This window comes from Struthio camelus, chromosome 2 (genome assembly GCF_040807025.1).
Source record: "Struthio camelus isolate bStrCam1 chromosome 2, bStrCam1.hap1, whole genome shotgun sequence".
Classification (NCBI taxonomy): Eukaryota; Metazoa; Chordata; class Aves; order Struthioniformes; family Struthionidae; genus Struthio; species Struthio camelus.
The window spans coordinates 32,069,652-32,358,009 of NC_090943.1; the positions used below are offsets into that span (position 1 = coordinate 32,069,652).

Consider the following 288,358-nt stretch of genomic DNA (forward strand, 5'->3'; position numbering starts at 1 on the left):
ATGAAGAAGTAAGTCATTGTCTCCCACCAGAAAGCTATTCTTTTATCTTGTCTTGGAGATTGATAACTTTGGAGCCACAGACACGTCTCATTTTCTTTCCCATGTTTTTCCATTTACACATGCTAATGGCTATTCTGTGTGTAGATGGTGCCAGTTTCCTAAAGCCATTGTTACAGAAAATTAAATTCCTCAGAACTGATTGATTATGCAATTAAAAATTTAACTTAATTAAAAAGTATAATTAGTAGTGTATGAGCTAGCCTTGACAGAAAAAAACACAGAACGAGGAGTAGACTTAACAAGTACTATCACAAAAATAAGCTGACATAGTACACACAATGACATTTATTATGATTCCTTAGATCCTGTACTGGATGAGCAGAACTCTGTAACTCTGTCAGCAATATCAATATTCTCCTTAAGAAACATTTTTGATTCTCCTAAGTCAAAACATACCTGTCTACCTCAAGTTTTATGAGAGTATTTTAAGCCTTCTAGTGCACTAGTCATAGGTGCCTGTGCAGTTCATGGTATTGAACGAGTAGGAAGGAAACAGATGATGCAGAAATGCCTCCTTCACTACTGTGAAATGTTTAGTGTCCTGTCTATTGTCTGTGGGAGGTGCTGCACATTTGGGTCTAGCCTTCTCATGTACACAGCTCCGGGGAGGCAGGAGGGAGAGTGAAGCGGGACCTCGCTCTCGCAAGGAATTCCTTGTAAGTACAGCTGAATTTTCCGCTACCTAAGCTGGTATTCTAAATATTTTAATTAGCAGGGTCCTAAGGAGGTGTTGACATGGAGCTTTATACCAATGGTGGACTTAGCATTTTCCAGCACTTATGAAGACTGCAACTGCATTTTTAGGACTGATTGATAGAGTGCAATTTCATGCAAAGAGTCATACAAAATGGTTTCACTGGCTCCGCTACTCTTCATCCTGTGATGATTTGCTTTCTACAGTTCTTGTATTCAAAACAATAAAGTGGGCTAGTTTTAGAGTTGAGCAGAACAAGGGGGTCAGTAAAAGATTCAGTAAAGTTCATCTGTTTACTTTATCTTGATCATCAGCTCAGCGGCTAGCCACAATCTGATTTTGTTTGTGTACAGAAGCTTAGGCAGTGTTTCAAAACAAGCTACCAAATCAGCTTAAGGCCCAGGGAAGAAGACGGGGTTCCACTTGGACAATTAGGCAGCACTACATATGATGTCTGCATTGTGCCTAGTGGGAAGAAGGGCCACGTTTTATCTTATGGGCATGGCTCCCAGCAATCTAACATCGGATCTACATGTGAACTAATCAGTCTTCAAATGGAGTGTCCCAGACCAGGTTCTTAACCAACCTGTCTTCATATTCCAAAGGAGCATGTCTGCAGTTTTACTAGAGCAATCCGTATCCTCTCTGTAACTGCATACCTAGTAGATGTGACATATCTATTTTGGGTGTTTGAAGACATATGAAAACATTTTTTATGGATTTGAAATGAGGACACTCTTGATATCTCAACCAAATGTAATTGAATTCCACTTGATCATGATCTGCTGACTTACAGTATTTAAAAAGTGCAGGTTTTAGTGCAGGGAAAGTGTTGCTTAAATACTTCATTGGGTTGCCAAACTAGAACTAAAACAAATCCTTACTTAAGCCGAAAACTCAGCAGGGTCCACAGGGATTACAGTCTTGGCCTTTTTCTTCATTGCTGATTTATCCTAGATCTTCAGGAGAAAACTGAATCCAGAAATCTCAGGGTCCCACTTTCCACTTCTTACTAAAACAAGATTTTTAATAACGGTCCTCTGTAGGTATGGCTTCAAGTGCATCTTTCTAATAAAACTGCTATATTTCAATGTTCTGCAGGAAGAAATTGGGAACAAAAAACCCCATATTTCTCAGCATCTGAACTTCAGAGTTTGATATCACAAATATTGTAGAAAAGCTGTTAAATGGGATGTTTAAGGGGCCAAATTCCAACAGCACTTCTTCAGAACCTGATTTTTCCCACCAGCTTTGCTCACGTAACCTGAGACAATTAAAGCTCCAACCCTTAAACTCACGACAAATTTCCTTTTTGTTATAGCTAAGTAGGATCATATCCAAGAGGATGATGCAGTATTTTCTGGTTGCTGTGTTTTTTGCCATCATGGAAAAGCAGCTGCTTTAGTTTAAAGCCTTGATCTCTGCTGTGATTTCTTTCAGAGTGAACCTAACAATGCATGCGAAATTGGCCTTATCTGGTCTGAATCTAATTTGATAGTAAAGGTCAGAGTACAGCGACAGTTAGAACAGGCAGATTGTTATGCTTCAAGCAGGCCAGATTTTAAAGGTGGAAGGAAACTTGGATAGAGCCCATCAAGACACTGATATTTTCAGGTGGTGGGTGTTAATAAGTCAAGCTTGTATCTGGAGCTTAAGGCAGCTTTTTTGCCAGTTGCACCTTTATCTCTGTTATTGACATATGCTGCAGTAACTGGGGCAGTGGAGGACACTAGCTTTTAAATTACTTTTACACAGAGGTATTTTTGTATTGTTTTCTTCAAAGACTTTGAAAAATGAGTTGTTCACTTCCCCCTAATATACTCTGCCATAGGACAATAAGCACATTTCAAGTGAAAATACAGAAGACATGGTTTTACATAAGCATGCTAATACATATATACAAAATGTTATACTCCGTACAGTTTCAGTCCTAGCATATTCATGCCAATTGGGCAACCATCTTGATGTTCAACAAATAACATACCAGATCTAAAAATTCAAAATAACCAATAAGTCAGTTGTCCCAGAGTGGGTCCACGTATTTTGTAGCCGTGCTGAAAACTGCATGAAAACTGTGATACTTTTCATTGTTCAGTAGTCCTTCCCCCTTCTGGTGATGTTGGTACAATTAAAGTTGAGTGGCATCACTAAAAGAAGCTTTATCCTTTTCCTGCATTGTAGTCATATGGTAACTTTTTATAGCTATAACTACTGCTGCTTAATTTCCTATCCCAACAGTACATGGCTGAGATGTAACAATATTGCACAGCAGTGGTGTCTTACTTCACAAAACATTTCGTTGGGGCTGTTGGGCCATCTCCTGCTAATCAGATTACTCACCAAGGTGCACACCCTCCGGGATCAAGTGTGGTCGGTGGACCTGGTAGGTTGCAATGTTCCAAACAGTTTAATGAATATCTACCCATTTAATTTTGCTTAAGAAGAACCAGCAGGGTGGCTGCACAGATTATTGCCTCTGAATCCTGTTGTTCTCAACTAAGTGTTTAATTCCCGCTTCTGCGATATGAGTTGGTAATTGCAATACTAGATAGCACATTTGATCTTGCTGCTTCTGGCAATGGAATCCCATTGAGCTACCTATTCCAAAGCAATATGTGGAGGTTTCTTATAAACCTAAATATTGCCTAACATAAAATAGCATATCTAACAGTAGAGCAACAGCTGGCATGCTGGGGGTATATTCATTTGCACCCTTCTGCGCTGCCACAAGCAGGTATTGCTATACATAAAAGAACTGGGAAAATGGCATTAAAAATATTATTCTTTGAGAGGATGTTTGTTTCCACAGCTGTTTTCTGTCCTCTATCCTTAACTCTAGTGTTTTGCAATAGTCTCATATTTTTACTTCTTTTGTTGTACCTGTAATGAAGTATTGAAGCTCTAACATACAATATTCCTTGCAGAAGCTTGCATTAGAAATTGTCATCTGTTATACCTGTTGCAACAGAGGTCATTTCTTACTTTGTAGGCATATTCTCAGACAGCTCTCTGGTCCAAAGGATTAAAAAATTAAATCAAACCAAAACCAGATGAAGATAGAATAGCAGACTACTTGAATAGGCTCTCAAATATCCATTATTTTGCTGTGGCATTTATGTCTTACACAGTACAAGGCAGCCTACAATTCAATCTCACTGTTGTATATAACTGTAATTTTTTTAACAGTTATGTTCCAACTTTATCATTAGAGGATTCATTCTGCCATCACTTATGGACAAAATTCTCATTCATGTCCCTGAATATGCATTCAGATTACAAAAGGCAAAAATTGGTCTATGGAAATAAGATCGCAAACTATAGCTACAAACAAGTAGGGCTGCTAAAAGTATCATAGAAAAGAAGACACTTAGGATGCAGGTTTTCCTCTAATCCCAGATTCCTTTAATACAAGAAAAAAGATCTAACTGTCTGGAAGAGTGCCAGATATGTTTTCTCTAAGCGAACGTCTAATTCTAAGAGAGAAAATGAAAGCTTGATTAGTTTTTTTTTTTTTTACAGTCTATGTGGTTCAATTACATTTCTTTCCATTCTACCTCCTATTGTGCTGGAATTTGCAGAACTTTGTCGCTAAATGATTACATGACATTTGTTGATGTGTCTGTCCTGAGACAGGGTCTTGGACATTTCAGAATGGCAATGTGGTTTAAACAGAGTGGTCAAAAAATGAAAGATGCTGTTAACAAGACACTAGTTTAGCGAAGTCAGAAATGCAATAGACATTTGCCTCTGGAAATGCCAGCAAACAGCCCTGAAGCCTTGATGCAAGAAACATTAAATAATTTATCAGCCACACAGAGAACAAATCTATCGTCTAAATGAATTATGCAATTAAATAAGATTTAGTAAGTAGTTAATATTTTGTGATTCTAATACCTGAAAATGCATGACCGTCATGTTAAGCAGCGGCATTTAGCACACCCAGACTGAATTACATTTATTATTCTCTGGAAAGATTCCAAGAACTTGCTGGATTCTCCCATCTTTATGCCGGACAGATGTCCCTGCTTTTGTTTTACAGAAAATCTAAGTGTATTATTTATAGAAGGAAAAGTTGATGGGATCTCTGATATGTATTCTCCATCTCTTATGCCCTTTAAGCTCTATTTGTCCTCTGTGAGCAAATCTGCAGTTGAACATGCTGCCTGCAAACTACTGTGCCACTCAAAGAATCGTGCTGTAAGTGTTTGAACTTACCACAGTTTTGTAGCAGTATTCACAGAATCACAGAATTGCTGAGGTTGGAGTGGTCTCTGGACCCCTCTAATTTGGAAATTGCCTAGTTCAACCCCCCCTGCTCAAAGCAGGGTCAGATAGAGCAGGTTACTTAGGGCCATGTCCAGCTGGGTTTTGATTATCTACGGGGACGGAGACTCCACAACCTTTCTCGGCAACTTTTTCCAGTGTTCGACCACCCTCACAGTAAAAAAGTTTTTTTAATGTTTAATTGGAATTTCCTGTATTTTGGTTTGTGCCCTGTTTTCCTTTCAATTGCTGCCACCCAGAAGACTCTGCCTCAGTCTTCTTTATTCCTCCCATCAGGCATTTATACACATTGATAAGATCCCCCTGAGCCTTCTCTTCTCCAGGCTGAACAGCCCTACATCTCACCCCCTCTCAGACTCTCCTCGTCTGTCCATTTCCTTAAAACGTCTTTGTGGACCTTTGCTGGACTCGCTCCAGTGTGTCCATGTCTTTCCTGAATGGGGGATCCCAGCACTGGACACCGAACACTGTAGCATTATATCACTGTTCCCTAGAAGGCAGGTGGGAAGGATGATATAGCAGGTATAGAAACTCCAAAGCAACATTTCAAAATGATCATGTGTGACCACCAGGATTAATGCACCAGAGCTGTGGGTTTAAAGGGCTGCAAAAGCCATAAAAAAAAAGTGACTAGAAGATGTAGAAGATGCTAGAAAACGTAGAATAACTGTATTCTTTAAGAAAAGTCAGTGCAAATCAGATATCAGCTTTGGGCAATAGAAAGGTTTGGAAGTGATATTAGCCTGTTCAGCTGCAAAAAAAAAAAAAAAAAAAAAAGAAAGAAAGAAAAAGAAAAGAAATATTTTAGTCGATCTTTTTACTCAGTATTTTCCCTTTTCCAGAGACACTGAACACTGGCAGGGGGAGGAGACAATGGCTAACATACGGTACTCCAGGAAGCAAAACCTGAGAGAGGAATAGAATGGAGTTACTGAACTAGTTAATGAATGTGCTGAAAGTCTTTTCATTGTGTTCATAATTTTTCAAAAAAATGCTAATGTAGTTTGACATAAAAAAATGAATGAATGGGAAGAATAACTACACTAGTGCACTGGAAAGAAGGAAACTAAAATCTCAAGAGAAATGGGAAATGAGAAATTTTCATGTCGTCTCATAAAGAGAATCACTCTTTATCTAAATTCCTAAATCCCAGGTTGAAAAGCATAAAGCAATGCATTGAATTGCCTGGCACTAGGTAGTTGCTTATAACAGATCATCTTGGGGTATATTTCCTGTTAATGTAAATTCTGAGCTTCAGGAATAAATCAATAATATTTTGTCCTCGCTCCCAGGATCATTTTCAAAGGACACTACTGACAGATGCTGTCAAATCTGAATGTTTCGTTTCTCAGAACTTAAAAATGAAACTCTTTATAATTGCATTATTGGGGGTTAAAAGTAATGAATACCAAAATTTTCCTCCTTCTTTTGCTTAAGAAGCAAGATTGAATCTTTTCTAAGTCCAGAAGCTTTATAGCTAAATGCTGAATGTTCTGTTCAGCATCAAGGCAAATCCTAAGTTAAGCTATCAGAGCCAAAGAACAGCAATACTGTCTCCTTATCTAAAGCTTTTCTTCAGAGGATTCAGAAACATTCAGTAAACATTAGTGAATTTAAGCAATTCTCTGTGAAGCAGATAGTCAGACTTTTCAAAAGCCTGTAAGTGCCAGGAAATCCATTAGCTCTCTATTATCAAAGGGCATCCCATAGAATAAGCCAATGAAAAATAAGGCATGTTAGAAGAAAATCAGTCACAGATTACACAGACTCTTGCTGTCAAAAGAGTATAGTTTGAGAAAGAACTGACGTATGAAGTTAGTTTCCTTTTCTTTCAGGTTCCAATTAAATGCTCTTTAGGGATGATAGGAATTGTCTCATTAATTTTTGTGGGATTTGACTCCCACATTCAGCAAGAGTTCTGAAATTTGGTCTGATCTGTAATAAAAGCATCTGAGATGGTGATGCTTTTTGAACCTAGAACTGGAATCTCAGCCTTGGTCTGCTCAGTGGAATGTAAGGTTGTGAAGTAGAAGCCTTCCAAAATTTTAAGGTTTCTGGATCATGTGCCAAGCTTCTGCTGAACTCTAGCATTTACGTCATGATCAGATACTGGTTAAGAGAGAAACTAAAAGATCAAGCACTTATCAAATCTTACTGTATATGTATAATCAATAAACATATTTTTAGTGGCAATAAGCCTGGAAACTAAATGTAGGTCTCAGGTTTTACAAATTTGGTTATTGCTCCATACTTCCTTGGTGGGTGGCATTTGAAATTCAGCATCTGAAATCCTTTGACATAGCATAAATAACCTCTCTAGTGCGCTGTCATTAGACATATTGGTTTTACTCCCCTTCTATACCTGGTTGGTATAAAATAACACCATCAATCTTGTAAAAAGGACCTCTGGCTTTCCCTCCTCCAGCCCAGTTACTACCGCTGTCTCTCCATAAGTCATGAATTCTCCTAGCACAGCAGGAACACATTAATGATTTATTTTTTCTAAGGAATACCCATATTGCAAATGATTTTGTTACCTTACTGGTTACTCTCACTGCAGGACATTGTTGCTAATAGATTCCCTTGAGCATTTGCACTCTTGTGTTCCTCATTTAACTGGATCCCAAGTGCTATGCATGTTAAATACCTCATCCATAATTTCTTTAAGCGTGAAATTTCTGTCACAAACTCTTTGTTGGCTAGGCAATTTCCTGCATCAACAGTAAAAACAGGGCACAAGGCGTTACTAAAATTCATGGGCAAAGTTGCTGGTTGTAGTTATTCAGAGTCACACGCAGTGATGGTCTCATGTTTTGGGAGAATATCAGTTCCAGCACGCCTTACCTCTGCCACTCTGTATGACCTCTCAGTTTTCTGAAATCCTGGATCACTTTCAGATCCTCACATTATTTTCTTATAGGCCTCTCCAACTGTGGCACAGTAGTTTGGAAGCACTAAAGTCAAAATAAATTTTACCATAGACTGCAGTGAGGGCAGGAGTGTGTGCCAAGACTAAATGCTTTCAAAAATCCCACTCTTCTTATCATCTGCGAGATTTTGTTAATGGAGTCCTACTGATCCACAGAGGAAGTCCTTAATTAGCAGAGGAAATGGTTTCAGAGGCAAAAGGACAGAGAAAAGGGATTTTTTTTCCCGCTTTCTCCCCAAAGAAAAAGCCTGTTTATTTTTTTCCTGTTTAGTAGTGCTGTATGTCTAGGTTGAGTAGCAAGCTTTATGGGGTGCTGGGAAACTTGGCTGGAACCTGGAAGAGAAATACCGAAGCCTGTAGGATGCAGACAGTCAGCCCTGAGTGCCAACACTTAATGCTATTTACAAGCACGATACGTAATTCCCGGGCTGGGGCAAGACCGTAGGGCTGTCCTGGCAGGAGGTGACCGAGTAACCCTGGTGCTGCCTGTGGGAGGGAAGACACTGCAGGTGGTGAGAGCAACATCACAGGGCCTTTGGTCAGGGGACTGCATGCCTCTGTGGCTCTTCAGCCTCTGCCCCCCAGTTTGGCTGCGGGGCCCCAGGGCAGCGCCGAGTCCACAATGCCCGGTGCAGCTCCACAGCAGAGCTGGGGAGCAACAGGTAGCTGGGACTGTTGCTTGCCTGGGGCTGTTCCCAGAGGTCTTGTGGCCTTCAGTCACAGACGGGCTCCCTCAGAGGGTCAAGGAGGTGAATAATCCTTGATATAAGGAGGATGGCAGGGCTTACGGGGTTAGCACGGCCTTACCAACGTGGTGGGTGCTGGACTGGGCAAGACAAAGACTCAGTGATGTGGAGGGGAAAGAGCCAAAAGGTGCGAGGTGTCCTCTGGGCTGGGAGGGAGGATGGGATTGGCTGGGGGGAGTGCTCCCAGCATGGCGGCGGAGAGGGTCAGTGTTGCCCAGTGGACAGGGAAGCCATTATATCTGTTGCTTGTTGTATAGCTGTGTGAAGAGCATATCTAACCAGTACTGACGTGACTGATAGCATGCACGCCCTGGCTATGGATATGCTTGTCCAAGTGTTTTCTAGGAGTGCTAATAGATAAAACATTGCAAATACCACTAACAGGCTACAAATTACAACTCCAGCACTAAACAGTGTACATCAGAAATGATGGTGTTCTATAATACTGGCTATTTGTTTTTTGTTTTTTGTTTTTTTTCCAAAAATCTTGTGTGTATTACAAACCCAAAGCACAGTAATGCTGAGAAAGGTCTGTGCTTCATCATATCACCTTCTTTCTCTTAAATAAATACATATGATGCAGATTTTATTTGGAGATGCTTAGGATTTATTTTATAATTTTCTTCTGAGGTGCTTTTTCTTGTCCATTTCCTTTCTTGCTTTTGCAGTTACTCTGTCCTTTGTAGCTGCTTGTAACTGATATGTGCATGTGATTAGTCAGTGATGAATAGCCAAGTTCTATTATTTTTCTTATGTACGTTATTCCAAAATGAGATATATCTAAATATAAATAAAAGTGTTTGAATATGGCTCTATATTGTTGCATATGTGCAATGCTTTTGCACTTTTTACTCTTCTTTCCAAGGAATCAGAAAATGTAATGCTAAGACTAATTCAAAAGACTTATGGGGGAAGTAGACAAAGAAATACAGGTTAACACTATACTGGCACTATTTCTAAACAGAAACTGAATGATAGGCCTTCTGTTTTTCCAAGTAAATGTTGATTCATCTAAGTGACCTATAGCAGTGCTTAAACTATGGTAACATATCTGTTCGTGTGTGGAGAATAAAATACAGCGTACCATGTTTCATCTACAGTACAAACATGAAATATTATAAAGAAAGCACCTCAGTTTTGCAGTTGCCACTAAGTTGCTACAAAGTTCTCTAAGCATTTTTGACTATTTTTGAATTTAAACACTTAGAAGTTTTGCCTTAGAAAAATATAGGAAGAAATGGAAACCAGGATGGACCATGGAGCTATAGAAAGCTGCCTAGAAGGATCTTATCTCTGTTTATATGCATAATTCATAGCTTTTAAGCACTCCTTTAGAAGCTATTGTAGAGTCTGGCAGATAGGCCTCATAAGTCCTGCTAATGATTTCCTTTCAGTTCCTGCTCTGAGCAGATAAGGAAGTAGGAAGGGACAGCAAGGGAATGTGCTGCAGCCCAGTCAGACCGCATGCAACTGGGCAAGCTGGGACCAGATGGGAGGGCAGCGAGGAGTCAGCCATGGGTCACGTCCGCTGGCTCTGTCTCTGCGCGCTGCAGCACATGGGACTTTGTGGCGAGGCTGCCTCTACGGATGAAGAGACAGCAGGAAGGGAGGGAAGGACACACCTACACATGGTAGATGGTCTGAGTAATTTGCTGAAAAAACGGACAGGGGACAAGGTGGCAAGTAGGTACTGCAGCAAGGATGGGGGTTGGAAACATGGGAAAGAAACCCATCATATTACTACATCAGGTCACTGCTGGTCTGTGGACTATTCTGACGGCAGAGTAGCAGCTGATCAGGGCCTGTTCCTCAGTCGCTGTTCATCTGAGTTCTGAACTCTGCAGCCAGAAAAGTCTCCCAAGCAGTTTGATTTCTGAAGTCACTAACTGTCCAGCTTGCCTTTCCACCAAACAGTATTTTACTATATTATTTATATACTTCCTATTTTTTCCTATTTTTTCCATTTTCCTATATTTCCTATAGCAAAACTAATTTACAGTATATTTACTTGATGTATCCTAATATCCAGTGTCTGAAATGCAGCCTTATCATATGCCATCACAAGCTGTAACCACAGAGAAGCTGTAATGCCATCTATGCATCACTTTTTTACAAACAGAGAGCTGCCTCCTGACTCAAGATGTGGCACCAGCCACGGCAGCTGTGGGAAGCACAGTAACTCAGAAACAGTACTAAGTCATGAGAGACATTTGCTATCTTCCCCTTTCCAGAGGTAGGTAGTAAGTATGGCCTGCTTTCAAGACGGTGCTAGTCAGCCAGAAAGGAGCAGCACTGACTGCCCCTTCCCTGCTACCTGCTGAAGAGGGAAAAATAAACACATTTAGTGCTCTTACAGGGGTCCAAGGTTTTGGCAGATTGAACCTACCAGGTACTGATTTGCTTCTAGTCTCCCTAATCTTTCACCTAACACCTAATCTTTAAGTCTTTGATTAGTTTTGGACTAATCTATAAATTCTAAAGCTTCTCCAATATTTGTTAGCTCTTCCATATTTAAGAAAAGATGCTATACAGGCTGCATATATTGTCTACACATTGAAAAGTTTCAACAGTGCATTAGCTGTATAGTACAGCTTGGCTCCCCAGCTCTGACTCAGTTTCGTTGGAAGACTTTTACTGAAATAAGTCTTATAAAATTACCTCAGAATTTGGTTGATCTTCTGGGTCTTCTTTTCTATGTCTTTTGCATTTACCTGAGTGAATTTTTAAAATATTTATGCTATCCTAATGAAGCCATTAATGGTATAATTACATACTATTATACATAATTACAGCATGTTACTCCTAATTGCCCTTTTCTGTCTCTTTTTTTTTGAGATGAAGGGTGTGTGGAGAGTTTCCTCTGTCAGAACAATGTAGTTTTGCATGGTTTATGAGTATATAATGTGAATAATTTGTGAACTCATGCATCACTATTATCAACTACTAATGATGATCATATTACAAATAAGAATACATTATTTAAGCAATTTACCTCATTTAGTTTTTCCTAAATGTTTGATGGGAAAAAAAAGTCCTTATTTTCTCTTGTCATTCTAAGATGCAGCATAAGCTTATTTTCTAAGCTGCCAAATTCACTGTGCTTATTGAAAACATTTCTGCAATTCTGCATGTACCCAACATAAGTAAGTATTTAAATTTTATTTAGCCAAAGCAGCCATTGACACCAGTGCCAGGAAGGAATTGGATAGAGTAAGAATGTTTGGTTTGGATTAAGCTGTTTTCTCCTATTGTGTGACCTCTCTCCCAAAGAAAAGGCTCATTGAGTGAGTAGTGTTTGCTGGGAAAAAACATTTTCCTTGCTCAAAGACAAAAGAATGAGGGATTAGCAAAGTAGATGGACCCCATGGTTCTCAGATTATAGGTCTATTTTGCCAGAGCACTTTATAAGAAAAATTTACATGCTGTTAGACTGACTTTGTTCTTCTGAGCCAGAATCATCCAATGCAAAATGTAAACATTTGAAATGGAAATGTGATTTTTGAACATTTTGTGAACATTTAATGAAAAGCCAGCCCCTTGAAACTCTGACTATTTCTATCTCTCATCACTTCGATATTGGTTTCATGTTTCATTTAGTGTGATGCCAGCAGGAGAACAATCTTTTGGTTGGGCATGTCTCCACTTTGATCAAAAATATCTCCATTTCTTAATGGAATACAGGTAGAAAGTATTGTAGGCTTGGCTGTGTGGAAATCAATGGACACAGAGGTAACCCCGGAATGCTGCTGAATCCTATCACAGTAGAAATCAGTGCTGGCTGTAGAGCTGTTCCTAAAATGCCTACAAGCAAAAAAGACCTACTTATGACTCTTCTAAAGTGGGAGAGCTGCAGCGAGCTTAAACACTGAGAAACACTGATAAACGGATGGTGTCTGAAAGACCTTGTGATTCTAGGGGTTATGTCCAAACCCGTAGTTTACAGCCTGTGCTTACGTGAACAGTCGTATGAAAGTGTCATGAGACATGAGTCCAGGTCCTTTCACTCAAAACTATTTCTATATTTTATCCAGTGGCATACATCTAAGTCACATAGTCAGTGAATAAAAAGAAAAGTGCTAGAACATATTCATCTCTTCCTTTGGCCTCATGCTAAAGGAAAGTGGAAGCTGTTATTGAATTTGCAGGGAACGATATTTTAGAAGCTTACTAAGCATATGGGGAGAGTATCCAGCAGATAAAGGCAACTGGTATCTTCGGGGTAATGGTTCTGTGCTTCAGGACTCTGATGGTGTGATTTGGTTACCCAACAGTTCATTCCCAAAAGGACTGGAAAAGTACTGAGACATAGTTTTTATTTGAAGTTCCTGAAACACCTGGAAGTATGTAGCAAGTGAGTAGGGGGATCTTGTGACTGATGTTCTGGTCTTAGCTCCAGATGTATCTACAAGAATGGAGTTGTTACGGGATAATAACTGCTTAGAATATTTAAAACAACACTTGATATAAATGATTAATTATTATGAGAGGGCGAAGTTATCATTGGGAGACACAGAAATCTTCACCTGTACACGCATATAAATGAGCTGAAAAAACCCCAAAAAACAAAAGGGGAATAGGAAGACGACGATCTGCTGATGATCCAAATTACTCAGGGTAGTCAAAATGAAATGGATCATGAAGAGGCATAGGGAATGTCTGGGAGGTAAACCGGCAGATGAAATTCTATTTTGATAAGCGCAAATAATGTATATGGGGCAAGGCAATAATCTTAACTGTACATGAAGGGCTCTAATTCATTACAGCTACTCAGAAAAGAGAACTTGACATCATTGTGGACAGCTCCCTGAAAACATCTGTTTAATGCTCAGCCACAGTCACAAAGGCAAGCAGAATGGTTAGCTTTATTGGGGAAGGAGCAGAAAACATGACTATAACACTGCATAAGCGTTGGGTGCCTATGCCTCAGATTCTCTGTGCATTCATATGCAGAGAAGGGTGACAAAAATGCTCACGGTATGGAATGGCATCTATGTAAGGAGAGAGCCCACGTGAAGCTAGGACTCTTCTTTTGGAAAAGAAATGATGCAGGCATCATTTGATATGATAGGGGTTATAAAGCTTGAATGGAAAAAGGAAAATGAATAGGAAATTTTGTTTGTTTCTTGTAACACAAGGTCTAGAGAGCATTTAATAATCAAATCTCAAATTTAAAACAATGTCCTTTTTTGCAAAGGACTTACTTTGCATAATTAAAGTGGGGAATGTTTGTAATACCAAAAGTGTAAATGGTTTTAAAAAAATTAAGTTTCGAGACTTATGGAAAAAAGAGCTATCTGAGCACTACTAAAGATAGAGATTTAAAAGACACTAGCAGCACAAGACACACAAATGTTAAGATTGCCAAAAACTGGGAGGATACACCAAGGAAAGTACCAGCTGAGATTCACCCCATTCTTTTATTCCTTTTCATTTTTACACTATTTATATAACAGTGACTTCTCCTTGTTTTAAAAATATGCATACGTAAATTTTGTAAACTAAGTTGGAAAAACAGCTAGTATAAAAAGCAAAATATTTTGTTATAGTACATAGTTAGGATAGAATTAAAGGTGAATCAGAATATTGTTAAGTGAATTAATAGTTCTTTCGTAGAAAACTAGGTAGGATTATCTGGTATCTTAAACCTTATTTTTTTATCTGGTATCTTAAACCTTATTTTTATTGACCTACTATATGCCTGCAGCTTTGTTAACAAATCAAAAAATGACCTCGAGAAGTTAAAAAAGCAAGTCACTGATACAGCATGACCATCACAACTAAGTTAATTTTCACAGGTGTCCCAGGTCAAAACAGGCAGGGGTGTTGGTTACTGAGAACTAATGTTTGAAGTGCCCTTTGCCATGGAGCTGTACAAAGCTTTCTGATGTTCACAGGGCTTTGTTATGTGGATTTCTGCTATGTACACAGATATGCCAGAACAGGAGCTATTCAGCTGTGAACTGAAGTCAGTTGTGAACCAGTGACCTGTCATAAATCTTTTAACAAAATTAATTAATTTGAAGGCTTCTGACGTAGGGAAGCTTTGACTGTTCCACTGATCATGATACTGATAGAAAACTCTCTAACTTTGAAAGGGAGAAGGATAGTTTCAAGACGCTCGGTTAAAATTACATAATGTAAAGCCTGTAGTGAATTTAAAAACAATCTGAAGACTATGTTTTGATTTCCTGTCTGACTAATATATCTTTCAGGACTTGTGTTTTGCCACAGAACTGAAGAGCACAATCCTACCCAGCTGTATGCATGTATCTTTTCCATGTGAGTATTCACTGAAATGTATACTGTGTGAAATTCTGAATTTATTAAAGTTAGTGGAAAGGAAGCTGCAAGCCCTGTGTGAGAGGAAACAAGTGATGCTTTTTTACAGTAATCCTCTTAACTCCTGACATGGTGAAGCCATAATTTCACAACATGTTGACTTAAGAGGTTCCTGTCTCTTCAGTGGGGTCAAGACAAGGCTGTTTTGCAGCTGGGTTACCAGGCTGATGCTATCTGTTAAAATAATATTTCAAAACAATATTTCAGTAATTCTTTTCTGATAAAATAGGATCAGGTGGGGTTTTTTTTGGTACTGAAATGTCATTTGGTTAGAACAGAAACAGAAGTATTACAAAACTACATCCTGACCTATGAATAATGAGGTGCAGAAAATGCTGCAGATGTCCAGTAATACTTGTAGGAATGTATACTAAAAAGACATGTTGGTCCCATATGTTTGTATTAACTCTGATATCATTCAGGTAGTGAGTGACTTTACTAACACCTTTAGACAATCAGAACATAAAAATGACTATAGTGAGGTCCATTAAGCTGCTCTCTTGTCTTGAGTAGTGGATAAACGGAAGCCCTGGAGAAAGTAAGCATAAGGCAAATGTACAACGATCTCTTGACTAAACCCCACACAGTCTTCTAGACAATCTTCCAGTTGAGCCAGCTCTGACATCTGCATATTTTTAGTTTCTTAGTGGGTTTTTCTACCATGAACTGATATAATTTCCTTGAAATTGTGTCAACTTTTACATTCACAGTATCCTTGGGCAAGGAGTTGCATAGGTTTGCTACCTGTTGTGCCCTGAGCTATTTCACTTTGCTCTCAACCTGTCTCCCGCTAACTTCAGTTACTTGTATTGCAAGAGTTGGAGAGTGGTCAACCTATGTTCACCTCCACCACACCACTAATGGCTTTTTAGACTACTATCATATTTAGCCTGAATCATCCTTTTTTTCAGACTGAAGAATCCTAGTTCACTTGGTGGTTCCTCCTATAGAAGTCACTCCACGTAGCTAGCTAGTGTTGCTATCCACAAAAACTTCCCACATGTTCTTTCTGGAGTTGTCTGGCTCAGTGGCAGGTTAAAGTAAGAACTACTTGAAGTATTCCATAGTATGGAGGCATGCTACAGGCAGCATGTGTTTTTCAGGTGCATGCACCGAAATTTAGATGTTTTCAAACTATGCAATAGTATAAGAAATTCATGCGGAAAGACTTAACTGAGTAAATATGAGCAGTCACTTCACAGAAGGGGTAGTAGAAGCTTGTAGTGAAATAACAAATATGCTAGGCCAGCACTCCCTGCATTGTGATAATGAATCTCCTTAGAGCTCTCTTAATTGTTATGGAAAAAAATCCACTTGCAATAATAGCTTGCAGCAATCATTTGGACACCATAATTTGTTGAAATGTAGCAGACACTCATATTGGTTTGTATACAAGAGCTAGTAAAGAAAAGGACAAAAGGTACCTTTCATCTCGTCTCATTCAAAAAAGATACTCCCTTAGTTCAGTCAGCATCTCCATTGATAGCCTGTGATTTCTGTCATTCTAATGTTTGATTACCTAACCCTCAAAAATGAGGGATTACTAATAGTGTGAAATAGCTGTTACATAGACAAAATATCTTGAATGGGAACAGTGAGGTAAGTGTATGGTAGCTTCACTGTCCAGATCCTACTGCATCCAGGGATCAAACTGCTGCTGTCATGCTGTTCACTCTGTTTCACCCCTTCAACAAAGGAGTGAAAGTATCCCTCAGATATCTGCATCCATGACAAGGCAATTTGTGACGCTGCTAGTGCTGCACCTGTGACAAGTTAGAACAACTGCCTGCTTGTGCCTCCAGTGCTTCAGGAATGTTAATATATTGTTCACATGCCCATAATCAGTGTTGAGCTTTGATGTAGATAGATGGTGACTTGAGATGAACACATGCATGACATGTCACATGACAGCTTGACATGGCCAGATCTAGAGACCTGACCTCAGCTGAGACAATGAAGTATATATCTAGAGAGCATGGATGCAAAAAAGGTTACCACTTGGTAAGGTGGAGATCCAGCGTTGGAAAGGGGAAAGAGTTATTTGGTATATGCTATTTGAGTAGATTCCTCCACTAATTAGCTTTGTAGTTTGATAGATACGTTGGTGCAATGTTTGGATAAAACTTCCACACTGCTTATGTGTTTAAAATACTTCCATATCTGTCACAGATTTCCTTCAGCTCAAATTAAACAAGCTTCCATAAAAAATTCTTTGAAAATATAAGTAAATATATATTTGAACACATTTAGAAAATGTAGAGGCTGAGAGACTTAACCTGGATGTGATACAGATTTCAGCAGATCACGTAGTCTGTCAGGTAGCTTGACTGATATGATGGCGAAAATGAAATGCAAAAACCCATAATTCACTGGTCACATGTTGCTCTGCTATATAATCAGGAAAGTAATTCCTTATAGCAATCATCATCCAGCCAGAAATCAGAAAAATTTGATTTGTCCTTCTTGCACTCTACAAAGAAGTGAGGACAAAGACACAAACCACTATTTGAGGATCTCGACAGAATTTTCCTATAATGCCATACCATAGGGGGCTACTCATAGCTACTCTACCTATACTTCGTGATGTCCCTAGACTTTCCTCTCGTCTGGGACTTGTTGACCTGGATCTATCTCAATTGTTCTTTTCTACCTGTCAGTTCATCAGATAGGTGCGATCGTCCATCATTCTTTTCTCAGACTCCTCACTAAGCCTTGTTTTATTTTTATATTTTCAAAACAGAATAAAAAAACTTGTACAAGTAAATATCAACCAGGGAAATACAATTTCAATGTTTAATGATTCCATGCGGAACCTCTGTCTATATTCAAAGGGATGTAAAAACCCAGCTGTGATTCCATATTTCCTGACTAGTCATTAATTGTGTTGAGTTTTCCACAAAAAATCATAATTAAATCCCAGTTTCTATTCAAATTAATAGGAATTGAGTATCTGAAATCCCAAGAAGGCTCTGCAAATCATAAAACTGTTTTTTTTTCCTTCGAAAGTTTACAGAAGCTCAAGACATAATCCAAAATGGATTGACGTCATTGGAAAGTTTCTGACTTGGATCAAACTGTCAAAGCTATCCTGTTACCAGGATAGTCATAGGATGAAAAGGGGGCTGATACAAGATTAGTCACTGTACATGATTTTATGTCAAGTGAATTTAATCTGCTACAATGCTGTTCAGTTCCTCTGGACTAGCTTTGTAAATGCTTAAACATATAACTTAGGCTCATCAGTAAGTTCTAATTCGCTCTGACTACCATGAATTTAGCTCTGCTGTTACTGATTTCCTTCTCAAGAAGTAGCAGTAAATGTAATTTTTTTAAAGTGAGATATAGTTTGTGTAAGGTCAAAATAGTCCATGCCAGCTAAGAGATGAAAAGTGAACAGGAAAACTGCTTGAAACCCATGTCTGGAAAATGCCAAACCAAATGTTGATGAAATGGTGAAAAGGTGAAGCTGTTTTTTCATTTATCACATTCCAGTTGTGAGGGAAGAGCCTCAACTGAGTTGGACCAAGCTGATTTGGACAATATGCAAATTCTGGAAACTCAATTGCTTGCTTCATATGCTGCCAACATCAGTCAGATGTGGCTGGTGAACATCCATGATGATCCACATTCATTCTCTCTTTGCGTTTGACATGTTGCTAACTCCTGAGTGGGACAGAAAGGACAGTGCGTTTGAGGGGCACTGAGAGCGGTGCCAAACCAGAACCATCATTACTCAGCTTGCAGAGAAAAATACCCTTCTCTTTACCTCAGAGGGGATTGGCAGACTATCTTGTCTGATTCTTGTCAGTCACAGAGTGATTCTGGGAGGACCACATTGGCTTCAGATATAGCACAAACATTTCAGTCCTAAGCCTTGGACTCTCTACAGGAACAAGGAGCTTTTGGTTAATCACAAATCTATAAAGAGATTCAGTTTTTAACTCCATGTCCATTTGACTGCACTACTGGGAACGAACAGAACAGGAAGAGCACAGGGTTAGCTGTACCTTCTAGTTAGGCTAAGGAACAGACACAGGGAAAAGATGCAGCCTTTTTCAGTGCAGCGGCTGGATAGCAAGAGCACCTTGTCCCAGAAGTGAGAAACCAGATTTATGGGCCTTTCTCGGCCTGAAAGGGTTGGATCCCAAAACTGTTACCTTCAGAAAATATGTCCTAGATATTGGATTAAAGACCAGGCTCGGGAGGAGAAAATGGATTTCTTACATCTTTTCCTATTGAAGCTGTTTTTCCTACAGAAGAGAAGGCCAGGGAGAGATTCACAGGGCCAGGGAGATAATATGAAAGAGGCGCCCTGACTTTCTAGTCCAGTGTGAAAGGTGCTTTGCTGTGGGGGTAAGAGGCAGGCTTGGATGTCACTATAGACTGCTGTGTCTAATAGATGTGTCATCCAGAGATTCCACTGATTTGTACTGAAAAACTGTCTCTGCAAGAGGATCACAGCTCCACCTCCCAGAACAGTGACCTTGACTGAGTTATGGAGTCGGTCTCCTACTTTCTCGCTCTCTAGTTCCTGAATCTTCCATTTCTGATCTCTCTGTGGTCCAGCTTCACTAGGAGAAGTGGCAAAGAGCTTTCCTGCCCCTTCCTGTAAAAATTCTTCTCCAAGAATTAGGAGCTCTGACTTCAGTCCTGCCCTTCTTCCCTCCCTTCCAAATGGAGAGGGCGCATAGCAAGTTCTTCAGTGCGTGCTGCATTCGCTTTTGCTTAGATGTCAGCATCACAGCTGCAGTTACGCTTGTATTTTGATCTGAACATAGCACAGAGCTAGGTGTGAATGCGATGAATTAAGTATGCTCAGTGGCCCTGACCTTTCCAGGAACTCAGGCACAGTTTTACAAGCCTCTTTGCTTATCCCAGCACCTCAGTACAATATGCCTCCAAACCTGGGTATTCTGCAGCACATTTAGGGTAGCGAAGTGAGAGAATTCTCTTCCCCAAAAGTGAAGTAATACCTCTCTTGAATCTGCTAATTTTTCAGTTTTGTTAGAGGCCAGAATCATGAGACCTAGGCACCAAAGCTGGATATTGAGCAGAAAGCAGGCATTTTACTATCTCAATAAAGTGAGATGGGAAGTGATTACAAGGCTTTTTTGGTGCCTCTCTTGAAATGGTAGCAGCTGATGATAGACTGGGAAACGATCCGTCTGCAGTTTGCTTTTCAGTATTCAGTTTACAGATGACGAAAAAACTTCTCTGTTTTTCCCTGTAGCAGAAATACAAATAGGAACTCTAGGCAGCAGCTGGAGGCAGACTGACACGACACAGAGCTAAGTCTTTTGCAGACAGACTAAGTTAGATCCTCAAGAATTCCACAGTGAACGAGCACTTTCTGAGGTAGAAATATAATCTATCTGACCATCCCTAAATTAAATACATCTTGGTCATGTCAGCAAATGAATTTATTGTCAGCATTAAAAATTACATGGATTAACTAAAGACCCAGAAAAGCTTTTTCCTATGAATGTATCCTGGCCATTCTAAGGCTAGCTGAATTTTTTCAGAATGGTGTCATGATAGCAGACAGTTTAGGCAGCACATTCCTTATGAATGTGTGTAATATGTCTATGTCCTCCAAAGATATGTTATTAATGTGGACCTTTCTGTGTCCTTCAGCTCTCTGGTATATAACCTACCTCTGTATTGTGTATTGTTAAGATTGCTAATTTCTAGCTCTCTGGTGTTTCTACTATTCTCCAGTATCAGTGCCCTCCGATTATGCATGCTGTTTTTCATGCCAGAAAGTAAACGCCAACGTTTTTAGGAAGGGGAATTGAAAATATAAATGACACTATGAGGTACTAGTATTCGTTCTGGTAACACTTATCTGCATGGTCATATTTACAGCCTTTTTAGCTCTCTCTCACTGTCCAGACATACGGTGCAGATGAACAGTAGTTCATGCAGTGGCAGAAACTTCACCAAACAAGCCCATAAAAGAGCATTTTTATCTTTGCTGTCCTCTATCCTCTCTTTTTTATTTTATGACTGTAATGGTGAGTGTTTCCACTGCATTTCAAGAAGGAGGCACCTAGCTATTTTTTCTTCAAAGCTCTGGCATAGCTTATCCATCTGCACATTCAGTTATCCTGATTCAAACCAATCTGAACTCAAAGAAGCTTTGAGCAGCATTGCTGTGCTATACCAAATACTCTCCACAAAGTTCTCCATGAAGCTTGCTATAAATTTCCAGATGTTTATCAATAACTGCTGGCTTCATGCTTTGATAGTTTTACCATATATTTTTCAAGATACAGCACTGGGGAAATATTCTAGACTATCTGTCAATATATCTGCTAAATTGGGAACAACATTGAAGGTTCCCAGAACAGGAAGTATTTGTCTTTTAAAGTGAGGGATGTTTGTAGCTGATCACTTACTTAAAGAGCAGCAGCTCAAATTATATCTAGTGAGGGATATACACCTAGATAAGTCTTGCCTGCCAGACAACGCATCCCAGTCTCGATTTAGGAATTACTGTGGTCCTATTCCTAAGCTTTCACTAAACTTTTCTATGCTGCCTTTTCTATGATGTCTTTTAACATCTAGCACTCTACATCAGCTCTCATTAAAGGGAGTCTCTAAGTCGGTCAAGTGTATAAGGTGTAAACTTTCTTACTACAAAAGTATCTTAATTTTTGTTTGATCTCTTTTAATATAGGCATATATCACACATTTGATTTTCATTGGAAGATTTTAACTTTTCTTCTTGCAGCAAAAATAGACAAGTGCCTAAGACGATATCCTGTTTTATTTTTTAAATAGTTTTCATAAAATTCTAGAAATAAAGTTGTTTACTGGCTAGCTCTCCTTTTGAATTTTTTCACTGCCTTTGAGCCAAAGCAATTGAGTCAAACCCTGATTGTTGCACTTGCATAAATAGAGTTATACTTAGAGTTGTACAGAGATACTGCAAAGAGAATGCTGTATCCTGTTTGGCACACCGAATAATAGGCATTGTTAGGTTTTAATCCAGTACCATGCAGGTTTATGTTTTAGGGCAAGCAACTTGATTCAGAAGAGTAGTCAACTATGTAATTAAACTTACATTTATTCAGTAGATGACTTAAATATATGCTTAAATTTCACCGAGTCAGTAGAGGTGATATTGTCTTTCTCAAATTAGTGAATAATTGCTGAATCAGCTCTAGGTAAAATAGTGAATAGTGAGTAACAAAGTCTTTTTGAGTGTTTTGCTGCTATAATCAAATTACAGATATGAGATGTCACTTTTAGTGTAGTGATTCTTCTTATTCCCTTACAATAAGTGGCACCTCCTTTCAGTGAGAACTGTGCAGCTACAGCGTAACACTGGAAGGAGCAAAGTCAGGAGAACCGAAATGCAGCATGAATGTGTAGCACATAGTCCTTTGTACACAAAACAGGGAGTGCCAGCTCCGTGTGACAGCAAACCATCTTTGAGATGAGACAAGAAAGGATCAGAACTGAACACTTTTAGACAAAATACACGTGGGAGAATTGAAGATCTTGGACTTTATTTGAAAAAATGTGTTGAAAAGAACAAAGTACAAATGCATTATGAAGAACAGCTTTCTGAAACTCACTCTCCCCTCCTGCACCTGAAACAGTGCCTGTACAGTAGGCCACAAAGGCAAAGGCTCAGAAGCAGTTCACTAACCCATGCCATGCTTCTAATTTCTCGGTGTCCAGCTTAGCCATGAAAAAGGCTCTGCAGAGCCCGGCCTCTGCAGAGCAACTAGTTGATACTATGCCATTGTACCAGCCTTGTGGTGGGAGAAAAAAAAAAAAATTAAGGAGCTAGAAAGCAAGGGACTAAAACTAAGACAGAAGGAGAAAGAAAAGCATAAAGAATGAAAGAAGAAACAGGTCAAAATTGTTATTCAAATAAAGGATGGTGGAGGCTATCTGTATTCACTATTATGCTCCAAGGGAACTCCAATACCAAGCTCTAGGTCGTAGGTATGGGGGTATTTTCACCAGACATGCCTTTCATAAATAAAAGGACTGTGAATATAAGCTAGAGATGTTTAAGAGAACAAAAAGCATACCTGAGTGTTGTTAGGTAAGTATTTTCTTTTTTCATTTGTTTTATTATTAAAAAAATAAAAATCAGATGCACTCATTTACCTACATCGATCCAACCCATTGTCATTATCTTCCATTTAGTATTTTGGGGTAAACATATTGAATAACGAAAGAAAATTCCATCCGCCTTAATATAACTGTAGTGGAAGTCCTACTCATGTTACAGTGTGACACATTATTGTAGTATAGTGGTTGAAATAATGATTTCAATTTATAAATGAATCGGTGATTTAGACCTGTGCATACACACAATTTCTCTGAGTTGATAGTAAGCCTTTGGAAGTAATGTTTATTTATTAGCACCTTTGTCGTAGTGTACATTATACTTGATTTAGCATATGAAACACTAAACAAAGAATCTTGGGAATTCAGAACTTTTAACTCCTTACTATACAGTTTATAATTGAGTGTGTTAGAAAATGATCAGCCTGTTTGCCTGAAAGAGTGCTGGCTGACTGAAATAATGTCTGGACTCTAATGGTACAGTTTTCTATTTAGAATATAAAGCGTTTAGGATTGCAGACATTCATTACAAAGACAACGTTCATTCGGCTGTTTCATAAAACTATGCTTAGCTAAAGGAATGTAATGACTTAAGGTTATTCAGCAGAGCCGAGATAATTATCCTCATCTGTTAGAGGAATATGGGGATTACTGGAAAATTAATTTGAAGGAGGAAAGGCCCTAATATATAATTAAAGAATTGTCTTTATTAACTGATTATTGAATTCCAGTAAGTTTTAAGTGCTGCCTAAGAAATGAGTTTCCTACTAGGAAAAATATCCTGCAAGAAAATTACTCAAAGCTGTATTTAACAAATGAGGGCAAGGTAATGATTTGAAACAGTCTTTCAAAGACAATTAACAGATAATACTTATTAGGTCCCAGCCTCATTCGTAGCGGACAGAACCAGGAGGTTTTTACCTTGTTCATCTTCTGCATGAGGCCTGAGCGCTGTGCCAGCCAGTGCCGGTCTCCGTTCTTATTCTGTACGGTACTTCGGCATTTCTGACTCTGGGGCTGCTCCATTCTCCCCTGCCCTCCCTCACAGCTCACCCTCTCCTCTTCCCACTTCACAGCCTGTTAAAGGTGCTCGTAAAGACACCATCGCTCAGAACACACATGTTCAGTGTTCAGATACCCCTCCACCAAACTTGCATACTTTTGTGGATGTAGAAAAAGAGTATTACATCTGCGGGTTTAGTTTCTCTTCAGTTCTGTGTGGTTTGAAAACACAAAAGAATAAAAGACAATGCTACCAGAATGGAGTAGAGAAGAACAAAATAATCTTTCTTATGACTTTGTGTAATCATTCATTTTCTAAATTTTCTTCAAAAATATTTCATTGCTTGGTAATTCACAGCAAAAACAAGTGAGGCTTTTAGTCTTTTGTCAGATAGTATTTTAAGTTAAACTATAATGGAGATGGCTGAAGGCATAACCAGAAAAAAGATAAATTTAGAAGGACTGAAATTCCTGGGAATAGCTTGGGAGCTAGTTTGCAGATCTTGGTTTTAGGTGTGGGTTCCCCCCTGCCCTACTATTCTACCTTTCCCAGATATTTTTCCTGTCTGTTGCACTTTAAAGAAGTAGCTATTGTTCCTTCCTAGCCTTTGACACTTTTCTTCTCCTTTTCCTTCCATCTCTGTGGAAGGAATGATGATGAGGTATTGTCCTCACAACTCTTTGTGTACTGCAGAGAACCCTAAAATAGTTCTGAGCTGGTGCTTATTTCTTAACTTAATGCCAGCACCAAAATGCAATGGAGTAATGTTTGTATAATGCTGAACGTGAAGGATAAATCACTTAGGTGGATGTTTCACCTTAACCTGGACCTGAGTCTTTGATTCTGGAGTTAGCTGGGATGTGTCAGAGTTGCACTACATGATGAAGATGTGCTTCTAATTTCTGGGCTTGATGGACAACTGCTTAGAATAAGGGAAATGAAGCAGTTAGTTATTTTGGTGTAAATCAGGATTTATTCTACTCAGTCACTAACAAGATTTCAGAAGTAAGAAGTGGATTTATGAAATCTGCAGGCTTGTTCCTTACTTACACCAGTTGTAACAAGGGAACGCTAAGCCACAGTATGTCCTCAAGTACCATTCTATATCCTAGCTGAGGAAAAAGGAAATATTTCCTTGTTATCAAGTACTGATCAGCATTTTGCACAGTAATGCAAAGCTATGTAATTTACTCTTTCTTGCTATTGCTTCAGCAGTAGTACTAAATACTTGTGATTTCACATTGTTTTTACTCTGACTTCAATGGGCATACTCAGATTTTGTGTGACTGTAAGAACTAAATCGGTAATATAACTATTTGGTGAAAAATTCCTGATTTCCTTGAGTTATCGCTGGAGCATTGCTAGAGTAGCCAACATGGGCGCTGAACCCGTTGTCCTCAGCTGCCATAGAAATGCACGAAAAAAGCAGGTCACTGTCCCAAAGGGCTTACAGCCTAAGGGAATAAAAGTTCTATTTCTAACATAGGCTGGAGACTGGTTACAAGAATTGTTTGTCCATTTTCAAAATCAAGACTAAATCTCCTTTGTATCTTTTTGACTCTTGGGAACCAATACACCACAGAACATTTCAAGTTTAAAAAGAGCCATATAAAACACTGAAGAACGCCGCAGGCTCACAAGGTCATCCTAATGGTCCTATCAAATCATGCACTTTTTCAGGTGTTTTCCAGGACAAGTTTTTTTTTCCAAAATCAGTCCAGGTTTGGCTAAACATAATTTTCCATGATATAATGAGTGGACAGAATATCAGTGGTAAAAGAAAATAGTATGAAAAGAAAGTAGTGAATTGGTTGTTCGTTTGTGGGGTTTCTTTTTTCTTTTTTCTTTTTTTTTTTTTGGAAATATCTTTTCTTCCTTCAAGGTAGAAAGCATGGTTACTGTTGGTTATGGCTTTCAAGGTTAAACCCCGGTACACTGTTCCATCTGTGCTTGCTCGTCCCTAAGAAGATTCCACAGCTCAGACTGGCATCCCGACTAGCTTTACTTCTTTTTCTAGCTTGTACTCTTAAGATCTCCTTAATCTTATTTAAGTCTACAAAGGGCTTATATTTAGCTGAAAACACGCAGTGGTTTTGTGCAGGAAAATTTCAAGCCCTCTTGCTACGCAGCTGTAGAGCAAAGCGATTTACTCCTTAGCTTTCCTGGTTTTTTTTTTTTAAAAAAAAAAGTCTTTACCTTGTAAAACAGGTAACATACTGCCATCTAGTGGCAATTCAACCCGATTTTCTTTCTCGAAGTTATTTTAAGGCTTTATGTTTAATAGCATTTTCCCTTCATTAAAATTGTACATATCTCAGCAGTATGAACTTGCAAGGATCAGGCAAATATATCTCATAGTTTACTTTAGGATTGTTGTGAGATATTTCTGCTTTTGAACAATTCTTTCATCAATTTGAGCTATCCCCTCCAAGTTCCTTTTCAGCTGGAAACCAGAAAAGACATTCGTTTACTTAAAAACAAATAAAAATATGCTGTATCGATGTAAACTCTAAAAGGGTTCTGAATGTATTTCCAAAAAAAAAATGCCGATAATAAATGCTGAAGAACCGGATGGAATTGCTGCAATTTTAGAATAATTTAAGGGGGAAAAAAGGTTTGTTCCCCCCGTTTATTTTGGAAATATTTTACTTACAAGAAGAAAACTAAGGAGAAATGAAGGGAGAAACTCTTTGGGTAGCCCTAGCTGGTTTGTCACCATTGAATTTTGCTTCCTCCTTCCTTTCCAGTTTAATCCACAATGTACACAGTCATATCTCTTATCTGAGGAATAGTTCTGCATGGTTTTCATGAAAAAAACAAAGGACTGAGCCATGTTTACTCAGCTGAGAGCTGTAACTCGCTTCAGGCTTTTCCTGCTTTGTTGGAGTCCTGGCCACAATTTCAGCTATATAATTAAGTTCTGCAACCAGCGCAAACAATTTTTTCTAATGAAATAGCTAATTGAACCAGTGTAATTTCCAACAGCAACGATCACTGTATGTTAAGGTGAAAGGTTATTATAACCCGTTCCTAATTTTATACTTCTTTTTTATACTTCATTTGTACATAAGCAAATATACAAAATACTACATGTGATATAGGTGTATGTGGTTAAGTAATCGCCCCCAGGTTATACAATCTATGCATTTTTAAGAGTAATCATTTCAAGGTACGTGTAGCAACTATCACACATTTCTTTTAGCAGAATGCTTGAAAACTGAAATACAAATACAGTTAGGACATTAATCCTGCTACCCTGGCGCTGATGTTGTTGCTCACGCTGCACAAGATGAATATTCAGGAAATACTGGTGTAAATATTGAGGCAAAAAGCAACAATTCTGTTTTTGTATTTATTTGTTCTGGTAAATACGAACCTACAGAAAACGCGGGGTAGCAATGTGTCAGTTCTTACAGGTCATAAAAGCATGTTTAGTAAAACATAGCTCCCTTCCTTAGCGTAATTGGTAATACAACAGCTCTATTTTGTGTTCAGATTGCTGTTCTCTTTTCCTCAATCATATTTTCCTCCTAATGTCTCTGTTTTCTAACATGTGAAAGAATCACATTGAACTTGTGGCCTTGTTGCTAGGTTTCAAGCTGATTTTATGCAGTCTACTGAGGCACTATTTTCATTTCTGAATTCTGAATCAAGTCCCAAGGCAACAGGACCCTGTTCCTTAGCAACCCAGCTGGGTCGATTATATATTCCAGCTCTTTTGTACAACAAAAGAATAAACATCTCCCCGAATAAGGGTGTGCTGCAAGTTCACCTCTTTGCTTAACTTCCCCTAGAGCAGAAGTCCTCTGCTTTCAGTGAGACAGCACGTGAAGCTGGTCAGGAGGGCAGAGAGTGGTGAGTGGTTTCTCTGTCTTTTCTGTGAAATACGTCTCTCTGGTGTCCTTATTCATCCCTGTGCATATGGATTTGTGTGCACTTTGGAGCAGCAAGTTTCGGTTTCTAAGACACAAAAACCTGCCTGGAAAATCAAAGGTAACAAAGCTGACAGAGGAAGTGTGTGTGAAAATACACAGCCTTTCCGCTTTGGTGAAATCAATGGAAAATCGCATTGGTATGGTGGGGAGGGGGACAATTAAGACTTGAGAAATAGATTTTAGTAACTTACTCTGGCTACAGAACTTTACTTTTAGGGGAAAATTGGAAGGGGAGAAAAGAGGTGGAGAACTGAGAGGTAAAAAGGGAGAAAAGGGTATTCACATGACTAGTAAATTAGTGGTTTATGTTACCCAGTATGTGAAAAGAGGAGGTATGCTTATGAAAGAGTCTCTGGAAAGGGTTGCTTGGCTAGCTTTGACACTTTTCGGTAGTACCAGCAAAATGTGAATTTTGCTGCCTCCCAGTTGTGGGACTGGCATTGCCATGGGGAGTGAGGAGAGCTGGCAGAGGGGAAGGGCAGGGCAGGACACACAGCTCTGGAGGGCCGAGCCTTTCTGCTCCTGGCACCTGCGAGGGCCCTTTGCATGATGGCAACAACAACAGCAATGCTAAGACAAGGTATTAGAGTTTTGGCACTGCGTAGATAAGCAGAAAGGCCTTTGCTCTTCATGCGTGCAGCTGCTTGCTGACCTGGGCAACTCCCTATTTTACCTATACCTAAAGCCTGCCCCAGGGAGTCTGCCAGCCCCTCTGGTTAGCTGCAAAACAGGAAAAGGCTGTTTTAAGTATATAACTGATCAACTATCAGTTCTGCTCCCCATTTATTGGATGTACAAATAACCACAGCAGCTGGTCGTGGTGGGACAGCTAGCTTGCTGGCAGACTCTTCCCCTTCCACACGATGGGAAACCAGAGCCGTGCTGGGAGGTAAAAGCAGAGCAGGAACCCAGAAGCTCACCCTAGCCTGCTCCCCTCCTCCCAAGCAGGAGTGGGAGAGGGGACTCATCTACAGTGGGGTACACGAGGCTGAAGAAGGGCAGGAGTGGACACTGGGTGTCCTTGGATCCTCTTCCCATTTGCCTTATTTAAGATGTACAATGAACATTTTATGCTATGTTTACAGATAGAGTGTAAAAAGAAAGTGATCCTGGGGTTAGCTTTAAGACCAGTGAGAGACAGAACCGAGATAAGGCAGTATTTAGCTCCATGCATGGGAATAAATACTTTATCACCTATTAGGGCATTAATGCTGCTCCAATGGTCCCTTACAGCATCAAGCTCATCACCCTGCCCAGATGCGTTCTTAGACAGGAGTGAAGGGCCTGCCTCCAGCCCTGGGGGAAGAGGGCGAAGCTGCAGTGAGGCTAGCTGATGAGATAGCCTGCGGCAGTACGTAACACCTAAGCACATATTAGGATAGGGCTGGGGCAGCTCTAATTAATGTTTGGCCTGGGCGGTTCCAGGAATGCAGAGAAACACGAAAATGCATCAAGCGGGATGCAGACTCAAGTTTCAACTTTCTTCCTGATTGGAGGTTTGTTTGGTCAGTCCTGCTTGGGTGAACTGAGACTAGCGTATGTCCACCTCCACCTAGCGAACATCAAATCCTGGCTGTGCAGGGGGGCCTGCACACACCTGTAGCTGTTTAACAAGATGAGAATAAAAATGTGGGAGAGGTTTTGTTTGTGTTTCTACTTAGTGATAGGTATTTGAGGCAGAAGAGAAGCTGCATCTCCTCTTCCTATAAGGTGGTATGAATGGGTAGATTCCTGAATACCCATGCTTTTGACCTCAGATGGGCTTTATATAGGGTTAGGAGTCTACTGCTTCTGGTTATGTTGCAGAACTCAGAGAAAGAAGCAACAGTTATTCATCTGAGCGTAGGTACTAAATAATATTGAAGTGCAAGTACATATTTATATTCAATGAATGAGCTAGGTTATACAGACAAGGTTAGCCAGGCTGAAAATAATTATCAGTAATAAAAGTCCTACTGTTTCCGTGTCTTTTTCTTTTTGCCAGGGATTGCAATATCTGAGAAGGAAAAAAATCCACAGACAGGCCATTATATTCACAATGCCAATTCACGATTTACATTTGAAAGTCAAAATAAATTTTCTGCAAACAAATTTTCTTTTTTATGATGACAAACCAGTGCAGCAATGTGAAGCCAACAGAGATATGTGGCTAAAGCAGCCTCCTAATTTTAGCTACAGGCTCTATAGATCATCCAACTCTCTCAGAAGCCACAAGGAAAGGAAAAGGGGAAGTGGAGCAAACAACAACCTCTGAATCCATAGTCATACATCAGCTTTCCAGGCTTAAGTCCAGGCTGCTCCTTCCTCCTTCAGGAAAGGAAAAGGAGATGCCTCTGCTTGTCTCTGGGTTTCCATGCAGGAGCTCTTGCAAGGCCAAGACACTGTTTGTGAAGAATAGTGAATATAAGTGTATCAAGACCCCAAACCACGTTATTATAGACAAATAAAATATGCTTTTATGCTCCCATGCTTTTACAAAGCAAACACGTTGAAACAATGAGTAAATGTTTGATGATCCATTAATTAAACCACTAGGTGTCAGTCTCACTAGGAAAAAAAAAAGGAAACCCCAGCAGGCAGTACAGCCGTGAGGATACGACTTTGGTATATTGCTGTGTGGTAAGTATAAATTATTTGCTAAAAAGACTTCAATTTTATGGTAATTTTTCCATTTTGCAGCCCTAAGTGAGACCAGGATGTTATTATGCTGGCACCTGTGCATTCCACGTAGCAGGAAACCATCCCCTTGTCACAGCAGCTGAAAATGAAATTATGTACAGAAAACTTGCAAAGGAAATGAAAAAATCCAAGATACAGCTTGGATCAGTGCATCCAAAATTAAAAAGAAAAATCAGTACCTTTAACATTAAAATTGCTAAGTAAGAACAACTTGAAATCAAAAGGATATTTGTTCTGACTTTTTGCCATTTTTTTCTCTCTCCCCTAAAAAAAACAAATCAGCAAGCTTGCTATTTCTAAAATTGGAAACAAGGCCCAGAAAGTAAACAAAAAACTGTTTTTACCCTTCTGGTCTCCAAAGCAAACCTGGATATATAACTTATTGAGAAAATACATAAAGGGCGTACAGTCAGTGTTACATTGTCATAGAAAACAATAAATATTTTCCCCTCATGCTGTCTTTATGAAAGTATAAGTCATATCTTCATTTATTTACCATACTGCTTTAGCAAGAATTTTACTTCCCTGTTTTGAGTTTACCTAAGTTAATTAAAAACAAACTTTCAGTTAACTATTACTGCCGAAAGAAATTTATCCAATAATATTCCATCTCAAGGAAAATTCTGCTTTATTTCAAGATGCCCATGCTTCTAAAATTCTAATTAAATGCTAATTTCTCTTAAAACCTACTGAACAAAACCTTCCCCTCTTAAGTAGAAGTTTCTTGTCTTTTTCTCAAGTCTTGACCTCTAATGAAAATTTGCAACCAGTGGAAGGGGGGAAAAAAATCTCATGTTTGGCCTTGCATCTCTGATTTTGCACTCTCTAAGGTCAGCACTCAGGAGGTGGGAGGAAATGTTCTCAAGATTTCAGAACTTTCTTAATTCCACATCAGGAGAAAAATAATGCTTTAATAATTTGACTGGCTCCAACAACTGATTCCCAGAAGTCCAATAACTAAATGGCCAGGACATTTAGCAATGAGGGGTGAGATCTGGCTTCAAGCTCCTTGTCTGAACTAGGCACGCTGTCTGAGGAATCCAGCATTGCTGCTCAGCACTTTTATATCTGGACTGAAGTTTTCCTGTGTTTGGTGAAATTCCACCCTGAGTGAAACTGGTCGTAACAAGTCGGCATATCTGAAAAGAAATAAGGAAAAAGCAAAAACATGTGACCGTAAATTCCTGATTAAGTTCCTGATAACAGCAAAACATCCTTAGGCTGTCTTCAGGACTTGGCCTGGAGGTAGAAGGGAGCTCTACTCTGAAATTTAGAGGAAAATAATGCATACTGTCAGATTAGTTAACATCTAATGTCTTGTTAACATTTTAGCCAACTGAAAAATTAGGCTGCTTAGGGTTGCAGACAGTACAGTGATGCAAATTCAGTGGAACTAAGGACTTACCTATGCAGGGGATTTTGCTTTTTTTTTTTTTTCTCCTCACTAAAATTTCCCTCTGGGGAGTACCCTTAATGATGTCTCTTTAGGAGTTTAAGAGGAAATAACCAACCTCAGTGCAAATTCTCTAAATGAAAAACATACCTAAGGACTAGCTGCACTGATGCAATCAAGTATATACTTGATCTTATGCAAAAAGTAAGTCCAAAAATTAAGCGTGATGGTATTTGGTTTATTTTGGTGTGATTTGGCTACTGGACAGTTCACTGAGATAGGGTGTCCTTTTTCCACCATTCAGGGTAATGGAAAATGTTTCATGAAGTGGAAATCAGAACTGAACCACAGAAAATTAGAAAGGGGGGGTGTATTAAGAGAAAGGCAAAAAATACAAAATGTAAATTAATAGTGTACAATGTTTCTTTCATCTGGTGCTGTTCCCTGTAAACTCTTGCTCCATCCCGTACACTTCAGAAGTGTATTACACCAGAAAGTCTGTAGTTAAGCATTCGTTATAATAAAGTTTCTAATATGTAACTTCATGCACTATTTATGCTGCTTCAGTGAGTTCATAGGGCAGGCATCCTGCTGCCAAGCCCACACCATTTTGATTTTCTCTTGTTCAGCCAACCAAAGAAATATATCATTATCTGTTTCCTATCTGGTAACTGATAAGAAACCAACTGTCTTGTCATACCCATTTCAACCTGAGAAGATTAGAAAAATTGTGAGTCAAATCTGGGTACCTAACAAAACAGTCTAATATAAGTGATCTACATCAAGAAGGTGATTGGTTTTCTAGAACGGGCTGATGGAGAAAACTCACCGTATCAAGATACCTGGTCTCAAAACTAAGCCTGATGTCTAGTGTCCTATCTCGTCCCGTACTTACCTGATCCGGTTTGCAAAACATGATTTAGTCAAGAAGTGCACTACCAGTAGCCACACTCACAATTTCTTCTTGCAACTTGCAGAAAATTTTATCAGTAGTTTAAAATTCTATCCGCTTTGAATGTAGAATCATTTTTGCTTCCAAGCAAGGAAAATATAGGTTTAAAAACAATGTATCATTGATGTTACATAACTACTTTGTTTAAGCATTGTTTCTAACCCTCTCAAAAGTTCTCCTGCAACAGAAATCTCTTAAACTTACTGTAATGCAGCAGACCACAGAGTGCGTTAATGATTAATTAAGTTCACCACAAAGGTTTGAAAAAAGTTGCATGCAAAGAACTCCATGAAAGAAAGAACTCAACATATTTATGCCAAGAAACTTCACCTCCTGTGTTTTCAGGACCATTGCCCCTTTCTGTAGAGGAATGCTCTGTTTCTGCTGTTACTCCTCATCTGTACTGTAATGTCAGCCACCGGACTTGTCTGATATTAGGACCATGATGATAGGTGTCGCGCAGATAAAGAAGTTTAGGGTAATGAAAAAATGTAATTCTTGTCAGCTCAACAGCTCAGTGCTTGACTGGTATAGAACAGTTAGTTAAATATATTACGAATTTATCCATAAAGGTTTCATTTCATAAACAAAAATGCTAACTTGATAAACAGGTGTACTCCATACATTACCTAATTCCAAACTGTAAGGCTTGTTCTTCATTTCACAGCAACGTCCTCTGTTCTAGGCGTGATGGTTCATCTGATGCTACAATGTATTTTCCTCTTCCAATGCAGTATGAAACTAACTTACCAAATCTTGTGACAAATTACTCCAGAGATCCTTTCAATTTGAAGTTCAAATCACCACATTTAAACATAGGTAAGTCTTTGCTGACATACATAGTCATTGCACTAAGATAATTAGCAATTAGTTCATAAACAGTAGGAAGCAGGAGTAGGACAGAGAAAGACAGCCATACAGAAGGGTTAAGTGGCTTCACATGGGGCATAACGAGTAACTAGCAATGTTTTTGGTAAGATTCAGTATCAGAGAAAATCTTTTCCCTAGCTCTAACTAATAGACTGGAACTATTTCACACAACTTACTTACTCATGCAAATATATTCAATTTTAGGGATACCTGATAGAAGCAGGATTATTAGCTCAGAAAAACTGCTTCCCAGTGTAGATTTGCTGATATAAGCATTTAATAGTGGTTTGTACTCAGGTAACTGAATTAAGTCCAATGTGTGCTGTGCATATCTACAGTTCTACCAGTGTAGATAGTCTGTAATGGGACGTCTGTCTGCTCTTACTGGAATTGCCATAGCTGCAACTGTTATAACAACAGCTTGGTTGCAAATAATTAACCATGCAAAGTTAATGTACACACACATACCTATTGTGTAGCATAAAACACTAATATTGTTGTACTCTCACGACAAAACCATGGACAGCTGTTGTTGTTGTTATTGTTTTGTTTTTTTGCTTATATTTTTTACCATATATGTTTGGGTGCTCCTTTTTCTGGAACCCTTTCTGGTCAGCAGTAAACAGTTTTCTAAACGTTACGGAATCACGGAATCACAGAATCGTTTAGGTTGGAAGGGACCTCTGGAGATCATCTAGTCCAACCTCCCTGCTCAAGCAGGGTCACCTAGAGCATGTTGCCCAGGATCACATCCAGACGGGTTCTGAATATCTCCAGGGAAGGAGACTCTACCACCTCTCTGGGCAGCCTGTTCCAATGCTCAGTCACCCTCACAGCGAAGAAGTTTTTTCTCAGGTTCAGAAACTTACAGGCTACAGATTACAGTTTACAGGTTACAACTTACAGGCTACAGGTTACAGTCCAAACAGTTTCTCCTATCATTGATGAACATCCTTTGCTTAATATTTTCAGATCCTGGACCTGAACGACAGAAAGCAAGGCAAAAGGACTCCTACAGATTTCTTACATGTAAGCCTTGTCAAAGCCAATGGGATCCCTGGCTGCTACTACCGAGGGATCCCTGGCTGCCAAAATTTGCTTCATTTACAGTTAATTAGACTATTGGACAACTCCCTGCTTTTTTGTGCATCAAAAGCTTTTTAAAAAAATCTATGTTTTTGTTATTGTTATTGCTGGTTTTTTTTTTTTTTACTTCTGAATTAGATTGATTTTAGCTATTTTGCATTATGCAGTAGGTGAACTTCAGGAGAGAACTGGGAAGTTCTCAGGAAAGCACCAGCACGCTACAGAGCTAGGGATATGGACAACCAATTTCTTTTACCTCTTCAAAAATGTAATTCTGTTTTCTTGCTCTTACTGACTTTGATGGAGCCTGTAAAGATAATCACTTGGGGAATATTTTCTCATTTTAGCCTTTAATAGAAAATTATACAGCACTGCACATGGCAATTCATGGTAGGAATTCAGATATCCATGTTAGACTGTCCAAAGATGCAGACTGTTTCAGAATATGCATATATTGGGAGAAAACTTTGATGGTTTATAAACATACAACAAACACTAGAAATACAGGATTTCAAAAAAGAAAATGTCTCCATTGTCTTTACAAAACAGCTCCCATTAGTATTACTGAAGATTAGCAAATGGTGGGTTAAGGAGAAAATAAATTGTTCAAGGAGTTGGTGTAGGGGATGAGAGATGCTGAGCTGTGAATATAACTCTACTAAATAGTGGCAGGTCAATACACTAAGTGATATTTGTAAAATCTGCACATGCACATTTGTAAGATCAGATGGCTAAACACAAACATCTCTAGGCATTTCAATGCCTTGTGCTCTGATTCACATATGAAAGCTCATCTGAAGGTGAGTTCTCTGATGAACCTGTCAAAGATCCTTCTCATGTCAGCCACCTCTCTGTTTTGTAGCTCTAACTTACCTTTTTACTTTTCTACTCTCAGAGGCTCAGAAGGTGACGTGGTGTTCATACTGTGTTCTTAGATTGTACAGGGGAAAATCTAGGATGGCTACAGCAAGGAGAGGTTGGTGGTGGTGTTAGTTCTTGTTCTGGTAGAGCAGGGACACTGAATCCAATCTGATCCAGAGGGCAGACATCTTTTTGGTCTCCTGTGATCTTAGATGAGGAAGGATTGATAGGTGCTGGCAGAAGCCATAATTCCATGCGTCTGGGTAGGCCTGGAGACACTGACACTTGATTAAACTCAATAGACCTCTTTTTTGAGGTCAGAGCAAAAAGTGCAGACAGTTTAGATGGCCTTTCCTCAGGCTGGCTTGCACTAGGGAAAGGTTACTACCAAGTGAGTTCCTAGCTGTATCCAGGATGACCCTTCTGTCCTACAGAGGCTCCATGTGTCGATGCAGGCAATGCAGCATTGCCTCAGAGTCTGTGCTGCAGTGTGGATTATCTGAGTGAGCTGAAGTAATGCAAAAGTGCTGGTCACAACACTGACCTCCACTGGAACAACTGATCCTTCTTGGAAAAATACACGTCTGAACAGAGTTCTCTGCGGTCTTAGCTGGGGTGCTCTAATACCCAGCTTGAGCATCTCTATTTTATGCTCAAGTCTTCAGCACAGATGTTCCCAAGAGCCAGAATTGAAGCTGTAGAAAGCAGTTCTGAGTAACTTGATGATCAAAGCAAAAGAAGTATTATTAAATAGCTTTGTCTTCCAGATACAAATTCTTATTCTGCCAGATTGTATGCACTTGTTTATAGTCAGTACGTGACTCAAAATAGCTGAACTAAGAGCTGGAACCTGTCTTGTTGCTGACAGATTTACATTTCACACTGTTAGTTTCTATCAGACTGAGAAAGATGAGTAATTTGTATATCCTAAAATAATACATTTTTAATTTAGGGCATCTATTTATCTAAGGTTGCTTTATGTTCAAATGAATTAATTTCTGCTGGTTATGCTTGAAATTCTCCTCTATGGTGGGCCAGCAAAGTCAGGGCATTCCTTGATGTGGTCTTGCACGCTCTTCCAAAGAAAAGGAGCAAATTTCTTTTTCATGTCTGGAGTGCTAATGTAGATGCTTGGGGAAGGGGAGAGGGAATTTTTGCAGTCACCCTACAGCTTGGGCAATGTGAATGGTGTGTGAGATAAGAAGTAAAATCCTAAGCTTGACCGGGACACTTGCTGATGGATTGGTAAGGATAGACTGTGCATTCCAGCCACCTCTCCTGGCATATCACAAGGTGCCTTTATCACAATCCTCTGTCAGTAAACATGCCTATGGAAATGTCTGTGGAAACTTTCTCGATCCTGACTTTTGTTGCAGCTTTTGTGAATCAGTAATTATCTTCCTGCCAAACTGGCAGCAAAAGAATTGTGCTTTTCCCCATGTGTAGAATCATAGATAACTTAGGCTGGAAGAGGCTTCTGGGGGTTGTGTGGTCTAACCTCTACTCAAAGCAGGGCCATGGTAGGCTGCTTTCTAAAGTAGGTTGAAAGTAGGACCTCTGTTTAATGTGTTAGGAGACAATTTTCTTTTTTAGCTTCCAACATGCACTCCTTCGATGTTCCTGGGCTGCTAACACATTACCATGCCCTCTAACACAGCCCCTAGGTCTGGCGTTCAGGATCCTGGGATGACAGAAAAATGCCTAGGAAATGTGCCACTTTATGCTTCCATGTGGTCTAAAACAAACTTCTCACAGAGAAATTCTGGATCTTGTTTGTAGAACAAATCAGTTTGTTCTAAACTATGTTTATGTCTGTGATGTCTGATACTAGCCTGATGTCGTTTTACACGGTAATTGATGACTATGTTTCAATGACCATGTCTTTCCTTTCACAGGAACCTTAGCCTCAGCTGCACGGTGATAAGTGGCAAGCAGTGGGATTCAAGTTCTACAGCCTTATCCAAGCTAAACATCAGCCTTCAGGCCTTAGGAAATATATGTGCCTGCAGGTGCTATGACAGATACTAGTGGTGCTGAGTAACGTCGTGTTTGTGTCTTGTGTCCTGTTATTTCAGGTATCAGCTCTCTGAGAACCCTGGACTGGTATGAGAAAGGAGATCTAGGCCCTTCAAGCAGGGCAAACACTGGTATAGATAGTTCACCTTATGAATTATGTTTAAATATTTTAGAAAATATCTGTTTGTTACTGTAAATACCAGTATTGAACAGGAACATAGTAAACATGGGAAACAATGTGGTTATATCAATGAGTATATGATCTCTTTCCCTTACTTCTGAAATAACACAGAGGGCGGTATTATTATCTTTTTCTCCTTAACAAATCCCTCTCTCTATGTGTATCTCCATATTGCTAAAAATTACTTACAGCCTCTTCCAGTCCATTAATTCTTTTCCCAGTCCTGCAGTCGTCTGGATGTAAAAGAAATGGCACAGCCCATCATGCTCTTGAGGACTGATGAGGACAAGTGTCATTATGAGTTTATTTTGGAAACTCCCTGCCATTTCCACTGAAGAACTTGTGATCAGCAAACTGCATTACAATGATTCCCCCCACACTTCCTCTTGCTTTGACAGAAACAGCTGTTTTGCCCTTCACTCTAATTATTATAGGCCCTCAAAGCTCAACACCATCAGGTAATTTCAATTTCCCTTAAAAACAGTGTATGGGGGTGTTGAGTATAAGAGGGGGAAGCACTTTTTAAAGGCCATGTGCACTGCCAAGGGCTTTGGAGCCATATCTAAAAGCTAGATTTGATCTCATAACTGGATTTAAACTGTAAGTAAGCTGAACAGTAAATATATGCCAGCTGGTGATTTAGCATAAGAAAAATTGCGTATTGGATTGTTTTGCCCTTTCCAAGAGATAATGACTTGCACACCACAGTGAGAAGCTTGAGGCGCTAATGAAAATCCCTTAAGCAATGATCTCATAGCTTTGTGCGCACTGTGTGCAGTTCAGCCTTTCTCTGTGATTTCCCAGATGAAACCACAGTGAAAAGAAAAAATGTGTAGTATGTTAACACTGAAAAAGGCATACTTTATGTTAAACACATCTTCCTACCAATCAGGGAGCAATTGCCTTTTTTCTTCAGACACTTGTTTGATTTGAAATTTGCTACTGTCTAAACTTAGATTTGGAAAAAATCAAGTCCTCAGTCTGCCTGGAAATTGTGTGTTTTCTGAAGGCCAGATAAACTTGGCCTAGAAAATGGTGTTTTCTCTGTGCAGTCACACATGGCAGTGAAGGAGTTAGTAAAAATTGAATAGCTAGTGGATTTCAAAGGTTATTAGGATTTGACTTCTTGTTGGTAGATATAATCAAAATATAATAGTGCTGTACCAATGTACAGTAATGTACTAATATGTAAATATTAGCTGAGCTGCCCCACAGCAATAAGGGTGAGATAGAAATGTGGCATACCTTTGGAAGAACACTATTGATGTTGTCTTTTTACAGCTGGGAAAAAAGGAGCACAGAGAAGTTAAATGACTGCACAGAGAAGTTGAATAACTTGCCCAAAAAGCGTGCGAAAAGAGTCGGTTTCAGTCCAAGTCTCACAGGTAAACTTAATCTCTTATAACAGATGTGGAGGCTTTTCCAGAGCTTTCGCTCAAAAGAGGACTGAGCCTGCCCTTCCATTCCTGCATCACACCTCATCTTCAAAAAGTTACATGGCAGAGGTATATCTTCCTCCTGACTTGCAAGATGGGGGTAACTCCTTGCGTTTGGTTGCAGTGGGGAGTGAGATACACCGGCATGATACAGATACACATGTGTGTGCTAGAAAACATTTTAAAAGTATTTAGTAGGTTCAATAAATGCATTTGGTAACGCATTTATTGCATGACACAGACACACATGGCCTGAGCTCTTGCAGACCACTGAGAGCTCCTGTGATTCTCCTGTTTGCCATTCAGGCTGATCTCCACCTCCTGTGACCACTGCGTAAAGTTCTTAAACCTCAGAGAAACTAGAGTATGGGTTTTATATCAAGTACTGGCTAAAGTGTTGTTCTTACGCCTGAGCGGCTGTTAATAGTGGAGATTCAAGCAAAATCTCATAATCCTTTTTTATTTTTTCATTCTCACTGTGGCAGTGTAAATGCACTGTAAATCTTGCTGATGGCTATGTCAGCCATTTGGGCACACAGTCAGCTGCAGATTGAACATCACTTAGCCCCGTGTATGAGAAATGACCAGCATCCATTACCAAAAATGCCTCTGAACTAAAATCCTTTCCAGTCAATAGGTTTCATTGACTTCACGGATCTGAGGAACAGGTTTAAGGAGATGAATTCTTTTGCTTTCTACAGCATTATTGTATTGTTTCTTTTGGAATCATTTTATAAAAACATTTAGGACTTATATAGATGCAGAGAGTGAATCCGGATCCTTTCTGAAAGTCTTAAAGAAAGAAGGAGGCTTACAAGTTAGTTGTAAGTGCTGTAATAATAAGGGTATTACACAAAAGCGTGCTCCAAAATATCACCCAAGCAAACTGACTCTATAAAGAAAAATCATTAGATTCAATAAGTTATTAATTAATACTAATATTTTGCATATGTATAGAACTTTTCCTGCGGAGTATCCTATTTTATTATAAAATAGGAGAGCTGTGCAATAGTCAATAAAGGAGCGAGGCCTAAATGAAGTACGTACTGGGTGTACTGTTTCCATTTATACAGCATTTACGTCTTTATTTTACTTCAGATACCAATCTTTGTATCAGCTCAGTAAGCGCTGGGAATTTTCTGGTTAAATTTTGCATACACAATTGCAAAGGGCAACAACGGCAATAAAACTGGAGAGAAGCAGGGTAAGAAGCTGCATGCAGAGAGACTCAGAGGAGGTAGCAGGAGGCCAGTCCACAGGAATGGTTGCTGTCGCTGCAGATGTCTGTAAATAGTTCTTTTACTGAAGAGCCAGTTTGATTTTAGTAGCATGGGATTTCCTCATGTTACAAACCAACAGGCAACACATGAAACATAGAAGGTCTATTCTGCAACTGTTTAAAATACAAAGATTTATAAACATTGAAGGGTTGCTTTTCCTCCACAGAGGCCTTTTCTTGGATGAAAAAGTAAAACAAGGAAGTGTCTGTCATGTAGGTTGTACTAAAATTATACTCAGCTCAATATACTTATCTGTAACGTGTTCCTCACCTGCTGCTTTTTACCAGTGTCTTTTATTTTGTAAAAACAAACAAATGAAAAAAAACACTTGAAGTTTATTTTCACTAGCATCCTACGTAGCTGAAGGAGGTAGTACATGAGTGGTAATGGTGTTTCTCAAATTTTCCTTGGAAGAGATGGATAGGAGCACAGCAATCCCACAGCAGCCAGTGGAAGTCAAAACACAGTGCAGTAAACAAATGCATTTCAGTGTTTTCCTAGGAGGGTAATTGTTCTTGCTGATGGTTATGAACCTCTCAAAGTAAAAAATAAACAATGTTACTAATGAAAATAACGAGAACCAGATGAATACCATACAAAGCCAAAGAGTACCAAGGGAATCTCTTTCTCCTAACTGAGGAAATTTTCTGGCCTTGTGGAAAAGGCGAGGAAGGAAAGCGAATATAATGGCCCGGTCTATTTTAAAATAGTATATTGATATGCACGCTTCCCTCTGATCAAAGTTGGCCAGTATGCCCTATGTGAAACCTGGCACCAAGTAAATAAACAAGTGTCATCTTGAATCCAGTAAGAGTTGGACAAAGCCTTAAATGACTTCCAGACCTGAACTTTTGAGGGCACAGTGGCTTAACGCTGTCTTGTTGTGTCATAGAATAAGAATATGATCAAAATTTACCAAATGCATTTATTGAATCTACTATATATTTTTAATGGTTTCTAGCACACATGCATTATCACAAGGGGGAATGCTTGGGGTAGAGATAATGTTTAGGCTTGGTTTCTAGGCAGAGCTAGTGAAGAAAGCTCAGGAACAGAGTTTGAAAAGGTGGGGCAGGAGAAAGCAAGAGACTGCAAAGCTTTACCCTTCCTTGCACTAGGGAGCTTACCCTTCCCAGCATGATAGGATGGGAATTGCATTAGCAGAATGAACTGAAGACCCAGGGAAAGAGATACCTAATCTACTGAATTAGAGGGGGAGAAGCTAAGAGGTGCTTTGTAGCTGTTCAACTTCTGTTTAACCCTGGGAGGAACAAATGCTGTACTTCTGTTTGGGAGCACAAGTATACACTGTACTATTGATAAGAAGGAACTGAGGGAATAATAAATAATGGAGACATGTTCTTTTCATAGAATCAGAGTGGTCATATATTCTGGGAACTATGCCTAATGCTAGATAGAATTGAGGATGTGTAAATAATCTGTGCACTTCACTGTCTCAAATCAATTGTGCATTTTTCCCTCATACTTTATTTTATCTGGTATCTGCCAGTTGTTTGTCAGTGAATGATCAAATCAGAAGAGTAGTCAGGAGAACGGGGTCTGCCAATGAAATATATTTCTGTCCCTTAGGACATACCTTCACTAGAAAATTAGGCTCCTTAAAGACATTGAGAAAATGTACAGACTCCAAGATCAACTCTTACTTTGGAGTCTAAGGCAGAGGGAGTTGCAGGATTTACTGATTAGACTTGAGTTGACAAGAAACGTATGTTCTTCAGACTTTCTTTTGAAAAAATTTTCTCCTGATGATTGGCAAAAACCTAACACAATATTTCCTTGTGGCCTTCCTTGTCACTCACATTTTTGAAATCAATTTGAAAAAAATGTTATGTTCCTGGTGTGGTTCTTAACACAGTGGTGCTAAGGCACCTTCAGGCTTTCTATGTACAGTGCTAATCAGAAAACAGAGAGATTGAGTCCTCTTCCACTAGGTATGCCTCAGTATCTTGAAACAGGAATCAGTCCCAAGCTTTGATTTAAATAGTTCTTCCTGTAGACCTCTCGGGCAAGTTCAAGACCTCTTGTCTTGAACATGCTCTATCAAAACATGTCTATTTTAGAAGCTGTTTCCAACAGGTTTGCAGATCTCAGCATCTTTTTAGAGAATTAGTACACTTTTCAATATCTCAGAGAAAAAGAAGTGAATTTCATAAACAGGCAATCGTGACGTATAAACAGAAATTTATGGATGTTTTTTGATCTCCTTCAGACAGCTTTGCCTTTAGCTCCACTAAATTCAGCAAGCAGATCCCCAGTTAATGTCAGTGATCTTAGAAACTACTCACTTAATTTGGGAAGGTTGATCAAGGAAACTTAGATTATTTCCTGTCCCTCTTCAAACAGAAACAATGCTGAGAGTGTATCTTCATTTTAATAGTCTGTTACAGGACTCTTGTTACTGCTCCTAGTGCTTTGGGATGGTATAATTAAACTTGGCTGATACATTGTAGCTGAAACACAGCAGCAAAGCTCACAATTATAAGGAGTGTTATTCCTGAGTAGCTTGAAACCACCCTACTTATTAGGTTATGTGCAACAATCACTTGTGGTTTAAGAAAACAACTGGGAGTCAGCAATGAGCTTGGTAGGAATTGGATATTTTTAACAATACAGAAAATGTTTATTTTTCCAAGTTCATGTACCAAATTCAAGAAACCTTCAAAATAGACTTTTCCAGAGAGTCAGAAAACAGAAAATTGTCCCCTTCTTTTTCACATATCCCTCCTCTTCTTTTCTGTTTCAGATATTTCAGTGATTTAAGTAAGTATTCAGGATCTACAGTTTAAAAACAGAACAAATCGAACACAGATGCTTCAAATTTTATGTCAAGGTCAGTGGATGTATTGAAAAAACTAGTTTCAGTCTATGGTTTCCTACTCCACAATAAGGTCATGTGTGAGATATGATGAAAAAAAAAAGTAATTTTAAATACTTAGCTCAAGGCTTGCAACTATCTATTAATGAGGAGCTACTCTGTATTTGAAAGAGCAGCCATACCACTATGGTGATTGTTCTGTGCTATTCTGAAAATGTAAAGAAGCTTAAAACCTAGTTTTACTGAGTAGTTAAATTAATCTTACAGCTGTTTTGCCTTGACTAGTGAATCTGACTAAAAAAACATTGGTTCTACTGTAGATATCTATCACAGCTACGATGAATAAGTTTATTTCTTCTGTCCAAATTCAGAGTTACTATTTGGTAAATGAGGGTGGGAGATTCACATGCACATGCACTCTCCTAGCATCTCCAAGCAGCCAAGCAAACTCCAGTAAGGAGGAAAGCTAGGTTTCATTCTTTCTTCAACTCATTCCAGTTTTGTTAAGGCCTCTCCTGTTAAAGTTGGGCTACTGAGCAGGATGGTTTGAGGAACTGATGAGAGACTGGAGAGAATTAACAGAAGGTAACATAATTCTATAGCCTAGTTTCAATAACTGCTTTCAAAGCTATATGGTCTAATTCTCCTTTCATTTACACAATTTCAGTGATGATTTTTAACAAGTATATTGGAAATAAGAACTTAGTGCAGATCTGTGAACTAACTTATCTAAAGTTAGTTCTAAAATAAATCTAAAATAACTTGATCAATTTGTAACTCAGCAGTAGCGGAGATGAGAACTGACCTCTGCGTCCGTTTGGACAAGACTGTGCTTTTGACGCGCATATGCTGTGTACAGCAAACTTCATAATGTGAAATTGGAGGAAAAAATAAATATACGTAATCCCATTGTTCAGATAGGGATATAAAGTTCAGGAAGGTATTTGGAATATGTGGTGAAGAAGAAAGAAACTTTGTAGAAGGACACACTCAAAATGTTTGAAAAAAACTCCTTCCTCCTTTCATTCAAATGTTCCTGTAACTGTAATTCAATGCAATGCCTTGTAAAAGAATATAGACTTTAAAAAGTCAAGACTGAAAGTTATTGCTACTGGGAAAGATGCAGGAGTTCAGCTTCTAGGAGCTCGTTTTGGGCCCTAGAATGTGCATGTAACACCTGGAAACAAAACCTCGCTTTGGTGCAATCCTGAAGGATCCTGATAAAAATCAGAACTTGGTACCTAACATACTGGTTTTTCATATGTGTACACACATCCACACCCACACACTGGTTCTATGCAGCATATAATAACAATATTCTAAGGAAAAAAAAGGTCCCTTATTGAATATTAAAAAGGTTTTGGAAGTAAAACATAGCAAAACAAAAGAGCAAAGTTTTTCATGAGGTGAGATTACGACCTTGAATTCCCTGGAGTCACTACCAAAGCTGTAAGCTCGCTACAAATTTGAATGTCTGCTGTTCTGAGGAGTAGAAGAGGAGCCAGAAGACCTTCTGATGCTGCTGTGCAGCTTGTTAGGGCACTGCACATGCGACTAGGAAAAAGCAGGCATTCAAAGATTACCATACTTCAAACTGTGCAGTCAAGCTGGTAGAAATGTTGCATTTTCCCTCCATGTCTGTGCTTCAGGTCTGAAACAGCTGTCAGCTGCGATAGCCACCCTCCCCCCAGGAAAGGGTGTGAGGCAAAACGCTTTCCCTTCCATACTCCAAAGCTAACACAGCACTATGCCTTTGCTATGTTCATGACAAAGCTATAATTTACCACTAAAATATAATCTTTGGGAAATTAGGTTTTTTTGAAATGTCTAAAGTAGTCTGAAACTGCTAGCGTAATTTCTAATGAGTGTGGTAATCATGATTTGACCTGTGCCTTCTGGAACACTAAAGGGATGTTATTTTATAGTCTTCTCCACCCTGGTTACTATATCAAACACTAGGCAAAAGCACATTAAATTTAATTTTAAATATTCTTTCTGAATGCATATCAATAACAAATCCCAGAGTAGTTCTCTTTTTTTTTTTTTGCAAAATTTCACTTTGAAATAACTGCATGTCAGAAAGCTTTCGATTGCTTAAAATGTTATGCAAAATCTCTGGAATGTTAACATTGTCAGTGCTCATTTTTGCTACAGGAAATCTGTGAATTAGATGGAAAGGGATCAAGACAAAAGACAGTACAATTTTCAATTTTCATAAAATGATAGACATACATATTAGGAGCCAGGTTGCAAAATAACTGCCAAGCAGATCAAAAAAGAAAAGGTTAAAAAAAATTGAACAGTACAAAAAAAATACTCTGGCACTTGCAGTACAGACTGGAACCCAAGAGTTCCTCTGTTAGTAGCCAGTAAGTGATTACAAAGTACATAATCCTACTAAGACAAACTTGTGTATAAGAAAACTTTGCCATCTGTGCTTAAATCCTTTAATATGCGAGCAGGTCCACAGACTTCCCTCTGAGTTAAACTGTTCTGGTGTCTTTAACTTTTGTCCATTGGCAGGTGATACTGGGCATGGTAAATGCTGAACAAATAAAAACATTGATGTGTGTTTCATAATAACAACAGGGATACAGCTGAGAGTAGCATTGAAAATTTAAAGCTAGAATAGGGAGGTGTAAATTTGACTTCAAATGTATTCCACCGGACTGTGCAATCTGTCTGTGCATGAACAGTCTTGGCAGTGTAGGTGGAACAGGTGAGAGACACGAGGCTGGATTAGATTAGTCTGGTTCAAGCGCATGTTTGGGCAAAACTCAGCGCATTTCCAAAGCAGGTGCAACTTGCCAACTTCAGAAGAAGTAAATCCATTCACATATAGAGTATATGGTAAATTCTGCTCACAGTGACTGAAATTAAGCTATGCAAAAGAATGGAGAAAAAGCATACAATTACAAAAAGGAAAACTACTTGGTAAAAGTAAGCGACTAAAAGCGAAAAGAACCGGCATATAGATGTGAAGGCAAGTTTAAGGTAGCACTTACTGGTATTTCAAAACATCTGATACTGTACTGAAACTACTGGAATTTTTTGGCTTGCTATTCCTGAAGTTTCTCTACTTCTTCTTCCTATGGTAACTGGTCTGGAGAAAAGCATTTCAGTAGGATGGTACAGTGCTCTGCTAAGCAGGCTCTGCCTCAGCAAGTCCCCAGACCTGGCAGACTGAAGGCTGAAGTGCCTGGCTGTGAGCTGACAGAGGTGAGCGGTAATGCTCTCACCTGGACCTTGGACATGGCAGAGTGCCTGCTGGTTGGCACTCTTAACAGCAGGGATAGAGCATAGGGTGCCTGTCCACCTCTGTCTGGCCAGATAACAGGCCGCTCAGCAGAATGGAGATGCTAGTAGCTACATAGTGCACTACTGCATCTTTTCCCACACTAGCTAAATTGCACACCAGACAGTATAAAAAGAAAGCAGGGAAGATGGTTAAAAAGGATGTCTTAGAAGTGGTGCAACTTTTAATTTGTTGCCAGAGAAGATCTCCTGTAGGTACGTTACCGTATTTAGCAATGCCTCGCCCTTATTGGGGCAGCCCCGATCTGCTGGCAGGTGGGTAGTTACCTCGTTACGCAATAACTTGCTATGAAGAAGACAGCGGGGAAACCATAAGCCTGAAAATTCAGCTGGGTGGGTAAGATGACAGGCCTAAACACAACCCATTCTGAAATGTATCATTTGATTACTGACAGCTTGAACTCTGCTTGTCTGTATCCTACCCGGATCAACCTACCATCTGTCAGTGTCAGATGAAAGCAGTAACTTGTCATAATTTTCATGTTGTAAAGGCCTGGCAAGATGACAGCTAACCATATATAGACATAGACAATGAGGAAATAAGTTTTAACCTTTTGTGTTGTTGCTCCATGGTAAGGAAAAACTCTAGAGTGATGCTTTATGTTTCCTAAGAAATTGATATATAAATTCTGGACTTCTTCATTCAGAATCTTCAAAAAAACATTTTTCTCCCCTAAAACAAGATTCCTGGCAATTCTGAACAAGCGAAATAAAATTATAGGATAGGGGAAGAAAAATCTGTTTCTGTCTTTCCAAGCTGGGAAAAAAATAGACCCTGACAGCAAGTGCAAACTATAAAAACTCTTTGTACTCAGATAAGAGCAGCTTACAAAGACAAGGCAGATCGGATAAATGTACAAGCAAACGGAACAACACGATAACACCCATAGTTAATGGGTTAGGCCAGCTGTGTTGTGCCTTGGTGACTTAATTTTAATTTTTCGTTTACTTTGAGAATAAAGAAACGGTATCCATTTACAGCAATAGAGGTTTTAGCTGGCCGGTTATGCATAACATGCTTTGCAATGTCTTCGGGGCACAGAAGGGTGTGACCGGTCAGATATGCAAGCGTCCTGGAAAAAAAAAAAAAAAAAAAAAAGGAAAACATTGCTCCTCACTCGGATAGCTAGCGCTAGCGAAGTCATGTACTCCAGCCGGCTCCCGCGGAGAGAGCCCGAGCCCGAGCCCGGCCCAGGTGCGCGGCCGCCGGGCGGGCGGGGCCGAGCGGGCGGGCCCGCCCCCGCTCCGGCCGCCGCCGGCGCTATAAGAGCGGGGGGCCGGTGCCGGAGCGGCTGCTGCCGCTGTCGCTGCCGCTCGCTATGGCCCCGGTGCTGTACCACAAGGAGTTCGCCCGGGCCGGGCAGCAGAGCGGGCTGCAGGTGTGGCGGGTCGAGCAGCTGGATCTGGTGCCGGTGCCCTCCAGCTGCCACGGCGACTTCTTCGTGGGGGACGCGTACCTGGTGCTGCTCACCGCCCGCCGCGGCGACGCCACCGCCTACCGCCTCCACTACTGGCTCGGTACGGCCGGGGCCGCGGGGCTGCGCTGCGCTGCGCTGGCGGGGGCGGTGGAGCGGGACTAGCCGCGGCCACTTCCTCCGGCGGCTCAGCTTCCTGCTCTTTGTGAAGCTTCTTGCTGCTTTGCTGCGCTCTGGGACCTCAGGAGCTGATTTTCTTTTTTTTTTCTTCAGTGCTGAAAATGTGATGCTTCTAATTTGAGACACTTAAGTAATAGAAATAAGGCTAAAGCCAGAGACTGGGCTCATTCCAAGCTTAACTGCTTCTGTTGCTGTGCTAAGGGACTCTGGGGGTGAAAAATGGGGTATGGAAGCAGAGTATGTATTTGCTTGCTTTGTGGTTTTGGTCGGAAAAGTGGTGAAGGGTTAAAGCCAAGTGTTAGCAGCCTCCGACTAAGATTCAAGACTGAATTCCTGCCCTTATTCATCTGAAGAATTTTTATTTTTGCATTTGATTCCACTGCAACTAAAATTTCATCTCTGCTTTCTCCCCTGAGATGTTATGCTGGTGGTCAGTGTCTGGAGGTGGACTTTTTCAGAGAAGTGACAGTTAGGCTAACTTTGCTTTCTGATGATACGACTTGAGAAGTTGGAGGCAAAGTCACCAGAACTTCTGTTTAAAAAAAAAAAAAATTCTCTTTAATATTATATGTGATAGCCTAGCAAAACCCCTCCTGGAACAGCATGAAGCACTGGTATCTGACTGATGCAGCTCACTATCACACTTGGCTAGCACAGTGTTTTAGCAAAATAGAAGTTGGGCATAAAACACATCTGGGTTAGTGCATCCTTAGTTTACTTCATCTTCTTGAGACTTTCTCATCTGGTCACCAAGTCATCTGCCTTTGGTGGTTTGCTGTGTAGCAACCTGAGATCTGTTGCTGTGGTCTCTTATCATCCCAAGGTTTTTTGTTTGTATGCAGTCAACTCTGAATGCACACTAACAGCACAATATGTATTAACATTAACGTTTGAAATGTTTGAGTTGCCATGATTCTCGATGCACTTCTGAATGTGTGGAAAAACAATAGCAGAGAAAGCTGGGATTGTTTCTGCACAAATGTTTGAAGCTTGCTTAGTTTCACTCATGATGATGAGAAATGAAAAGATTTGAATGTTGGACGGCATCTCTCTGAGTATAATCATAGATGGCAGCATAAATGAATTTCTGGCAGATGTTCTCATATCAGCAGCACTAGCAGTTATTAGCAGGGTTTGGCAATCTAGACCTTTGTTAATAAGTACCAGTGCAGTACTGACAAGCACTAACATCATCATCTTTTAAACATCTATGGAGTAGATAAAGTATAGTAGACTCTCCTCAGAGAAAGTTGTGGAGAGTCCTTACCTCTGTGGAACTCAAATCAAAATAGTAATCAACACTTGAACTAATTGAAACCTTTTTGGTGTTGGCTGGAGAAACCTAGCTGGACTTACTGATGTGCATCACATGCTGATGTGGTGACATCCAGGTATTACAAACTGCTTCGAGCAGTCTGGGTGCACTTTGTTCTTTATGCAGAAGTCTCTTGACAGCAGTGTGTTTAGTAGCTGGGAAATTGCTTCCCACTCATAAGACCCTGCAGTAGAGGTCAGGGGATGCTGAAACATTCCTGTGATGTTTAATGGCAACAGGAAACCTGAACTCCATGTAAGGTACACAGGAAAGGGCAGTTGGACTTAGGGAAGAGTTTAAATGACTAGTATCGCTGACTTTGATTTTTCACTAATCTTAGGGATGTCAAACCTTTCCTCATAAGCAAGCACTTTTTAATCTGTGGACTACGAAGACCTCAGTATTTCTGAAAACTTTCCATAAGTCTCTGAGAAGTAACTGCAGTCAAATTAACAGTCAGGCTTTAAGATTAAATGAATTCTTGTGAAACTACATTGGTGGAAATCCTGTGGGTTTTTCACCTACCGTTTGCCTGCTCATATGGACACTTTTGCTTACTTACATTCTCAAAAGTGCCTTGCCATTTGGTGATGCCATCACTGCTCCTGCCCTTTGTCTGTGTGGGCTTCACATATGCTGGCTTTGAATCTGGATGGATTCTAACTTTATATACACACCCAAACCCAGAATAAAAACAAAACATTGAGGTTTCCCTATCGTGCAGCAGCAAGCTGCCTCCTAATACTGTGGACACACCCAAGGGAATGGAAGGAGGTCTAGATCATGGGAGGGTGGTCAGTGACCTTGATGCAACCTGGTGTTGTAATTGCTGTTCTAGGCAAAATGACCAAAACTTAGTCTCATGCCTGGGCTCATTCAGTCTGATAGGTGAGAGCTGAGGAAAATGTGTTCCTGAGGCACCCCTTAGCTCAGAGTAGCTTTCTCTTGTTTTGTCATGTGTATTTTTAACAGTCCAGGGCCTGCCCTTTGGCCAAGAAGGCAAGCAGCAGAGCACGGTTTCATGCGTGCAGCCAAACTTTCTCCTTCTGACATCCCAAACAGGGGTGGGCATGCTTCCAAAAATTTCTGCAGAGAATCAAAACAGAGATGCCATTAACATGCAGAATTTGTTGGTTACACCTTATTGCAGTTTTCAGTTTGCACACTAGTTCTTTGTCCTTTTGCTTATCTTTAACTTTCAAGATATAGTTCTTTACTAGCACAATGTCCTAGGATTAGTGTAGATTCTAATTTTTTTCCTAATTCAGTGCAATCAAGGAGTTATGCCTGAGACTGGAGTCCTGAGTCCTCAGATCCGTATTCAGTTTACTCTTTTTTTTTTTTTTTGTCATATAACTCTTTGAAACTTTTTACTCAAACCATTCAAGTACTTCATCTCTTAAGAAACAGACCTCAGATATGGGTGCCCAATGTTGAAATGAAAGGGTTTGTTCTAGGAAAGGAAATTTCAAATGTTATGTAATTTGACTTTTCTAACACTTCCCTTCACTGCTTATTGCCTAGTAAAACTTATACCCGTGTATCCTAAAACTGTGACTATGGGCAACAGCGTTTTTCTAGGTAAGCTAATCCTCATCAGTTAATTTGGGTTACTGGGCTTGTTCCTATCATAAGTGAAGTCCATAGTTGTAAAGCCTTCAAGTTTCTTTGGCGAAACCGTGGCCTGTGCGGGTCTAGCAAGTATATGGCTAATATCACAGCAAAATGTTGTCCAGATAACTTCTGAACAAGATAACTCAGCTGCTGGAATGATGTTAGCATGGCAGAAGGGTCAAAGTGGGTTTGCACTGTGTCATGGTGGTAGCATTCATTCTTAACTTAGCTCAGTGCTCCTGGTTTGGATGTCTGCACAGGCATTGAGGAAAGTCTTTCTAGCTGAACTACTAGTTGACTCTTCCGCTCAATGGAAAGACTATGCTAGCTTTGCAGACAGACTATAGGGATGTTTTGTGACAACCACTTTTGCAGACCAGCTCTGTTAATACAGGAGTTCAGGGATCTTACAGGCCAAAATTTGACTATTGAGTTTATTAAAATGGCAAGTTTTTTGAACAATCCTTACTGTTATTAGTCTGCTGTTACATTTCTTTCCTTGAAGTAAGCTTGAGTGAGGCTATTTGGTGATGACTATATATACAAGCCCTACCTGAAGGGAGCTCTCTAGACTTGAAACTCTCACGAGTAGAAATGGCATGTACTATCCCAGTATGAGGCTACTTGTGGCAATAAGTGTGGTTATGGCCGGTTTAATTTCTTTAATAAAATCATGCCTGGTGTGTTTTTAGCTATCCTTAGTCCTTGTGCCCAGAGATGAAGTATTAAGACCTATCCCTGTAAACTAGAATCGATCCCCATCAAAATTTTCTTCCATTTTTTTCTCCTGTGTGCTGTGGCTTATCTAGGGCTGCTTGTACCTTAGACTAGAAGATAAACCTGATTTCCTTATGGCTTGAACACCCAGCATTAGGGTTGATGCTCACTTGTGTGTTCTTTTTTTAAACAGGTTTTCACTGACTACTTTCTTGCATAACAGCTGTGAGACTGAGCCATGGTAACAGGTTTTGGAGCATCATTAGAGATAAGAACCATTTTCTTGAACCTTGAACCCTGTTGTATAACTACAAGCAATAAATCTGGAGTATTTAGTTCTAATGGAAATGAACAACTATATGAAAACATTAAGAATAACTTTACACAGCCTGAGGTCTGAGAATGCCACACTGCAAGTGCTTCTATGTGTCACAGAGTAATGGGGATTTTCTTTAAAGGGTTCTTGGTTTGCATCCTGATTTCAGTAATTTTCTATCTCTTTTGGGCAGCCCTCACTGCTTTTTCTTCCTTATGCCTCCATTAATCTTTGATGTCCCTTTTGCATCTACTTCATCCTTGCTGCTTGCTTACTGTAGGTTTTCAGTGCCTCTGTGCCCCCACAAAAGCAACAGCTGTGGTGTTACTGCTCCTGGCAGAAGTGGAGTAGTGTCATGACACTTGGGAAGGGGGTTGGTGGGTGGAGGGGAGGATACGTGTGGGATTTGTGCTGCTGAGCCACTGATAACAAGCTCCTCTCACGGAGCATGGAGAGACTCCAACCCTCTCCCTTGGGCACCCTGTCCCCCTCTGCCACGCTTACCTTTCCTTGTATCCTGCTGATGGGCCTCCTGTGGCCCCAGCACCCTGCTGGTGTGTGATCAGCTTCTCCTCCCACTGTCCATGCTTAAATCTTGTTCTTATATGTAGCCTGCTTTGCAGAGTGACTAGGCCATCAACGCAGTAGGTAAGGAAGACCATTTTGCCACGGTCCTGGGAACAGACTGATCTCTAAATAGTACTTACTTCATCAGGCCATACTTTGTAGCTGAGCCCCAAAGCTGCTTTTCTTTCTCCAGCTATATCAGATATCTAATAAAAGATACATCTATGCAAAATATCCTTGCTTGTACTAGCATGTTAGTAGGAACACTCAAAGTTTCCTAAGCTGTACATGAAGTTAAAATAAAAGTGGTGAGTTGCTCTTACTCTAAGTAGGGTTTACTGTCTAACCAATCCTATGATGTCACCTTGCTGGGGGTCTTCCCACTTCAATTTGAGTGCAAAAATGGTTGCCGCGAACATGTAATTGAACTTGCTTTGTTAAGATATACTATTGTTTAAAGAGGTTGAGAGGGGAGAAATTCAGCTTTCGCCTCCTGTTTTTAGCTATGAAGTCTGTTTGCAGGTAGCTAAGAAATGGTCAAGATGATAGTGCTTTTGATGGTAATCAAGGGTATGATGTGCTCTGTCACAGCACATACACAGACTGTACAAGGTGCAGAAGACAGTCTCTGGCTATCACAAAAAAACACTTCTATAACAGAGTTCAAAGGTACATATTGGTGCTTAATAGACATAATATCTCGCCTTCTTTCAGGGAAAGAATGTACTCAAGATGAAAGCACAGCTGCAGCTATCTTTGCTGTTCAGATGGATGACTACTTAGGAGGAAAACCTGTGCAGAGTAGAGAAATTCAAGGATATGAGTCTACTGAATTTGTGGGATATTTCAAAGGAGGAATTAAGTACAAGGTAAAGAGCTAGCTGAGAAAATGTACTCTAAAAACATGTAACTGTCCCCCAAAGTAGAAACAAATATTTACTGGACTAAAAAATTTGTGTTTTATGTTACCGAATGTTTGAGAAACTGTTTCTTAATCCTTAGTGGTATTAGATCTGTGCTAAACTGAGTGCAGTACTTGCACAGAGTGCATCAGTTCGTTTACCAATGCCTTTGCTGTTAACTGTAAACCCGACCCAAATGTTTCCCCACAGTTAAACTACCCTAAGATTTCATACTTGTCATTAAGGGAGCTCACAGTTGGGACTGCCGGTGTTTAGGAGGTAATAAATCTCAAAGAAGCCATTTCTATGCAATGGACTAGATTGTGTTCAAATCCGGAATCCAGTATGCTTAAGTGGTTAGATATGAACAGAGTGGAAGAGGCAGAGACATCCTTGTTTTGCTCAAAAAATTCTATACAGCTTATGCTGTAAAGAATAACTTTTCAAGCCCTACTACTTATCTTGATCCTTGAGATAGCTAACAAAAAACCCAAGAACTTTTCATGAAGACCTTTTGTATTTTAAAAAGTTGACATTCAGCCAGCTCTAATATATTTCCTCACCTGGTCTGGTGTTCTTGCTTGGTTGCCTGCTAAGAAGCAAATACTCATTTCAGGAAATTTCAGAACTGCTATGGAATTACCCTTCCCTTTAGACGTAACCAGACATTAAAACTGTCCAAACGACTGAGATTTAAGGAAGTTGGAAAATCCACACAGGAACTGCATATTCTTTTGCTTTCCACCAGTTCCTATTCAGTAACCCACTTACTTCTGTCCTAACACTGGTTCAACATTACTTAGGATGGTACAGGGGAGAGTGCAGTAAATCCTGCGCTTCCCCTTTTCCACTTGCACAAAACACTTAAAGGCAGGATGATGTCCAATAAAGGCTCACAACACGAGAGGCTTCAGCTGCAGAAGTGTTCATGTCTGTCTGGTCTGTGGTCAGCATTTGTTCTGGTTTATCTCTCACTGCCTAACCTTTTTAGCTAGTTTCTCAGCTGCAGCAAAAAGGTAAGTTTGCAGAAACCAGGCTGAAGTGAAGCTTGCTGCTTTGTTTTCATTCAGGCAGGCGGTGTTGCCTCCGGATTTAAGCATGTTATTACTAATGATCTGAGCGCCCAGAGGCTTCTGCATATCAAGGGCCGGAGAGTAGTACGAGCCACTGAAGTTCCCCTTGCTTGGACCAGCTTCAACAAAGGAGATTGTTTCATTATTGACCTTGGAACCGTAAGTCTTTCACAGAGCAATAAGCACTGAAAAGTAAGCTACAGCATCTTTTCTAAGGCTTGAACTATGCCCTAAAATGTCTTGACAACTGATTTGTCACTCACTCAAACTGACTGAAAGACTGCTTCAGAAATTAGTTTTAATACTGCTACATGTTGCAGGTTCAAAACCGCCCTTATGGTTTATGAAGTACACACATTACGCTTTAGGAAACAATTCTCTTCCACGCTCAAGGCATTGGGATTTTTTTTACCATTGATGTTGACACAAGAAGGCTTTATTCCTCTAGATCTTAAGCTGTTCACATGACGTCCTCTGGACTTTGGTGCTACCCACAAATTAATGGGCAAAAGATTAGTGTTAGGGTTCAGAATTGAACCCAGAAATTGGACTTTCTCAAAAGTTCAATATGAAAGTCAAGAGTTTACATGCAAGGTAGCAACTGTAGCTGGTCTTAACACTTACATTTCAAAAGGAAGTGGTCAGCTATTTAAGCAAGATTTGAGAAGAGTTCCCTGAAATGTTGAAGTTGTTCTAAACTCAAGTCAAATTTGACTTTTTTCTGAAAAACTTTCCCTGGTGTGACACTTGGATTGTGAGGGACTAGACCTTCTAGAACAGTGTCAGTTCCTAATTTGTGTGCATGTGTTTTGGTTTATGCTTCTTCCCTTACCTACTTAAGGGAGGATATTGGTATTTGGCAGCTATATTGATTACGTTTGCCAGACTTTTATCATGCTCAGCAATCTTCAGATTAGAAAACATTAGTTACTGTCCTCCTAATATCATTCAGCTCTTCCTGATCTGTGTGCTCTGAGCATCTGAAACAGCTCAGGGGATCAATATCCAAACCATTATCTCTGAATATGATGTCTATTAAGAATGCGTAGAAGATCCAAATCCTCATCTCTGGGAGATTTGTGAAAGGAAGTAGGGAATACTGGAGCTACATGCTTGTAGAAAACGTTGCTTTTGAACTCAGGCTGTCACAAGGCTTGGTGGGTTTTTTTGTCCCCTTCCCTGTGGACACCCGGAGCCAGGTGTACACCATGACTTCCACTTGCCCTGACCCTTATTGAGCTCTGGTTACTCAGTTTGCATAAATTGATTGCTAAATCATGTTGCAGACATGGCAATGACACTCAAATGCGCTACAGCTATCTGGTGGTATTACATGTGTATCTTGGGATTTCTTCCTTTTGGTGCATGCTATTGGAGAGGAAAGCACTGTCATTAAGCAATTTAAATGTAAAATCGCATTAGTTTCTTGTCTTCTAATACTAAACGTACTTTGTGTGCTTTTCCTTTCTTATCATAACTGACTGGTTTCTGATTTCCTGTTTGACAAGACAGAGGTTAAGCAGCGATGTAAAAGAAAGATTAGATGGTAGAGATGCATGTGTTGCACCCATATGTTATGCTATGGGGAGTGTTGGTCAAATCACATGACTGAAAGTTTTGGGCTTGCTTTACTGCTGTTCTGAGGGATAGATTTTTCTTATATGTGTTAACAGTTTCAGGGCAGGGAACTCTTTCAGCACCCAGAAATTTGTAGTGATTTCTTCTTCATTTATTTTTTAAAAATAGAATTTCCTTTTTTGAGAGTTGAAAAGCAACTGTGTTGACATATTTCAAAATGATGTGCAAGTCTAGCTGAAGTGTCTATGGAGAAATAGGTGTTTAGAACTTGCTCAAGGTTTCCACTATGGCACTGTTTTCTGAGAACTATATTTTAGATTGAAATTTTCCATGACTAGAGCTCCTTTGAAAATGGGTAAGACATTAAAGGAGCTCTTAAACTTATGCTTCTTTAAAAATAAGGATTTTTAGCTCAAGGAGATGTCTTTAATAATTAAATAAAATGAATGTTCAGTAGGGTTGCTCTGAGCCTTGGGATTTATCATAGGGCACTACTGAACCATCAGCTGAGAATTATGGGCAGTAATGGCATGAATTAATGAGCTTATGGATAGTACTTCTAATATCAAATTATTGTAGCATATCAAATAAGATGAATTTCTAAGTACTTTTCCCAGTCCCTTAGCTAACCAGAGATGGTCTCCATGGCACTACGGAACTGCTCGTGCAGCCTATTTCCTGTTAATTTCATCAGACCAGTCATCTAATATAACAAGAAATCATTTGTTTTCCCATTGAGCTCAATTATTACAGTATTCTAAACTTGTGGTCTGAACAGATAACAGATAATTAAAAAAGCTAATAATTAGGAATAAAATGATGATTGGCCACTAAAGCTTCCTTTGGTGATAATTATCTAAGTACAAAAGCTTTTGTGTGCATTTCCAGCTAGCTTCAGATTTTTTGGGGTCTGATGTTTATCTCATAGCTAGATATGTTGTTTACAAAACCAAATTTACAGCACTCTGCCCAAATCCTTTCAAAACACTTGCCTACTTTCTACTTCCTAGACTGGAGTAGAAAATAGTAGCGGAGAGCACACTAGCTCTTGGGCACTGATCTGAGTCATTCTCTATCAGAAACACATAAAGACATCCTATCCAAATAGTCTTCTGTAAGCCCATGACACAAGCACTGTGACCAGCAGTTCCAACATTTCAGTGCAATGAGTGATTCATGAGGATGTCTGCGGTGTCAGACCCTGGGTTTTTTGTTTTTTTCAGCAAGGGATTTACATTCTATCTCTGCATTTGAATTTGGGAGTCCCCTTGTAAGGGAGATTTTTTTTGAGGGACAGGGCAAGCAACCTAAGTACAAAGTGGTTGCTGAGAAGGCTTTGTACAAGATCCGGAGTAAAGAGCCTAACACTGGGTGCTGCTTAGCATATCCTGTCCTGGTATAGATGTACTTGAGCCCTCCCAGAAGCCATGGTATCCTCCTGTGCTGCCCATCCCATCCATTTGGGCAGAGGCAAGTTCACTGGAGGGTGCAGAGCTCTTCCTTCCCTCCCACTGGGGAGGCACCAGGACATGTTTGGCAGCCTTGGCTGCTATAAACCGTTTGGCCCTGTTCTGTGTTGTCCCTCCGTACCTCTGGACACAGTTGCTTCTGTATCATTCATCTTCCAGCCACTTTCCCTTGGCTACATCCCTCTTTCTCCTCTATCACCAAGATGCTTTTTTGGAACACCAAGCAGTGGGAGAGGGCATGGAAAATGACTGGGGAAGGGAAAGAAGTCACTGTGGCATTCAGTGGATAATACTTTTTTCCAAGCTATTATTAGTATTAGCCAAAAGCATATTTTAATATAGCACATATATTTGATATGATATGCTAGACACTTGTCTTCTGTCACTTTTCTTAATTTAAAGAAGGGAGGAAAGTCCTCAGTATTGAGGGTCATCCTAGGTACACTAGTCTATGCTGGTAATGCATAAAATGTAGATATTGAGGGTCCCTAAGGTCATCCTAGGTACACTAGTCTATGCTGGTAATGCATAAAATGTAGATATTGAGGGTCCCTAACATGGGAAGGGCTGAAAGACTCCAGTCAATGATAGACAGGGTAACTTTCAAAACATTGTAGCAGAAGCAAAGGGAGTAGCAGTATGATCACTTTTCAAGCAGTTTTATTAACTGACTTAAACTCTTCAGCTCATTTTGAAGAAAGCCTCTGAGGTAGGAAGGCCATCTAAAGTTATACCCTTGACCTGTAAAAATATTCTCTAGGCAGTTCAGATAGAAGTTAGTAAAGTGTAAGGCTTAATTCTGACTGTTTTACTTTCCTCTTGAGGAGAGGCAGCAACAGTGCTACTAGCCAAGAGACTGCAGAGGGCAGGAAGAAGGCTGCATATCACTTAGCTGCTGTAGGAAAATTGAGACAGTTGCTAAAAATAAGGGCATAGTACATAAGTACCAAGTGGTCCTCTGAGCTTGAGTCTGACCAATGCCAAAGTCTTGTCAGTACAAGCATAGTTCTGCTGAGAAAATCCTGTTTCCAATGGCAGTGGCTGTCAGGAATGCAGGCGGCTAGGTGGTAGCTGTACTGGAAGTTAAGTAGACACTGGAGGCAAACTGCACTCAGTTATCCATTCTTATTTCAAGGGTGGTGCTTCTAAACTGGTCTGTAAGTAGTTAAGAGGCTGCTGGATTGAAGTTTAAGAGCAAGCAAAGTGTGCTTAAGAAAATCAATTTGCTTTGCTGTACAGCAGTTGACATACATGACTTCTCGAGGATTCCATAAATCGCAAGTGAAAATCTTTGTCAGAAGACAAAGGTATGGGACTGAGTAAAGAGCTTTTATTACCATGTATTCATAGTGTGCTCCTACTTGAACGTCTCACATAATCTAGCATAACTTCAAGTGGAAGAAGAGATGGCTCTCATACAAGAACACTAGAAATACATCAAGCAGAAGGACTGGCTTTTATCACTTTTATCAACATTTAGACTAAAATAATTTTCTTATAATCATCATTTCTGTTTCTAACAGTAAAAGATCAAGAGGACAATACCCATAAGTAGTAATCATAAAACAGGTATGAGTCAATGTCATATTGCAGTTTTAAGTACAGTTGTAGTTTTGCTGCTTTCTGTAATCTCCTTTCTTGCTTGCACTATCTTTTCTGGGTGGTCTTCCTGTTACTTTGACAAAACCAGTTCACAATCACCATATTAATCACTTGATTTTAGAGTTACTATCTGGGAACAAACAGCACTGGAAGAATCTTGCATGTGGGGGGTCTATCACTGTAAGATTCTAGTTCTGTTTTTCTGACACTACCAACTAGCCAGCTGTGCTTGTTCTTGTTTCTCATTCATGTTTCTCCTACAACTAACCTCTTCCCCAGTCTCTCTCACCTGAAAGTTAGAGTATTGGTTATGCTGTAGCAGAGTTGCCAAACAAGCAGAGGAGCTTGCAGAACTAAATAGCTTTAGTTCTTTATTAACTTGATTTATTAACAGTTGGAAAATATGGCTATATCTATGCATAGTATATCTTGGGGAACAGACATCTTGTATTACTGTTTTTGTAATCTAAGACTTTCTTGTGAACTAATTATTTTTATAGTTTCAGCAGTGTAAACTTCAGGATTCTGGAAATAATATATTCTTAAAGTAATCAGATAAAGAACAATAAGTCTGTTCTTTCCCCTTCAGTTAAAGCATTCATGATTTGCAGTTTTTCTTCATATTATATGGAAATTTTTTTTTTCTTGTTTGCGTGCAAAAAAGGGGCTAAAACTGAATGACTAAATGAGAACTTGTGATACCTTTTGGTAGGCAGGACATACATGTGTGCATGCGTATTTAGTTGGGTTAGTGTTCTTCCTGGGGTTGAAGGAAATGCAAATGCATTGCTCCTTAAACTGCTGTTACTTAGAATGACTGTCCTTCTGGTACTTGCCCTTTGCTGCACTGTGGTATAGCAACAAATATTCCCAGAATGCGCTAACAAAACAGCGATGTGCAAGAGGAAAAATGAACATAGCGTTTAACTGTGAAACACCTGACTTACCTTGACAATTTTGTTCCAGTTGAATCAAATGGGAAACTCCTAAATGGATTACAAAGGCCCTATTGTAATTATACTAGGGCCACTCATGGTGCCCTCAGGCAGCATTCTGGCTGAATTAATTCAGAGTTTGGTGTGGATTATCAAAACTCTGCAGCTTTCAGAGGCTCACTGTGTTAGTTTCAACAGATGTAAAAAGGAGATTTGATGAATGTGAAATGACCCTTTTTCCCCCTGTACTGAGAAGTCAACGGCTGAGACAGGAATAAACTCTGAATTTTTACTGACGGGGAAAAAAGGCTCCAGAAGCCTACATTAACCTTGTTCAACCCAAACAGTATTCTCAGTGTATATATGTCAGTTTCTGCAAAACTGAAGTAGTTATTGAACTAACAAAAAGTTGCTATGTTTGAGTTGCTTCTATTCAGCTTCATCATTCAGTTGTTTTTCCCCACCATTTGGACTCTTTTCTTGGTTTGGCACATTCTTTTTAGCAGAAAACAAAGCAAGGGTGTGTACAGCTTTAGGGATCTTTGTTCAAAGTTTCCAGAAACTAGTGTTTTAATGAGAACCACTGAGATGCAATGTGCACTTTTTAAAAATTATCTTTAGTGAAAACTGAAATCAATGGAAGCATTTCTATTTGCAGTTCTCATAAAAACTCATTCTTTTCAAGTCTGTTTGCAAGTTCACATTTTGTATTGACATCATTCCTTTTAATCTACGCATTAACTTTAAGTTAAAAGACTAGATTTTAACAATGAAGAACAGGTTTTAACTAGAATGAGCCCTTGCATTATGAAAACAACAGTTTATTAATGACCATGAAGACAATGGAAGGAGTCCCATGTGGATGCAGGCCAACTGTTTCGATGCAACAAGAATATGATGAGACAGGTATAAAAGCTTTGCAAATATTCATGCACGTTTGATCTGCCTGTAGCTTTGCATGTTTCTTCTACTTCTCTCACGTGGAATTTTAAGTTCACTGATCCATCGAAACACTTTTCCTAATAGGAGTAAGTTTTGTAGTATATGGATTTTTTTTTAAAATCTTTTCTGTGACTATCTGCCCAAATCCTTTGGGCATTCCTGCACTCCAGTGCTTCCTGTCCTGACCTTCTGTGCAAGCCTGGTCAACAGAAACCAGTGCGCTGGGAAAACGCTCTAGTTGCTTTCTGATGTGGTTGTTTGCCAAAGCTCTGAACTGTTTCTATTCAATAGAAAAGAAGCAGCTAAGCCTGAGAGGAATTAAGGCAATAATGACTTACAAATCTTTTCTTTTGCTGGCACCTAGCCCTTTGAGTTGTGGAGTACATATGAGCAAGCAGCTTTAGCTGAAACTTCTCACTAAGCCTCTCTGCTTTGTAACTGTGCCTGCATTCATAGCACTGGTGTACACCAACCAAAGACAACTTCCTGACAGACACATATTAAGTCAGCATAAGCTAAGTCATGCTGACTGTTAATTCGAAATGGTAACTAAGTTGAGCTGATTACCTTTTCCCAAAGGCTTCCAGAATGTATAGAGGTTTAGGCTCAGTCAGGCCTTGCCAATGAAGAATGGAAGGGGAATATTGTCTTGTGATATTTGCCTTAATGTCTTTCATTAAGGAAATACTTTTTTTGGTATTTTAAGATGAAGGAAGCTTTAACATTTTTAAAATCTCTGCTGTTATTTTCTAACAACTGAATTCCCCTCCCCCCCCCCCAAGAAAATTTTCTTCAAAGTAGACTTTTGAAACCTACTTAGTTTTAGTTTTTAAATGTCTTCCTCAATTAGGAGTAAACAAATAGTGCTGTATGGGCCTGGAAGTTACTAGGATCTTGAACAAAGGTATAGGATTAAAACACTTGTATGTTCAGGGCATGTTTGTAAATAGTATTAAATTGGATCCTTCATGGTATTAAGCTACTTGGCTTTTGCTTTCTTAGCCCTGGCTCAGATTCATAGAAAGGACATAGGGACACAGTATAATTTTTTTATTTGTCTCCAGTTGGAGCAGGCTGCCAATGAATACAAAGGGAAACTGTGTGTCAGAAGGGAAAACTTGTTTTTGTCACTTCTGAAATGAGCAAATTCTGTTTTTGTTTTGCCTTCTCTTGCTCTATATCCAAGTCAGAGCTAGAATAGGAAGGCAGGAGGTATATTGGTGATGTATTGTGAAAGTACAGGGAAGGGTGCCAAGATATTTTTATAATCTGTTATACATAAGCCACACATAATTATCTTGCAGCACACTTCTGTGTAGAAGGTAAGTGTTGCACCACTTTTTAAACGTGCTGTAGTAAATTCCTGTAACTGGCTCAAGGTCACTCTGCAGGCCTGTAACTACTAGGAGTAAGTTCCTTGTAGCTTATGCGTGCAGGTGTTCAGCCCCTTTTCCCCTAAACCTCCAGATATCAGAAATGGATGAGGTATGACCTCTTTTCAGATAAAGATCAGTCTGGTTCAGAAATTGCAAAGAAAGACGGAAGAGCTGGCCTACTTTCTCTTTAGTCAGAAACAAACAAACTGGAAAGCAAAGAATCCAGTAACCAGAAAGAAACCTGGACTTCTGCATATTAAGATCAGTCATGAATTTCAGATTGCTTGAGCTCAACTTATAATTTGGATGTGTAGTCCTAAAATTCTGTTCTCCTTGTAACTCTGGCAATTATATCATTTTCTCTTCTATACATGGCAAGATTTCTTTTTGATACCTTAATCTGCCTGCTACACATTCACAGGTGATCACTGATTATTGATCTTACAGTGAGCTGCTAACGGTGTCACTGACCCAATCCTGATATTGATATCAAGAGCCATGAATATCAGGTGCCAGAGCAGCTCTCTTCCATAGCTGGTTTATTTCTCTCAAACTCTGTTAAACAGATTTTAAAATTTACTGCCAGTAAGACGTCTGAAAATAAACAGACCTTGGTAAAGGAATTACTGATGAATGAAGCTCTTTTTTTGAGGGGAGTGAACATTTGAAGTCTAGTTTCATTTTAATAGAAACTTTTTGTCAGCCTGCCAATTCAAAATAAGGTTAGCAAAACAAGACTAAATTTAGTGAAGGTGCAGTACAGTTCTAGGATTGTGAAAGAACTGAGTGAACTAGAGCTAAATGCTATATTATGGTCCTACGACAGTGCTTAATTTTAGACACATGTACATGAATAATAAAATACAAGCTGAAAGCTCAGTGGCTTGTTGGACATACATATCCAGAATCAGCTAGCTATCTAACGATGTGTATAAATGCATATATTAGCATTGTCAAGAAGCTGCTCTAACGCTTAATCCTTTTTCTGGATTTAAATGCATAACAATGTGTCTGGAGTTTGAAGTGAAATGAATTGGTTGTATCAGGAAGACAAATTTGAAATATCCATCTGAACTTCCATCATGAGGCTTCGGAATAGAGTTTATTGAAAAATAACTGGCAAGTTTATTTTACTTTAGAACTAAAATAACTAAAACTCCCAGAAGCTTATAGAACTCAGTATTTTGTTTAACGCTCCTATGTTAAATATAATAAAAGTATTACACACTTCCATGGCTTTTGGCTGCTCATCTTCTTCTATTAAGTTACACACTTAGTACTTGAGAGTTGCACTTTTAGGGGTTTGGTAAAGAATGCTGCCTTTATCTTCAAGGGTTTGAAAACATTGATTCTTGTTTCTCCAACTTAAATCAATATTGTTAGAAAAAACAGGGAGGATAGGGTTTTAGGAATGATATTGCTCATCCGTGTGTATTCTAGATCAAGAACACTTTCATATTGACTGTTTGTTCAAGCCAAGTTTCTTCTGCAGCAGGAGAAAACCTGGGTTTGATGTACCACATGAAGTTTCTTGGTTAGAGCTGATAAAATTGCAATTTTACTTAGTTCGAGCCAAAAGTTCTACATTTTAACAAATTGTGTATGAAGTTTAAAAAGACTTCATTTTTTTCCTTTACATCATAAGAGCTGAAACAACCAGACATTCAAAATATAATTGTATATGTGGTTGTTTTTCATGGAAAATTTAGCAAAATCTTTTCAGAATTCACTCTGCAAAACTCTGAATTTCTCTTGCAGTAGTTTCGGACCTGTAGTCTGCAAATCATAGGATCTGAACATAATTGTTATAGGACTAAACTTATTGTATATTTTCCTATAGAGATATGGATTCCATAAAGAAAATGAGGCCTGCATACGAAAAATCTGAAATCCACTGCTGTAGATCTTTAAAGCTCTTTCCCCTTCCTCAAGCTGATTTGAAGAATATAGCTGGTGGGCTTATATGAGAGCTCAGCTTAGAAAAACTGGGAGAAAATCCTGTGAATGGTAGCTAGCCAGGGCAGATTTTCTGTGGGACTGCTAGGAGATGTTAATGGAAAATGTGTATTTATCATCTGAGAACTAAAGGTCTTTGTGCCTTAGTATGACTATTAAGTCTGTTTCCTGTGTAGTCAGTACAGTAAATACCACTCATTTTGTAGATGAGAATGCTGGCATGATTATGTAACTTGTTTGAAGCTGCAGTCAATTACCAAAAGACCAAGAGGACTAACATGTACAACAAACTGAACTCTTCACCTTTCTCAAAACAACCTTCAAGAGTTGCAGCCTGGGATACACTGGAATAATGCAATATCTCCCTAGCCTCCTTGACTAATTCTCTACATGTGTTCTCTTCCTCTTCCTTATTTCCTGTGGGCACTAGAAGCAATAAGAATTCCTTTTTATTGCTGTTGGATCTCTAATGTTTTCTGGTTTTTCACATTGCTTCAAATAAGCTCAACTAGTAGGAGACAGGCCAAGAGTAAGCTTAAGCGCTAAAATCTCCTGAAACAAGAGGAGGATGTGTTTTGGGAAGTCTCCCAAACCTTGGGAGAGGAAAGTTGGAGAAGTGTATATCAATAGTAACTGTGCTGAAAAATCTGGTCAAATTGAGATATGACTTTTTACATGCACCCAAAGCAGTTTTTCTTTAATGCTTCAGAAGATCCTGTTTCCCTGAGCATTCACAAATATTTTCTTTCCTTGTGGAAATGTTAAAAGTATCCAGTCATATTTAAAACAGGGTTCAGATATGAAGCCAAGTATGCATCTCCAGATTCTGATTTAGAGCCAGAATGTGGAAAATAGATCCTTCTTGTCTCAGACCTACAGTCAAGTTTGTAAAGGCAAGCTGAAATCCCCATGGCTTACATTGCATAACCGCTATAAATTGAAAGGGATTCTGCCCTGGGAATCTGTCTAATCTCAAGGTGAATTTAAAATGTCATCCTTGAAGGAAGCTCCCAAAAAAGAAGGGGAGTGGACTTGGCTGTGAGATCAGTGAGTTTATTTTTTGTCTAAGGTGCTGAAAAGTAAACATCAGAAGTTACCAGTGGACTGTTTTGCATGTGGATTGCATTAATATTAGCTAGATTCTAAAAGCCTGCATCTGCAGGTGCTGAGAAGCAGTACTTCATCATTGTTATCTCAAGCCAGCATTTCAAGTACTACTAAATCAGCAGGAATAGCTTAAATATGCATTCAGAAATAAGCTGTGTGTAGTTGTATATATCTGGTAAAACTATTAGACCTCAATAACTTACTTAACTGGAATCCTCACCAAATATTTTCCTTACCGTTATTTGCACCATAGATGGACACAAGCCAGTTCAACCTTTTTTTTTAAAAAAGATAAAAAGACTCTTGTTCTTGCTACACTGTTTGGGCTACTTGTTAGAACTGTGTGGAAAAAATCATGTGACTTTCCTCCAAAAGTTGGAAAGTGTGTGTGGGGGGGTGTGAGGTGGAATGCAACCAGTAAAAGCTGATTCACTTCCTTTGGCTATCTTCTCCCAGTTCAGCCTCCAGTGGTTCTGCATCTTATGCTTTGGCTTTTCTCAGTAACTCTCATCAAGACTGAAATGTAAATTCTTTGTCCAGAAACCTTCTGAATTCAGGATGAATAATAAGCAATCAAAGCACTCTGAGTTTGGATTGCTTTTCTTATGGTCTTTCTGGATTAGATGTCAATCTTAGGCCAGTTCTGGTGGCCTTCCTTCCTGAGAGGCAGTGGGAATGTGCTCTGCTCCAGACAAACTGCTCTTTCTTCCTCATGTGAGGAGCAAACCCATGCAACACCTATTTAGCCATATGATAGGAACTGCTGAAAGGATGTAAGATGGTATCTAGAACTGGGCTGCTGCCACCAGAGCAGGCTCACTCTTCCACCTGAAGAGCTGTTGCTGCTGTGGCTTAGATGTTCCCAGTACAGGGGGCAACCACGATGGGGTAAATTACTCCTGTGATAGCAGCTTATTCCTAGCAGCTGTATTTTCTGAATGTAGGGTATGTATGTTTTTTTTTTTAATCAAGTCATTTATTAAGGTATTTGTGACAACTAAAGTCAGGAAGGCCTCACATTAATCTGAGGTCAATAAATTCTCATGAAATATCAGAGCAGCTGAAACTGAGGGGAAAAAAATCTTCTAGTTGTGCAGACCCCTACACCATCTATTTTTATTTGAGCTGATTTCAAGGTTTGATACAGTATGGTGACTGACAAGTTATCATTCTACAACAAAAAGTCACCAAGATTAAAAGTAGGTATAAAGATCTTATTTTTCTTCTGAGTAGCAGATACAATCAGGATTTTCTTTAAGGTTTTTGAAATGACTCTCTCTTTCTTGCCAGAGGTGAGGATCAGGATTGCTGAAGTAGCTTACACAAGAAACTGCCAGGTACAAAATAACGATGATCTGCAATAGCAAACTTAAGATTTTTCAGGCTCTTCAGAGAGCTGAAGATGTATCCCTGTTTGGGATACAACTCAGTCAAACCAAAACTGGTAATTCTGAGACTGAACAACCTCTTATAGTGTGGATGCTGTAGTGAACTACACTACATAATTATCTTGCAAGTTACTAATATATAGGTGACTAAGAAATACTTTTCAGAAGAAATCTGGTGAAAGCTGGTGTACTTTTGATGATGTTTTGCTGGTTCAGTGAGACTAGATAACTAGTAATAAAACGTTACTTTTTGCTCAGTGGTGACTTATCGCTAATGCGCATGCTTTTAATTATTATAGGAAATCTATCAGTGGTGTGGTTCAGCATGCAATAAATACGAGCGTCTGAAGGCTACTCAGGTTGCTATTGGCATTCGGGACAATGAGCGGAATGGAAGGTCGCAGTTAATTCCTGTGGAAGAAGGAAGCGAACCAGACCAACTTATAGAGGTAATGTATATGCAGTTCATGCAATTGCTGACACAGCTGTGATTAAAATGCTTTTGCAGCTCAGGAGCTAGACAGGATTGGGCTCAGTCCTCGTGTCCTTCAAGGAGATCAGGAACTCGGAGTTAGATTCTGGTAGGTCAGTTAATAAAACTGCTTGGATTAAGAGCGGAAAGAAGTATAACGATGCTGGGCACTAGAATCTCGGATAATTAACTGCCTGAAAACAATATTTTGAGGACTAAGGATGTTTGCTTTTTTGGATTAGCCTATGGATGACTGAATCAACAGCGGAGCTCATACCCGAGCTTTGCTATCCTCTCTATATGCGGAAGGAACAGAATCAAGGTGGGACAAGATATCAAGCAGCTGGAAGTACTGTGTTTCCAATGCCAAAAAGTACAGCAAATTGCTTGGAAATGCGTGGGACCAAGCATACTGCTCTGCATTGCCACCCCTGTTATAAGCTCTGCTAGCTTCTAGTGAGCCCCTTCCTCTTATGTTTAGAAAGTTTAACCCTTTAAAAAAAAAAAAAAGGATTTGAATTTCAGAACTGATCAAAGTAGGGTGCAGAAAATCCCTCCCAACTTATGTAATTTTCAGATCCTGTGAAAACTAACCAGCACTGAGTTGTTGCAATCCACATACTAACTTAGCTATAAAAGCTTTGTCACTTGGCATGTAGGTACTAAATTAAGCTTTTTCTGTTCCTTTTCTAAAAAGAGGAAGGAAGAAACAGGGTCATAAACTGTCCTTCAGTAAAATGGAAAATGTATATTTGAGACAGAACATTATCTTGTACTTCAGATTAACTTCAGGAATCAATGCTAATGGTATGGGCAGGTACGCTATTTTTTAATGATGTTTATATGCTGTTTTATCACATAGACTGTAGTTAATAACTGCCTAAGCAGCAAAGCATGGCAGAGGCAGAGCCTCTAGCTCCTTGGGCATGCTAGCCATGGTGATGCCTTTGTATGATCTATCCATCTGCTTGCAAAGGTGTTTCGCCTGTGGGTGCATGTATAGAGGCAGGGGAGGTGATATTCAGCTCACTTAAGTTCTGTTGGGGAAAAAAAAAAAACCCTAAACCTATATCTGGCTTTTGATCTCTTTTCATAGACTTCTCAGATTGGCTGTGATCTGGCATATACTTTACCTCAATAATTTTTATGAAAAGAACACGTGGTTGGTTGGGACTTTGAGCCCAACTTTCCTGCTTCTCACCTGAAGTTTGTGAGTTGCAGCTTGCTGCAGGATGCGAGCTGTGACTGGGGGTAGGTGCTGGATGGCACGGCAACACTGTGCCAGCATAGTCCCCAGGTGGCAGCCTCTTGCTGTCCAGCCCGCCTTGGATCTTACATTTGAGGCTGTGCATGGGGTTGCTGGTAATCTCATCTGTGAATTGGGAGTGTTGATTAGAATAGCTGCACTTTTCACCTCTTTTCTGACTTATAGTTGCAGATGCAAGTTCAAACTTCCATGCAGCAGCAACGAGGACATGGGTCTACTGCAGAGCTGGCCTTCAGGAGGCTGGCTTTCTCCTCCCCCTTAAAGGATATGAGTGGCAGGGATATGATAACCTACCACATCTATCTATTTGCCAGACTTATTCAGCTATGTGCAACTCTTTTACAGAATCACAGAACGGTTGAGGTTGGAAGGGACCTCTGGAGATCATGTAGTCCAACCCCCTTGCTCAAGCAGGGGCCTCTAGAGCACAATGCACAGGATCGCATCCAGGCGGGTTTTGAATATCTCCAGGGAAGGAGAATCCACTACCTCTCTGGCAACCTGTGCCAGTGCTCTGTCACCCTCACAGTAAAGTTTTTCCTCATGTTCAGATGGAACTTCCTGGGTTTCAGTTTCTGCCCGTTGCCTCTTGTCCTGTTGCTGGGCACCGTGGAGAAGAGACTGGCCTCATTCTCTTGACACCCTCCCTTCAGATGCTTGTACACATTGAGATCCCCTCTCAGTCTTCTCATCTCCAGGCTAAATAGGCCCAGCTCTTTCAGCCTTTCTTCAGAGGAGAGATGTTCCAGCCCCCTAATCATCTCTGTAGGCTTCTGCTGGACTCTCCAGGAGTGCCATGTCTCTCTTGTCCAATTCTAGGCTCCCCTTAGTACACAGTACTCCAGATGGGGCCTCACCAGGGCTGAGCAGAGGGGCAGGATCATCTCCCTTGACCTGCTGGCAACACTCTGCCTAATGCACCCCAGGATACCATTGGCCTTCTTGGCCACAAGGGCCCATTGCCGGCTCACGTTTAACCTGTTGTCCACCAGCACTCCCAGGTCCTTCTCTGCAGAGCTACTTTCCAGCAGGTCAGCCTCCAGCCTGTACTGGTGCATGGGGTTCTTCCTCCCCAGGTGCAGGACCCTGCACTTGCCTTTGTTGAACTGCATGAGGTTCCTCTCCGCCCAGCTCTCCAGCCTGTCCAGGTCCCTCTGAATGGCAGCACAGTCTTCTGGTGTGTTAGCCTCTCCCCCCAGTTTAGTATCATCAGCAAGCTGGCTGAGGGTGCACTCTGTCCCTTCCTCCAGGTCACTGATGAATATGCTGAACAAGACTGGGCCCAGGACTGACCCCTGGGGGACACCACTAGCCACAGGCCTCCAAGTAGACTCTGTGCCATTTATCACAACCCTCTGAGCTCGGCCATCCAGCCAGTTCTCAGTCCACCTCACTGTCCACTCATCTAAGCCACGCTTCCTGAGCTTACCTAGGAGGATGTGACGGGAGACAGTGTCAAAAGCCTTGCTGAAGTCCAGGTAGACAACATCCACTGCTCTGCCCTCATCTACCCAGCCAGTCATCCATCATAGAAGGCTATCAGATTGGTCAAGCTGGATTTCCCTTTGGTGAAGCCATGCTGACTACTCCTGATCACCTTCTTGTCCTCCAGATGCTTAGTGATGACCTTCAGGAGGAGCTGTTCCATCACCTTTCCCGGGATGGAGGTGAGGCTGACAGGCCTGTAGTTCCCTGGCTCCTCCTTCTTCCCCTTTTTGAAGACTGGCATGACATTGGCTTTCTTCCAGTCCTCAGGCACCTCTCCTGATCTCCAGGACCTTTCCAAGATGGTGGAGAGTGGCCTAGCGATAACATCCGCCAGCTCCCTCAGCACTTGTGGGTGCATCCCATCGGGGCCCATGGATTTATGGATGTCAAGTTTGGACAACAGATCTCTAACCTGATCCTCCTCGAGCAAGGAAGAGTATTCCTTTCTCCAGCCTTCCTCTCTTGTCCCCAGGGTCTGGAATTCCTGAGGACTGGCCTTAGCAGTGAAGACTGAAGCAAAGGCAGCATTCAATAACTCTGCCTTCTCTGTATCCTTTGTCACCAGGGCACCTGCCCCATTCAGCAGCGGGCCCACGTTTTCCCTAGTCTTCCTTTTGCTATTGATGTATTTGAAGAAGGCCTTCTTGTTGTCCTTGACATCCCTTGCCAGATTTAATTCCAACTGGGCCTTAGCCTTCCTTGTCGCATCCCTGCACGCTCTGACAATGTCCCTGTATTCCTCCCAAGTGGCCTGTCCCCTTTTCCACATTCTGTACACTTCCTTCTTCTGCTGGAGCTTTGCCAGGAGTTCCTTGCTCATCCATGCAGGTCTCCTGCCCGCTTTGCTCGACTTCTTACTCAGAGGGATGCACCGATCTTGAGCCTGGAGGAGGTGATGCTTGAATATTAACCAGCTTTCTTGGACCCCTCTTCCTTCTAGGGCCCTACCCCAGGAGATTCCCCTAAGTAGGTCCCTCAAGAGGCCAAAGTCAGCTCTCCTGAAGTCCAGTGTTGCAATCCTACTCATTGCCCTGCTCCCTCCTCGCAGGATCCTGAACTCCACCATCTCATGGTCACTGCAGCCAAGGCTGCCCCCAACCCTCACCTCTCCAACTAGACCGTCTTTGTTTGTTAGTACAAGGTCTAGCATTGCACCTCTCCTCGCTGGTGTCTCCACCACCTGAGTCAAGAAGTTATCATCAATCCTCTGCAGGAACCTCCTCGACTATTTATGTCTAGCTGTGCTCTCTTCCCAGCAGAGGTCAGGGCGGTTGAGGTCTCCCATGAGAACCAGAACAGCAACATTAACACATGATTAAGAGTAGAAAAAATGACAAGGTTGCTTTTTGACTCTGTAGTGCGTTGTTACTTTTGGGTTGTAAATACAAAGGGAAGATGAAAGTTCAATGCAAGTAGCTTCACTGCATTTATTGCCAGCCACTGTAATGAGTTTGACTCAAGTGACTTTGTCAGCAGCCAGGGCCTACTTTCTGGCTGGGTGGCTTTGCTCTGGGAAGCCCACACAAGACAGCGTGCAACTCATCGTGGGCTATCCCATTCACTGCGAGCTTTGACAAAACGTGCTGCAAAACAACCAGGAGGATAGCCTAAGAAACATATGAAGCCCGTTCATCCTCATTCCTGCTTAAAGTGTAGCCAGTTCCTTTCCTCCTTCATTTTGATTTCTCCTTGCTCCCACAAAATTGTCTCTAACTTGCCTATAGTGCTTGCCTAGGATGACTACACTGAAAACGTTATGCTTATTTTGTTCCCTCAGGATCACCAAGCATAGGCAAGAGGAGAGAAGGTGCCATTTCTTTCCCTACAGGGTATATGCATAAAACAAGTAGTAGGGAACAGCAGAAGTCACGTGAGCCTACGCCACAGTGAAATATCTGTGGTATGTTTACTCTTAAGAGGCTGATTGGCTATCCTGGCGGCTAAGCCTGCTGTTAAGATAGGGTTTTGTGTTTTGTATTTTTTTTTGTTTTACTTGTTAACTGAACTCAAGAAATTCAAGAACTGTTTTTTTAGCTGTGGGAACTAGTTATCTTGGGCTTAACCGCACTACTTTATTGGATATGCAGGCATCACTTGTCATTTGCAATAATTCTTAATATTTAAGTTTCAGAACTGTCAGAAATTCCTTTTCTCTGATTCTTAAAGTGCTCAAACCTTTCTGGGGATCTGGTGTCCCATATTGCTTTCTCTCCAAAAGCATGACAGTACACTAAGTTTTTCCAAAGCAAACTTCACGAGTCATGCGGAAGGAAAAAAAAACCCGAATAGTCTTTTACCTAGAAGTAAGAATAAAACTGACGTTAGAGCCACAGAAACTCTTAAATCCTGTTTAGGTACCCAGCTCCTACTGAAATTTGATATTTACCTTTTTAATTTCTGTGTTTTTGCTTAATTGACCCTTGTGCATCTTGCTCATGTGACTTAGCTCATGACTGCTACTAAGCATGAATGGCATACCACAAAAATAAGCTTGTGAATCCGTACAACAAAAAATCAGCTCTTTTGGCAATTTCTTCAGAGTGTTTGTGAAGTCAGAAGATTTCAGCTTACTGACATCTGAATGCTGTAGATGAATGATCAAATACATAGACATTACTTATTGCCCCAGTCAATGCTTTGCAGCGTTGACTGACAAAAACGTAAAAAAATTTACTGTCAGTTTAATTCTGCTTCTTTTCTCACTGCTATTGAAATAAACTAGCTTAACTCTAACGGTAACGTGGGCCTTGTAGTCAGTGTTTACAAAAGCAAATGACTTGACCTCATAACATGCCTGAAAGGAAGACAGGTTTCTCTCTGGAGCTGTGGTGGAAGATCTGTGGAGAGCATGGATGGATCTGGGAAGTGACTCTCAAGGAAACTAGCAAACAGATTTCAATTTTGCCATGGTCTTGTTGCAAGAACCAGGATAGTAACTATAGTAATGTAATAGTTTGAGAACCTAAGGAAGATGTGGGCCAAGATAGACATACACTTGAACTTTTGGTTATTCAGACTAGAAATGGATTTTTGCCATTTCGATCTTTTCTGGGAAGAAAGTTAGTTCTCTTTTCTAATAAGAAAACATGTACTTCAACAAAAAAAATTTTATTATTTTTATTTTGGTTATCTGGTGTCTAGCTGAAATCAGAATGAGGCTTTCTTAAGGTTATCTTCTCTGAAAAATGTCTGCAGCGATTCCCCCTCCCACAAGTTAAAAATCCATTTACTTCCGCGCTAGCGGCTTGACGTCTTGTGCAACACTGCCAGAACAGCGTTCACCAGGCAGAGGTTGGCAAGCATACCACAAACACCGGTGTAATGTGCTGATACTGATTTTTATCCATACTTCATTAACGTGGCATAGTGACTCCAGACTAGTGAAGCAGGACTATTGTGTCTACATCCTACTATTGAGACACAACATGGAGACTATCTGCTCTAACAAATCCTGCTTGCTGTGTGTGTTTTTTTTAAGTAGGGGCTTGGTCTGGTGGTGGCAGCCTGTTCGCAATTTGCCCGTGGGAATCGGAGCTGTCTGGAGCATGCTGCAGGCTGGATGAATTGTTCTGGCAGGCCAGCAAGAGGCATCTTGCTAGCCCTAGGAAAAGAGAGTGGCCAGAAGCTGGGTATGCAAGTGGGCTTGACAGCAGCAACCCTTTTCTCATCTGCAGTCATGGCCAGGGGCCACTTGGGAACACACAGTGACTATCCTGTGCTCACGTTCAGGAAATCAGACGTTTCCAGAAAGCTCAGGCCTGCAGTAGGTGTGCTGAGCACCTTCTGAGATACTACAGGAAAAACTAGAACTTTTCCACTATGAAGATGAGGCTGAAGTTTTCCCTACAAATACACTTGAGGTGTTTAATCCGTCTGGTTTCACATCCCTGTTTGCATCTTACATGAGGTGCTGACTAGTAGGTTTAAATAAGCACTGCTATACAGGATTGCCGCCTGGGAAATTTAAAAAATAAACTCACCACCTTGGACAAATTGCAGCTGTTTGTGCTCAGTAACTGTGGTGGCTGTCCACAGTTACAGCTATCTGCAGTAAAACTAACCGGATGCCAACTCTATTTTGATTTTCACGTGTAAACAGCTGAACAGTTACTCATTCTTGCTGCATCTTAGGCCTGAATGTTCCATATGTGTTACGGAGAAGTTTTTAGCCCCATGGGACAAATCCAGAAATAGGTCTTAGCAATGAGTCAGCTTGGTCACTCTAGAGTGACCACATTAGGGCTAGAGTTAACGCCTTTTTTTTTTTCTTTTAACCAAGAGGAACACTAAATATATGGTTTAGAAAGCAACGTAGGATTGAAGTCCTCTCAGGTCTGTTTCTAGTCCTGTTGGCTATTTCCCTGGGCATACTGCTTGGTACTGATTTTTGTCCTTCTGACTGCTTCCAATGGTAAGCAGGTATCTCACAATGTAGCATTTGTACACACTGATATAACCTGAGGTCTGAGAGTGCAAATACAGTGACAGCGCTTAGAACCGACTTAAGGTGATAACGTGAATGGCCTAACATTAAACTTATCAGCCCTTGTCTGGTACAAGGGTGTTGTAATTTCTAATTGTGGCTTGCATATAAGCTCTAATTCTGAAGAGAAGATAAAAGCTAGGAAGATAAACTTAAAAAATAACTTCCCGTGATTTTACTACTCAGGAGCCTTTTGAGAAATGGTGAATGGGAGGAGTGAGTGCCTGTCTGAGGTACCCTGTTTACTTCCTCTGGGGAAGTTATTGTCAACCTTATGGCAAGTGAAAGTGCAAACTATGTCTCTCTATTCTGAGTGCAGCTGGCATCATGAGAATGGCAAATTGGAGGAAAAAAATGAATCAAATATGCCTGTTTTTTGTGAAGTATCTAGTCAGTCAGCAAACAGAATATGCTTGTAATATTACATGCTTGTAATAATGCGTGAAATGCAGAAGTATATTTCTAAGCTACCCAAGGGAAAGATGTGTACCAGACCCTGGTGTGGTATGATACCTCGAGAGATGAAGTGGCAGAGGAAGAGAAAGTCTTGACATGTTTGTCTTACTATATTTGGGCGATTTGAAATATTAGGCATCCTTAAAACTTTTAGATTGTCATTAGTGTTCTGGCTACATAGGCTGATTTGCCCTTCATAGCTTTTAAGTAACTTGGGCATCTGTGACGCTCAGGTTGTGGTAGAGTAGATCTCTCTACGCTGTGCAAGAGCCAATGAAAACGTAGGATGAACTGAGTTTTAACTAAACTAAATATTAAGCCTGCATCTATCACTTCTATTGAATCATGTAGGTAATGTTTGGCTAATGCTTTTCAAGATGACTCTTGGTTTTTATTTGGTCAAAGCTGTCTGCTTCTTTGGACAGCACTCTTTTACTGTTTCTCCACAAATGATTGCCTTAAAACTGCATCTCTTAGTAGCAGGTAACTGTTGAAGTTTTCACTGCTAAGGCTTTTGGTTTCTGTTTTATTTTTGGTCAAGGTTTTTAATGTCATAGTTGAAACAACGAAAGCTGAGAAATGTGACTGCTAGACTCTAAAACCACAAGAAAACGAAGGACCATGTTAGTACACATCTTTGAAATCACTATTTTATCTTTAAACAAAAAAGCAGGACCTATCTTTTGCAGTTGTCGTGTGCCTTACTTTGTCAGAATTCTTGTGGCCTTACAATAATGTTCAAACGTAATGCAAACTCTCTTTTCACATAAGACTTATGTAAATATTTGACTAGTTTATTTTCTCTTTAAATATTGAACAGTAGAAGGAACCTTTTCCTCCTTTCCGATAAGGGAGGGAGGAGAAAAACTTTTATTGAAAGCTCCTAATAAATACTTTATTCTGAAAATTCCTCGAGGCCATTGTGTTCAATAATTGTTTTTGCCTGTGGTGTGAATAAATGCTACACAGGTATGGGAATAGCTTAATCTTATTACAACTGGGCACACCTTTCCACCTGTGTAGCTGGAAAGAGACTGGTACCATTATACTGTGCAAAGTCAGTCGTGGATAAAAATCTCAAGAGCACAGAAACTGCCCATCATAAATGCTTATTACAAAGGCTATTCCTCTAGAGACTCAGGTAATGCAAATACCACTTCAATGCTAGGCTCTAGTAAACTTTAATTTAACTAGATAGGTGGCTGAGCATACAGGCAGTGAAGCAAGAAGAGGAGGATGGACCCCCTACTTCACTGTTTAATTCAAGCCCCTAAAAACTCTGCTTCAAAGCAAGACAAGTATCTGCTAAAGGCAGCACAGAGAACAGTGGGACAGCTGGAGAAACTAAGGCTTGCTGTGACTTGTGTCTTTTGTGACTTGCACCCATGGGTTTGACACTGCGAAGCATGCTTCTCCATCAAATGAAATGAGCTGGTTTCCCCAGGGCTGTTGCACGGATTATTGTAAAGGGCTTCAAGAGCAGCGGGTGCTTTGGCAATTCCTGCTTGCAAATGACAGACTTGTTCCGTACCTGTTCCTCTCCCAGGAGCCAGCAAAACTAATATCTGCTACCATAATTCTGTAAAAGCAAAAATTGCTCTTGCTGCTCGCAAAATATTAGTATTTATTTGTGTTCCCTTGCTTTGCTATTATGAGGTTGGTCATGGCAAAGAGATTTACTTGTTTTGTATACAGAAGAGAAGAGGAAAAGGGTGAGGGGGTAAAGGTGAGGCAGAAGGAGGGGTAATCCTGGTTAGGAATTCTCTTCTTGATAGGGATTAAAAGCTGCTTAACCAAATAACCTGTATATCGTTTTAATCAAAGGCTGTACAGTATGCGTTACCTGAACTGTAGTCTAGCCTGACCTCTTCACTTACAAGAAGATGCTCAACATATAAATACCTTAATGAAGTCATACTATGTTGAATTATGTATGACTTGGGGAATATGTAAGCCAAAATAGTATCTACTGTTTTCTAAATTGAGACTGTTGTAAAAATGGGCAAGCCTCCCAAGAATTTTGTGAAATAAGTTTTAGAAATAAATTTCAGTCCAAGTCAGGACCAGCATGAACAATCATGTATAAAGGAAAATGAATATTTTAAGAGAGTGATGGTGACAGATGGAAATAGTACTAATGCCCTGTGTGAAGACTCAGTTATGCAAAGTCAGATGCACATATAGGAGTGAGAGGTAAATTCAATTTTTCATGAGAATGTACAGAATTAACAAAGTTAGCAGGCAGGAAAAATAACAAAACTAATGCCATTCAACACCACAGACAACGTTCTCAGGCTGCTTTGAAACTATGGGTCAAATTTACCTCTCAGGAAGATAGATATCCTTTTTCCTTCACTGGCACTGTTCTGGATATGTCTAGGTGCCAGCAAGAGCAGAAGTTGGGTCTTCGTATTCTGAACAGTGCCTAACAGTTTATAGGATGTGAACTCAAAGTGTGAACTCCAGGGAAAAATACTACACATGCTTGTGCAGCTTTCACAGCAACATCTACCCGTTCTGAGTAATGAAAGTTTAATCATTACACTGTTAAATTAAAATTAATGATGGCTTATGAATGTGTATATGAAGCACAGACAACCCCCTTGCACTGCAGGGAGCCAGTTTTAAACTGTCAGGAGCACGTGTCCTGTTTTCTTTCTAATTGTTGAGCACATTTTCTTCTTTAAAGGCAGCCCCTTTTTGGTGAAAATGTCCATTTAAAGGACTCAATTCTGCAGCCTATACTCAGACAAAATGTGTGTGGCTTGGTTCCTCTATTGACTTCCATAGAGCTTAGCTGATTTGTAACAGCTGAGCGTTTGGCCCAATGTTTTCCCTAGGGCTAAATGGAAAATCAGTGGGTGTTTTGCCTGAGAATGGAAGAGGCTAGTTAGTAGGACTGTTTCTGTAATGCTATAGGTTACCTCCAATAGTCTTCGAGCTGCAATTTTGAACCTTGGATGCCTCAAGCCAGGTACCTCCATGACAGTGAACTGCATAGGAGCTGCAGGTGGCAAGTACATCTGAAAATCAGGCCAAAGCTTTTAATCAAGTCTCTAAATGTGAATTTGAGTCCCTACGTTAGGAATTTACTGCAGAAAATATTCAAGCATATCATACTCCATGGCATGAACTAAATCATTCATGAACAGTTCTAAATAGATCGTTGATGACCCTGTAATTTCTTATGCTAGAAAAGATGCTTATGTACTAGGTATTTGAGTGGGTTTCTGAAGTCATTATGAATTTCTGGAAATACTTGCATTTAAATTATAACGTGTCTCATTTATATTCTTGTAGGTGAGAAAACCGCTCATCTTTGTTGTGTTCTTCAGCAGCTGTAGCGCTTGCAAGGTTGCCATGTTAGTCAATTATAATCTTATAATTACATGTTAGAATACTAATGCAATTTGCAATGGCTTTTTCCTTTTCCATGCTAAACTATCAAGAAATCTAGTGATGAAAAAATACTATAATTTTCAGTTATTGAATGAGCATAATTAAGAAGACAAGGCCAAAGAAAAAAGTGTTAGAAGTTATTTCCATGTGCTTTCTAGCACCAGGGGATTTCCTGGAGAAGAACTTACAGCTGAATTTCTTTCCGATGTAAAAGGCTTGGAGATATGGCGTTCCTGATTCCAGTGTGTCTCTGATGAATAATCCTTAAAAGGAGATTTTGCACTTTTTTGCACTAGCACTCATGTTTAGGTTTGTCTCATGGTTTCCAGATATCCCAAAACCCACAGAGCAGCTCTCAGGGGCTCTGTGCTCAGCCTTGCCTTTGGATTTTCTTAAATGAAAGTTCTACAATGCAGAAAGGGCTCAGTGAGGAAAGCTAGGTAGTTTTTCTCGTAGAAATCTGTATGTGCACAGATGCTGTTTTCTGTCCAGGCCTGACCTCTCCATTCCTTTGGTACAAGAGCGGCAGTAGTCAGATACCTCCCAAAAAGGAGTAACCTGTATCATATAGCACAGGCCCTTTCACATCTAGGAAATGGTGAAGAAAAGCTCTATAGAAGAAGCTGTTTCACATGTTTTAGGATTATTTCATTATTTCTACCACCACAGACTGCATAACACTACAGAAATTTGCAAATATTATTGTATTTACTACAAAGCAGGTTATTAGGGCCAAGTTCTTTGCTTGCATAACTGCCTTTGAATTTGATACTACCTGGCTTTACCTGTAAAAAATAGGGGTAGGTAGAATCACAAGAGGGATTTGAACATTGCAGTAATCAGTGCTGCAACATCTAACTTTTAAGTGTTGTAAACCATAGCCCCCCTACCAGGTGCCATTACACAAAGTTTGAGTAGAACCAGGGAAAAAAAGACAGAAATCAGCTAATAGAGGGCACCTAAATTTAGCAGGAGGAAATGATTTTTGAAGAGAGTTAAGTAGGACTTGTCTTGCATATAATAAGATGAAAGAAACATTCTTGCTTGCTCTCTCTCTCTGTCCTAATAAATATTTAATTCTGTAAAGCTTCAGCAGGAGTCTGGATAGGGTTAGAGAAACCCTATCAAAATACTTTTCTGGTTTGCTCTCCTGAATATTAGGGTCCAAATCTGTGCTCTACTTTGGATGCAAGAGTCTGGGTGTCGCATTGGAGAGGGTACCCCGGCACACCTTATCTATTGAGCCGTATGGGACTGGCAGTGCCGAGTCTGAGAGTCCAGTTAGCTGTACGTTAGGCATATATTTCAGTGCCTTAAGCAGCCTTTTCCACCTTCCTGGCTCATGGACTGATTGATGAAACACCTTGCAGCGGCCCACATGGCTCGCCCCGCTCTGCAATGTGTCGCTGTCTGCTGCTGCCGGCCAGCTGCTTGGCTTCCCCGGCACACGCTGGTTTTCTGGTGGGAATGCAGGTTGCCGATCGTCTGCTGCTCCCTGCTGCCTGCAGCTTGCTTCCCACTGCCTCAAAGGAGATTTGCCATCTTGTTCTTCTCCTCTCGCTGTTTTTCTGGTCTGGCCTGGACCATAGGCCAGGTGCCAGCCTGCGTGGTGGCGCTGCGAGTGCCCGGCTGCAAAGCAGAACTAAGCTGGGAGTTTTGTGAATTGTAGCAGCTAAATATTCGTGCGCCTGGCCTGTTTCCTTCTCTTCCTGCTTTTGAATCTCAGTTGTTGCTCCTCTGTTGCTGCTCTGTTGAAGGAGGAGCAAGCAAAGGGCTTCAGTGTGTAGTGTGCGGAGGCTCTCTGTTGGCACTAGTTACTGATTTATCGCCCTTAGCTACTTTCCAGAGTGTAAGCGTGCAGTAACTGTCCTGCAGCACATACAGCTTTAATCCACGAGGCTTTCAAACTGGGATCTGCAGAGCTACAAAGACTTAAACAAGGGCCTAAATTTATGTCCTGTTAAGGTAAAAAAAGGCACTCTGCGAATTCAAGAATATATGTCTCTGCAGGATTTAGGCCTATTTTCTACTACTTCTGCTGATATCAGAGGAGGATGTAATAAAGAAGATAAAGAAAAATGGGGTGGAAAGGATTGGCGTAAATGCAAAAAAGGGTGGAGGGGTAATTACTTTTGGAAGAGAACACAGCGGGAACTCGAATAGATCACCTGAAATGAAATGGTTAAAAAGACAGCATATAGCTAGCACAGCACAAATGAGCACTTCAGGCACTTGCCTAATCCAAAATAGCTAAGAAATAAAAGCTCTGCTGCTTATTTCTCAACATCCCTAGTTTATAGGTTATTATTTTTTAAATTATGCTGCAGGTAGGTAGGTAGCTGAGCAGCTCAGTTCTCAATGTTCAGCTGCGGTAATGGTAACAAAAAGCTTGCAGAGTTTGTTTGCATAGTTACTGCCATTCACCCTCTCTGTTTCTTCAGGATCACTGAGGATCGCTGTTCCTCTTGGAGCCATCTTAAAAGTTGGGCATCTGAAGATAACATAGGCTGGGGATTTCCCCATCTCATTTTATGGATACCTGGTCTAGGTTTAAATAGCTAGCTTAAATACTGCTAGCTGTGTCCCAGCAGAGCAGCATGTAGCTTCTTTTGCTTGTGAAGCAAACTACTGGAAAACGTTGAAGTTGTACTCTGAACACTGATCTAAACACTCTTCCTGTGAACATTTTATCCTAGACCTGTTTTACAGAGTGGAAAGTTAATGTTAGAATATCATTATCATACCAGTAAAGGTTTTATATTCAAATTATCCTGGACAGACATGCAAAGCTACAGATATTTTATGAAAAGCTGCCAAAGCCGAATGCCCTATTTTTAGAAAGTTAAGTACAGAGCTTTGAATAAAATTATGATTTGCATTTGAAATTCCGGAGACAACAAAAACTGGATAAAAATGTAGGCTATAATTTATGAGTCAAAAGTGCCATGAGCAACTGATAGGTTTCACTATTTTACAGCATCCCAAATGCATACAGATTGGGTTTAAACCTTAATTTCATAAACTCCTTTTGATAAATTGCGTGGATAAAACCAAACAAACTGACAAAATGCCAGGACTGTTTGTTAACTTTAAAATATTTTTGTCCAATTCTCAACACATTATGGTCTTTTCCGTCTTATTCTTAATCTTTGTTAAGGCCAGTGGGAGGTTTTCTTTTAAAACTGAGTGTAATGGCATGTGTTGTTGCTGGAATTGCTCATGATGGGCAGTTTCAGGTAGGCATCCTGCTATCCACCCTTAGTGAAAGGGTTTTTTCCTGATGGTAGTGTAATTTTCCTTAAGATGATGAATGTTTGCTCACACTGATGAAAAGAGCTTCAAATTACAATAACTAGTGAAATAAAATATTTAGCTATTCATAATCTGATTAACGTCAAAAGTAGTTTTTATCTGGACTAGAATATCCTCTCGGGTGTTTGTGCTTGGACATGAGAAGCAGGAAGCAAAAATGATTAGAAATGAAATTGGGGTCAGTCATTTTTGCAGCAAAGCCCTAGAGCCCCCTTTGCCCAACAATGATCTAAGCAATGTGTGTACACCGGTGCTCAGGATCGACCAGGTGGCTACTAGCCAGTGCCACATGTTTGGCTGTTCCTTTCTTGTTTGGGTTTTTTCCTTTTACTGGCTTGAGATTTGAGAATTGAGATTTGAGGCAATATTTATTTCAGGGAGACATTCTTTGTAATGTTCTTCTCTACTTTGAACGTTAATAAAATTCCAGGTCTTCCTCTGCCAATGAGTTTAGCCAGTGCCTACAGTTCAGACCTAATCATCCTGCACTAAGGATTTATTCTCTGTCACAGCATACGTGTGTATCATGGTTTGGTAGCAGCAGGATATACTTGCTCATTGCAAGAACTACTAATCCTCATTGTTTTCCAAAAGTATTAAGTAACAAAATATTTGAGGCTCACAAGACATGGAATGGGATTTACATCAGAAGTAAATATCTCACTTTTTTTTTTCTCTTGCTGTCAGCATTGTAAAGAGAGGAATTTTTTTGAGATTTGAAACTTTGGATCACAGCCACAACAAATAGTTCCGTTTCAGACCCAGAAACCTAACCCAAGTTATGTATAGTAAGGAGAAACACAAACATAGTGCTAGTATACACAAGTTAAACTATGAAACTGGTTTTCTGCTGGCAGATTGCCTTAATTAACCTTCACCTGACATGTTCTTCAAGTGTTGTTTTCCTAATCTGTCTTTTAGCCTCACCAAACTCCTTAAACTTTTTGCTCCCATAAAATCGATATCAATGTCAACTACTTTATGATGCAAGGCTGGCTTCTCCAGTTATGAAAATGAAATTTGCTGAATTTTTTCTTTTGAGAGGTGTTTATTTATGATTATTTACATTGTCATATCCCTATAGGTTAGTAACTTTTAGTCTGTTTGCAATTTCTTCTATTCTTTTTGAGGGAGAGGGAGTTGAATTTAACTTATCAGGAAAAGCTTTGACTTTGTATTTTGCATTTCTTTGAGAAGGGTGCAGATATGTGCAGAAAAGAGCTTGTGCACGCAGCAAGTTGAAAGTGGATTATGGTTTTGGCAGGTGAGATAAGCCACCTAGCATTTGCCACAAGAGCGAACTCAGGCAGTTATTGTAGAGGAACTGATGTTCTTTCGGTTATATGTATGGCATCCTTGCACTAAACTAAGAGCGTCAACAAAAAGTTTTAACAGAACTTATTAAGACAACTTTTAAAATTAATGCAGATTAACTTCCTTGAGTATCCCCCTAATAGACAAGGTGCAAGGTGTGGAGTTAATGAATACTTTGAATAAAACATGTTAACTCCCCAGTCAGATGCTGCTAGGCTATAGCCGTGTAAGACAAGCAAAGCTCTCCAGTAGTCTTCTCTGGGTATGTTTTATTCTGAAATAACTGTGAAGTAGTTTAACTCTCAAAGGGCTGGGATTAAGCAACCTCACCTGTACTGTAAGGTTAGAGTGTGCACGCAGGCAGTTACAGCAGAACAGCTGCAATAACGTTTATTTGGACCTTAGCTGAGCTTAGAGTTGCTCAAGCTTTTCTTCAAGACTCTCATAAATATGTGCAGAGGAAGCAATGGTCAGGAGAGGACAAGCATAATTCTGTGACTGAGTGATAGAGGATGAAGGCTGGTTTGACATTTAATCAGTGAATAACATAAAAGGTGAATGGACATGAAGAGTCTCTCTGGTTCAGAAGCCAAACTGGGGACTGCAGAGAAAGATGCAAAGCCCAAAGAATGGAGAAGCTGTGGCAAGGATACGCTTTCTGTGTTCCTGATTATTCTTTAGATATGTGTGTTCCTAGTGCAGTAGGTAAAAAAGAAAAAAAAAAAGGCTGCAAAACCTGAGTGTGCACCTGTATGTTTGCAAGAGGTATGGTCTAGAGTCACCTACATGGTTGGAAGTCTGGGAGGAAATGTGTCTAAGCCATTTTGTGTCCTGCAGAGAGACCATAGTCATTCTCAAGTTTGTGTAGGTTGGATCTGTGAGTCTGAATTTTTGGAAGGTGGTGCTCCTCAGTGTCCTGCACCCTCTGGGCAGCCCAGGAGAGCCCAGCCCAGGGCTGCCAGTACGCCTGGCCCAAAGACATGAAGACCCAAGAGAGCAGGCTGGCCAGCTGCCTGAGTCAGGAGAGCTCTGAAGAGCAAGGTCCCACATACCTAGCTGCCATAGGCTTTCTGTGAAGCTGAACGTATGCAGATAACAATCATAATATGCAGTGTCCTTGATTTAAGTCACTTTATTGCATAACCCTGCTGAAAAATCAGGCTTAGGTAACCTTTAACTATAGCTTCAGCTGGCATGACTAATTTTCTTTTTGATACAACGCATGAGAATCAGCTATATAATCTGTAGCGCGACAGTTTAGCCAACCATATGCTTATGTAATTACATAACCCAGTTGCAGCATAGCAGTTAACAGTTCAATATACACTTTGTATTCTTATTGATGAAATTATCAGTTATCATAAAGTCCAGAACATGTGTGGGAGTGTGTGTGGAAATAGCCAGACTATCTGAGCTTGCCTGAAAAGGCAGAAAGAGGACTTCTCTGGAAAGGAATTTCTTTAGGGAAGAACTTTTTTTTTTCCCAGCATAAATTACCTTGTGTAAGCACAAAATTTTTATTTCTATGATCTCTCCTATCTTGCAATCTGTATGTCATATTAACTGGCTGAAATTAATCCGTTTGGGGAATGACATAAATTGTTCCTAGCAATAGGAAAGCATAGTGACTGTATGTATCTCATACCCTGTCACTTCATATCCAGAGTATATACAGTTCACAGTTCACGCTGCACTGCTTCACACCATGGCTGGTGTCTTCACTTGCCTTGGGTTATTTTAATTTTGTCCCACCTTCGGTTTTTTATCCTGGCACACACAGGTATATCTGTTAGTGATCCAGCTCAAGGCTTATTCCAACAGCTGAGCTGGATGCTTGGCTCTCCCCAGAAGTTTTGGATTTCTTTATCTATTAGGAGGAGAAGCACATCTCGGCCCATCTTAACAAAGGTCACCAAAATGCTAGGGTATATATAAGCAATTCTGATTTTGAATGCAGAGGGGATATCCTCAAGGTCCTTGTCCGCTTCTTTTTGTACTCTTCTAAGGAACTGCAGACGAATTATGAAAATGAGCCTTTCAGTAATGCTCCTTTCGTGCTTGCTGATGCTGAAGCGCAGTGCTAGGATTTCGCCAGAGAAGCCCCTGTGCCAGCTGCTAGTTAGTAAACTGTGGGCGGATTCGCCCAAAAGCCGGAATCTCTCTGCCGTGTCCAGGGCAGTTCATTTCACAACTGTAACCGTGCCTGCACAAAGGAGGCTTTGGCACCTCTGTCTGTGCTAGCACAGATGAACTATGACATTTCGGCATGCAGATAAGGCTTAGGAAGTCTGACGCTAATTCTCTTTTTAGTTTAGAAAACCATTTTTAATCACAGTTTTAAGATACCAGTGGGCCAGGCCAGCAACTAAAGTGTGCTGGCGCCAATTTTAAAACCAAAATTGTAAATTACAGAGCCTGCTTGGGTAATTGCCAGCAGAGGGGAGCCCTTAAACCATGCTATGAATAGAGAGGCTGCTTCTGTCAATAGGTTTCCATAAACACCGACAGTCACAATTTAGCCTTGTTTAAAAATGTTCACTGTAGCACTCACATAGTTTTCAAAGACCCCTATACAAGCAGGAAATTTAAAGAGTGGTTTATTTCATATCGCTCTAAGCTACATTTACAAAAAAACTGTAAAATAATTTTGGAGCCACAGGTATTCTATATACATGGCCAGGTAAAACTCTGACTTTATCTGTGTCAGGAATCACAGTTTGTGTGTGTGAATGGGCTACCTGGTTTTGTTGAAAATAGCTAATAAAGCAAAGTAAGAATGTTAGTGATTACAGACTTTTGTAAGTTTTATTAATAAGAGTCTTTTACCTTCTTGATCTTCGCTGAGAGTCCCATGCTATAACAACTATATTCAATATCTGCTCAGTATGTGTTTAGGTAAAGAAACATGCCTGTTACTTGGCAATTTTCTGACCCATGCATCATAAAGGCAACAGATATAATTTCTAGGATGCTCTGCAGCTTACATGTAGGCTGATGTTTAGTGTGAAAAGCTAGTAGGGGAAACTTTTCAGAAAACATATGACAATTTGTACATATTCCCGTTGTCTTTTAGTTAGTCATTCAGCAGTGTTGTGGCACTCAGCTGTGAAAATATAGCCCTGACTGGCCAATACGTTAGTAAATCTGCAGCCATGTATCGTAAATCTGTGAAATGCTGACTGATGGCTATTGAAGAGCTACTGGTAGCACTTTCTTAAAGATTCAGGGCAGTACTTTTTTGGTTTCAATAAATTACAGGTAAAATATTTCAGATTAAACTGGAACAATTACATTCACCAAGGCCATGTATTTTTACTGGCTTGCCAGATCAGGATACTCCTTAGATGACTGATTTATGTTAAATACTTATGCTGTATTTTTTCTTGCAAGTGATTTGCAGCTGTACGCATTGTCTGGCTTCCCTGTTATCAAATGTTTACAAAGTTTTTGCGGGCAGCCCCATGCCATATGCAAGTGCCCTGTGTCAATAGGAAAGCTGTTACTTCCCTTGTATTTGAGGTTAATAGTTAGTTAGTCAGTTAGTCAGTTACTCCTACCTCCCCCCTGGAACACAGTCCCATTGAAATCAATGAAACTGTGTAGGAAACATTTGGACCTGGTCATATATGAATCAGTAAGGAAAGATTTTATCATTAATAGTGAGTAGGCAGGATCTAATAGTCACTACCTGACCATTATGTATTTTTGATGAACTACTGTAAATTTCTTCTAATGCAAGTTGTTATAAGATCATCCATGGTGTAAAACTATGATGTAAAACTAGCACAGTGTTGCAATTGATAGCAGCGAAGCAAGAAAATGTTTTTCCTACGCCATAAATTCCTTTTTTCAAGGACTTAGCTATTTTTTCCTCCTTAGAAAGAGATTTAAAATCTCTAATTTTTATGATTTTTGAGCTAATAATCTAATATTTTTATTGTTAATTGAAATATTTTTAAAGATAATTTCAACCCATTTGTTTCACTTTGCCTGCTTTAATTTTAGTACGTTTAAACATTTTACAAGTAAAGTCATTCCAAATATTGTAAGATGAAGCTTTACTTACCAGCAGGTAAGTGTACAGGTTCCTCAAAAAAAAGGAGAGGACAGGTGTATAGACACACACAGAGAATATGATCATATAAACCTATCTATTCCATTGAAGCTTTTCCCTATATAACACAACTTCAAGATGATGCTTGCAGGAAAAACAGCGTGTAGATATAATGCTGCTGGATATCTGACACAGTTATTTAAATTTACCCATACATTTTTGAACAAGTCATCCAAGAGTTTAGATTTAGATTTGATTATGAGAAGAGATGATCCAGACTAATTGATTACTGGAACAATGCATGAGATTATTTAGGTATTTACACTATAGAACCTAGACTCTCTTTGCATTGAATTTATTATTCTTTTGTTCAGGTTTTAGGAAACAAGCCAGAGCTTCCTGAGTGTGGTGATGATGATGATGAGACAGCTGATATTATGAACAGGAGAAGTGCTAAACTGTATATGGTAAGTAGCTTTTTTTTTTTTTTTTGAGTTAGGTGTACTCAGCAATAATCATTCATATAGGGCCCTTGCATATGGAGTTCTGGCTTCAGTTACAAAACTCCAGTTGTGTTAATTGATTAGCAGCCGGTAGACAAGATTCTCAGAGATGTCAGTCAAGACAGCTCAGTAAAACAAAAAAATCCTTCTGTTTAATACCAACTGGACATTTGGCTGATTATAGTCCTGTTTACTAAGGAAACAAGCTAAATATGCTAGCATGAAACTACATTTCCTGTCCTCTTGGTTTTAAAATGAGGGTTTTAGTAGTCATGTATTAGTTATTCTTAGCAGAATGTGAGAGATGAACAGTTATGCAATATTTTTCTGATGAAAACCCAGAAGAATTGGAATGCATGCTCCTTTCTTTTGCAGTGGCCTTTTCGTCCTTCCTCACCTGCAATGGCTTAACAGTAAGCAGGACAGTGCCAATGTCATATAATTGCCTATGAACAAAATGGATACAATTTTTATTCTGTTTAAATCAGTAGGAGTTGTACGATTACATTCAGTGAAGTGATGATTTGTCCACATATCATGCTAGGGATACTGTTCTTGCTTAAAAGGGGCACATAATTCATTCTTCTAGCTAACAACACATTAATTAGATACACGTCTATACAACTATTTCTCTTTTTTTTAAGTAATAGAGATAGGGAAGTAGTTAAAAATTATTGATATTCTATCAGAAAGGAGGAGAGAATAGCTTTTGCTTTCCAAATATGGTCAAAGTGTCTACATATCTCTTTAAGCTGAAAAAATGACAGCAATAACAATTTAAATAAATTATTGAGTACTATTGATGTGCTATTCATGCAATACATTATTCAACAAATAATCCGTGACTTAGTTTAATAGATCACCATGACTCTAAAGCGTTTTCTTTATTACCAGTGCCAAAGCAGACTGAGGTTTTTGTAGCTGATCTCTTTTTACAAAAAAGCCTGTTTTGAAACTGAAACGTATAGACGTTCCGTTTCATTGGTGTTTTTAACAAGAAGCCACAAAACTGAAACAACAAACTATTTCTGGCCCTGTATTTTCTCTTTCTTTCACAGCCACCCTTTCTTTCATGTTCTCCCACTTGAGAAAAGGAGTAACAACGTATTTAGAAGAGGGGCAATGGGCAATATTTTTAATAAAAAGCTAGAAAAAAGCTAGAAAAGTCTTCCCCTCAGTCCCCCCACCAAAAGATTATTTTCTTCTGAAGATTGCATGAAGAGTATTTTTTTAACAAGCTCTTATCAGCATTAAAATGTGGACTCCCATCTTCAGCATTTTGTGCTTTGACTCATGCAAAGTGGTTGCATTGCATGATAAAAAAGGACTTTTCACTCACTGTCTCTTTCCTGTGATCACATTTGGAGAAAAAGAGTTTAGTCATAGTATGGCAACACCCTGACAGCACTAAGCATTCCTGGTTCCTTCTGTTTGGGACTTTTTGGGTGCCGTCTGTAGTAGCTCGAGGCTGCTGTGAAGTGTGGGAGAGGGTGAATCACCCCCCGTGCTGGTTCTGCATCCTGCAGACCGCAGCAGGGGGCTGCCACCTTCCCCCCTGCCTTGTTCAGGGATCCTGACCCTGCCCATGTTTGCGGCTGTGTTTTACAAGAGACTTATATGAGGCAATTCAGGTTACAAGGCCACTTTTAGCCCCTGCTGTCTATGTGCTGTGTGTAGTTCCCATTAATGATTCCATCCTTGCCAAAAAATCTGGCATATATTTCTTACCTTTTATAGCAGGAGGTTTGGCTTATTTCGAGGAAAGAAAAGTTGTTTTGCACATATGATCAGTGCAGTTGTAATAAGACAATACTTTAGAAATGTATCATAAAGTGCTTGCCGTGAATTTTGGATCATAAGAAACCTCAGAAAATTTTGTGGATGTCTAGTAAATTTCTTTAAGTTCACAGATGCTGCTAACAGATGTCTGTTAAGCAAATTTTATATGTGCTGCATTATAACAGTGAGTGTCAAAGTCAGGAGAGAGGCTTATAGCAAGTCCTCAAAGTAGACGTAACAGTTTATTTTTATTTGCAATATGCAGCGGTAATTTACATCTTGTATTTCCATAATATGAAATATAGGATAAAACGGTACATTTAAAATTAATATGAAAATTTAATTTAGAAAGGAAGTGAAGACTGCTAGAAAAGTGAAAGCCACAATAGTAAAGAACTTATTTTGCTGGCCTTTGAAGCCATACAGGGGTGAATTTGAAGTTTCAAGTGAAGTTTATAAAGGTCTACATGAACTTACAGCTGTGAGAACAAACTGGGAGTTCTGGTGGAGGTTAGAAAGCAGATTCTGCAATAGGTCTCACGTGGCAGTTTCCTGTTACAGACCTATAGATTGTGAAGTCAGCGTAGGACTATTTTATCATAATTTCAAATGGTCTTGTTCAGCATGTAAATGTATCTTTGGCTTCCGTTAAGGTTGCTTTGTAGAAGATGATGCCTAGGGGCTCCACCAGTTCAGTGAAGTAGATAGGGTGGACCTAAGAAAATACGAATTTTTAACTGTGAGGAATTCACTGAATGAGCAGTTGAACTGAGAGTTGAATAAGGACTTATTTTAAACAGTTGTGAGACAAGGATCCAACAAAACCACTAAAATTAACACCACATCTCCCTCTATTGCATGTAAAATGAAAAGAAAAGAAAAGTCATTAGCTGTCATTACTTTCCAGCAGCATATGCATTTGATACAGTCATTTGTATAGGAATAGCTACTGATTTCTGTAGCAACTTGGGGAGGGGAAATTCATTTGCTTATAAAAGGTAGAACATATCTAAATCTGAAATGATTGCTTTTTTAGGTGTCAGATGCAAGTGGATCCATGAAGGTGTCAGTGATAGCAGAGGAAAATCCCTTCTCTATGTCTATGCTTTTATCTGAAGAGTGCTTCATTTTGGACCATGGCGCTGCAAGAAAGATCTTTGTGTGGAAAGGTAAGAGATGACTTCTGTTGCAAACATACAGGGAACACAGACAGATCTAAAGTCCACACAATACCCACTGGACACTAGCAAGAATTTAATACTGTCTGGACAGTACCTTCCTTGCACACAATTTGTTATCTGAGCAATTCTTCCTTGATGTGGTCACAGGGATTGCTTATGTGATAATGGCCTCAAGATTAGGTCCTGTCTAAATATCCTGAGTATTTTTTTGGCATCTGTAATTTTGGGTGCTTAAGTGCATAATTGAGTGGCAATTATGAAGCAACCATAAATAATCCTACAAATTTTATATATCACCATCAAACCTCTATCTTATAGGAAAAAAATCTAGAAGTGGAATCCTTGATAATGGGTAGATATTATATGTCCCGTATGCTGTTCCAGGGAGGTGTGAAAGATGAGTGATTAATACAATCTCAATGTGTCATGCTTTAACTAAAAGTGTAAGCTTATAAATACTTTGGTGCTTCTTTTTTTCTTGCAAACATTTCTCTGTGCTATCTTCAATGCTTGTAGGAATGAATGCAGTTGTTTTGGCTGAACATTTCCCAGGAGAAGACTGCTACTGAGAAATTAGGTCTGGACTCCTTGTAGCTAGTGTTGTATCTCCTCTTCTCTGACTGAGGCTGTTTATTAACTATGCTGTGGCATTTGCATTTCTTTTTACCATGTGCAGTAGCAAATAATTGATCAGTGCGGTTGTCAAGGTTTTGAAGACAATCCAAGAAGCACTGTAAGCATTTTGCCTGAATATTTCATTTGCAGTTAGGGAAGCCTCCTTTAAAAAAGAGCATTCTTTGGGCACTGTGCTCAGATGGCCTAAGTTCTTCCTAAGCCCCTGACTCCTGCTTTCCACTGCCTGCCTGATGGCTTCTAGAAGAATCTAGCCAACAAGACCAGGCATTTATATACAGTTTAGGTCCTCTGAATATGGTCACACATGCTCCTCTGTGCATCCTTACTTTGCTGCTTATGATAACAATAAAGTGTGAAGTTAGCCTGTGAGTCTTGCCAATGGGAGGCTGCAGTTACCATCTCTGCTGGAAGTCTTCAGACTGCTATGCTGAGGAGTGTGAATTACTTTGCTAATAGTCTCATTCAAAATGACTATAATGAATAGTTTATCAGAGAATCTTATTAGACTAAGAGGTCTCTGGGGTATAGTCATTGGCAGCCATCTGGGACCGAGAACCGATGCACAAAATCATCCCACAGAGACTTTCAGAGATGTCTAATATCCTTGGCTGAAGAAGGAGCAATGAATGAAGGAAGGTGGTGATAAATTGTACAGCATAGCTGTAAATAAATAAGAGTTTTGTCTTCTCAGACTGTAGAACAGTGGTGCTGCCTGATGAAGGTAGCTCTGGACAGCAGTTTTATTTAATACGTTGCAGTTCAACAAGGAAGGATTCAGAGAAGGTTGCCAGGGTGTTCTTCCTGAATGCATAGCTTAAACCAAGCAGATATCATAGGAAGTGCTTTTTGATAGAAACATACACATTAAGCAAAAAGAAATTAACACTTTCTTTTCTTTTAACTATGTTCTAAGCCACTAAGATGCTATGTTTTGGCCACAAAGGTTCAACTTTGTGTAAATCTTGTTACTCATGCCGACCAGCATTTGTGTTTGTGCAAGATTGAGGCAAAAGCAATGTGGAAGAGAATGTGGTTCAAGGATGTCCTGTTCATTCCGAGATTTTTCCTGTATACTTTCTTTTTCAGAATCTGTGGTCTTATTCTCCTTTCTCACCATATTGTTATACTTCTGTTTTGACCAGGCAAAGATGCTAACCCACAAGAAAGAAAGGCAGCTATGAAGAATGCTGAAGAATTCGTACAGCAGATGAATTATCCTGCTAACACACAGGTGTGATCTATTTGCAAGGTGTTACCAGGAAAGAATGAGCTCTATTAAAGGCTTTGTTTTTAAATCAGTGAAAATATTTTTAAGGGGTTATAAGAAGGAATATTTCACTAACACATAATTCAGAAAAGTTTGATTTGTTCAGGTAGCTCAGAGACTGAGAAAGTGTAGAAAAGATCAAATGACTGGACAAATCAATAACATACACATTATTTTTCATTCATTTAAATTAAGACTCTTTGTCCCTTGCTCCCAAATCAGTTCAAACACCTTGCTTTTCATATTACAAAATCCATGAATCATCCCATACATAGAATCCCTCAGCTAAGCAGATCATAGCTCTCTTCCAGCATGGTCTCTTGTCCCAGAGATGTATTTGGTATCAATATTCTTCTTTTCAGAGAGCTTGTCTGGAGGAAGGACATTATGTGTTACGTTTCGGAAAAAGACAGACCCAGATTAGACTGTGCCTGGACAAGGGACGGCTACATAGCTGCAAGTCTCTCCCAAGACAGTCTTGCAAAACTAATAGGCACTGTGACCAGATAATTGTACTGTCTCATTGCTCCTTGCAAGAAGAGGAAGTTTTTGTAATAATCCAGGCCCAGCCTGTTACAGGCTTGATATCTAAGTGAGTTTAGAAGTGGAAAAATAGCCAGTAGAAAGAGGAACCAAATGATATCTTTCTCGCTGTTAAGTAGTCAGTGTATTACTTGCTTCATGCAAAGTACAGGCTCTTTGGCTATTTCCAGATAGGCCAGCCGTACTTTAACCTACAGGTGAAGTAAACTGACTGCAAAAATTACATCATTTGACAGGCTCTCTGAATTACGAACAACTTACAGAATAAACCATCAATCATCCAGAATACTCCATTCTTTGACATTTTAGTTCAAGCAACTATCAGTTTTATTTTTCTTCTGTTTCATGGGTCTTATTTCATTTCAGATTCAAATTCTTCCAGAAGGAGGTGAAACACCAATCTTCAAACAGTTTTTCAAAGACTGGAAGGATAAAGATCAAAGTGATGGCTTCGGAAAAGTTTATGTCACAGAGAGAGTGGCTAAAATTGAGCAGATTGAATTTGATGCTACGAAGTTACATGAGTCTCCACAAATGGCTGCCAAGCATAATATGGTAGATGATGGTTCAGGGAAAGTAGAGGTAATTTTTGTATTATATTAAATTGTAATCCACCTACCTAATTTCTTCTATTTTGCAATTTAAACTGTTGTGTAGTGTTAGTCCTACCATCAGAAAAGCTACTTTTAAGTGGAAAGTTAATCTCTCTGTCTGCTGGGTCGTGTCATTTTGTGAAATGTTCTGATGCTCATGGAAGATGGTCAGTAAGTCATCAGTACAAATCAAAGACCAGAAATAATTCCCCTTTGAAGTAATACATTAAAAAAAATACTGTAAGTATGGCCTTATCCTAAAGTAACCCTTCTACCTCGCATCAGCCTGAAATCTGGAATGGTAAAACTTGCCCTTGGAGCCAGAAACTCATTCTGGATCGTTATGTCCCTCATGTATCTATCATATCTGCTTTCTAGCAGAACTCTCTGTCACTAGTGGGTCTCTCAGCTAGCCTGGTTTTGGAGGGAAAAAGATGTGTAGCATCATGTGTAGCCTGCAATTCCAGCCATTACTGTACGTTTCTAAATCTATCAGTATCCCATTGCAGCACTACAGGGGGCCAGGCTGGCATTGCACCAGCACAACCTGCTCAGGACAGGTTGGTCTGCATGTTGGGGTGGCAAAAGAGCAGGGTCCGATACCTACAGTTTCATTGGCACATCTGCTAGGATTCTAACCTGCTGTTTCAGATGATCCCTAGATTTGACCACAGCAGCTGAGATCTGGAGCATTCTTTTTGTATAATTTTAGCAGTCTGTTTTTGGAGAGCAGTTGGTAACTGAATAGGGCTGTACTGCATCAAATAGGAAAAAATCTGCAGAACAGTGTGTTATCTGTCTGTAGTGTACCTTTCTCATATGATATGATAGTTCTATGATGAATCATAATGTTGTGCCGTTCATGTCATGTTATCATCTTAAGAAGTTAAGAAAGGAAGTTGAATGTGGCATTATGAGATGGTCACGTGGAATAAAAGGCATTATGAGATGGTCACGTGGTATAAAATCGAGACAAAGAAAAGTGTTCTACATTGGCTTGCTGATGATCACTATTTATTCAGTTAGTGGGTGTAGGGTGTATCCACCTACTTCATGAAGACACTTTCCTGGTTTTATTCCATAACATTTTGGAACAAAACCAAATGTTGTTCAAGGGACAACACAGTAAATTACTTTTTTCAGAGTTTCAGGATGAAGTTCAGCATCTTCTAATGATTTCTCTGTTTTTTTAGATCTGGCGTGTGGAAGACAGTGGTAGAGTTCCTGTGGAGCCTGAGACATATGGACAGTTCTATGGGGGTGACTGCTACATTATCCTCTATACTTACCCTAAAGGGCAGATCATCTACACATGGTATGTTTGGTCTGCTTTGTATAGATCTCCAGCACGTGGATATTATTTTATGCTGACCTTATATCCCATAGAAAACAACAGAATCATGTGTAAAGGCAAGATTAGATTTACTCTGTGTTATTTTCCCCTTTCCTTTCCCCTTTCCTTTCCCCCTTTTTTTCCATGTTTTTTCCTTTCCTTTTTTTTTTTTTTCTCTAAAAGCTCTGGATCATTCTGAACCTGGTTTTAGGTTCTGACTGCTGTTTCTCTCCTTGTCTTTCTCAGGCAAGGAGCTCAGACTACAAAAGATGAATTGACTGCATCTGCATTTCTGACTGTTCAACTTGATCGGTTATTAAATGATCAGGCTGTGCAGGTTAGTACCTTTTGGATGAAATTCAACAAATAAAGGATATAATATCGATGCAAAAATAATAAGAATTGAAAAGGAGGAGGAAGCATTTAATATTGGGAGTATCAGCTGCTCATGGCAACTCCTTCTACGCATGCATTTGCCATGTAGTAAGAGATTTAACTTTCTTTCATCAGTGGGTAGACTACCTGAAATTACTTACATTTTACCATAGATTAATGGCATGGAAGTTAACATGGAGCCTTGTAAATTTACCTCCTAGCTCATGTTGTGCAGGTGCCCATACTGTTGAATTTTCTTAGAAAATGATCTTTAAGCACTCCACGCCACTTAGCTTAATTGCAGAAAACAGATGTATCTGCTTTGTTAAAAGACAAAGTAAACAAACTTATGTTCACACAATCTTGTCATCCACCCATTTATGAGGTAAAACCAAACTATCTGAGTTCACTTGGAATAAAAATAATTTATTTTCTGCAGCTATTGTCTTTTCTTTATACTGCTAGTACTGTATTCTCCTCATAGTTACCTTGTAATGTCTTTCTTACATTAACAAGTAGTTATCTTCGGAAACCCGAAGTTTCTTTTCAAAACACCATATATGTATCTACAACCTTAACTGGACAGTTCTGTATTTTCCTTAGCTATTATTATTAATAGTCTTCACCGTTATTTTCCTCACATATTAATGCAGACTAACTTCAAGGTACATTTTAAGATTCACTTGCTAGCCTTTTCTCTTTGGAGGACTTGTCCCAGTATTGCTCAAATTAATAGAAACTTGTTCATAGCCCCTTGTGAAAGGGTTTGTCTTCCATGCGCCTTAGTTTTCCCACCTGCCATGGTAGAGGTTGTTTTATGTCAAAAAGAATCCTTTATAATGTCAAGGATTTTCTTCTTTTTCTTTACCCCTGAAACAGAGTCATATGTTGCATGTGTGCAGACTATTTGGGTAACTGGCCAAATGCAGATATCTATAGAAGCCTGTATCAAGCTAAGCACCGCAGGCTCCTTTTGTCTACAGAGATTTCCCACTTGAATCATCCTATTTCAATGTAGATGTCTAAAAGAGCATAGGTATTTCACATTCTAAAACTGCCTTTCTTTTCTTTCTACTCACTGTCTAAAAATTAGGGGCTTAGCCCTTCCTAACTTTACAGATGCTGCGTATAGTTAGTGGAGACCAAAGGATAAGAACCTCCTGGGAGCAATTCACTCTAAATTAGGTGGGGCAGTAGCCCTGTATGAGCTCCTCTGTCTCTGCCCCTTTTGATAGTGTAGGAAGCTGAAATGATTAGCTTAGACAAGCCTGACTGTTAGACAGCCAAAATTGAGAGACATGAAAGCCACATGACATGCTTGAAAGGGAGAACCTGCCAAAACTGTGCCTCAGGGTCTGGTTTGTCCCTTGTGTTTTCCCATCCCATAGCCCCTTCACCTCCAAGAAAGCAGGACACATATCCTTATTTTCAGAAATGTAGTGCACAAGACAAGACATGACATTGGCAACGAAAACGTGTGACTAGATAAGGGGTCCAAGGCTAGTCTAGACTCTGATGCTCTCCCTTGATTACTAACAAGGAGTGATGGGTAGGTGGAGAGGTGGGAGGTCTCTTCATGGAAAAGCTAGAGCAGGAAGATGACTTAGGGACAGAAGGAGATTTTCTAGGCAGTAGGAAAGAATTCTTTGCTTCTGAACCTGAGAAAAAAACTTCTTCACTGTGAGGGTGACAGAGCATTGGAACAGGTTGCCCAGAGAGGTGGTGGAGTCTCCTTCCCTGGAGATATTCAAAACCCGTCTGGATGTGATCCTGGGCAATATGCTCTAGGTGACCCTGCTTGAACAGGGAGGTTGGACTAGATGATCTCCAGAGGTCCCTTCCAACCTAAACGAGTCTGTGATTCTGTGATTCTGTGATTCCCATTCCGTAATTATCAAAATAATGGCTTTCCCCACCCACTAAGATACACTTAATTTAGATGGCAGACCAAACTTTTATCTGTCACTCAATTATCATTGATTATTGCAATTATATTAAGGAAGGATTAGAATACATCCAGGTAATTATTCTGTAAACTATTCACAGAATCACAGAATAGTTGGGGTTGAAAGGGACCTCTGGAGATCATCTAGTCCAACCTCCCTGCTGAAGCAAGGTCAGCTACAGGAGGTTGCCCAGACAGTGTCCAGACGACATTTGAATATCTCCAAGGATGGAGACTTCAAACCTCTCTGGGCAACCTGTTCCTGTGCTCAGCCACCCTCATAGTGAAGAAGTGTTTTCTCATGTTCAGATGGAATTGCTTGTGTTTTGGTTTGTGCTCATTGCCTCTTGTCTTCTCACATGGCACCACTGAGAAGAGTCTGGCTCTGTCTCTTTACCCTCCTCCATCAGATATTTATTCACATTAATAAGATCCCCCAAGCCTTCTATTCTCCACGCAAAACAGTCCCAGCTCTCTCAGCCTCTCCTCATATGAGAGATGCTCCAGTCCCTTCATCATCTTTGTTTCTTCGCTGAATTCACTCCAACATGTCCATGCCTTTCTTGTCCTGGTGAGCCCAGACCTGGACGCAGCACTGCAGATGTCTCCCTCACCAGTGTGCTGCTGATCACCACCCTCTCAGCCTGGTGGTTCAGCCAGTTTTCAGTCCACCTCACTGACAGCTTAACTAGCCTGCACTTCATGAGCTTGTCTGTGAGGATGTTAAAGAAGATAGTGTCAAAAGCCTTACGAAGGCGAGGTAAACAACATCTGTGGCTCTCCCTTTATTCACCAAGCTACTCATCTCATCATAGGCTATCATACTGGTTAAGCATGATTTTCCCCTTGTAAATCCATTCTGACTGCTCCCAATCACCTTCAGTCTTTCACATATCTGTAAATAGTATCCAGGATTAGTTGCTCCATCACCTTCCCAGGGATCAAGGTGAGGCTGACTAACCTGTAGTTCCCTAGGTCTTCCTTCTTGCCCTTCTTGAAGATAGGGGTGACATATTCTGTCTTTCAATCCTCAGGAACCTCTCCTGATCACCTTGACCTTTCAAAGGTAATTGAGCGTGGCCTCGCAATGCCTTCAGCCAACTCCCCCAGCAGTTGTGGGTGCATCCCATCAAGGCCTATGGACTTCTGTATGTCCTTTCCTAACAAATTTTCTATATCTGGACAGAGATGAGCACAGTATGGTCCTAAGGGCAATACTAATACTACAGTATAATAATATTACTACAAACACCTGGAATAATGATACACTTAAAATGTTTTATTAAAGCTGAAGGAGATCCATCTCACTGCAGTAGACATAATACTTAAAAGTATTCTTTTAATATGCAATGAGATTAAACAAATATATATATGCATATATATGCATGTGTGAATTTATATGTATATACATGAATACTTAGAATATATTGCCTATATTTAACATCTATATTACCCTTATTTGAAAGATTATAAAATGCACTCATTTATTTAGTCACTAGATGGCAGTACAATACAAATTACTTTAAAAAACAGTTTCAATATTTGTTTTGCAGAAAGATGTTGCCCTCAGCATTTTCTTCCTTGTTTATTTTATTTTATTTTATTTTATTTTATTTTATTTTATTTTATTTTATTTTATTTTCATTTATAAAATCTTGTTGCTATTTGGCATCTACAAGTGTACATGTTCTAGGGTATTCTTATCAGGTGATTTTATCAGTATGTGCGGCTATGAGATAACTCAAAGCATCTGCTTTTGCATCATGAACATCATATTGCTCAGTCATCCTCAGTTGCACAGCTTTCCGGTGCAACACACGCAGTCTTGCCAGCATCTCAGAGAGCCGATGTGTCAGCCTACCAAGCTGCAGCGACCTTGCCTTGACTCTCATCCTGCCAGAAGGCACTGCTGAGTAGTGTGAGGCTTTTCAGCTGCTGCTGAGTACTGACACAGGACTGGGGTCAGGATCATCCAGCCTACCTTTAGTGGATAAGCACTCATACCCATTTTTTCCATTTCCTTCTGGGAGCAACACTTAGGAGCAGCTAAGAAAAAGCCAGGAGTCTCAGCCTTTAGTCTTGGCTGGTGCAGCGGGGCCAAAGGAGTCCCAGTTGCTGGAGAGCTGGGTGGGAAGCGAGGGCTCGGTGTCACATGCAGCAGATTGCACTCACCAAGAGGCTCTGCAGTTTCTGACTGAATTCAGCAGACCTGTTAGTGGCCAGAAACTGCCAGCTAACCTATGTGTCTTGCACATAAAGGAGAGTGAGTAGGACACCTCAAAGGAATATATGTTTTCTTCCTTCAGGGGTGCTTTCCCTGGCATTCCTGTTAGGCAATTTCCCATTTCCTTCCTTTTCTTTCTTTTTTTTAATCTTAGTTTTTCCCTTCTGTCCTCCTTCATTTTTCCTTCATCTCATGCACAATGTAAGTCACTTCTCTTTGTATAAAGCAAGGGGAAATTGAAAAGAAAAAAACTGTAAACAATGTAGCCTTTAGCTGTCACCTTTTTGTTTCCTTCAGAATGAAAAAAACAGAGGAAACTGTTAGAAGGGAAGAATAAATAGATATATAGTACTTTTATAGAAAATTAATAGCAAAATGAAAGTAGCAAATGTTCATAGTTCAGTGTTCTTTGAAATTGCAGTAATGTCTTTTATATCTGTAATGGAAGTTCATTTTTGTCATCTGTGTTATCCACTACGACAGATTTATGCTCATCTTATTCATCCTCTTGCAGATAAATACACAGAAATAACGAATATGATGAATAACCATTTTCTCCTGTTTAAATACTGGGCTCCTGAACTTCCAAACTAGTTTTTCAGAGGAATTAAGTGACTCTATAAAACTCCGTGAAATGACAGTTCTTTTGAAAAGAAAAATTTTCTTATTACAGTAGATAACAGTCATTTTAATCAGCTAAACATTATGTTACAAGTCTGAATGATGTCTTTGTGTTAGTGTGATTGACGACAAATCTCAGAAATGCTATAACTTTAATGTCTCTGGAACTGTATTCTTAAATCTTCTCATTTTGCTACTTCTAATTCTTGCTAACATACTTACCATTATCAGTTAACATTCCCTATGCTATTCAATAAAGATCAAAAATAATTTCCACTGTCTTTTTTTTCCTCATGCATTTCTTCATGCATATACAGATCCGAGTCAGCCAAGGCAAAGAGCCTGCACATTTATTGAGCTTGTTCAAAAATAAACCACTCATTGTCTACAAGGATGGGACATCAAAGAAGGAAGGACAGAAACCTGCTCCCCCAACACGACTCTTCCAAATCCGCAGGAATCTGACACCCACTACCAGGATTGTGGAGGTAAGGTCACCTGCTAAGTAAAAACAAATATTCGCTTGGATAACGGTATAGCTGCCCCTAAACCTTCTTCCCCTCCAATTAATGCTTTCAGGTAGTCAACGTCTGGTAGGAACATAGAATTCCAGGTCAAATCAACTGCTCTGTATGCCTTACCTATCTAATAAAGTCAAGTGCATATGCTGTAGCTGACTGCAGCCAATCTATGTTTCAGAGAAAACTGTAGGAAAATGCTTAGTGGACAATCAGCTGACAATGAATAGATGAAAAATCAGCAACCCTTATGGGATAGTCATTCCTATTTCCAGATAGTCCCAAGTTCTGTCCTTCCAGTCAGTTCTCTGTTTCAGGTTAAATCTTTACTTTATAACAGTATAAATCTAGGGGAAAACTACAGAAAAAGCACAGCCAATTAGCATCTATCTACATATTTTATATAAGCGTGCAAAATAGAGATCACATTGTTTGAAAATATGAAGAATAAAATAACCTCATTCTTGATTTAGGTTGACGTTGACGCAACGTCCCTGAACTCCAACGACGTCTTTGTTCTGAAACTGCCAAACAACTCTGGCTACACCTGGGTAGGAAAAGGGGCAAACAAAGAAGAGGAACAAGGCGCTCAATACATTGCCAGTGTTCTCAAATGCCAGGCTAAGAAGATTAATGAAGGCCAGGAACCGGGTTAGTATGAGGCCACGTGGTTGCTAATAGGCAGCTGAGAATACACAGTGCTCTGTGGAAATGAGGCCTAAATGCTTTTTGCAATCATGTAGGTTGTAGGCGAATCCATATGTTCACTCTCTCCCTTTGAAAATCTAAGCTGAGATTTTACCGTGAAGATCTGTCCAGAATTGGCTGATGCACAACTAGTGCAATCCCCTGGAAGTCTGTGGGGCTGTAGCAGGAGCTGCTGTGGAATGTGGTTCTTTTTTTTAACCTCGAGTGACTAGAAGGGGAGCAAGTATTGCTCTAGGTCCACATGTGATATCTTTTTTGTTATTGACAAACTGCGGGAAGAACTGTACGAAAATGCACTCATCTTTGAGACAGCAAAGAAGTCATTGTTTGGGGATTCTTGCAACACTGTCTAACAACTAAAGCGTAAAATGTGAAATCTACTGCTGAATGTACTATATATTGCGTATTTCAGAGGAATTCTGGAAAACACTTGGAGGTAAAAAACCATATCAGACCTCATCACAGCTCTTGACAAAGGCCGAAACGCATCCACCTCGTCTATATGGCTGTTCTAATAAGACTGGCAGATTTATTGTAAGTATATAATGGGTACTTTCCTTTCTGTTTAATATACCAGTGAATATACCAGTTTCTGGTATATTTTAGCTTAGGAATTAACAGACATTAAATGATTTTGGGGATCTGGCTTTACTTTGTGTGGTTAGCAGTGCTTGGCAAGAGCTAGAGAGTTAAGGCTTGGTGCTCTGAAACAATCCAAGTGCAAAGAACAGACAGAAGAATAAATACTGGAGATGTTAGAGGGAGAATCTGTTCCAGCATGGGACTATAAGCTTGCAGATGCAAAAAGGCAAGGCCCTTTCCCAGTCAAAAAGAATTGCGTTCTTGCAGAGCATTGCCAGACTGCTATCATTTCTTTGAGAAAGTGCAGGTCAATGCCTTGCTCCCTACATGTTTGATAGTCGTAGTGAGGAAAAGAAATGCCTCCTGAGCCCTTGCCAGAAATCGCTAGCAGTCTGAAATTTTCCATAAAGACTTAAGGCCAGTAATTATGCCTCCAAGGTATTGGCCTGTGATCAAGGGGGTAGGAAGACTTATTTCCTTAGCAGAAATAGCCAGAGCTGTGTGAGTGAATTAAGCTTAATTGCTTATTGCATTCCGGGAAGGCAAGACTGTGACACTGTTTGGCAAGGATGCCCCAGTCCTTAGGTAGGAAACATAGCTGGCTACCATTTCTGCGGTTTCCTTAAGGAATGGCCCATTCATTTGGAGAAGGATAAAACCAACGGGGTCCTTTAATAAGGACTCTAAAATCTTATGAGAGTAGTAGAGAAGTGTATTCCTCAAGCAAGCTTCTAAAACACTCCTGTAAAATACAATAATAGGAAACAACTTCTCTATAATAGTCTGCTGGGAGCTATGAACTGTTTTTTTTTTTTTGGTTGTTGTTTTTGTTTCAAATTCCCTCCAAATTCTGTGAAATCTCCTGTCTCCCCTAGGATCTCCCTAGTAACCGAACCATCATTTTTAGAGCTCACCTGAGCACCTGAAGAATAGGCAGGTCAGATCACTCTGAGCTTCTGGTCATCTTAACAATGCCAGGGGAGTGGGGAAAGGAACACGTCTTTTGCACCATCTGCTTCCAGGCCCTTTAGCACTCCTACATGAGCAAGCATAGCCCAACCCTTTAAAAGTAACAGGCTGACCACTAGCTAAACTATTATCTCTCTTGCTGATACAGAAGAAGATTAAACTGCTTTCCTACTTAACTATAAATGATTGGAAGATGTGTTTTCTTTGGGGACCAATCCTCAATGGCTTAGTAAAGTAGTGTGTCCCATTTTCAAGGCAGTGAAAGGTTTGCTTGGACACATACTTCATCCCTGAGCTCATCCATTGCAAATACAAGTAGTTTCTTTTCCTTATTAATAAATCTAACATGTATGAATATACCTGCTTTAAGATTGATTTAGTTAGTTTGGTATAAGTCACTCTATGGAAATTTCTGTCCCTTTCTTCTGGCAGCCCTTGGTCCCAATTTACAACAATCACAATTATAATATAAACCTATGCTTCTCCTCAGGATATCCTATCAACTCTGACAAATTGAGAGTTGATTTTATAGGACATGCAGTTATGTGATTTGTTTCCTCTCAGTGTAATATCCTTCACACATTCATCAAATCAATTTGGGGCCTGACCCTATAGGAATAAAAAGAATTTCATGGCACCTTCCGGACTTATCCCTTAAAAAAAAAAATCTTTACTCTTTCTAAAATCAGAATATCTTGACAGATCATTAAAAAAAAAAAATTATCCCTTTTAGATTGAGGAAGTTCCAGGAGAATTCACTCAGGATGATTTGGCTGAAGATGATGTCATGTTGCTGGATGCCTGGGAGCAGGTAAGCTGTGTACTTTACCACTGGCTCCTGTGATAATAATACGAATTTATTTTTAACAGTCACCTAGAATGTAAGACGGCAGGAAAAAGTGATGTTTATGAGAATGAAAGAGGTTTTATTTTCTTTAAATTATATCAGAGGGAGCTATATTTTCTCCTGTGCTATATGATGTGCTAGTGTGAACATACGTGGTTGAATTTCCAAGCATAATGTGAAATCACAGCAGGCACTTCCCATTAAAACCAAAGAAGACTGCAACAGTATAAGACCCAGCAGTGTTCTGAGAGGCTCACAATAATGTTCCTGACTTTATCGCTAAAATGCATTAATTTTTGAAAGGAAAGTTATTTCATAAATGCTATTCAGAAGCCACAAAATCAATGTAGCAGCACCCAGGAAAAAACTTACCAGAGAAGGGACCAAACACTGGACCTTTACTCAGATTTATTCAGAAGACCTGGGTGGAGGATGACAGAAGTTGTCTTTGCCATTTTCCCAGGTTCACTGAAAATTAAAAGGGTTGAGAGCTTTTCAGCTGACAGGAAAATTTACTGGGAGTGCAGAGAGCACCTCTGTTTAATTGTATAATCCTTCTCCCCTTCCTCCACTCATTGGAATGAAAGGAGGAGAAGGCCATGGCTCCCCTATTTTTGCTTGTCTTCTTCAGCCCAAGGGAAAAAGGCAGAAATTTTTGGAAAGGAGAAGGAATATCCAAGTCCATATGCAAAAGCAAGAAGGGGGAAGGTAATATTAAGAGATGTGTGGAAAGTGGTTGGGACATCCTGGCTCAGGATGAAAGGAGACCCAGGAATGTAGTTGATTTCTAAAAGGATTCTTGACAGAAAAAAATTGTGGAAATTGCTGATTTAGACTCTGAATGTTGGGCTGTTCAGTGGGGAATGTAGCAGTTACCCTGGGTAGCACCTGTCACAGTGCACAAGTGTTAATGCCTACACCGAATTCAAACCAGGGACAGCTCCTGTTCTGCATTTTTACCTGCACCTAAAGAGTAATTTCCTTGCCAACTCCTAAAACACATTCAAGGAAAAGGTAATTAGAGTTCCTTTCATCAGAATGCTTAAAGCCAGGCCTTCCAGTGTCGAGAGAGTAGTGAGATTTCAGAGCATAGCACTAGAGGAAGGGAAAAGAAATAAAGGTGGTATATGAGAGCTGTGGATCTCTTTTCATAGTGCACGTTCTTTCTTCTAATGGAATTGACTATTTTGGATTTTACCTGCTGTACATAAAAATCCTCATAACAATTTATTTGCAGGTTTTCGTCTGGATTGGGAAAGATGCTAATGAAACTGAGCGACAGGAATCTGTTAAATCTGGTAAGAAAATCAATTTGACATAATTCTGAGTGAAGTAGCATCAATAGCACTTAAATGAATGAAAAAGATGATTCAGAAAAAAAATAGTTATGTTTACAGTGCTGTTTAAAAGGGTTATTGAGCTTACTAGGATTTAACCCTGGAGAATATTATTTTCTCCTTTAAATGTGATTTAAAACTCATTCTGTGTTTCTTATCTGTAAATTTATGAAGAGTAAAATTAATCTACATAGCATTACTAGGCTGTAGAGCTTTTTAGAGAGTATATAGGAGAGCTCCATGAAAAGAATCTGCACTTAAAAAGAGTAGGAATTTCAAATGGAGGTGTTTACTGAGCTGTACCCTACACTAATGTTTATAGTCAAAGGAACGCTGATAAATCTTCAAGTCCTTACATTGCTACCCTTTACTTAGCTAAATTTGGCAGAAGAAATTCCTATCCCAGAACAAATCAAGACAACTTATTTGGAATGCACCTCTTTCTTTGAAAAAATCATGTGTCATCTCAGGTGTGATTTCACAAAGCTGAATTGTCATGACAAAGTTCTTGCTAAAAATGCTTGCAGACATTTCCCTAGTACAGCTAAGGTTACCTAGTTCCTTTTCTGATATGTGCTGATGTCACATTGTGATGTCGAGGGGAACAATACTGAATGCAGCCATGAGGCTCTCACATGGGAGAAATGGGAACGAAGCTTGTGCGTTTGCACAGTACCAGCAATTGCTTTCTCCTGCTCCAGAGCCAAAGCACTGCTCTATGGGAAAGAAATGATCAGAGTAACAATCACTCGGTTTTAATCTTGGGAAAATTGCTTCATTGGCAGCTGGGAGCAATCAGCAATTACTTGATCATTTCATTGCTTTTGAAATAGTTTAATTGAATACTTTATTATAATAGCCCTGAGTTCTTTTACGAGGGCTTTTAGTGTATTTTTTATACCAAAAGAATGAACTAATATTTTAAATGTTTTATTTCCTCTTTCTTTTTAGCCAAGCGCTATATTGAAACAGATCCTTCTGGAAGAGATAAGGGGACCCCCATTGTTGTTGTGAAGCAAGGATACGAACCCCCTATATTCACAGGCTGGTTCCTGGCCTGGGATTCAAATAAATGGAAAAATTGATCAATCCAAGAATGCCTCAGCTTCAAGCCAAAGAATGAGCAGAGCACAGCTAGTTTCTAGTATTTTTATGCATAAGCTTATGAAATGCTATGATGTATCTGTTGTTCCTCTTTCTTCAGCTTTGATATATTTCTATGAATAACCTAGAAATTCTCAGTACGGGGAAGGCTAAATGATAATGGAAACCATGTCAAGTGGGCTGGGTGGGGCTTTTCATGTAGTAAATATGCAAAGCAGTACCAATACTTCGGTTATTTTATGACTTCTTCAAACAAATGCTGTAGATCAGTTTATTTTAACTTTTATGTGCTAAAATGGAACAAAGTGTGCCTTCATTTAAAAATCCAAACTAATGCCAAATTAATTATTTTAGATTAAGGTCAGCATAATTTTACACAAAATTTGGCCCAATGAAGTACTAGTTCTACATCTGTTGCAAGGGCAGGACTGGCCCATGACTGACTTAATAGGCCAAAATACTCACACTCACTTACATAAAATTTCAAAGGATGCTTAATCCAGAGTGGGAGCTTTGTCTTGCAAGGGGCAAATACGGGGTGGGTATTTTGACAAAGCTATGTTTATCGTGTTTGTTTGCTATACTTGGTCTAGTAAGTAGACGCATTTTGAGCTTAAGACTGTATGATTGCAAGAGTATGATGACAACAAAGGTTTTTGCGAGAGACTGCGGTAATGGTTTTCTTCAGATCTTTAGATTTGTTAAGACTCCTCATTGTGAACCAGCCTCCAGTTTCGTGCCTCTTAACCACAGCTCTTAAACTTATTCTAATCCCTTGCTGCTTTTAAATGGTAGCAGAAGTAACACCCCTTAAAATACTTACTCTGCCTTCCCTGGATTGCAATGAAGCTTGGTTGCCTTACTCTGCAGTGCTCAGTTCCTTTCCAGCTTATAGATTGCTCACATTGTCAGGTACAGGATGTGTTTATACTCGTTTTCTATACAGGTCTTGGACATATATCAAGTACCTCAACCCCTTTCTGTTTCAGTAGCATTCCACATCCTGGCAATCTGGAGTCTGAGTACACGCCATAGAATATTGCCCTCTCTTTCTCTCAGACACAATTATTTTGGATTATTTTTATTCTGGTGAACGTAAGAGTAGACTTTCAAACTGTTTTTTATTTGTAGTTTAGCCACACAAGTCTCTTTAAAGGCAGTGAGAAAAATTCTGCTTCGAATCTTTAACATTGCTTTGAACACTTATCATATAATGCTTGCTTTAGAAAAGAATTTGTACAGCTGTCAATCATGTTAACGTGCCTTTTTAATGAAGGCATTTTAATTGTTTTTTGTACTTATAAGTTAATTTGGAAAATCAAATTTTAGACTTTTTTTGTATTTTGTTAACCTGATTAATTGTGATTTTGAATCTGAGTAATGCAAAAGAGTGAATTTAGCCTGAGCTCATAATCAATATCATTGAAAACAAGAACTGAGACTCCATTAGATTAATTCTGGAAGTTTGTTAGCTTTAAACATTTATTTAAAACTCTACTAAATAATTGAGCTGTATTTGGATGTCATTTCATTTAAAATAAAATTACAAAACAGTATTTTATTTGCAGAGCTTATCTTCCTACCTCTACCTATTTCTGACATATTGTTATTCAGTGCTTCCACAGATGTCTGCCAAAACTTGCTAAAAAAACAGAGATGCCTTCCCTTTTAGATGAGCAATGCACTTAATATTTTACTGTGATGCCATTTTAGCCACCGGAGACTTAACTCTTCCAAGCAACTTAAAAATTACAAATCTATGTGAACGCTAAAGAAGTGGGTGCTTATTAGCATATAATTTCATCTTTAAGAAAAACTAACATTGTTGTCAAATTCTTTGGCTTTATAATTTTCTGTTTGCATAAATGATTGACTATAGGAATGATTATTTTATAAAATAGGAGGAAATTGGTGTATGTTTATTTTAAAGGATGGGTCTTGCTTTTATTTGTGAGACTAGAAAAGATATCCTTTGCCTGCTGGAAGGAGCACATTGAGGAACTTTTCAGTTACTCAGCTCGTGTGTTCTATCGAGTCGCTGAAAAAGATGTAATTATCTGATGGTATTCTTTGACATATGAACATGTATATATATTTACTTATTTTTAAAAAATAATGATTATATTAGCTCCCTTACCATATCATAACAAGATTTGCCTTCCTTATACATAAATGTTTTAACTGTATTCCAGAACCTGTTAGCGCTGCGGTCCTTATGGGGTTAGGTTAGCATATTCTGCAACATTGTGAAAGCTGTTTTTTGTTCCCTGACAACGGATAGAGAAGCTTTTGTGGTGTCCTGGCCTGGATGTTTTGGTGTTACAATATATTTTCCTGGCACATTGATTATTAACACTGAGAAGATCACTGAGAGCTCATCACTGAACAATGTTTTCAACTATGTTTAAGCACAGTAGCTACTAGCAACATTGTTCTTGGTTTTACTTGCCAGCGAGGATGCTTATTTTTCTTATCTATATAGATACAGATATGTATGCAGTACACACACACAGACACACAGACACACAGACACACACACACAGACACACAGACACACACACAGACACAGACACACACACACACACACGTACATATTTCTCTCCTGTAGCAAGCAAGGGAGAGTTGTATATACATGTAACTCCTAAGAGCAACAAATCCTTAAGTAGGGCAAAGGGATCTTTGTTCCTGTTCCTTAGTACTTAGTAACTTGTAGATATCAAACTCTAGGTATCTAAAGCTATGAATTACAACTTTTTTCTTCTAATAGCTCTAAGGTGCTAGATGATGATTACAAATGCAGCATTAACTCAGAAAACAGGCAGATGCTTCAGAAAATTAACTGGGGTAAGCGGGGCCTATGAAGGTATGCATGTTTCTTTAGGAATAAATGTATTGGGAAACCAAGCAGCGAGGCTGGAAGAACCTGAACTGTATCCTACAGCAAAGCCCAGACAGGGCCATTTGCTTTAACAGTAATGAACAAAATATCTTGACTAATGCTAGAAGAAACTCTCTAAGTCACTCTTTAAAGGATTTTACAGGTATAATGAATGTGATTTCATAGGTGCTGAAAATACTATTTTCAAGGCTGAGCGTGGTCAGGTGATTCTAACCTCACTTACCTACCAGTCAGCCATGCTTTATGTTATCTGATGTCTTCCTATACTAGAAGCAGTTATAGCAACAATCCTGATTCCTAGGAGGAACCTAATGCACATTTCCCTCTGGGCTCAGACTTGTACAGAGGTGGTTCAGAATGCCACAAATTTCTTGTAACGAGCATAGCAGTATGGCTGATTCCACATTTAATCAGATGAAGTATGAGCAAGGCTATAGTTCTTTGCTGGTGTCAAAGACTACTGTTCTTCCTTTCATTCATTAGGTGGTCTCCTACTGGACTTCAGGGAGAAGCCAGTTGTTACATCAGGGAGAAGAAAGAAGAGTGGCAATGATGTCTTATCACCAAGACATCAAGAAGCCTATTCCAACAATCCCCTATGTTCTTCCTAGATATTCCCAGTCAACAATAGATATCTCACACAGCTTCTGATGCCACACTTTGTTCCATCCTGGCATTCACAGACATACTCCAGCACCCGCCACCTAAATATCCTACCTATAAACTCCCTTCTTGCTCCAAGTGCAGTCCTGCACAATGTGTAGTTCTCCTAACTGCTTGAAGATAAAGGCTAAAACGTACTATAAGCTAAAGTGTGTGCGGCTAATTATCTTTTAACACTTTCTTCTTTTTTTTTAAATCAGTTGTTGAACTTAGAAGGCACAATTACAAGCTTTCAATGAATCCAAAGCCTCAGGTGATCTTTTTTAAGATTGCGTGAGGAAAGACGATGAAAAATTGTCCTGCATTTAAAGCTGGGGACAAGGATTGTGGTAATCTGCAATGTTTGCGGTCTATGCATCTTTCTGTAACCTGAGGTAAATCGCTGAATTTCTGTGCTTCTCTCCTCCACCCATTAAGTGAGGATTTATTACATCCTTTCTCTGCTTATTTAAGCTGCACAGTCATTTACTGTATGTTTGTACAATGCCTGACCTAGTGTATTCACTTCTCAACGCTACCATCCTATACATACTGATCGTAATTGAGACAGCTGCCACAGTTATCAGTGCCATGCTGTGTAGATTTGCTCAGAGCAAGGTTAGCAGTGGGGCAGCTATGATGCTAGCAGTCCCCGAAGACATATCTGCACTGCTCAAACGCTAGTGCAGCTCCACTGATGGTAGCATCAGGGGCAGCAGAGAAAGGGCTGGAGCCAGCTTGGCTGAGTAGTAAAGATTTCATGACACAACACAGTGTCAGCGAAAACACAATCTGCAGAGCACGGTTCAGGGTCACTTTGTCAGATCACTCAGTAAGCCATAATTGCATCTGTACTAGATTTCCTCTCTGGCTCAGGAGCAGCTGCTCTGGAGATAGCAAATGTTAGGGGAAGACAAGGTTCAGCTGTGTTTATGAGCCAACAGTGAAATCCTCCAGCTCCTCAACTTTTCTGATCTCTGTCCTCAAATTTTCCTGATAACTGTTGTCAAAGTCAAAAGGCCTCTCCACACTACTGCTCACTGTTTCTGGCAAGCAAGATTGGTGTTTTCTGGGCTACTCAAGGACTGTGGCTGTTGACAGTTTATTGGATCTTTGTTCTACTGCTATTGAATTATACTGGGTAACAGACGTCCACTGACATGGTTTCAACACAGAGATCCACTGCAAAATACATTAACCAAGAGGAACATTGTCTGCTGACTACATAAGGAAGTCTTAGGATAATTGCTAAATACTTGTTCGTTTTGAAGCTTTGTGTGTTGCATTTTAAAGGTGTGTCCACTGTTGAAAAGTCTTCTTGCTGCTGCTTTTGGTTTCACATAAAAGGAAGAATTGTATAGTTCCATAACAATAAAAGCTTTGAGTCAGGGAATTCATGGTCATTGCAGATAGTTATTGTTTTATGTGAACTCTGAATTATCAGAAGTCTGAAAAATTCAGGAAGTTGCACACTTTATGTGTTGGACTGCTGGGCCCTCAATCAGTCCTCAGCAAGGACTCAAAGATCAGTGATTTGAAGGGTTGCTCCCCTAAAAGCCTCTGTGTGGATCTGTGCTGAGATGAAAGACCTTGCAGAACTCAGTCAGTTCAGAACTAAAAAGAAGGTCTAGGTTCCAAAATGAGACTCAGCAGGCAGGATCTCTAAGACCTAGTAATAAGCTTTAGCAGAATGACCTACGGTTTCAGAGGCCTTCCATCATTGAAATAGGAGGGTAGGATGCAACCAATTATTTTCCTTGAAGTGCTCTGATGCTTCCTTTGACGATCCAGACTGGGGTTCTGTGTGTTCAAGTGCTATATAGGTATCGTTACTCACCATCTGAGATCCAAAGACCTATGAATATATGAAGTCAATATAAGTCTAAATAGTCAATTTCTGCTTACAGTATGTCCACACTTATTTTTCCTGACTTTATTTTCCTTTACGGACTTTATTTTCCTTTTTATATCCTAGCAAATTCCATAGTAGACAGGTCTTGAATGGAGTAAGTAAATTGAAAAGAAACAAAATAAAACCCTTATCTTTATAGCATCCTGCTGCCTCTTCTGCTTCCTAGAATTCTACCTGGAGTCTTCCTTAATCGTTCTTGTGTGTCCTATCCTGACAGAAATGTAGAAGAACTTCAAAGATAAGAAGGCAACTGTGGAGCTCACCCTTGCAGAATACAGAATTACTGGCTGTTGCAGCATTGTCTACATCCACTGGAATTAAGTTATATGATTAAAATTTCAGCCAACCAGACTATTCCTGCCTAAATTTGTTTATCTGCCTTCCTTAGTTTAAATTCTGTTAGAAATACAAGTTGTGCTTAATAATGCGTATCACTACATGTGCCCCTCAGAGCCAAAAGAGGAGAAACCCATATTCTGATAAAAAAGCTGAGATGTCAACATAAGGCATAAAAGTGTATGTATTTAAAAATTAATATTTTGGCAGGTTTTTACATAGCTAGAGTTTATAACTTCAGTGGCAACAGCTGTTATTTGCCAGATTCTCTAAAAGACTTACAGTCTTTTTCAGTGTTATGAAACTGGAATGTATATAACGTGGTTTGTTTGACTCCTATTCTCTGTGAGATGAAAAAAAAAGGTTTTGCACAGACAGCTATGCTAAGTTCCTCAAAGTGAGTTTACAGTTTTTTCTGTCCAAGAATTGAAACCTAGCAGTGCAACAGAAAGCTTTCTGCCTGGCACATTGATGATCAGCTTTCAAGTCAATCTTCGATTTAGCTTTTAAGCCTTAGCAAACAGCAGGCCTAAACATGCATTCATTGAAGTAATCCTGAGATTGACCCTTACCTTAAAAACAAGAGGTGGTGGGCTGATAAGAGTTAACAATTCTAGAGTATAACTGAGTAATGAGCTGAAATTACTGCTCCACACCCACACTCTGTTTGTCTTTCCTGAAACCTTGTCCTTTTATCACCCTCTTTTCTTTCATTTGTTTCTTCCTTCTTTTTTTAGCTAACTATAGTAAAAGCTTGTGGACTCCCTATGACAAGGGCTGGTTTCCCTTTTGCTACGTTTATAAAGCACACAGAATAGGCTCTGATTTCTCACTGGGTCTTACGAACTCTAAGTATTGCAACTGAGAAGAGTACATATATGTCTGAAGTTCTAGAAACTGCAGCAAATACCCAGTACTTACAAAAGTACCATATGCCCACTTTGTGCCCATGTCAGAGATGGAAACCCTCCTGCAGCAGTTCAGGCTAGTTGGTGAAACTGGCAATGACCCTAGAGAAAAAAACTCCTTTGGTAGCACTGAAACTTTGTAGTTCTTATCACCTGCAGCCAAATAACTTTGTTTAGACTTGAGGAAAATCCAATATTGAATACTTAGCTCTGGTTCATTTTCTGCTGACTGAAGTGCACTTTTAATGCCAGGAATCAAAGCAAGGGAGTATTTGCTCTCTCCCTCCTGTAAGGCTGATTTTAACACCCTTCTGAGCCAAAAAGGAATTTTTTTATGCTGGTCAAAATCCAAACTTGTTCAGAAGCTGGATGCAACTGCTGTACACCTCGAAAAGCTGTAGACCTGCATTGCTACTGCTATGTAAAGGAAAAGGAAAAGAAGCCCTGACTTACAACTCCTAGTCCTCAGTAAATCCACAACTGAAAAGTCAGCAAGAAGTTTGTCCTTGCTTGGAATAGCAATGACTTGGGCCATATCTCATTCTGTCCGCAGATTTGTGTTTTGAGATATTTCACTGGTCCAGATGAAGTATTTTCCCCTGCGTGCTTCAGGTGCCTACTGACTAAAAGACAGATGATCTGTCCAGTGATGCACTTTTGAAAAATCCTATGCAAATGTCTCACAACCTAGTATAAAGTAAGGAGAGTACTGTGGAGGATGAGATTAGTGTGCTGCAAACAGACACTCAATTGACTGTATCAGTTTAATTGTGGTTCACAAAAATACTAAGTTAATTTATCTGCTAATGCATATATTATGCTGTTTTATCTTCAGGAACACTATTAGCCATTAATCACCTTATTCAAGAAATTACAACTACACTTGAGCTCAGTTATCTAACTAAAATTCATAATAAACTGTTGCCTCCTTAAAAAAAATAAATAAAAAGTGTATCTATCTAGGGTGCCAGTAGGTCTTTCTTTTTTAAAGTGTGGACCAGCACCTAAGAAGACGCTCTCAGAGAGCCTGAGCTTAACTAGACTCCATATGTATTTGTTCTATAGATGACCAGGAGGTATTATTAGGACCACTGGTAAATCACAGAACAGTAGTTGGAGAACATAAAATAAATCATTTGTGCTCTGTTTCACTGTCTCAGCAGTGCTTTATACTAGCTGTTGCCTCTTAATACTGTGCTCAAGAAGTTGTGACATTATCACTACATTACCTACAACATCACAAACATAAGCAAAGACTTAAGTTTTTTTAAAGCACTCATAGGTATTTAGGCATATCTCCCATATTTCTATACAATCTAATCTCTACATAGTCTTTTTCTATTGCTGCTATGCCTTTTTTAAGTACAGATGAACAACTGAATTTCCTCTTCAAAGCATGCACCTGATTTATGCAAAGTTATTACAGATTAACAGCCTGCTCATTTTTACAGTTGATACTGTATATTGGATAGGCACCTTCATTCAGCTGTTGCCAAAAGGGTTAGAACTCATCGAAGAGCTAGCTGTGCGCACAAGATACAGACATACGTTCCTGCCTCTGCCAGCTGCAGGCACCAGTGGGTCATTGCAAACTAACAGAGATGCAGTGGGGTTTTTTGTTGATCTTCTTTATGTGACGTATTCTCCCATAGCGTGTTTCAGTGCACCATACCTTTTATGTAAGCATTATATCACTTAATATGATAAGTCTTACTTTGTGAATCAAGTGTTATGCACTTCTTCCTATCTTTGGATTTCCTTTTGGACATATGCAGCGCCTGAACAACAAAGTATAGCTTTTAAGTGAGTAACTTTTGTAAGTAGATGGATTATTATGGAATAATTGGTTTAAATGAATGTTTCATCCATCTACAAACTATCAGTTAGTGACACATATCCATAGCAAAAGACTTTATCTTTCTTTTTGGCTTGACTTTCCATGGAAATAAAATTATAGTATACTAAATAGGGTGTGTGTGTTTGTATGTCTGGCTCCAGATACTAATTTATTGAAACTGTTGGCTAAACTGAACTTAGCAGAAGGGTAGAGGTCTTAAAGACAATTATGTTTCTGTGTTTCTTTGTGAAACTTCATGGCTGGGTCAAGAAGAGACCATCTACGGGTGCTTGTATTGCTTGTATTGTATATTAGACACTAGAGAATCCAGCGGAACAAAAGCCTTTACTAGCATTACAGTCTTGCAATGCCCCACCTTAGCTCATCTGCATCTCTTTTCCCACTGTGGTCAATCAACTGAGATACAAATTCATAGGAAAAGAAGCCTCCCTAGTTCTGATGTTCAAGATCTATTTTTTTCTCCCACCTATTATAATTCCAGCAAATCTCACCAGCCTTATAAACGTTAAATACTTACAGAATATTGAGAAAGTTCTTTAGAAAAGCAAAATTTACTTGCACTTTCTTGTTTAGTTTTCTTCATTGTTACTTTGTGCTGGCAATATCACAAAGCAAACAGCAGTATCTGATTTACTACTGATGCTCCCATTATTATTTTGGACTAGGGAAAACACTTTCATGTATTAAATTCAGCTGTAAGGTTACAGAATAAAACAGATTCTGCCCTTGCATTTGCAACTGTAGTACTTTTAATCAGCCTGAAAACTGTTTCTAACATATTAAAGAAAAGTGATATATTTAAAAATTGTGTAACCTTCTTCAAAGGAAGCATTGTAAAGAGATTGTAGCTTATACTGACATTTCAACTTGACAGAAAAGTACTTTAGAGCAACTCTGGCACACAAACAAGCTTCAAAGTGCCCATGGCTTTTCTGGGGAAACAAATATTGGGAAGAAGTAAAGCTCTTGGAACCAGTGCTGCAACTGACAAGATTGTAAAACGGCAGCACTGAGCAGCCTAGAGTTCCCAGCAAAAGCACATGTTTGACTCAAGACAGTAAAAAAATGTTGGAAAAAAACACAAAAATTGTAGTACAAACTTAGAGGGGAGGAAGTTGTTGCTGTGGTGAATATAAGCACCGGTATCTTTTATCAGTAGAAAACTGTCAAAGAAAATACACAAGCCAAAGTTGTAAAGCTCATATGTAATATTATGCATAGAACAGCTGCTTGAATTTTTTCTTGTTGTGGAAGTCTTACTTCACATACTGAAGGATTAAGGTGGGAGGCTTTTTTCATTTATTAAATAAATGTCTTTTCTGTTTTTTAGAACCAGCTGCTCAGTGAAATAGGGACAAGGAGATTGGAGACCAGGAAAATCTGCATAAATTCTGTCCTATACTCTTTAAAAACTGCCCCATATATAATTACATGTCTGAATTTAGATTTTGAGATTATAGTCATTGTATTATGTGAACACAGGATCTATGCTTAACATTTATTGCTTGTGTGCTGCTATTAAATGAAAAATTCATATAGTACAGAATTTTGTAATACTAGTCCTTAATACATAAATGCTGCCAGGGGAAATTAGCCATTGTGATGTGTTCCATCCGACCTCAGGAAGAAAGTGTACTATACACACATATCCACACACAGCAAGCGTTCAGATTGTTCTCTATGCTCTGCAAACCTGCAGTCTCTGCCATTACAGCTATTGTTTTAATAGACAATAGCTATTATTTAGTATTTAGTCCGCAGAAGTCTGCAGAACTTGGAAGGCGGATATCACAATTTTAGTCGCTTGAGACAACACACTTGTTCACTATGACTAAGAAAAGTTATGAGTTAGTATCATAATATTTTTTCAGCTAACGAACCTCAGCAGCATTCGAGGAGCAACTCTGTGTGACTGTCATTATCAAAGAACAAGGCATTTTCTTTGCTAGTCAACATAAGGCTTTTACATGAAAATGGAAGCAATAAAATGTAAATGTTAAACTTCATGTGCAAGTATATATGAAATGAGACTAGGTTTAATTAACTAGTGTCATCAAGAAGTAACTTTTAACTGTAACACATAGCAATTCCATCTCCTTCTGCTCTAAGCTTTGTTATTTATTGTGAGAAAAGAAATTAGATTTTCTGCCACCAAGTACTTTTTAATAATCAAAGGAAAATAATTCGTGTAGCATGTAAGTTATCATAAAAGAATTCAGCAGATATAGCGAAGATGATAAAAGGCTTCTTTATGCAAAACGTTTTCTATGTCAACTTAAGAGTTGGTCTTAAGAGCTGGTCTTAAGAGCAAAATTTCATGTGTTATGATTTGTCAGCGATTTCATTGTTACAGCTTATTTTCAAGGGTCTCAAAATCCATGGTAAAACTGCGCTATAGTTTTTTAGATAAGAATGTGATCTTCTTTTAAAAGCAAATGACTTCATCTCCCAGTAATACTTTTTAGTTATAATCTTAGATTTAGGGTATATTGGTCAGAAATAATGCCAATCTTTGAAGATATTCAACAAAGCTACAGTTCTAAAATATTATCTTGTGCTTTAGCCTAGGTCTGCCATGTCATTATAAAAAAATGCATTCAATTTTCTTTTCTCTGCATATTGAGTAATCTGCTCAGCTACCCCATGCAGCAGTAAGAATTGGTGCTGTGAGATCACTTCCGTACATTTTTCCATAAAGAGTGATGTGTTGGAATCCCATCACTACCTGCCAGCCACAGGTAGCTGGCAGTACATTGTCATTATAATTTCATTCTGTTTTTTTTTTTTTTTTAAATTCATTCAGCTCTGTGGTGCAGCTGATTTCTTCTGCTCCCTCCATCTGCATCTGCTAATATTTACTTCTATCTTTTACTGTTCTCTAGTCCTGGCTGTATCCCTCTGCATCTTTGGAACATGGGATTTGGGCTGTTTGTCTTATGTTCCACTTTTAATTCTATTTGCATGCCACTCACAACATATGTCTATTAAAAAATAACTGCTGTGGTTATTAGCTATTCAACTGGATAATAAACATCATTAGCTTGTTCTACAGAATACTGGTATTCAGCCGAAACAAAAGGAATATTGTGCTTATCTGACCAAGGACTTTCAAGCCCACTATCTTTGCTTTGGAAAGAACTTATCTGCTGCGCCATTGGACGTGCTTGTATAACAAAGTCATATCATTTGAATTGAATTGATCTTGAAATAAGCAGCATTAAGTGGAAGCTCTGATTTAACGTCTTGACAGAGTTAAACTTATATGAACTGCTAGCTTTTAATTTCCATGACTGTTTCCACTTGAAAGATTTCTTCTGAGGTACACATGCAGCCTTGCAGGTGGACACTTGAAGACCTTTGAATTTGCTGTTGTTATCTGGGCATTGTGAGATAGCACGTGCAGCATGTGATGGGACAGATATCAGAAGATAAGCTAAGTGTGTGCTGGGTGGTAATATTAAAATTTCCAAGAGTCTTCTCTTTCTACCCTATACTGATTTTTCTTGGCAATATTTTCAAGCTCTCTCTCCCCACCATCAGTTTCATACGCATACTAAGGTCTGTTTAACTTTCACAGATACAGTTTCTGGCCGCAGCTTTGGAGGCCTGGACCTCCCAAACCTGTCCTGATCCAAAAGTATCGCCACACCAAACAGGAATAAAAATCCACTTTTAACACCATGAAGAAAGTAACATGCCATGCAGGTGCAGCTTCTTTTTCTTTAAACACAAATGTTTCTCTTGGACTACATTTGTCATGTACACAAACCTTCGTAAACGGGTATCATAGAAGGGGGAAATGGTTTTTAAGCCCAGAGAAGCTGAAGTAGCAATTGTTTTGCTGAGTTAAGCAATGTTTAGTAGGAAAGAACTCAGAGCTGAAGGCAAGTTAGATAGGAAGTGAGAGAAGTGTTAGTACGTGTCAGAAGTGTCATAACAGCAATATAGAAATTAAACATCATCTTATTCTGCGTTACAAAGTCTTCACATGGCTACAGCCATTGCCATTCAGTTTCCTCATATATGTACCTACTGTATTTCGCAATTATGTTCACCTGTCATCTAAATAACAGCCTCCTCCTTCCTCGATAAGCTACATACTTGAAAAGGCAGTAAGTACACTTTCAGCCATACACCTTCATTCAAGGCTTCTAAAGGACAATCTAAGCCTTACTTCACCCTTACCTTCAAATTATCAGGGATGGAATGCGTCAACTTTCCCACCCTCCTACTAATTTAGATAGTATTAGTCCATTCATAACACCTGGAACACCTACCCGGTCTGCACACTCAACTTCTAAAGTAGCATGAAGTATATGGGAGGAGTTGATCAGCTTGGATTGTTATTTGATAGTTGTTTTGCAGTAATGCCTACAGGCATTAATTAAGATCAAGGTGCTAAACACTAAGACGACTTGCAATGGAAAATAGTTCCTACCCCAGAGAATTCATAAGCAAGTTATAACAGGTGGATGAGATAAATTAAATGTACGGACAGAAAGAGAAATATAACAATCTACTTCTCCAGTTATTTTCTATATAAAGTGTGGATCATTTTCATGTATACATTATGTATATTGATATTCTCGTTTTACTGAAGATACTTATTTCTCCCTAAACTTAATTTTTTAGTGATCTCCTCAATATCATAAAACTGTTCTTCCAAAGAAATATATAATCTACGAGATATTCCTTCTCCACCCAGGGTGCCTGATATGCTATACTCTAAGCAGTTCTGTATTTGTTGCTTTTCAAGGGCATCAAAATCTGTTATGTATTGCTTGTTTTTCAACAAAGCAATAGACAAAGGCAATCTTTCTGTGTTTTATGATTAAAAATTAAAATACTTCCAATAAAATAGTAGCTGGCCCATATCCTCCTAGTGAAATTAATTTTCATGGTTATTATAAAGCTGTATTAATGCGTGAACGGAACTTCGTAACAATCAGACATAAAAGTTCGGAAGACTATAATATCTAATAGGCTTATTTTTTCATTAAAATTAAGGAATATCAGAATTTGGTAAGTGGAGACAAAGGTCAGTTTGATTTATTTCAGCTTGTCAAGTTTTCTGAATAAATTTGTTATCTGTAGTAACATTCCTTAACAAGGTAATTCTATCTGGTTTCCACTAATTTTAAATTACTGAAGACTTTCTCTGAAATAATTAAGGCCCAATCCTACTGTTACTACAAATGCTTCTCTGTTGCGCTGAATGCTTTGCTTTTCTTTAAGCTAATGTAAAGGAGTGCCAAATCAGAAACCCTAGTAACCAGCCTCAGAGGCAGTAATTTATCCCATTTTTTCATAGATGTAAAATCATCCTCCTATGCAAACAGGTCACTTCCTCCAAAGAGGATCATCTGCAAGATGAGGATATAAATAAGCAACAAAGATAAAAGCAGTGAAACAGTAATCTCAGATCTAGGTAAATGAGAATTTTGCTCTTTTTAGTACGACCATAACAGGTGTCTTAACACTTTAAAAACATGAAATCTTACCTACAGCATACTATGGAATTTCTGTTGCTAAACAATACTCTTTCACTATTACATTACTTCTATATTATACATTATAATTCTTTGTGATTTAGAATATAAAGCACAATGCTTTCAAAGAAGAAAATAAGAAACAGAATTGATAAGTTTCTTAAATTTCTTTTCAGCAGTCAGATCAAGAAGTTTAAAAGTGCTCTAGAAACAAAAATACAACAGTAATATTGAAAGTGGCACTGTTCCACTTCTACTGGAACCCCACAGGTCAAAGACTTAGCTGTGAGGAGAACCTACGGGTTCTCTTCTTTGTGCTAATTATGGTACAAAGTAGGGAAAGCACACGCTTGGAACAGTAGATTTCAGTAATTACTATCTAGCTTTAGATAGTAGTTAAGCATATGCTTTTATCAATGACTTCTTGAATGTGTTTCTAATTAAGGGTCATATACTGAAGACTTTACTGGTATGCCCTGCTCTTAAGTCAGTGGATCTGATCCTTCCTTCTCCAGGTTATAGAAGCTTTACACTGAGCCTGTGTGCATTCCACATAGGCAAAAAAAGCCATCCACACTGTCACAGTTGTATAAAGACCACAGTGGCAAAACCATTAAGCAAATAAAGTGATAGGAAGGAATAGAATAGCAAGAATATCTGAAACAAAATACAGCTCTGGGTCTTGTCTAATGCTCCATATATTATAAAAAAAACCAAAAACATACTAAAATGGCTTATTAGAAACCAATAATTAGTTCTAACTTTGGAAGAGTCATTGCTCAAATTAGGCTTACAGATTAAAATGTAGAACTGCTTTACATACTCTTCTGCTGTAAGAACTCACCCTAATAACTAGCCTAGATGACTTCTATGCCCATTCAGACCAGGGTACTGCTCATACTTTAAGTATATGCATATAAGAGGACAATCTCATCCACTCAAGTTATTCTCAGCTCTTCCTGCTCCATTTGGCTCCCTGTTTCAAAGGCACACATGAAAAGCAAGAAGAGCAGCGTTAGTCCATGCTGTGGGCCTGGGGCCCAGCACCAACTGCTCTCATTTACACATGAGCAGCAAGAGAGCCTGCTCATCCCTCTCAAAGGATTTCCCACCCCTTTAAATTGCACAACTGACTGTGTAGCCTAACGAAGCTAAACGGCCCAGATGAGTGCCTGCAGAGAGCCCAAACGGGGGAAGCAAGGCTGCTGCCAGGCTTCTCCAGAGCCACGGAGGCAGGACGGCGGCCCCGAGACTCGGTGAGTTGCTGTGCTACACCAAGACAGCAGCAGCTGTAAGATATTTTACTGAGGCTCTAGCAGCGCTCCCGACAGCGCTGTAGCCAGCCCCTCCAGCCGCCCTGAACCGGGGCAGCGCAACCCCCTCCCGCCCAAGGCCTGCCCGCAGCCGCGCCCCGACGACCATGGCGGCCGCACCTTCCCCCCTCACAGCGGCGCCGCAGCCTCGCGCGGGCCCAACGGTTCGGCGGGGCGGGGCGGAGGGAGGGCGCGGCCCGTCACGTGAGCCCGCCCGCGCTGCGGGGGTGGGCGGGGCCGCCGCTCCGGCGGCGCAGTCGGGCAGCCGGTGCGTGGGGAAGGGCAGGGCAGGTCACGTGCGCAGGCCAGCCGGGTCACCGCCGGGGGAAGCGGGCCCGCGAGCTGCGTTCGAAGCGCGTTGCTAGGCGACGGGAGGGCGCGCCCCGCCAATGGGAGAGGCCGGCGGGGGAGAGGATGATGACGCAACGGCTCGGCGAGTGGAGGAGCTGAGGCGGCGGCCGCTGCCCGCCCTCGCGCGGGGGCGGCGGGTCTGTGGCGCGGCGGCGTTTCCCGCTCGGGGAGGCGTTCCTGGGGTGTCTTGGGGCGGGAAAGGGTAGAGAAGGGCGTCCGGGGTCCCTCGGAGGGGGGTGGGCGAGGATGCCGAGGAGCGCCCCCTCGCCCGCCGTGCAGGTGCGGCGCAACCGCCCTCCTCCTCCCGAGGAACCGGGGGCGGGACGCTCGCTTGAGCGGCAGCCCGCGGAGCCAATGAGTACACGCGCCTCAGGCGAAGGGGCGGAGCGCTAGGGCCTGCGGGGCGGTCCCGGCCGCCCGCCCGCCGCGCTGGGGTGCGAGGTTCCCGCCGCCGTGGCCCGCCCGGCAGCTGGCACACGACCGGCCACTGAGGGCAGAGGCCGAGGCGGCTCCCGGCGGGAGGCCGTGCTAGCCCGCGACTCCGCCCGCGGGGGCGGAAGGGAGGAAGAGGCGCGCTCAGGTTGCGAAACGGTGTGGGCGGAGAGCGGTGACCCCCGCTGCTGTGAAGGTAGCGGCCCCGTCCCCGGCGTCAGGCCGGCGACCGGGATCTGCGCGGGAGCGGCCGGTGGGGCCGGCCAATGGGCGCGGCGGAGCTGGCCTGGCGCCCCGCCCCCGCCGCGCGGCGGGGCCAATGCGGGGCGCGGGGCGGGGCGCGCGGAGCTAGGCGCGGGCTGGGCGGCGCGGCGCCGTCAGATGCGGGGGAGTCGCAGCAGCAGGCGAGGGGCGAGCGGGGCCGCGGCATGGGGGCGCGGGCTGCTCTCGCCGCCCCGCGCTGAGGGACGGGCCGACGGCGCAGCGCAGTGAAGCGGTAGGCGGCGGCGGCGGCGGCTGCTGGGGGCGCAGGTGCCCGGCGAGCTGCGGGGCGTTGGCCGCGGAGGCCGCGGGGGAGGGCGCCGGGCGTGCGGCCGTCCGCGGCCGGGGCGCCGCGTTGCCGCGGCGAAACGGCGGCCGGGGTCTGCTGCGGGGGGGCTAAACGCTGTTTTTGTCGCCGGCAGGGGCTGAGTGTGGCGTGGCCGCGGCTGCCGCTGCGGGGATCCTGCCTCTGCTCGTGGCAGCCTGCTGTCACCCTCCCGTCTGGCAATGGGGAATGGACTCTCGGACCAGACGCCGATCCTGTCCAGCCTGCCTTCCTTCCAGTGCTTCCACATCGTGATCTTGGGGCTTGACTCGGCTGGGAAGACAACCGTGCTCTACCGGCTGCAGTTCAATGAGTTTGTCAACACTGTCCCCACCAAAGGATTTAATACGGAGAAAATCAAGGTGACGCTGGGCAACTCTAAGACGGTCACTTTCCACTTCTGGGATGTGGGCGGCCAGGAGAAGCTGAGGCCCCTGTGGAAGTCGTACACGAGGTGCACCGATGGCATTGTGTTTGTGGTGGACTCCGTCGATGTTGAGAGAATGGAGGAAGCCAAAACAGAACTTCATAAAATTACTAGGATATCAGAAAATCAAGGAGTGCCTGTGCTTATAGTTGCTAACAAACAGGACTTGAGAAACTCTCTCTCTCTCACTGAAATTGAGAAAATGTTAGCAATGAGTGAGCTGAGTTCTTCTACTCCCTGGCATTTGCAGCCTACCTGTGCAATCATTGGAGATGGACTCAAAGAGGGACTAGAAAAATTATATGATATGATAATTAAGCGAAGGAAAATGTTGAGACAGCAGAAAAAGAAGAGATGAGTTCTATTTTGAGCTTTCTCCTTTAGAGTAGTTACACAGTCAAAATTTGACATAAGACGGCTTCCAAACCCGGGCCTGCTTGTTTGGATGCCGTTAAGCTTAGTTATGTTAAACAATCGGTTGCACAACCTTGCCTTGTGGAAGGCTGTGCAGTTATGAATTTTTTTTTTTAATAGTCTCTTCTGAGTTTTAAGGCTCTGCATTATTTCAGAAGCCCTAATAGATAACATAATGCTATCAGGAAATGGATGGATGGGTGGGTAAATGTGACATGGATATCTAAATAGCCAAATAAAACGAGGGTTTTCTGCGTAGTGTTGTATTCATATGTTTGAGGGTACCCTCTGCAAGCAATTTGCATTGAAGATGTTCTGTGTTTTTAAACTTCTAATGCGCGTAAGTGGAGTGTTTAGGTGAACATTATTCAGCTTTAAAAACATGTATGGAGCTAGTAACCCATTATTTCAAGAGGCTGTTTTTTATTTTATTTGGGGATTTCTATGAAAGCTTGGCTACACGTGTAGTTTTTTTTTAATTTGGCACTTTTGAAATCGAATCATGTTCAGTTCAAATACTTGAAACTTGAGTGCTGTGGATTCTTCAGCTGATAAGACTTGTTTGACAAGTAAGATATAAACAACACGCTGGAGCATGGAAAAGTGGTTTCCCAACGTATAGCATGTTTTTGGTATGTAAGGTTTTTATTTTTTTAGAAATAGCCATTCATCATTATACAGTGCTAATCAGGTTTAAACTACTTGTATATCACTGAGAAATTTACTCAAAGTTCTTAATTTATTTTTGGATGATGAGCATTATGTCCTCATGCTATCAATTTAAAAGTAAATTAATTGCAATGAGGGAATTATAAAGAACAACTTTGGCTGTTGTGGTTGTAACCAGTGCAGCATTTTTAGCTCTGTTGGTGACATTTTTGGCAATAAAACTAAATCATAATGAAGTAAAGGTGGAGTTAAACTTAGCAGAGCACATCTTGTATCTCCCCAAAATACCCCATTTTATTAAAGTGGTATTGCTCTGTCACTTTCAATGTATGCTTTTTTTTTTTTTTTAATTGTGACTTTTAAAGTATTTCGTCGTTAGGAATGTATTAATGCTTTATACACTCAAAACATTTGACACTATTGGGGTGGGGAGTGGGGAAGAAGATTTTAAAGATGGGCCTGTGTTCTGCTTTAATTATGCTTTAAGCTGTTCTTGTTTACAGAGTGTGCAAACAGTGTTAACTGGGCAGGATAGTGCTTGACAGAAAAGGGAGAATAGTTTTTGTTTTTGTTTTGTGTTTTTTTTTTTTACTGGTACAGAGCTTCAGGTGACTCTTTAGTTACTTGGCTAGCAATTAAAAGGGCTAAAACAGAGCCTGGATTTTTAAGAGTAACTTTAGTGGTGCTGTAAAAATCAGAATGTTAGATTCTTTTTAGACTTTTGTTGAAAATACAACTTAGATACAAAACCTATTTCCTCCTCTTATTCAGCCAGCAAAGTAATACATTTTTCTTACCTGCTGCCATGTATAATGAGGATGACAGCTACAAACCTGAATGCCAATCAATGTAACTTAGATATGTTTAAAAAAAAGACAAACTTTTTAACCAGCTTCTGTTTGTCCAGGAGGTAACCAAAAATGCACTTTAGTGTCTTCAATAACTGAAAGTAACAGCTCTTTTTTTTTTTTTTTTTCTTTTTATGACATCTTGGTCCTTTTTGAATAAACTGAAGTAGCTTCCAGTGGAGCTTTTGTATGTTGGTTATATATGTACCTGCACTGGTGACATTGTAAGTCACTTACTCAAGTAATGTCTATATTTATAGAAATGTGGATGACTTCTTAAACCTCAATAAACAGTTCAAAGCAAGTCTACAGAGAAGGTGTCTGACTTCTTGTACTGCAGTGGTGTGCTCTCATCAGCCTCTGCGTGTGTTCATTCTAATGACAGTAAAACTAATTCTGTTGAAAACGAGACTCTTAAATGTGACAGTGTTATAAATTGCAGGTATCTCATTAAAGACTAAACAAATGGCATGTGTGTATGTTCTCAGAACAAATGATTAAGTACAGTGACTTCTTTCTGAAGTGATGGTATTCATTAGAAACTTCTAGCTTAGATGCAGGTATTGCAGGTATACTACCATCTTTGCACCATTTGAAAAATCTCTTATACAGCTGAACGTATTGTGAGTTATGCGTAACATTTAATAGACAAAATGTTGGGAGCTTATCATGTGTACATGCAGGTAGTACTTAATTTAGCATCTGCAGGCTCCCATTTCTTAAGCTGGCTGAGGGATTCACATGTGCCTAAGCCTCGGGTGAGTTTCCTCTTCGGTTCTTCTGGCAGGGAGTAGAATGTAGCAAGAGATATTAAAGACTCTAATTGGTTTTAGGCCTTTAATATAGGCAAAACAAATCTCATTTAGAAACCTACAAATTGGAATTGCTAGATTTAAAGAAGAATTAAACAAGATAGGTTTAAAGCTGTCGCTCTAAAATCTTCATACTTACCGTTCTGTTCACGTAACTCAGGGCACATCAAAATGTAGCTTAAACAGCCTTGTGAAAGGGATAAATCTTAGTAATGCTTAGCCCTATGAATCTAGGGCATAATCGGTATAATGTCTGATGTTTTTCTTCCTGTCATGTGCGCAGTACTGCTAGGCTAAGGAAGCTGATGTGACAGGCTGGCTTTTTCTACCTGATACACAAACTATAGGATACTAAGTAAGATCTGCTTCATTTCAAGTATTCATTAGGCTTCTATTAGAAATAGTTGAAAAGACATGTTGCATGGAAAGGTCAACTGAATTCTGTTCTGCGTATTAAATGTGGTAGCGTTTAGCTGGTGACAGTCTCCCAAAACTTGCATGCATAAACATTTAAATGATACAAAGACGTGACTGGTCTGTAGTCTAGCACTCAACTTTCGAGAAAGAAGCAGAAGATGAAGAACTGTGTTTCTAAAATGACGTAGTTGCTATTGTGTGATATTTAATATTGACTTGGATGTAGACAATTTTACACAAAGATGTAAATTCTATATTCAAGCTGTACCTTTGTCTGTATTAGATATTACAGTAATTGTTGTGAGCAAAATAATAAGACAGCTGTAGCCATGTCTGCAGATCTGTGAGGGTTTTTTTTTTTGTGTGTGTGTTTTTTTTAAATTAATATGACAAAGTGGCCGAGTACAAACGAAATGGTACTTGCAATAGAGGGTTTGATATCTTAGCTGTTTGAGTTTCTGCTGGCACAGTTCTGTCAACCTAGGATCACTTTTTTCCGTAGGCTGAATTGACAGATCTAGCCTAAATAAATGCTGGTATATGTAAGAGTATCTTTAGAGGAGCTAAATAAGCAGATGTATTTTTTTACTATGCTGGAGTTGCACTATTTAAATTTTAAAATAAATTTTACTAAAATATGCTACAAATGGTATTCTGTTCTTCAAGAGACTAGCCATTTCATAAGCTAAATGTCTTAAACTGCTTCTACTTTAAGACGATGTAGAATTGTATTTTAAAACAGTGCAGCACTGTTAAAAATGAACAAAACACAAGTTCTTGTAGCATTATCACTGTTGTCTTACAGTTATCTTACAAAAGCAAGTATGGCATTGCCTCTGTTGTTTATGCATATACAATCACTTAAAGTTAGCCAGCCCTCAGGATCTGATGATCTCTGTTTTCTCTTGCTGCATAGCTGTGTTTTAATTTATGACTGTTTCAGCTAGCAAACAGCACTGTAGAACTGAGACTTGCTCGAGTTCTTGACATCACTTTTATGTTATATGTTGCACTGGATGTGCATTTAGGTTTGAAAATTTTAGGTATTGAATTTCAGCAAGGTGAGATTTCTTTAAACTTTCATGTTTTATTGAGATGCAGCTGATCCTTTATGTGTGGAAAGGCTGTCCACTTTCTGTTGCACAGGATAAAGCAGTTGGGAGTAACCCGGATAAAACACTGCTGCTCCCAGACCTGACCTAGCCAGGCACTCCCTGTAGCTACCGTGTTATACAGGCACTTCCAGGTAATAAACTCTTGTAACACTGGGTGCCGGGGAGCTGAGAGCAGCGGGGTCTTGCAGGTGCAAGTGAGCCCTTCTGGGCCCGAGCGGGCCGGCAAGAAGGCAACTTTGAGTTTCCCAGATGATTTATCAGGGTCTTGGATAACTAGTTTACAGGTACCAGAAGGTTAGCTAGTGTCTAGTTGAAACATTTGATTGAAAAACAGTGTAACTGTTACCAGTGCTGCACAGGTAACATAAAGAAGGGTTTGGTAAAGCACAGCATGGAAAACGTGGGCAATCTGAATATGCTGTATCAGCCCTAACATGCCATGCTAATTCAGCTGTAGGCAGATTGCTATCAAAGGAGATCTGTAAACCTGTGCTCAGAATGCTGTGTTCCTGAACTAAGTTATTTTGAGAGAGGAATCTAGGAATGAACCAGTGCGTTTTGCATTGGTATGTTCACTTTACTGTCTTATGACTCATCTTTTTGAGAGGGTCACAGTTTACAGCAATCCCAATAGCCTCATCTGCCTGAGCCAAAAAAGATGTCGTTGCTGCTGGAAGGGATGTCTAGGGAGCTGTGCATGGGCATAGCCTCCTGTTTTGTTTAGTCTGGGGGATGAGGAAAGCACTTTTTTTTTTTGATTACTGGCTGATAGGTATAGGTGAAAGCCTGCCCCTTTCACAATCCTTTGCAGACTGTGGTTATTTTTAGGAGCAGTACAATACTCAGAACTGTGTGGGTAAACTCTTGTGTGTGTTTTTAAACTGAAGGTAAATACACAGCCTAAAATTCCTAGCAGTGTGACGTGTAGCGTGGTCACACAGTTTCACTCAGTGATCAGGGAACAAATTGAAGCAGTAACATATAGCTGTTAACTGGCACTAATAGCATATTTGCTGTATTTTCATATATTGATTTCATTCAAAGGCAAAACCAAAATCTAAGAAGAAAAATCAGCTAGAGGAAGGCTAGACAGTGCTCCCAGACAAAATACCTGCTTGAGAACAGGTCAGGAAGGTAAGAGAGAATGATCCTGAGCCATTAACTGGGAAGATTACAGTTTCTTATTTCCAGCTATATTTACACGTCTGCTCTACTAAACCTAAGAGCTAAGGATGACAGACTACTACAAGCCAGAAAAAGAAAGGAGAAGGCAGAGTACAGTTGCTAGGGTTATCAGGGGTGTGCGGGGGAAGAGGATTTGAAACTGCTGGACTTTCCTTGCTCTTTGAGACACGTTGAGCCCTAAGGGAAATACATATGCTTTTAAGCTTTTTAATAAGTTTTAAATATTTATTCTTTTATGCTCTGTAGTTTTCCTATTGCTGAAATGAAACAATACCTCATTTAAGAACGCCATCTAATCACTGTATTAATCTCTGATTACCCTGACAAAGGAGAAGGTTAGGAGGGGTGCTGAGCCTTGTTAAATATGCTGAGGCCTCCTGGCTAGCACACAAGCTGCTGTATTTCAAAGGCTTTTCTAAGAATAGCAGAATCACAGAATTGTAGGTCAGGTGAGGTAAAGGTGCAAAGCCTCATACCTTGGACACCATGCACAGCCTAAAGGTACCACTCACCTTGTAATCAGGATGCTTATCTTCTGTTACAATTTTATGGATGATAAATAATCATAATTTCTTTTGGAGCATAACATTTTCACCCGTTTCCTGCTTCAATGTCATTTGCCCCAAAAGCTTTAACAGGCTTTGATGTTAGAATATCGTTCAGATGGATATCATAAGGATAAGGAGAGTTCATGAGTTAATCAGGTCAGCAGAGAGTCTTCACCCTTGCTACAGTGACTTGTTTAGCTAGCAACAATCTTTTTGCAAAACTGGCTTAACATGGAAGACAACTACCTATTGGAGAGAAATTTTCAAAAATATCCTGTTATTTCCAAAATTAGCTGAACTCCACTGGCCTTATAATTATTGGATGCTGTCATAGACGCGGGCTGCTGCTAGTTTTTTTAACACTATCTGGTTATGTGGTGATCTCTAAAATGCCTTCAGTGGTTTGCAGATCCTCGGTGTAAGGTCTCCACAGCTGCAAATTAAAATACTGAACTTACATATCAGTGATGTATATTTTTTAGATGTCTATCTGAAGTGCTTCTTTGCATCCTTTTGGGTTCTCGAGGAAACTTTGAATTCCTTGGGAAACATAGGTTAATATAACAATGTCTCTGCAAACACAGTTCATTCCCTTTTCGTTCCCCTTATATCATAAATGATATAGCAAAATGACAATCTATGAATTATTAGTAGCACAATTTCCATTGAACTCCACCTTTTGAGTTTCCATTTGAGTCAGAGAGATACATTCAATCTTTTCTTGATTATGCTCTGTTTCGAATAGGAGCTGAATTATGCAAACTTTAGAAATACCTGTTTCTTTGTAATTAGCTTAGGAACTTGACTTTTACATTTAAATTCACTGTAATTCAGCTATAATCAGCCATATTGCACCGGAGATAAATGGGTTTCCACAGATCATGGTCACACTGATTCTTTTTGACAGGTCTCTTGTAACCACATCAATACACTTCCTTCACCTCCTGCTTTGGTAGTATTGGTGGGAACACCAGAATAGTTCAGCAACTGTATTTCTACCTCTGTGTTGCATAACCTGCTTGTACACAAGGCTGGTTTATGTCCTGCTATTGCTGTAATCAAGACAGGAGACTTCATGAAAAGGTTCTGTACAGAGATTCACCTGTAATCTGCAGCTATAAAAACAAAAACCATCAAGCTGCACAATTTAAGGTATTAGAGTTGATGCTGAAGGCTGGAAGTCAAGGTTTAAAACCGGTCCTCCCAGCCCAGCCGTTGACCAGCTCTGGTCATTTTATTCCTGAAGACTCTTTCTCTGTGTGTAAAGCTAGAATCTTATAGTGGCTCTTACATTTAAATTCATGCTTAAAAGTGCTGTGAGATATCAAGATATTACAGAAATATAGTGTAATAGAAAGTAATAGAAATAGTGCAATAGTAATTCTGATTTTGGATTGGCTTATGTTTGTGTTCAAAAGTCAGGCATCAGGAAAGCATACTGTTTTAAAAGTAAAGCCTTTGAGAGTTTAAAAGTACAAGTTTAGCATACTGTATTACCACTGACTCCATGAGCTGCAGCTTCACAGAAAACAAAATTAGTACCATAGTTGATGATAATAATGTATTTCATATTCATCAGTGAATAAATATTCATTAAGTTATCACTTAAACCTAATTTTTGTTTGCATTTGACCACAGCTATTAAGCAATAGTAGCCAAAATTATTCAATGTTACGTTTGCATTAAATTGGGATGAATATATAGTCTTCCAGATTAGGAATATGCAAGTGTTCAAGGAAAGGTGATTTGCAAAGATCTGGAGTTAAAATAACATATTATTGTAAAGTAAAATAAGTTTTTATCTGGAATAGTCAGTGACAAAAAAGGCGGGTAATTTCTTTGAAAGAGGGCTTTATTTTACATAACACAATGAGAGAAGTATCTTAGAGTGGTTTCAAACCTCAGGATTCAGAGGGTCTCCTGTTCTCTCTCTTTCTTGGCTGTAATGAATCAGTCTGCACAGGATGTGGCTGCTAGCAGATGATAATGCAAAGTGAAGGGCTGGGCCACAAAAAGCCCCAGGGTGGCTCAGCATGGTGCTGAGTTCTCACGAAGAGCTGATTGCTTTCCAAAAATAAGACCAGGAACTAGGGCAGATAATCCATATAAAATGCACTTTCCACTGCTACACATTCACAACAATTTATTATTTTCAGCATTATGGACTATTATATGTTGAGCATATGCATAATCTATCTATTCACATACACCTACACGTGCTTCTCCTTCTGTAGTATTCCTGCAAGCATTGTTTGCAAGAAAGAATTTCTCTAGGATCCTGTTTTGTGGGTGTAACTTGAGAATATACAAATAGATTCGTGTTTTCACATCATTTAAACCCAAATGTGACTGCAAGTATGACAGCAGAAGAAATATGATTGTTTGAAATAATTTGCTCTATTTTAAATCCTTCATTTTATTAGGCTAAACTAATCTGGGCTTTTCACACTGCATATGAACACGCACTGCTCAGAGTTCAGGTTGTGTCAGCACTTCTCTTATAAATATAAATTCTTATTTCAGAAGCTTAATAACCTAATACGACTTATTTCACACTTGCCCGAAACTTGGCACAGAATGTTAACTTTACTTTTTACCACATTAAAAAAAATATGTATTTGAGGGGAAAGTAAATAAACAGAAAAAGCTTATTGAGCTTTGATGCCTTTCATATCTCAACATTAATTTTGTTTGTTGAAATGAAAAGGCATAAACTCATGGATCCAAATGGAAACCTTTGAAAATTTCATCTGACTTTAAAAGTTGCAGTCGTCTGTATTATCGGTTCAGACATCTACACATCACATAAACACGCAGATCTCACCCACAGAAGTTCTCACATCACTTTCAGTAGAGATATTCTTGCGGAGTAATAGCTGTAGGGTTGGACATATAGAGAGCATAAACATAGCCATTTCTCACCTTAGCTTCTTTAATATGTAACTTCAAATCCTGTGAAGCTAAGTACATTTTCTTCTCAGTGATGATGTGCAAAGTAAACCAAAATACAGTGGTTTCTCTGTCTTGTGGAAAAGCCAATGCTTATAAAATGTTGAGGCTGTTTTATAAACAAAAGAAATATAGGGAAGACTGCAACTCGAGTATAAGTGCTGAATCTCTTCATGTTTGCTAAGCGCCATCTATACAAGCCTGAGGTTATACTTGGGGTCACTAAACATACAGCTTATATATGCATAGTATCTTTTCCTCTTGCTTTTTTTATTAAAGGTGGAAGCAGCAGAGGAATCCCGTATTAATGATTGCTTTAGTTTGACCTAAATCACTTCTGTCTTTTTCCTTGTGTAGTTACTTGAACCTCTGCACGGGGGGCACAGCATTCTCCCTTTGCATTCAATTTAGCTGTGCATACATGACTGCACAAAGCAGCTCTTACACATCCTTACCAGGGAATGTTTTTCTGCTCAAAGACTGGACATGCTGTTCCGCTCTTACTTTGCCCAGCCCATTTTATACAGAGTATAAACCCCACATAGTTTTTTTCCCCTCTGATGTCCCTTTCAGATGGTTTACACCTGCTGTCACTAGCAAGGCCAAAAGTATGTATTTTATGTTGGAAAATCCTCACTCATTTTGAGTGATTTGAGTGAAATTTAGAGTACTTTCCCAACCCATCTGACTTCCTTTTGTTATTTGAGTCCCTAAGGAAGGTTTGTCTTCTCAGGAATAGTGCTGTGCGTTTATAGTATAACAAGGGCACAACAATCGAGATCCAATGTACCTAATTCTAGCCTTCTGAAAATTAGCCATTCTTGTCCAGTTTAGACATCTCCAGCTCCTTTTACAGTCCATGGAGAAAAATGTGTTTGTCTAGGGCATGATCCCTCTTGGTTCAGGAGTGGTCTCTAAGGTAGGTCAGATAAATACCCCTCTAAAGAGGCTTGTTTCTCTATTAGCTATACAGACAACATAAGCTGATTAGCTCAAATACAGGCACCTGCCTTTTACACCAACTGTCTATATTCATATCCTAAACGATAGCCCCAAATGCACACCAGCTACTCTGCTGGGATATGCAGGTGTCTGCCATTTGAAATCTTTGTCAATCCACAACAGCTGAGAAGCTGATTACAGGTTTTTTTCTTAGTAAATTGACTACAGTGCTTCTGGGTGCTATAAAATGGTCATACTTTTCATAGAAGGAAAGTATGAGGACTGATTTATTAGATAATATAGATAAAGAAAGTGGAAGCTTTTATTTACAGTAAACATTACATTTCATAGTTCAGATAATTTCACTAGAAAAATCAGTAAACCAAATTGCTTCCTTTTATAGTGTGTTATGATTCAGTCAAACTCCTAGTATATGCAAAGGTAGCTTCTTCATTGAATTCAGTGGGAGTGAGATGAGGCTCTAGGATTATGCAACAAAACTATCATCTGTAGACCTTTTAGATAATAAAGTTTTTGGAAATGTAAGTAAATCCCCACCTCCTACTTGATATTGTCAATGAGTCTAACACCTGCACCTGCTTTCACATGGGTGTGGAGTTGCCCTCAACTCTCTCTCATGTGGCTATAGGGAGGTTCTGAGTAACCCATCTGAAATTGTTAGAGAATGAAAGAGAGAGTCAGAAGGAAGTTTGGTAGCTAATTGCTATGTCAGCTTAGGGAGCTGGTATTTAGGGGGCAACTTGAGAGGAAAGACGAGATGTAAGTAAGCAGCTCTGTGAGCAGGGAAATTATGAATGGAGCCTTCTTTTTGACTTTCCTTTCCCTTCTTTCTAATAAGGTATAAGTGAATGATAGCTTTGGAATTTCTGAGAGCGTAGGCAGAAGGGTCTTCCTTGTCCCTGTGTTTGTGAAAAGTGTAAGATTTTAACAGCTTCTTAGGTATTTAGTGTGGTCAAACTTTTTGTTAGCTAACGGTTCAAAAGCTATTATGTGCACTGTGCTGAAATCACATATAGCTTATTTCCTTAGGAAACTGAACTAGAAAGCTGGGAGGAGCAGTACAGGAAGGAAGAGGCTTAGGAGCTAAAGATGTGGGATATGGTGCTATAAGCCTTGGTGTTTAGTGAATGAATTAGGTGGGCATAATGTGCATGTCTTCAGTCCATCCTTAAAAGTGTTAGACTTACTCTTTTTGCTGTTGAGATGATTTGCTTAAAAGGGAAGCTGGTGAGCAGATGTACTGGGAGACCTGGATCCCCTAAATTACTGTAGCATCTCATGAAAACAAAGTAAGGGTGTACCTCGTGAAGGGCTGTTCTCTGTGATGTGAGACCAGGTGCTATGACTTGTTCTCAGTTATCTCTAGTGAGAAAATATATGTGTTCTAAAGCAGATGTTATCTCCTTCCCTAAACATCCTGTTAGCTGTGTATTGTATGGATTAACCCACAGTCACAAAGGCACTTAAGTTGTTCTGGCCGAAGAGCTAGGCTGTCTCTGATAACTTGCTTTCTCTCTTTCATTGTGCACGCGCGTAAAAAGTGTTTGCCTGTTGCTCCTCAAGCCTGTGGCAGTGAATTAATAATGCATGAAGTAGTACAACCATTTACTAGCGCTGAATGTGCCTGGAGTTCAGCTGGTTTTTAGTCCTCCTGAGGATGAGGAGGATATAATAGGGGAATGCTCCTGTAGGGAATGACAGGAGCAAGTTGGCTGCTCCAGGCAGGGACACTAGGGGTTTTCAAGCTCTTGTGACAGAAATCCAGCAAGATCTGTCTCGTTTCTAATGCTAGTGGTAGCATTGTTCATTGGGCTATTGGTTCTGAGCATGCTGTCATTATGAGTTAAAATGTAGAGACGTGAGAATGAAGTTTTTTAAAAAAAAAAAAAAAAAGCAGCCTTATGCAAAATTTCTTAAATTAAAAATGTTCTCATTAAAAAAGTAAGTACTGAACTAGGCTGTAAACATTAGTTGGTAGGTGGCAAGCTAAACTGAATCGTAGAAAAATTCCTCCTATTAGACATTTATTTGGCCTTAGTAACTGTCCTCAGATAAATAAAGTTCAGTGAACAAGTGACTCTAGGTTTTGTCTGTGAATAATAATACTTTATATATATTTTTCTTCCCCTTTTTGCAAAGGGGACTACAGTAGTGCTTCTCCCACCAAGCCCTTCAGTTCAGTGGTCTTCAGCAGTAAAGCTCCTATAATGCCCTCTGGAACAGGGCTGGTGAGGCAGGCAGCAAGCAGAGAGGAGAGCTGCTCTTACTCAACGTGCGGCATCTGTTTAGGTGTTAGGTTACTCTTGTCACAAAGCCAGGGTTTGTGTTGCTGGTAGCTGAGCACCTTCCTTTAGCCATGCTCTAGCCCTGGCCCTTGGACCCCAGCAATCTGACTTGCCTGGCTCGATGACAGGAATGCCAAAGCCAGTGGAGTTTCTGTACAATAAAAGAATCTTACGGTGCTCACAGTTCAGTCCTAGCAAGGATTCAGTCTGTGGATTTCCCTCCAGTTGCCTGTCCTTTTGCTTTGGTCTTAGACTCTAGCATGTTTACATCTTTGTCCTGTACCATGATTCTGAAAATTTTCTTTAAATTCTTCTTTAAATTCCAAATTAAATACTTCCATACCCAAATAGGCTGCTGACTATCCTCTTTCTCACCTTTGAAAGAACTCGGACAGAACGCTGCAAGGCACTCCTCTTCAGTAAGGAATGTAAAAAGCGAGTATCTTAAGAAATATTTTGACAGGGAGGTTAACGACTGTATTTGTTACCATGTCTGAAGAGCCATTGGCTGCGTTTCATTGATCAGTCGTCAGGGGCATCTCAAGCTAAACCCTGCAGGAGACAGGAACTGTCAGTATTGCCATCTCGGGGCCTGCAGAGAAATGTCATCTGCATCATCCCTTGCTGTCTGAGCTGCCAGCGGCTTTGTCTGACCTCTGAGGACTCTGACACGGGCTACGCTGTTTGTAAAACCTCTCCCAGGAAGGTGATTAAAGTGACTTTGACATAGGCTATTGCATAATGGTAAGAGTTGGCTGGTACAATATTTCTGCCTCTCTGAAGGACTAATGGTGGTGGAGGAGGGGTGGTGGTGCTGGCCCTCCCTGCTAGGGAGGGGTGCTGGCGCTTAGCTTCTCATGTGCAGTGGTGCTCTGCTGAAGTTTGTGCCAGTCTTGCAAAACAACCTCTGATGATGAGTTTGGCGTGCAGAGAGCAGAGGCTATCTAAATAGGAGAGGCAAAAGAAATTTGCACTGATGAATATCAGGCTGCTTGGTACTTGGAGAGGCCCTTGATTACAGAGGGCCTCAGCTGGGGCAAGGTGCAGAGCAGATGCAGGGGACTGTTAGGAAGCCTCGGCTGGGTTGGGTTGGATGGGCAGCTCTGTCCCTGTGTGGCCTCCATCGACTGCCTCTTCTGGCTTCTTTTTTCCCTGCAGAAAGGGTTCGGGTTGCCTGACCATCCCTGTGCCAGGGTACTCGGTGCACAGCCTCACTGCTCCCGGTCCCATATGGCTCTTTTTGTGAAGGAAAATGCAATTTAAAGTGCCCTGCTCCTGCACAGCAGTTGTTCCTCAGAGGTGAGCAGCAGTGGAGGGGGAAGTGCAGCACAGCGCAGCTGCAAGTGTGGCTGGGGAGGTGTGCTCCATGCAGGTTTCACTCTGTGCATCCGTTCGTAAAGCCGAGTGAGTTGTCCTTGCTTTTGGAAGTGCATCAGGCAGGGCTCAGCCCCTGTGTTTGCTGGGTATCGATGGGGAGCAGAACATGGCCTCTGGGGGAGGTTCAGAGGGTGGGCCCATGGCCGTGCACTGTCCCCAGGGTGCTGCCCCCCTCCCAGGGGCGCAGCTGGTGCAATGGTGCTGCAGGATCCCCTGGACGAGAGCGGGACGCAGCTCTGTGGCGGCTGCCCAGACCCTGCTGCCAGCCCCAAGAGCCCTGGGATCTGGTCCGTGAGGCACTAACCTGATTTCTTCTCTTCGTGTTTTTTTCGGAACACTTAGTGTTGTTTCTGTGGCTAGCGGTGTGCGCCTAGTCGTGTTACAGCAAGCTCCTTCAGTGCCTCGTGTTAGACATTTTTGTGGCTTCCGGTTACTAACAACTTCTGAACTGGTTTGTTGAGCTGAAGCAAGAGGCTTATAACCTGGTGGAGTGCTGCTTCTCCAGGGGACTGCTCTCTGTGTGAGGACTTGTCCTTAGCCAAAGTTTGCTGGCTTTGAAAAGCATAGTTTCCAGTATTACCTTTACCTTATCAATAATTTATACGATCCTTAATAGTACATTGGAGTCTTTTATCAACTTTTCTGGACTATGCTCTGTTTGTTTATGGCTTTCCCCCCTGCCCCTCCCTCCCTCCCTCCCTCCCTCCCCAATTTTCAAACTAGTCTTCAACGTTAAAGTTGAATTTTTTTTTTTAATGAAACTTGAGACTCTTACATATTCATGAGATAAGACAGAAGGTTTTTTAAGAAACTCTGAACTCTATTAGATCCTCAGGCCGTAGCTTCACGGTGCAAAGTATTCAGTATAAATGCTGCCGTGCATCCTGCAGTTGTGCTGGCACAATTGTTTGTGCAGCTGTGCTGAGGACCTTACAGTGAACTGATCTGCCTTTGGTACAGTTTCCGGGTTATCTTCCAGCTTACCAGTTCACAGTGCAGCTGTCTAAACTTGTATGCCAGCACGACTGGAGGGTGCCATATGGGCGTTCAAAAGATGGGGTAGAGTGGTGGCGACATCTTCAACCAGAACTAGTTTAATTACCTTAAACTAGTTGCTGCTGAAGACTTTTGGGTCATGAAAGCCTTGAGGTTTGTTAAGCAATAACAACATGTTCAATTTCTTGTTTTTTTTTTAAATATAACAAAATATTACAGACTTGAGACAACATCCAGACAGACTTGATTGATCTTGCTGGTTGCCGTGACCAAAACATATAACTGAAATTACTCTAGGAGAAACTGAAGAAAGAAATGAGGTGCAACTCTTAGCAATGTCTACCTTAAATCTACAAAAAGTTTCTTGCATTTGCTGTTTTGATAGTCTCTTACACATTCTCACTTCTTTACATCATTGAACAATATACTGGCAGTATTTTTCTTTCCCAGTCTGAAAGCAAGGAGTGTAACTTTTCAGCAAAAGCTCAATGTTGTTAGTATATAATCACTATCTTTTTTGTTTATTTTTTTTAATGATATTTTGGTCTCGGATTGATTTATTGATCTAACTACCAAGCTTGTTTCTGCAAAACTACTGGGGAATTTTCCAGGTTATAATGTTTTAAGCTAGACAGTTGTCTGGGCAGCAAAGAGAAAGAAACTGAAAAGGTGCAAACCCGTATTACATTTGATACTTTCTAGGGTACCAGGTACAAGATTAAAGAAGTGATGACGCTTGAAGAGTAGAAATATCTTTTTCTTGCCTGCAAAGAAAGAACAATGTGAAATCTTGCTCCAGCTTTGAAGGCTGGCAAATAAAACCTAGAGACAATGTGGTGGCTGAGGACAAGAAATCTCCTGTCCTAAGGAAGGTATTAGAGCACCTTGGCCTGCTTGACTACTTCTTGATACAGTGTATAACACAGCCAAGCCTTCAGTTTAATGGCACCTCTGCTTCTTCCTTTCCCTCTTCTTGTTCTTCCCACCAGGAGGGAAAATCTCCCCATAATTTTGTAGAAAAAATAAGCTTACCTTAGGAATGTCATACTTGCTAAGGTAATTGCTAGGTCACTTGTTTTTACCTTTGTTTCCTCAATTATAGGGTGCGGTTGTTCAATATACTCATTCACTGGCTTGAATGTTTAAACAATACGGCTTCTTCAATTCCGACGCAAAACTCTTTGTCTTCAGATTTTGCATTTGTCTCTTCAGGTGACCTTGTCCACTTGCCAGTGGACAGCTTCTCAAATTGGCTTCCTCAGCTCGGTTTTCAGCCAGACAACTTTAGACTTTTTTTAGAACTTGTGATAATAATGAGACAAACTTCACTTTTGCTTCCAGTTGCATTACATTTTGAATCCAGTGTTTGAAGTAAGCCATTATTTGCTTAACTGAAATGGTCCTTTAAAACCAGAGCTCGTTTCCCTTTCAGAAGGAGGGGAGCTGAAGCTTTTCTTGAGATATGCCTAATTTTAACTTGGTAGTGGCTGAATTGGCTACTGTCAGTCTGCCTAACTCTTAGATTAACGATTAGATTTCCTAATAACCCTGGGGAGGAGGAGGCTGCTGATCTCCCCTGGCATGTTGCCTGTGCCGTTTCCTTGGTTTTTCTTTTGGTGGGGTGGCACCTGCTGTTTGCCTGCCGAGGGAATGCTTGTGTTTGGAAAGGTTATTGTACTGTGGCTTCTGGATAGGCCAAATAGCTGGCTTTAAGGGTGCTGCTTTCTGCAAGGTGCCTCGTGCAATTCAGGCGCTGTCCTCGCAGTGCAAGGAAGTGATCTTGATGAGAACAGCTGTTTGCGTTTTGCTGGTCACCTTTTGCCCTGGGAACGGATGACTCACTGCTGAGACCTTCTAGCTCTGGTGGCTGCACGAACTGGGACTTAGGCAGCCAAGTACCTGCTTTCATCACATCTCTTCCTGTGTGGGGACTTATTAGGGTTTAAAGAGGCGTGTGTGTACTTAAGAAGTTTCGGCCTCTTCTTTCCTCCCTTCAAAATTAACACCTTGTTGCTACAGCTGCAGGAGCTTGTACCATCCCCATTGGGTGTTGCAGGCTCCCTGACCTCCCTGCCGGCTATGCCAGTGGTGTCAAGCTGGGGAGAAGCGCTGCAGCACCCAGCATCTGTCCCCCCCCCCCCCCCAGCCCAGCCCTGGCTTGGGGCTCACCCCACCGCCTCCTGGGATGATGGCAGGCAGGGAAGCTCATCTCTGCCTTTGCCTGGTTTGCCTCAGAGCTCAAACCTGAGCTTATATGTGGAAAATAGCAATCTTTTTTTTTTTTTTCCCCTTAAATGAAAACAACTGCAATTCATACTTGGTCCCCCATAGCCTTTTGTACATTTTAGGGTTTATTATTATGATTATTATTTTAGATAAAAATAGATAGATCATGACAGTCTGCTGCACTGTATAATCTAAAGTGAAAACAGTCAGGCTGAAGGATGTGACTTGCCTTTAAATCTGACCAATTTTATTGTGGTTGATTTGCTTTTTGTTTTGTTTTTGCTTTTGAGTAATGAAGTGACAAAAGATCTTGAAATGACTGAAAGCAAGCCTGCTGAGACTTAAAGTATGATAATAAAAACTGGTATGATTCTCTTTATTATCCTAATTGACTGTCTTGTGATGTACAGGCAAATATCTTGCAGTTCACTGGAGCTATGTTCTGCTTAGTCTACTATTGTATTCTGTAATTGTTTTTTCTGTCACACTTTATACATCAGGAGTTTATCCTCAATAGAACTGATTAACAGTTGCCATAATCATGTTACACGTCTGAGTAGCATGTCTTAAGCGCATCAATGGCAGGCGTCACCATCTGTATGTACGTCATTCATTATAAGGAATTCAAAACTTTTAACAGTATAACACCATCTGTTAATTGTTTAGCAACTCTTTTTCATAAAGATACATTCATATATGCTTTGTAAAGCACGACCATTTTCTTCAAAGCCCTCAACTTCCTGAAGTAAAATGTATTAATAGTAATAAAACACATATAAACTGATGTAAATAGAATTTCTAGGAACATTCTAATTGCTAACAATTATATTCAGATTTATCATGATTATGTGCTCTCCTGGTACCTGCCCAGCCCATCTTTAAAAACAGATGCAGTACGTGTCTTAGGGTTTAGAGACTACTTTTTTAGACTTTAAATTAGTTGGAGGGCACTGATGGAAAAACAGGTGTAGTTAGAGGAAAGAACAAAGGCTACGCTTGCATGGCTGTGTGGCTTACGTCACGTCATTAGGTAAACAGGGTGGTTCTGCTAAGCTTTCTGTCTTTATGGTTGCAAGGATTTGTGCCTCTTGTACCATGCCAAATCATCCCACTGATAGAAATGTTAACTTCTTATCCTTCCACTTGTCATCTTGCCAAAAAAAAACGTGTGGATTGTGATGTGGTGATAAGATCAAATGTAAAGAATCAGTATTGCCTTTGGGAAAATTCCCTCATTTCTTCTCGTGGGAGACTTGTCTGCTTGCTGTCCCCAACTGTTAGTCTTATAGTTGCACTCCATCTTTCAGTGTTCTATATCCTGTCCTTTATGTAATCTTTTCTGCAGCTATCATCCCTTAGGAGGGGGTGATGGAAACTTTAAAAAGGTAGATGCAACAATAGATAGAGAGAGAGATAACTACATCCTTGTTTCTTCTCTTATGTGTCAGGCTTAGCGCTTGTATCTCTGAAACTTCATCTGGCAACACATTGATGCAGGATGACTTCTTTGCAACACAAACATTTTTTGCTCATAATTTGAAGTTACAGATAAGGAAGGATCTTCCAGTGTGGCTAGTCTGTTTTGGGCATGTCTGTGAACTTAAGTAGGGTGAATCTTTCTCACCTTACTTAATCTGAATTTGATCATACAAACTAATGGTGATAAACAGTTATAAAAGATGAATTTCAAATGGAAGATTGTCATTTCTACTATTGACACAATGCTTTTGTGGGATTCTTTCCTCTGTAGCTTGTGGGACCAATGCATTTGTTAGCACGGTTAGAACTACTCGCGTATAAGGCGACCTCCTTGTCACTACCTGAAAAGTTAATTTCTTTCTTTCTGACATTCCTAACCTGTCATGTGCCATGATGCCCACAAAGATTTAGTGCCTTAAGCTGTCGTTGTCTTGATATTCCTGCTCTATGGCAGCTACTTGCCTCCCTGTCTATGTTTACAGTGGATTTGAAGCATGAGTCCAGGCACGATTTGTTGATCATCTCTACTAATTACCTGCTAGAATGCTCTCTGGGTGGCTTTGGCACACCTACCTGAAACGTACCATCTACTTCATGGCACGTGCTACGACACTATGCAAAGTCCTTCTAGCAACCTCACAGGACTGGCTCAGGTAGCTGTAATAGCCCAGGTGTCTCTAGAAAGGCCAAAGAGTGCATGTTTTGAGGAAGTCTGAATGAAACGAGGCAATGGAGTTGGCTCTTAGGAAGCCTGTGGGCTTCGCGCTATTCCTTTGACAGTGCGGTTTAAGTAGTCAGCTGTGGCTACAGTTTCCTCCAAACGGATGAAACTGTATTCTTCCTTTACTACTTAACTTTGATTGAGTTCTGAGTCAGTCTCTCCCTCTCTTTACCTGTCCAAGTGCAACAGACTCTTGATTGGTGTCTTGAACACCTGCTTGCTCTGCCTCATGCAAATAACTGCTAATGATGTCCACCATTGTATGGACAGATGTTTTCCAGTTAAGGAAATGATTCTGCAGCAACTTAGCTGGCTAAACCTGACAGGACGATTACATGAATCAACATTCTCTGCTTAATGAAAATCCAAGTGAGTTACTGAAATATCAGTCACACTGCCTGATGCCACCTCAGTTAATGCAACCACTTCTTTTTGGATGTGATCGGAGAACTTTGCTTCAGCACTTGCTTGACAGTCAGCCTCTTCTCACTTTTCTTAGCTCTGATGAGGTAAAAGTATGTATTACTGTTATTGCAACAACACTGCAATTGAATGCTCTAGTAAGAGAGTGCTTATATGCTTTTCCTGAACAGTTTCAATTTAATGAAGTCCCTTCAAAAGTAAGAGTTTAAATTCTTGCACTGGAAGATACCTTCTTGCAACAAACTCTGTCCAATATTATGAACAAATAGTATGTAGGAGGAGAATTTGTTTAAAGAACGTTTTTAATAAATGAGCTAGTTGTCCAAAAAACCTACACAAAGTCAAGTGATAAAAGCTATTAAAGTGATTGTCGTCTTACCCTGGTTAAGAAAACACAGTCAATTAAACTGAAGAATCTAGAACTTATTCAAATCAATGTAACGTATGCAACCAAAAGTAAAAATGGTCTTTTACTTATTCTGCAGAGGTTTGGATCAAGCCTTGAATTTGTAAGAGGAAAAAGAGTGAGTAGGGACTTTCCATTGGTTTCAGTATGCGTGGATCTGATTCTTATTCCCTCTTAACAGAAAGACTAGCTTATGCAAGCTAAGGAGAACCAGTTCCTATCTCTTCCCTCCACATCAGTACAAAGTGTTTGAGGCCTGCTACAGCATGAGCTCAACCTGAGAAAAATAAGCAATCCCACTGAAGCCTGTGGGCTATCTCGTAAGTAAATGCTGCCTATCACAGGTGGAGCTTTAGGCTATTAACCAGACCTCCTGAGCACTAGGAATAGCTCTGTCAAGCAGCCATGGCTGATACTGATGGAGACAGTTGAGCTGAAGGACTCTCAAGTTCATGAGGCTAAAGACTAGTCAAGAGACTAAAAGACTAGCTTCCCCTGGAAGGGATTTTTGACTCCAGAATCTATTCTCCCCTGCTATCTGAATTGCTTAATCTTTCCAAGCCAGCTGTTTGTTTAAACTTTCCAAGAGAAGAGTTCCGTTCTACAGTGTGAGAATAACTTTGCTGTTGTAACTTCATGCTGTATTGCTGGTGACTTCATTCTTGGAATTGTGAGGGAGCGGTTGGATTAATTTTATTATGTAGTAAATTAGAGTAACTGAAGAAAGTATGTTAGAATTTGTAACAGAAGCAGTGTACTGTGCTGTGAAGTCTGCTAACTGGTCTAATTTGTATGACCATTGTGCTTAGGACCTGACTCATGAACTGGTATACAAAGCTCTCCACTCAGCTTCGTAACATAAATGAGACCGTAAATGAACCAGAAGGAGAGGAGAACAGGATGATGGAAAGCAGGAGAAAGTGAACAGAATACTGACCAGGTGTTGATGTGCTACGTGGTTTAGTGTAGGGCCAGCATCCTTTAGAACTGGGACACAGATGTAGCTTACAGGTAATGAAACAAAGCATGGGGACATCCATGTTTTCTGGACTCTTTAGTGCTGCCGTCTAAACAGGGCACACTTCCAAGGGCCATACTGTTTTGCATACTATAGTGAAAGTTTTAAAATGCATTAGAAAACCATGCTGAAACCTCTTTAGTCACAGTTCTTGTTAAGAAAATTTTTGTCCCTTTGGAAACTGGAATGAGTAAGACGGTTCCAGAGGATGTACTGAAAGAAAGTAGGGGATTATTCTACTTCTGTATGTGAATGCTGCTAACTTTGGAATGAGATGTTTCTAGGCTGTGAGAATCCATGCAGGTGCAGTGGCTCTGCTCTATCCCATGGGAAATGATTTATCAGCAGCTTGAAGCAATGACTAACTGAAACAGCCACCTGCCTTATGCCCCTGGCAGTTGGTAATAACGTTACTGTGTAAAGGTTGTGAGAGGTGAAAAGAGACTAAGGTCTCGTTCTGCCTTAAGTAGGAATGAACCGTTTGGAAAGCAGGCAGGGGAAGATGAGGACATCTAGTCTGCTCCCTGTAACCAAGCAGGTGTTGGTCGGAATTAAAATGAAGTGTGTTTGCCTTTTAAAAAGATGAGGACTTCTTTGACTCACTGACTTTCCCTTAAATGGTACTGAAACAGTCTTGAAGTGATCTTATTGAAATGGTAACAAGAAGGGATCTTACTTCTCATGGTATAATTGTTTGCTCAGGTGTGTAGATATCTCCTGCAAAGCTGACTCCACAGAGCAACAAGAGCCTAGCCATGTAGACATCTTTGTGATGCAGAAAAGCTAAAAGTTCAAGCTGTCCTGCAGTTTGCATAGTTTATTTACTTTAAACTTGGCAGTTTATAATCTCTTATGCCTGTTTGTAGATCCTGCTCAGAATCTCAGAGATAAGAATTTTCCATCTTTAAAAATAACTGGAAAGTAGGGGGAACTGAGTGCCTCTGAAAATCCTGCTTCAAGTTGCTTCTTTCTTCCTTCAGCGAAAAGAAGTTTCATGTGTGGTTGTACCTGAGAATCTACTGTTGTTCCCTTGACCAGAATAGCCTGGATCTTGGTGGTCAAGGTTAAGAATCATAGCTGCATTTCAACTGATAAGGACTCCTGAAGGAGCTTTGTGCAACTCCCTGCTCAAAGCCGGGGTACCTTTGTAGATGGCCAGGTTGCTCAGAGCCTTGCTCAGTTAACTTTTGATATTTCTAAGGATGGAGATTTTGCAACTTCTATGGGCAGTCTGTTCTAGTGTGTTGACCATTCCTTATTTTGATTTTGTTTTCCCTTAGATATAAGAGTTTCCCTTGTTGAAACTTGTGTCCATCCACTCTCATCTTTTCACTGTGCACCTCTGATAGATTTTTCTTTTTTTAGTCTGTTTTCTTTACAATCAGCCATTAAAGTAGATGACAGGAACTACTTCCACTCTCCCCTCCCCTCCCCCCCCCGAGCCCCAACACACCCTATCTTCAGGCTAAACAAACCCAATTCTCTCAGCCTCTCCTCATAAGCCCCAGGATTTTGACCTATGAGGAATGTCACTTCCAACTGGCTGCCAGCTGGACTTTGGATGACTGGCCATTGAGCCTAATGGTCCACTCAGTTCTTTACCCCCCTAATAGGCCACCCATCCAGTCCATAACTCTACAGTTTGGCTTACTTTGATACTACAGGAGACTACATTGAAAGCTTTGCTAGACTCAATATAAATGACCCCTAGTGCTCTCCCTTTGTTCAGAGTTGCTCATCTCATCATAGAAGGATATTATTTTGGTCAAGTGCGATTTCCTCGGTGCTAGCTGTTCCCAGTGACCCTCTTGGCCTTCGTGTACTTGAAAGTAGCTTTGAAGATTTGCTCCACAGTCTTTTCAGGGACTGTGATTAAGTTTGTAGTGTCCTCAGAACATCCTTCTTGAAGGGGAATGTGACATCTTTGACTCTTTATGCTTTTGGGGGGCTTGCCTCCAATTGCCATGACCTTTCAAAGATGACAAACAGTGGCTTCTCAGTGAGGTCGGCCAGCTCTCTCAGCACCTTTGCCCATCACACAAGTCCATGGGACCAGGTAAATATTCGGTTTGTTTAAATGGTCCCTAATTTGATCTTTTCTGCTGTGGGTCTCAGTTTCTTAGACTATGCTACTAGGCAGAGGAACTTGAAAGGCCTGAGAGCAAACCTTGCCAGTAAAGGTCAAGGAAAAAGGCACCAAATACCTCAGCCTTTTCTGGCTCTGTTGCCACTAAATCCCACAGCCACAGCAGTAGATTCACGTTTTCTTTATTAGTCTCCCTGCTGACAACGTCCTGGTAGAAGTCCTCCTTGTTGCCTCTTGTACCTCTTGCCTGTTTTGGCTCCAGAGGAGCTTTGGCTGTCCTAGTTCCATCCCTGCGCACCCAGGCAACGTTGTCTTTTGCTTTCATGATGTCTCATCAGCTATCATGATTAGGATTGTCTTATAATCCGTTCTTGACTAACAAGGTAGAGTACCTGTCTTGGGATTTTGTTTAAAAAAATAACTTTACCTAAAGATATTAAAAAATAAAATACCCTGACTAGCATATGAGAATACCCACGGATAAGGTAACTTGCAGAGCTGGAGACTGACATCTTGTGTGGCCTGATGCTAAGGTATTCACAGATATGAAAAGGGACCTCTGAAGGTGATCTTAGTTTTCACAAGAAAACTTAGTGAATATTCAATCATTTCCTTCTCAGTTTTAGTAACTCCTTCCTACTGCAGCCTGTTGCATATTGAATTGTTCTGTATATGTTCTACTCACACTGTTCAAGTATTGCCAACTCTCACAAGAAGTACCACTCTAATTAAAGGAATTGTCTGACCATACTACTAAAATTCTTTCAGCCTTATTCATACCAGCCTGAAAAAAATATGTAAACTTTAAGTGCTGCTCCAAGTCTAAAAGCCACAGCACATACAGTTCATACCAGCGTGGTACACGACTGCAGGAGGGTAGGCGTTACAGCCAAGTTTCTGATGACTAGTTAGGAGTCTAGTCAGTTATTGTAGTGCTGATGTTTCCATCAGCATTCATGGAGAGAGAGGTTTGTTTAGCCTGTGAACCCCTTATACCTGTAAACTGAAATGAAATGGTGGGCTATGTTTTACTCTTTGTAGAGCTTGCTGAAAGATTTCTCTCCCTCCCCTCCCCCCTGTCCCCCCCCCCCCAACTAGTCCTTTGGATGTGCAGTCTCCTGTAAACAGATCACAAGAGAAATACCAAATTTTTTGAACCCAGGATGTACATCAAATTAAGCAGCGTGTTACTTCACAGCTAGCTCTGTCCGAGTTGAATGGCTAAATGAGAGTCTGGAACCTGTCTTACTGCCAGGACATATTTCCGTGGCATTTTTTTGTTTTCTCAAAGTAAATAGAGTAACAAACAAACGAACTACTTTATGATGTCCATTTTCTAAAACTATTACTAAAATTACAATTTTCAGCTGCCGTTGCCTTCCAGGCTGCTAGGAATCCACATGATGAAGCCAGGAAGAACATACTCTGAACTGTGATATGAAGCAGATTTGCAAACATTGAAATTGAGGAAAATATTCTGCTTATAAAACATAAATCACTACACTCTCTGAAATAACCTGTTATGCTGAAATGGCAATGAATTTTTCATGAAGTACAGCAACAGCACCAGATGGCTACTGGGCCTGTGGGAGAATCTTCACGTTTCACATTAATTCTGAAAAATGGTAAACTATACATTATATGAAGTAACTAACAGGTCGCCCATAATTCAGTGACCACTGTTAGTTTGGGCCTAAAATAAATGCGTGGAGTCAGACTTGTTCTAAACTGGTATAATTTCCTTGATTTTTATCTCGGGTGTGGCTCCATGAGTTCTTGTCTACACAGGACTCTTCCCAATGTGTAGGTGGGTGTTCTTTGGCTTAAACTATTTTATACTCACACAGACTTGTCTTCTGTCCCTTTTTATCTTGTCACGTCCTACTAAAATTAATCTGCCTTCAAAGTGACATGACTCCAACTTGGAATGGATAAGACTACTGTAAAAGTTCCTGTAAACTTTACCCATGACAAATGAGCTGGGGTGCTTTAGATAGTCTTTGCACTTGCATGGCTTCACTTGAAGTCTGGAAGCCTTGTTAGTTTAGCTTTGTACTTCCCACTCTTGAACCAACACCTTTATTAAATGTTGGCATGTTTCCAGCTGTACCTGTCTTCAATTTATGGCAAGTTCCAGCCAAGACTGTATTGTAGATAGCACCCTCTGTGCTGCTTTTAATCAAGGCTAATGACCTAGTATCTGTCATTCCTAGCAGGGTGTTAGATGCCCTCATGTAAAAGCATAACTGTCTGTTAGTGCAATAAATAGAGAAGGAATAATGCAAAGGTTCACCTTTGTGGTCTATTCAAATCAAGAAGCAATGCTTGATTTAAAATTTCTTCAAAAAAAAAGAAAAAAAATCTCAGAATATCCTCACTTTATGCAAAGCTGGATCAGATTTTTGCCTTAGAAGATGCCACAGACCTTTCCTGCCTTTTTTTTTTTTCCCTGTCTTATTACTGATTTCATAGTGGCATCTTCAGTAGTTTAACAAAACCCAAACATGGCCTTCTTTGACTGTATTTCTGATCAAATGGTGAGAAATGTCTTTGAATAAAATTCTTGTACCCCCTCACATCCTTAAGTTAATGTGCATTAAATTTTAATTTGTAATGGCTTAAGTGCCCATCTGAGATTAGATATATCTATACATATTTTTTTCCTTAGGCATGTGATATAATTAAGTATACACACACACACACATATATATATATATATATATATATATATATGTAATGTTTCTGTGTGTGTGTAAATATGCCCTCTAGAATTTAGAACCCTAGCAGAAAAGCCTGATGGATATCAAAGCCTTTCTGTATGGAGTTTAACAGCTTTGATTTTCTATCTCTGTGTACTTTGCCCTCATCAATCAGCAAACAGGAATTCTGTGCAAACGTATGGGTGTATCCACAGTCCGGAGTGAAGTCCAGAGTATTTAGCTCTGAGGTGGCTGATGTGTCCACATGGCACAGTACAAGCCCCACTAGCTTTACTGACAAGCAGCATAGCTCCATTAGCTTGCTATTATTCCTCAACTAATGTGTCCTGTTTCCTAGCAAAGCTAATTAGGCTGACAGCTGTTAGATTGGCTGACATAGTTCCTTAACTAGAGGTGCTCTAGCAAATCCAAATATATATTCCCCAATATCTCTTTCAAGAATGCAGACATGAATGCACATGTAGCAAAGCAAGGTATAACTTACGGTTTTGTTTTTAACAGAGACACCATCTTGGAAAATAGCAGGTGTGTATAACTTTCTTTTGCTCTTCTGTTTAGATTTCTTTAATATCTTGGTGTGACACATCTGAATAATGTGCTCTGGTATAAGAGAGCTGGAATGAGTTGAATGCAAGTATTGACTTCTAATTTGGGGAATAATCTGAAGCATTATTATTCAAAGGATAGTGTATTCTGCTCTGGAGTAGAAAATCAGCATGTGTTGCTTGGCTAGTGGAAGTGTGGGGAGAGAGACAGCTGATCTCTGGGGATGGAGAGCACCTCCCGACGTCATGGCATGACGCTAGGGTCTGGGGGCGGTAGGCTGGCACAGTCTGATGGATTGGCTGCCAGTGGGGCTTGTGGGCACTGGACCAAAGAGCAGATGCTGTCTCTTGGCATTGGCAAGGTGAAAAACTGCATTCTGAGCTATATCTGGCCCTAGACTACATGTTTTTCAGGTCTCCTCTAGAGCATTGTACTGGAATACTATGGAAACTATTCTTTATAGGCATTTAAATATGCTGCAAACTACAGAGCAAGTCAGGTTGAATTTCAAAGCTGAGACTATGGTGAGTTGTGAGCCTTCAAATGTGCTGGATCACAGTGCAAGTACTGCGTGTTCCCTACCTTCTAGGAAGATGCACAGTTCACTTGGAGAAAAGTATTGTTATCACTCACTTCATGAAATAAGTCCTACCTAGAATCAACTGACCTATAACTCCTGTTTTTTGTTGTTGTTTAAATTTAACCACCTCAGATATGAATGTGAAACAAAATGAACAGGAAGGTTTAGGAGTGGATGTGAAAGAGCCTAGTCTGAATACAAAAAAGAGAATGGGGAGGGGAACTGAAAAGGTGCCAAGAAGTTGTGGACGGCTGAATGGACCAAAACAACAAAGAAAGGTTTGAAGGAGAGGAAGTTGGGCATTATGCAGAAGCAGACGCCCAAATTTGGTAACTTTACTGTAGTGCAAATACGTGCAACGTGCAGCCTGAGCCGTGCTCCACAAGATTCAGCTATGAATATAAGGTTCAGAGTACTGCTGAACTGTGATGTGCCTCAGCCCCTCGAAAAAAACAAAAGAATACAAAATTCCTGTTGCAGTCTTTGTGACCCCCATCAGTGCATACACGTTTATGCTGGAGCTTGCCTATACGAGCACTCTTTCAGAGACTTTCAAGTTTGTGCTATAAATCCATTGATTTTACATATAGCAAGATCTTACTGTTGTATTTAATTGTATTAAAAATTAGTAACAGTAAAACTGTTCTCCATTGAAGTCGTTCCACCTTAAAAACCAAACAAACCGCTATTTTCCTCTGTATACATTTTCAGTTTATAAACACTGTGCTGCTTTTGCTGACCAGAGAACTTCTATGGCTATTCACAGCATCACAAAAATCTCTTCAGATACTCTAGCTACTTATTAGCAGAGCCTTTCATTTTGATATGGGGCAAAAATGTCACAAACATCTAGGATGAGACAGATATGGAAAGGCTAGCAGCTCCTGAGAGAGGCAGCATTTCTATTGTCCTCTTTGCTTTTCTACAGTTGCTCCAAAGTCATTCTGCTAATCTACGGGATACTTGTGAACGGCTCTCTTGTCCTTTTAAAACACCCACTGAAAGGCTTCCTGCTTCAGAGAAGAGGAGGACGAATGCCCCTAGGGCTCTGGGTGCTCTGATTAGCTTGGCCTAAGAAGTAGTACTGTAGGAGCAGAACAGATGCAGGTGAAAGGAAATATGTGCTTATATTGCTCTCTTATTTGAGGATGCTGTTTTTCCAGCCCCTGTAGTGCCTCTGTGTCTGCTTACATAACGTATCAAGAATACTATATACTTAAGTGTAAAGAAAGCCTGGGATGAACAGTATCTTCCTGACAGCAACTGCAAATCTGTTGGAAAGTGAAATAAGGCTTTCTAGAATAACGTAGGAGAGAGTGAAGTATTTTGACCCTACAGTCTAGGGCAGCTTTTTAAAACACACAAGCACTAATGAGGCTGTGAATGGAGTGGTTCAAAGCTCTTTAGAAGCAGTTTTCTAAGGGTGTGTGTATAAAAATTTTTTTCATACACACACAAACAAACATATATATGTATGAGTGTATATGTGTGTGTGTGTGTGCATATATACATTTTACTATATATTTATATATAAATATTTCTCCTTCAGGTTGCATGTGCCAGAGCAGATGAGAGTGCCAAGGCTGAGTGCAGTCGCAGTCCTGGCGATGGGTCACTGCAGCGGTGCCGCCTGCCCCTTGCCAGTGCTGAGGCTCTGCTGCGTGGCTCCCTTCGCTCCTGAATTATACAAGACGGAGCGTCAGCAGGAGGTCAAAGGAAGAGCAAAGGGTATTGATGCTGCGCAATGTTTATTCTTCCAAGTGACTCTTTTTTTCTCCTCTCACCCCTGATTTTTCTAAATGTTTTGGGTTTTTTTTTTCCTTTCCCCTAACTGGTGGAGCCCCTTTCCTCTTTGGCTACGACAGCACTGAGCAGGGAGCGCGTGGCCTTGGTGGGGTCTGGATATCTACGAACGCGTTTCCTTTCCCACTGCTTTCCGCTGAGTCAGTGCAGCGGAGGGCTGTTCCTGGCGGACGTGAGCTGCCTTTCGAGCCGGCGTTTTACAACATGCCTGGACCGCACCCGGCTGCCAGATAAACAGAACACTTTGTCTGCTTATGAATTTTGTACTTTGGCCAGTTTGAGGCATTTTTCAAAGCTGCGCTATTGTCGTTTTTCCTTTGATGTGCAAAGCTGTGCTGTGTGTTTCTGCAGCCAAGAGCTTGAGAGATAACAATGTTATCGGAGCATTAGATGAATATCCATGTAATGCTGTTAATATTCGGATAACACTGACTTTCAAGAGATAATAGACTTTCAGGCAGGCACTGCTACTCACAACACGTAGGATTGGGCCAACCCACTGTAGAAAAAGGGGTGTCTGTGGAATTTCTAACCTTTATTTCAGGTAGCTATTTTAACAAACAAACAAACAAACTGTCCTCCTTCATGTAATTAGGCAGGTAAAAGACTAGGAGGCTCCACATTAGACTTATATTGCTGCCCATGACTAAGCAAAGCAAATGCAAGCAGCAGGGATCTAGTGCTGTTCTGAGAGGATTTCTTCCTTGCAAACACAGAAGCTGAGAAAACTGTGATTGTGATTAAAAGAGTCTTGAAAGAGTGATACTATTGTTTTAATTATAGCTGGGGGAGAGGGTATTTGTAAGCTTTTTGTCAATTAGCTTGGGGTGGGGTGTGGGCACAACCCCAAGGAGCAATAGAGACAGGTCACTAAATCTTTAGAATAATCTACACGACCTCACGCTTCTTGGCTGGACATAGTCCTTGAAAAAATAGTCCTTGAAAAATAGATTTTTTTGTGTGTGTGTATAGGAGGTGACGTGTTCAGAGCTTGTACTTGGTATGAAGAACGTAAAGCTCAACACCCAAATGCCATCCCTGCTCCATAAAACCACCCACAGCTCTGGAGGGAGTTGTCTTCTAGAGTTTACCTAGATGAGGCGTGCCCAATTTACTGAAGAGAGCCTTCGATGTGGTCTCTTTTCTGGTCTGTTAATACTACTGTTCAGTTCTGGGTACAATTTGAGAGCTAGGCAAACCTTTTCTTCTAGATGTAGAATAGGTAAGTTGTCTAGATTTTTTTTCACTAATAACTGTCACAGCAACTTAGGTTAATTGTGGGGTTAACTGAAGCAGCAGACTTACAGCTATGAAGTTATGATCTGTATGTGGTGATTTATGAGGCTATTGGTGCCTTTGTAGTTTCCATGTCCTTTGCTGGCTTATAGAGCAAAGGATTGGATTTGGGACCTAGCCTATAATTTCCTGTGCAGGCACCAGCTAACTCTTAGACATTCAAGTCTCTCAAGTTTTCTGTGATCCTGAAAAATCTAATCCAAATCTACAGGATATTAGTGTGTTAAGTGCATACAATAGTCTTGGTCTGACTTTTTGTGAGGAAAAGGAGACGCTAGGACTATGCAGTCAGTCTGTAACAGCCATTATCATTAATAATGTATTAAAAAGAAGGTTTATAGCCTCAGGGCTATCATCTCAGTGATGCACAATCTCAGAAATGTCAAGGTGACTCAGGGTGACGTGATGGGCCATGGCATCTCTGAACCGTTCTGAAACGTGCCGTTCAGAATACCACATGTTCTGAAATTCATTCGGTGCTCAAACACAAAGCTTGACTCGCTTTCTGAATCATAAACGCTCCAGCTGGCAAGGATACAGAGACTTACTAGTGTGTATTGCCTTTGCATTCTAAAAATGTGGATTTGTTTTTATAATCTGCAGCCAATCATCTGAAGTATGAAAAATTCTGCAGGTAAATGACTCGATTCCTGCCTTTACTGGGATAGAAATACCCTTTTGCTCACAGGGGAAAGGTAAATATGGCTAAAATTACTGTGGATTTGAGTAGGGACATATTTATTGCACCGTAGCAGCTTACCCAAAAGCTCTTACAATTAACATCAATTTGCTTTGTTGCTGTTAGTTTTGTGCTTGGTCATCTTAGTGTTCTCTCGGTCGACGTTATTTTCGTGAGCCCACTGTCTTTTTGCAACCACTGCATATTCTCATTTATGCAGTTCTATTTTAGCAGCTTTAAGCCCTTCCCTGGGGTTCAGTCAAGCCACTGACCATAAAAGATGATTCCTTTCCCCTAAAACTTTATGCAGAGGTACTCTTTGACCATTAAAAAAATTATTTTAGCACTGGTTTTTGCTTTATTTTTTTTCTGGATATTTTAGTGATACAATCCTATTCAACAACAAAAATGCCCTGAAAATGTAAAGAGAGAAGGAAAAGGGAGGATGAAAAAGGACATGTAAAGAAAGAAATGAATTTGCATTCTTCAGTCAGACTATATCAGAAAACCATCAACATAATGGGACGGTAAAGGAATATCTCTTTCAATTGGAATAGGCAGTTGCAGTTGTGTATGCTTAGGAAACAGCATTTCTAGTAGGGACCAGGTGGTGTAGCCACTTCTCCCACCCCCATGACCTGATGTTTTCACTTTATTTTTATATGGTGTCTTTTAACAATAGACTTTTATTGTTTTTAGTGGATTTTTTTTATAATGGGCTGGGCTTCCTGACTAGCAGCACATATACCTCCCTTGATAATTACCTTAGAGTTTGTCTCGGAAAACTCTCCTTCTAGAGTACATTATGTTTACTCAATTAATTTGCTCTGCACTTGGCATTCAGTTGGAGTGGGTTTTCCTATTTTGGCACTAGCTGACTGTCTAAATTAAAATAGCTTTGCTACTATGACAGTGCAGACTTGAATCTGTAGTGCCTTGGACAAAATGAAGATGGACGCTAAGGTGAGCCTTGTCACTTCCAAGATGTAAGCTAGACCACTGAAACCTACATTACTCTTGAGCCCCTCTGTGGTCTAGGCTGTGCACCCAGAAGACTGCCTCTGCCTATTGCATGTTGTACTTTTGAAGTGGCTTTGAACAATGCCAATACAAGTCAGAGTCAATACAAGTAAAATCTGGCTTTAGTCAAGGTAATAATCAAGCTCTCATTAATTTCAGAGGAGTCTGTCTTGCAGATCTTAGTTTCTTGTCCAGCCTCCAACACAGAGGCAGATATGAGCACACATCTACCTGCACGTTTTGCTTTAAAAGCAGGTGACTACATTAGCTGAGGTAGTGCCATGCCTGGCACTAATAACAGAGAGCCTTTCACCACGACTTCAGTTGGGCTTGGCGCTGTCCCAACATGTTCACATAGCCTTTTTTTCATGATAGCACATTAACTGAAAAACTTTCATCTGCTTGGCCCGTGCCCATAGTATACAGTATAAACATATCCCTATGTGATATCTAAGTGAATTATACCAAGTATGCATACCTCAGTCTCTCTGTTTGTAAAAATGAAAGTAACTTTTATTTGCCTTTGTAAGATGCTTTGGATAAAAGCTGCTTAATTGGTGTCAAGTCTTGCTGTTAGGAATGTACCTCATCTTTCAGCTGCTCGTGCTGCTGACATACAACCCATTTTTTCCTCTCAGGCTTCAATAGAAGCAGAGCACTACTACAATGAGAAATAGTGAATCTTGTATAGTCTTCATGTAACAATATCCCTGAATTCCCAGCATTGCTGACGTTTTACCACCCTAATGATCAACTGCAACTGCACTTACACTTTTCCTTTTGTTTTCACAAAAATAACTGCTGATTATGTCCAGCAACCCTAAACATGCTTGAACTGAAAGGTTAACTTCCAGTATGCCTGGGAGGTTGTTGGTACTTGAGAAGTTTTGGTAGCATGGAGGAGAGCAGTTTGTACCCGACACACATTGTCTGGGCTCTCTAGCTGGTCCCTATTAGTTATTGCGACTACTGCTTGCTAAGGTTTGAGATGACATCTTGCTCCTCATATCATCAGTAATCTTTCTCCTTGTCTCCAGTTGTCCGGTTGTAGCCAAATAGTTTCTCTCTCTCTCTCTCTCTATTTGTATGTTATTTTAAATTATTTTTTTTTTGAGCCTGATAAGCTTCCACCCAAAATCTTCTTGAGGGAACTCGGGAGCTGCAAATGTAATAAATAACCCTGTACGCCCTGCTCATGACAGTAAGTTTAGAAAGTTGGTACTACAGCTTTAACTGCCAGTCAGATCTAATTAGCTGATTTTAGTCGTTAGCATAGATAGATCCAGGTCCCTCTATTTCCTGTGCATTTCTTTCCCATGAAGAGAGAACTTTACCACTGACTGTAAAGTCAAAGGTTGGGCCTGGGAAGGAAGGATTTCTTTCTAAAATAATTCTCATGAATAGGCCTTTCCAGTTCATCTCTTTTTCCTTTCTCCCTTGGCTCTGCGGATGCATCCTGCTCTTGTGAGATCCCAGTTAGGACTGCAAAGTAGCCATTCGTCCTTGGCAGGCCCTTGAAGAGCTTGATGAGAGGAGTCATTATCTAGTATCTGTCAGCAGCTCCTGGAAGAACGAAATGGAATTTGGGTCTCCCTGGAGGTATCAGAATTAAGAGAAGTGCAGCCTTCAGGTGCTTATTACATGTAATTGTATCACCAAGGGTTAATTAGGAAAGCCCCTGTGGTATTTCAAAGAGGTTTGAGGGAGCTCTAAAAGCTGAGCAAACCAGACTTTGGCATGGAGATTGAAGCCTTAACAAACAGTCCTGCAGGGCTTTCACAACCCTACGTGACTCTCACTTTCACTGGCTCAGCTTGCTATTTTGTAAGCTGTGACGCAGATGTTGAAGCAAGAATAGCTATTAATGCCTGATAAGCACTGTAGCAATTTGCAAAGTCACCAAGTAATTGAATCTGAGCTAGATTAGAATATTCATAATCTGAATGCTAGCACATGTACTATGTACATATATGACCTTGTATAAGCAGCTGTGCTAGTAGCTAATTTGTCACATGTTTGCATAGGATGTATATTGTTTCTTCACCAATCTCAAACTGCAGGCTAGGTCTAACAGCAGAGGATGTATTAGAAAAATGGCCAAGCAATCAAAGTCACAGAGGTAAAATCTTTAGGTGACAATAATTCACTGTGCATAATCCATATGTAACTGTGCTGTACCCTCTGCACCTGGTGCATGTCAGTTTTACAGCTATAGCTTGAAAACCAAGAAATCCTGATTACTATTATTGAATAATGTTACAGCAGCTGTGAAAGAACAAAAACTGTATAGAAGGGAAAAATAGTAGCCTGCTTAGGAAAGCATTACAGCCAGTAGTGGAACTGCTAGGGAAAGGAATTGCAAAGCTCTGTTGCAGAAAAGGTGTTATGGGTTTTTTTTTTTTGCATCTTTTTTTCTGTTTATTTTTACTACTTTCAGTTAATTTTGTCAGAAGGACCTCAGTTTTTTTGCCTAACATAGGATAATTCAGATAGTACGAGCCACCTAGGTTACGTACTTTGCCTCTAGCTAGAAGGATCCCCGTCTCTTGTAAGGTCTGATGGAATTCGCAGCCTTATTAGGATGTCCCAGACATCTGCCTGACCTGACTCCACAGACTTTTAGCAAGAATCTAAGGCTTCTGAGGCCTAGCTTCCTGTATTAATATTCTTCTGGGGAAATTTTAAGCTTAAAAATTACATTTTCAGCTTGCTAGAACACAAAAATTCATCTTGAGCAGCTTTAGCTTGAGTAGCTGAAAGTTTCTCTTCATGAATAGTATAAAAGATTCCAAAGTTGCAAAATGCTTTATTTGTTTTTCCTTCAATACCAGCAATAAAAGACCTATACCCATTAATCTGCTTTGGTCTTCAGCATCTCCAATACAAAAATTTCTAACTATCTAGGATCTGATTTAAAAAAAAAAAAAAAAAAAAGTAAAACTGCAAAACTTAGTTTGATCTGATTGTTTGTCTCCTAAGTTCCAATCAGTAACAAAAATAACTTAATTTTTGTTTCACTCGCTTACCATTTGAGATTTGTATGATAATAAAAATCAACATCAGACTGCAGCCTTGGCTCCCTTCAGGAAATGTATCATGCAAGATACAACAGCAGTAAGCAGCACAGAAAGCCTGTCTGAGAATGCGTTGCTGGAAGAAAGGAATTGTGTTGTTTCTTCCGTTTCACACTACTGTAAAGGCTATAGCAGAACTCTGGCATCGTGGAACTGGAAATCTGGGCAGATATTCTTTAACAACTAGTTGATGTTAAGTATGGTAGGAAAACTAGTTTAAACTTGTGTTCAAAGTCAATTGAACCTAGATCACGCATTTGAATTCTCATTGTATTCTGCTTAATGTCCTTACTGTTTTCCCAATAGGAATTATTTTTAAAATGACTGAAGTGAGCAAGGGAAATGTTCCTTGCTTAAAGTCAGTTTACTGCCTTTAAGAGGGGCTGGACCAGATCTTTAGCATTATTTTTTTATATATGTATATGTACATACAATTATTTTAACTATTTTAGCTTCACAGTGCCTGTGGAGGGTCAGTTATTTTCTGCATCAATTATGACCAAAAAGAGATCTGACTGTCACCTATTAATATTAAATAAAAAGGATACGTTCAGCTTGCCACAATATCAAGATTCATCTTTAGGGAGGCTTAGGCAAATAAAAATGAGGCAAAAATCCCTATGTGGCTATATGTATGCTCTTTGCTTGAACCTGCTCTTGCCAGCAATTAATAGCAGGGGAGCTCTGCAGGCAGGTGTTCAAACCAGTCCTTACTGGGGGGAGATGGTGAGGGTAAGAGTGAGAAGGAAAGATGCTGAGCTTAGAACCTGATAAAACCTTATATCTTTGAAAAGTGAAGCTGTAGAGACTGACAGGTGATAATCTGTAGAGTGAATTTTTGATCAAAACCAAAAATAAAGCGATAACTATTTACAGTCAGTTGTCAGTGAGCAGGATTTGGTTTGAGAAGGATTATTCCTACTCAGTGTAACTCTGCTTTCCTATATTTGTTATGATGTTACAGCTCTGTTACTTATCCTCACAAATTTGAAATAACAGTCAATTATACTGTCATTCATCCAGATAGGCATATAGTGCTTGTTGCATAGTTTGCTGTAAACAGTACACTGTACAAGAGAAATGTGATTTCCCTCTTTTTTGTAAAAGATCCCTTTAAAGAATGGAGTAATAACTAGCTAAGAAAGAAATTTTAAATCTATCAGTCTTAACAGATTCTGCTCTGACAATGGACTACAGGTGTCTGGTGATGGAAAATCTGCCCAGAGGGGAGGTTACAGCATTACAAAAGTGCTCTATAGACCCATGCATGTAATAAAAATTATCTCAATTTCACTGGGGTGAAGAGTTGAAGTAACGAGTAGAGCCCAAGGAGTTGGTAAGCCACCTCAGTGAAGTGCATAGTAGGCGTTTATGAGGAAAAGGATGTATATTTTAATTCCATTCACTGTGCTGTGTGGCCCAAAGCCGCATGTTAAGAGTAACGTTACGTGATCAGGAAAAGCATTTCCAGAGGCAGCCTGTTGCCATTAAACCCTTTTGTTTTGTTATTTGCTTGTTGTTGGGGAGGAGACTCCAAATATCTCCACCAGTGCACAAGTGTGTAGTGGGAGCTGATGTCCCACTGGTGCAGGGTAGGGACTCATCTCTGTTGCAAAGAGCTCATGGTCCCTGATGCCTTCAAAAACTGTTTGGTGCTGTTTAGTAATGCAATGATCGGGATTTTTTACTTCCTCCCTATTCTCTCTCCTACTTCTCCTCAAGTTACCTCTTTGGAAAGCTGTGTTCCTCAGGCTCTCCACCCCACGCACCATTTGTTGTTCCCTATATATGATCCCCTGCTCCCAAGGTTTTGAGTGAGGGCTTATTATTAAGCTATGTCTGTTTACCCTTCTCCTAGGTGTTTTCAAGATGGACAGTAGCCAACAGCAGATAACTAACCGAAAATATGGGAACAATGTAATATTCCTTCCAATTCTGGAGGCAAAATAGGTGTTTTGCATGCAAAGCTGCACTCATTGGTCCCTTTTTCGCTCTCCCTGTTGCCCTATTTGCTTTCCTAAGGGCACTGCCTCCCACTTGATGCAGCTGTGAAGCAGGTGTTCCTCATGACAGGAGAAGGTCTGTTTGGGGTAAGCGTGCGTCAGCCAAAGTCCCCACTACGAAATGAGTACATTCTTCACTGTCTAATTCAAAGAATGGCTTCAAGGTCAAAGGGTTTTTTTGGTTTTTTTTTTGGTTTTTTGTCACCTGGCTGCCTCCTTAGTATAATAACTGCAAACATAAAATTAGGGGAAGTTAGAAAGAGCTGAGTTCTGAGCAATAAATATGATTTTAATGTTAATTTCTTCTCTGTGTATATATGTGTATATATACACAAGTCCACACATACCTATATAGAGAGAGAGAGGAAGAGAGGCACCTGCAAGAAAAAAAGAAAGAATGAGTCTGCAAGGTAAGGTATGTAGAAATTATCCTTAAGATCTAGTTTTCTTAATATCAGATAGCTGGACCTGGTGATATTGCACTCTCTTATACTGGATACCTTTTACCCAGTATGCCTGGATTTTTCTTAAAAGTAGGTTTTCTTTTTTTCCCCCTCTTCATAATTGTGAATGATAGTGACTGTGGCTTCTGAAACATCAAATTTGGGGGATGCTTTAATGAGCAAAATGAACAGACATACCAATTCAGTGCATGTGTAAAAGTGTGTGATAGGTGGGCTTTTTTTATCCTATTTTTCTGTGTCTGCCTCGAGCTGACTACCACACAGAAATGTACATTTCCTGTTATCTATCTCCAAACTAATTTATTCCTATTTTTTGCAGGATCTCAGAATAATACGTTTCATATACACATACCCACTGCATGCCTGGTTTGCTACCAAGTGTGAATACCTCATATCTTTTGGTTAATTTGCTATAGGAAGTCAAGGCCTCTGAAGAGAATTTATTAGTAGACCTGAATGGAATTAGAAGCTGAACCATAGTGGTACTACAACAAGGATAAATTTATAGCAAGGGCAGCTCCAAAATGCTTTGCATTAGCTTCAGTAGTTTTCTGCTACCTGGAAACCTCAAAAGAATGAATAATATTCTTACCTAGTTACAATTTATAAAAGCTATGGGTAGTTCTAATTCACAGGTTTCTCCCCTTAGAGCTATGTTTTCTGTCTTTCAGTTTGGGTCCCTGCAATATTTGCAGATGTATGTAGGTTTTTTTTTTTTTCTTACAATTGCTTTGGGTGCGCCTGAAAAATGTTCTCCTTTGATAAAGAACTCAGTTTTTCGGGACAGCCCTCACTGTACAAAATTGGTTGCAAGTTGATGGTGATAAGAAGCTGTTTATTTTTAAAAAAGTTGTCAACTAGGTCCCACACCTCCCTCCTTCCCCCCCCCCCCCTTAGAAAGCTGCAAACTGGAATTTTTACTTTCAGCAAAAGCTCTGCTGCAGTGACAGCTGGTACTATGAGGCGGGGTACATGAAGAGAGCTTGCTATTCACCAAACTTTCAGTACTGTCACCCTAACTCCGTGGTCCTCCTCAGGCAAGTCAGCTACAGAAAGAGCTCTGCGTTTCGGGCAGGCATCCTACTAATTCAGTAGCAGTAGTGAGAAGCGCTGGTCTGACTGCCTGACTGAAGCCCTCTGCGGATGGCACTTTCTGGGAAGTGTGGCTTTGCAGGCTTTTGGATGCGGCCCCAGTATTTCATCCTTTTCCTGCCTGCTATGTGCTGAAAAAAGGGGAGGAATGCACAGGGGAAAATCGTGGCTGGAGGGCACGAGCACGGGGTTCCCGCCTGCCTGCGTGAGAGCTTGTGTACCCTGCACTGGCGCTGGCGGCCGGGTGACGGCACCCACCGCCTCTGGGCAGCCCGGTGGCGTGACCGGGCCTGAGCCGCGTCTGGTCACGCGGGTGCTCAGCTGCAGGCCTGAACACGTGGGTTCCTTTTTTCCGATTCCTGCGTGAGCAGCTTTCTGCAAAAAGATGGTGTGCTCCCAAAGGCGTTTGTCCTGACCTTTGAGAAAAGGCCCTGGGTCCGCTGCTGCTTTACCAGGAATGAACCAAAGGCCTTTGATATTTGAAAGGTGGGCGGGCTATTGTATCAGATGCACAAATCACATGGGTAGCTGGTCAAAAGTGTTCAGTGTTAGATAACCCTGGTGGAAAACGCTGCTTTTTCTTTCTCCAACAGGTCTGTTAATGTAGTACGTGACTTCAGTTTTGGCTTAGATAAACAAAAGAATCCCACACGCTCAGGTTTACCAAATCAAAATTTGCTTCTTGTGAATAATCTTCAATGTTTGCTTTTAATTTACTCTGAACAATCCCCACCGGCATACTTACTCTGCAGCTTATAAATAAAATATGAATGCAAACAAATAAACCCCTTCGTTGTTTCGAACGGAAAAGTTTATGTAGCCCTCCTTCAGCTGCGCTCAGTATGTTTGCCTTATATTGGTTTCTTCCCTCTTGTTAAGGAGCTGTAGGCAGCTCAGAGCATAATCATTTTTAATCTGCCGTGCAGCTCAAGAATACAAGGGAAAACATGCAGGAACTGTGACCAAAGACATGAATTTCCTTTTGCTTGTGTTCAAAGAAACTGAGTTATGGACTTTATGAAAATGTGCAAGCGGAGCTGTTCAGTACTTTCTCCCATTACAAGTATGCAGATATGATCCATGGACTCCATTTGTACCTGCCCAGGCTTTCCAGATAACTTCAGTGAGACACTTGTTTGAGTAAGGTTTAAATGAATAAAGACCTCAGGATTTGGCTCTTAAACTGTTTTAGGAAAAGAAAAGCAAGACAGGGGTAATGAGAAGTCAGTTGCAAACAAATAACCTCACTTCTTGTCTGGGAGGTTGAGTAATTCCATACATACTAGCAAAACGAATTACAAAGCCTTTGTGCTCAGGCGCTGCATCTAGACTGACTCCATTTTGCTGCTAATTTATTACTTGTTTTCATGTTAGTGGCCTGTCAAAAGAGATACTTATCTCCTACATGAGGTGTTATCATTCTTGCTAGATGCTACTCTTGGGTAAGAGAAATAATGTTTTCCTAGTTTTAAGAATGAGGTACTGTGAAGCCTATAGAAATGAACAACCTAGCACTGCACAAACACCATTTGCTTAGCAAACAAATTCATTCACATTTAATTCCTTTCCATTTTATATTGCTTTTCATTGGGCTAAGCTTTTCCCCGACAGATCACAAACAGAATATTTCAGCGCTTAACGGGAAGAGATGGGAATGCTTAAAATGCAGCTCGATATTGAAGCCCAGCTCGCTCGTTAGGCACCACAGCAGGTCTGCAACGCTGTGCAAAAGGCACGACGCGTGGAGAGCCAGGCACCGAGTCGCCGGCTGTTTCGGTTTTGCTCTTTAAGCTTCAGCTTCTTGAGTCGTGTGAGCATATCACCAGCACAAGGCTTGCCTTTTTTTTTTATTTTTTGTTTTTTTGTAGTTGTCCTCTTGGAAAACCGAGGACTCTAAATGCGCGGTTTCAGTGCACCGCCCTGGCTCAAAATCTGGGCGGTAAACCTAAAATATATTTTCTGAGCCTGAAGTAGGGTTTGGTGTGTGTAGGAGCTGGGGCTTTGAGGGGAACTCAGTACATGCCTCGATGGGCACCAGGCTTGCGTGACCGGCGGGGGCGGGTGGCTGGAGGGTGTGCGGTGGGACAGGGCCTCGCATGCCCAGCACCGTGGCCGGGACCGAAGCAGGAGCTGGGCGCTTGCTGCCGTACCCCGTGGTACACAGCAGGCTGTTATTTCCGAAACGGAGTTTAAACCTTGCCCTTGGCAGATCTGCTAAGAACGTTTTCTTCAAAGGATGGGGAGCGGCGTCTCGGCCGCGCTGGCTCTCCCTACCTACCGCGTTGCTGGTGTCAGTCGTCCGCGTCGCTGCTGAACGTACAGCGTCGAGCGTGAGGGGCTGCAGAGCCCAGGTCTCCCGTCAGACCTAAGTGTGACATTGAGTATAGCTTGCACGGCGACTGAGTGAGACTTTGCTTTTTAATTCAAAATGTGGTAACTGGCAGCAGTTCAGGCTCAGAAGACCATCCAGCTGTTACTGTGACTTTTTTTTTTAAGGTTTTATCTTTATTTCTAATCCTTGCTGGCAAAGTGATGGAACACAGAGTCTTTCTTTTACTTTCGCTGTGCAGCCTTGCGAGTTTCTCTGCGAGACAAAAATCTTTTGTTTGTTTCCAGATGGGTAGGGATGTAAACAAACCTATCCAGAATGGCCACATTTGTGTATGGTTTTAGTTTTTACACAGATGTTGGCAACCCTCATTCGGGTTCCGGCCCGTCCCTCGCAGTCGCACCAACATCAATCAGTTCTAAGCACTCTTCCTCTCTCTTACTGAGCCACCACATTTTGCGGCTGCTTATGCAGTTTATAAATGCTTCATCCTAAAACTTGCCTTTGTGGAAGGGGGCCTTGGTTAAGAGACTCATGTCCTCCTTTGTGTGGAGACTCTGGAAAATCTGAGTGTATATTCAATGTTCTTCGTTCCCCTGCCACAAATTTTTTCGTCAATTAATTATTCATGGCATTTGTTTTTAACGCTTTTCACGCCAGATTATTGACCTCTCCCCTTTAACACTGGAATAGCTGATGACCTTTTGACCAGAGCAGCCAGTAAAACCACTCCTGTTAGAGCATAAGGGCTCCCCTAGAGCTCACCGATCCGTAAACACATCACAGACCTAGCAGGGTCCTGGGTACGGCAGCATCAAAGCCTCTTTTAGATGCAGAAGCAGCTATTCCACATAAACCTACAAATCAAATTTTTTAGTATTTTAGTAAGTTTAGGTGATTAACTTGTCTTGGCTATGACAAATCTCTACTGTTAATTTATTTCTTAAAACACTAAGTTTGGGAGTTGAGAATCTTAGCTTTTCTTAAAAAAACCCACGTTTCTCGTTTTTGTCATTATGGAGGGGATCCTAAAAAATATGACGCTAGTACTTAGGTGACCAGAAACCGAAGAAACTTTTTTTTTTTTTTTAAAGCTATAAATATTTGCATGTTTAATATACACACATAAGGCGTAGGCATAAACACACTGTTGTGATTTTTGGACTCATACAATTTTGAAATGCTAAGGATGACAGTGTTATCTATCTGTGAACACTTAGTGTGGTATGTCCTACCCATAGACAGGCCTTTTGTGTAGGAGCGATGGATGGCAATCGTCCTGAATCCCTGGTGGTGCCTAGAGAAAAGCCCGTTCGCCTCCGTTGCTCATGGCTGTGCACCAGGGTTGCTGTCAGAAGGGAATGAGTTTATAAATCTGGCCTTGACCTGAGCTCCTCTGAAACTGATGGTATTTTACCCGCTGATATGTGGGCTAGTTAATTAATCTGGAAATGCATTCCTTCATGTAAGGAAAGCTTCTTCCCGTGTGTTTATATAGTGCTGTGTTTCCAGACCTGATGGAAAAATGCTTGACCGCAGTGCAAAGAGCAAAAGGACAGAGAGCACAAAGCAGGCGGCTACACAGGGGCAACTAGGGACGCCCCTGACGTTCAGCACGAGGAGGGGAAGGAGGAAGACTTTGTGCTTGCGGTGGGGAGGGCACGGGGTTCAAATGAAACTGAAGTAAGACATGGAAGGTGGGGGACCCTTTCAGAGGGACTGACTTCTAATATGGATGAATGAGGAGGCCTGGAGCTGAAATTACAAAAGAAATGCACATTGGCTGAGAGCGGCAGGGCACGAGGTCAGGGGAGAGTGAAAATAGCAGGAAAAGGCATGAAACCAACCGGCAACATTTGAGTGTTATTGTTCAGCTGAGTGCTGGGAACTGCACTCATTAAAAAAAAAAGAAAGAAAGAAGGAAAAAAAGAAAAGGCAAAGCGTGTACTTGGTGATCCTGACATAAACAACGAGAAAAGTGCAAGGAAAGTTGTAATGAATAGCTTCTCGCATGTTTGATCTTAAGTCCTTCTGTTTAGAGGAGTAATTTAAATAGTCTGGTCTGGGTGAAATATGAAATATTTTTTAAGAATGGAATAGCTCTTGTGAATGCTGTGCAAACACTAGCCTAGGTCCACAGAATAGGCCAAAGTGTGTTTCAAAATGAGGTGTGTGAGGGAGAGGGAAAGGGACTTGCTTTATCACCTTTTCTACTCGCATGTAGGGATCTCTATATAAATACTGTTAGTTCAGCATAGCAACAGACCTGAAGGCTTCCGTTTGAATAGAACTAGTCAGAATAATATAAATTATTTCTGATGAAGTTTTGTTTATTTTTTAGGCTGTAAGTATGTGATGAGTTTCATGAGAGAAAGCTAAGTTAAAGTGATTTTATTTATTTATTTATACCCTCCCCCTATTTAGGTCTTAAGGAGTCATCTTGATGTCCCCACAGAGTAAGCTTCAGTCTCAGGGCAGCTGCTGTCAAAGTTTTACACCCTGTGCTTACTCACCTCCCATCACAGGCCAGCAGTTTTGCTTCTTTGCTGTCCTCCAGTCACTGTAGTGACAGCAGGCGCAGGGAATTACCAGGTACCGCGGGCCATGTTCATGGGAGGCTTGGAGCGGAACACTGTACAATACAAAGTGTAGCAAAACAGGGGTGACTTCCTTGTCACCCATGTTCATAGTGTCCATGATTGCTCAACCTACTTAAAATTCTTCTTGGGTATATTGCTTTGTTCTCTAACATAGGTTGCAATAATTAAATCTGTATGACACTAAACTCAGAGCCATATGGCCAGAAGCATGTGGTTGGACTGTCTCTTGGTGTAACCATTTGCTTGCTTGTAGCATGCTTATGTTTGTGATGTCACGCTCTGTAGGGAAACTTCCTCTGCCACTTAATGTAGCATTTTTGGGAGGCTGACCCTAACATACAGGGGAGAAAGATTGAAATGCACTGATTTTTCAGAGCTTATAAATACTTATAAAGACCATTTACTCAAAGCCTTGGTGAAGTTTGCCTGAAACATTTGTGAACAAAGAATTGAAGTTGACAATAAGAAGCTCTTTCTTGGATTAACTAGTTAGGAGTGTGTGGTAGAGAGCCTGACTCCAAATCATAGTAGAAATGGCCATTCCCTTCCTCAGCTGTGATTCTGGGAATAGTCATAGTTTGATGACTGCTTTAAAAGATATTTCCTTTACAGACAGAAGCATATTGTGTACCCCTATGACAAAGGAAGAGGAGACACTTACGTTGTTCCTCAGATGAGATTTCTGTTCCCTGAGTGCTTATGTGCTGAGCTGCAGGCTGGGAGGAATCCCAGAGATCAGCTAATACATGCCTGTGTGCTGTGGTGAGGTCAAGTATACTCAGCTCCTTCTAAGAGATGTTCATCTAGTGTTTGCTCTTAAAAACCTCCAAGGAAGATTTTCCAGTCTCTCTAGCTAGTCTAATTTTGCAGTTCATCTCTCTCTCTCCGTGCCTTCAGAATTTTCCCCAGCTAAGTGTCAGTTATTAACTAATAAGCTAAGTGTTAGTTATTGCAAAGTAAGCCACATTTCCTGTTTTTCTGTTCTCAGTGGCCCTGAAAAATAATTTGCTGTCATCTTCCTAGTTTAGACACTGATATTATATCTGCCTTTTTCATTATCTTTTTCTAATCAAATCTGTTTTTGGGGGGAAGTGGGGTGGGGTTTTTATTTATTTATTTATTTATTTTTTCTGTATACCATTTATGTTCTTCCCTTCTACATTCCCTGTATGAAATTCTGTGATAATAAATATGGGATCTAACAAATCAGATGGAGTTTTGGTGCCATTTGGTCTGAGCTGTGAACTGGAGATATATTATAATTATACTCTGGGCGCATATATAGCTTCTGTTCTGGATATCCAAATGCTATCTACTTTCATCCTAATTTTTCCAGAACCCTGTTGCATACATGTCACTTGGTATTCCTGCATCCCTCCCAAAGCTAAATTTTAGTACAGTGTACTTGAGCTGATTTAGCACTACCAGCCATTCAACTAGGAAGGTGGAGGGAAAGGCAGCCAAACACTAAAGGTATACTAAATTCCTCAGCAGCTTTTTGACTCCTGCATAAAGCTAAACAAACAAAACTCCACTAAACTTTCCTTATGAGATGCAGTAAGGGTTTGGAGATGTGAACACTGGACAGTCTATTATGATCATCTAGAAAATGCCAGCTGGTGTTTCCTACAGCTTTCTCCCTTCTGGGCAGGAAAGTTTTTGTTAGCACTAGATGTCTCTTTCTAAAGACTTCAAATGACTGGCATATTGTGTTCCCTACATGAGTTACATGATCAAACACCACCATGGAAAAAGGTAAACATTACCCCTAGCTCATGTCTTTCCCTGAGCCCTTGCCTTTTGTTCAGCTTCTTTACTCCTCTTCCCATTCCAGTGTGCTATGTTCCTTAGGGACATTCAGCAGGAAACAGATTTGCTTTTTTTTTTTCCCACCATAGGTATTTATTAAATCAGCCACAGGTCCAGGAAATCCCCCAGGATGTCTGAGGTCAAGGTTTATCATGAGGCGTTAACATTTTTTGCCAATACACCTCAATAGATTTCAAGGGATGTGTATTGTAAGTAAAGAAAGTTGACTGAAACATTGTTATTTAAGTGGCTGTCTTTTCTAAACAGTATCTCTTGCCTGCTCATCCCTGTGTCACTGTAGCCTTGAATAGCAGCTGTAGAGATAGGAGAACAATTTAAGAATTTTGTTTGTACTCCTAACTGTTGAACTGAAGAAAATATTTCATTTACGCTCCATTTAAACTGGAGCAGCCAGTTTTTCTTTTAAGGAGAATAAGCACAAAGCTGAACTGAAATTACTCATTGTTCGTTGCATTTGCATTCGGCAGGAGAGCCTCTGCACAGAGGGCCAATGTTGCTGAATCACTGATTGTGGTTTGCTTTCACAATAGTGAGAGGTGACGGGTATGAATAATGTCAAAGTCAAAATGTATGTAATTCTTACGCTGTCTTTATTCTCATGGATATGTGGGACCTTGCCATATCAACAGCCATTCCCTCCTCCTCTTCATCCCCAGCAGTCATTTCTAAGGCTATTTGCATATGAATCCCTTTTGGTACCCCTTGCAATGCTGAAGCTGACCTGCTAAAAATGGGTCTCCTGGGCTTTCAATCATCTTACCACACATAATAGCTAATTAATCCTGCTTGCCTGCAAAAAAATGACCTGCGCACTGAAAGCAAGGGCGGATGACAGTTCCTACATTGGGTAAACGTTCGCACAAGCACGCTGGAATAGAGCGATAGGTTACAGAAAAGCTACAAAACTGCTCCCAACTTCCGGACACATAGATAGGACCCAATAAAGCTCTCAAGCTATTGACATGCTCATTGTAATTGGAAAGCATCCCTAGCTTGTGTGCCCCTGGAGACTCCTCTGCATTGTCCTGCTTCTTAACACATAGCTGTATCTGTACTGGCAATCCCGATTGTTTACTTTAAACAAATCAATTATTAATATTAATGGTTAGACATCTTTCTAGGTTTTGGAGATAAGACAGCAGCACCACACTCTGTTGTGCTAAAGTATGGCTGCGCAAACCGTGCCTGAAGGCTCACCCTGTAAGGTGGAGGAGGCAAGTTTCAGATGGGTCACATCAGAGTGTCACGCTAGACATTGTCAGGGATTTGGAGTTTCTATTTTTGCAGAAAGTGGGGTTTAATCCACTGTTTATTGTAACTATTCTACCACAGGTAGCAATTAGAAAGCAGTGTTGCAGCACTTGTATAGCTGTTGTATTCACTTAGAGGATGGTGCTGTGAGTACAGCTGTTGCTGGCAAGAAGGACAGCTTGGCCTTATGTTAGCCAAAATCGTATTCACACAAGGAGTAGGAAAAAAAATCTATGAAAATCAGGGAACAATGTGTCTGGAAAAGTGTATTCAGGTTCTTCAACATACAACAGAATTAATATTCCGCTTGTGATGAAGCACTTCTGGTTATGTAATAAATATAGGTTTCCTTTGACAATATGTAGTGTTACTTCAGTAGGATGATAATTTATGACAAGAAAAATAGCAAAGGGAGAGCTGATAGAAAGTCTGATAAGAGCAGTGTATAAAACTAGGCATTGCATAATGCAACCCAGTTAACCGCACAGCGTTAAGAGCAGTAGCATTTCTTTTCATTGTTAAGTATTGATATAGTGTATATAGCTATATATAATTATAGTTTTATAGTATAGTGTCAGTTCTTGGAAGCTTTCAGTCAGTGCAACATACTCCTGGTCATCATCCAGTTGAGCAATGAAATTCAACAGAGTTTATTCCTCAAAATTTTCAGATAGACGTAGTCTTGTTTGAAATGTCATGCTGAGATGCTCTAAAACTTCTCTATCTGGGTGCCAATGATCACATGACATGACATGTGGGTAAAGAGAAGGGGGAAATAGTACCCTTTATTCTCCCTAGACACATTTGCTCTTTATATCTTCATGGAGGAGCTTGTGCAATTGCACAACTGCGCAAAAAGAGTAACACACTTTCAGCCTCGCTTTGCAGTCATCTAACTTTGGAGGTTACTAAACCTGCTATCACTGCAACATCTGATTTCAAGTTTTCCCATGTCCTGCAAATTGACTCCTTTCTCTTCCGCTATCCCCCTTTCTGCTGAGATTTCCAGAGATTTCCTGATACAACTTTGGCCAGATCTATTTCCTGAAATAACTGGGAGTGGGTAACTGTCCAGTCTTTTTACCTCTCCTCCCTGTTCCCCTACCCATCTGAAAATATTTTACAGGTTTTTAACCTTTCTAGGTACCAAATAGATATCACTAAAGAGTCCTTCGGCTGGTTTTAGAGAGTATTTTGCTTTTGCGACTTGGGAGTCGGGTGATGAATTGTTCACTCATCTCAACTTAGGCTCTGGAAGTGTTCTTATAGACTTACATCTATAGATTTCCTTGGCTGCAGCAATAGAACAACCTCTATAATTTTCTAGTGAATGAATATCTTCTGCCTGAAACCATTATGTTGGTATTTTTTAGCGTGTTTTTTTAATGTTTAATTTTTTTTTTTTAAATGTTTTCGACATCGTCTTAGGGACACATTCATTTAAGTCCTAATATAAAGTTTCAGAGGCATGAGGCCAGCTGTCCTGCACTTCTGAAAGTTGGACTTCTGAAAAATGAGATGAAATGAAATAATTGGAGAAGATTGTATTAGTAAGAGAGCTGCTGTTTTATTGCTCCCTTCTTATACTGAATGAAACAAATCACAACACATTCAGGTAAGTAGCTCATCACATCATTGTTTTTAAGAACTGGGATTGCTGATTTATTGTTTTTCCTTTTGTTCTTCTTTTTATATTATATATATATACACGTGTGTGTGTGTGTGTGTGTACATATATGTATGTATTTTCTGTCTCTGCAGGTTTAGATATTGTTTGGGAGAATAGTGACTATTAACTTCAGGATAATCAAACTTTCACATGCAAATATTCCTGTTGACTTCAAAGGGAGTAACAAGATATGAAAGTTATACTTCTGTTTAAGTCTTAACTGAAACAGAGTTGTTGTTTGTATTCTTTGAAACTTAAAAAGATAAATTCCACATCCTTCCTGGGCAAGCTATTCTAAAGCCATACTATCCTTGCAGTTAAATGTCAAAGCTTGCTTACTTGTAGCAATATTAGCCCCTTCTTTTTCTGTTGGCATCAGAGGGTAAATGGTAAACAGATTGCTGTAATCTATAACACATGTCAAAATCATTACAATTTTTCCATTCCTACTTTCTCCTCTTTTATCTCTGCTACTCAGTCCCACAGTCTTTTTTTATATTAAAGAATATGATGAACACCTGCTGGGCCTCATGTTCTTGATCTGACTTTGGGACTGGAAGACATACTGGGTGATATCTTCAGTTTACTAGCATCCCTTTTGCTGTAATCGATGTAGAGTGAACTTGACATCTCAAAAATTCAGTTTTTGGTTTTTGTTTGTAGGCTTAAAGGAATGTCTTAGCCAACAGGGAGCAGAGAAGTACATGGTTGTTAATTGTTTTTAAGAAAGTAGCTGGTAAAAATTAGAATGAACTAACAGCGTGTTCCAGCAACCAAGAGTCAGTTCTTCTCGAACTATCACTACTGAAATACTTCTTCTGGGGACTTAGATCCGTGTCATCATATGGAGGAAAATAAAGGGAGAATTGATGCATTAGAAATAATTTTCAGAGCAACAACACAGTTCATAAATTCTACTTTTTGTGGTGAAAGGGAAAAAATGATAAAGAATAAGTAATGAAATAAAAGATTTGATATTCTTTAGCAACCAGCCCACCAGTTTCCTTCTGATCTTCTATAAGTAAGATGATATTACTCTAGAAAAGAGAGAATATATTGTCTTGTTAAATGAAGTTATTTAAGAAATTACATTAAAAAAATGCACGTTTATGTTTCCTGGATATTCTACTGCTTCACATATAATGTTGATATGGAAGACAGTGCCTAACAGGATGAAAAAACAATTAGAAAACATAAAGGACCTTTATGCTCCTCTGCCCCGGGAATTTTATTTTCCTGATGTTAGTGGAATAAGGTGAAAATGGATAGTTTGTTCTTTATTTCTTAGTAGAGAATAATGTTTATAATGTCAAAGACTACAGGAAAAAGTTCTCCTCTTCCAGTAATATAGTATTGCAGCTCTAAGGAAATAGAGTGCCGGGTCTTTGTGGGCTGTGATTTCCTTTGCGATACCTGAAATTCTTTCTGCAGAATTTTTCTTTCCCAGGTTGTATGGCACAATTCATGACTAGATGTACTTTTCTGCAAATATGCTATAAATGTAGAGATGCTTTTCATTACATAAGGTGTCAAAACTTACCCAAATGGCGGAATAAAGTAAATCCTAGTCAGAACTTTGCTTTTCTTTGGCCAATGTCCCATTTTCTCTCATTGGAGAGACCTAATCTATGCAAAGCTATTGTGATACAATTGAAGTGTGTAATAATCATAGGAGACAAAATTCACAATCTTAGATTTTCTTTCTTTCTTTTTTTTTATTTTTATTTTTTGCTGTGTAATGATAGCTTGAGTTCTGCAGACACACTTTGTGTCTTACAGAGAAGGAAGGATGATCTTTAAAGAAACCAGCAAGGGAGACTTCGTCTAGCACTGGGCTAGAATGGCAAAGATTAGACATGACCAGTCCAATATTGCTACATAGCAACAGGAAGCTCGTACTTTGACTGCTCATGTCTTTTTGATGATCAAAAAAAAGGAATTTGAAGCTGTGATATGAAAAAAATAAATCTCCAAAAATGTATAATTGATATTTCTAAAATTAGCTCATACACTAAATGAGAAATAGGAAAAATTGATTTCAGGAAGTAGCCCATCCAAAACAGAGTAGAAGACAGCTTGAGAAACATGCCGAAGCTTGCATTGCTGCTATCCTTGCTGAAATTGTCCTGCAGTTAATGTCCTGCAGTTAAACAAAGCACCGTGCTCTGCGTGGCTCTTAACTCTGAGTCCTTTGCTAGGACAGAAATTGAATGAGTTGCAAAAATAAAAATACATTTGCAGGATCCGTTCTCAGATAGATATAACCTGTTGTTGTTGCTGTTTTTTCTTAATAATTTTAATTCATTCAGTGCCTACATGGCTTATCTCTCCCATTGACAGAAAGTTGCTATTGCACTTTCAAAAGGCAAAAAAACCATATCTGACATGCAGTAAATCAAATGTAGAAAAACTATTAAATGAATTAAGCTAAGTGAAAGGAAATGCTAATGAGGCATTATACTTAGCATTGAAGTGTTTATCCAGAGCTTTTAGATCCAAATATTAATGAGACTTACACACCCAAAGATTCCTGTTCAAACCTGCTCCGAGTCTTTTACTTGTGAAAAGCTTTTCTTGTTGATAAATATATTAATTCGGTTTACTTTAAACTAGACCAAAGACAGATAATATCGTTAATAGTCAGGCTTTGCTCTCTGAAAGTATGATAAAAAAAAAAAAACCTTCTAAAACCTTTAATAATAAACATAAACCTTCTTATGAGGGAAATCTTAGAATGCTTTTATCCTTTGAAAAATCTATCTTTTCCAGTGTATGCTGTCATCTAGTAAGAATGATCTTTAAGTGTATCCCAACTTTAGACTACATGTGGGTTGACACAGGCAATTCAAGTCGATGTGTTTCTTAAATTAGGTTTTATTTAGTAAGTATAGAAATTCAGAATCCAGGTAGAAAGTTGGTCTGAATTCAGATGGATTCTTCAAAATGCAGGAGATGGTTTGATAGCTCTTTGTGCAAGACTACCACTGTTGTTTGCCTTTTTCTCCAGAGAACTAGTTGGTCTTTGTCTTCTAGAACAGTCTCTTAAGCTTTCTTTCATTTCTGCTTAATTTGCTATCCTTTCAAAAGTCAGGTACAAGTTACAGAGCAGCTTAAGGCATTATCCTCTTTATCAATTAAATATCATTTATGCAGACCCTCCTCAAAAATGTTTTTCCTAAAATAATTTTTCAGCGTTCTTTTTTTATGTACCTCTGATCTGGCAGATGATTTGATGTTTTCAAACATCACACAACCATAAAGACTAAAAGCAATTCTTTTTAAATGAAAGCTGAAATGTGCTTGTGGAGAGCCTGAAAACAAAGTTTCACACCTCAGCAAACTCCAGTTATCATAAGATTCACTATGAAATGTTAGCAAGAAAAATTGCCTGTAAATTTAAGTATTGATCAGGAGTAGGGGTACAGGGGAGAAGTGATGCCCTAGAACATCTTTCCAATAGATTCCTATTGCAAGCATAAGAATACAAAGGATAAGCCTAACTTAAATTAAGATAACAGTTGATATATCTACATGCATAGCATGCTTGTCTTTGACAATAAGAGGCAGGACTTGATGACTTGGAAAGTCCCTTTTAATCCTATATTTTAAAATTACAGATAAAAAGTTATTTTTGTTGTTTTTTAGGTTTTTTTTTTTTTTGGATACTGCTAGCAATAGTTTTTCAGTAGCTCTTATCTGGTTCCCTAGCAAACACCTGAGGTCTCATGTAGGTGTGTAGCACAATAGTAGATTGCGGCAGCGTCCTGCAGGTCTGTTTTCACTTGGGTAGTGCTTTGGGGCTGTGGTGGAGACAAGGTCATTGGAAGGCCAGCAACTGAAAGGGAAACAGGGACAGTTGGTGTACTTTCCCTCGTGTGAATGCTCTAAGAAGGTGTTAGATTATTGGCAAAAAACTGATGTCAGAAGATCATGCTTCCTGGTAGGAGTAATGAATCAGAAATCAGAAGGACATCAGCGTTAGAAGAAGGATATGATACTGCTGTTGAAAGTATTAAAAAAAAAAATTATTCTTTGGATTTTTAGAACTATAGTGAAAACAGATACTTCTGCTCTTGAACATCAGTTTTTTCATGCAAAGCCTGACCCTAGTCTTGCATGTCCTTTCCCAAATAAGAGGAAGAAGGAGGAAGTTTTATTTGATGTATAGCAACAAGCTTAGACCCGTTTTAAAAATCATTTTCATTCCACTTCAGCTGCCTAGCTTATGTACCATTTGTGTCTGCTTGACTAGAACACGAGCTCATCAGTCTCTTCAGGTAGAAAAATCAAAGGGCAGGGTTAGGTCTTTTCTTTACTTGGCATTCAATCATTTAGTTGATATGGATAAGTTATATTGCTTCACTCAAGAAAAGTGGAAAAAAGGTAAATACAATAAAATGGGAGCTACTACCCCACAGACATTGTGTGTGTGTGTGTGTGTGTGTGTGTGTGTGTGTATTCCCCTCTCCCGTAGCGTAGCATGCTGTGTGAAGCATGGGTGGAATTACACATCGCCTTAGTGATGGGACACAGCATAAAACCTCAGGTTAATGGAAACTGGCTCTTCTAGGCTAAATTAACAAAAGCAGGAGAAAGTCTTTGAAGGCAAACATCGTGGGCTGTGGCAGCAGAACTTGAAAGACTGGGCCTGCTTAATGACAGTCTGCAAGTCTTTGCCGACTGAATTTGTACAAAGCGCTAATGAAGACAAACAATCTACTTAAGCGGAGCTGGAAAGCTCCCATTCAGCCCGCAGCTGGCACGAATGCTGTCAGTCAGGAGAGAGAAGCAAGTGACAAATAACTGAATATGCGGAAAAAATGAGATGACAATGAGCTGATTTCTCATTAGCACTTCCTTTTTTCTTCTGTAGATATTAGAAACACATTACTCCGGGTTGGTTGTACTGGCCTTGTAAATGCCAAAAAATTACCAGTGAGGCAGCGTGCAGATGGGGCAGTGGTTCCCAGGGCAGGAGGGTGGTGGTTGTCTGCAGCACCAAGGCACTTCTGCATCCTCAGGGCTTCCGAGCTCCTCCTGCACCTGAAGTAACTTCCTTGGGGCCACAGGAAAAAAATCCTGCATGAAAGTGGCTGCTGTGAAGTGCTAACGCACTTGTCTTGCTGCGCTTGCAAAGAAAGCGCTTGTCATGAAAGCTAGAGGAAGAATCGCTATGAGCAGTAGGGCTGACAGAATACTTTAAGGTATACTCTAAAATTAGAAAAGCCTATTTTTCCTCAGTCTTCATAGACTCTTGTGTGTATTTTTTCTTTAGAAATAATGGAAAGGGTTAAATAACTGTAAGCCAAGTGTTGTTTTGGTAGTGCATGCAAACAAAAACATTGCAGAACTGCATGGAAAGGCCGTCAGTGGCCTAGGTCTCACAGCAGTATAGCTGGGCCTAAACTGCAATGCTTTGGATTCAGCTTCAAGTCCAGTATGAAAGATAGGATTATTTGGGTACAGCGGTGAATTTTGCTTTCTAGAAACTGGAATCTAGTGTAAACAGGGCTTCTCTCTGCAGCCAGAACTACAATGTCTGCAAGCGGCTGAAAGCTGCCTGAGGTTTGGTACTGGTCCATTTTCTAGTTTGTAGCAGGCCAGGATTTTCCCCGCGATCTTCCTCCCCCTCTTCTATACAGATTTGCCATGAGCAGTCACAGTTTCTTTTCTTTCCAGTTTGGTCATTGCTATAAATGCAGATGGTGAAAAAACAGACAAGTCCCACATTTACCTAGTGTTGAACGGATTGCAGATTTCCTGGCTTCTTCACTAAGAGAAAGCAAGCGGATCGAGCTGCACTTGCCCAACAGCAGGCTGTTCTGTCCTTGGAGAAGAAAGTAAAGATTGCCAGTTATCAATATTTGATGTCTGGCTTCAATGAGAGTTTGATGGTTTAAACCCTAAAGCAGAATTTGGGAGTTTCTGTTTTCTAAACTCAAGTAATAAGTCTAGTTGAATAGGATAATGTTTTAAAATGAATTTTTTGCATGTTTTGCACATTTTTTTCCTACCCCTCTGGACAAAGGGTCTCAAAACCTTTTCCATGATGTGTTACAGCTATTGTACACTGTACTAAATAGGAAGGAAAGTATGATGTGTATACATATCAATATATTTATGTAGTGAAAGTATTGCTTCTGTTTCTCTGAGGAGAGAATTATAACGGTCAACTACTTTATCCTTTTATTCTTCTGCATACTCCAAACCCACAGCACAGCTGACTGAAAATATTAGTCACCTAGGATTCATATTGCTATTTTTTTCCTCCTTGCTTCCCTTCCCCACACAATTATCAAGGTTTTAAGTACCTACAGGCATTTGAAAATCCCACTTGGTGTGCTGATTTACTCTTTGAAATCTTGTTGGAATAGCCTTTAGCCTTTTTGCATTCATAAAAGATGATAATACTTTCTTACCTTTTACGGAGGAATTCAGTGCAGTCAGGAAATCCTGGGCTGTCCCAGTAATACGCAGTGTCAGATTAAAAAACAACCAACCAGTCTATGCATTGGAGTCCCTTTTAGTGTGCTCTGCCACACTTCGGGGATGATTCCCTTTACCCACCTGACTGAAGGCACTTAATTTTGAGGCTGAGCCAGCTGTGCTCTGGTTGCAGCTTCGGGCTAGCTAATCCCTAGTGGTGCCTTTCTTCTGCTGCTGTCTGCACAGGCACTGCTGCTTGTCATATTTCCTTATAATTGCAGAGAGGCTATCCCCAGGAAGGAGAAATGCAAATATACCTATGTGCTACTTCATTGGGGTCCTCTACTAGACATCTCTTACATTTCGACTAGCGCTTGTCCTGCTAGACTTGGTAATTGCAACTTCCCTTCCTCCTTTCAAGTTGATTTTTTTCAGCATGTGTGTCCTCATGGAGAACTGTCAGTGATGCATAACCACACATCAAAAAAAATGCAGACCTCAAAGATAATTTATTTGCCTGCTAATGAGCAATAAAAAGAAACCTAATATTCCTGAGAAAACAGCTAGCTATTCTAAGATCCTAACTGGTGCTCCGTTATGCATTGTATTATGTGGCAATTTGGTGCTCTGCATATTTTAGCAGTGTATGTATCCACGAATGCACACAGAATCAGCCTACTTCTCATCTAAGTCAAAATACATGGTGACAGTTCACAAAAATAACATCTGCCAACAAGAAATATGTTAAGCAGTGAAAAATGCTAAACAGCAAGCACTAATTTGGGTCTGGTTCAACCTTTGGTGCTCTCCAGTATGTCATTTAATCATAATTTTTTTTGTTTACACAGTAAATGCATACGATACCTTCATAATAAGAAATGGCAGTGTTAGTGTTACCCTTTTTTAAGGGTTCTCAGGTTGATTGGGTATTATCAGTAACAAAGGCAGCTGCCTATCTTTACCACCTGTTCTGTCAAAATGTGAAAGGAAAGTGAGATATGCTTGTATTAAAAAAACCCAAACTTCTATTATTGTTTAATATTTTAGTGCCTTGAAGTCCTAGTCATACTGGCACTGTAAAAGTGTGCTTGAGGTAATATGCTCTCCTCAGATAACTTTTATCCAATCTGCAAAGATTGTAGACCATGTTTCTTCTATTTAAGCATTCAGCATACCAGTGATTCTGGAGCATTACACTCCAAATAGGAAATACATGATTAACTAAATCCATGGGAATGAGTCTTGCAATATTAGCTGAAAGACCTACCAATGAAAGCAATACTGAGCAAGAGGGAATGAAGAAAGAGAAGGGTGGATGTGGAGTTAAATCCACCTAGCAGGACTGATCCTGCTAGGATCAGTCTGGTTTGTTTCATAGCCCACTGTGGGTTGCCTGTATGTCTACCTATTTAGCAAAATAAATGGATAATGTTTTTTCCCTTTTTGCCTCATTTATTTAGATTGCAAAGTTTTTCACCTACAGTCTCTTACTATTAGTGTGTATGCCAGGTAGTACACTCTGGGGTCCAAGTTTGGTTACAGCATCAAAATAATAATGTAATGGTGCTTAAAGATGATGATCATAGTGGGAAGATGCAAGTTTAACACCACACATCTCAGATAAGTTTTGATAAAGCTTCTTCTTTCAAGATATGTGTGATGCTAATGGCATCCACCAGTTTCTTTCTGACCGGCCTTAGCCAATCCTATTGCTGTTTTAAGGCACACTTCCCATTCAGTCCTCACCAAAGGAAAAATGGTTGTTCAGAGTCTCGGAGAAATACTGTAGGGGAAAACTATTTGAAGCTGGTCTCATCTGAAACAGGACTACTGAATTCTGTAGGTTCTGGCAGCGTGTGGCTGAAACTATCAGGAAATTCTCAGGGTAGACTTACAATTTGAAAGCAGTTTGAGTGATGATCTAGAATAAAAACACTGGAATAGCATAATATTACTGCTGTAACTGTGAGGACAACAAGCATATAAGAAAGGAAAAATCTATTGGCATAGACTAGCTGATTTTAGAGTGCAAAAACAGATAAGCTGTTGGGCATGTTAGCCTTTTATTAGAAATAAAACAGAAGCAGAAAACTTCAAGCTTCAATGTATAAACTCATACAGCCTGCTAACAGGAACAGTGCCGTAAAAATTAAAAAAAAATCTATTCTATTGTGAGAAGCCTGACTGTCTTTCTGTAGTACACGCTATGTGATAAAGGAGTATTTTTTTTCTCTGTGTGGTCTCATTTAATTACAATACCAGTAGTGCCTGGCTACATTCCGTATATAATTAATTGCAGCTTTGGTTTCGGAGTGCGGTGGGGCCAGTCTGCCTCTACCCACTGCACTTGTTCACATCTTTAGATAGCTTTCTGCCGTGCCAGCTGGTGAGTGAATGGAGCCTTTCACAGCAAGCCTAATGGGCATGAATGGTTGAGTCATTGTCCTTGTTGGTTCTCTGGTTAATCTAGTGACAAACAAGGCTGGAGCTGCTGCAGTTGACATTCTCTTTATGGACTGTGTTTTCAGGGTAAACATTATGTGTAAAGGGATTTCATCTTTTTGCCAGCTCCTTTCTGTTTCTTGCTAGTTTTGGAAGGAAAATGTTTCCTATGATGAGGTACTAATAAAAACTGCTACGTACAATGTTTGTTTGCTTGCTTTTAGTTTCCTATGCTTTTAGTTTCCAGTAAATCAGATGGTTGAATACCTTGAACCTTTTGTGTTCAAGTTCCAAGTTTCACAATTTTTGTGAAATATTTTTGGACAGATGTAAAAAATAGCAGAAAAAGTTAGTCTAACTATAAAATTCTATAACAATAGAAAACATCTTTTCTAGGAAGATTTTTTCTATTCCATATCTATAAAACAATATACTTTTTATCTAAAATACTTTTAGTATTCCCCTTATTAAATTCTAGAGGACAGAGTAATGCATGTGGTAAGAAAAGGAGTACGCACATACAGATAAATTCAACACAGTGTTTAAAAACCATGCACATTTTCATAAAGGCTGTTGCTCCGTCAAGGTATCTAAAAGGTTACTTTTTCATCCTCTTCTGAGCTCAAGAAGGAAAGGGGAACACATGCCAGCTTTTAATTTGCCTATATGCCAATTCTTTCAAATCCACCAAAACTGCCTGCTGACAATCTAGTCATATATGCAGCCAGGATAAATGAAAATGCAATTCTGGCAGTAGCTTTTCTTCTATAATGAATTGTAGGTAGTCCAAAAATACAACTTAATGTCCACTTCCCAGTCTTGCTACAGCAGAAAACCTTTCCACGGCAAGAAATGTGAGTATTACAGTCCTGTTCTTGCCGACGTTGCTGGCACCATACAGGCATGCAGGGGTTGGGGTGGGAGGGGGAGGAGAGCGTAATGTCATTTCGTCTTCTTCATATGGCTTGTACAAAAAAGCTAGTTGGAATTTCAGACCCTGGGATCTGATTAGTATGGGGACTTTAATGTCCTCAAATTCTTCACTACCACCAGACGAGTTGCTGGGGCATGGTTTTGCCCTCTGCCCTAGCTCAGCTTGCAGCAGTGGTGGAGGGAGGGAGGGGAGCATCCTTGATAACCGCCTGGTGATGGCTGCTCTGTCCCCAGGGGCAGGCGGCCTTCCTGAGCACCTCCAAACACAGATGCTCAGTGTTGTATGTATATCTGTGCTTTATTCTGGCCTGTCCTGCTCATGTGACAATGGTGAAGTTTTGCAGAGGAAGGTACCCTCTCTAACACTGATTGAAATTCTTTCATACAGCAAGGAAAATGAGATTATCTCTTGCAACAACCGTCATAACTGTAATGCAGAGGAACTGGAAGCAAAACTATCATTACTGTTAATGGGGATGTTTGCCTAATTCCCTGCTAACCATGCCGAAACCTTCCCCAAGAGATACAGTTTACTAGTCATAATTTAATTTGATTTGTATTAGCCCTATTTGCCTAAGTAAAAATATAAATACAAAAACAGAAAAAAAGGCAGGGAGAAAAGAGCTATGCAGCTCCTCAGTATTTATTGTTCACTATTATAGTCTGGTAATGTAGCAAAGAGCACAGAGAAAACAGCTCATCCCTTCGTAATTTTGCCATATTATGTAATGTATACCTACCTACAGTGGCGATCAATGGACAGTCTGTGTTAACTATCCTGTCTATTAATCTGACCAATATGCTGCCTGTCTGCAAGGGTAGTGAGAAAAAAAATCGAACATACAGCACAGGCATGTGCCTTGCTTTAATTAGACTAAAATCAACATCCTTTTTTTGACTGTATTGGTATATTCTGTCTATGATTGCCTTTTAAACTGACACATTTTCTTACTGTGATAATTCACAATGAAATCCTCTCTGGGTTTGTATGGTTTTGTTTTGTGTTTTGTTGCTGTTGGTATAGCATTTTATTCTCTAGTGTTACTTATCTGAGTAATCCCACCGATTTGAGTTATTAGAGTGAGTAAATGCAGCTATGCTGGGCTAACTTTTGATGGTGTTCGGACCTTTCAAGTTTTTTTGCATTGCTCTTTCAGAGTTGAGAACGGTTTAAAAGAGTGTTTTTGATGATACTTTACACATTATTTTTCCTCAAGGATTTGTTTGAAGTTCAGTACTTCAGAGTAAAACGGGGGAAAAACAATAGCTTTGTGCTTCTTTTTGGCTCATTGTGTGTGGGAGCTTCCTCAAGAGCCACACACGTGATTTAGTCAGCGTGCTTCGTACTTGCCGTGTGACACTGCTATTATGCTGTCTGTTTCAGGAGTCTCTGTAGATGAAGCTCACAAGCTGAATATTATTTCATTTCATATTGGAAAATCACAGTCTGAAGAAAAATCTGAAGTCCAAACCTCTTAGAGACTGCACAAACAGGGGATAGGATCTTATTGTATGAAAGAAAGCAAAATCTGTTAAAAGAAAATTCTGCCTTTTCTGCAATAAATAGCTACTGGAGTAGGCGTTACATTCTGCACAGTAGTTTCCTGCAGAAGGTTCGCTGCAGATTTGTTAGCATTAAGGAATACCTTAGCAGGATTAGGATAAGACTCTTAGCAGACTAAGTCTTCAGAGGACATTCTTGGTAACATGTGACTGGCTTCTGGCTTTTGACTTCCCTCTTTAAAGTACTGACTTTAGAATAATTATCACGAGACACTGTAGATAATCAAATATTTAAACAATTGCCTCCAATGAATAGGTGCTCCTAACGTGTAAAGGAAATGTTACATATTGGTAAGCCCCTATTGGTGGTGTTTTTTTGTGATACTTTTGTTGTAGGATGATCTAGACATTCATTTAATTGGATTGAAATATTATTAATCAAAAAAGAACAACATAAAAACAAAAATTAACAGATTTCTGGGTCTGACTGCTTATAGTTCTCTTTCGGTTTCCCCAACTCGCATCTCATGCATTGGTCTATATTAAAGAGAGGTCTCAAACACAGTTGCCTTGCTCTCCTGTTGAACAAATATCCTTTTCTCCTTCCCTGTCAGCACTGATGCAGCTCCACTAGTACTAGAATAGTCCACTGTGTGCATTTTACTATCATCTTTGTGGAGAGGAGCTGAAAAGGTTTACACCATGTTTTAGGTTAAAGTCTAGCAGCCACCTGACGTTCTCCCGCTTCTTTCAGCGTTTGAGCTGTTCCTGAGCTAGCAACAGTGGGCATCATTTTAGCAGAAAGAAAATGCTAGTCATGCTGCATCTCCCCTTATAAATAGAACTTCAGATGCGAATAAAGAGCAAGTCTATGTTTAGTATTGCCACTGCTATTTTAAGGAAAAACAGTAAGTTTTTGCTGGACTTTGATCTTTTTTTTTTCTTTTTCTTTTTTTACTCTGAGAATAATCACATTTGTTCTGCCTGAAGAGAAGATTTTGGATAAATCTCCTTGTAAACCGTCCTTGGTTTCTGTTTGTATTTCAGAATGTTTTTTCCTTTGCAGCAGTGGCAGTTTGAGGGAGGAGGAAATCACTATGGCAGCAGGCTACTTCCTAGACATATCAAAGAAACCTGCCTAGTTTCGTGGGTTTATTGTATGTGGCACACAGATTTTCTTTTCTGTTTGTCACGTAATCAGTCAAAAAATGATATTTGAACTAGGATTTCACACTCCCTTATATTCTGTCCGTGGCAGCCACTTTTTGTTCCTTCTTCCATGTCCGTCTTGCACTTGTTCCTTAGACAGCAGAAAGGAAATAGTGGGGTAAAAGCCATCTTAATTTGCTGCTAAAGACAAAGGCCTCATCATGCCTATCATACTGGAGCACTGGCATAAATCTAAGCAGCAGTTCCCTGAGAACTTTCAAATGTGGATTTGTTTTCTCATTGTAAAGTCATAACGGCTATAACATAGCTCAGGAGTCAGTAACAGCAGATCAGTCTCATCTACATTACAGGACTGAGCAATGACCCATCATATCGAGGGTCAACATCCCCCAGCAGAGCAGTTATCATGAGTCAGCCAGCCAGTCCTACTAGGGAGCAGGTTAAAACTCAATGATAGACATCTCTCTTGTCCAATGCGTTATTGCCATCGGGAAAACACTTTTAGAGCTTTGATGTGTGCTCACTTCAGTGTGCCAAATTTATTTCTTACCTCTGTTTCTAACTCATTCTTTCATATTACAGTTGAGACATACTGGGATATCATACTTGGTCATTGGGTACATACATTGCTTCTGTGCTGGTTGCCTTACAAACGTGTTCATGTTGTTGAAACATTTACCCCGCAGCACTGCAGGTCTGCAAGGAACACCCTTGGCTTGATTTTTGTGGCATCCCCGTAGATATTCAGTTCTGCAGTATAGACAAGTTCGTGAGCCTGCAGCTATGTAAACATGTTCTCATCATAATGACAGCAGGCAAAAAGGATGACCTAGCACCCTTTATTAAAAGTGTGTGGTGCTTCATTTTTGGGACCTTCACGGGGGAATATATTTGATGCCCTATGCCTATATGATGAATGTCATTCTCTCAATCCCATATCAAATGGCCAAGTTCACTTTCACCTGTGTTTGCAGCCAGAGCTGCTGTAGCTAAACACATTGAATTGGTCTTCAGAGGAATTCATTTCTTTCTGGTGATTGTAAGAGAAACATAAATGGATTGCTGAAGTGCTTCGAGTCACTCTGTTGGTCTGTGTACCTTCACGGTGCTGAAATAAGTCATCCAGATCCAGCCCGTACTCTTTGAAGTGACTGATTTAGAGCCTATTTTTGCATTGCTCCTTTGTTATTGTTTTTCTCCCTTTTGCATCAACAACAATAAAAAAAATCAGTACAATTCCATCAGTCATGTATAGAAACACAGCAAATATCCTGAAAATCAGAATGGATCCCGGAAGGGCCTCGTGGCAAATTCTATTCTAACTTCAAAAGGCTCCGTTTACATAATGCATCATGTTCACAGGAATGAACAAACTCCGATTTAATGTAAGACCTTTTGTCTTTTATACCTTACATTTAAATAATAGGTACATAAAAATTTAAATAAAACACCTGAAAGAGTAATGTTTGGTTAATGAAGCTATGAAACTGAAGTTTCTTTCGGATGCACACCGTTAACAGGAGTTTCTCTCTTATTCTAGTGAGGAGTAAGAGGCAGGTTTGGATTAGCTAATCTAATCCAGTCCAATTAGCTTAATCTCTGTTTTTGTCTATGCTGGATTTCAATTTATTATTAGCAGGTTCCCTCTGCTCTCTTCTCCTGCTTCTCTCTGTCTGTTGTAGACATTGCAGAAATGTTGTAGACAAGGTCATAGACAGCCAAGGAAGAGTCCTCCTCTGCCAAGACAAGCATGGGAATGCAAAGCAAACATCTGTCCGTTCTGCCTTTCATTGGTTCAGATCTCCACCCTTGCCTACTAAGGACTTCTCTATCGTCTCCAGCTTTTAGAAGAAAACAATATTTTATTTCCATCAAGAGCTAGCTTGTCATATGGTGACATTCTTTGTAAGTTTTGTTTTTTACTACAGCTGGACAACTCTATAGGAGAGGCAAGGCTCTCCCTCTACTCTAATGAAAGGCTTTAACCACACTGGCGATACTTCTCTGTACAGATTTCTGTCTTGTCACCTCCTGGGGGCTTCTCTCCTTATTCAAATTTCTGATCCAATTTTTCCTACTTCTTATTTTTTCTATGTTTTGTTTGAAGCTTCTGAGACAGTATCAGCCTCCCCTCTTCCTTCCAAATTATCCAGTCCCTCTTAGCCTTCCTTGTTGGGAGGTTATTTTCTTTTTACAGCACAAGTAGCCCAGAAAGGCACTCTTTAAGTTTTTATTGACTGTTGCATGTACCTCCACAAACAGCTAACTTAAAGGAAAGCAACTTGAAAATGTTAGACATTAACAACGCCCACCTAGCACATACTTGATCCACTGTCTGTCACAAATAGCAATGAGGCTGCAGTGGGAAAAGAATACAATGAGAAAGAGAATAAATGCTGTACTTTTTGTGGGCTGCTCTGTGCTCTGCGTGTCCTTCCATACCGTCATTCAGCCTTTTTGAAAACATGCAACCAGACTTCCCAGCTGCTGTTATGCTGCATCTCAGGCCCTGGTCGTCTCTATTATCCCTCTAACAAAGGCTTGCTGTTGACAAATTCTGGCTGGTCTTGGAACAGATGACATGAAGATCCTTCTAGGAAGAAGCATATATCTCCCTTACCTTTGCAAAGCTTGATATGCTCCAATCTTCGCATACATCTCTCCAGTTGTGAACCAGTCCCCGAGTCATTTCAGTTTGATCTCAGTTTTCTTTGCCAAATGGTGAGCTGTGACTATCCTCCATCACTAGACTCTACTTCCCATAACTTTTATACCCCTGCTGTAATAAATTTGACGTTATGTTGTCCTCTGCGATCCAGACCTATCATGTTGATGCTATGAAGAAGGTCAGAAAAATTACAGTGAGTTTAAGCCAATCCTTTTTCTCACAGGAACGTTCCCCTTTGGCCCTTGCAGTTACTGGCAGGTGAATAACCTGTTGCTTGAGCTCCTTTCCCCTGAGTTCTCCTTTTCCGCTACTTGCTGTTTCAATTTTTATATAAAAAAAGATTAGTGATTATCTTTTTTAAATATAGTGAAAACACCTTTATCTGGATCCTAAATTACGCTTCCCTATAATTTGAGGGGCCTGCAGGCACGCTGTTGGAAAGGTGTTACTCCTAGTTATACCAAGTTTACCACAATGAGTGAATAATTGAGATGTAAATGAGATCAGAATCCAGATCATGGCATATACTGCACATATGGGACATTATTTTGCCTTCCTAACTAGTTACAGTAAGATTCTAACGCGTCATTAAGATTTTTGCCAGGGGATAGTCTATATGTCCGACACTTCATTTTAAGAGACCAGAGCTATGTTAGAAGCTTTACTTACTAAAATGCTGTCGAATCCCATTGACTCAGATACAGAGAGAAAAGATTTCAGTAGCATAACTGAATAAACTTGTGAAGGTTAAAGTGTGTAACGCTCCAGTTCGACACACCTGCAGAATCCCTAGAGGCTTCAACCCTTCATAGATTTCATGAAATTACAGAGCAGCTCCTAATAAGGGAAAACTGGAAGAGCATTGCTTCCTTTGTTTAAAATAGTGTCAAAGCAGACTATAAAAAGGAAAAATAATTCATATCTATTCTTATTTCTTTCTAGTATGTAATGTAAACTGAAGGATTAATCCGTTTTTACCTGATTTCTTCTTTTTCCCTGTCTCTTTTAAATATGGATTGTCTGTCCTGGAAAAGAGGGCTGTGGAACTGGAGAAATGAGTCCCAGAGGATGAAAATTTAGCAGGGAATATTTCATTAGGTTGCTAAAACATGAGATTGAATTGATTGCTCATTTCCATGGCGAGAGAAAGGTTTGGGCAATGTGTGAGATGCTGGGGCAGCAAGAGGAAAAGGTTAACTTATAGAACGATGGGAAGGAGAAGGGAAGGAGAAATCTATTAAACTGATTCTTTTCTGTTTGATTGCTGCTTCTATATCGGTTAGAGCAGTCCTGTGTATTAGAGGAACTGGGGGTGGGGAGGATGAAACTGCCACCTAGAGAAGTCCCCAGTCTTGTTTCTAAAGTAAATTGATAGCAAGTCCCTCTTGAACTGCAAAAATGCCAAAGTGTTCTTTCTCCATTTATTTTGAGTACTTTCAGGTACTCAATTCTATATTAATAGGTGGAAAAACACTTTCTCATTATCATTTCCCTGAAACATTAACCTTGGCCATTGGAAAGGACTCATAACAATAAATTGCATTTGCATCTCTCTTAGGGATCCACATGCGGCAGCCAAAATAATGCCGCTGTTTCCGTATTAAAGGCCTACCAAGGTCTTGTCCCTGGCTTTGGAGGTTCAGATGTGAGGTGGCTGGCATTGTGATGATAAGGCATAATGAGAAACATGAAGAAATGACATATTTTTATGTAAGACTTGAAATTGCTCTAGGAAACAATTATTCCTTGTTGTGCTAATATTTGTTTTTGATAAAAATGACAGCCATATCTAGACATATGTGTTAAATGAGTCACAAAACGGCAGTTTCTAATATAACAGTTCCAATGGCAAAGGCCTCCTGAGTGCCTGAGGAGAAGGTATGTAGTGTTTCCACTTCTTACAGGAGGTTTAACAGCACACTAATATCCTGTTCCTCCCAGAGCTGGAATAAATAAAAATTCTTTCTGTAGATAGAGGAAAAACAGCTATTACTAAGCCAAATAGTTCCACGAGACATAGAATTTGACTGTTGAACAATGGCTTCTTATGGTTTATGTCTCTTGATGGATTTTCTGATGTCTGAAATGGTTTGAGTTTTGAGGCATTTATGGTATCTTCTTCATATAAGGGTTTACGGGTTTTACTTATATAGCCCCCTTCAGTTTAGGGGCTAATAAGTTTTTTTCTTTTCTTTCTTTTTCAGTAGATACGTAGGAACTAAATACCTTTGCTCCCTTTCCGGACTGTTTGGTTGTAACTGGCCAACAGGTTCTTGGGACAAGGACAACTTGGAAAAATAGACAATGAAGTACATGAACCTTCCAGGCCATGAAAGAGAATGTTTACTTTACGTTTGATTTTGGCAGGTTTGAAACGCACTGTCAAGATTTTCTGGTGGCTTTAGCACTCACTAAGGTAGCTGAGCAACTATATCTGAAGCAATTGCTATGGTTTTAGTGGGATCCAGCAAACAGGCAGTTCAATTCAAACTGCTTTATTGGCGTGAGTAGAATTGCAAGCATTGCCAAAAGGCATGGTGCCATTGAGGATTTGAGAGATTCAACATGTCAAAATGATTTTGATCTTAAAATAACTATCATTTGATTCTTTTTCATTCTGCAATGATTAGAACTGGAGAAGGTTTTGATCTCTGATCCTAACCCTAGAGGTTGGGATAAATGGTCTTGGTAATGCCCGCATAACGTTGTGTCAAACTATGGACTGTGGAATAAGCTGTGCAATAAGGAAAAGCTCAGTCTTTTCATCTAAAAGCAGACAAAAGGCAAACAATAAGGCTCCTTCCACTGTCTACAGAGAGTCTAGAAAATAGAAATTGGCTTTAGGGCACAAAGCATAAATCCCCCCCCAAGGTCTTTTCTAAACCTGAAAGAAAAGCAAAATCCTTGCAATCTGTTAATTTGCAAGTAATTGCTGTAATAGAAAAGTGCTCAGTTAGCTGAAATCTATGGACACTATTTAGAATGATAATGCAAAGAGTTAAATCCTCTTTTCCTTCTGTTCAATATTAGAACAACATCAAACAATGCCCTAGCAAATGTATGTAAATTATAAACAGGCTGTGTTGTACTTCTCAGAAAGATTTCAGTGTTGTGTACTGGAAAATTTTAAGCTGATAAAGACTAAAGGGCTGCACTATTTTAAGCTCTCTTATCCAGTTAGCTGACTAAAAGTATTTTATAGCTAGAACAGAGCATCTGGGCTGGTACACATAGCATTCATCAGTGACTGTAAATCTGTGAAAAAGAGCAGGGAAACAACAAGCTTGGAATAGACTCTGTCAAGCCCACAGCATCTGAGGAATTTGTAGTTAGAAAACCTCACTGATGCTCAGAAAGCATAAATATCTGCCAGTCCTTCAAGATTTTTCTATGCGAGCATGTGCTGTTTTTCAGAAGTTCCTATGTGCCTTCTAAAAAAAAGTGGAAGATGGAACATACTGTGCTGAACAGTAAAGCACAGAAGCTAGCATTGAAAGGAGGAGGAAAACAATTCAGTCAGGGACACTTCTGTTATCTGCCAGCTTGTCATAGTTTGCACATAAAACGAACATTAAACACATTTGTTTTCTTTATTTCTCTTGAAGTTTTAATATCAATACAAGGTGACTACTACCCTACGCTCTCATCTGAAACCTCAGAAAGGGTTGCTGAGTTTATAAAGGCCTGTCAGCCAGTGCCAGGTCACCTACTGACAGACGTAGCTTTTAATTAACCTGGCCTATGTCTCGCAGCCGTTGTAAAAGGCTCACAGTGTGATAACGTTTGCCTCAGTTTCCAGATTATGAATTAAGATAGTGGAAACCCTCAAATTTACCACTTCAGTATTCTTTTCCGTAAAGAACCCCAATATAGCACTTAAAAAATATTACTTTCACACTTCATAGAGGATTTTTAACAAGAATTGATATTTACTAAAATAAACTGAGGAATTTTAAAACAGATCTGTGTTCACAGAATAGGGATCTGAATTAAAGCAGACCTTAACTGAACATACTTCTCCCCCGAAAGTACAATAAAATACAATCCTTTTTTTTTAACATCAAAATGTGTTATGAACTGCTCAGTTATATTCATAACAAAAGTAACACAAAGATATAAAGACAGCGGTATGAATCAGTGTTTTGGGATGGTTGTGAAATTCTGGATCTCTATTTGCATGGGTTTTTATTTTAAAATTCCAAATACTTTTATAACTGCACTTGAGTAGAATATAGCACTCTTGAGCCCATAAAATCTTAATTTTCAGAGAAAGGTATCCAGTGGAAGACGCTGAAGTAAAAGAGTGCTGGAAGCAATAATACTGTAAGCTGAAAGTGCTGTAAAATCTCTGCTTTTGTCTTGAAAGCAACTGGATTTAAGCAGAAGTGAAACACGATGTTGTATAGAAAGCATGAAAACCACTTTGGGGGTTCTTTTAACTTGCCTCCTTTGTTGACACTTCACTGGAAACATGTGTTCTGGCCTCTGTTTTCTGGACACTTCACCGTGTGAATCTTTTGGGAAAACTCTTGCTTTCAAGATATGCCAGTGTTTCCCCTCCCGAGCTCTTCCCAGGGAGCAAGGCAGAGAGGATGGGATGGGGAGAGGCAGGAACGCTGCGGCATTGCCCCGCTCCAAGCGGAGGGCAGCCCTTCCAGCCTTGCCCAAACCATGGCTGTCAGCTAGGCAAGAGCACCTCCAGAAATTGCTGCAATTTGTGGCTGGGGCTGGCACTAGCTCCTCGCAGCAGCCTGGGATTTGGGAGGTGCAGCTCAGAGCCTAACCCAGGCTCTGCAGTGAGAACAGCTGCGGGCCATTTCTTTGGAGGCTTGCCATCTCCACTTTTCCATCCAACCACAGGGTAGAGCTGAGCCCAGAGGGGCTCCTCGTGTGTGTAAATATAGACATATTAGGTTGCCTCCTACTCCCCCACCCTGCATACCTAGTTTAGATTAGACAGTGAGCTTTGGGAACAGAGACAACTGTTTTCTTCCAAATCTATGCCCAAGCACGCTCATAACTTTTTTTTTTAAGGCTACATTTTATCAATATGAATAGTACCGATAGCCAGATCAGGCTACAGAATGTTGTTCTCCTCTCTGTTTTCCTCTCTGGAAGAATCATGTTACTTTAGATGCTAAAACTAGCAGGGATGGTCTAACAGTGGTAGTAGAAGTTTTCTGTTGGCTGGTACTTAAATCTTATTGGGTAAAGGCTAGACTGTAATTAGCTTTTCATTAAGGATAGTGACTTTCTACCTTTCTGCTTATACCAGTCCTGTCCAGGAGCCAGCCCAGTTACAGCTTCTGCAGGGACCTGTTTTGGGCTAGTGCTTCTCTAGTCAAGTGTGTAGCAAAAGCTCCTGGAGATGGCAATGGTGGTTCTGCCCCAGTCTAATGAGCTGCTGAGCCCTCTGGGATAGGCACTCCCTGGGTCTGGGAGTATTTCTGGGTTTGCTGCTTTTTGCTGGGACACTTCAGTTCTGGTGATTTCCCACTGTAGCCTGGTGTCAACCAATACCAGCTTCTCTATCTGCAATTTTTCGATTGACTGTGTGGTGCAGAGGCTTCCCTGCAGTGTTCCCAGCCTTATCAGCCAAAGGGGTAGATACCTGAGCTTGGATCTCTCACAGGAGAGCAGCAGAGCAGAGTTAAATATTGCTTCTTTCCCAAGTGCAAAACAACCTGAGGGGGGTGGCTGCACTGAGCTGTCAGGCTGCTAATGTGTGTGGGTTGGCTTTTCAACTTGGTAAGGGCAGTGGGAGGGGGAAGATATCACAACAAAACTTCTCTAAGCCTTGAGAGCTTAGCCCTCGCACAGGGCTTTTTCTTCTCGTGTTGTCCATATGCATATTCAAGGGCTGGAGAGAGAATTAGTCATTTTTTGGCAGTTTTCTTCTGATCTAAGTATTATGATAAAGAGTAACAGGCAATACCCTTTGTAAAACGCAGCCAGAGTAATAATGTACTACTAAGCAACGTGAGACTGTTTTAGTCTGGTGTATCTGGAACGTATCCATCAGCTTTACAGCGCTGTCAGCACCGCACCACTTGCACTGAGGGGAGGTAGCCATGGCAGCATAGGTAAACAGAGAAGGGCAGACACGGAGCAGGCTGTCCTATGATCAAAATCAGGGGCTACACGAAATTGAAAGAGGCTCATTGTCTGCATGTTTACCCTAGGGTGTTTGCTTTTAAAGTCGGGCGTGCTGATAGCGATTAAATTTTCCCCACCCAATTGTAGCAGCCGCTGCCAATCTCATTAAACACATATCTCCTATCTTTGGCCTGCTGTGGAGTGGGAGGACTGACTCCCACTCTGTCTGATCTGGTTACTTAGTAATTCCAATTCCTGCCTGATCTCTGCTCATTATGCAAATAAAAGGCTTGGAGATCTTTTATCAAAACTGCTTTTTATTCTTTTAGGATGTAGAATTAAATATTACAAGTGAAGCAAACATAGGTACCTGAGAGAGAATGAGGATAGAGCTGCATTAGGTGATAAGAAAACTACCTGGGGAGTTGAGGTATGCATAAAATAGTTTGCTCCTATGGCTGAGAGGGATGTGGGTGTTTCCCAGCCCTATCTTCTGAAGGACCTGTTGCTATCAGCTGAAGATTTTGCTATTCACATATCCTATCCAGAATTCATATCTGCCCTCTCACAGACTTCTAAAAGGCTTTTCTTTGCTCAGCTTCTACAGATGCACAAGTTTGTTTAACGTCAGGTATGGGAAGAATTTATGCTTTCTACAGGCTATATGAGAGACCCTTTCCTAAACAATGGTCCCCAAACTGTAGATTGTAGCAGGCGGGATCAAAAACCTAGAAGGGGAAAGGCAAGCAAGGCTGTTTTTGGGAACTGCAGTTTGAATGTAAAATGCAAGCTGGGCCAGAGAGGCTTGGAGAATATCTGTTCCATTAGGTTTCAAGCTGATGCTATTTGTGGGCCTTATCTTGAATATCAGCTGCAAGATGCACTGATATGCTACTTTTGTGTGCGTACGTGTGTGTGTGCACACATGTCGAATAGAAGTAAGGCACAGGAGATAATGAAAAGACTGAACTAACTTCAGAAACAACCTCTGCTACTTGCTGTAGGGATGAACTTGTTCAGATGTTTTGTTTGTTACTTTCTGCTCTAGCTTGACGTACATTGCCATTTCCATACATTTCCTGGTATGGGAATTGGAAAGTGATTTCTATTGTGTTTGCAGGAAAGGGAATGAAGCTACTTGTGAAATGGCTTGTGATATGGCTGTTAAATTCACTTTTTTGGCACTTATGCTATTTTGTTATGTTCTGGATTAATTGCTCCTAGCATTAATGCAGCTTGGTAAGAGCTATGGAAAGCTGAAGTTTTTTAATTGAAAGTATCCAAAGTTATTTCATCAAAGGAATTCTTGCCGGCCAAACTCCATATGAATGTGGCTTTGTCTAGTTTTGCTCCTAAATAGCCCAGACCTTGGAGTCAATGGAATTCATTGAGCTCTATGTAAATGAGGCTGTAGTAAATGACTAATGCTTATTATCTGCATAGACCTGAGATGAGATGAGGTGGGGGGAATGATTGTATCTGACTGATAACAGCTACTCATCAGGGAACACCCTGGACTTCGTTTCTATAAAGATACAAGTACAAATATATTATTACAATGCTACAAAGCCAGAGGAAGGAATTCTTCTCCCTGCTCTTTCTTAATGGCACTCAGGTCTTTATCCGTCTTCTTCAAGCCAGGAGCAATTTTTGCAACAATCTGTCTTCCTGAGGGATTAAGCTAGTGTCAGATAAAGGGGAGGCAAAACTGTTAATTGCAGGCAAATCAGTTGGGGTAAAAATGCAATTAGAAGAGACATTGTGAGAATCTGCAAATCCCAGGCACAGTTTCTTTGTACCAAGATTTTCCATGCTTTGATCCATGTGTTCAGACCTGCCAAGCTGCCTGCCTGGTAAAACCTGCAACAAAGAGGGAATGTATAAGCAATATTTGGTGAAGACATGGAAAACCTCTCAGGCATCTAGTGTCGCACTACACATTATCCACCTGCCAGTGCATTTGTTCGAGGTTCCTTTGTACACCTATGCCTGGATTCTTTGTAAAGGTAAATACTTTCCAGCAGTTGATAAGAACTATTGTATGAAAAAGACTAGTTATAAACAAACTTTCAGCTAAGACTAATGCAGGGCAGAAACAGTTAGATGGCAGACCTGGATTAATCATTTGTTCATCTGAAAGAAAATCTGATGCCTGAAAGGATGGGGTTCATTACTAGAATAGGAGTTCCACAAGCAGTATTCCTATATGAAAAACATGATTCAGAAAGGAGCCTATGTCACTCCATTAAAGGCAGGATTCCTTCAGTTCTAGAGTTTATACTCAGATTTCGACCTGTGCTTCTCAGGAAGTGTGCTCATCACCTCAGCCATCCTTTTGAAATCATCTAATACAAAATAAAAAAAAAAATCTATTTAAATTTGTAAAGAGAGAACTCTCTATCTGAAATAAAATGTAGACAAGGAAATCTCTTAGAATACACTAAAATTAGCTTATACAGACAAATCAATGAAGCTTTCGTGTCTGTTAGACCCTTCTCTCCCCTTTCTAGTATTCACTAAGGTATTCATATTTTGTTACCGTGATCTGGAGATTGAATATAGACTTTCTGCTATGGAGAAATTGATGAAAAGAAAATTTGCCTGCATATATACTCATTTCCAAGCTCTTGGGACTCTGGCTCCCTCAGATTCAAATACGTTAGAATTTAAGCTGTGGAGTGCAAACCAAGTTTTGATGTTGAATTCAATATCTATGCCTGTGATGCTTCCACTGTTAGGAAATGTAAATGTCACAGCATTTGCTATTTCATCTACAACCTCCAGCCTTACTGTTTAGGCTTGTAACTAACTAAATCTGGAGCAAAAGAGTCGACTGAGTTTATATCTACCTAATCAAAGATGAAACATTTAATTTGGCTAGAACTTAATAAACACTGTGGTACATGGAACAGAACATCCAAAAAGAAACTTTAGTTCTGATGCCCCTTCTCTCTCTAAAGCCTAGAATGAGATATTAACATGGTATTTGTCTTCTTTTGTATGAAATGACAGAGATTTTGTGAATAATCTGTGCCTCTTTCTCCATGTCTTTTCACACATGTGCGTACACACATATTTTTTTTTAAAAACTTAAATGTAACTTACATGATTTCTGAATAGAACCTGCCTTCAACTAGTGGTTTTCATTTTTTGAAGTATTGCTGCAAGTGACATAGTATCTCTAGGCTAGGTTGGTTGAGTTGCATCTGTTTTGCCAAGTCCTTTTTCAGGCTTCTACAATCCAGACTATAGTCAAAATAGTGACTGCAGCTCATTCAGTCTGCAGTCTTGCTAGTCTACAAGAGGTCACACTAGCTTAAGAAGTAGAGGTGCAGTAGCATGAATTGTTTTTAGCTTCCATAAAGTTTACCCAGTCTACATAAATGGTGCTGTAGCTCAGCTGCTGCTGGTGCTTGTTCGTGAGATTTCATGCCTGGCTAATGCTGATGGAAGTTCATGCTCCTGGGTGCTGGGAGTCCATTCTCTCACCAAAAAGTTCTCTGTGCAGGCATTCCCATCCTTTTTATTGAGCCAATATTAGTGCCTGTACAGTTAACTGATTGAACCTGCTTGCTGATCCATCTGAAGATTAATTAAAAGTCTGTATCGGTTGAAGGGAGGGTGGTGTGCCCCTTCTTACAGCAAAGTGATCTGAAAGCATTAGTACAATCATACCCTGAGCTAGTTTTAGGGTGACTCATGCAACACTGTCTTTGGCCTCTGTGTGTTCAAACCCAAAATGTTAGGGGTATCGTGGCATGGCAAGAATAAAATCCCAACTTCTGTGGTACAGATGATGCTGGGATTCTGGGTTGTGCTGTTTCTGCAATCATCTTGACTTATATTAAAAAGAAGCAACGAATTTCTTTGGCTGGTGCTATAGTAACTAAGTTTTAGATGCCTCTCCCCTTGAATGCAATCCATAACATTGGATATTGTGTATCTAGGATTGATTTATAGAATACAAAAGGTGCTACAGATGATGGTGGAAAGCCTAACTGGGGCAGTTTAGGAAGTTATTATTTCCAGCTGTCTGTTCTATCCTTCTGTAGGAGTTTCTAGTCTCCAGGACAGAGCTCATAACGGCTATGCGTACCTGAACGAAAGCTGCCTCAGAACATAACCTGGCATCGCAACTTAGACTCGTAATGGCTCCGACTCCTGTTTGCAGGCAGATTGAGCTGCTGCTGCTGCTAAAAAAGGTTCCCACCACCATCTGTCCATCCTGTTCTTGGACAAAAGGTTGGCAGGGAGAGCTGAAGAGGACATTTATTTGCTTCTAAATTGCCCCACTTGGCGCTGATAACGGCTGCAGACTCTGGCAGCTGAGGGGGCCTATTGCAGGGGGATTGCTGTGGGTGGGGGAAATGTTGGCCAATTCCAGATGTCCCTGTGAGCTGGCTCAGCTAAACTGCCCTAAGAAAAAAAGCTGGAGCCTTGATATGTCAGATCATACAGCGTAGTGGCTAAGGTGCAAGCACACGTTCCTGTTTGCCAGCATTGCTTTGGGAAGGCGACCTTTTGGCTGCAATGCAGAACAAACAGGGTTTGGGAGTGGGAGAGGGAAGAGGTAAGTTCTGCATCTACTACAGCAAGAGTCAGCAAAGGTTTGTCTGTGGCATCTCTAGGTGTCTCAGAACAGCTCCAAAGTAGCTGCCATACAGAGCAGGTAGCTACCTAAAGTTGCCAGTGTCAAACTACCTAAAACTCACCGTTAGGGAAACGCAGAGGAAGAGGAAAATCTAAACGCTGCCATTCCTGTGTCTTACTTGGGCTAAGAGGTTTCAAGACAACAATTTGGGACCCCATAGCCTAATTTCTGTCTTTATTTTGAGATTGTTCCTTGCCTTTAAGGCCCCAGGAGAGGATTACTTGTTTCAATAATCCACTTTGCTGCTCATAAACAATATAATCAGACTCTTCTAAGTTAGAGTAAAACCAAAGCAGTGTGGCTTGGTAGTATCTTGCAAAATGTATACAGAAAATTTGATCTCTCTATTTTCATTTTTGCAGTAATAAAAGCTCATAAACTGTAAAAATAGGATTTAAATAAAGCATAAAACTTTTTATGTTGGTTCACACTGTTTACACTGGGATATGTAGTGTATAAATTCTTACTAATTAACAACAGAGAAAATACTTAGTTTGTGTATATTAGAACGAAAGTAGCACAAGAGTTTCTGTGGTTAAGATTAAGAAAGCCAGTGACAGTGTTTCTGTACCTCTCTGTTTCAACTCCTTGGTTCTTTGGAGTAGTATTTAATTTCACATCTGAACCTGACCTAATTGATTTCATGGAAAAAAGGGAGCTATCAAAGTCTTATACTTAAAAAAAAAAAAACCTTCTGAACTGAAGATGTGTGAAATGGACTAGACTGAATTCTTAACCCTACAGCCTTTTATCTCTTAGTGGAAATAATGCACAAGAGCAAAATTTGCAGTAAAAAGAAAGTGTTCAAGCTTGCTTGTTTTAGAAATAACTTATAAAGGCCAAACTATTCTTCTGAAGTGAGGCCATTATGACATAAAATAACTTCTACTTCTCCCAACAAGCATAAATATTTAAGTTTTTTAGCATGAAATATTAACAATGGAAGGAAAAATGGTACTATCTCAGTTTTGTTTTTGCCATAAATGAGAAGCAAAAAGAGAGCTTGAAAAATTTAGGTCATTCAATTAAAACAGTTACAATTGTGTCTTAATATCTCATATATATCATATGTATGCTTATGTATCATATGTAGGGGTAAGAACTTTAAGCTGAGCAGGTTTCCTTTTACCTTGTTGTCACCATTTATGATCAAGGACTGCTGAAGAGCCTTGCAATGGTCAGTTCATGACTGATATCTGGCAACCCTGAGAGCTCCTTTTAATGTCTTATGTACTATTTTAGGTGGCAACTTCTTTCCAGTAAACTTACTCAGATAATAGTTGCATGATGACTATTGTGTCATGTGGCTGGGAACAAGTGCATAGCACCTGAAGGGGGCTTCAGTCTTCCCCGCTTGACTATGAAAAGAGAGGAACGCAATTCAGACTAATCTTGACCTGAACATTAGGAAATGAATTTTTCAGGAATCATTTTCAATCATTTTATCCAATGCCTGTGAAATGCCTGCAAAATGCATATATCATTCTAGAAACAAAGGTTAGCTAGGAGCCTCCGTTCTTCCATATGAGCCTCTGAGTATAAGCCTGCAGAATTGTAATCTGCTGTATCCTGGCTCCCCTGCCTCCCATGGACCTCGCAGTTTCTTCTGAATGGGAGGATAGCTTCTGGATGGTTAGACTATGTCCTTATCCCAGACTAGCTTATATTCTAGTGATGAAAGCACTCTTCTGAGAAAGGGGTATCATGGTGTTGGCTCCTCTGATTATCTTTCAAATAGCAGCCAAATCACTGACCTGATGTGTGAAATACAAGAACCACAAGGCTCCCAAATGATAAAGCATCTACAGTTTTTTGAGGGAAACTTGAACCTGCCAAAAAGAGATAAGTATGTTCTGAGACTACCCATATGGCCAAGTGCTTTGGGACCTTATATGGAGAATGCCTAATTGCTGACTGGTGAGTGGTCTCTGTGGGAGCCTGGTGCCAGGTGGCTTGGCCCAAAGCAGTCCTGAACCTGAGCCGATGGAGCATTCTGGGCACCCAATGAGTTCAGGCAGCAGCCTAGTTGGGCATCTTCTGGATTACAACTTTGGATTTTAGGTGCTTACTTTGCACCTGAGGTCTTCCTTGGATTTAGCCCAATAGCATTAAAATCCTTTGGTAAAAGCATTTTGGAGTTTAAGGAGACAGCTGTGCATTTAACTGAGATGGAAACCCTTATAAATTTGTTATGCTACCAGTCTTTCTCGCATTTTCTTCAGTCCAAATTTTGGACTAGTGTTCTTGAAAACTTTATTTATTCCGTTAATATATTTTACCTAACCTTTGAAAACCATACAAATTTCACTTTTCCTAGTTCCTTCAATAATAGAACTGTACTTATTCCAAATTTCTTGTAGAAGAGCTACACTTACTTACACAAACTAATTTTAAAGTACTTCTTGGTATTATTGTCATTACTGTTATTGAACTACATTTATTTTCTGCCTCAGGTACTTTGATACTACTACTTCCTAAATGCTACAAACTGCAATTGGCTGGATGAAAATCAGATACAGTTGTAAATTCCTTCATGCATTATTTTGTCACGTAACTGACAAGAATAACTTGATCTGTAGTGGCAGTTTGTTTGTCAAATGGAATCTGGATTGAGGCTTTTTAGATAAACACAACAAACAGTTAAAGACTGAGGTCCCTTTGAACATGATCAGTGCTAAGGAATTTGTGTTACTTTTGAGATGAACTTTAGCACTACCGCACTGAAATAGGGAGGAGTTGTTTTAATGAAACTGAGAACAAACTGCAGTGGTGTAATACACAGGAACTACATGCTGGGCCTCAGAAATGCTTTTAGATTCAGCCAATGGTAGAGAAAGATTTCCTAGAGGAATCTCACTAGGATACCTTGAGGTTAATTTTATTTATTTATTTATTTCTAGAGAAGATCAGAATCCCTTTGGGAAAGAAACCCTAGCTAGCATTTCATAGTTGTGGCAACTCCATGGGAAGCAGTGTCATATCAGTAAGATTATTTTGAAAAGAACAAGGAAGGCCCATTTTTCCAAAGTATTTTAACTATGTCACAGAGGTGAAAAAGTGCTGCTAAATGAAGATGGTAGCTGGAGCTGATTTCAAGTCCCTTCCAGGGATTTTTTTTCCTGTTTTATGGAAGCGGAATTTTTTCTTTTAAATTAATTGAATTTGGTTATATTTTCCATAAGAAGATGCCTAAGACTGAAGGACTCAAACAGAAATCTGATCTTTTTATTCTGAAAAATAGATCCTCTAAGCCAGTTGTACTTTTAAAAATTATTTTAAAAGTTTTGTGCAACATTTTTGGTGAGAAACCAAAACAAAACTTAAAAGCTGTTGCAAACCAGAAGCATTCTTAGGTGGGCTGTGACAGGAACATACTACAGCTGTTTTGCACAGATCTAAATTGTCAACAAGATGCGTGGCAATGGAGATTTGTGCCCTCAGTCCAGGCTGCAATGTCTTTGGGCTTAGGTGACAACAAGCAATGCAAGCAGTTCCTGGCTGTTCCTACCCATCAACTTCCTAGCCCCAAAACCTATTGCTCTGTCAGCTGTGCCAATACACCCAAACACGAACCTTTACTGTAAAGTGGATCAGTAAAAAGATGCATGCGGATATCTCCAGCCATCTCCCAGCCCCCATGAACATAGTGACCGGAGTGCTCTCATGGCCCTTGCAGCTGGTCTGCCGGGAGGGTTTGAGGGTGACAGGCTGGGGCACAAGCTGGGGAGGAGCAAAGGGTACAGCTCCTGCAAAGTCACTGGCACTGGTGTAGCCCAGAGTAAAATTGCTGCCGTAAACTAGCAAAATTTGAATCTCAGCTGAGGTAGATCGTGCAGTGAAGCTGAAACTGGTAGTGCTCTGCAGGCTTAGGTTCATTGAGGATCTGGCTCATTGATTCTTGTGATTCCTCTCAGCTGTTTATTTCCTACAGAAGCAGTGTGCTAGGCATACATGGATGACCGGTACCTCTGCTTTAAGCAATTTACTGCTTCACAGGGCATGTGATTTTCTTTTTTTCTTCTCTTTTCTTTCTTTCTTTTTTTCCTTTTTTTTCCCCCCTGTTAAGTCATCTGCTGTTTTGTCTCCCACTGTTCCACGCTGCTTTAAAGCTGCTTTTCAGTTTTCTACCCCCCGGAAAATTTCAGCATTGAGATTGTTTAATTCAAAAGGATTTTTCAGGTGCAGCAAGATGATTTTAAGTAAACGTGACCCTCAGAATGAACGGAGCCTAGTTCAGCTCTGCTTGGAAACAAGCAAAACAATGATGCTTTGACAAATGTTTCTCCTGGCCATGGAACTGGGAAGATGGAGAAAATACTCAGCTAGTCTAGGAAACATCTTCATTATAGTTGCTGGTGTATATGTGGATCTCATACATATTTGTATATCAAAGCGGGACTAGAAACAGTGGACTATAACTAATTTTAACTGAAGGAGATGGCCTTATTTCCACTGTTATTTCTATTCTAGCAGATTACCTTCCCACCTGTCTCGGAAACACCGTGGCAAACAAAAGGCTTTTGTCGGAAGAGTGTGGGTATTTCTTTAAATATTTTAGAAGTGCATCTCCAGTAAACATCTTGTAAGTGAGCATCTGTTTAATATTTGCCAGGGAGACTACATTGCAGGCACACGTACCCAAGCTTCTGATGGCATGTTCGTAAGCAAAGAGACTGTACTCCTTTCTGAGATCTGCTGTAAGTGTGGGGAGAAGTTACACACTAAGCCAGTTTGGTAGCTTGTGGTCACTGAAAGGTGACCTTGCTTCGCCTTTTCTCTGCTTGTCCCCCACCCCCAGCCACAGGCACCCATCCTCTCACCCTGCTTTGTGCTGCCTCTGGTGCACACCAAATGGGCTGATGTTTCAATTCACTAACTCAATAGAGTGTTATTCACATTTTTTATGAGGTTAAGTTTTTTGCTAGATCAGTGAGTTGAACCAGTTTATTGCGTGGTTAGGAGCATTTGTTCCACAGCTGGTGCAAAGGAGACTATGGGAACATGAAGCTGGAAGTGAGGGGAAGAAGACGTGGAGGGAGGCAGCCTTGAGATGTTAGGCTTGATCAGGCCAGTACCATGTAACTACCATGTGATGCCCTAGGACAGAGAAAAACAGAACAATGCTAATTTACATTTACCTCCAAACTTAGTTTCAACTTTGGACAGAAAAAAATGAGAGGATGACAGAAGAGTCATGAGTTACCTCTTGTTTCATGGGTCTAATTTCTTTGCTGTTTAAAATTCAGCCGCTGCCTTATGAACAGTATTTGGTTGCTGCTGCAGAAAGCATTACCAAATATATTTTATGTTAATTGAAATTGTTTCACATAGTGATCAGATTAGCTCTCAGTAGAATTTTGAATTGAATAAAGCTTTGCCAGTAAAATACAGGAAATTGATTGTGGACATTCTTGTCAATATACTTTGACATGCAAGTATTTGCACAAACCTATATACACACAAGCCCTTGGACTAAAATTGTTCAAGTGGCATTTTTTAAAGCGCTTTGAATGTGAAATTCATCCCATTAGGAAACAGAATAGTGGTGCCTCTTGTGGTGAATCTGTAGCTAATATGAAAAATAATATTCATGATGAATATTTAGTGGATAACTACTAGCTGAAATATGTTTGCAATTATTAAAAGAATGGCTTAAGAAAAAAAGATAGAAGCAGAAAAAGGCTTGTAAATATGTCTGAGCTCTGAGAAGATTCCTGGCTTTAATTGATCAGTGTCATTTCGTGTGTTTGAAGGGAGCTAAGCCAGTTTACATCAACTGAATGTCTTCCCTTTTCACTGGGGACTAACTTTTGACCAACTGGAGCTCTGATAATCATATAGCTTGTTAACATTTTCCAAAATAATGTATTCAAATGGTATTTGACCAGTTTGATAAATAACAAATTCATGAGAGCAACTTGAAGTGCATCACAGAGTTCACATATGTTAGGAAAAAAAAGGCGCTTTCTTCTGGGTTTTGATTTTAAGCCTTGCTTAGCTGTATTAGACAGTCTGTTTTTCGCCTAACGGCATGCATACTGGCTTGACCTTCCAGTTAAAGCATTTGAATATAGTCTTTGGGTTTTCTCAGTGAGTTAGCATCATCCTTTCTTCACTCACACCAGAAAGGCTTCTGTCTGATATCGTTCACTGGCTCTCTACTTGTCCAATGTTTCCACTGCAGAAAAATAAACATATTAAAACTTTGGCCAAATAAGGGCTACGAAAGAATTTAGACCAGCGTGGAGCTTTGTTAGCTGGTGTGGTTGAGGTAAGAAGCTATGAAGTGGGGAGGGTGGAGATGGAGTTTCCTTGAGCAGCTTGATTTCATCTGAAGCCTACAGAGTATTACTGTTTAGTCCCATCTTAATCTCTAATAGTGTCTGTCTTTCAATCAACTGCTTCATAGCAAGGCACAGTTCTTTTAATATGGGTCTCTGTGACTGAGTCTCTGGTGGGTTAACCTCTAGCAGAGTAAGGTTTTCCTCTGTATCCTGGTGAAGATTAACAGAGCGGGGAGGAGAGAGCAGGCACTGCTTCTGCAGCCTTCACCGTTCGCAGTCAACGGGTAACTGTGGGCTGCCAGTGAAGACAGGATTGCACCCACGTAACAGGCTGTGAATGGGTGTACAGGCACATGTTCTCTTTTCTCTATGCCCCCGAGCACGTGACAAGCTCTGGAGAAAGGCTGCAGGCCCCTTTTTGTTGCTTTCCCCTTCCACTCTGGTTATTGGCTCAGACTAAGAGCAGGAATTTAAGGCCAAGTGAAATAGATTTCCAGCAGCATTTAATAACTTTGGGTCCCATACTAACCACAAAATAAAAATGAAACACAACTTGATATATAATCTTGCAAAGAAGTGATATATTGCACAACTCTTGGACAAAAGCTGCTATTTTTTTCTTCTTAGGCATTCTGTTCTTCTCCTTCACTGAGAGTGTTTTTTCAGGTTTCGTAGCTGGGCAGATGTCATTCATAGTTCGAGTGTGATTAAAGTATTACCATTTTAGAGTTCTTCTGCTATTTTTTTTTCCCACTTCATTATCTGCTTTTGTTTGGAGAAGAGGGAGCAAAAACGTTTGAAATACTGGATTCATTCCAGTATTGAATTATTTCTATTATATGAATGTTTAGTGTTAAATTGTGTGGATTATTAGAAGATAACACATAGCTCACCTGTATCTTCCTATTTGCTACAAGAATAGCTTGCAAGCAGTGATTAGCAATTTTTTTAAATAGCATTCTCATGTAAAATACAAGCACCTGCTCTTGGAGCAACTGAAGGAAGCAAAAAGGTTAGAAGTTCAGATTTGAGAGCAGAAAGATTCCAATGAGATTTGAAGCAAGTTTAATTCTGTTAATGTGAGTACTGGAAGGCATTTAGCCCTTTGAAGCGGTTAAAATTGAGCAGCGCTGAAATAGGAGGCCGTCTTAAATTGATTTAGTATTAGCTCTTCCTCATGCTCCGATTCCCCCAGTTTCTCATTAGCAGTACAACCTTATTTGCAGTCCTGGCTGGTTGCTCGTGCCATGTTCATGTGCTCACTGTATACATACCTCCAGCTATCAGTATTTCAGTGGTGCTGGAGGCACGCTAATCTCTCCCTACCAAGAGCAACTCTATTTGCAAAATTGCCTTGTAGTCGAAATAGTAGTCCCTGGGTTTCTCTGGGAGAAATCTTAACGACTACTTCATTGCATCTTGTTAATTAGTGTGGCTTAAAAAAAATCGCAAGCTGCTCAGCAATAAAAAGGAAAGATGCACAGCTGTGTGGACTCAGACTCTGATAAGAATATGATTGGTTTGTTTGCTCTGCATTTTTGGTTGCACAAATAACTTTGAGCTGGAATGGCGGAGTTCAGGAACGCCTGGCTCTGCTTAAGTCCAGCCTGCTGAGGTTAAGGGAATGCATTTAACCCCCCTGTAAACTAGCCGTATGCGTGAAGACAGGGACATTTAGAAAGATATTTAAAAAATCCAACCAGCTCTTCCTTCCTGCACCTGGAACACATCCATGGGTAACAACCCCTCCCTCCTCAAAAATGGGGGTTAATTGCCAGCCTGAGGGATAGGTAATATTATAAATAGTCCGCTTTTCAGAAAATGAAACATGTATATTTGTTACTTTTTGTGCTTGATCTCTGTGAGTTTCAGTTTTTTGTTTTTTTTTTTTAGGGAAAGTACATTTTAAAGCTGTGCTCTTGACTACTTGGGTAACCAGTTATGCCTTCTGTATCACAACTGTGCTTGATACAGTAGAAAGATTCCTCACAAACCTTTTCCAGAGATTTGGTACAAATCTTAAAAAATGATCCAAGCAATGTATTTTTCTCCACTAAGGCTGTACATGGGAGGAAGATAAGTAAACCATGCACTGAGATGATGGATTTTTTGGAAGAATAAACTTATTAAAATTCTCTTTACCTGTTATGTTGCCCTGCCATTTTTCTACACTAATCTGTTACAATGCACGTAGCTAGGGTTTGTTGATGTAACCAGAGAAAAGAGCTGCCTGAGTAGTTTTGTGTTTTAGCAAAATTACTAACATCTCTGCAATATAAATGAATTGCGAGTTATGTAGCACATTCTTTGCTATTCTGTTGCAGGATAACTGTCTAAATGTGTATAAAATGTTGGCCCTGCCTGTTGAAACATGTTCAGGCTGGCTACTTGGGAAACAAGCGCTGTTCTCTTGCTTTCCTTTCTTCTTCTTCTTACTTCCCTCTGTGTTTTAGAGGAGGAATTGCTAAAGATCGAGGACTAAAAAACCTATGGGTTTAAACTACTTTTGAGCAGCTTATGGCTGGATTGCCCAAACCCCTGGTGTTGCTGTTCTGTAAGTGCTGCAGCGAGGTTCAGACCCTCCTGAGCTATCAAGCATGACCCAGATTATAGTAGCACTGAGCACACAAGTTCTGTATCCAGAGAACTGATGCAGTCAGTTCAGTGGCCGTGGGAAACCGGGCTAAATGTATCCCATCTCTGCCAAAACGTCTTTTGCTTAGGGAGATTAGCCCATCTCTGTTTAATCCTCTTATGAGACAAAAACGAATATCTTAGTAGTGACTGTTTTTTTCTGTGACACCTTTTTGCTGCAGGTGGATTCAGGTCACAGGAGCCCTACTCCTGCTTAAAGTCAAATGTTTTGAACTTTCGTTGTCATTAGCAGTGATTTAAGCACTAATTAAACCTTATTTCATTCTTTCTATTTTTTCTGAAGATGTTTTTAACAGAAAAAAAACAAAAGAGTGAGTTTCCCATTGTGGTTTATTGCACGTCTGCCTGAAAACTAGTGCTGGCAGAAGGGAAGGGCTAGGCAAAGGTATGGACAGCCAAGATAGCAAGGGTAGGACTGCTATTTCTGGCATCAACCCACAAGTATGCTCTTTTAAAAAAAAGTAAGGGCCTGAAGATATAGCTTTAGGACAGCACTGAGGAGACCTGACCACTGGCTGCTGCCAGCAGAGGCAGTCCTGCTTCCCTTTTCGTTCATGCTGCACCACGTGCTTGAATGATTAGCTTGTGCCAGCTTTTCCCATGTGCTTAGCTGACCCCAAAGCGAGCCTATTCAGCGAGTTCTCTCAGCAAAGATGTAGCGCCTGCAAGAAAATGAATCTTTCGCTTTGGTTTCCTGATCCAGTGTGTTATGGGGTCACAGCAAGGGATGGAGCATGAACACAGGACAGAGGACAGGTCGATTCATTTTAAACAGCAGAAAGCTGTTAAATTGATTCAGCTGAAGCATAAAACTCAGTCATAGGGGCTAGCTCTGTAGATTTGGGTCAAAGCAAGAATTTGAATTTGGGTATCCCGCTTGCCATGTGTTGAATCTAGCTATCTAACTATTGGCCAGTTTGAAGGAGTTGGTGTATGTGTGGGCATCAGCTAGGAAAAAAACAACAATTTGACTTTTGTTGTGCTGTATTTTTTGACAGAGATTGGATCTCTGTTATAGAAAATATCATAGTTAAGTGGTTTGGTGTTTTATTATTTATATACCTCATTCTTGACACAGTAGTTACTTTTTAGTGGACTTACACTTATGTAGGTTGCACATGTAGGAATGCAGAAGATGTGCACACGTATTATCTCAGTCCATATTCTAGTCTTGAATTGATTTATATTTTTAAGAGTTTCCTAAATGTACTTTGATTGCTATCCTTTTAGTACTACTGTTAAAATGGAAAAAATGTTATATTTGATGACCACAATTTATAGTTCACAGTGGATCTGAACAGATTCTGAGAGAACTGAAGAATTTGTTTATTTTTACTGCTACTAAACATGAAGACATTAAGGAGATCTTCATATTAATGTTGCTTTAGATTTCTGTTGTACAGACTTCTTTCTTTGGTTTGTTCTGTGCAGTAGAAGGTTTTGCTGGACATTTGGTCTTCAGCATGTAGTGTAATATTTTCTCTTTAGAGAATATTAGCACCTTTTGACACTCTATCTAAATTAACTGAACAAGCAGATGAACAATTTTGTCCATTTTAATTGTCTTTAATTTAGCCTAAGTTTGGTTACCAGCCAAGTACTCATCACCTGTGGATCGGACTTGGCAGCCGTTTTGTTACTGAGCCAGGTATTTTGTACATAGGATTATTTCCTTTGGAAAGGCCACCCCAAAGTGCAGCTGACAGCAAATAAAACACGCTACTGGTTCTCAAATAACACAGAACTGCTGAATACGTAAATGGTCTTGTTTTGGTCCTTTTAGGATCATTATTCAGTGCTTTTATTGGCATGGCTGCCAAAGACTTTAGGACATAAACAGTTAGCTGGAAATCATCTTTTTTTTTTCTTCCCTGCATGCAGGAAGTTTAGCAAAGTACATCTAGTTCTTTTAGGATGGACTTCTGCTTTGTTTATTGTTCTTCGTTTTCTTAAATGATGATAATTAATTTTTTATAGGCTTGTGATGGTTGTATGAGACAAAAACTATGTAATACCAAAAATCAGCTAGTACTATTGACTGTAAAGTGCACTGGATTGGATCCAACTTCACTGTTTCTTACAGCAGTCCAATTCCATTGAGCTGAAGACTCCTATGTCTTGTTTACAATCACTAGAATTCAGTGGGAGATCTCATATTTTCCAGTACCTTTGTCCTCGTAAAGTGTTTTACTCCCCCTGCCCCCCCAGCGAGAAACTGTTAGTGTGTCTGGAAGAGATGGTTAGGAAAATAGGGACAACCTAACAGAGCGTTCACTCATTTAATCACAGCCGTGCTGGCTGATATGGCCGCTTTATGTCATCAGAAGATCACTCAGTGCTACTAGACTGAATTTCAAAGGTCCTGTCACACTTGTTTTAGATCACTCAGTCAGGTGGGCATAGCGTAAATTGATTGAAATGAAGAAAGGGATCTGGGCTTAAAGGCAATTAGTTATTAATATCTATTTGACTGCTGTGGCAAGCATGATATCTCTGTGTTATGCAGCAAGACATGAACAGAGAGCTAACCCGAAGAAGCCCTGAGTTCACTAAACGCAATAACTGTTTTAGGTATCTGGCATTACTATTTTTATTTAACTGAAACAGATCTTATGTAGGAACAGTTTAGACAAGTAAAGGATGTTATAAATTTTTTTCTTTAATCTTCTGGCTTATAACTTAGAATGTTAAAAAAAAAAAAAACTAAAGTGTTCCTCCAGATGTGACTCGTAGTGGTATTATTAGAGTGACAAAAAGATCTACCTGTTTTTCTGGGGAAATCTTCTGTGGCTACAAGCCGTATGTCCGGAAGGTAAGATGTCCCATTTAGCTGTTCCAGCAAACACTTCCTAGACTTCCCACAGACAGTGCTAAACAAACGTTTCATGCAGGAATAGGTTTCTTAACACAGCTTTTATACCCTTGAGAACGCTGTGCCACAATAGCTTTGGTCAGTGTATCCCAGTCCTTTTTCAAGTGGACCTCAGCTTGAAAAAGTGGTTATGCTCTATATCTTGCTTAAGTTTAACCTTTTCTACCCGTCATTGCTCCTTTACTTTGCCTCACTGGTTCAGGGCTCACTACCCCCATTTTATTACATTCTGTGATCCAAGGTCCCCCCTGCAGTCTACCTTTCCTCAGTCTGGCAGAAGCACTGCTGTTGCCTGTCCTGCCTTGTTCCTCCTTGTTTTGTCTGGGTCTAACAACAGGTTAATAAAGCTTTTTGCTCATCTCTGAACCAGTCCCCCACCAGCACTCTATGTTCCCACAATCACAGGACACTTGATAGGAAGGAGGCTCAACCTCTGGACAGGGTTATTGCCACCACTAGATTGGGTCAGCCGTGACTGTGTCTGAGTCTTGAAAACTGCCAAGGATGGAGATTTCACAGTCCTTCTGGGTAGCCTGTCCCAGTGCTGCATTACCCTCTTAGCAAAAAAAGGTTTTCCTAGTACCTAATCTATAGCTTGTGGCTGTTGTTCCTGGTTATCTTTTTTGCCGCTACCTAAAAAAGTGTGAATTTGCCATGTCTGAAACCTCTTTTCAAATAGTTATAGGAGCTCAATATGGAATCATTGGCAATGGCTCTTCAGAGAGCATGCAAGGATCTAGTTAACCTCATTGGTTTGATTTCTGGATTTCAACTGTGACATGTTCATGCCTCATTAGTGAGAACCACTTTTTTTTTTTTTCAGGGTGGCTTTTCTACATAGCACAAACAAGATTTAACCATCTTCAATTTCTCTAGCTTGCTTTCAGCAGAAGCGTAACTTTGGACCTCTCAAGGCCTGTCTTGACTATAGAAGACAAAGATTTCTGGTATTTGGATGTTAGTCAGGAGTATTTTGAGACAAAAATCTGTGACAAATATAGCTGCTTCAGCAGAAAGCTCCTGGGGTAGGTACATCTATTCTGTCAAAACCACAATTTTTAATGATATAATTGCCCAGGAAAGACGTCTTTAAAAGGCAGCATTAGCCACCATACAAAGCAGGCTAAGCCAGGATACAGGCTTTGGATATTAGCTGCAAGTACACTGTGATGCTTTCTTGGATTTTTACAACAATATCACTGGCAAAGTGGTTCTACTATAGCCCTGGTCTCAAGGTTTGTAAACCCTTCATTTCACTGACTTATGCATTCACCCTTTCCGAAAAGTACCACTTTTTGAAAGGGAATACCTTGCTTTGCTATAGTTCCTCTGCCAGTGGGGTCAATGAGTTGATCTGGGAAACAGCTGGGTACTTTCAGTTCTGGCTAGAATCTCTTCTATTACAGAGTCACTCCTATACAGTAACTGTCATGAAAGCCCCTTGTAACTTTAAAAGCTTCTTTGATTAGTCAATCTTATCTCCATTTATCCTGGAAGAGGGAATTAGCAAGCCACAATGGAAGAGAAAGCCTGAAATGGGTCTATTATTTACAGTGCATCCAGCTTTCTTTTTGGTCTGAAAAGCCTTCTATTTAATTTTTGTATGATGAAAAGAAAAGGCAGAGGAAGCTGCCAGGGGGAAGAGTCCAGGATTTGAGGTAACTGCTTTTAGTGACATAAAAATCGTTCTGAAGTAAGACTACCAGATATTTAAGTCTTGCTGGAACAAACCCAATTTTAAAAGACCTTTCTAAGCTATTTAATAGTCTAGTCTTTCCCCAGATTCCTGTTTTCACACCTCCTTATTGACATAAGGATATGATTGGGGTCAGTAGCAATCTGGGAAAGAAAGCAGAACAAATTTCTTGATCGCCATGTGATTGCATTTGTCGTTTCAGTTTAAGCCAGCATCTGAAGCAACCACAACTGTAGACATTTGGACTGGTTCTGATCTAACTTACTTCAGTTTTAGACTTGTGCAGCTACTCTCTAAATCCAGGTAACTCCAGCGTAGTCAGCCCTATACGAGGAGAATAAGGCCTTTTTTTATCAGGTGCGCCTTTATGTAGAAGGATTGCAGAGTCCGGGCAATTCAGCTCAGTTTCTTATTCTTCCTTATATGTACCAATTAATCTCCCTGCAATCTTCCTTTGTGGTGTCCCAGATTTCCCAAATGTTGGATATTAAAGACAGGATGCTATTACTTGTGATGTGTTCCTTGAGGCAATTATTATAATCTTTTTTTTTTTTTTGAAGGCTATCTTTGCAGGATTCAAGCAAAATATTAATATAAGGAGGTCCTGGTGCAAGTTGTTAAAAGCTGCAGATGAAATGTGCATAATGCAGTGAAGCACAAGAAGGGTTCTAATATATGGCCCAATACTGAGTCTAATTCAAACAGGTGGTTGGGATGTATAATCCCCACAAGGGATTGATTATGATCCAGGACTTCTGTTCTGAGGATGAATGACTGTGTCTGAGAGAGAGAAAGCGGTCTAGAGTTATCTGGTTCTAGAAGATCATGTGGTATAACATAATTGACTTGGGTATAATCTCAACAAGAAAACTGAGGCTAGAATCAAGCTTTGTTTATTAAAATTCCAAGTAAATTCAATTCAGGAAGAGGAACATAATACGGCCATGGTAGAAATAAACTAGATTCTGTCCTGAATTACCAGTGGGGATAATTTACCTAATCTCAAAGAACTGGTTTGATAGATCTAATTAATAGGTTCATTTTTACTATGATTAATTCAATATATAAGAAAATATGACTCCTTTGTAGGTGAAATCATTAAGAATAAATATGGTTAAAAGGCAGCAAAATGTCTTCAAAGGGCCAGCACTGCAGCTTATTAGATTTCCCTGTGAGAATTTGGTTCATGCCCTTTTAGTGCTGCTGGTCAGGATGTAGTATTGCTTGTGCTGATCAGTGCAGCACTTGCAGCATTCCAGGCAGTACTTAAATGGCAAAAATGTTTGAATCTTAAATGTCAGAGGATTAAAAAATGGCAAAGACTGAAAACATGAACATTTCTGAAGGCAGAAAACCATATATGAAGGAAAACTGTCATGTCAGAAGATGGTAAATCACAGAGTGGTCCACTGCCATCTTTCCGTGGAAGATCATTTCAGTTTAATCTTCATTTAGGCAGTGCATTTCTTCTCAAGGTATGCTTATTTTGCAAATAATGTACTGTAGACCCGTGTAAATCTCTGAGAGTTCTGGCAGGTGCAGAGCTCTGCGCAGGTGCAGTTCTGTGTTAACGTGTTACTGCAAGTGGCAGAGATCACAGAGCTAATCCTTTTCCACGATTGCTGCATTATTGCCTCACTGTGCATTTTGCATTCAGCTATTTTACCAACCCTAAAAATGCATTTTCTAAGTTCTTAAAATAAGTACCATAGTTGCTAAGGTTAAAAGCACAAAAGAGACTTTCCATTAATTCAATGGGATTTTTCTTTCAGTTTATTCCGTGAAGCCGTCTTGTGTGCAGTCAGTGCTATAAGGGCTTTCCATATTCTATATAGTCTCCTATACAGGGATAACCATAGCTTAGATTTAGTGTTTTAGTTTTGTTTTGGAATAGGAAAGCCACATTGCTCATTTTCATTACAACTGATCCCATATATTAAAAGAATATTGAGATAGTTTCTAATTGGTAAAGCTGTCTGTTCTTTTCTTTTCTGTTTTTGTTCTGTTGTTAACCTTGATTTTGGAGTTTTTATTTGCCTTCTAGCTTCTGAGCCTTTGGTAGCTCTCATCCCTTCGTCTTTTCCTTGCAACCACAGGAACTACGTATGTATTTCTGAAAAATGAATGCCAAGCTTTTTGTATTATCTCATCTGCTCAAGAGCTGGGATCCTCATGGAAATGTCAAGTATCGACACTCTCAACAGCAGTTTCACATTCGTCTGTAGTCAGTTTCACTTCTTTTTGTCTGAGTTATGTCTTGATTTTGATTTAAACATACACAACTAAAGACTACTAGCAGGAAAATTATATGCAGTTTTGAACATAGACAATTAAATAATCTTTTTAAGTGCTGTATTCAGAAGGAGAACTGCTCTCTGCCCATTTAAACAATCTTTTTTTTTTCTTACCTGCTTCTGTCTTTCAACCTGGCCAGGTTACATCAGTAGTTAGCTCCAGACAGTATACCAAAGATTATAACAGATATAATTAAAAAATTTTAAGGTTATCATGATCTTAAAAATGCACACATCTTGGAGGTTGCAATCACGTTTAGGGTAAGAGGTGAGTGTCTCTGTTGCACTTGCAGGCAGAAAGTAGATGCATGTAGAAAATGCCTTGATGGCATTAAAAATCTGTATTATGAGAAAAGGAAGAGCCTGTATACAGCTATATCTCTTGTGATCACAAAGGGAGTAGCCTGGGTCTTTGCCCAAAACAAGGATCAGCAATCAATGTTAATAGCTGGGGACCTTTTCACGCCATGGTCCAAAGCTTATCCAATAAGGAATCAGAGGCTGTATCAATAGCAAATGTTAACTGGATATGTTTCTCCTATATCTAGGGTCAGTCCCACACAGATCAGTTGTGAATCCAAGGCACTTCAGCAGGTTTTCTGAGTGTCTTTAGGACAGAGTGAACTAGTGCAGTTTGTGGGCATCTGCAGTGGGAAGATGGAAATAGGTGGATTCTAGGAGCTGAGTTTGCTTGACAGAGCAAAATCAAAGGCACGAGAAACAGCATGCTCTAGTCCTTCTGATGGCGCTGAGGACAGCAATAACAAGAACGCACGTGCAGGGTTTAGTGTCAACGTGAAGAGGGAGGCAGCAGGAAGCATGACAAATGTTCCCCGGCATGTGATCAACAAATCTAATAAGTGATTGTCATCACCACCTTATCTGGGACACCTGCTACCAGAAAACCTAACCTGCACTCCAGCAGTTTTCACTTCTGGACATATGCAATGGACCCCAGCAGATTTCCTGTAAAGTATTTCTGAAGAAACACAAAATAATTTGAATTAGACAAATGGAATTTGGAAAAGTCCGCAGGAAAAAAAAAAGAGGGAAAATCCTACTAAAAAAAAAAAATTCAGAGGTGTAAGGCTATGAAAAGAAACATTTAAAACACCTGTTTGAGGACTAGTTAGTTTGGGATCCCCAGCTGGATATCCACTGAGAAACAACATATGCAGTATTGACCTAAATATGAGAAATATTTTTCAGTTGGGCTCTATCATTACTTTTAAAAAGAGTGAAGAAGGTAGGAAGGCTTAGATTATAACGCAGCTGTCTATCTTGTGCTCCATCCCACTTCTCCCTGCTTGAGGACACAGCATCATAAGATGAGGCATTTTACTGGCTCCATGCTGAACCATCACTGCTTTGTCATGACTGGATGGGGCTGGCTCAGCTACAGCAAGAAGGTGAGGTTTTTCCCTGCAGAATTGCTGGCATTACCTCATTACGACTTGGGAGCCTAGGGGAAGTCTGACTTTGTCAGTGTCAACTTTGCAAGTTGAGCGAAAAGTGTTTTTTTAAGTTTAGACTGATCTGTGGAGTCATTATGTCTCAAGAGCATTAGGTAATCACATAAAAAATTACACTTTACCAAGAGAGAAGAGTTTCAGATGCTGGGAGTACTCAGTCGGTACTGGTACCAGTATACCAAGGTACTGACACACCTGGACATTTTCTAGGAAGATCAAATTGGCCAGAGCCATACAATGTTTTATGCTACTCTCATGGCATTGGTGCTAGCACATGGGTGCAAACAAGTGGCTTGGCACAGGTCAGCTCCTTAGAGATAAAGTGGTAGGAACTTGAGCCACAGCTCGTGGAATGATTTTCCTGTTCAGATCCTTAATTTTGTGCAAAATGAAGCAGAGATCCTCAGCAAAACAGGTCTACAGCGTAGATGGCCCATACCCGTTGGTCTACCCAATCCCCCTCCCATCATTTCAGTCTCATGTCAAGTGTCGTCCTTTACTTTTGGTCCAGCCAAGTTCAAGTTTTCCCCAGGTGCCTTTTGAAAAGAATCCAGAAGATAGAGAGGAGACTTGAAAAGAAACTTTCAGTAGTGGTAAACTGTGAGAGGCTGGTGATGTGAAAGTATTCTGAGATGCCATGTAAATAGTCCAGCTAGATATATAAGTTGAGAGAAGAGTCATTTCTACGCTAGGTAAAACTCAGTATCATACAGTTATTGCCCCTCATTTAAGATAGTTGTAAGAAATCGCTAAATTTCTTTCATAGAACCAAGTAGATGAAAAAGTAGATGTTATCACCAACAGCATAGGCATGCTGCAAAACTTGAGAAGAAGCTAAACAGTGTTGCAGAGTTCTCTGAGGTCTACTGCAGTGAAGGGTAGGTTTAGGGCCATGACAGGACTGGAGCTGGATCATCCTAGACACAAAAAGAAATTGCAGAAAGTTGAGGGAAGATGGTAAAACAAGTGTTATACAGTCACTCCAAGTACAGGCAGTATGAAATTGAATGAGAAAGCTTTTGAGTGTCAGCTGCTCAAAGATGTGGGAACAAAGAATGAATTTACTTTCCACCACAGTGGAAACAGATTTAAATTTTTTTTTTTTACATTTTGTAAATAAATAAGATCGTATCAAACATAACTTTATTATTTGTTTTCTCTTCAGCTGAAATAACTATGGAATCCTGATGTTGGCTTTTTGTGTTTATAGAAAATTACACTTTTAGAAGCAGAAAAACTAGAAATGAAAAGAAGCCCCGTGGTATAAAAAAAAAAAAAACACTTACTTTTAGGAAAAGTATTTTTCCTAATGAAAAACCAAAATTTCACTTCTGTAGGGCTAGCTGAAATCTTTTCAGTGCTATCACTTCCCAGCTCTATGATGTGTGACCAGAACATAAAACTTCATTAAAACTGTGAAAGACACTACTACCCATGACTGGAAATGTATTTGTCTAAAGCTCTAAAGTTCATAACTACAGACTACATGATAATGAATTTGATAAAAGGCAGTGGAGAAGAACAAGTAATTTTTGCTCCCCTAATTTTTAAGTATCCTTATTTCCTTCTTCTAACTTAAAATTAACTTTTTATTAATATTCATAATCAAATCACTTCTATGTGAACATTGGTATGAAAAGTTTACATTTGCTAAATGTTAAGATGGTTGACAGTACCTTAGCCTATAGTGTGTGACAGACCACTAAATTGCCATCTTGTTATTGGGGCTTAAATATGTGAGTGTCAGTGTTTTGTTTTTGTAAAAGCATTATGGTCATGATACAGCTCAATGGACAGCTGTCTTTCATTAGAGATTCTACAGTGCTAGATCATGGTGTTGTTCATGTCTCTGTTGATCAATAGATTTAGATTCCACAGAAACCTAGTCTAAAGCTTTGAAGTTAGTAGAGGTCTTGTGAGTAGAAGTCTTGCAAAGGCCTCTTTCTCAGCCTGAATATTTGAGGTAGTACCAAGGGAATTAGGAAGACAGACAGACAGGCAGGCAGAATCCTACTGTAGGGCTGCCCTGAGTTGTTCTGCTTCAATCGTATGCCTGGGGACACCTTCACAGATGTTACGTAGATGATGACAAAGCTAGCTCTAGTTTTGCTGAAGAAAGGTGATATCTGAATCTTGAAAAAAATCATCTTTTGTTTTCTGCCTAGTTCGTTCTTTGGACATTGCCAATGCTACTGATCCAGAGGATCCCTCAACTTTCACATAGTGACTTCTTTAGTGTGCTGTAAGAGTCGGTTCTTATGTTTGGGGTCTGTATTGCCTGCATGTGTGAGAGTGGATAGCAAATGTGTTATATTTCTGTGACTTCTGCTTGATGTTGACTTTAGTCTTCTTTGGTGTCAACCTTTTCTTGTGAGAATACAGATATTGTATAACAATAATGAAGTATTCAACATGTTTAAAAACATTCAAGAGCGTTTCCCTTAGAGCTCTGTAATTCACTCTCCTTTTTATCCAGCCTGGCGAGGTCCTTGCTATTGTGCAACTTTGTAGACTCATTGTTTCTGGGATGACAACCTAATGCAGAAAATCCTCAGTGGTCATGATGCATCATCCAGATGGTAGGAAGCTCAGCCTTATGTAAGAATGAAGGCAAGTGAGTCTTGTTGAAATATCTGTATCAGTATCCTGAAGGTCACATTAAAAATGAATTCACAATTACATTCTTAAGCAGTATGTTGGGTGAAGGAAGAGTATTGCTAAATGTTTAGCTTGGTGTACAATGATTCAGTCTCATGGAGAAACGTCTTTCAAAAGAGCTGAAGCTTGGTTTCAATTTAGATAAGCATCACACATTTTGTTTACCTAAAGGCTTTTACTGTCTCTGAGTGTACAGAATTTGATTAAAAATACCTACAAATTGTCTTTCTCAGTGTTATTGTAATCTCTGTTCTGATTCAGAAGGAATATAGAAGTGAAAAGATATTCTTTCAAATACTTCAGGCCAAAAAGTTTCAAAGGGATAACAAATATTTTTTCTTCTATAAACAAATGTTCTATTTCTCAAATTGATACCATAAGACAATGGGTTGTAAATTGAGATTTCTCTTCTTCAGAAGATGTTAGCTTTGATCCAAATCAGAATATAACACTGAAGTTTCAGATTTCCATTAGAATGCCTCTTCAAAAGATATACACTTAAAGCAATAAGAAGAATCCTTTTGAGAAGGCGGAAAGTTTTATCTTTAGAGTGCTGGTAGGTCAAAACCAATCTTAAAACAATCAAATATAATACATGATTTTAACATATTTATACTGCAGAAGTTGCAATAAAAATTAATTGTAAAGTAAAACTAAGTTATTTGCGTGGACATATAAATTGATAGACTTTTATTAATTTTTTAGATACAAGATTAATTATATGCTTGTTTTACTATCTTAATTAGGTCCAGCCATTCCCATTTCCGTTATCACTTCTGTTGAGATAGGTATAATTGTTTTAGGATCCTTTTGCAGCACCTCCTTTAGAAAAAGGCAATAGGCTTCCTTTCCAGTACCTAACTGAGTATTTCTGTCTTCTGACCTCCTTCTCTTGAGAATTCACATCTTTTTTGCCTTCATCATTGAAGGAAAAAAAAGTAGCAATACAATTAAATCTGCCTTATTTTCATTTTTGCTCTAGTTCTGACAAGCCTTAGTTCTGATATATTTTTTTTTAAAGGTAGTGAAAGCAGCTTACATCCAGTTATGTCCAGTCTGGAAAGAAGGAAGATTATTTTAAGATTTATCCACTGCTTTTTATAGTCACTGCTTCAGGCTCCGAATGAAAGTGTATGAAGTATAAAGTTGGAAGAACCAACTTAAAATAAAAGAAGAGTCTTTTCTGAGCACTTGCTCAAAACTTGAACTCAAAGGGCAGAGCAATATTAGGTACTGTTTTCCTCCTCTTTTCAATATTGTGAGTTTGAAATTTAACTAAAACTTTAAAATACTAGAAAAAGTACCATGGGAAAGAAGGTTCTCAGGTCATCTGTGATTAGTGAAATGAAAACAGCATTTATGCCTGTTTGGCAATTCTTGGAAAATGTGTTATTTAGCAGAGTAAAACCTAAATTTAGACTCAATCAGTTAGTCAAAATACATCTTAGACTCAGTTAGGAAAACACAGGAAATATTAACTGTGTGTGATGTTAAATTATCCAGGGGTGTTAAATGTAAACATCAACATATTAGACATTTTCCTTGCTCTCTGAAGGACCTAGTGCTGCATTTTCACGCAAGGTATACAGCTAGGTTTTAATTTTGGCCTTGTCACATTTGCTGATACTTGGATTAAATGAATTTGAAAGTGTTTTGAACACTTCAGTTCTCCTGAGTTTGCAGTCAAAATCTTAGGAGTCACTAAGTTTTGTATGTTTTCCATTCCAAATCATAAATAACCAAGGCTTATATGAAACTCTCCAGGCATAGATCATGGCTGTTGGGACAAACCTAGGTAGGTTACAAGAATGGCATTACACTGATTTTGATTGTTATGAACACTTTTGTCCTGCCTATGCTCCACTTGAAATAACACCATAAAGTACACGCACCTCCACTTTCTCAGTGAAAAATATAAAGACAAATATTTTAATTTGAGATTTTTGTAGCCCTTTTTTTCCCGAAGATTTTCCCTTTAAGTGATGATCCTGCCTTTCCTCTTCCCTGTTCTCAACCCTGTTGGTCCCATCACTTTGCTTCCCCTAAAACTGAATTCCTTCTGAGCTGCTTTTGCTCAGCAAAAGAACAGAAAACTTTTTTTTTTGTCTGAATGATTTTCTACCTTTTTAGCAGAAGTATTGAATAATCTTTTTTCTCAAAGATTGCCTGCTAAACTAGCACAAAATAAGTGGTGGGAACACAGCTATGAAGGGGAAAGGAGAAAGATGGGAAGAGGGAGTACAAACTCTACCTTTTAGTAGAGCTAAATTGCTGTTAATGAGCTGTTAAATTGCATAATATATACCCCAGACCTCTGCATTTGAACTTCCTTTAAATTAGGAGCATATCTGCAGCAGCAGAAGCATTGATATGTACTATATAGGGCTGCCAGGACCCTGGTTATGAATACTGCTGACTGCAAAGTGACAGGAAAGTCTGTGGTCTGGGTTTCAGTGTTAGGAGTGCCGGTACTAGTCAGATTGAGCTATCTGTCCTATTTCTGCAGTTATATTTCGGACTGCAGTGAAGACATAACCTTTGCTTGGTGGTGTCCAAAGACTTTTTAAATCATCAAAGCCATGGCTTGTGTAGCTGCTAATCTGAATGAAAACATAAGTATATAGTAATCTATTTGTTACAACATGTGGTTCCATGCAATAATAGATGAAGACAGATTAGTAATAAAGTTGTAATTTGGCTGAAGGGTTTTGATAACATCCCAAGCTTTGAGAGAAGCACGTGCACACACATGCCTTTAGATTGTACTCAGATTGTATTATAGCGTTAGTCACTGATCATTCTTGAGGCCTTTAACCTCTATCCTTTAATAAATGGAAAAGCAAGGAGAGTTCCTTTGCCAAAAGTACTTTGGCAAGGACCCTTGCTTAAGAAAAAGCTAACCCAACAATAAAAAGGAATTAGGTAAATACAGATACTTCAGAGTATGCGAATTACATCATGTTGATGCTAATGTGGATGCTTTGTTTCGTTATCTCTTAGAATGCTTTACTTTTCACATCTCATGACTAAAGGGACAGTTTTGTTTTCTTGTGAATTTTCCCATATGTTACAATGACATGCCTGAGAAACCAACCATCACTCTAATAGACTTTTTTTCATTAATGCCTCAATAAATCTTTGCAGAAGAACTGCAACCTGTTCTCAGCCTCTTTTCCAAAAAACAGTATGAAGTGTAAGATGCGGTCTCTCAAACCAGGCTAAGTTGCTTTCCTGGCTTTCATCTTACCACTAACGTCATATACAAGCACCTCACCTAACCCTTGACTTCATAATTTTAAGGAAAACAATATAGATACTAAGCAAATATACCATTATGAATCATTGTTTGTGAGTACTTTGAGATGCTATATTTGGATGAAAGCCAAGCACATAGACAAACTTGTTTCTTGACAGGAGGAGATTAAATAACTTTATCCTTTTCTGCTTTCTGTTAGTCGAAACAAATTGAAGGGAATCTCAGAAGATATATATTATTGTTCAAATAAGCAGCTAAATATTTGGCTGCCTAACAGCAGCTTAGATGAACTATCCAAACTTTTGTGTTGAAAGCTGGCTACAAATCTCACATACTGGCATACTTTTGAGGTTTCTGGTGCTCTGTCTTGGCAGGAAGATGGAAATAAAAGTAAAGGCTTATCCAAAAATGTCTGTCTTCGAAAAAAATTTCCATTGAGTTCTGTGAATTGTCCTCAGTTTTGAATATGCAAAATTCTGCTAATCACAGTCTTGCAAAACAAGACCATTACTGGACTATAAGTTGTCTCACTGATTTTAGTAGAGCCACTCCCAGAAAAGGCATTATTCCTAAGTGAGGCTCATAAAATAACATCCATCTTTTAAAGATAGCTAGTGAACTGCTTCCTACCATTAAATATTCTGCAATACCAATGGCTTAATGTAATCTGAGTATTGAGTAAAAGTATGGAGAAGCTTGACCACACCAGTCATGGAATATGGTATTTATACTGCATGGCGTTTTGCCAGCAAAGGGACAAGTTCAATACAGCCATTTATAAATTAAATAGAAATTATTTTGTAATATTAGCATATCCTCTTATTGCTTAGAAGTCCAAATATTTATTTTAGTTAGTTGTAGGCTTGAAGAGTTTTTCCTTTCTCTGTGGATGAGAAACTCTTGAAAATGATTTTGAAATATCTGTGACAGCAGTAAGGTTCATTTTCTTGTGAAGATGTGATAGAAACTTTATTTGAATAATTTCAGAATCAGAAACAAAAGAACCAGATGAGAAAGCATATTTATTTCTCTTTTCTAAAAAGTTTTTTCTTTAAGTGATAAAATGTAAAAAAGATCAGTTGAGACTTTTTAGAAAAGATAGGCCACAGCTTGTCTCTGAGACACACATCTTAAATACCTGATGCCCTTTCAGAAGTGCTGGCATCCCACAGCTCCAATCTGAATATAGATCTATAGACATGTTAGAGGGCTTCCAAAATGCTGCTTTGTTTATTATTGCTACAAAAAGATGCCAGACATCAGTGAATCAGGCCCATCTTCTGTTTATATTTCCAAAATGCCTTAATGCTCATGAAATTGTGTGTATTGAATGATACTTTCATTACCCACACCTGCTTATTACCCCAAGAAACCATTCAGAAAGTAATAATCTAGGGAACCATTGTACCATTGCCCTGAATTATAAAGGTCAAGGCCTAGTGCTGTCAGTCCACAACACAAGTAATTGCCACACAAATTGGGACAGATTGAGTGAGCTGAACTTTCGACAGCACCATTAATCTAGGTAAGCATTACTCATCAAACTAATTAAACATAATTACTTTTTTTCTTCGAGCATGGAACACCTCAGCCATTATTCCTGACCTAACCTTTAAACAGTCTTTGCTCTTAACAGAAATATGGAAGTTATTTTTCTAAATAATTCTTTATTGCACTGGTAATGAAGGATAGATCAGAATATAATTGGATGTCTTTCTCTGTTAGAAATGAGGATTATTATGGCCAAATGTAGGGAAAATCAGGACAGCCCTTTGTCTATCATGAAAGGCACATCTTAACTTGATAGTTACTTAGTGAGGATGCTTGACCTTATAGAAATAATCAGGTAGTTAATGTACCAGCACTGTCTAGATTGCAGGATGTGAAGCAATTACTGTCAGTGCTGCTTGAAACAGTACAGTTCCACTTGCAGTACCGTGTCTGGAACGAAATGGCTCTGTCTGCACAAACCTTTAATATGTATACCTTTAAAAGATCTTCAAACAGCTTCAATGGCTGATGGCAAATGCTATGTTTGAAAGATTTAGAGATTTCTATATAGATTGCAGAATACAAAATGCGAACACAGAATTCTCGGGCTAGGCCTAAGCATTTGACATGGTCTTTTAAAAAGCCTGAAAATTAAAATATATCAAGAGCTCATTGGAAGCTTGGGTTGGAGATGATGCTTATTAGAATGTCAAAAGGTGACATTGCTCATGACCTGATGAGTGAAAACTTATTTTTGATCCTTTGTCATAGATATGCTTTTCTATAAACCTAAATGTTCCATACACTGTAGGTTTATTTGTGTTTCTGTTTAAGTACCTCGCATACATACACTGACCTCAAAAGGGACAGCACTGGGCCCTTAGAAAGGACCCAACAGAGTAGTTCAGCCATTATGTTCCAATTGCTCTAATACTGGACTCAAGACTGGAAGCTGGATTGCTTTAAGGTTAAGAGTTTACCAAAGTAATTTAAAGCAACTTTGATCAAAATTTGCAGTCTCCTGTTTTGTTCTCCACAGCCCTATCTACAATAGAGGCCAGGAAGCAAGAAATACATTGTTTATGTGTGTCATTGGTGTCAGTTGTTTGCATACACATCCACATTAGTAGCAGATTATTTGATATAGTGTACAGGATTTATTTTTAAGGAGCCTTAAAGGTGGAATTCTTAAGAACAGTGTGCCAGGTAAAACGTAGAGAAAATGCTAGGGTACTCTGAATTTTCTTGCAAGGGTGTTATTTAACTCAAATGGTTTCATCTACCCAGATTCCCAAAATCAAAACCTGTATTCACTGAAGCAACAGGGAGCATAGACACTGATTTGAATTATAGCATTTTCCCTAGAAAGTAGCACAGAGGTCAGAAGCCCATCCTCATATCTTTCCTTTCACGTATCCAGATGTTCTTACAGCAGTGTAACACGGAGTCATTGCTTTAAACTGTAAGTGGAAACATTGGTCAAAATTTGTATAAAACCAGGTTTGTCTGATTTGGCCTGGGATTCAAAAAGTGCCCAAACAGCTGGCACATAGTAGGAGTGAGAAGGAAAATGAGGAAAATAAGGTGTTAAAATGAAGTGTGACAGCCTATCATTTTTTATCAGCCTTGTTCCTTTAAAGTCTCGAATTAATAGCCTGGAGATCACACGGGGTTTTTTTTTGTTTGTTTCCTGGAGATGTTTTTCTAGCACAGAACAAAATATGTTGGCAAAGCAGTGAAGGAAATGTACATTATTCATTTTCTGTGCTCTGTGGGTAAGTAGATTCAAGTTAACAAGTCTCTACCCTATGAGGATTCAACTTATATAGAATTTACAGCTGTTTCTTTTTTAAAAACTTCTGAAATGTGGCTGTGAATCTCAGAGTGTATTTTAGCCAGCTGTACTTGATGTAGCTGTTGTTACATACAATTACGAAAAGGTATATTCTTTGCAGTTGGACAAACATTTCATAGTGTTCCTGGGTATAATCTCCTATTTCCACTGTCCAGTGCACCGAGGTTCTACTAAATGTATTTTTAAAGCACGTGGGAGACAGAGCAACATTTTACTGGAACTTGTTGCCTTCAGTAACTTTGTAAGCTGTTGTGTGATAGCATGTGCATATGACCACCTGTGGACAGAAATGGACTGGCCCCAGCCTAAAAGCCCTGTATCTATGTTAGTGTGCTGATATGCCCGAGGTGTTAAGCCCTGGTTCTTAGAGGTTAGCAGCCTGTCAGCAGCGGTTGTTACTTTAGTCATGAGACTGGGCTAACAGCTCCTGAACAGAGTTGGCTGGTGTTTGGCCAGCATGGAGCATTGGAAGGACATGCCTATATCCACTTGCAACGGTCCTTTTAAGTGCACTCTTAGCTTTTCTTAAGTTTTGAATTTTCTGGAAAGCACAGTTGTTTCTAGCTCTGATATATGAAGTATGCATCTATCCCAAATAAAACTATAAATATATGGGTACAACAAAAATAAAATATGCAGTAAGTTACAAGATAGGAATATTATTTGTTGAATCACAAGACCAATGTATCATATGAAAACCTTACAGTACTAATACCGAGCAGCTGCAGTACTTTTATGTTAGCAGGTGGGCTCCATGCTAGTAGGAGCGCTTCCAACAAAGTAATGGTTCAGGAGGAGGGAAGAAATGCACTGTCTGCACTACCTGGCTTTTTTAAATTCCATTTACTAGGATTTAATTGAATGACTGCAGAAAAGCAACTCAAAGAGCTGTATACGTAAGGGTAGTTTGTTCCCCGGAAGAAATTTCAGAAATACCTTTCTAGGTTTCTGTGTGTGTGCTGTCTCTCTGGGTTCAAATCTAACGACATAAATTAAATTGATTTTGCTCAATGAGGATTTGGTCAGCATATTAGTGCTGCTACTTAAACATATAAAGATCCCTGACTTTGGGTACGAGCCAGCATTGTCCTTCAGATGAAGTACCCCAGAGGTGATTCCTTGTTTAAAGTACTTCTAATGATATTTAGGGGCTGTACTGTTGCTAGTATGTCCACTACAGGCTATTTTCAGAAGGAAAGTCCTATCATTTAGGTTATTGTCTATTCTATACCTATGTTAGCAATTACTGTGGTGCAACATATGTAGATCTCTACAGCAAACCAGTTGGTGCTGAGGAACTGATGTCCACACAATACACAATTTCAACAGTTTACTTTAGAGTACCTTGAGCCTGGTCCCTTAGGCCGATCATCCAGTAGAAGATGGAGCATATCAAGTGCACTCTGAAAGAGCATCTTCCAGCTTATTTTCTCAAAGAGAAGTTCAATTCATGAGCCTCACAGTGCAAATGACAGCTTGGGAAAGAGTCATGATCAGGAGAGATTTATTCCAGAGCTATGCTCCTGATTTGAGTCAGGAATGTGGATGTATCGGCACCTTCTGCAGCTTTGTCTCCCTGGCACAAAATGGATGTTTCCCATTTTGGTGATCCCAGGTACCCAGTATGCAGATCTGCATGATAATGGCTCTTGGTAAGACTTGGTCCAGGAGAAGTTAGCGTAGTACTTTCTCGCAGCATCATTTTTCATGAATTTCCGGTTGCCACCAGCAGTCCATGCTACCTTTTCCCTTTCTGTAGCTGACTGGTTTTCTATGCAACATTCACTTGGGTGCACCAAGATTGCCTGCAATTGTGGTACTTCTAAAATATATTCAAAAGCTGCAAAATGCTAGAATAGCCGCTTGTTTTGACAGAGCACCTCATTACTGATATATAACTACAATGCTGAAAAATCTGTGTGGGATTCCTGTTCACTGATGAATGCAGCTAGAAACATTGCTGAAATCCGTCATGGTCCTGCATAGTTTGGGATCTGCTTTGTAAAGTCTACATTTCACCTCATATCCTGCCATGGCCGTTGAGATTCTCTGTTCTCTACATAGAAATAAACCTGGAAGATTCATATTTAGTTCTCTCAGGCCCTGCATGTGCTAGTCTCTCCCTTTCGAGTTTGAATCTAGTGACCTTCAGGCCAAGCAACAAGATACATTTATTCTTTGTCTATCCAACGATCCATTTTTTGAATCGTTTTCAGGGTTTTATGTTTTGATTTTTCTCTATTCAAAAAGCATCAGAGGCACTGCGCCCTGGTTTCTCATTCTACAAAGTATTTTGTGATTACAGTTTTCCTGTTTCATCATCAGAATAAAACTGGCACCTTTTACATTATTTCCATGAGAAACTAGGTTAAGGGAGAGGCACTCTGAAAACTGCTAGCAGCATATTTTCTACTGAGAAAGGTTGCTCTCCTGAGAAAACTTTCAGTTACAGGGAGTGAATTTTGCTATTTCTGAGAAAAATGCTCAATCAGCTCAATTTTCAGGTTAATGATGTTGATAAATACACTGTGTGATCCAAGCTTCCTGAGTTTTTATTATAACTTACACTCTTACTTCACAAATAAAATCCAAAGGAACACAAGACATTAGGCATTATGACATTATCTAAGTAAGTACAGATGTAAAGATACAAGTCAATTGTCTACAGTAGTCTGCCTAGCACTGTCTAGTGTTATAGAAAGACTCACAGAACTGAAAATTGAAAGGAAAGAAGATGCATATGAAATACTAATGTAATTCCCACTTGCCTGCAATAAAACATGTTACTGAAATTTGTTAGCCATTGAAGTAGTATTAGTATTGACCTAACTTGAATCAGCCATTAATTAAATATTTAACAGGATAACTATCACCGATGAATATGAAGACATTCATCAAGAAATGAATGACTGTAAACAATCGTGAGTTTGTCTATAAATTTTCTCCTAAAGAATATGCTATGAAAAAGAACTAGAAGAGAATAGCTATACTATCTGGATGACCTCTGAAAAGGGTTTTACCATTTCTGTTTGTTCTTATATATATGTCATTGTATCTTGTCTTAGTATAAGCAGAGTGCTGTACATTTGAAATGTGGAGTAAATGATAATTCTTTAGCTCATTATATATGAGAATGAATAAATGCAGAGCTGAACATGTGTAATATGGATGTTAATTAAATATTGCTAGATCTTGCAATTTGTCTTTTTGCTGTTTTGTTAGTGCTTTTTCCCAGTGGAATTAATAATACTAATGATACCCACCATTGAACACAATTTGTTTAGTAGTTTGATTACTCAAGACCTTTTCTATAAATAAAAGTATTAATTCACAGTACTAACTGTTCCATTACAGAGGAAAATTGCTGAAGATTTTATGGTTGGTGTTTTATTATTATGCAGGTTGGGCTTTGCTATTCTGTCTGTGCTTCCCATGGAGCTTACCATAGATATCTGCTAATAAAGACTGCTTCAGAAGAAGTGGGCATACCAGTGGTAGGCATACCACTTATATTTGAGCTCCCAGATTGTGAGTGCAGATTTTCTGGACTGACCTTCCGGTTGTCCACCTATGTGTCCTGAAAAAAAAATGTGAAAAACCAAAAACCAAACCAAACCAAAACAAAACCATCTCTGTCCCTTTGGCATGCTAATGAGTACTCTTGACCTTTCATTTCAGCAGTCATTTGCACCATACAGGTGATGAAGAGATGATGTTCATGCTACTTCTTGTTGGTAGACCATGTACCTCAAAAAAAATGTGTTATTTAAATAGAATGGCCCTTAATTAACAAGTTGTTAAACCTCAGCTTTGAAGTGCTTCACCATGCCAAGTTTACGTACATGTGCTTCTGAACATTTGCTGTTTTACTGAGGTCTCTAATAAGACACAGTTGAGGGGTAATCCCTCTTTCTCATAAAGTAGCGACACTCACCAAGATTGCTACATCACTGACGCAAGATGCCAGCGGCAAACATACGCTGTCAGCCAGGATTATTCTCTTCTAAGTCTGATATTTTTTCTTTCAGAAATGGTTTAGCCTTTTCAGAGCAGTTGTCCAGATGATGGTTGGCAGGAATGCCCCCAGAAGTACTCTCTACGAGCTAGAAAATGGCAGCTCCTCCTTTCCCTGTGGATGTTGCAATGGCTGTGTATTTACAAATGAGGAGTTTTGGTCCAAATATTTTGTAACAGCCATGGACTGCTGAAGTGTTAAATGTGTTTGTGTGTATTTCTCACAAGTGTCTCCTCTGGGCTGCACTGCAGAGTTAGTGAGTTAGTACAGACCAGGACGGAAAGATTGTTTTTACATGCTTAATTTTAGGCAGTTTCTTTTATCCTGGAATGAAGTAATGAGATACATGTCACAGTTTCTAACATGTGTGAAGTGGTTTGGAATAAAAGTCCAGCTTAAACTAAACAGAAAAGGTCTGGCTCAGGGAGATTTGCATGGTTTCCTTTGCTAATGAGATCTGTGTACTCAGACAAGTCCCCTGATGTGTTTGGCACCGTAGGGTTTTTCTTTGGCCAAACCATTTGTAGCTGAATAAATTGAAATCAATCTCAATACAGGAGGGGTGGTTGACAAGAACACTAGTAAGTGAGGTGTTGACTCCGTGAGCATCTTTGGGTCATATCAAAATGGCCGTAGGAACCCTTGGTTTCTTATGGTCATCTGCAGGCAAATACTATTTGCAAGAAAATATTCTATGTTTTTCTTCCCTTGGTTTACATTGGTTCGTCAGCATACCTCCTACCCTTGCTGCCTTCATTAGCACCCATGCTGTGAAGTGATTGCAGTGGGTGAGAAGAGGAGAGTCTTGCTTGTTATGTTTCAAGTGCATCCTCACACTTCAGAGATGTATTCAATTAAAGTCTCAAAAAACTGTATTTACTCTTCAAATTCAACATTTAGCAGCTGTAGTGAGAAGTAGGCCCCTTCACTGGAGAAGAGCTCAAGTACCTGAGACATAGCAGAGCTTTGGAAAGGTTACATATACCCTAAAAGGATGACAGCTGATTTGTTACTGATGGAGCTTTCTAGAGCAGTGCAGGCTGCTTCATGAGCTTTAATATTAATCCATTAGCTGCATTAGTTTTAACGGACTTAATGTGACTAAGTGTCCTGTACTGCTGGCCATGATCAAACAATAGTTGAGACTTCCAATGTCCTTGTTATGGTAGACTCAATTGAGAAAACACTTCAGATAATACTATGTGCTGTGGATCAGCTCTTGCATCAAGATGATTATTTCCTAAAATATATAACATCAAATTTCTGCCAAAAAAACACTGGAAGGTCATATTAGTCCCTATCTGAAGTTGTTATATTTAATCTACAAGTAAATGAATTGCACCAACGTACCATCCTTTATGGTGTGTAGATGAAATAGCAGTAATCTGCGGTTTTCCAGGTCAAAACATTCTCTTTTCTGAGCTGAGGTAAGTTGTACTAGGGTAAAAGACAGCTTATAGAAATCCTATATGTCTGTATCAAGGCTGCACATTAGCCGTTGATTGCACTATATTTGCAACCTTGCTATATTTTCCCAGAGGACATCTTGAAAGAAGGCATTAACTTCCATGGTATTCTTCAGTATTATCCTATGTTAAGAATGGGAGACACATTACAGAGTGCTAGCTGATTGACGGCAAGCCGGGAAAGGCAAGAGATTGTAGTGAAAATAATGTCACTTATCAATATTCCTTCTCCTCCTCCTCCTCCTCCTCCACTGCTTTGTGTGCAGTGCTAAGACTTTTAGAGGCTTACACCATGGTTTATAATGTTTCAGGGATTGGTGCCCTCTATGAACAGTTTCTTAGTGCAGTGCGAAGAAATGTATCTGTTGCTTCAGGGATGCCTGGTGCAAATGGCATGAGCCAAATAACTTGGAAGGTAAATCAGTCCCAGTGTGGCATAAGTTGGACTGCTGCCTGTTATTTAAAGGACAGAGTGCAAACTACATGCAAAATTCAAATAAGGAGGCAGCTGGTACAGTTTTTCGTGGTTTAGGGAAGTCTTCACTGTTGTCTGCATTTATTGCAGCTGGTGTTATTTTTTAATTCTAAAGAATAAAAAGATGCTGCAATATGCCTCTAGCCACTTTCCTGTTGTATTTATAAAAATAAAAACTTCATTGTTTTTGTTTGTAGTAGAACCAAGTAGTATAGTAGAACCTCGGCATTTCAATGTTTTATATCGATAAATTAGCCCATTAACAAAAACAAATTTCCACCCTTTTCTTGCTACAGTGGTTCAGTCTTTGCTCTCTTCATAATCCTAACCAAATTGCCTTAGAAATTAATACTTTTTGTTAATTATTCTAATTTTAGGGGAAAAAATGTGCTCACTTTCTTAAAATGTGTTATAAACTAAAGCAAACAAAGCAGTTCTCTGAATTCTAATCTGAATCCATATAGAGAACAGAAGAATATCCTTATAAAATGAACATCTTCAGAATTGGTTGTCAATGACAAAAGTAAAGCTACGATATGAGTGCTCTGAATGACAGTCAGAGAGCAGCTTCTCACAGTTGCTATATTATAACCACATAGCTTCATATGCTTGCTGACACATCATCGAAAATCTATCATTATTTGTAATCTGTCATCATCATAGAAACTGATAGATAAGCTTTGCTGATTTTGTGTTTGTCTTGCAGCGGAAGATCAAATTCATGAAAAGAATCTGCATTCTGCAGCATAATTATTAATTACAAAACAGGGCAAAAATTGCAAGTTATAAATGAAGCTAGTGGAGTGTATCATCTGAACTTTGAAATGTTCTTGTTTTAAAGTGTCAAGCCTAAATCACATAAGAAATTCTCTTTGTCCATTTGAATAAGAAGTTTAGTTTTGGTGCCCTTATTTAAATGAAGACCTTCTAAATAACACTTATGATCTGTGATTTGTTGGGAAGAAAATTCTGGAAAGAAAAAAAAAAATGGTTTGGATATTATTGTGCAAATTTCTTTTGTTCCATGGTTTTGATTGAGCAGCAATGTTTATCCTTCTATAAATAACTAGATCCATCATAATTATTGCACATATGGACACTGCAAATAAATGTTTTCTGCCCTAAATCTTCCCAATATGAAGGCAAAGTAAGCTACAACTCTAATAAACAAGTTTATATATGTAAACTGTTACAGCTGTAGGAAGAGGAAATGGAACAATGAGGTAGAATTTAGCAGCAGCTGTGAAGCTGGAAAGCATTTCTAGAGACAACCGCTTTATACAGCAGGTAGTGCCAAGAATACACATTGGCTGCTTGAGAGAAAGTCAGAAAGTCCTGTCGCTTTCCAAGACTACTGACTGCTAACTAGTTGACTACTGACTATCTTTTCCATAGCATGCTTCATCTGTTATGCTTTGTTTCTAACTGTAATTATGCTAGAGATCAGAATCCAATTAGTACGTAATTTAACAGTTTAGTTCTGAACTCTTCACTTACTGCACCGCAAGAAAGTGTTTCTTTCAATAGCAAAGCAAAAACAAGGGGCAAGGGGAGAGTAGCAAGTCAGAGGTACGTTAATGAAGGCCATCTTCATTGTGAGGGGATGATGTGTACCTTCTATGGAGCTCTGGTGCTGCAGAGCTCCCAGTAACACACAAAAGGTCAATATACTGAGATTGGTTTCATTTCTGAAGTAGCAGTGTGATCTAAAGTATTTGGAAACATAATGTACCTTTTGCTAGGTTTAGAAAGCCCTATATTACGTGATGGTAAGCAGTAACTGAGCTAATGTTTTCCCTCTGTCTTTTTGCATTTTTAATATCAATTTTGACTCCAGGACAAGAAACGTCTCATATTTTGCTTACCAAAGCCTACTATATTGAGAGCCAGATACTACTCAGCTTCTCCAAAAATTGCTCGGTTAAAGTGTAGCTCATTACCCTGAGCACCATGCCATTAGCCTAGTGCAAAGAAAAGGGCTGATTCCTCTTTTTTGGTCAGGCAACAAATCAGAACAAATTAGACATTTCCTTCTCAAGCAAATGGCAAGCCCAGATTTTCAAATATCAGAAAAGCTTGTAGAGACCTTGCTTCAAAGGGTGGTTCAGAAATCTCAAATCTATTGGGAAGCTAAAGGAGCCGGTCAGCTCATTCGTTGTGGTACTTTGGATGTTTATGTATTGCTGTCCTCAGTGCTTCCATGTGGAAAGTCAGCCCAGCCAGCTCACGTACCTGGAGCAGCTGTGCAGTTACGTCCTGCACGACCTGAAGCCCAACTCTGAGAGGTGCTCTGTATCTCTCTCTGTCTGGGGCTTTGTATTAGCTGAAGATATAGGACCTTAAGACACCTTCAAAACAGGCACCAGGTATCTCAGTGCGGATTTGGCTACCAAAGTTTGCTGCCCAAATTTGAAAATGTGGATTGTCCTGTATAGCATCCATGTGATAATCCAGTTTGATTTCCACTTCAATATTTTAGTTAAAAGTGAAACAAAGCTGCCATGAAAGGTAAATGAAACATTTCTAATGTATTCTAATCTATGGGTTGACCTTAAAATATAACAACCTAAAGTAGCATTTTCTAATTAGAAAATGGATGCCATCCATCTAAAAAGATACATGAAGCAAGAGAGAAAACAAATATTTAATCTAGTAATCAAAGACATGGACTGACTGTGTACATTAGCTGGATGTTAAGTTATTTGTGTTTCCATTTCTGCTGCTGCTTTCTTGAAAATATAAGCAATAAGAAGCCACTTACTCCACAATAAAACTACTGCACCTTCTTAAGAGTTAATGTGGGATAAGTAATCTTTCTTCCAACTGGAATTAATGGAGGAAACAAACAAGAGAAAAATGCAGAGATGGAGGAAGGAAGAAAATGCAATAAAGAAGCAAGGAACATGCACTGTGAGAAGAAAAAAAATGGTGAGGATAGTGAGAAGGTAAAGAAGACAAGGAGAAGTGAGAATATTAATGAAAGTTGAAAAGGGCAATGCAAGACAACTGGAGACATAGAAATGTCTAGACAAGTGAGAAAATCAGTAAGGAAGTAGAAGAAAGGTACGCCCCAGTATGCCCCAAAGGTGAGATTTTCAAAGGGAAAATGTGTAATTAACTAGACTAATAAAAGTTGAAATATTAACTATTTTTTTAATCTCTTAAAAGCTCCCTCTTTTTTATCATGGTGGTTCTTTTTACCATAAGAGAAAGAGCTTGTTAGGAATTCTCTGGTTAAAGTTTATGTTGCTGTTGACACATGTTCATTTGTCAAAGCCAAGTATTTCATTGAAAATTTTAAAATCTGACAAAATTTTCTTTGGAATTTAGAGTAGGAGGGAGAGAGAAAGAAAGTGAGTGATCTTATAAAAGCCCTAACCCAAAGGTGAGAGTATGGCCAACTGGTAAATCAGGATCTGTAGTCCGGACTGGGAATTTAAAGCTGTCTCCCACTTACTGATTGTGTCCCTGAGCTGCTGGGCTGTTGGGTATTTTGGGAATGGCCTCTTTGTTTCGTTCTGTTTTTCCTTTTTCACAGAACATTTGGAAAGGTCAGATTCAAACTGAGCTCCCAAATCTGTGGAATTTTTTGTTGTTGTTTCGGGGGATTTGTGCATGCATGAATTAGGACTCTCCTTTTCTGAAGGGTCAGACATAGAGCATAATTGGTTAAATTTTTTTGGTATATCTTGTTTGCCATAATTTAACTATAGAGTTGCTTTGTTTATCATCTGTATTTAAAAACTCTGGGGTATGTAGCACACAGGAGAAGGTGTTTAGCATCTTAGCATTGGGAATAGTGTTACAAGAACTCTGTTTTCTCCCTCCTTTAAAGATAGCCTTTTGCTTTCAAGACACACTGTATTTATATGTAATTTATAATATTAGTCCTATTTTAGTTTCTGCCTCTCCTTAGGTATTGAGCTCTCTCTGTTTCTCATTATTATCACTCCTTCTTTCCTGTCCAAAATATTTTTTTCTAGAAATCATTTTTTCTTTTTCCCTGCGGTCAACACCCTTTTTCTGGGCCTTCATTTTGAATTTTTCAAACACTGTAGATTAATTCTGTACCCTCTACAGGTGCCTGCAGGACAGGAGACTGGGGAAACAAATGCTTCTCATTTTCCCTTTTGTGTGTTTGCCAGCCACTGTCTTTGCTTGGTCACAGACTTTTTGACGCAGTCTTTTGTTTGTTTTGTGAAAGGGCAAATTGTGTGTGTGTGTGTGCGTGCGTGTGCATGTACGTATTTGTGTACGTGTGTATGTAAACACACACACTCACAAGTATATAAGCAAATATATGTTCGAATTTAAATATCTCCCTTATTAATCCTTAATTAATAGTCTGCTCAGTTAATAGTCTACAGCGTTTTTTTTTTTTCTGGAGAGTGAAGTGAACACTTTGAACTTGTTTCCCTTTCACTGGAGTTACTAGAAGGGATGCACAAGAATTTGGCTGGCCTGCAAAATCTTATCCCAACCCTTCTAATTACTATCATTGTGTCAACATCCGTGGGGTGCTACCTTCTAGCAGAGCAGGTGTGGCATGCTTTACCTCTGTTTCAATGCTATTACTAGGGAAAGCATTAAAGGAAGAGCACAAAAAGTGATGAGCACGTAAAGACTCATGAGTATGGCACACGTACCTGGGAATGCACGAAGTATCCTCACGTCAGACCCATTGTTCCCTAAGCAGAACCATTTGTTTATAATTGGAATAATGAGAGTATTCGTTTTCAAAGATTCTTGTGGCCATGAATGGGAAACTGTCAGGTGGGGAAGCCCTGCAAACTTTTGCCCTTTTGAACTAGGCTGTAGAAATCTTGCATCAAAACTCAGTGCTCTTGCATTGCATTGTTGCGTGACTAGGTGACAATGTTGCAAAGTGAAGTGGAAATACGTGAGCCGAATGATGTCTAGCATCTAGGGAAATAGTCAGGAAAGGGGATGGCCATTTTTAAGGCCATTCTTACTATTATGGTGGAGGAGCATGGTTTTATTCTGCTGTAATCACTTGCATACTTCTAATTTCTTTTATAGCTTAGCTTCTTAAATGCTTCCTAATATTAGTGTTTTCTTCTGGCTGAAGAACCCCATAGATTGAAACAGGTTTTTTTTTTTTTTAGGAGTCATCCTGCTTGAATTCAGGTAGAGGCATCTAGCAAGAGGAAAAGTTCAGAAAGACAAAAGGCTGATGAATACAAAAGAAAAAGGCATGTGCATCAGAGTTCCTGAATCACTGAAAAACTTACAATGCATAAGCAGACCCAGCTGCAATAGTTTACGAAGACTCTCACTGAAGCATATAATTAGAGGTTACACAAGGGCAGGTAACATTTTAGAAACAGGTAAGACATCTGACCCAACATGCCTGCTTACTAAAATGGAACGGCCTTGGGCTCTGCTGAGATCATCACAGAGCAACTCCCCAGATCTTGATTAAACGACTTTCCCTCACCTCAGTGCGGGTTTGTCTCTTAAGAAAAGGAAATATTTTCACAGCCCTCAAACTTCTGGTTTTCTGCAAGTGCAAAAGCCCCCTGCATCATATAAAATGGTTCAAAAAAATGGGCAAAATCACTTCCTAGACTTGGACAAAAAAATTCCGTGCCCCCCATTGGCCTTTACTGGTTGACGAACTTACTAGCGTTCTTGTTCTAACACCATGTTCTTTCAGTGGTAGCACTTACCCCCACCTCAGCTGATAAAATTTAGCTGCGTACTCCTTCTTTCTGCTTTTCAACAGCTGCTATAGCAGCTTTAGAATCAGATGCATCTGAAATTGCTTACCAGCGCTTTGCAGCACTGGCTTTTAAATCAGGCTAATAGTAGAATGCTTGCACTTTGCACCCCTTGAATGGCTCTCAGATCTCAGAGTGCTGTGCAGAAATTTGAATTTAGCATTGCAATGCCATCTCATAGAGGGATAAGCTCACTCACACATTTGTCCAGGTCACCTGCAGAATTCCTGACCTAACTTAACCTGACTGAAACATACAGCAGGCTTCTCACTCACTTCTACTCTTTTTTTTTTTTTTTTTCCAGACTTTTTCTATGACTTGCGAACCCACCAGACCAGTTTCCTTTGCTGCTGACACCACTTTTTGTGCATGACAAAAATGCAGAATTCTTACAGCACTGGAGCAAGGGAGAGGAAGGCTGCTTCTTCCGATGAAGGCAATTTGGGAGCTAGCTACTTGCCTCCTCCCGAGTGAAAGAGAAAAGAAGATTGTGCCAGTGGCATCCCAATGAAAAGGCATAATGACAATGAGCTGGCACTGGGTAGAGCAGAGCTTGTTCCCTGGCACTGTTGCATCTCATCAATCGCATGCATTTAAAACTCACACATTAAACTAGATGGACAAAGATGAGGGGCCTGTATAAATCCCTCGGAGACTACGTGGAAGTGGGAATGCCAGGGGAGAAATTCTACTTCCTTTCTGAGTTTTTAAAATAATACCTGCCTTAAGTGACAGAAATTGCAAGCGTATCAGAACTAGACACTCAGGGTGAGATTTCACATGATGCCTGCCCTGATCTAACGCAAATCTGTCATTCTTTTTTGCTACGTATTTTTCTGCTGGATTAGTGAGCTAAACTGTCTTCAGGGTAGTGAAAAGAGTGGAGCAGAGGAGGAAGAAGAAAGGCATCACCCCGTTTGGTTGGCAGCAAGTGATTTGGTCTGTGAAATGTCACTCCCAGCTCCAGAGCTGGGGAAAGGATGAAGAAGCAGTGTCTAGGAGCATACACACTTGCAGTGAGGTAGGTTGGCTTAAGCAAATCCTGGGCACTCTGACAGTGTCCTCCAGCCATACCCCCGGCCATGTTACCACCTGCATGCCTTCTCTCAAGCTGTGTCAGTACAACTATTTATGAAGTTATGAAGTAAATGGACCAAGGAACTGACCAGGCTGGAAAACAATCCAGGGGAAAAAAAATGTTTAACCTTGATCAGTTCTGTGTTACAAGTAGATTTACTGTAGTCACTTCTGTTGTTTCTGCAAAACAATACTTGAATTTTCTGTACTCACTCCTGAGTCCTTCCTTTCCTCCCCTTTACGCAGCCAGAAGGGTATGATTATTCTTCCTGTGTTCAGGTTAGTGAGAATTTGGTCAGGTTTTGTTTCCCAGGAAATAACAGGTCTAAACTCATTCAGCTCCCACTTGCAGAGATGCTCATTCAGAGTTGTATAGTTACTATAGTGGGGACAGACTGAGGCCATACCTGCCGTTCAGTAACTGTGAGAGAGAAATTTTTTGTGTAGCAGCTCTTTAGATTCATTCCTTTCCTTGGGAGGCTTGCTATTTCCCCATCATCTGATGGTCCCAATCCAAAAGGAGTGCCTTATGTGATTTGGAGGATAGCCCCAGAAATGTGTCTCTGATAGAAATAATCCAGGTGCTTTTTAATATGAACACTAATGCTATAGGAAATAATCTATGGGTAACAGCAGGGACTAGGAATTTGAAGCTAAGTGCTTACATGAAGAATAAGGCAGACTGCTTGTATTTTTTAAGCATCGTTTGATGGGTATATTTCAAAAGACAACAGTGTATGTCACAGAAGTTCTACCTCCTGTATCAAAACACGATGATGTTTGACAAATAATAGTGACTTTGTACTAAAATTTTGATTTCACATCCATGTTTTTCATATCATCCTGTTTCACATCAACAGGATTCTACAGTGTGTGAAAAGCAAGACTGTCTTAGCAGACGTGTTCACAGAAGTGACGCTCTTTCTGGATGTGCTTCTTATCTTCTCCTTGGAGTAAATGCAATCCTGTTCTTATTTTATGCTCTTTATACTATTCTAGTAGAAGATGATCACATTTTCCTAAATCTACGCTGATTCTAAAACGGGAAAATCTTACAGCAGTTTTGCAGAACATGCCGATTTAACTCTCAGGATAAAGCCAGTTTTAGATGCCGAGCATGTTCCACACAGTATGCGGTTGGCTTGTGGAACACACTGCCATGAGCAGTAACAGTGCTAACTATTTTTAAGCAGTATAACAAAATTGTTTTTGACACTTTACAGTGGACCGAACCTGAGATCTGTCTTGCATGAAACATGAAAAGGGCCTCTGAGGTTTTGCCTATTAGGAACTGTTGTTAGAAGGAAAACTACTCTTTTTAAAAATCAAGTGATAGGTTGACTATTACTGCTCAGATTAGGTAATAGGTATTAGCAAGCATAGGGGAGGAAACACGTAATCACATCGCAGATTTCTGCATCTAAACTTAACATCAGAGCAGTCAGAGCAAATTTCTTTTCCAATGTTTAATTTATGGAAACGGTCAGAGATCGAAGCAGAATGTCAGACTTTACAGGCTCACTGGTCTGATCCATTATGCAGAAGTAACACCTATACATTTATACTCCTGCTGATCTAGGGATAACCATACATTCTGGGTTTCCTTGCACTCATTCCTTGGACTCATTCTCTATTAGGAATCTTTGATCAGGTGGAATCCAAGAATTTTGTGCATTGGCTGGAATTTCTAAATACCTGACTGGGCTACAACCAGGCAGAAATTCAAATGCACCCACTGTATATGCACAGATAGGATTCATAGCATTCTTCTAACAATCTGCTGCTTCTGTTCTGCATCAGATTTACTGTATGTGCATAGTAAATTTGTAATTCTAAGTGCTCAGAATTGCACATATATGCTATGTAGAGCATGGAAAACTTGTTTAATTCTGGGAAGTCCCAGGAAAAAAAATGATAATCCTATACTGACCAGAACTGGTGATATGTATAAAGGGAAATGGAAATTTGGCTTCTGAGAGAAAGGTATGTTGAACACTGAATCCAGTCATCCAAGGCTGAAGAATTGTCTGAAATGCTGAAGTCTTGAGTTTTTTGCTATTACTCTTATTTGAAACAGATCTCTTTTGTTCCAGTATACTGTATATTACTGTGACTGATCCAACTCAGTTATTTTGAAATGAGTATGCAATTATCCACACCCCTACTAAGAGTAGGATGAGTCTTTGACAGCGTTTTTTTTAACCATGTAACAATACCTAATTATTTCTCCAGCAATCTACTTGTAGTCTAAATTTAGGAATTGCTTCTCAAGCCAGCTGTTCTTGGTAAAATTAGAAAAATAGAGCTGATCTAGTGGTTCTGTGAACAACATAAAGATTTCTTAAATGTTGAAATTTGCACTGTCTGAAACCCAAATTTAATCCCCAAACAGTTCAGCCTGGCTCAGAAATAAGAATATTAAACCATCCATAATTTTGGATGTTAATTTTTGGAAATTCGGCTCTCAAATAGTGCTTAGACTGTTTAGAAACAAGATTTTGAATCATTGTTCTGAAAAGCTATAATCAGTCACAAGGTGATAATCCTTTAAAAAAACTAGTCTCTATCATTTAAATGTTACAGGGCCATTCTGAAATTCAAACATGGCTTTCAGTGGATTATTTTGCCTGAGCAGGAACAGAATATGAACATATGGGGCATACAAAACATATAGATTGAGTTAATGCTAAGTGTGTTTGCAAAAGACAAAGACTTCACAACATTTAATACATTAGGAGATATCTAAGCTACGACGATTTTATTCTCTGGAGACTCAGTATCATGTGTGGCTATAACACAAAATCATAAAGCAAGGATTTTCAGACTTAGCTTGCTAATGTACTGCCCCTGTAGTAATCAGCTAACTATCAAGACAGACTTGTGCAAAGGAGGAAGAACCAGCTGTTCAGGAAGCATCGTATACCAGTTTCAACTCCTTACACCAGTTTTGTGCCCCGAGAAGGGCATGAAACTACACTTAGATTCTCAGACCACAAGCCTACTGTTTGTAACATAGATCGGAATAGCCTGAGTCTTCTGCAGAAGGTACTCTTGGTCAGTGGGCTTCTACTTTTCTAAGAAAAGTTTGTTTAAAACCTCTAGAGTCTTTGAAGGAAGGAGCATAGGGCTAGTGGGGCAGGCTTTACACCACTGACATATTTCCCCGCGAAGGGAAAATTCTCAGATATGGAAGTCTAGCAAGCTTCTGACCCATCTGCAGCTATATGTAAGGGGGAGAATGGGGCAGGATATCTAAACCTGTGCCTTACAGTAGTGCTGTTCTAGACCATCGTTATGAGGTGCGTTTATTTTATTTGGGTTTTTATTTTTAATTAGGACAGCTCTACAGCAGTATAAACACCTATGCAGGCTGTCCTGTTGCCTGGTATTTTCAAGTTTGAATTTGCTTTTGATGCAGTGAAATTAAAAGGAAAAATGAAAGTATTTGTAGGCCTGTTTTCAAAGGACTTGCATATAATAATAAGGTATTTGTCCTCTTTACCATAGCAATGCTAGCAGAAAATTTGATAAAAAGGATAGATTATTGAGTTTCTTTCTCTTCTCCTAAAGCTGTTTCCTAGTCCTGTTATCCTTTCAGCCAAAATCACCTTGCAAAATGAACCCATATTGCATTGCACAGTTTTAAATGAACGCTCACCATCTCGTACTCCACAGTGATTTTCTTTTGCGGTTTTCTTTTTGTGATAAGCCAAGTAAAAGCTCTGTCCCTGGCAAAGCATATTTAGTACTGTGTGTTAGTGAAGAGATGTTGAAATAATTGGAATCTATACAGTCAAAGTACTTGATATATTGAGGTCACCAGTCTTGTCCCTTCTACTTTTCCCTACAATAAATATTAGAGATGTGGACTTTACAAACAAGGAGGTCATGAAAGATCTCCAGCTATACTAGAAAGAACCCCGGATGATAATTGCTGATAATCGTCAGGTAAATAAAGAATCATTGGGAGTGGGTGTGTAATGTGGTCATGATCCAGTTCTTTGTATACTCACAGTATAACCTATAATAATAGCATACAATGCTATAAGACACTGTAATCCCCTCTTAGGCCATACGGAGTCATTCTGCTTTGTATTGAGACAGTGGATCTAATGCCAAACATGGATGGCCAGCTCCACAGCATTCCTCCAAAGTACTAGTTAGTAGACATGTGTTTTCCTAAGAATTTTTTTTTTTACTGTATTTAGCCAGTCTAGAATCACTGATTGACATAAATGGGGCATGGGAGAGAATAAGACAACTTTTTTTTTTTTTTTAGTAGTACTATTAAATGAAAAAGATACTGGCTACATCAATACTGCATTTCAAGGGCAAGTTCAAAGTCATCTAGCACATAGAGGACTGCACTGAAGGTGTCTGCAGTTGAACTGAACACCTTACCCCTGTTAGTGTTCATGTGATAGGTCTATAAGTCTGTGCTCAGATTTAGGCTCAGGCAAGCACAATAGGCACAGTTAACGAACTCAGTCTTACCTGCAGTCTGAGCACCCCTCATGTATCCCTTATATGTCCTTCTGAGAAGAGTGGGTGACATTGTCCCTGCCTGGCAGCGTTGCCCTCTGCTCTTAGGAGGGTAAAAGGTGTTGGCCAGTGTAGCTTTTGTGGAACAAGGACATCATGCATTGAATGGCAAGCTGCTTATATCTTAATGATGTGGCTAGGCAGAGCCACTGCAGGCAAAGCACTCAGCATTACTTTAATCCCTGGCCTAGCCACCAATGATACAGTATAAATGTAAACTTTGACTCTAGGTTGCCAGATTCCCCTTCCTGACTCTTTTCTGCTTGTATGTAAAATCTCTCAGTGAAAGCTGAGATAATAATAAACTTAAATAATGCTAGTTGATCACAGCACTAGAAGGCCATAACTTTATCATCCTTTTGTTCCAGCAGCAACTTTTATTCTGGCTTAGAATATCAGTTGTGAAGGACCTCTTCTTCATTATTATACCTTCACTCCAATGAACAGAATCCTTCTGGACTTGCACCAAATATTCTGCAAGCTACCCACCCATCACAAAGTAGCCATGATGTACTGAAGATCTGGTTTATTTTCTTTCCCACTTCCATTTTTAGCATAACTAAATTGCTTTCTATCAAGGGTAAAACACTGAAAAAGAAACCTTCCTTAACTTTTGCTGTTGGGATACCATGGAATGTGGCTCCATAATTCACCTACATAATTTAGGTATTAAAAAAAGAGGTATTGTTTTCACTGAATGTTCAAACTTTCTGTGCAGGCTTCTAGAAACTTGTAATGCTATATTACAAGTAATGTAGCAAAGCAGTAAGCAGAATAAATGCAATTATATATTTTTTTCATAATTACTATCTCAAGTTCATAAGCTTGTGAAGTGAGTGCTTTCTCCCTCTTTCTCAGTCTCTCCAGTACAAGAATTCCAGAGCAAGAGCTCCCTCCTCTCCATTCTTCCCTTGAAAGACATTTATGTTACTATGGTGAAGAAAGTATGTAACATTTAGAGCTGCAGACTAAATATAGCTATTTTCATAATCCATTTTAAATATTATGCAAATAATTTACCAGAATAATTCATATTACAACAAGCAAGGATCTATTTATCTTAAACATACATGCATACACAGGCTTGGTGAGCATCCTAGGAGCTCAAGAAAGCCAGAGCTGGCTGTAAACCAGCTTTTATTTCTCCTGAATCCAGAACTGGCCAAGTCTAAAATACCATCCTTTCCCATTTTGGAAGCATTTTTCTGGTAAACATACGGCAGAGGAGACACATTTTCAGGCCTCCACAAATTTTTCGTTCTAGTCGCTTCTTTTTTTTTCTCTCTCTTCACAGTGTGTATATATACTTAACCAGTATGACTTTCTTGGCAAAGGGTTATCATTTGAAACAAAAGCTAAAAGCTAAAAACTGTGATATTGAAGAAGTTGGGAAAACATGAAATTTGAAGCTTAATTGGTTCTCTGCAGGTGCAAAGTGTTGAATTGTGTATCGTCACACTCTGAAAACAACCTTTTATTGAAGGTCAGTCATTCATACGGCTCCAAATTAAAACTTAAAATAGGCTTTTCATTTTTCTGACTTGTTTGTTGGGTTATATTAGAAGGTGTAGCTGGTTAATTGTATTGGAACTATATTCTGATATGTATTTATAAATATTGGCAATAGTATACATAGATTATTTGGGTGGATGACCCCTTAAGTTGCAATCATATGCATAAATAATTTAAGGAATAGCCTTGTCAGTTAATGGCCACTAAAGGTGTCAATATATTAAGGTCTCTGAAAAGCACACCCCTTTTTAATTCCTAGTATGGATATTTGACATACTATGAGCTAAGAGATATTGTTTCCAAGAGAATGTGCAAGAGGAGCCTCAGGTGGTTCAGCTGGTCTGCTTGCATACTCAGTCAAGTACATTGAGAGCATCTGAAGGGTCTGCGTCTTACATGATGCGTAGTATCACTCAGGAAAGAGTGCAGGAATAATTCATAGTTGTGTGACTGCTTTTCTGTATAAAGGTTTCCTGAGAAATTATCCTGTCAAAAGTCTGCAGTAATGATGTAGTGAATCAGATCTTGAAGTTCCTGATAATTTTGGTGCAAAATACACAGTTTTACTGAGTGTAGCATTGGTGTCTGGAGAGTCTTGGGCCCCTTACCTCAGAGAGATGTTTCAGGGTAGCATCCATGTTGTCCTCCTGCTAGTATGAGCAGAGATGGCTGCTGAGGAAGGGACACCTGCAAGGCGGGAGCCCGAGCCAACCAGCAGTGATGAGGCTGCAGTTCTCCAGCAGACAGTGAGGCAGGCTATAAGGGTTGGGACCTGGAATTGGGACCTACACCTGCACCAGCTGGACTGAAATTCCCATTTCAGGCTCTGCATCATTGGATTAGGATTTTCAGATGGAAAATACCTCCTCTTGCCACATCAGCAACTCAGGCCAGGCACCTAGAAAATGAGGTGCACAGAAGTAGTGACCACAATAGAGGAGTTGTCTTAATGACCTCTTTCTCATCACACATGAACTAGATGGTTGGGACAGAGCTACTTCCCTGAATCTCATTATGAGTCAATTCCCCAGCCATGAGACTATCCTTTTGCTTCTTTCTTTCCACCTCAGGCAAAACACCTATTCCGACTTTGGTGTCAAATCATTCACAAGTCCCATATATACCACAGCCTCCTGGAGTCTGCAGTCTTGATTTGTCCTCTAGCAAAAGGAACCCTAATGAAACTGCACCATTTATACCGGGAGTGCAGTCTGACATTACACCTAAGTTGATCTAGTGGGCAGGTCACACTGGAAAGAGTTTGCCTGCTCAACTTCTCCTATGACAGGTTCCTGCTATCCATGGATCCATAGACGCTGCTGTTCTTTGCCAGCAGGGTTCACAGGGTAATCGGAGATAAGACAGAACTTTTTTCTTTTTTCCTCAGCAGGGTTAATTTGCTGCTTAACTGCTTTACTTTGTTTCTTCAGGGTCCCTCAATCTACTGGTAGGGAAGAGGCAGAAGTGCACAACTGGCAGAGAGGGAGGGCTGAACGACACTTCCAGCAGCGCCTGCTTTGTATCAACTTAGCTCTAATGTCAGGCTCTACCTTCACTATAACCAGCATGCTTTGCAACCTTCTAACATGTTCTACAATGTATTTACTAAATACCTACAAAATAAATAGGTATGATAGAGCTGAATTTGGGAACTTATCAAGAAAACTTGTGGCATAGTTATGATGAGTTAAAATTGTGGGGCTGTAAATGCAGGACCATTTTCACTCAGCATACTCCAGTACTATCCTTTGTGAGCCATCTTATTTGCAGCATTTCACCCTAGCTGGAGTTTTGATTGGCAGTTAAGCTTTGTTCATGTAATTTGATACATTTTTTTGAAAGATATCTTAAAAATAAAACGGTGTTTTCCGTTTCAACTTACTGAAATATGTCTTTCTAGTTCTCTTATATTTAAACTGTGGGAAGGTTGATAAATATTGTGTTAATGAAAGCCACACGGACTAACAAAAGCCAAGAAACAAGTACAGATTTTATTCTTGGACAGCAGGCACTACGGTGAGATAACCACAGAAAAAAGAAACAAGAATGACCTGCTTTTTTAAAAACTAGGTTCTCCTGTTTCGCTTATCAACATGACTTGATCTACACCTCTGATTTTGGCAGTGTGGAAGGATGGGATAGTTAAAGGTTGCGTTAAAAACTTAAATTTGAGTTTATCAAGAAAAGACAATAGTCTGCCTAACTTTAGAGGGTGCTTTAAAACTAATTCTTCTAATATTTTTGTAATAACTTCATGATCACGGTTTTCAGTGAAATAAAAAAAAAATTATATCTGGTTTCTAAGCTCTGTGAACTTCTCATTATTAATTATTGACTATTAATAAATGTTGTATTGGAGTTTTTCTATTTCATTTATTTTCCAGCTCACTACTCTTAAAACGTTTCACAATGGTATTGCATATACTGATAATACTAATACATCTATAAGCAAAATTTTAATTTCATTTTTCCCTTTCACAACTATGTACACCAGGCATCAAAACTAGGATATTCTAAGTAATTACTTTGTAGCTATAGGACATGCAAAATTGAGTTGATTTGTGTACTAGTCCAAGTGGCTTTATACTTTCATTTGGTCAAAACCACTAGGGATAACAATTTCATCGAGAATAATAGAAGAAATCAAAATATGCTAGTAAAGGCTATCAAAGCAGCATTTTATTCGCTTATGAGATGTTTCTCCCTATCAGATTCTGGCAGTATTTTTGTAGACAGGTTTATAAGAATAAGTAATTACAGTACATTAGTAAAATTCCAGACTTTGAACATAAGTTCACTATGAAGTCTCTCAAAGGGATCTGACCCTTTGAGCCCATTAACTTTTTGAGTAATTGAAAACTGCTAAATAGGATCTCTCATGAAAGATATTTTATATTTTCCAAACAAACTAAACTTTCTCAACCTACTAAATGTGAACTACAAGCATTACTTTATATTTGCACAGGAAAAAATTTGTTAGGGTTAGATTTAGGTTGTAGTTTCACAAGCAACTGAACTGATTTAGTGTTGTATTTCTGTTGTGAAGGGGTTGCGTTGCTCCGCCTTTTCTCTTGCCTTTTTTTGCAGGTGGGCCCTTGTGACTTCCTCCCTCATGGCCTTGAGGCTCACAGTACCCTTCCCTAAAGCTGTTCAACCAAACAGCTCAATAGAAAAATATCCATTTGTTTTTGCTGGGTTACTTTCCTGCCAGGTTAGCCAGTTGATTTAACCCACAAAACAGATCTGAGAAACATCAGAAGGGGTGCGAACCAGGCAGGGGCAGAGCGTGCAGACGTGAATGAGGAGAAGCCCTATCCCCTTCACTGGCTGCAAACCCTTAACTCAATCTGACCAAGCTAGAGAAACCTCACCCTTTAGCTGGCACTTGCCGGTTACATCTTTGCTTGAGCAGTGCTCCTTGATTAGGACAAATTCTTTAAAGCTATGAGCTTTGGGGTAGTTATGACTGAAATGTAGTTTGGCCAGTGGGAGGTGATGAGTGAAAGGCAGCCCAGGTGCTTGCTCTTAACAAAAGGGTTTTAACACAGTTCTGGAAGAACTGGGCCGTTGCTGGCTGAGGGTTTAAACACAGCTGCTCTCTATAGTTCTGTGAGTTGTGAACTTTGCAGCTGTGTTTTCTGTTGAGTATTAGCTCATGCTTGAAGAGCCAGATGAAATCAGCTTTCATACCCACAGAAATTTTAGAGATTTAATTTTTTTTTTCTTTTGTCTTCATTAGGAAGAATCGATGCTCTTCTGAAGAATTTTGTGAAGTCTTCTGTGGAGAAGAGAAAAAAAGAAAAAGAGAGAGAATCAGATTTTCTCTTGTATTGTCAAAAATAGAATCACTCTACAGTTAGAGCCCGCCTGTAGCATGTTGGTCCCCAAACTCCAGTATTTTCTGCTCTTTTCTTTTCCCTTTAAGTCTTGTATACATCAGGCAGAAGAACTTCATTTCATTTCCCTGTGCTTCACACAGGGACCCTAAACACCTGGAATATTCATTAATTGAATGTCAGAGCATATCTTATGTTGTGGTTTTAGCCCAACAGTTCTACTTCCGGGACAAATAAACCTTCTTAGTGCCTCGAGATCTATCACAAGCAGAAAAAACTGTTCTCAGGATACTATTCCACCTGTCTTTTTTCCCGTTCCTTTTTTCTCCATTTTTGTTGAAAAAAACCCCAACCATGTGTAGCATTATCTTCCCTATTTGTACATTACTATGAAATACAAATCTAAGCAAGAATATTTGGAAGCCATGCTTACTTTTTTCATTAGAAAGAGGTAAGATATTTCTGGAGAACAGATATTACTTTCACATACATCTGAGTAAATTGATTTTAAATGTAATTTAGCGTAGATATGACCCCCACACCTTTGCTGATTTTTGGCAGCTGTGAAATGCTTTTCTTATTTTTAGGATTACTGCATTATTCCCAGATAATTAACAGGTTTGTTTATTAGTATGTCCTAACAGTTACATTGGGATGGTTGTATGACTGAGATAAAGTCAGGAAACATGGGTACTTCTTTCCAGCTCAGTTATAGGTTTCTTTTATAACTTGATCACTTAATCTATAAGGCTAACTTTTTTATTTCCTGTGAAAATTTTCAACAAAAATAACCCACCACAGTCTTTGATTTTTGTGCAATTTTAATGCCAACCTTCAAGTTTCATGAGGAACTTACACACTTGAAGGATTTCAGAAAAAATAGATCACAAATGTCAGGCACATTTTGAAAAGCATTTTTTATAAAAATACATTTTTCTCTGAAAAGTAATTAATACAAGGCATCTTCAACCAACCCTATTCTTTGTGCCTTAAATTCTTAAACTGTAAATCTGGGTAATGCGGACTCAAAGGTTTCTCCGGGTGAGATGTGGCCAGTGAAGTCACATCACCCAAGGCCAGAGGTAGGAGATAAACGGAGGGGAGAAATTCAGTTAGAAAGCTAGTTATATGTGAAGTCTTCCAGGAGTAAAAAGCATGCCCTTGCAGAGGGGATGTGGTAGCAGAGCTTTCAGATAATTATGTGGAGGTCTATAAAATGGTTGAGATCAGACTGTTGAGATCAAAAAGGAAGTTACAGCATATGGGATCATTAAACTGCACAAATTTGGGAGCTTGACGAAGGGCACTGGTTTTACAGTGCAGAACTTTATGACTGAAAGTTGAAATAAAAAGGTAGATCAAGTTCCTGAAAATCCAGGTGAGGGTCCTGGAACAAAATAAAAGAATTTAGAGAGATGATCTGGCCTAAAGCATCTGAAGTGCAGCTTAGGCCTTTTGTTAAGAGATAGAGCCTGTTTAATTAGGTAGAACAACTTCAGTGTTTCACGGATCTTCAATTTTGGCCTGAGTTGTCTTTTCTTATGCTTGAACTTTTCTATCTGGGCTAAATGATTAGTGTTTGGTATGGAGAAGAGCTAAGGAATTTTAAATTTCCAGCTACTCAAGAACTGTCCTGGTAATCTGCTTGGTAACCTACCTCTCAAAGAATGTTTTGATTAGAAGTCCTTGATTCCTTCAAGTGTGTGTTTGTGTGTAACAGACTCTATCATGTTTCTGAACTATTTGAAGATCTTAGAGAGAAAGGAAGTAAGAATACATAGATATTCCTTCATCCCACTATTTATTTTTACAATCAGAATTAGTTTTGTTAAAATACTTTGTTTAACTTCAAAGTACAGATATGTCTCCTCCTTGCTAAAAAATTTTTGCTTGTGGGAAAGATAAGATTATAAGAAATTGATGCCAGAAGCAATACAGGATTCAATTCATAATTATGATTTTCTCCCTTCATGACATTTAAGCATAACTAGAAGACAAAATGTTTTAAAGGCTCATCAAAAGTAAAGATAACTCAATATATACCTATAAAAAGTTTAAACACTTTGGAATAGAAGCTGGGATCCCCTCACTCTTCCAGCCTAAGAATTCCCAGATGTCGCTGTAACACAATCAGAAAGGTGACGATGCAGTCACCTATGGCCTGGAGAGGTAAGAATAATAAGATGGATTGCTCATGCTAACATATGAGCTGTCCTTAATGTATTTAGTGTCCTTAATACACCCTCTTTGTGTGCTGACTTGCGCGTCCTTTTCATGCACATTTAAAGATTAATGGCTTCTGGTGGAGAGGGAAGTGAATATGCAAAGACAGATATTCTCATTAATTATCTGCATTTCTGTTTTTCACTCAGTAGCCTCACAGAAAGCTTTGTGCTTACTATTTAATTTGTATCACTACAAATTTCCTTTGGATACAATAGTATAGAATAGCATTTATTTTTTTTTATAGAACTTCTAATTTTATAGTTATTTCAGGAATGCATGTAATGACTGGAAAGACAAAGACATGACCTTTAAACTCTCTGCAATGTCTCCAGTATAGAAGTTTTTATCTGCTGGAGAGCAGAGGAACAGGAAAAACGTGCAGAAGTGGCTCCACATTCAGCTTTCATTTTGACAGCCATGTTTCTAACATTGGTCTAGGTGTCATGTATATGCTAGACCTATGCAATATGAAAATTCCTTGGGTGATAGTCACATTGACCAATATTTGTGTGGAACACAGGGAAATCACATCAGCATGTCTGAGGTGCAGATATGAAATTCAGCTTGCAATTCAAACAGAGAGCTGTGTTCAAGGACACAAAGGAACACTGCAGTGAGGCAGCTGAGCCAATAAGAGATTAAGAAATTGTTGGATGCATACAGTCTTATCAGTGCTCCTGCTTTCAAAATATCGCCTCTGCACACCTGAATTTGATGGCATATATGATATATCAGACAGCATTGTGAATCTGACTTTAACCAGGGATGTGAAAGTCAAGTCAAGGTCAGATCAGATGTCAAATAAAAGCTTTGAACAAGTGTGTTGATAAAAGGAAAAAAGGGGCATTTTTTCCACCCTTGACCTTTACGGATGGCTTCTCATACACAAGGTTAAGCTGCCCACTGTGATGGCTATTGCAGGACAGTAAATGTCAAAGTACAGTGTGTACAAACGTGCAGCTAAGAAGACAAATAAATGCTGGTTAAGAGAGGCCCTAATAAACTTCTGTGTGTCTGGGTCATGAACTGGGTAGCTACGCAGCACAGCTCCATTCTTATGAAATGACTCTCTACAATTCTCGTGTCAGTATCATCACCAGTGTTGTTATTTACATAATTTGCTTTTTTAGGAGTCTGCATATGATCTGCACAGTATTGAGCGCTGTCCCAAAAGCAGAAAAATAGGAAGGAGCCAAGTACCAGAGATTATTCTGTGTCCTCATTTTGCCTCTGAACAGAGAGACTGTAACTGCTGCTGCCACGTCAACTTCGGCCTTCAGATATTGGTGAGTCTCTCTCATTACAGACAAAAGAAGTGACACAAACAGCCAAGCAGAAGTCACAGTCTCTGTCTTTTGCCTGTAAAGATCCAGGTGGAAAGGATCATTGGATCAAATCCTGCTTCCCTAGGAAATGAATGTGTTATGAGACAAAGCACCTTTAAGGTTGATGGGTGGCCATGCTGCTCGGTGGAGCCTTGATGGCAGAGCTGTCTGGTAGCTCCCCTTGCCACATTATTTTTTTGTAACATACCACCACAGTTCTATGCCTATGTGTAAATTTACCATGCCACTGATTCCTTGGCTTCCTTCTAGGAAGAATTGTGCCTTCCATGACAAAATGAAGAAAATAATCTCTGCTTCTATTGGAAAAATAGATCTTTGCAGGCCCTGTACCTCACAGCATCTCCTGCACAAGGACCTGTCCAAACAGGAGACTTTCCCTGGAGGTCTAATGGTTGGGAGTTTCACTCATTGTCTGTGAAGCAAAGAGCACATACACAGCTGCGAGTAATTTGGCATATAAGAATAAATAAACAGAATAGCAAGCACATTTTTGGAGAGGATGAAATCCTGTCAGTGGCCAGCCAAGCCACACTGAAACGTTGAATGGTACAGGTGCCTTCTTTTGGCAACAGAGTAAGGAAAAGCAGCAGCTCTGAAGCTAAAGCACAGGCATTAAATATGTTTGTTTAGGAGCCTGAATTACCTTTTGGATAGTGGCCTTTGGCTACTGGCTTGTGTAGGCAAGTTTGTGCACCAGGAAAAGGAAAGAAAAAAGATAGAGTAGCATGAGAGAGAGGGAGAGAGGGAACAGTGATGGTGTAATGGGGAAATGGCTATTCTGACAGATGCAAAATAGACATGAAGGGAGACCTTGCTTCCAGCAATATGAGCCGATCAGCACGATTTTGTACTGTGAGTAAATCCTGTGTGGATTTGAGTAGGGCTGTGTTTCCTTGGAAGCCTCCATCTTTTCTCCCACCTTGAAAAAAGCAAAGAGAGGGAAAGATTTTGGACCAAGAACAGCCTAAAACAAACTTTTGGAGATCACTACCCATACAGCTCTGTTTTCAGATTCCTCCTTTGTCTGTGGAAACAGCACTTCATATGTTCTCTTTCAAGCAGACCTGCCTATTTGTGAAGACATTATTCCAATAGCTTCCTCTCCAAAGAGAACTGCACTGAAAAGATCATAGATCTTTGATTAACTGATTAGGTCAAAAGGGAAAGTGATACTTCCTGATGAAGTTTGCTTTGATCTCTTTACTGCCAGAAAAACACAAATAATGAACTGGCTATGCCAGCTGGGGACAAGCAGTTTCCTTTTTCTTCAAGTGATTCCTAAAAATATTGTAGTATATGTTTCAAAAAAGCCAGCTCTCTGAAGGTGATGGATCTTCTGTGAGAAGGGCTCTCACAGTGAATGCGGGCATTACAGGAAAACATTTTAACATTCCTTTTATTTGAAAAGTGATTAGAAGTCCTTGATTCCTTCAAGTGCGTGTTTGCGTGTCAGTTGTATTTTACTTCATCTATGCATTCATACGCTAACTTTTCTCTGGATGGTAGTCCATACTTGTAAAATAGGTCTCCCGAGTATTCTGAAAGGATATTCAAAAAGCACCTTCTAGCATGTGCTCTCTTACTAACGGTGATGTCTGAATGGAGTCTATAAATAACTAAAGGCTGCAATGTTTCGGTAGTGAGTATTTTGTTTCTATTCACGTGACATCTGGATTTTGGATAATATTATTCAGCCCTTACTCATTCTTGTGATGCAGAGACTTATTCTCACACTGGGAAAGAGGCAAAAATAAAAATGCAGTGTTTCTGTTCCTACTCTGACATAGGCAAAGAAAAATACTGCGTGCAAAATTAAATTGTACAATCTTTGTTGTGGGTTGAGTGCATTAACTTCAGTTTAGTGATTTGGAGCAATTTGGGCCATAGTAAAAAAATTTCCTTTGAAGTTAATGGTAGCGTTTTTTCTTCTCTTCAACTTGTATTTTCGGGAGTAGGGGCCATTTACTGAAAAATATAACCAAGTGAATGAGCAAGAATATTTTTAATGGGCTAAACTTTCTTTTTCCTTTGTTCATAATTCTCAAAGTTTCATGAATTGATTGAGTTCTTTGTAATTCTTTGTACTAGAACACACATGACAGACATACTGTTGTGTGTACTAACAGCCATACACACGTTTGTGTTAAAGTACCCCAGAAATGTCCTACTTTAAGTTTGCATAATAGTGATCTGTGATGGAAAACATTCTAACCTGAAGGTGAGTGAAAGTTAACATAAGCTTACATGTACAGGTTCTTTCTATCTTTAAAATTCCTGCAGTTCCTGACATTTCTGTGAAAAGTGTGGCATTGAATTTTGCCAGTGAAATACAGAAAGATGTTGAAAATAAGGCGATAGGAATGTGCCTAGCTTTACAGTATTAAAGTATTTATTGCTAAATATTTAGTGTTGTTTAACATGTTTAACACTAAATATGCATCTGTGGAGGTTTCTATGTTTCTTGTTAAAATTTAGATTCAAGTTATCAGGTGGTAGCAGATGAAGAGGAAGCCAAACATCATATTCCTTAGAGCTTTGACCCAATGTTTGGTTTCTTCCATAATGTAGAAAGACATTCCCTTTTCTGATCCACAGAACCGACTATTGTCCAAATTAACTATTACGCATGTGAATTTTCCAGTGATGCTGACGAGAGTTTCACAAATGGGGTAAGTGCAAGATATGCACAGGAGCATAAGTGCACTCTGCAAAGTGACGAGGATGAATTTCTGCTCACTTTTTGATCTCTGAGAAATAAGTAAGGGACAGAGATGCATTTAGTTCTGGAAAGTCTTCAGGGAAGACTAAAAAGAAATTAACCACATTTAGTAAGCATCTCATTTGCAAATTGTCCCTGCAGATTTTATCTGGTGCTGTGAATTCATAATGAATAGTTCTTATAATAAAATTATCTTTATTGCGCTGTATCAGACCTCTTACAGTATGCTTCAGAAAGCATGCTGATAAGCAGGTGCTTTTTAAAGATTGAGAAAGTCTGAAGGAAGGGTGAAACTTCTGAGATTGTCAAAACCTGTGCACTCCATGGCAGAGCTTTCCTCGTCTGCACTGCTGATTTATGTTATGCTACTAGGGCTTATCTGTCAAACTTAGACATGTTCTCTTCCTCTACAAACATGTGCTTTTTAATATGAAGTAGAGGGAAATTCACCGTGGGCGAAATGTCATCACACGCATATGTTTGCAGCCTGCACTCTGTGGAAGGATGCGTGATGCATTACGGGGCACTGAACATGCTGTGTTATGCGGTGACCCAGTGCTCTGAGTGCGGGTACCAGGCAGCTGGGCTGTGAACTTTCAAAGGCACAGATTTGGGTAATTCATCAGAAGAACACATGCACACCTTTTGGTGCAGACCAGTGCTGTGCTGCGGTTATGGAGTGTAATGGACGCAGTATGGATATGCACCATTATCACTCACAACTATGAATGGAACTGCTGGATGTTACTGTTTACCTGATGCCACTTCATCCAAGTCAGGCAGCAAATTGTTCCTTTGGAGATTTACAAAAGGATCCAAACCTGCTGCAAAGGCTTCATACAGTGAATTGTTGACAAGAATTGCTTTTGTCTACATTAGCTTGATGAGATAAAAGCATTTAGTAGACATTCCTTAGATGTGAAGGAAAATGAAACTCTTCAGCATAAGCAACACCACTTTCTGCATTGCCTTGATGGCCTGCCCTTGACATCTGCACATGTACTCTTCTCTGTTTTTAAACGGATTATTTCAAAACTCTTTTAGGATGACTATTTTAGTCTGAAAACTAAACCCATTCTAAATCTGAGCTATAATCTGGAACATGAGAAGCTCCCAGTCTGCCCTGCTTGTGATCAATAATTTTGTCAGACTCTGCATATTTATAACATAATTGTTTTGTTGTTCTTTTAATCTAGAACTTGGTATTACTTTGTTTTTCAAGCTGCACCATTAAACTATGTTTTCTTCAAGGAAGAATTTCTGATATACTGAGCTTGAAAATCTGATTTATTTTCATCCTCTTAGCTTAAACTGAATTTTCTAGCATGTGGTGGTACAGTATGCAACAAATTCATTGCCTGTGGCAGTTTTAAACTATCCATAGCATTGCCACTGGGAAAGAGAGACAGCTGAATTTTCCTTGTGTGTTAGCAGGACTGCGCAAGTCCTCTACAGCCTTGCATCTCTTTTACTCATTTTCTCTAATACCTTCAGGCATATAGATTCTCCTCATGGATTAGAATGTTTTAATGTGAAATCAAAGTCACTGTGAAATGCTTTTCTTGTAAAAACTAGGGGATAGGAGAAACACCTATGCACAACACTTACAAAGTTAAGGATTGGATAGATGCTTCTACCGCATCTTGACTTCTGTGAAGCTGTAGCTACCACACCAGCACCACTTACTCTTGAAGGCTTGTTCTTGGACATAATCACATTTTTTTTCTTAAAGGCACAGTCAAATAAGGGAGATTTTATATATACACATATACATACATACACACATACATGTTATATATATATATATGTTATATATATATATATATGTTATATATATGTTTTATATATAAACAAAATTCTCTACTAATTGAATGGAGGGATTGTTAAGACAGGAAAAAAAGAGCATTTGTCTACCGCTTACTTAAAACTTGGACTTTACCAGGAGCCCCAGGTAATGCTCAAAGTGACCTGGAAGCAGGCCACATCCCAGAACTAAGCTAACAACTTGGGCATAGTTTGATTCTTCGCTCTCTCCTGGCAACGTATAATCCGCACTGGTCCTGAAACAGGTACACCTGAATTTCCTGGCTTATTGACCCAGCTCTGTGGAATGAGTTGTCATGATGTGTGGGCAGGACTAGGGCATAATGCTTTTGCCATGTGTTTCTACAGCACAGCATGGTTTGGGTGGTGATCTTCCCTTGAAGATTATCCTTATGCTTTTTGTGTTTTCACCTTGGAATTGTCCTGTACACCTTAAAGAGAGCCGTGTTCGAGGCTGTATGACTGCCCCCACAAAACTCCATTCCCGGGCCTCTTTTTCAAACTGGTGGCACACGGTAACAAGGCTGGTGCAGGGATTAGGTCCTGAAGTTACTGATTTGTGTAGAAGCAGGAGCAGACTGAATGTTGGTCCAAATGAGGTGGTGATACAGTTTGCCAAAAAAAAAAAAGTTCAAAAAAGATAGGTAAAATATGAGAAAAGTATGTGGTTTATCACCTAATTACTCCCATACAAAATGTGGGACGGAGGTATTCTGTGGGAAAATGAAAGTAAATGCACACATGAAGGATTACCTGGAGTCTTTGAATGAAGCCTGTACTTAAATGTTAACTTACGCATGGCAGCACAGAGGCTTCCTGAAGTGGAACAGACATTTCAAATAACACTGCTAAGCTGAGAGAGGGGCAGAGCACTGAAGGAAGTTCAGCTGACGCTGTGTCTTTTGCATACAGAAGAGCCTTCTGCTAATTCTGGCATCTCATTAGAAAACATTGCCCTACTTTTCTGTAACCTGCAGCTCAAAACGCTCTCAAACTGACAGGCCTTCTGCAGGAAATCAGGGGACGAACAGTGAGAGTAGTCAGAGAGCCTACATTTTGGAAATAAAACAAGAACCTTAAAGTACTATAGCTCTTGAAAAGTGAATTCTGAGTTCATAAACAGGAATTCTTACACAAGAACTTGTTGTCCAAGCACTTAACTTTGACAATTTTCAAAGAGACACAAAGCACTAATATCTAATTCAAAGCATCCATAATTTATAATACCCCCAAATAATGTCCTTTATAATATCCTTGAAATCATCTGCTTGTAAATCTACAAATAGATTTCTTTTCTTTAGAGACCTGGCAAATAACTTCAAGTTGTGAATGACTGGTAGATGCTATGATCCCAGATCTGCGATTTCATGAATGTTTATGAACCCTCAGAAACTGGAAATTCCATCTGAATGTAAGAAAGCAGTTCACTTATGAGGGTGACTGAACCCTGGAACAGGTGGCCGAGAGAGGTTGTGAAGTCTCCTTCTTTGGAGATATTCAAAACCTGACTGGACAGGGTCCTGAGCAACCTGCTGTAGCTGACCCCACTTGAGCAATGAGTTTGGACGAGATGATCTCCAGAGGTGCTTTCCAACCTCAGCTATTATGTGATTTTGTGAGTTGTGTGGATTTTGAATAGGATTCATTTAAATTAAAAAATAATAATAAAAATTGGCTTCCAATTTTTAAGTGGAAATTAATATTTAAGTTTCTTCTCTAGTCAGTGAAGAGCAACAATTTTCACTGCCATTGGAAAAAGGAGTAATAGGCTTTATTCTACAGTGCTGATTTTAGTTTCATTCTACAACGGTCTGAAATAGGTGCATTGACGTTACCTGCAGAAAATGATATCGTCCTCCACTGACAACAGAGGGAGATGATGTGACTAGCTTAGACTGTACGCCTAACTTTTAAACTTTTACCTTTGATTCAGTGACTCCATTTTTCCATATCTCCAATGGTGCTGCTTACAGTGTTGACCAAAAATAGTGTGCTTAAAAGAATTTACTCAAACATATTCAGGGAAGATGGCAGCCTGTTGTAATCCTCTATAAACTTCACATTCCAAACAAGGCAGCAGTGGTGCTACTTCTTTCAAGTATCCCATGGAAAGAATTCTGTTTTTGGATATTTCTTTTCATAGACTGTATTAGAACTGGCTTTATTTTTCTTCTTTTCCCATATATCAGTCATAGGAAATACTAACACGAAAATAGCCAGACATGAGGAAAATAAAATCACAGTGCTTTGTAGTTTTCTGACAGAAATTCTTCCTGGCATTGGAAAAGTGGGAAGAAAGAAGTCTGGATTTACTTCACTCAGCAGTCCAGCTTCAAAGGCTCACAAGGCAAAGAAAATCTGCTTGAATCTCTAGCTGTCTGGCATAGAGTGTAAGATATTAATGGCTGATATAATAAAAGTGCTTTGTATAGCATTCTAGGAAGGGTGCATGGCAAAAAGTTTTTAAGTGGTTCAGACATCTTCCTAGACTTCTGTAGTCATCTTCGTATATTATGCAATATTTATTCTATCGGACACTACATATTAATTTTTCTCTCTCACAAGTCAGTGTACATGCTTGGAAAGACTTCAAAGTATTCCCAGTGATAGTAATTCTTCAAGACAATGAGAATAGTTTGATTAAAGATACATGGTTCTTCTTCTAGAGAAGAAAATTTTAAAAAGCATCTCCCTTACCATATTGCTGATGCACCCTTCTATCGGCCAGCATCTGAAGACCACATACTTCCTATCTGATCACATTGCGGATTCTGTCCTAGGTCCTTTGTACACTAATCTGTAATTCATGAATTACATGAATCTGAGCTATCATTTTGCTCTTAGGACAGATATGTTACTGAAGCTAACTTCACAATACACTTGTGCAGCATTAGCATCAAAGTTACAGAAATTTAGAGTCACCTTGAGATTCATCTTCTTCACTCTTGAGTTTTCCAAAAAAAATTCTACTAGAAAATCTACTTGTCCTATAGCACCCTAGTCCTATACTTACTCCATTTTCAGATCAAATATCACCAAACTTGAAACTTGTAAGGGCAAATAATTCTGAAAACAAATCTAATTTTCATGTAAATAAAAGTTTTGATTTGTTAGGTTAGGTTTGTAAAGAATGTCTGAACATTCAGTGTGATTGCACCTGTTAGTTCACAAATAAGTTTTATACAAACTTTCTTCTTCTTTAATGGGGATCTGAAAAGGCCCTTTTATCTGCTGTACCTGAAATGACTTTTTAAAATGCTACAGCCAATAAGTATGTAAAATGCACCCTGCAGGAGGCTGTAGCTGCTCCTTTTTTGTTGTTGTTCTTTGACAGGAGCTCCTAAAACAAATCACCAATGTCCAAGTAGTAATTACAGTTAAAATTCTTTTGTTCTCAGTTGAAAGTGATTTGTCATTAAGCAGAATCAAAGGCTGCCATTTAGTTCAAGTGCATACAGAATGTGCTTGTATAATAAGCTATACTCCCTCGTAATTTATGTTGTCTTTAATCATGTTGTGAAATCTAGATTTATAAATGCACACATATAATAGAGAACTGGAGTATTAGCACTCTTTGTTCTTAAATTTCAATGATATACTGTTGTTTTCTTTTGATTCACTAGAAGCAAGGAAGTCTATCATAACTGATGGTCAATCATCAGTCCCAGCTTGTGCTTCTACTTACTTTAGAAATACATTTTACAACATATGTTAAAATATCCATTAAGAAACAAAAACCATCACTCAATTATTACAACAGAAAAATCTTCACATATGCACAAAAGGCTGAATTACATTCTCTGCTACACAGATATAAATCAGGATAGTGCCATTTTATTCGGTTGAATGAGTCTAGACTTTCATTGGTGGAAGTGAAAGAAAAGATTAGCTCAATAGGACAAATTCGCCAGTGATTAAATTTATTCTACATATGGTCCAAGGAAACTGATGAACACCTCTGAGATGAGAATAGGTACACTGCAGTTGCAATTTGAAAGCTCAAAGCAAATTGCATAACTCATGTAACTTCAGAAGTGCTGATAATCCATAGTCCATCTGTATATACATGTATATACACAAATAAAACATACCTAGATTCTTATAACTCTAGTAGTGCTTTGCGGTATGAACATATCAAAAGCTTTCTGACACTAGCTGCTTCACTGCTATTTGAAAATAATATTCTAAATTTATGCTTACGGTGTTTAGGGGCCACTAAGAAACTGCAGATAGAATATTTAGTTTCTCAGACATCCCATAAAAATTGAATCTCCCGTGAATTCCTGTGATTAAGGAAAATCAATATATGGGAAAAACACATAACAATGTGTACGTTTTTAAGAGTAAGTAGAGATGTGTTATTGAGGTGTACAAAATGTACAGCTCACAGTCGGAAAGCTGTTGTTTCAAGGCAATTTATCCAATGAATGAACTTATCATGCTGCTTGAAATGTTAGATTCCTAAGGAAATAGCTGCAGCCTATGCGCTATGTAACTGGCAGACATCTTACCCTGATTGTAATTCCTTTTTGCTTCACTAATTTGTAAATATGACTGCATCAGAAGCATTTTCTGAAAGAAGGCCCAAATATTCATAAATTGCACAAAATTTTTGAGGTGAAGGTTAGACAGTAAATAAATATATAACAAACAAAAAATCCCTAAAAAGCTTGGCAGTTGTAAATGTTCCCTAGGCAACCCAGTAAGTGTGCCATTGGTGATGGGTAATGTGGTAGGTGTTTGCAATTTGTATAAACTTCATGATTTTCTCCAGCTGATCACTGTATGAGTAAAGGGAATTTATATTAAAATATCTCTAACCAAACTGAATTTGTACACGTGTGAAAATGTTATTATAATGATGAGAAAATTTAAGAAGGAACTATTCCGATTGCAGAGTTTCCGTTCTGTTGTTTTAACATTTTTTGGAATTGAACTAGGGTAATGTAAGCTTTTTCTGAAACTTTAAAGTAGTATTGTTGTACCTTCATTCTGCATATGCTCACAGGTTTTTTATTGAATTTTTCCTCTTAATTAGATCTGGACTTCAGAGTGTCTTGCAATATGCCCTCTGTTAATATCATGATTTAAATATGACATAGAATGTTATAATGTCATAACGTATAATGATAACGTTATATTATCTTATCCTATTCCTACTAAAAATATGGGGAAATAAATGATTAACGATTAAAATTCAGACATAAATTTGATATAAAACTCAGTTAGCTGAAGTCAAAGCTTTGTGAGATTAGTGTATTTTTTTTTACTACCATATTAAAATTAATTCTTTCAGGTTATCCAAGACTGCAAGCCAAGGGAGAAGGTATGCTGTCCTAATGTCTTTCACTTTGCTTATACTGTTTGTTGTCTGTTTCACAGGAATGGAATTTAAGGACGGATTCTTAAACACAGTTTGAACCTAAAGGTGAAAGTAGGTCTCTAGTAGACTAGAACCTCTTAAGTTCTTGAGTTCTACCTCTGTTCTATCTCAGCTCCACAATCTGGAACTGTTGTAGCAAAGACCAAGACTTCTACTTAAGGCTTTTGTAGACCGGCATGTTTTGTGGCCTGCAAACCATGTGTTTAAAGCAAAAGCAGATGTCTCTGAAGCCTGGCCTGTTCTAGGAATACTGCTGGTAGCACCAGCATAAACTTTTTTTGACAAGAAAACCTGGTGGAGGCACATCATTACCTCATCATTTCCTCTGGTTTGTTTAGGCCATTGAAGGAATAACTATGTACTGACCTTATTCTTTTCAAAAAAGAGAAAGAGGAACCAGGCTCATGTTGCAACACGGCAGTCAGCGAAAGCAGGCACTGCTGCTAAGAAACATGGTTCTGCTCTTCCCTCTGTGTGGCTGCTTGTTTCCTCCTCCCTCCTCAGGCTGCTGCTGCACTTTAAGTGGCTCTGCAATGAACCACATTGGGGAACTGTTCCTGAAGCGGTTGCTACTCCTAGATTTTTTTCCAAAAATGCAGGTTTGGTTCCTTGATATGGTTCACTTTCCAAACACGCATCCCCTGTGCGAGCACGGGTGGCAGGGCGGCAGGAGCGGGAGTGTGTGCTTGGGCACGGTGAGAAGGCAGCACCAGCTCTTTCAGCTGCAATGGCAGCTCACTGGACACCGCGATGTCAGAATAGCACTTGGGATTTGTTTGGGTCCATTGAAAAGGTGATTAGATTTAGATGTTGAAGCCTGCTTAAAAAGCCATAATGCTCAATTAAACGCTGTTATACCAGAAAGTTTTTGCAGAGCTTGGCTTATTGTCTTGCATTTGGTGGTAAAATAAAGACCACCAGTAAAGCAAATGAGAGCTGTATTACATGCTTGCAGGACTTCACACCTTGTGAGAAAGTGTCTCTTGATGTGTTTATTTTTTTCTTGTATCCTCCTTTTACTTTAAGACCTTTTCTCTCCAGGAGGTGAAGCTTTCTACTTCTTTCTGGGTCCTCCTTTCGCACTACTAGACTCATCTCTCCTTCCTTCAAGCCTTGAAAAATATTAATTAGAGACTGACTGACTGGCTAAAGTTCAGCCATAAGTAGTAGGGAGAGACCAACTGTCATTTTCCCTGACATCCATTTTTCAAAGCTGTGATGAATGGTTGCCAGAGCCCCAGCTGCACTTCCGTGGGTTCAGGAGCTGTATCAACACATACAAGCTGAAGAGCCGTTTGTAAGAACTGGCACAAAGATATTTCACTGTTGTTAAAATCTGTCTTTCATAATGGTTCAGTTTTTTAAATCCTCTAGGAAATTATTCTATTCTTTACTAGATTATCTTTACAAGGAAGGTTTTGTGAGGAAAACACGTTTTATAATGCATTTTAAAGGTGTTAATATCACTAGTGGTGACATTGTCTACTTAAAAAAAAATTATTAAAAAAAGATCAAAGCAAATGATTCAAACCCTACCCATGAACAAAATGTTCTCTGGAGCTGAAGAAGCTGTTAACTTCAACAAGTCCAGATTTTTTTCCTCAGGACATTTTAAGCAGCCTTTCTAGGGAAGCTGACTATACTCTTCTAGAGAAATAAACGATCACTACTTCTATCAATACCTCATTATTTTACATCCCTTGCATATTTGGGTTTCTGGTTTATGCTGACTACAGGGTAATGACCACATCTGCAAATCAAAGCCATATACAATTTTTTAAAAGCAGCAGTAGAACATGCAATATAAGAAAAAAAAGGAATAAACCATTCTTGTGAACTTCAGTATTGTTAGCTACCTTTACTGGGATTTTTTCACTAGGATTTTTTTTGAAATAGAGTACCTAACAAACACTGGTTTCAGTTAGCTTTTATTTTTCTTCTTAATAAACAGTAATAGTCTCAGGACTGTTAGTTTCTCAAAAGCCAGACTCCCTCTCAAAGTTGGGAGCATTAAATCTTTCACTGTCAGGGGTTTTTCCTCCAGTGGTAGGTTCACCAGAATCCCAGAACACAGTGCACTCAGGCTTGGGTTTTCTTACTATAAGAGAGTGTAATTCTGTTGTTGGTTGTTTTTAAGTTAAGTAGCTGTAATCACTATTAGAAATAATGGAAAAATCTTACTCTGTGTAAAATACTTTATACCCTTTGTGTAATGGACTAATTTATTTTCAGTAAGCATTTAATGAAAGAATTTAATTATAGCTATGAAACAATTTCTTCAACTTCACAGTGAAATTAAATTCTTTGGGGCAGGGGAAATGGCAAACTCAGCAATCCCTTTCTATGCATGCACTGTTCCTACAGTGTTAAAGGGTATAGGATGCTGTGCATGCATCGTGCTTAGACTTTGGGTAATTTAAATAAGTACAAGGTTAGGACTACTGCTTCTTGTTAATTCTATGTACTGATATAAATAGAATAAATACCTGTCCCTGAGGTGGTAATGAATCCATCCTCCAAGGCAACTGCAGCGTCAAATGTATGAAATCCATTGTTTTGTCAAGACTCTAGTTATGCTCCTGTTGAAGCAATTACAACATTTCCTAATGATCTGAAGGGGACTGAAATAAAACCTATATTGTTTTGCTGTTTTTCTCTTACTTAATCTTTCATACACACTCACAGCCACAAGATAGGAAACTGGTCCAAAGTGAAAAGTTGTGTCCAAGCAACATGAGTTGTACTTCGAAAGGACTGCCATCCACACCAGTCTGAAGAAAGTCTAACTGCCTGGTGAGAGTAACATAGGATTCAGAAACACACCTGTGAAGTAGGCTTGACTAGAATTCAGCACACTTTTTTATTAAAGGTTTCTACAGCTGCTAGCTGTCTCCTAAAGCCAAAACACAAAAAAGGAACACATGCTGAAGATCTAAATATATAAACAGTAGTGCTTATTTTGGCATCTGCCTAGTAAAAAAAGAGGAATGCTTTAGACATCTTACCCCCATCAATGCAGGGTGGAATAGTCATAATTTCAATATTACAACAGTGCTTCTAGTCTTTACACAAGTTTAATAGATTTTAAATGTGGAGTACTTGTCTGATTTCCCATGTAAATTGTCTCATTTTGCCTGTTTGTGCAAGCACAGGACAGTACAATGTTAGTAATGAGTTGTTCATGCAGGACAGGTTCTGCATCAAGCTCAGCTTGTTGAAATTCTCCATGACCTTTGCAAAAATACATGGGAAGCTGTTGTGCCTGTGTTGAGCTGCATAATTCTGGCATGGTGAGCACTTTGAGGAGCTGTGAGCTTAAAGAAACTTCAGCTATGTTTAACTTTCTTGGCCAGATCTTCCAGTTAGTAAGTAACAGTCCAACAGAGGTCACACTCTCAGTAGCCCTTATGTGCCAACAATAGCTACATATAGATAATTATATATTATAGTTTTTAAAAATTAAAATACATAACAAACATTGGCCCTAATTCAGTTTATGGTATTCTTGCTAATATATATTGTGTAGAAACAGCCCTAAAATTGTTAATGGTTAAAAAAAAATCATCTTTCAAAGTTAGGAATGGTCAGCTTTTCAAGTTGCATCTTCACTGCTACTGCAATTTACTTACCAACTTTATTAGTTGGACAGCCTTTAAGGAAATCCCCCTATTTGATACTGCAGAAAACCAAAAAGTACCCTTTACATAAACATTTCCAGGAGGGATGGTCTACAGGTTAGATCTCAATCCTTAGTACATAAACCAGGCCTGTGATTCATGCTTTATGCTGTTACACAGTGTAAAAAGCACAGAAGATATTCCTAGATATTGTTTCTTCCCACATATGAAGTAATTTCCTCTGCTCTCTCTTGGCTCATTTTCTTTTTAACTGGGTTAATCCTCTACCATTGAAATTACTAGTACAGCTGATAGAATGTAATTCATTGCGCTCATCAGAGGTATCTGCCAGGTCAGATATTCTTGACCCAAAGGATACACTACAATACTGCTTTTCAGCATCTCTTTAAATGAGAACTTAAAATATAATGCTTTGTCATAGCACATATGTATGTGCGTGTGCCTAGTCCTATATATATTTAAAGAGAGGAGGGAACAAATCAGCATATTTATGATGCAGCCTCCTGTGAATGTGTCATTCAAGGAGGCTCTCAGAGAATGAATGTAGGCTTTGTTAGGCATTAAGTTGTCCTCTGCACTTACCAAAATCCTCTATTTAGCTCGAATATAAACTCGTCTCTAAGCTTAGACTGCCTTTGCAGAGGGTGCTTTCTACTTTGTAGGTTCTATCCCAGTTCTAACTGAAGTCAATAGCTAATTTCTGAGAGGTAGATTTAGAGTCCTAGTTATTAGCACATCCTAGCAAACGTTAATGTGTTACTACCTGGTAGTTTATAGTAGATGTTTAAAGCCTGCTCTCTACCTGCAGGCAACATCAATGTGTACAAGTATCTGAAGGGAGGGTGTCAAGAGGTTGGGGCCAGACTTTTCTCTGTGGTGCCTAGTGACAGGACAAGAGGCAATGGGCAGAAACTGAAACACAGGAAGTTCCATCTGAACATGAGGAAAAAATTCTTTACTGTGAGGGTGACTGAGCCCTGGCACAGGTTGCCCAGAGAGGTTGTGGAGTCTCCTTCACCAGAGATATTCAGAACCCACCTGGACACAATCCTGGGCAATGTGCTCTAGAGGACCGTGCTTGAGCAGGGGGGTTGGACTACAGGATCTTCAGAGGTCCCTTCCGACTTCAACTGTTCTGTGATTCTGTGATACTGTGAACATTACGAGAGACTGGTGCTGCAGAAAATGAGGGCATGTAGCAGTAATCACATTTCCCATTTGCAGGCTGCCCTTGCGAAAAGTGGCTTCTATGCTCATGTGCCCTTCTGTTGACTTTGAGTCACTCAAGTTTTAAGTCACAGTGTACTTACGCATCTCCAAGAATCAGGTCCTCCATGTAGAAATCTGTGAATTTAAAAAAATAAACCGATTATGAGTTACACATTGCTTTGGAAAATATGTTTTAAAGTAGTGCTGTTTCTGATGGCCACTATTAAGTGCAAATACAAAAGAATGAATGCTATTTGGAGGCTCCTTATAAAATTACATGCTTTCAGTCTTCATTTTGCTTATGACCTTCATAAAAGCTATTAAATGATTGCAGGCATTCAATCAGATGCGATCTTAACTTGCTTGTATGCCAAACTGGCCTTCCTTTTATATAATAGGATTAATAGTTGAAGAACGAGCACTAACTAGGTCTTGCTTGGTTTGAGCAGTTGTTCCTTTTTTCTTTCTAAAGAATAGAGAAGCAAGAATGACTCATACAACTCAGTAGCTTTGTCCAGGACACAGCAGGAACAAGCAACATCATGCAATAGGTGAAATGCCAAGAGTAGAAATGTTCTCTCCCACTGATTAGAGCAGAGGAAGAGTTTTAGTTTGGTCTCACTCTACTGCTGCTGTCAAAGAGACCAGTAATCACTTTTTGCCTTGAGCAAATTCTGCATTTTTCTGTATAGGGATTGCAGTTTTTCTCAGCCCTTGCAAGGAGAATAAAGAGATAAAGTATTAGGGACATTGGCAAATACCCATTTCATTGGGTGTTTGCCCGGGAACCATGCATCAGTGACTGTAACACCCTCGCACTAGTGTATCTTGAGTGCTTTATCTTTGAGGGCTCTAATCATCACCCTCCTCTTGACATGAAATCACCAGAGATCAGTCTTGTATCAGACTCTGTGCCCTAGCCATGAATATCATGGCAAATAAAAACTATGCCTAGCAAATTTTTTTGTCTCCAATGATAAAGCAGCTGCTACTTCATGACCAGATGGCATTTGTAAAGCAAACTGTCATTTAAATGGACAGAAATATTTTAAAGAAAAATATCTCAAAACAGATGAAGCTGTTTCACAAATCAGGTATTTAATCATCTTCCAGATAAAAACATGGTCTAGGTCTAACGTACCACGGATTCTGTAAGACAATATCTTTTGGTACAGCCTGTATCTCCCTTTTTATTAGATCTCTAGATTTGATTACTGGTTACTGTTGTCCAGGGAAGGGTCTCCAACTGTTCAGTATTTATTTGGTCCCCATATTTCTAGACTTGGCAATTCAGATAATCTATCATGGTAGTTTTGTCTTTGTTGTTGTTGTTGCCGTTGTTGTTGTTATTTTGTTTTTTGGGGGGAGGAAGGAACAGATTGGATGGCTGAAGTTAGTTAATTTTTTTCCATGGTAAACTTCTTACTTCAGAACATACTAACTTTACATATTCAATAGCTTCAGTGGGAATATACTGATAATAAGTAAAATTATTGGCAGAAGGCAGGTAATTTGGCCAGCATATCTCTGATTTCTTACAAGCTTAGATTTTCTGCATATAGTTGACAAAATTGTAAGCATTTTTGTCTCTTTGTACTCCTTATATCTAGCATCCCTTTCCACTCAAAATTCTGGGTCAGTCTTAGCTACCATGTAGGTAATTTGTAGATTACAGATCCTTGAGAATTATTTATTTAGTTGGATTTTAAGGATTTTTTAGGGAAAAAAGTGGAAATTCATCAATAACTTAAACTAAAATTTTTCAGTTTGAAAAAAAAAACTTTTTAAACAATTATTCTCTTTCAGTCAATGAACATCAGAAACGTGCATAAAAAAGAGACTTGGAGATTTTTGACCCATGCTGGTCAGGACTGCGGCACTGAACTCCTTGGCAGATGCAGAAACATGCAGGAGCATGGTCAAGCTAATCAGAAGAGATATTGAGGATCTTGTCTGTGCGAGCCTTAATACTGCAGCTGCTGCCAAAACATGTGGCAGAGCTTGGAATCCGCCGGCCGCGGGAGCATTCCTTCCAGCGTTGAAAAGCAGATGCTGCTGAAGCCCCTGCAGTTTGAAAGAGCCTGAGTTCTTCCTAAATTAGGATGCCATTGCCTACGTGTTTGTTTATGCTTTAGATTTTTGTATGGCTGTGGAATACCTCAGATGACAAAGATGCCACCAGTCTTACATATTTAGCGTATTACTTTCTAGTTAAGATCTGTACCAAAGCAATCTGCTGTTGCAACAGAATGTGCTACAAAGGAAGTAAAAAATGAAGTGAATTGCTGGATATCATGTTTGCTTTACAGCCAGGGATTACTATATGTAGTTCAGGAAGGAAAGAGCAACTGCTGGTCAATGTATTTAGGTCTAATTGCTACTTGCCTGTGTACAGGATAGACAAGCTCTGAAAATGTAAGGAACTATTACTATAATTTTATATTGTAGTAGCATTGGGAACTTTGTTCACGTATTTAGTCTTACTGAGCTAAACACCTTACAGGCAAAGAGAAAAGAAAGTGCCTGCCCCAAATGCTTCCCAATCAGAAGATAGAGAGAGAAAGTTGGATACAACAAGCATGAAGTAACAGGGGGAGAGCTTAAAGTAGTAGTGGCATATTTATGCACTGGTCAGATGTGCTAGTTGCCTAATCTAACACTAATGTTAGATGCTGGCTTAGAAAATCTACAAGTTGAGTCTTTTAGGTGACAGTAAAAGTAAGGTGATGTATGTTAGTATAGGGAGGCTGTTCAGGGAGCAGGGGAGATGAGGGGAAGAAAAGGAGAAGCATAACAATGCTTAAGGAAACGTTTTTCTGGTGTGCAAAAGCTTTTGAGAGCTGCCACGGTGAGTGAGATAAAATGCTGGTCTGTCTCTATATGTGATGTTTGCTAGCTTTCAGCTGGCATCATTGAGTCAAGCAGTTAATACTTAATAATACTAAGTGAACAGAAACATATGAATATATTTGATAATAAATAAGAAAAATATGTTACAAAGGGCTTGAAAATTGAAGATGGTGGGATGGAATAGAAAAGAAAGGACACAAGGAATTGAGTGACATGACTGCAATACTGTTCATGGCTAACGAGCAAAAATTGAACTCCAGAGAAATCATAAGAGCTGAGGGGTTTTGTAAATCCTCTTGTAGATTTTCACTTTATGTAACATATTTTTGAATGTTTTTCTGCAACCAGAAAAAATTAAATTTTACCAGATTTGTAAGGTCAAGGGAAGACATGTTAAAAATTCACACCATGTGTGGGTGTGCTCACGTCAAGTTCTGAGCTATGTTGATTTCAGCTGGATTCAAAGGGGTTGTTGAGTTCTCAGATATAATTTCAGTTCTTGGAAGTTTTGGAAAATTGAATCTCAAGCAAGAATAGTTAGATCATACATCTCAGCCACAAAAGAAGCTTAACTGAGACTTCCATCTTTAACAGCTAAGTTATCTTAGCTATTAATAGCTAAGTCACTGGTGAGCTGCAAATCCATAAAGAACCAATCTTCCTTGTAACTGGACTTCAGTTTAGTGCTCACAGAACTTCTCATGTAACCAGATGACCTTATTTAGGGCTTCAGTTTTAGTTAGAAGAAGAAATCATTGGTGATGACAGGTATTTATTTCATATAGAGCCTTTTAATTTGCAGAAAATGGTGTTTGACCGAACACATCAGAAATCAAAAAGCAAAAGACTTTTTCTCACAGTTCTCACCCAGCCCAGTACTATTTTTCTCACTGCTTCTTAAACCACCTCCTTCCCTAGAACTTCGTTGCTGCTCTTATTGTGGCTTCCCTATTTTTATTCACGGACACACAGTTCTGTTAGTTAGTGTTCTTTGCACATGGTTTGAGTACATGCTCAATCTGCCTGTGTTTTGAGCCATTCTATTTTTTTTTTTCTTTTCAGCAATGTTGTTTCATAAAATGAAACCTCCAGGAATGGTTGCCAAGCTTAACCCAACTCATTGTAAACTGATAAGTTTATTAGTATAATAAATTGTGCCTTGCTTGTTGGAAATGTATGGAATATTCCAATTGCTAACAGAATTGAGGTGGGAGCTATATCAGTAATTATGAAGAAGGGGGAAAAAATTAAGATGCTTTATTAGTGGTTAGACTGTAGCTCTTACTGGTATATATTAAAATTACAGTGCAAATTCCATTATGGTTAACTAACAGCTATCATATTGCTTGACAGTTGAATTCTGTAATCTGAAAAATATTCTTAGACCCAGAAGTTCTCTATAGCTCTTCTTCCCCTGATTCTATTGTAGTAAATAATACTTATGCTGATATATAATCTTCTCAAAGTAGCCTTTGTTGTGGCACCAAGATGAAAACAGGGTGGGACTTGAAGAGAACTAAGAAAATAATTAGTGCAGATTATTCTAACATATCTATACCACATGTTCCAGTCAACTCTATATAGCTTACTGTGAAAGAATCACAGCAATTAAAGTAACAATAATACAGTTTTAATTAAATATTACTAGTGAACAATAGATCTTCTGGTGTTTATTAATTTGAAATGTTTCTTGAATCTGCAGTTGATTATGATTTTCTGCAGAGCTTTGCCAACCATATATTCATAAATGAATTGATTTATATATTTATATACGTTTGCTAGAGACTTCTAAATCTAATAGTTTATACATGCATTTTCTTTGTATTCTTTTAAGAGGGAGAAAAATCAGATTGGAAAAAGGAGTTTAGGAAGGTTCTGCCAGACTGCATAAGAAAATGCATGCTCTTTCACTCTATAGTGGTTCTCCTCTTAAACTAGCCAAATTTTTCATTTACCAAAAGCTATTAGGACATGTTTTCCACCATAGCTTCAGTGGAAAATATGCTGGTTTTGGACCTAGTTGTAAGTATATGTTTGGGATACAGATTTCACGGTTTGTGTATAGTATAAAAATGGATATCATATTTATGGCCTGAGTGAAAAATGACAAAATTGTTTAGAAAACATGTCAATATGTAACCACAGATCCAAGAAAAATCCTAAACAAATCTTCACTGGCATGAAAAATATAGTCTATCATTAATTTTAAATCACAAATGGAAAGAGGTATATCAAAAGCCTTTTACTATTATTTCATCCTTCTGCTTATGCTTTGGTGCAGGTAAAGAGTTTATATATCTTTATAAGAGCTGAAACTGTATACTAAGAAGAGTGGATATTTTGTGGAATAGGACCCCATATAGGAATTCTCAGTCCTGTGAGTGCTTACGTTCTCAGTAGTTTCCATTATTATTAGTGCTGTATTTCTGATTGATTGACTCTTTATTCCTAACTTTTAAATAGATGATACTGGTGGTTGAATTATTTTGGACAAATTTTGATGACCCAAATTTAGTCTCCTTCCCTTCATTGATTCAAATAATTAAAACATTATAAACAAGCAAGATTTATTAATCCAGACCTTTATGACTCTAAACCTTCTGTGGATTGAATGCAGTAGTTATTTATATTTCATGATTTGCTTGAGCTCAGAAAGTTGTTCACAGTGTAAGGGAGAAGTCAGGGAAGGCCAATTTATTAGAGAGGCAGAAACTGAAAAATTGGAGATATTCACAGTCATACCAATGAAATGTACTTCAGACTTTCAGCTGATTCTGCAGATTGTTAAACCAACTCAGGTATCTACTAAGGGGATTGTTGCAAGATCTACATTACAAAACACTGCTGGGCACAAACCATGTTTTGACATGGTGTGCCTACAGAACAGGAGGTGTGCATGCTGCTGTGCTCCCAGCTGGTTACTGTGGTCAGTTTAACTTTCTCAGTCTGATCCAAGTAGTCCTGAATCTGCCTTGGGGCATTTCCATCCAATCCTCTGCATTTACCTGAAGGGGAGAGGCTTTAAGTGTTGCTCCAGCAGTCAAGGAGCTTTTCCTGCGTCCATCTGGGGCTAAGCATGTGTAGCCTGAGCTGCATCCAGTGCTGCATGTGTGGAGAAGGATGGCGAGATGCAGGCAATGTGTTTCCAGTAGGAGACATCACTTTGGATGGGGGAGCCTGCACCCATCAAGGCACCATGTGAAAGATGGACTCAGAATTAGTGTTTACTCTCAGTAGCCAACAAGGTTAACCTTATCTAGGCTCATCTAGTAGGAGAAACATCCTAGCAGAATAACTGCGGATATGCATGATATCTCCCTCCACTGGTACATCAGGAAGAGGTCTGGTAGAAATAAACCCTGTGCTTTTGGAAGTTGGTGAGACAGCTAAAGTATGATTAGGCCCCTGTCATTCTGTCTTTAGTCAGTTGTTTGTACAGAAATACTTCCTTATGAAGCTAATGCAATTTTCGCCAAGCGCTTAATGTTAGCTCATGAAACTATCCAACTTTTTTGCCTCGTCACCTTTACCCTTCTCTACCAACTGCCTCTTGTAATAACTGTGAAGAAATCTGCTGAAAATAAATGTCAGGATCCACATTTCCCCTTCTGATGAGGGTAAGAAGAACATTACATCAAAGGAATACGTAAGGATGGAAAACCCATACTGTCAGCTACTGCACTGCTTAAGGTCAGTTTTGGAGATGGAGGCAGCAGATGAGTTTGACTTGGGGGTACAAAGGAGATTTTGTACTTGGCAAGTAGTGCTTATTTTTAAAATGTAGCAAGAATGCAGATCTGGAGGGTAAGCCTCAGGTATTCCTTTCATCTAAATTTGTCTATAGGCTTAAGTCTTGACATCTCTCTCTGCTTTCTCTTCATCTAGGAGATAAAGGCTGAATTCCAGCCCTTCTTTGGTCTGCTTCATCTTTCTTTTTTTTTCTACACTTTTAACAGTGCTCAGAAATGGTGTCAAAAGTTCAGTTACTGGACTGGGCTGAAGCGCCCTGCTTGCCCTGGCTACATGGGCTGATCTAAAACGACGCCTAAGCACATACAGACTCAAGAAAAACACACAGACGTCAAAGGCTAGAAGAGGGAATCCTAGTGCTAGCAGACAGTTGTCAGTATGACCAAAAGCATTTGCATTATATGGTGTCATCTGGCCTACAGTCAGGCCCACAATGCCTTCTAGGCATGAAGGGAAAGTTACGTAGTATATCTAGTCTTTGTTTTTACTTCACAATAAAGATTAATAGAGCAGCACTCTCTATCAGGCATTTTGTGCAATAGATTTTGGATGGCAGCTCTGTAATATTTTCACATTTGGAAGTGTCAGAATTGGAAAACCAGTTAAACTGCCAAATCAAGGTGTTCAATAACCGATCATGCTTATCACTGGTCTGATTTTATCCCTGTGATTTTCTGAAGTGCTTAGGAAACAATCTGATGTCAAATAATCTAGTCTTTCTCTTGAATTCTTTGATAAAGACTACCTTTCCTGGGGCACGCAGTTGCTAACTCATTTTCTTGGCATTCAGAATAACTAACCGCTAAAATCTTCAGGATATTTTGTGATGAGCAGTTGTGTATCCAATGGCTATTTTTGCACTGCATGTTCTTTTTACAAAAGGGCTTTTTCAATAAAACTGCTTTTATTCATATTCCGTATTTCCCACTTCTGCACTGTGATCAGCCGTTCAACTACTGCTAGAAATAGTAGTTGCTTAGCACTGCACTGTGTAGTTTTATGAAACTTAATCAGCTTTAATATAGTTGTAAGTTGATTTCACCCTAAAATGGGATAGACTTAAAATAATTAAGGAAGTCTGAGTCCTACTTGCAAGCTGCTAAAGTATCCTGAGAATAGCCCTCCCTGGAAATGTTAGCTGAACTACTGAGCTTCAAAAAGAGAGAAAGAAAAACCCTTAATCTCTCACTTAGCATCCAAACTCTAGACTTAGTCTTTGAAACAAGATTCAGTGTTTGGTTGTATGTAGGTATAGTGCTTAGTCCTGATTCATGTCTGGGGCTTCTAGGTGTTGCTGCAATATATATGAAAAACATTTAAAACATGAGAGCAATGCAGACAGATGATGTGCTGGGTTTACAAATGTTAAATCACACCCACAATCTACTTTCCTTTGTGCACTACCTCACCCCTTGGCACATTCCAAATGAAAAATAAATGAGTATGCCTGAGCTAACCTATCTCAAACACTGAATTCATCTTAGTTGTGCTAGGGAAAGAATAGTGTATATTGGATACTTTTGTTCAAGTTTATATGGGGCTGAATAATATAAATTTTCTTTTGTGTAGTGGAAACAGAACTAGTGGGTGTTTGAATGTAAAAATAATTAGCAAGATAGTTTGCAGTAGGTATACTTTTAGGGCTAGTTTATGTTTAGCATCAAAGGAAAAGCTTGCCCCATACCTTTTCTTAATGATTCCTCAATGTATGTTTTAGAAATATTACCATAATTTTCTTTCAGCCCCTGGATGCTTCTGTGCTGTTGTAGTATTTAACTTTTGTGCCCAGTGGACAAATAAAAATATATTTCATGTAGTTGGCAGGTCTATAATTTTTTTAAATTTTATTTTTCACTAAGAGAGGGACACTGAGGAAGCAGAATTCTAGCTCTTTAGTTCAATCTAATCATTAATGAGAGTGAAAAAGAAAGTTAAAAACGTTGAAGCTATTTCCTTGAAACACCTTCTCTTCTGAGTTGAGAGTGAAACAGTTTGTTCCTTGCAGCCTTATCAAAAGCAAAGGTCTAGTTTCATGTGAAGTTACTACTCTGGCACTGCACATATTTTCACTATTCATGTAGCCATATGTTCAGGCTGGACATCCTCATGTTATCTGGCATATGCACAGCAGGCAAGTCCTCTCCAGGTGTGCATCTAATAGAGCCATTCACCTCTAGATCCACTGTGGCCATAAATCCCACCACAGCAGAGGAAGGACTGTGTGCCTAGTAGTGGCTCGCTCAGGGAGGGATAAATTGCGATTAACACCAAGGCTGTGGAAAACATGGCTTTGTGGATAGAGGATTGGGCAGATTTGTTTTGAGTGTGCTTTCCGGGGACGGAGAGGGATCTTCTGCTCTAATCTGGAAGTTACATATATACAGAACTATTATAGAGGTCATTTTACGGTTCTTTTGTGAGGGATTTTTGGAGACCCATGACTAAATATAAAAAATTTAACATTTTGTTGTTAATTTTGGAATAGTGCCCTGCCAAGATAAAAGCTTCCATGTATTATTCTGAACCACAGTTTCATTTAAGGCCATTAAAAGGTGTGTATAATCCTTCAGAAATAACTTGCCTAAAATGCTGTTAAGACTGAGATCATAGAGTGGTAATCCATAGGTGAAAATTATTTAAATAATGCTAAAATTAAAAAGACCATCATTAAGGTCACAGTTACTGGGAACTAAACATTTGAAAGTGTAAACACAAGAAGTTTAAATATCCAGCTTGTTCTTGAGGACCTGGTGAACCTTGCTGACATATGAGATTTTCGCACTCTGGCTAAAGCGCCATCAAACCAGACTCATTCAGCACTAACAAATCATTAAGTTTCTAGTAAAGATAATGTAACAAACTGTCTTGGCTGGAGTAGGTGGGATCTGAATAAGCCTCCAGCTTCCAAGCTGAATGCACTAAGGAAAGAACTACTGTGATTTAAGCTGCTGCCTCCTTAGCATTTAATATTACCATCCTCTTTGCAAAATGTAACACATCCCATGGCTTAGTCACTTATTTCTGCAGATAAGTGGTATTTCCAGCAGACAGGTGGGATCAGTAGCAGAGGAGATAACTTCTTAAACCTTCCCAGCAAAATTTTTCAGATCCTGTCAATCTAGAGACCTAGGACTCATTGGAGAAAGGAGTTAACTAGTCTTCTGGGAAGGAACTTAAATAATAGCTGCATTTTACAGAATAAAGATTACCATTCTGGTTTCAATTCCTTCAATATAATTTAAATGTATATAATTTCACAGATCTGCTTGTAAAGCTGATTTATCATAACATACCATACATACGTTGATAGTAGGAGAATCACCCATAACAAGTTATCATTTCACAAAAGCCCCTGATATGGGTATGTATGCAGATCATTTATATGCTCTCTGGGCACTAATTCTCTTGAGTCCTTTAGAGTTCCTATGCTGTTTCTGGAGCTGTGACCCAGCTGCTGGAGTGTTAACATAACATGATACAAGCACAGATGTTTCCCTTTCTTTTGGGAAGAACTGCATTCTTAATTGCAGCTGGAGAACCAGAAATATTGCCCATTATCAGCAGCTTTCAGAGAGCTAGAGAGATTAGAAGAACTAGAGCTTGTTGCTAAATAATTCAGACTGACAAGAGGGGGGAAAAAATCAATGCTTCATCCAGCAATACAATTATTTTTACTCAGATATTCTTTTAAATGCCTTTTCCATTTGAAGTATTTTTCTTCAAACACTGGCCTCATAATAATAAAAGTCTTTTTATTTCAAGATAGAAACATTGGTCTAAATATAAGATCTCATGAACAGTGCAAAACCTCCTTTAATACATTGAGGCTGTAAATAACTCACTGCACGCTCTTTGTTTGGCATCAGTCAGCCACGGCAGCATTACCTCTAAAGCTTTATTTTTCTCCACTAGCCCCTAGGCCTGGAGAGGTGTGCTTATGGTCTGCATAACACTAAATAGATTTTTTTCTCCTAAGGACTCCAGTGAATTCTCAGTGAGGCTTGCAATCAAACATAAGATTTTCATAACAGCTATTTTTCCATTGGATTTTTGATTTAATAACCATGAACATAAAGAGAAAATCAAAACAGACTACGCAGAATATGTTTCTATTTGCATGGTGAGCTGAGAGAAAATAGTACAGATGCAGCCCGAGATGCTTAAGCAGACTTGCTGAGGCAGGTCTCTTCTTGCTTCTCTGTGTGGTACAGAACTGTCTTATTTATTTAAAAGTTTTTTCTTGATTTTTTTTTAATTTAAGACCTTTAATTAAATGCTAAAGAAGCCATATTTTTACTCAGTTTAACTAATGCATGTGAGTCATCCCAAGACAAGAAGACAAGGTGCATTAGCTGTTCTGTGAGAGACACTTCCTGAGGTCTATCCCACGCAGAATTGCAGGTTGCAATTTACCTCACAGTAAAATGACTTGTATTCAATATGCTTTAAAACTAGGATGAGTGCTGCACATTGCTATCTTAAGCTAATTCTTACGGGACTTGTCTAAGGCAAAGCACTTTGTAATATCAAGAACATAGAGCTTGATCACTTAATTCTACTGAAGGATCTCTGTGAAATAAAATAAGACACACAGTGAGTCCTTAATATTTGTATTTAAAAAAAGTGTCTTAAAAATAATTATTTTGTAAAACCTCTGCTCAGGTTGATTAATCATGGATAATGACTGAGCACCCCGGTCTAACTTGCAGATTAGATCCAGTTTCAAATTTGGCCTTGCTCTGAGTGTGGGCGTGCTGCAGAGGTTTCTTCAAGCCTAAATTATTCTAGGATTATATGAACCATCAAGCTGATTGAGTCATCTGATGAAGGCTCAAAAATACTAGAACAGTATGATTAAAAAATACTTTTCTTCCTTAGCAGAATTATTATTTGCATTTTTCAGTATTTCAGTTATCACAAGACTTTTCTTTATCATGAAGTTCTCTTTATCATGAAGTTCTCTAATAAACTTATTGCCTTTGCTAATATGAGGTACTGAACATTTCAAGTACTTCTGATTTCAGAAGTACTTGAAATGTTCAGTACCTCATATTAGCAAAGGCTGATACCTATACTTCTTTCACTCTATCAAAATTTTTTCTGTATGAGGATTGGGCTTCACGGGTAGACATCCTTTTCCAAATCCTTTCCCCAACACCCTTCTTAGGGATTTCTGTTTTTAATCTGAGATTTGTTTATGGAGGTTCTTGCACAAGCTCTCCCTAAGCCATTTCTTTTACAATTTATCCTTAAATTTAAACAGTTTCAATATGAGATTGTGGCTAATCACTGTCCCTCTAAAGCTGAAGCCCTTTAAGGGGACTCACCTAGGCAATTCCTCTAGCAGATCTGTAGAGCAATAGCTGGGTTTATGAGAGGGATTGGTTTCTTATACTAATATAGCACTTTGGAGAGTCCTCTTCTGTCTTTATCTTTCACCCTGCTGTTTTAGCTACTGTTGTCTCAGCTGATTTTCTTGCACATCTGCTCAGAGTTACCACCTTGAGCAGCAGAGGCAGGATTGTACTCAAATCTCAGGTGCTGCCATTCATGCACAAGCATAAATCACACCCAAGGGTGGATTTGTGCTAATACTTTAAAACTGAGTGTCTAAGTTGTGGGCACATATTTTGCCTTTAGCAATCTCAAACATAAAGACAGGGAGACTGTGTTGGATGAAGCCACTGCGGCTGTGTGCTTCCATCCATGTGACTCTTAGGATAAATCCCAGGAAATAAAGCCACAGTATTGTAAACTTTTAAGCATTTTTATTTCACTCTGGTCTAAATGCAAAAATGAATATGTATTCTCTTACCTAGAATGCAACCCTTCAAGGCAGAGACTGACCTTTAGAAATGACTATAGGAATTGCTACAGGCTACTAGGCACTATAGGCCTTGCTAATCTTTTGTATGGAAATAAATAAGACAAGGTCTTTGCGGTCTGCATACATCCATCAGGGGTGTAATTCATATTATTTTTGGAAAAATAGTTATATTGATATATCCTCTAGTGTGCATGAAATTGTATCAGTTTCAAGATACCTTTTCCTCTTATAGTTGATTCCATTCTCATAGAAGGAGGTATATCCATTCCAATTTTTATAAAACATATATTAGTCTAGAATATGTTTTAATGGGCAACTGTATTCATAATTTACTAGCTCATATAACAATAGCCATGTAACTGTGAAAGTGATATAACCTTTGTAGTTGGACAATAGACTTAAGGTAAACTTTATAAAGATAGTTAGGTAGTTAATTTGCATAGAATTCAGTGAGATCTAATACTTAAAAAAAATTACTTTTAGTAAACTTAAAAAAAAAATCTAGTCTTAAGTGACTTGTCATGGTGATTAAAAGCAAGGCTGAATCTCCTGAGTCCTGGTGGGCACAAGATCACATTTCCTCTCTTGTAAACCCCAGTAGCTGCCAAATCTACGCTGAGATTCAGCCTGCTGAGATTTCTGCACTTATTCTGGAAATCCTGTTCATCCGCCTGGTTAAGCCCTCACGAAGCCTTGTCTGAAATTACTTCATGATCTTTCTGGGATAGTGCTATCTCACTTAAATCATCCTAGAAGAGCTGGGACAGATAAGTGGAAAGGGTTGAAAGCAACCTTGAAGATAAATAACAAATAATTCTTCCTTCAGAAAGCACCTGGTATTAGGTTCAGATGAGATATTGTTTATCACAGGATCACAGCTGAAGAAGGGTTGTGCAACTAGATACATCACGATGGGAGGGCTGTGGAGTACTTCCTAGTCCCTCAATGGGGGTGTGCACCATTTTTGTGCTGGAACTGAAGCATCTGCCATTTCCCTCTTTGTTCCTTGGTTTCCTTGAAGAAAATTCAGACATGGGCAAATGGCTTTTGTGGCATGCCCCAGAGGTTCCCCTCCCCCATCTTATAAAGTCAGGGAACAAGAACTACGGGACATGTTATTGAGCAGATTTGCCAAACAAGCAAGCTAAATGTACCGTTCTTCTTATTCCGCCTTTCTTCACAAGATATTGCACTGCAAAACCTGGCATATGTTTTAGATGTATTGTCCAAGTGCTGCAACATTTCCGGGTAGGTACACACTGGCATCTGCACGCCATTGTCCCTTGAGAGTGGAAAAATACCAGAATGGTAAGCTCTAATTTTTCAACGAATCTTGTCTTAACAAGAAAGGTTTGATTCTGCAGCCTGACACAGGAGTCCCACAAAAGACAGCCTGCCAGGCATTTCCTTTAAGCTTGATGTACTCAGCAGATGAGATAGATCCAGGCTGGATAGTCACTGAAGCACAAAGCAAAACTCACAGTTACCTATAGGCATAAGTCAAAGAAAGCAGTGCTTTCCATGAACAAGACAAATGAAAGAGATCTCCTCATGAGTCCTGCGGTGACTTTAAATCTAAAAGAACTACCAGGACAATGGTTGCCACTCAGTCTGGAAAACATGGCAGGGCAGCAAAGAGTGAAGGTCAAGAGTCACCTAACAGGCAGTGCGATGCTTCCAGAGTCCTATTTGCAGCATTTTATAGCAATGCTTGTGTTGACCCCAGAAAGCAGGGCTTTTATCTTGTCTCTTTGACTGGAGATGGGCAGTTGCTTTTGAAAGCCCATTTCTGAGAAAAATGGTGTATGTGCTTGTATTTACAATAGATTGAATAAAATCCCCAGACTTTGTTTCATAGCATGTTTACTTAATCTAGATGTTGATTTTGACCTGCAGCCAACTTTTCCATTTTCCAGTCATTGCCAAACTGATTGCCAATTTTTCCTTCAGAAAACCATAAGCCCGTGAGAAATAAGGTCAGACATCAACAGGCTGGAAATCACTTCTATCCCCCTGCTAGAGCTAGCCTTCTTTCTGCTGGGTGCTCTGCAGCACTTATTTTCCTTCTCCCTCCCTCCTCACACTGTTCTAGCAGCTCATGGGAAAAGCAGGTACTAACTATTTTAAAATATGATTTTAGCATTAATCTGCACAGTCCAATAAATGAATAATTATAGGATGATTAAGTATTTTTAAAAGTGCAAAACCAACAACTGCAGCAATCTCCATATAGTAGAAAAATCATAAAAGAGATTTCTAACAGAGAACTTGCTTTTGCTTTCTATCACACAGCTCACTTTCCTCTGTTCTGGCTGACTAGCTGTGGTGTCGGTTAATATATATATAAAGGAGGGGGTGCCACAATAAAAAGCTGCATCTAATATTATTTGCCCTGTACATGTACAAAAAACATACCGGATCAATCTAAAGCGTTCTGTTGGACTGAGTTTGTGCTGGGGGCCTGAAATTTTGAAAGCAAACAGGTGTCCCAGTTTTTGAACCAGTTTTTACAGGCTTGATGGACAAGTCTTTTGTGATCACTTTTCTTTCCTCAGTATGGCAAATCCAGAGAGGAATATTCAATGTCTCTGTAGACTGCAAACTACATATTAAAGAATGAGATGAAAGAAAAGGCATATGTTGCCAGTGAGTGTGGAAACCCCCCTTCCTCTTTCTTATACACTTCCTTTTTTAGAGTAGTATTACTGAAACCATTTTATTTCAGAGGTTAGATAAATCATGAGGTTCAATCAAATATAGATGATGTAAAACTTTGTCAAGGTTACAGACCAGGCCTTCACAGTGCTTCCTTTGTATTTCACTTGAATCGTTGATTGTCTTCCTGTTCAAATGCGATTCTCTTTCCTTCTATTCAGGCGTTTTCTATTACCTTCCAGACTATTGTATGACTGTACAAGTAACACAAAGTCCTTTGTGTGGTAGAAATCAGGCACAAAATAAACACACCTTTATCCTGCACTCTGAACACTGTCCTTCTTTTTGCACGTTACAGTTCCTATTAAAAAAAATAAAGCTGTATGAACCCAGTGCTGCAGTGATAGCCAACTGGCAAGTTCTAAAAAGCACTGGGAACTTTTTTGATGAAGTCCATTGCCTCTGTGACAAAGCTCTTCTACAGCTAACAGTTGCCTAGTTCCAGTTTGCTATATTGACAGTCATGGTACTGACTTTAACCTCTGCAGAAGAAGGAAATTATATACAGATACATGAAGTGGGGAGTCGGGGCCTCTTAATGACACCAGGCTTTGGAATTTTATTCTTTGCACATGTTTACTCAGCCCTTTCCTATTCTTGTATCCTGTATAATAAAATCATTTATCCAAGACCATTTTTGCCTTTTGGTTCTGCATAGCTATGTAAGGGAGGAAAAAGGAGCAAACAGATTTTTTTATTTGTAGGAGTTGCAGCCCTTCCAGTCTTTTCTGTTCGGATGCTACTAGAGAGTAAAGGAACTAGAATTTGTCCCAGAAGCCATCAGTAGCCACTGAGCCTGTGAAAAAGGAGCTGCGATTTCCCCTGTTCCCTTTGATATATATAATCTGGGTTAGCGAAGAACAGTGTGATCCTGCTACTGAGAGCCGCTTAGAACAATAATCAGGCCTCAAACACATAGTTTTTTTTGTTTGCCTTGTTTTATTTCCTAGAACAGGTTTCCCACCGACACACACACCAATTTCCCACAGATTTATGAAGAACTTGTCCACGCTTGACATAATTTAACACACTAATGAGTCAGCATGGAATTAGGCTGTGTTTTTATATAGCCTGTCTCGTGTTCCATGCTCCCTAAAACTGTTGGAGTGCCCGGCGTGGATGCCTTAAGGATTCCTGATGGTGTCCTTCGCATAGATTACAAAATGATTTGGACTCAGGGGTTTTCCCACTGCAGGTGCCAGAATTGTCTTGCGGTACTGCAACTGCTTGAGTCACCTCTGCCTCTCTTATGCAACCTCTGCCCTTTCAAGTACCTTAGGGTCTTCTCTGTGTGCTATTTGGAGTTAAGTAGAACAATGGAAAGTGCATGTAACATATGTAACACATATGTGAAAAAATTATCCATCGTTTACTCTAGCACTGTTGTCCCATAGTGGATGCATGATGGGGAATGTGGATTTTTATTTTACGTTAATGATTAAATGCTGATTTGACAAAAGTCTTTTTTGTCTTTCCTGGTTTTATTGGTGATTACCTCAGTCTTGTAAATAGTATTTGTTATTTAGATGCTTTGTTGGGAGTTATAAATGCCGCAATTGATGGAATCAGAATCAAGTGACATTTAATATATTTGATTAGCATGTGTTCTTAAAGATTTGCATATGTTCTAAAGATAATGGTGTTCCTTTGTTAAGGAGAAGCTTACTTTGTGTGAAACTCCAGGATTTCAATTTAAAAGAGCTTACTTCAGGCTCCATTGTAGATTACAGTGGTAGAAAATTGTGAATTGATGACATGGGCAGGGATATATAGTCAAGAAAAATGTATCATTATAAAAGCAAACTGAAATAGAAATGTGTGATTTTAAAAAGCAACTGAAAAGAGTTACCGAAGTGAATTTTGTAGTGTGTATGGAGGGTTTATACCCTGAGTTGTAACACTGAGAGTTCAAGGGAGTCCTGCGGAAGGCCTTCCTGATGGCTGGGTGCATGATTACAGCCACGCTTTGTTTTTGCTTTGATCTCAAATGCAGTAGAAAATCTAAGTGTCATGTATTCCTAGTACCCATTCAATACAGTCCAGAATAAACAGCATTTATCTAGGATGCAAAATCACCTCACAATTAACCTTTGCATCAGCCTACACATTCCTTTCACTTGTTCAAGTGTAAATTAATGTAGCTCAGGCTGAGATTTTCAAAGCAGCATTGGTGAATTAGTTTTCCAAACCCATAAAAAATCATTCTGAACAGTATTTAGTTATTGTGCAGTTCTCTGAACTAAGTAAAGTGCAATTTTTCAATTTTATTTTACTTACAGCTCATGCTGACTGTGTAAAATGATTCAGACAATGAATCGGGGCAGTAACAACCTCTAATTGTTTTCTATAGTTTCCTTTCTCTCTGTTGTTTTTCATTAAGATATCTGTCAGCTTCAGTGAACTGTATTTTGTTGCTGTGTTTATGAAGTGAAAGCAGTATCTCATCCAGAACACTCCACATGGACTACAGACTGAATCAGCAAAGAAAAAGTAGATAATTCTACATCAGTAAAATCAACCTGGTAAGAGATAATAACTAATTCACAGCAGAAAGGCTAGCTGTTGAATTAATGCCTTTTAACAAATGAGATTCCAAGAAGTCTCTTTGTCACTAACAGGCAATGTAGACTCTACATTGTTTTTTACAGCAACATGCATGAGGTTGGAGTCCCAATCGGTATTTAAAGTTCAAAATTATACTTGAGTTTTGGTGCAACATTCAGCTGGAAATATCATTTCTTCTTCCATACCAACACCAGTACCATCTCTCTACTGAGATAACACCATATGTCTGAGATCTTTCAAGGCAGCTCCACAACTAGAGAAAACAAAAATGTGGAACCTGAACACATTTACATGCATTTATACAAGACTTGATAGAAAGAAGGTCAAGCATCATGCAGAGAGTTATTTCTTTCAAGTTTTCTAGTCATAGTCTAGTTTCCAGAGAGCAGCCTCAGCTATGGTGTCTGAATCGGAAACTAAGGAAAATATCACAATCTCTCCTTTTTTTTTTTTTTCTCCCAATTCTCCTTCCATGGAATCTTACAATAAAAGCAACTAACAACAACATATATTTTCCCAAGATTCAACACATTTTCATGTTAAAAATATGATGCTAGAAAATGTTCTTGTAACACTGACATCAGCCCTAGTATTTGCAACTAGCTGAACTGAGACATTCAAAACTTGGAAAAAATTCCTATCCAGCTATTAATCCTAAAGTCTGATTTTACAGTTGTATTTGAAACATTCTGGGGAGAAGGATTTGCGCAAAGGCAAGTCCCTGGAGTTTTGTTTTGACTTAACATGTTTATCCAGACAGAGCCTCTAGACCTTTGGAATTTTGCCAGTCTCACTTTACAGCCAGGAAAATGATATTTTATTGTGCATAACACTTGATGTTGTTGTTATTTAGTATTTGCTTAAAACTGACAGCGTGTTCTGTGCTGTGCAATACATAGATATTATGCTGTCTAGCCTGGAGAGCTCATAATGCAGAGACCAAAACAAACAGCTCAAGGGATTTCTGGGCTATAAATTAAAGAAGAGAAGTGAACTAATGTTGTCCATGCCATAAGAAGTCATTTAAATTCACACATACAGAGAGATAACTTCTACATTCTAGCAGTGTTTAGTTACAAATATCAGGTTGGAAAAATGAATGGATGAACATTGTTTGGCTTTTCATAAAAGCCTCCATTCTGTACAACCCCCTCATTCCTTCTCCTGTTACCTACAAAAACAGGGATGAGAAAGATTACTGCAGCTCATGCTATGTTAAACCACATCTCCCGCTTTGAATGAGAAAAAAAGTGCTGTAGAAACTGTATGTGTTAATAAAGTCCCTACTTTATTACAAGAACATTAAACTGTGTGCCAGCATAGAAGAGACAGCATGGAAGGAAAACAGTGGTTAATACAAACTCCAACTGTCTAAAGAGAGCGTTTTCCATTACTATAGCAGAAGCACTCTGAAAGTGGGAAAATGCATGTAAACTTCATGCTATGAAACCTTATATCCTATAAGGGCTTCAGATGTCAGACAGTGTACATCCCTAAAATCATCTCAAGATCCATAGCCAAACAGTGTTTACAGTCTTTGTTTGCTTCTCTAGCAAAATAGCAGGGAGTAGAACAAGGTCTTGGGGAAAATGCATGTTGCGGTACTTCTGTGATGGATATTTGCATTCTTAGTGCATCTCTGTCAGATGAAAGGAATGTAATTTTTATTTAAAATCTGGAACCACCTGAACAGATGAGAATAAAATGCATAAACATCAAAAAATTCTCCATCACTAAATCTAAAAAATCTAAAAAAATACCAAATCCTTTCTCTTTCCTCTCTCTGGGCTTACTTGGTACCTTCAGTGTGCTCTACTTGAAAATGGATGAAATCACCACACAGTGTAAAGGAGTAGGAAAGGATGCTGTAAGTCCCAATACCTGTGGCTGCACGTAGAAAGGATTCTTCCAGTGTGTTAAAAGTAAAAAAGCAGGCTTTATTCCAAGTGTATATCTCTTCCCGTCTTGCAAGAATACGTGGCAGTGTCCTCCCAGTGTGTACCAGAGAGTTACCTGTGCCTTTATCTGCTAGCAGTGCCTGTCACCCAACAAGGAATGTGTGACTGATCAGCCTCTGTAGTCACAAGAAGTGACACCTTTTGAGTGAAATTGGGGTCATGCATATGGAATCAGTATGGGGAGGCCACCCATAACTGGGAGAACTTTCCCACCCCGGAAGCTGCTTGGGGCTGTCATGCACAGAGGTGGCTTCCAGAAGTTCCCCTATGCTGAAATTTTTTTAGCTGCAGAACTTCCAGCAGAGTCTTTTTGCTACCAACATGGAATATTACTGTCAGAGAGAGTCAGGGTTATTTTTTTCTGCTGGACTAGAAGTGTTATTTTTTTTTTTTCTATTTCCTTGAAAAGTAAATGTCAGGTTCTCAATGCTTCTTCTAGATAATAGAAAAGCATTGCAACCTCTGATAATAAGCATTAACTAGCCTGTGTTAAGACACCTGTTAACAATAATTTGGCAATGGTCAGGAACTGAAGATGTCTGGTCTTGTTCATGTTGTTTGTCTCTATCAGTTTAATTTTCATTTAACTGTGGGGAGGACGATGATCTGATGAGAGTAGGGGCTGGGAGTCAGGACTCTAGGGCTGCTTCCAGTTTTGCAGTGTTCTTCATGTGCAGCCTTGCAGGAGGGTATCTGCAGGTACTGAATGCCCGCAGTTCCAATTTGGTGGGACCAGTGGTTGCTCAACCTCTCAAAATGCAAGTGCTTGGTATTGGGTGAAACTCAATTTCCTTAGCTGTATAATTTAGAGCATAATGTGTGTTTACCTCCTAGAATCAGGTAATTAATTAATATTTACAAAACATGCTGAGACCCTCTGGTGAAAAATACTGGGAATGTACAAGCAAATCATTGCTAGTGTTTTTCTGCATTCTTTCTGAATTCCAGTTTCCTAACTGAGCAATCTCAAGCATAAGAGAAAGTTACAGCAATTACCAAAGTGTACAAGCTCTCAGGACAAACATAAAAAGACCCGCTGGAAATATTACATCTATATAGCAGCTGATTAGGGAAAGCTTTGCTAATGGAGCACTTTTTGACCCTCTTATTTTCTCTATACTGCAGACTATTCTTTGAAGGCAGCAGCCTTACTAAGCATGAACAGATCCATATCTTTACATAGCTAACGGAGGCAGAAACTGAAAACAAAACAAAACAAAACAAAGCCACATACCATCAGAAAAGAGAAAAAAATAACGCTCCAAGCTCTCTAGCTAATGGAAGGAGTGCTTCAGATGGCAAAGTGCTTAGCTGCAAGCCCAGGGGCACAGTGGGATTGTAGGATAGAGGCTCACCACGCTTGAGTTATAACATGTGTATCTTAGCTAATATATTGTTAACATAACGCTCATGGCCAAATTCACTCTCAGTAGTAAAATCTGAGTCAAATAGCTCCCTGGGGACAAAGAGGTGGAAGGGGCAAGAGCCCAGCACATTTCTGAAGTGTTATGGAAACAGAGGAGTGTTGCTCATGTCGGGAACTGCTCTCAGGAGAAAATTACATAAATATAAAAAATGAAATATAAAGCTCTCCTAAACTAAATAATTAGAAACTGCAAATCACAACTAGCTCCTTAGAGTGTCTTTGTACTACAGATAAAAATATTTTTATAATGCAAGCATTACATGAAATTCAGAAGACTCTTTCTCTGTTTTCTGCTCATATAAGGCCTGATCCAGGACTCAGAGAAGCCATTATACAGACTACCACTAGATTAAAAAGGTTTTTTTTTTTTTAAATCTTAGTACAGGAAGAATAAACAGAGGAAAACCTGTAAAAGCAGTGTGCTTCAGCGCAGAAGTACTCTGTGGAAAAACGTGTTAAAGTAACATTGAACACTATTTCTGGGAAATATCAGCATGCTTTTCCTGTTGTCATCCATTTTCACAATAATTTTCTGCTTCATACAGCCTGCAGATTTGTTAATTAGATGCTGTTTGTTTTAACTCTCTTTGTAATTGTATTTTAAACCAGATACAATTAGTCTAGAATTTTCAGTAAAACTCAGGCAGTATTTACTATGCCTGACATTTTAGGTTCAACAGAAAATGTGGATCAGGTTTTTTTTCAGCTGGCTTATCAACTGCTAGGATCCGGAGAAATATTTCGTTTTCTGTTTAATGATCTGCTAAAGTGCCTGAGAAAGGATCTGCCTTTTTCCACCTACCTGCTACTCATCATGTATGAATGAAACAAATACCCTTTTCCTCATCTGTTGCAAAAAACATCCTTATCAGATACAAGAGCCAAAACAGTAACAAGGAGGAGAGAAAAGGCCAAAGAAGGCACAGGAAAATGAGTAAACTGTGTCACATCTGCGGTCAGTTCACAGCAGACTGAATAACTCACAGGAAGGTGACACCTGTTTTTTTTGCCAGTGAAACACAGCTCTGAACTAGCCCTTGCACAGGATGGAATTGCGCCTTGTATATAGCGTGTTGCCAGTTCTGGCTGGAAGGCAGGAAATCACTTCCCCTTCCTCCAAACTAGAAGGGATTCCAGGAGGAACAACAAGGGCTGCTAGCCCACGTCATTGTCTGGAGATCCCAACCTGCCTGGAGAGACCTAGGAAGACCAATGTGATTATTTTTTTCCAAGAGAGCTTTAAATGATGACTTGAGCAGAGAGTTAGCACAGGGTTAAGTTTCTGGAAGTAGGTAGTTCTTGACATTTTAATATAGCAATAAAGAAAGAAAGAAAGAAAGAAAGAAAGAAAGCAGTGCAGAAGGATCTGGTTTAAAGCTGAAGCCAGACCAACAGGGAAAAGGACTCATTTAAAAACATTTCGGCAATTAATCATTAGGATGACCTCGGTGTGGATGAATTTTCCATTACTGTGGAGTTTATATCAATAGTGTGTGTTTTTCTAAAGGATATAACCAACTTCAAACCAAACTAGGTGAAACAATGAAGGCCTATCTGCCTTAGCAACTCAGACATGAGAGTTGTACTTACACTTTCTGGTTTTAAAACACATGAAACAATAAATAAAAACATTCTGTTTGTTTTAGTAGAGTTATACAAAGTAAAATCTCGGCCGTCAGTTCAATCTAGCTTAGGACGTGGTCATTTGTGTTACATTGTTTTAAAAAGAATTCTCCTCTGATTTACTGCTCCAGCTCAGGGAAATGTATTTATGCCAAGTTCATTAAAGACTTCTTCAACTCTTATTAATGAAATGAAGTTAAATTCAGAAACAACTTATCCTAGAAATAGAATTTACCCTTTTATCTGCAGTATTTCTCTGGGATTTTATATATAAGTTTTATTTGCTTTAAACAAAAAACAGATTTTCAGATTTTCTGGCAGTGTTTTATGACAAAATTCCCAGAAGTTCGTCTCTCAGAAGATGATGGAATACAAATCTTCTTATATATATTTCTGTATAAAATGTATAACTTCCTTTCCCA

At 39.5% G+C, this 288,358-nt stretch overlaps 2 protein-coding genes and 1 long non-coding RNA gene across 10 annotated transcripts; 2 read left to right on the forward strand and 1 right to left on the reverse strand.

Annotated features, from left to right (window-relative positions):
- The first annotated feature begins 623 nt into the window (after positions 1-623).
- Positions 624-108,301, forward strand: SCIN (scinderin). Of its 4 annotated transcripts, XM_068934986.1 has the most exons (23): positions 624-716; positions 14,926-14,992; positions 33,770-33,921; positions 34,945-35,001; positions 37,815-37,994; positions 38,515-38,574; positions 39,398-39,501; positions 43,597-43,683; positions 53,822-53,976; positions 55,080-55,241; positions 67,735-67,884; positions 88,055-88,147; positions 90,999-91,131; positions 92,922-93,010; positions 93,956-94,171; positions 95,376-95,497; positions 95,762-95,852; positions 100,998-101,168; positions 101,672-101,849; positions 102,319-102,440; positions 104,191-104,268; positions 105,542-105,602; positions 106,593-108,301. In XM_068934986.1, exons 8-23 carry the CDS (start codon positions 43,662-43,664, stop codon positions 106,724-106,726), a joined length of 1,977 nt encoding a protein of 658 aa, XP_068791087.1. In that variant the 5' UTR covers positions 624-716; positions 14,926-14,992; positions 33,770-33,921; positions 34,945-35,001; positions 37,815-37,994; positions 38,515-38,574; positions 39,398-39,501; positions 43,597-43,661; the 3' UTR covers positions 106,727-108,301. The 4 variants fall into 4 exon arrangements, with proteins under 4 accessions (XP_068791087.1, XP_068791088.1, XP_068791089.1 ...); XM_068934987.1 differs by lacking the exons at positions 624-716; positions 14,926-14,992; positions 33,770-33,921; positions 34,945-35,001 and having other exon boundaries at positions 37,815-38,574; XM_068934988.1 differs by lacking the exons at positions 624-716; positions 14,926-14,992; positions 33,770-33,921; positions 34,945-35,001; positions 38,515-38,574 and having other exon boundaries at positions 37,815-38,066.
- A 13,600-nt stretch (positions 108,302-121,901) lies between these two features.
- Positions 121,902-127,705, forward strand: ARL4A (ARF like GTPase 4A). 5 transcript variants are annotated; one of them, XM_068934993.1, is made up of 2 exons: positions 121,902-122,045; positions 123,569-127,705. In XM_068934993.1, exon 2 carries the CDS (start codon positions 123,654-123,656, stop codon positions 124,254-124,256), a length of 603 nt encoding a protein of 200 aa, XP_068791094.1. In that variant the 5' UTR covers positions 121,902-122,045; positions 123,569-123,653; the 3' UTR covers positions 124,257-127,705. The 5 variants fall into 5 exon arrangements, with proteins under 5 accessions (XP_068791094.1, XP_068791097.1, XP_068791098.1 ...); XM_068934996.1 differs by lacking the exon at positions 121,902-122,045 and adding an exon at positions 122,383-122,590; XM_068934997.1 differs by lacking the exon at positions 121,902-122,045 and adding an exon at positions 122,415-122,535.
- A 47,728-nt stretch (positions 127,706-175,433) lies between these two features.
- On the reverse strand, positions 175,434-178,722 carry LOC104147899 (uncharacterized). Its single transcript, XR_694987.2, has 3 exons — positions 178,211-178,722; positions 177,526-177,618; positions 175,434-175,626 (listed from the first exon to the last, which is right to left on the reverse strand). It is a non-coding gene; the product is annotated as an uncharacterized lncRNA (long non-coding RNA).
- Positions 178,723-288,358: the final 109,636 nt, after the last annotated feature.

Bases quoted from the DNA above. Each gene is read 5' to 3' on its own strand.
- SCIN (XM_068934989.1), top strand. From the start codon at position 48,303: ATGGCCCCGGTGCTGTACCACAAGGAGTTCGCCCGGGCCGGGCAGCAG. The intron at 55,242-67,734 runs GTAAGTCTTTCA...TAATTATTATAG, and splicing joins TCATTATTGACCTTGGAACC to GAAATCTATCAGTGGTGTGG. The intron at 101,169-101,671 runs GTAAGGTCACCT...TTCTTGATTTAG, and splicing joins CCACTACCAGGATTGTGGAG to GTTGACGTTGACGCAACGTC.
- ARL4A (XM_068934993.1), top strand. From the start codon at position 123,654: ATGGGGAATGGACTCTCGGACCAGACGCCGATCCTGTCCAGCCTGCCT.